General features: G+C 39.6%; 4 protein-coding genes and 1 non-coding gene across 14 annotated transcripts; 3 read left to right on the top strand and 2 right to left on the bottom strand.

Annotated features, from left to right (window-relative positions):
• Nucleotides 1-3,625: 3,625 nt before the first annotated feature.
• Nucleotides 3,626-21,896, top strand: LOC146690974 (sacsin-like). Its single transcript, XM_085435099.1, has 8 exons — nt 3,626-3,668; nt 3,945-3,990; nt 4,518-4,605; nt 6,812-6,923; nt 8,288-8,434; nt 8,526-9,957; nt 10,142-10,230; nt 10,343-21,896. Exons 1-8 carry the CDS (start codon nt 3,626-3,628, stop codon nt 21,322-21,324), a joined length of 12,939 nt encoding a protein of 4,312 aa, XP_085291225.1. The 3' UTR covers nt 21,325-21,896.
• A 67,406-nt stretch (nt 21,897-89,302) lies between these two features.
• Nucleotides 89,303-180,337, bottom strand: dip2a (DIP2 acetate--CoA ligase A). Of its 5 annotated transcripts, none has more exons than XM_085434201.1 (38): nt 179,778-180,337; nt 126,710-126,781; nt 121,758-121,877; nt 121,549-121,668; nt 118,043-118,312; nt 115,331-115,468; nt 109,763-109,882; nt 108,589-108,786; nt 108,313-108,404; nt 107,112-107,222; nt 106,037-106,160; nt 105,844-105,953; nt 105,589-105,691; nt 105,089-105,153; nt 104,536-104,629; nt 104,001-104,120; nt 103,718-103,832; nt 103,095-103,234; nt 102,560-102,696; nt 102,236-102,316; nt 101,162-101,289; nt 100,956-101,070; nt 100,599-100,800; nt 100,357-100,466; nt 98,277-98,357; nt 97,770-97,887; nt 97,543-97,664; nt 97,237-97,348; nt 97,043-97,152; nt 96,057-96,187; nt 95,774-95,942; nt 95,220-95,390; nt 93,133-93,194; nt 92,936-92,993; nt 92,752-92,826; nt 91,706-91,880; nt 91,459-91,582; nt 89,303-91,305 (listed from the first exon to the last, which is right to left on the bottom strand). In XM_085434201.1, exons 1-38 carry the CDS (start codon nt 179,899-179,901, stop codon nt 91,053-91,055), a joined length of 4,770 nt encoding a protein of 1,589 aa, XP_085290327.1. In that variant the 5' UTR covers nt 179,902-180,337; the 3' UTR covers nt 89,303-91,052. The 5 variants fall into 5 exon arrangements, with proteins under 5 accessions (XP_085290327.1, XP_085290328.1, XP_085290329.1 ...); XM_085434202.1 differs by having other exon boundaries at nt 100,366-100,466; XM_085434203.1 differs by lacking the exon at nt 109,763-109,882.
• Nucleotides 180,338-181,731: 1,394 nt separating this feature from the next.
• Nucleotides 181,732-192,383, bottom strand: LOC146690972 (CASP8 and FADD-like apoptosis regulator). Of its 4 annotated transcripts, none has more exons than XM_085434213.1 (10): nt 192,302-192,383; nt 188,031-188,130; nt 187,843-187,948; nt 187,445-187,580; nt 185,803-185,858; nt 185,683-185,707; nt 185,460-185,506; nt 185,278-185,356; nt 183,946-184,447; nt 181,732-183,853 (listed from the first exon to the last, which is right to left on the bottom strand). In XM_085434213.1, the coding sequence occupies exons 1-10, from the start codon at nt 192,381-192,383 to the stop codon at nt 183,724-183,726; spliced, it is 1,263 nt and encodes a 420-aa protein (XP_085290339.1). In that variant the 3' UTR covers nt 181,732-183,723. The 4 variants fall into 4 exon arrangements, with proteins under 4 accessions (XP_085290339.1, XP_085290337.1, XP_085290338.1 ...); XM_085434211.1 differs by having other exon boundaries at nt 188,031-188,377; nt 192,302-192,363; XM_085434212.1 differs by lacking the exon at nt 192,302-192,383 and adding an exon at nt 188,479-188,743 and having other exon boundaries at nt 185,460-185,503; nt 188,031-188,377.
• A 77-nt stretch (nt 192,384-192,460) lies between these two features.
• On the top strand, nt 192,461-243,332 carry LOC146690971 (hyccin 2). Of its 3 annotated transcripts, XM_085434209.1 has the most exons (13): nt 192,461-192,522; nt 212,956-213,040; nt 218,477-218,558; nt 220,214-220,315; nt 222,064-222,243; nt 226,424-226,504; nt 228,394-228,509; nt 231,075-231,170; nt 231,886-232,002; nt 234,015-234,102; nt 234,339-234,495; nt 235,213-235,395; nt 238,930-243,332. In XM_085434209.1, exons 3-13 carry the CDS (start codon nt 218,508-218,510, stop codon nt 239,586-239,588), a joined length of 1,830 nt encoding a protein of 609 aa, XP_085290335.1. In that variant the 5' UTR covers nt 192,461-192,522; nt 212,956-213,040; nt 218,477-218,507; the 3' UTR covers nt 239,589-243,332. The 3 variants fall into 3 exon arrangements, with proteins under 3 accessions (XP_085290335.1, XP_085290333.1, XP_085290334.1); XM_085434207.1 differs by lacking the exon at nt 235,213-235,395; XM_085434208.1 differs by lacking the exons at nt 192,461-192,522; nt 235,213-235,395 and adding an exon at nt 192,769-192,832.
• A 3,476-nt stretch (nt 243,333-246,808) lies between these two features.
• LOC146690970 (U2 spliceosomal RNA) lies at nt 246,809-246,999 on the top strand. Its single transcript, XR_014915853.1, has one exon. It is a non-coding gene; the product is annotated as a U2 spliceosomal RNA (small nuclear RNA).
• Nucleotides 247,000-248,070: the final 1,071 nt, after the last annotated feature.

Here is a 248,070-nt window from a genome sequence, read left to right as displayed (position 1 = left end):
TTTCACCTTTTTATGAACCTCAAGAGTATCGTCAGACAGTTTAAACACAGGGAAATTTAGCTGTTTATCCTGCTTGGTTCTACATATCAAGATAGCATTGTAGTTTATATCATATAGCACACCATATTCAGTACGGATATTAAGAAGCTGCTGTAATTCAGCACTACAAACTAAAAACAACCAGGTCATCTGCACATGTAAGATGAGTTATCAATGTTTTACCTAACATACATCCAGTGTTACAGGTTCTCAGCTGTATGGGCAAATCATCAACATATAAATTAAATAAAATTGGAGACAAAATCCCACCCTGACTGATACCTCACAACAGAGAGTGAGAACAGCTCAGAAGATCATTGGAGCCTCTCTTGCCTCCATCACAGACTTTTTATTGCACCCGCTGCAGCCGCAAAGCCATCAGCATTGTGGAGGACCCAACACATGCCTTCACACATGCTCTTCACCCTGCTGCCATTCTAGCAAGAGGTACTGGCCCTCACTGCCAGACTGCGAAACAGTTTCTTCCCCCAAGCCATTGGACTCCTGAACCCTCAGAGACTGGACTGACACACACACACGCACACCTTCATACACGTCACTACCAAGCACTTATCTGCACAATCTCATACACACAGAGACACCTTCATACACCAAGTGACTTTTTGAACAATGCTGTCTTTTGCACATTTCTATTGCACTGTTGTGCCTGTACTGTCTTGTGTCTGTATCGCTCTGTTCTGTCTGATGTTGCACTGTCTTTGTTTTGTTTTTTGCAATTTTGCACACTGCACATTATGCAGTCCTGTGTTGATTGTCTGTTATGTGTCATATGTAGCTTGCAGGAACGTTGTCTTGTTTCACTGTGTACCGTACCACTGCACATGGTTGGAATGACAAGATAGCCACTTGACCCTTGACCCCTTCATGCACATGTCAGTACCGTGCTTTGGTTTGAAGTCAAACTGATTATCCAGGGAAAAGACACACTAATTCTATCAAACAAGATTCTTTCTAGCACCATAATTATCCAGACAACTCGCTTTCCAGCTTTGTCCTTCAGAAAAATACACATCATTGAGTCTGGTATGCCATGAATTATAAACAGAGTGCTAGAAGAAGAGCTAGCCTTAAACTAGCATGTTTTAATTGTTCTGCAGTAATGTGATCCAAACACAAGCTTTATCGGATAACCGATGAATACTTTCATAAACTTCATGTGTCCTTACACTTATTGTTTCATCGCTCATGTCAGAATCGTCTTCATATGGTTCACTTTTTATACAGTTAATTTACTGTAATGATGCCTCCATAATGCTCCAGATAACATTGGAGCGTTATGGAGACCCAGAAACACCTTTAACAGTTGATGATAAAAATGGTTTTCGATTAAGATTTTATTTGCATATTGTGAATTTGTAAACAATTAATGCAATACTTATACCACTTAAATTAACCTGAAAGACTGTGTTTTACTCCTAACTTCACTGTGTGAAGAAAAATCCACTGGGCACTTTCCACTGTGTGGTGTGTGTGTGTGTGTGTGTGTGTGTGTGTGTGTGTGTGTGTGTGTGTGTGTGTGTGTGTGTGTGTGTGAGAGAGAGAGAGAGAGAGAGAGAGATCAAGTGTACTTGACCTAGTATGACGTGGCAGTAAATGTCCAAAAAATATCTAAACCAGAGTCTGTCATCAAGTTGTACAAGGAGCTGAAAGGACATTCTCATATTAGCTTTTCTTACAGTGACTCAACTCATTAAAGTACAGACATGATTTTCAAAAATAAATAAATGAAAGAAATAAGTCTTTAAATTTAAAGGCATGGACCTGGATGGACATTTGTAAGAACTGTCATTTTATTCTGCTGTTTAGGAGCAACTGGAATGTCATCAGAATCAAGGTCAGAGTCAGGAAAGACTAAAACTACACCAACAGTCTGAGCAGACCGCTGCTCTACTTGATCACTGTGTTATCCAGCATGGTGCCATCTGAACCCACAGCAGCAGGGGAGGGGTTTTCACTGTCCTACAGATGATGAGAGCATCTGACAGAGAAACATGACATAATCTTTATTTTTTTACACAGTTATGCTGATTTTTGGAGAGACTGGCACTCTTTTATAACCATGCCTCCTCTGCTTACTAACCTACAGGTTTATTACTGTTTTAAATAAACAATAAGTCATGTTTCCTTTTCCATCAATAGTTTTTTGCTATTATATATCAATTATGATTGCACTGACTCATCCAATTACGCCCTTTATGGGTCAAACAGGCCACCATAAGAGACATGCAAATTTTAAAGCAGGTGTACTAGCTTACTTTGCAGCCAACCAACTATTCTATTGTACATTTGAGGATGCAAAGATTGTTCATGTGGGGATTTTACTACGTTTGTAAGATAAATACCTATCTTCAAGTACATTTCTTAGGAAGGATGAACAGAGTGAAATAACAGCGTAAGTCGCATTTCCTCTGATTTCCTGCATCATCATCATCTAGCTAGGAGGCAGCTGGATGATGCGGGATGCGGGGCAACTTTCCTCCGAAAGTTTCGTTTCTTCCAGGACATCAGAGGAAATTCAGTCTCAGAGGAAAATCTGCTGCTTCTGTTTCAGTCAGTTTCGTTTCTAACGAGATGACGGAACTCGGAAGAGAAAAAAAGACCGGCGTTAGTTGCTGTGATTGGACATCAGCAGCCTTTATATACAGCAGACTGATGCAGCATCACTACTTTCCCTGGCACTGATAGGAGCCTGCACTGGCATGACTGAGGTACTGTGATTGTATTTATTTGTTTTATTGGCGTATTTAGGTAGGCTACTAGCTAATTAATAACAAAAAAGTGTTTTTGCTATTTTAAACACTGTGATCACATAATAGAGAAAATCTTTATTTGTTAATTTACTAAGTTTAAAAAAAATATTTTATACACTTTTGTCAAATTATATACAGATGATCTTATTTAGACTGTGTTTAATTGTATTTGCTGCTTTGTTGTTGTTTAATTCCAAAGTACAAATGCTTTGGAAGCAACAAAGTGAACAAAGAGCGCTCACAAGCACAATTTCAGTGTGCATCATCAACCACAGCCCTGGTACTGTAGCTGTTTAGTCTGTTTGAGAGGTGGGTGAAGTAGCTAAATCGTAAGATCATCTAGATTCAGGCTAAGTTACTTAAACACTTGAATTATTGATCGTTTCCTTGTGCAATACACTGTTACTCAGCAAAATGATCAGAACAAAACAAGAAATAAAACCTTGAATGACTCATAGTTCAAAGATTTGTTTCACATTTATATTTTCTTTGGTTTAAAGAGAGCACTATAAACCTAATTTGTAAACTAAGCAAAAGGTTTGCATGTGTTTCTAAATTGTTAAACCTTTGCTATCATCACACAATTATCTCAGTCATCTGATCCAGAGGAGTACAGTCTCCTTTCCCACATGGGTGTGGTTTACATCACACATTAAAAAGAATAAGTAAACAAAAGCATGCAATACTTGAAACAGAAATCAATCATCCTAATCCACATTCTACAACAATGCTGCGTTTGTAGCTCTGTGCCTTGTGGCCAAACTTCTCCACTTTGGTGGGGAAGACTAGCAGCTGTCCTGAATGTTTTGCTATTAATGTCATTAATCACCTTCCAGCTCATGGGTGCTACCTACTACAGTAAGTACTGCAGAAGCAGTGTGTGTTTATTTGAGTTTTTTTGCACTGCTTCTGTATTTTGATTTCATTTTTGTTAAATAAATAATGACACGGTGTAATATGTCACGTTTAGATGTTCATCTGATGTTTTATTGACCTATTTTTAAAACCCATTAAGCCCCTTAGTTCATGTGTGTTTTTTTATTACATCCAGATATATAAAACCTTAAAACTAAAAGTGTGACAGTAAGTTTGCACTGCTGTAACACATGTCACAATTTTCTGAATTTCTTACAGGAACCCGTTCTGGCATGGTGAATCCAAAGGCAAAGAAGAAAGTCCGGTGAATGGCTTTCTTTTTAATATACTGTAAGCAGTAGGAGGCAGTAACTGTTCTCCTACATCTTGAGTAGACATTATATTAATAGGATTTGGGCACTAATGCCATTTTTGATTCTGCTTAAAGATCAGATTCTTTATTGATATCATTACTAACTACTAGTCAGTTTCCTGTGGTCAAAATAAATTAGGGAATAAATATGTTTTCAGCATTAAAGCAAATGTGTGGAATCTATACATGAAGTAAACATTTTGAAACCAGATGGCCAAAATTATTTTTATACTCGACTTTAGTGTCTCTTTTTAATTAAATATTAATTTTTGTCTAATTTCATAAAGATGATTCTATTTAATTTAAAGTAAAGAACCTCATCTCTAACAATATCAGTCAAATAGTCAAATACGTGCATGTGCTTTGCTAACTTAGCTCTCAACCTTATCCTTACTAACATTGCATCAGCAGGACCAACATGGTTTTAATTTGCCTTCAGACTCTAGTTTCTTTGTGTTTAATGCTTTTACTTTGTTTAGGACTTCCTTCGGGGCCACAGCACCACCCATCATTGACTATCTGAAAGATATTCTACGGCGATATCCAGATGGTGGACAAATTTTGAAGGTTGGTGTAATGATGTAACAAAAACACACAACAGTTACTTTAGGTAATATTGGGATGCTGTGCAAATAATAATAACAATAATAAAATGTAAATGACAATAGAAAGCGACGGGTTTATGAGATTTACTACTTTTTGCAGTTCTCACGAACATAAAAATGATTCACAATGGAACAACTGAAAACAGTAAAAATTTAAACTGAGACATTTTATTATTTCATGAAAAAAATTGTCTCATTTTGGATTTGGTGAAATCAACATGGTTGAATAAGTTGGGACGGGGCAACATTTAATGAGGTTAACTGGTAAAAAGTCAGTAACATGATTGGACAGAGACAAGTGAAGGGGCAGAGGTTCACCAATCTGTAAAGAAAAAAACATGTCTACAAGTTGTAGACATAGTGTCAGAATAATATTCCTCAATGCAAAATTGTGCAGATTTTGATTATTTCATCATCTACTGTATATAGATTCAGAGAATCTGGAGAAATCTCTGTGTGCAAGAGATAAGGCCAAAAGTCAGTACCACAGCCACACAGGATTTTCAAGGCCTCAGGCAGTTCTGCAAAACAGGCATGATTCTCTCATGCAAACCACTGCATTAGCTCCAGAACACTTCCACAAATCACTGTTTGTGAACACAGGTCACAGTGCCATCCACAAATGTGGGTTAAAGCTGTAGCTTGCAAAGAAAAAGCCGAGTTCCTGCCCCAAGTGGAGGAGTTTAAGTATCTCGGGGTCTTGTTCACGAGCGACGGGAGAAGGGAGCTGGAGATCGACAGACGGATTGGTGCTGCGGATGCAGTGATGCGGATGCTGTACCAGTCCATCATGGTGAAGAGAGAGCTGAGTGTAAAAGCAAAGCTCTCAATTTACCGGTTGATCTACGTCTCTACCCTCACCTATGGTCATGAACTGTGGGTAGTGATCCAAGATCGCGGATACAAGCGGCTGAAATGAGCTTCCTCTGAAGTGTGGCTGGCCTCTTCCTAAGAGATAGGGTGAGAGGTTCAGCCGTCTGGGAGGGGCTCAGAGTAGAGCTGCTGCTCCTCCACATTGAAAGGTGCCAGTTGAGGTGGTTCAGACATTTGACAAGGATGCCTCCTGGGCGCCTCATGGGTGAGGTGTCCTGGGCATGTCCCACCGGGAGGGAGGAAGGAAGGAAGGAAGGAAGGAAGGATGGATGGATGGATGGATGGATGGATGGATGGATCATCTGCCAGAGTGAATAGAAGAGGGCCCATATGGCATATTATCATCACTATGCATGTCTGATGGTATGGGGGTGCATTAGTGCCTATGGAATTCGCAGCTTGCATATCTAAAGGCACCATCAATGCTGAAAGGTATACACAGGTTTTAGAGCAAAATGTTCTCAATGAGGTAATTTCTTTTGCAGGGCAGGCCTTGAATATTTTAGAAAGATAATCCTAAACTCCGTACTGCATCTAGTACAACAGCATGTTTTCACAGTAGAAGAGTCCAGCTGCTGAACTCGCCTGCCTGCAGTATGGACCTTTCACCCATTAAAAACATTTGAAAGTGAACCTACACATTAATTGTGTGAACACAGAAGAACAAGAACAACAATTATTTCTACATTTAATGAAAATGTCATTTATTTCTACATAACATTGTGACAAATCCAAAATATAAAACAATGAGCTTCATAATATGTACTGACTCTGTCCTTAGACCATCAGCTCAGATTAGAAAAAGCTCTATTTAATTGGCAAAATGGAAACATGGATGTTGGTGGAGGTGTAACTAAAATATGGTTGTAATTCACAGAAATCTCCCAGATTTTGTGCTGCTTGCAAATGATAAGAGCCTGCAAATTTTTGCTTTTTTGCAACCGACCATACTGAGCTGGCATTTTATCAGACAAAATATTAAAAATATAATGCAGTACAATTCATCAGTTTTACCACAGAGTTAAATTTACACAATTATTGACCATTTTTGAAGCTTAAAACATTTTTGCCATTGTATGCTAAAGAACAAGAATGACTACATCATATACTCTGACTGGACACTTTGGACTACAGTGTCCAGTGAGTCTGAGTTAGACTGAAATGGACCCTTTTTTGTTTTTCCTCTGTAGACATACTTGCTGTGAGAAAGATCTACCAGCTTTCTGTGCAGAACTGTGTCAGTGGCAGCGTTGTACTGCCATTTTCTGCTCAAGGTTGTTTTTATTTGTCAACAGGAGCTGATTCAAAATGCAGATGATGCTCGAGCCACAGAAGTGGTTTTCATCCATGACGAACGAAGCTATGGGACTGAAAGCCTTTGGACTGAAGAACTGGAGACATACCAAGGTATTCACTGAATAAAAGAAATATATTTCACAAAAACTATTATTTATTTACATTTAAAAGTAATAAATAGAGCCAATACATCTCCAGTTAAGAATGTCTGTCCGGGTTTGCTGGGAACTTTTTGGTTTGTTTTTATTTAACATTCTGCTTCCTTTGGGGGTCACGTCGAAAAGTGGAGCTACTCACTGTGGCAATCCCTTGTGACTAAAGGAGCAGCTAAAAGTAGCAGGTTCTGCTTGTTTCAGTGTGTAATTTCTCCCAAAGTATAGTGTGTGGATGTTTTTCCCCATATTTTTCCACATTATCAAACATTTCCTAGGTGGCTGTTTTTAGAAAGCCCTATAAAACTGGATTCTGATTGTAGACTACATAAAATATGTGATGTCACATGGTGGGACTGCAGTTCTGAATCCTCAGCTTTGGAATTTTGGCTGTCACCATCATTGTTTATTCAAGCTGTCCAAGGCCCTGGAAAAACTAGATTTCCAACAACAACTGATTGGAAAAACAAGTACAAAAATTTTCTCATTTTATTTATTTATTTTCTATTGTATAATTTTTTAATAGTAGTAATAGTGGGTCTTAGGTTGCTTATATTCTTTCATGTCTCAGGTGGTGCATAACAGGACAGATTACATTTTCTTAGTCTATATTTTCTGTGCTTTCTTGGATATTTGTGCTTTCAGAGACCAACGTTATCACTGTTAATGTGCTTCACTTAAAGGCATTGGTCATATAAGAAAACATGAATAACCTATGTGCATTTACAGCATCATTAAATAATATAGCTCCTGCTTCCTAACAAATTCCCACACTCACTTAATTCCATGTTTGTCTGAAAGGCAGAGCCTTGCAAAGTAAAAACTACTTGTTAACAAGCTACTGGCACTGTAATTCACTATGATAATGAATGTTGACTAGTGAAAACCAAATGTACTCACTTAATTAAACAGCCAAATAGTTTTATATGTATGTTCATGCAGCCCTCACCCTTAACACAGTTTAAACTTGCACAAGGTTGTTGAGCATTTTACTTTTGGAGCAAACCTCAGCTGTTCACAGCACTGCAGTTTTTAAAACTGGCTTCATTTTTCAACAATGGAGCTTTCAGCTTAATTATAATATGCAGATCAAGAGAGAAGATTTAGGATAGTCACTGTTAATATTGTCTCTAGTTACCGTTACACTCAAAGTGTTCTACATAAAATCCATTTGCATAGTAACTGAAAAGTGTCTCCTGTCTTCTGATTTCCTTTCTGGAAAAATCTCATTCAGTGCACGTTGGTATAGAGATTCCAGAGAATGTGTCACTAACACATAGATACCTAAAGCATAAGCCTTGAGTTTGTTATGTTTTTACGAAGGTCCTGCTCTCTATACCTACAACAATGCCGCATTCACTGATGAAGACTGGGAAGGAATTCAGATGGCTGGAAGGAGTGTAAAGCGTGATGACCCAAACAGAGTGGGAAGGTTTGGAATCGGCTTCAACTCTGTTTACCACATAACAGGTGAAACTATGTGTAGTTAGATCACAGATATGAGTAGTAATTTTTGAAAAGATAAACAGTTAGCAGTAACATATTTTTACTTTGTTCATAGATGTGCCAAGTATATTCAGTTCAGGCCACCTTGGCATGATGGATCCCCAAGAAAAAATATTTGGAGAGAGAAATGGAGGGTTTCGGTGGTCTTTGGATGATTCTGAAGACCAAGAAGTTCTGCTGAATATGAGTGATCAGTTTCAACCATTTAGAGATATAGTCTCACATGTGTGTGACCATGGATGGTCAAAAGTTGTCATGGAGGATCAGCACTTCAATGGGACAATTTTTAGATTTCCTTTACGCAATGAAGCATCAGAAATTTCTGATAATCTGTATGACTCAAATAAAGTGGTTGAGCTTTTTGATAGCTTCATTGCAGATGCAGATTTGAGCCTCCTCTTCTTGAAAAATGTCACTTCCGTGTCCTTGTTACATATTAGTGAAGATGGAGCTGTTAACACCAGACTTGAAGTGAAATCCTCAGTCCCCACAGATGGTGTTTTGGAGCCAGAAGAGGAGTCAATCACTGAGGGTCTAACAAGGTTCAAAGTTATAACTGTGAGTTCAAAAGACCAAAAAGAGACAAAGTGGCTTCTGACAACATGTACCATGAAAGAGGGCATTGCAGAAGATCTTGATTTGCTTACAAAGAAGTTGAGCTTTTTACCTCAAGTTGACCTGGCATTCCCCTGTGGTGAGAAGAGAGACTGTAGCCAGAGCAGACTGAGCTGCTTTCTCCCCCTTCCAAACAATGAATCCAATAAGACAGGACTCCCAGTTTATGTCAATGCATGCTTTGGCCTCACAGACAATAGAAGACACATCAAATGGCAAGAGGAAGACCAGAGACATGATGAACATGCTTTGTGGAATGAAATGCTGATGAAGAAGGTGTTTCCACAAGCATACATCAAGATCATTCAAGATGCCATTAAACTTGCCCAAAAATCTATCCTCCCTGTTTCCTCTGTGTACAATCTGTGGCCAGATCTCACTCAGATACAACACAAAGAAAAATGGCATGCTCTCACTCTGGATGTTTTTCATCACTTATTCAGACAGAACGTGGCCATCCTCTCTCTTGCTAAAGATGAAAGACAGTTTATCTCTCCATCAGAAGCTGTTTTCCCCTGCAATGGCCCAACAAGCACCAACATATTGTCTGCCATTAAAAGGACTTTAGTGTCATGTGGAGAAAATCTTGTCACTTTACCAGCTAGTGTTGCAAAGGCTATAAATGAGGCCTACCCAAACCCTTCTACCCTAAAACATGTGACTCCAGCATTCCTCAGGGCCATTCTCCACAGGACCGGTGTGGATAACATCACCAAAGATGACAAACTCAGTCTTTTGGAGTACATTTTAGGTGATGAACAATATAAAGAACTTGAGGGTCTTCACCTCCTTCCACTCAGTGATGGCTCTTTCAGATATTTCACATACAGAGAGGAAGACACTGCTTTGATTGACAGCCATGAATTTCCAAGGTAGGGTTTCCATACATCTATCAAAATTTAAAATAAATGTTATATTCATTATGACTAAAGTTGCCATTTTTATGTGTTATTCACATAATGATTGTAACTGAATATTTGGAAGGTTCAGGAATATTTCTATACTGAATGAACTCCTAACAGTTTGATCCACATAATCCATTACACTTTTTTATAGAGTCTTGCTGCCATTCTGTAAACCCTTCTTCATCCCACATGATCTGACTCCAGCCTGCAGTGCACATCTGAAAGAACTGGCCAGAAGAAGTAAGTGAAAGTAATTTTAAACAATACAGAGTCATTTGTACACAGCTACACATTTTAGCACACACATTTATTCTTATCTTTAAAAAACAAATCTTTTTGATCTGCTCTTCAGATTTCTTCAAGATCACCAACATTGATGCATCCCATGTGGCTGAATATGCAAGACGATATTTGCCACCAGACTGGAAACAGACAGGGAAGAACCTTGTTGCATGGGACAACAACAACAGTCAGCATCCACCTTTAGACTGGTTCCAAGAATTCTGGAGGTTTCTCAACAGTCATTTTAATGAGTTAAGTCCTTTCACTGACATACCTCTAATACCAGTTAGTCCTCTGTCTGGCAGTCAGACTGTATCAGTAGCAAAACTACAGCAGAACACAACCCTGATCTTTCAGAAAAGTAAACAGCTGAGTTTGCCAGACCGAATAGCTCAGCTGGTGAACAAAGTTGGTGGCACAGTGGTGAGAGGAAATGAGTGGCTCAAGCATGTAGACCTTGACTCGTATGTGCTGTGCCCATCTCCAAGGAGTGTTTTGAAGGTCCTGATGAATTTAGATTTCCAGCATCTTATCACAGAACTCACATCTGCCTCTCACACAGCACACAATGAACTAAAAGATTATCTTTCTTATCTGGATTCTCTCTCAAAAACAGAGAAAGATTTTCTCTTGAGGTTGCCTTTGTTTCAAACCATGAAAGGATTCAGTGTTGCAGCTCAATCGAAACAAGCTGTGCTTCTGATCTCAGGCCTAACAGTACCAACAGAGCTCCCTATGCCTGATTCCATAATCCAGTGTTCTACTGAGACTGACCGCAGACTGTTACAGCTGCTCAAAGTTCATCTCTTGGACACCGCCGAAGCAGCCAATGTTCTTGTTGACAGCATAAGGAAAGGCGCTTGCAGCAGTGACAACACTAACAAAACAATGACTTGGGTTTTACAGCATGGTAAGGTGCTTTTCTCACAAAACGAATCCCTGAAATGCAGCTGTAAGGACTTGAGCTTCATTGAGGTGAATGGACAGCTGAAAAAGGCATCTGACTTTTTTGATCCAAGAATTCAGACTTTTAAAGTCATCTTTGAGTCAGACTTCTTTCCACCGCCTTCATACACTCATTCACTGCAGATGCTGGAAAGCTTAACAGAAATCGGATTACTGAATAAAGAGATAGATGTCTCACCTGAACATTTGCTACATGCTGCCACGCTGACTGACAAACTGTGTGTGAACTCACAAACTGAGGCTCTGAGAAGAGGTCAGGTTCTGTTGGAAATGTTGGAAAGTAATGATTTACTGACAAAGTTTTCTCACAGACAACTTCATTGCCTCAAAATGCTTAAATGGATCCCATGTGAACAACCTGGAAGTGAGAAACAATTCAGTGATAAATCTCAGAAGTATTGTTTGTTTTGCCCAAATGAAATAAGACATTCTGTTTATAAGGACATTGTTGGACATGTAATGCCACTAACAGGGAAGCTCAGTGACAGAGTTAGCAACAGACTTGGTCTCAAAGACCTACCACCACCTGAAAAAGTGATTGAAAATCTTTCAGTCTTGAAATCAAAAGCACTGGAAATGGCTAATCCTGACACAGATGTAGACTTCAAAAGACAGCTGCACAGCATTTACAAACACATGCAATACAACCTCTTTGTATTTGTTACAATGATGGGCAATGAGACATGTTGGCTATGGGCCCAGAACGAGTTTGTTGCACCCCAGGATCTGGTTCTTGAATACCCAAATAATCTAGATCTGAGTTCTTACATTGGGAAGGTGCCAAGTGAATTTTTGCCATACAGAACATTGTTCCAGAGGTTTTGCCTGAGAAAAGTACTTTCCAATGAAGACATTTTGGGCATTCTGTACTCCATCCAGCAAACAATTGAAGCAAGACAACAGCCGATTGCAAGTTCTTCAGAGGTCAAAGTGTCAATAGAAATTCTCAACTGGCTCTGGAAAGAGAAGAAAACAGTTCAGGATGACATCCCAGTGCCAGTCATTGCTGAGGGAGGAAAATTTACCCTTAAACCACGATCAACAGCTCTTTTCTGTGATGTAAGCAAAAATGGACTGAAAGAACTAAACTGCAGAGAAGAGGAAATTTATGTCATACATGAGGAAATCCCAAAAGCAGCGGCTGAATGGCTGGAAATTCGTTTTCTCAGTACCCACATCCTTGATCCAGAGGAGATAGGAATAGAGCAGTGTGGACAATCTGAACCAATAACAATGAGAATAAAAAACATTCTTAAAGAGTACGATGAAGACAGTGACATCTTCAAAGAGCTCATCCAGAATGCAGAGGACGCTGGGGCAGATGTTTGCAAGTTCTTGGTGGATTTCAGAGTACACAGAGATGCCCCCGAAAGCCTGATTGACCCTGACATGGCTCTTTGTCAGGGACCTTGTCTTTGGGCTTTCAATAATGAGCAGTTCACAGCAGAGGATTGGAAAAATATTGTCAGAGTTGGCTCAGCCTCAAAGGAAAACAAAGCAGAAAAAATTGGAAAGTTTGGACTTGGATTCAATACTGTGTATCATGTGACAGATGTCCCCTCCATCCTTAGTGGCAACACTCTTCTCATATTTGATCCAAATGTTACTCATCTCACAAAACATATCAAACATAAATCAAATCCTGGAATCAAGCTGGATCTCTCTCAACAGCGACTCTTTCATTGTTTTCCTGGTCAGTTTGGATCATATGAAAACATTTTTGACTGTAATTTTACCCGAAAAAGTCCTCCTGAACCCTATCCAGGCACTCTGATCAAACTACCTTTCCGAAGTGAAGAAGAGGCTGTCAAATCAGAAATAAACCCAAAAGTGTATGAAAAACCCCATATCCTTGATTTTCAACATCTCTTTTCTAAAAACTCACAAACCCATCTGCTTTTTTTAAAGAACATCATTACATTATCCCTCCAAAATATCCCACACAATGGATCAACTCCACCAAGAGAAAATGAAATGGAGACCATCTTCTCTGTGTCCAAAACCACTGTGAGTGCAATGGAGATTCCTGATGACACCAGTGTGTCCAAGCAACGTCATGCTGAGAAATCACTGATGAAACTTGATGGTAAATGCAAAGAGGTGATCAATTGCTGCAAAATCAGCATTGTGAAAATATCCAGTCAGCAGTCTAATGAAACTAAACTTCAGCTCTGGCTCCTGTACAACTGCTTTGGGACAGATGAGTCCTTTAAAATGGCCATTCACAAAAACAAGCAGGTCAGTTTCTCTTTGCCCATTGGAGGGATTGCTGTGCCCTTGCAAAATCATCCAGAAACTGGAAAATTCACCACATTACAAACAGAACTTGTTGGACAGGCCTTTTGCTTCCTTCCTCTTCCCATTCACACAGGTCTTCCTGTCAATGTAAATGGCACATTTGCTGTGACAAGCAACCGAAAAGGTCTGTGGGAAACTGGAGTGAAAAATGACTGGAACAAAGCTCTCCTTCAGGATCCAGTAGTGACAGCATATGTTACTGTACTCAAGGCACTAAAGAAAATGTCAGAAAATAAGCAGCTGGTGAGTTACTGTTATCACACCTTTTGGCCTGATAGAGAGAAAGTGACTGAAACTTTCAAGCCTTTAGTGGATGCACTTTACTCAACCATTATTGACGACTCTGTTGGTCCAGAGCTCTTTAGTGATGGAGAACAATGGTTCTCAATGAACAATGCCATATTTCTACATGAGAGCATTGAAAATGATGAAAAGATTGGTGACCTTGCAGTGCAAGTTTGTCAGAAATATGCAAAAGGACCCAATCATGTTGTTCCTCTTCCACTTTGGCTGAGAAATACTTTCAAACAGGCTGGCCTAGAAAAGGTTTTACAAAACAGGACCTGGAACTGGGAGAAGTTCTACAGAGAAGCAGTGTTTGGTAACCTAACTACAATGGACTCGAAGAGTAGAGATACCCTTGTGCTGCATGCTATTGACCTTCATATCAAAGAAATTGACAATCTGCTGCTCTTCTATCCATGCATACCCACAAAGGGTGGACAGCTCCAACATGTCAGGAAACTTGTGAATCCTACAGGGAAAGTGGCCTGTCTTTTTGAACCAAACGAGGGACGCTTGCTGGATGGATCCGAAAATGACTACAGATCTCCAAAAAGGATTCAGCGTTTGTTGGAACTCGGTATGGCAAATGATCATCTCCCATTGGAAGACATCACAGAGAAAGCAGGCACGATTAATAAAACCTGGAGCATTGACAAAAAGAAAGCATTTGTCGACTTGAAGTGTCTATTTGAACTTATGAAGAATCACATTTATGATGAAGGCTCTCACCACTGGAAAACACTGAGGACAACTGCATTTCTTCCAGCATATTCACCTGGTGATGCAAAAATGGAAGGAAATGTAACACTTAAAAGGCCCACTGATGTTTTTAGTGACAAATGCTCCCTTCTCGTTAACATGACACAACCAGTGCTGGATAATAGTAATTTGAAAATACACCACAGTGATCCAGTCCTAAAGATCTTGGGCGTGAACAGCACTCCGAAGCCAGAGGTGGTGCTCCAGCAGCTGCATGAAGGAAGCAAACAAGCACACTCCATTGACAGATCCATGCTTTACAAAATAGCATTTGAGTGCTATACGTGTCTGGATCAGTGGATCTGTGACTCTGGAAATACCACTTACATTTCACAACAAGCAAGTTCATTTCCATTCATCCTCATTGGTGATACATTTGTGAATGTTGATCATGCAGCTGAGAACGGGCAATTTGAAGCAAAGCCCTATCTCCACGTACTTCCAGCTGCCTTCACAAGCTTCAGGAACCTCTGGAAATGTATAGGTGTTGAAAAACAATTCACGATCACTCAGTTTCTAACTGTGTTGCAGGAATTAAAAGCTCAACATGGAAACCAGCCCCTACCAGAGAGTGATCTCTCAGTTGTCGTCACAATTTTAAACAAAGGGATTTTTGAGGCCAAATTGAAAATCACGGATGACTGTCTGATACCCAATGAGCATGGAGTTTTGCAACCTGCAAATGAGCTGTTTTACAATGACAGCCCGTGGATGCCACTCACTTCAGGTGTCACATTATGTCACGAGAATATCCCACGAGCTATGGCTCGCCACCTTGGAATCAAAACAACAAGGCATCATACTCTGGAAAACCACATAGTTGATGACCTTTCACCATTTGCTTTTGACTTTGAACAGCAGGAACAGCTGACTGTTCGTATTAAAAACATAATTTCAGCCTATCCATCAAAGAAGGATATCCTTAAAGAGCTTATCCAAAATGCTGATGATGCAGAAGCAACAGAAATTCACTTCATCTGGGACAAAAGACAACATGGAAAAGAAAAAACATTTGGGAAGAAATGGAACAATCTCCAGGGTCCAGCACTTTGTGTGTTCAACAACAAAGTGTTTTCTGATGCTGACATTAAGGGAATTCAACAGCTGGGAGAGGGAGGAAAGCACAACACCCCAGGGAAGATAGGCAAGTACGGAGTTGGATTCAACTCTGTTTACCATCTGACTGACTGCCCTTCGATCCTTACAGGAGATGAAGTACTCTGCATTTCTGACCCCAATCAAAAATACATTGAAAATCATTCAAATAACCAGCGATATGGCATTGGCTATAAACTCGCTGACACTTTCAAAGAAATGTACGTAGATGTCTACAAATCATTTCTTCCAGACAAATTTTCTCTTAAAGAGGGCACCATGTTCAGATTACCTCTGAGAATGGGTACAAATGCAAATACCTCCAAAATATCACAGCAAGGAGTCACTGACCGCGACATGAAAGAACTGTGCTCTGCCCTGTCTGAAGATCCTGTAGGACTAATTCTCTTTCTGAAAAACATCTGCAAAATCAAAGTCCATGAAATCAGTGACTATTCAGGAGGACTTAAAACCATCTTTGAGGTTGAAAAAAATCTGCCACAAAGAAGTCGTGAAGAAAAAGATGCTTTTGTAAAACATCTACAAAATGCACTGCAATCAGACAAAACAGCAACACCGCACAAGACTTTCTATGAAACTGTGATTTCCACCTCAGATAAAAGACAAAGTAAGTGGATTGTTGCAGAACAATTTGGCTCCTTCAAAGACAGCTACGATTTAAAACTATCAGAAAAACTTCCCCAAGCATCATTAGCTGCACGTGTGAACACAAAGGGATCCAGCGTCATGGATTTTAAAGGAGAAGCCTTTTGTTCACTTCCTTTGCCAGGGAAAACTGGACTGCCAGTACATATCAATGGAAACTTTGAGGTTGATTCTGCCAGGACAAGCCTTTGGAAAGAAGATGGGAAGAGTAAGAAATCAGGCTGGAATGAGTCTTTGAAACAGCACGTCATTGCTCCGCTTTATGCAGACCTCCTGCATTACATCAGGCGCAGCATTGCAGTCAAGAAAGTTTTCTCGAAAGTAAGAAAACTTACTTTAATAGAAAATACTAACTCATGTTTCAATACAGAATATTTGTGTTTTTGGCCAACTGTGTCCAAAGATGTTTACCCAGACTGGCATGAAATGATACATGAAGTATACAGATCATTGAAAGAAAAAGGCCTTGATGTAATCCCTGTTATGACGACCATAACACGTATAACTACATATAGAGAAATTAAACAGCACTCTTTTGACTGGAGTAATGTCAGTGAAACAGACTCAACTGAGGCACCTTACTTGACAACCTTGGGAAATTTCCAGCTGAATAACATTTTGGAAGATCTTGGAATGAAGCTGGTTCCTTATTCCGCAAACATGCAGAGGATTTGGACAAGTTTCAGATCTGCTGGGGTTGAAGTAAAAGAGGTCAGTCCCTCCACTGTGCAGACTTTCCTACGAGCAAAACCTCTAAATGATCCAACCCAAACAGATGAGGATTTGCCTTTACCCATAAGTGCTACTTTGATCAAAGATGAGAAAAGATGTTCAGAGCTCCTGAGTTTTTGTTTAAAAGATTTCTCCTCAGAAAAGGTCACCCAGGACAATGCCAGTTTGCTCGAAGGCCTTCCACTTCTTCTCACAAAAGATAATGTTTTGAAAATGTTCAGCTCCCAAACACCAAAGTGGATATCGAGGTATGCAAATCTTTTCTTTGACTACAAGGATGAATTTTCAAATTATAAGATCAACATTTGGCACATTGAGCTTCTTCAAAGATTAAAACTTGTCAGAAATATGACATTGCCCTGCTCAGAGAAATATCTGAAAACATTAATTCAGCATCTTCTTTATGAGTGTGACATTGATCCACACAGTGGTCTTCATGTCCCCAATGAGAAAATATTGAAGTGGCTAAAATTACTTTGGAAGTTCATAATGAGTGAAATTAAACTACCAACATCTAGAGATGACGAGTCCAGTCTTACACTCAGTGATGTAAGGAAACTCTTCAGCAACTGCTATATTTTACCTGTTGTGTGTCCAAGGTTGAACAACAAGCACTTCCTGCAAACAATGAAACACATGTCAAGTGTTGTGTTTGCCTCAGAAAAACACAAAGACATATCAGGCATCCTCTTTAAACTTGGTTTTATGACTTCTGATCATGTATTCTTCTCTGAGATGGATCGATGGATATATTCATATCTACAAGATGAACTTCTCGATGTAGATGATGAAAGCTCAGTGTTGGATCAAGTGTACAACATTAATTGCTCAGAGTTTTCCCACCTTTCAAATGATGATATGAAAGAGTTTCAGATGTTCCTGCAATCAGGATTATCCAAGTCCAAAGTCAGCAAAGAGTATGTGGGGAAACTTAAATCCTTACCAATATTTGAAACAACACAAGGTGAACGAGTGAGGATTGATGGACCTAAGAAGGTTTTCATCGTCAAAATCAAATATTCAGTCATATTTCCAGATTTGTTCAACCTACCTACAAACAGCAGCATTTTTCTGAAACACAACTCTGAGAACTACATGCTGTCAGAAACACTCAACATTCAGGTCCTGGATGATTTGCAGTATTTCATGAAGTTCATTCTGCCTGCTGTACACCAACTCACAGAGACACAGATTCTTCACAGCCTCAAACTGTTGCTGTCACTAGATTATTCGTTGAAGGAAAGAAAAATTATCATCTCCTCACTGAAGACGGTGAAACTGATTCGCAGTTCTCAAGGTAGACTGGAGCCTGCATCATACTACTTTGATGAGAGTGTTGAGCTGTACAAACGAATGTTGCCCCACGAGAGATTTGTTCCTGAGACATTTTGGTCTGAACTGTGTGAAGGAGATGACTACACAACAGAAAAAGCAAAAGAGCTGGTCAGAGAACTTGGAATGAAGCATGTTGTGTCAGCGGACGAGATAATACATTTTGCACACCAGCTGGAATCAGAAGCAAAAGTTAACAGAAGACTCAAAGACATGAAACTGAAATCATCATTACTTTTCAGGGAAGCCTTAAATAAAGCATGTGATCCCAAAGACAACAACGAAAGGTTGCTGGAAAGCATTGCTGACATCAAATTCATTTTTCCAGTTATGATTCGAAAAGAACTGTCCAACTACCACCAACCATTTGCTCCTGAAGGAACTACTGTTAAAATTAGAGGCTCGTTGATTGAGAAAAATCCAGAGCATCAAGATTTGATTTGGACCTCAATGCCAATTATAGACCTACCATTTATGTCACAAGGTCTTCAGAAAATGATAAAAAATGTTGGAGCTCATGAAGAACCACCTCCAAACTGTGTTGCCAGTAACATAAGAAACATCTGTCAGTCACCATGTGAAACTGACCAGCTGATCAAAACACGAGCTAAAGTGTTCAGAAGTTCCTACGCTTACCTGCAAGAAAAAAGATTTGAAGGAAACCAGCTGACTGGTCTTCCTGTTGTGTTGGTTGAAAAAGACACAAAACTTGTGACGGTTGATGACGTGTGTCTGTCGCTCTCCTATGATCGTGACTTCAGACCATATCTGTACAAGATTACTCAAGAAGATGCAGTGTATGCACCGTTCTTTCGGAAAATTGGTGTGAAGAAGAAAGCTACTGCAGAGCAATATTGTAATGTTTTGGCAGCAGTTTACGCTGATTCCTGTGATAAACAAAAACTACATTCAAACCAGCTGAGAACTGTGAAACGAGCTGTTGAGCAGTTGTTTAAGTTAATCAGAACTCAGGGAAATGAGACACTTCTTGAAAATGTTGAGACTCTGTATCTTCCTGCAGTAGATGGTAAATTATACCCATCATCCACACTCTGCTACAACGACACAGTGTTTGAGACCAAAAGGTTGGAAGAAGCGCTGGAGAACAAGTTCCTGCTGCTTCAGAAACTCAGTGAATGTCATTTGGGCAACGACAAATACAAGCATCATCAGCTGTTGCAACTTCTGCCTCAGAAATTTCAGCCAAAGATGCTGTCTGAGTTCACAGAGGAAAGAGTTGTGGAATCAGAGATGCAGCTTTGTGAACTTGAGACTGGCTGTGAATTTAGTGGATGGTTTGATAAACATCTCTCCTCAGGAGCCTTTAAATATGGATTCATTTGTCTTATTAGAGAGAATTCTCAAGGCAAAATAACACAAGAGGATGCCACTAAAATGTGTGAGAAGACTTTTGGCAGTATACAAATTTTGTGCTGCAAAACTTTGGAAACAGCTCTCTGGCTCAATAAACAGCCACTTCCCAAAACTGATGAAGAAACAGATGTTTTTGTGAAACGAGAGCAACAAGGGTGTACCTTTTACTTAAAGCACAATGATGACATGGCTCCCAAGGTAATAAATGAAGTCATCATGACACTGACAAAGGAGATTAATGCTCTTTTAGGGAACAGAATTGCATCGGTTCACCTTCCAGTGCTGGGACAACTCCTCATGTGTGACGATCTGCAAGATGTTCGGAAAACTCTGGCTAAAAATCAGATCCGTGACAGTGCTGAAACTGAAAGTTCCTCTTTTAGTCCAGCAGCCCCTGGGACAGAGGTTCCAGAAGAATGGCATGATTGTTTGGACATGAATGTCCTCAACAACTTTGAAGAGGGGGAGTATGTTGGCTACAGAATTGATGACAAGTACATTTATGCAGTTATTGTTGAAGAACTGCCTGGTCACAATGGACGATATTCATGGAGATACAAAATAGAAGTAGGAGAAGATGAGCCCATTGAAGTCAGCTGTGTTGATCTGTTTCAGTTTAAACGAGAAAAGAAGGTAAAAACAGAAAGGAGGAAATGCATGGAGCCAGAACCACAGAAGAAGACGCTAAAACCAGAAGAAAACACTTGCATGGAGCTGGAACCACTGACAGGAGCTGTGCCACATTCTTCTGAATCATCAACAAATTCTTTACCAGCCTCTGTTGAGGAAGCTAAAAGGGAAATTGATAAATGTTTGGCAGAGATCTGGAGGCTTCCTGAGGAGGAGAGGCACAAAGCCATCAAGAGACTGTACCTCAGGTGGCACCCTGACAAAAATCCGGATTGCCAGTCTCTCGCCAGTGAGGCATTCAAATATTTACAGAATCGAATTGATGAGCTCAGCAAACCCAAAGCTGCAGGCTCGACCTTTTCAAGCAGAAACACAAATTTCAGAGGCTTCTATGAAGAGTGGAATCAGGAGGCCAGGTATCACAGAAATAGTCGAGAGAGGTTCTCTAGAGGCTATAGAGGTTTCCATTCCTACAACTTCTGGACCCACAATGAAAATGTCCCAAGGCCAGACAGAGAAGAGGCCAGCCGCTGGTGTAGACAGGCTCGCTGCGATCTCAATGCAGCTCACAAAGACACTGGTGGAGGGAGCACAGAGTGGTGTCTGTTTAAGGTCCATCAAGCAGTAGAAAAGTCTCTCATAGCAGCATGCTATAAAAGAAATGGACAACGCCCCAACAGCAGCTCAATTTCAGCCACTGCTGCACAAGTTTCCCGCTACAGCCTCCAACTGAGAGATCTGCCTGAGATTGTGAAAAACCTGCAGACACTCGGGGTGGATCCTAAAAGGACTCAATATCCCAACTGCCATCCATATCCTCACATACCGAACGGACAATTCAGATCAGAGAATGAAATGCTGGCACTGAACAAGGCATCTGAGCTCCTTAATAAAATAGAAGCATATGTGAATTAAGGATTTAAAACAAGGTATTGGTCAGTGTAACTGGTTTTCTACATGTTAAAAGTAATGTAATGTAAAGTGTAAAACTGAAATATTATTTAACATCAGAAAGAAAAAAGAAAACTTTTATTTTACTTATTTGTCTCACTTCTCATACTCAGTACTTATTATTATGTTATGGTGTGCATGTATATGTAAACACACTGAAGAAAATTGTAAGTACTAAATTACTTTATTTTGGATTCTTGTCATTTAAAGCTGCTTATTGGTGATATCGATATATTCTGTGTTATGAAAATGAAAACATCAGATGTTCTTTGTAAGTCTTGTTGACACTGTTGACTACTCTCTGAGATCAAAACAGTCACTCAGTGAATTTCTTACTGTTTGTTAAAAACCTGCCTTGGATCAATATACTCACTGTATGCTTGTAATGTAAATGCAAATATGCAGTTTTGGTGTTTTAAAGTTATGACTATTTGCTGAGAGACAGTATAACTACCGCATACTGATTTTTACTTGTATCCAGTTTTGTCTTCTGAAAAACTTAAAATCTTTAAACTTAAATCCACATTGCAATTGGGGGATTTTTGTTTTGTTTTCCTTTTTTTTTTTTTAATATTTGCTAGCAGAAAGATCTGAAGAGGACCTTAAATGATGTCTTTAATCATTTCTCCTCCCATGTAATTGGGACTTTTTTGTCTGATTAGTTAAACAGACCAAATTCTCCCTCTTTAAGTGTTTCCAAGTCTGGTCATGTCTCTGGACATGCATGTGGATGGTTAGAAACAATATTTACCCTTAAATGTCAATGTGATATAAAAGAAAATGCATCTAGAGAGTCACAGACCAAAGATCTGATCAATAACAGACAAGCCACTCACTGTGGAAAACCTTAGCCATATTTATTTTATCCAACACTGTAACACTATGATAAAACTAGAAAGTGCATTTTCTGAAGAAACTGCAGTGTGAATGCTTGAATCTGAATGTATGCACTGAAATGAATTAATTACTGAATTTAAGTTAAAAATCTTGAATGAGATAAAAAAAAAAAACCCGAATTTAACCTGAAAACAAAAGTGCTGAACTGCTAAAAGCTGAAGGTTACACAGAAGAAGAAGTTGGAAAAAAGCTGAAAATGTTTTAATTGTAAATTAGAAAAACCTAAGAAATGAGAAAAGAACATTTAGAGTCAGAAAACATCTGAAAGAATATTAAAAGGTCATATTCTTTGAATCACTGAATGACTAAAATGTGATCCCTCCACTTGGACCCACACAGTTTAAAAAGTTTACATCTCTGAGCTTTGAAAGACAAGATGTTGGAAAAAGAACAACGATGGCGACGTTTTGAGGGTAAAATGATGGCTTTAACACTGTGGACACAGCAGCAGTTGAAAGAGAAGTGTTTAAGATGAATTTTGGCAGAGTGGCAGAGAGAGCTCGTTAAGCAGGCAGGTGTGAGCCTGGTTGCTATAGTGACCGCACCCAATGGCTCCATACACACGGACACAGACATGCACCTCACTTTTGCTGCTTAAAATGAACAGAAAAGTCAGGCCGAAACAAATCGTTCCCAAATGAAAAGTAAAAGTCGTATTGACAAAATTCTTTCACTGTGAGCGACAGCAATGTCTAGTCTACCAAATTCTCAGTTTTCATGTCTGTGGAGTTTATTATATGGACGTGGTGACAGTGTAAAGACACCATGCTCTTCTGATTTTCAAACGAACCTTCTGAGCCATTTTAACATTAGAGTCTATGGAAGAGTTGGAGGGAGGAGGCTGTGCATTGGTGACATTTATGAAAGAACCATAACACCTAGTACAATAGTAAACACATTGGATGAAAGAGGACAGCCATGGCTACGTTTTGAGGGTAAAATCATACCTGTAGAGCAAACGCTGCGGACACAGCAGCAGTTTTAAAAAAGATTTTAAGATTATTTTTTTTGCTCCTCTCACTCTAGCAGTTGAGCTGCCTCACTCTAGCCCCAACATTCCGTCCCATACACACCCATTATAAACTCTGAAACGGGTGAAAAAACATCATGAAACTTAAACTGGAACTGAAGAAAAAGTATAATAGATATTGAAAAGATAAATACAAGTTGAATAGTTGAATGTCTTGTCTTCGTTTTAAAGTTTGAATGGTGGCTCTATGTGAACGTATGTTGAAGTAGTAAGAGTTTAAAAATGAGTAAGTTGAATGAGAATTTGAAGGGTCTCCCCATTGAAATACATGGGAAATTTTTGTTGAATAAAGTTGAATAAAATTAAAAATATAAATGTTAAAAATGAGAAAAATACAAGCAATCATGTCCAAAAGAATAGGAATCTAATGGTGTTTGAATGGTTTTTCTAAGTTGAACGGTTTTGAAGGAGTAGGCTTTCAAAAAACGTACGGAATAGATAATAAAATATTATAACTAGAAAGTGCATTTTCTGAAGAAACTGCAGTGTGAATGCTTGAATCTGAATGTATGCACTGAAATGAATTAATTGCTGAATTTTGAGTTAAAAATATTGAATGAAATAAAAAAAAAATCAAAAAATCAAATTTAACCTGAAAACAAAGGTGCTGAACTGCTAAAAGCTGAAGGTTACACAGAAGAAGAAGTTGGAAAAAAGCTGAAAATGCTTTAAATGTAAATTAGAAAAACCTAAGAAATGAGAAAAGAACATTTAGAGTCAGAAAACATCTGAATGAATATTAAAAGGTCATATTCTTTGAATCACTGAATGAAGAAAATGTGATCCCTCCACTTTGATCCACACAGTTTAAAAAGTTTAAATGCCTGAGCTTTGAAAGACACGGTGTTGGAAAGAGAACAATAATGGGGACAATTTGAGGGTAAAATGATGGCTGTAACACTGTGGACACAGCAGCAGTTGAAAGAGAAGTGTTTAAGATGAATCTTGGTACAGTGGCAGGCAGAGCTCGTTAAGCAGGCAGGTGTGAGCCTGGTTGCTATAGTGACCGCACCCAATGGCTCCATACACACGTACACAGACATGCGCCTCACTTTTGCTGCTTAAAATGAACAGAAAAGTCAGGCCGAAACAAATCGTTCCCAAATGAAAAGTAAAAGTCGTATTGACAAAATTCTTTCACCGTGAGCGACAGCAGCTTCTAGTCTACTGAATTCTCAGTTTTCATGCCTGTGGAGTTTATTATATGGACGTGGTGACAGTGGAAAGACACCATGCTCTTCTGATTTTCAAACCAACCTTCTGAGCCATTTTAACATTAGAGTCTATGGAAGAGTTGGAGGGAGGAGGCTGTGCATTGGTGACATTTATGAAAGAACCATAACACCTAGTACAATAGTAAACACATTGGATGAAAGAGGACAGCGATGGCTACATTTTGAGGGTAAAATCATACCTGTAGAGCAAACGCTGCGGACACAGCAGCAGTTTTAAAAAAGATTTTAAGATTAATTTTTTTGCTCCTCTCACTCTAGCAGTTGAGCTGCCTCACTCTAGCCCCAACATTCCGTCCCATACACACCCATTATAAACTCTGAAACGGGTGAAAAAACATCATGAAACTTAAACTGGAACTGAAGAAAAAGTATAATAGATATTGAAAAGATAAATACAAGTTGAATAGTTGAATGTCTTGTCTTCGTTTTAAAGTTTGAATGGTGGCTCTATGTCAATGTATGTGGAAGTAGTAAGAGTTTAAAAATGAGTAAGTTGAATGAGAATTTGAAGGGTCTCCCCATTGAAATACATGGGAAATTTTTGTTGAATAAAGTTGAATAAAATTAAAAATATAAATGTTAAAAATGAGAAAAATAGAAGCAGTCATGTCCAAAATAATAGGAATCTAACGATGTTTGAATGGTTTTTCTAAGTTGAACGGTTTTGAAGGAGTAGGCTTTCAAAAAACGTACGGAATAAGAAAATATAATAATAAAGATTAGAAGAACAATACTGTGAATGCTTTTCAAGCATTCACACTAACTAGAAAGTGCATTTTCTGAAGAAACTGCAGTGTGAATGCTTGAATCTGAATGTATGCGCTGAAATGAATTAATTGCTGAATTTTGAGTTAAAAATATTGAATGAGATTAAAAAACAAAACAAAAAAAACCCCGAATTTAACCTGAAAACAAAGGTGCTGAACTGCTAAAAGCTGAAGGTTACACAGAAGAAGGAGTTGGAAAAAAACTGAAAATGTTTTAAATGTAAATTAGAAAACCCTAAGAAATGAGAAAAGAACATTTAGAGTCAGAAAACATCTGAATGAATATTAAAAGGTCATATTCTTTGAATCACTGAATGACTCAAATGTGATCCCTCCACTTTGATCCACACAGTTTAAAAAGTTTAAATGCCTGAGCTTTGAAAGATACGGTGTTGGAAAGAGAACAATAATGGCGACAATTTGAGGGTAAAATGATGGCTGTAACACTGTGGACACAGCAGCAGTTGAAAGAGAAGAGCTTAAGATGAATCTTGGCACAGTGGCAGGCAGAGCTCGTTAAGCAGGCAGGTGTGAGCCTGGTTGCTATAGTGACTGCACCCAATGGCTCCATACACACGGACACAGACATGTGCCTCACTTTTGCTGCTTAAAATGAACAGAAAAGTCAGGCCGAAACAAATCGTTCCCAAATGAAAAGTAAAAGTCGTATTGACAAAATTCTTTCACCGTGAGCGACAGCAGCTTCTAGTCTACTGAATTCTCAGTTTTCATGCCTGTGGAGTTTATTATATGGACGTGGTGACAGTGGAAAGACACCATGCTCTTCTGATTTTCAAACGAACCTTCTGAGCCATTTTAACATTAGAGTCTATGGAAGAGTTGGAGGGAGGAGGCTGTGCATTGGTGACATTTATGAAAGAACCATAACACCTAGGACAATAGTAAACACATTGGATGAAAGAGGACAACGATGGCTACGTTTTGAGGGTAAAATCATACCTGTAGAGCAAACGCTGCGGACACAGCAGCAGTTTTAAAAAAGATTTTAAGATTAATTTTTTTGCTCCTCTCACTCTAGCAGTTGAGCTGCCTCACTCTAGCCCCAACATTCCGTCCCATACACACCCATTATAAACTCTGAAACGGGTGAAAAAACATCATGAAACTTAAACTGGAACTGAAGAAAAAGTATAATAGATATTGAAAAGATAAATACAAGTTGAATAGTTGAATGTCTTGTCTTCGTTTTAAAGTTTGAATGGTGGCTCTATGTCAACGTATGTTGAAGTAGTAAGAGTTTAAAAATGAGTAAGTTGAATGAGAATTTGAAGGGTCTCCCCATTGAAATACATGGGAAATTTTTGTTGAATAAAGTTGAATAAAATTAAAAATATAAATGTTAAAAATGAGAAAAATAGAAGCAATGTTGTCCAAAATAATAGGAATCTAACGATGTTTGAATGGTTTTTCTAAGTTGAACGGTTTTGAAGGAGTAGGCTTTCAAAAAACGTACGGAATACAGAATAAAATATAACTAGAAAGTGCATTTTCTGAAGAAACTGCAGTGTGAATGCTTGAATCTGAATGTATGCATTGAAATGAAATAATTACTGAATTTAAGTTAAAAATTTTGAATGAGATAAAAAAAAAAAAAAACCCGAATTTAACCTGAAAACAAAAGTGCTGAACTGCTAAAAGCTGAAGGTTACACAGAAGAAGAAGTTGGAAAAAAGCTGAAAATGTTTTAATTGTAAATTAGAAAAACCTAAGAAATGAGAAAAGAACATTTAGAGTCAGAAAACATCTGAAAGAATATTAAAAGGTCATATTCTTTGAATCACTGAATGACTAAAATGTGATCCCTCCACTTGGACCCACACAGTTTAAAAAGTTTACATCTCTGAGCTTTGAAAGACAAGATGTTGGAAAAAGAACAACGATGGCGACGTTTTGAGGGTAAAATGATGGCTTTAACACTGTGGACACAGCAGCAGTTGAAAGAGAAGTGTTTAAGATGAATTTTGGCAGAGTGGCAGAGAGAGCTCGTTAAGCAGGCAGGTGTGAGCCTGGTTGCTATAGTGACCGCACCCAATGGCTCCATACACACGGACACAGACATGCACCTCACTTTTGCTGCTTAAAATGAACAGAAAAGTCAGGCCGAAACAAATCGTTCCCAAATGAAAAGTAAAAGTCGTATTGACAAAATTCTTTCACTGTGAGCGACAGCAATGTCTAGTCTACCAAATTCTCAGTTTTCATGTCTGTGGAGTTTATTATATGGACGTGGTGACAGTGGAAAGACACCATGCTCTTCTGATTTTCAAACGAACTTTCTGAGCCATTTTAACATTAGAGTCTATGGAAGAGTTGGAGGGAGGAGGCTGTGCATTGGTGACATTTATGAAAGAACCATAACACCTAGTACAATAGTAAACACATTGGATGAAAGAGGACAGCCATGGCTACGTTTTGAGGGTAAAATCATACCTGTAGAGCAAACGCTGCGGACACAGCAGCAGTTTTAAAAAAGATTTTAAGATTATTTTTTTTGCTCCTCTCACTCTAGCAGTTGAGCTGCCTCACTCTAGCCCCAACATTCCGTCCCATACACACCCATTATAAACTCTGAAACGGGTGAAAAAACATCATGAAACTTAAACTGGAACTGAAGAAAAAGTATAATAGATATTGAAAAGATAAATACAAGTTGAATAGTTGAATGTCTTGTCTTCGTTTTAAAGTTTGAATGGTGGCTCTATGTGAACGTATGTTGAAGTAGTAAGAGTTTAAAAATGAGTAAGTTGAATGAGAATTTGAAGGGTCTCCCCATTGAAATACATGGGAAATTTTTGTTGAATAAAGTTGAATAAAATTAAAAATATAAATGTTAAAAATGAGAAAAATACAAGCAATCATGTCCAAAAGAATAGGAATCTAACGATGTTTGAATGGTTTTTCTAAGTTGAACGGTTTTGAAGGAGTAGGCTTTCAAAAAACGTACGGAATAGATAAAATATAATAACTAGAAAGTGCATTTTCTGAAGAAACTGCAGTGTGAATGCTTGAATCTGAATGTATGGACTGAAATGAATTAATTGCTGAATTTTGAGTTAAAAATATTGAATGAGATTTAAAAAAAACAACAACAAAAAAAACGAATTTAACCTGAAAACAAAGGTGCTGAACTGCTAAAAGCTGAAGGTTACACAGAAGAAGAAGTTGGAAAAAAGCTGAAAATGTTTTAAATGTAAATTAGAAAAACCTAAGAAATGAGAAAAGAACATTTAGAGTCAGAAAACATCTGAAAGAATATTAAAAGGTCATATTCTTTGAATCACTGAATGACTAAAATGTGATCCCTCCACTTGGATCCACACAGTTTAAAAAGTTTACATCTCTGAGCTTTGAAAGACAAGATGTTGGAAAGAGAACAACGATGGCGACGTTTTGAGGGTAAAATGATGGCTGTAACACTGTGGAGACAGCAGCAGTTGAAAGAGAAGTGTTTAAGATGAATCTTGGCAGAGTGAGAGAGAGAGCTCGTTAAGCAGGCAGGTGTGAGCCTGGTTGCTATAGTGACCGCACCCAATGGCTCCATACACACGGACACAGACATGCACCTCACTTTTGCTGCTTAAAATGAACAGAAAAGTCAGGCCGAAACAAATCGTTCCCATATGAAAAGTACAAGTCGTATTGACAAAATTCTTTCACCGTGAGCGACAGCAATGTCTAGTCTACTGAATTCTCAGTTTTCATGCCTGTGGAGTTTATTATATGGACGTGGTGACAGTGGAAAGACACCATGCTCTTCTGATTTTCAAAAGAACCTTCTGAGCCATTTTAACATTAGAGTCTATGGAAGAGTTGGAGGGAGGAGGCTGTGCATTGGTGACATTTATGAAAGAACCATAACACCTAGGACAATAGTAAACACATTGGATGAAAGAGGACAGCGATGGCTACGTTTTGAGGGTAAAATGGTGGCTGTAGAGCAAACGCTGTGGACACAGCAGCAGTTTTAAAAAATATTTTAAGATTAATTTTTTTGCTCCTCTCACTCTAGCAGTTGAGCTCTCTCACTCTAGCCCCAACATTCCGTCCCATACACACCCATTATAAACTCTGAAACGGGTGAAAAAACATCATGAAACTTAAACTGGAACTGAAGAAAAAGTATAATAGATATTGAAAAGATAAATACAAGTTGAATAGTTGAATGTCTTGTCTTCGTTTTAAAGTTTGAATGGTGGCTCTATGTCAATGTATGTGGAAGTAGTAAGAGTTTAAAAATGAGTAAGTTGAATGAGGATTTGAAGGGTCTCCCCATTGAAATACATTATAAATTTTTGTTGAATAAAGTTGAATAAAATTAAAAATATAAATGTTAAAAATATGAAAAATAGAAGCAGTGTTGTCCAAAAGAATAGGAATCTAACGGTGTTTGAATGGTTTTTCTAAGTTGAACGGTTTTGAAGGAGTAGGCTTTCAAAAAACGTACGGAATAGATAATAATAATAAAATAGAATAATAATAAAGATTAGAAGAACAATACTGTGAATGCTTTTCAAGCATTCACACTAACTAGAAAGTGCATTTTCTGAAGAAACTGCAGTGTGAATGCTTGAATCTGAATGTATGCACTGAAATGAATTAATTGCTGAATTTTGAGTTAAAAATATTGAATGAGATTAAAAAAAAACAAAAAAAACCCCGAATTTAACCTGAAAACAAAGGTGCTGAACTGCTAAAAGCTGAAGGTTACACAGAAGAAGGAGTTGGAAAAAAACTGAAAATGTTTTAAATGTAAATTAGAAAACCCTAAGAAATGAGAAAAGAACATTTAGAGTCAGAAAACATCTGAATGAATATTAAAAGGTCATATTCTTTGAATCACTGAATGACTCAAATGTGATCCCTCCACTTTGATCCACACAGTTTAAAAAGTTTAAATGCCTGAGCTTTGAAAGATACGGTGTTGGAAAGAGAACAATAATGGCGACAATTTGAGGGTAAAATGATGGCTGTAACACTGTGGACACAGCAGCAGTTGAAAGAGAAGAGCTTAAGATGAATCTTGGTACAGTGGCAGGCAGAGCTCGTTCAGCAGGCAGGTGTGAGCCTGGTTGCTATAGTGACCGCACCCAATGGCTCCATACACACGTACACAGACATGCGCCTCACTTTTGCTGCTTAAAATGAACAGAAAAGTCAGGCCGAAACAAATCATTCCCAAATGAAAAGTAAAAGTCGTATTGACAAAATTCTTTCACCGTGAGCGACAGCAGCTTCTAGTCTACTGAATTCTCAGTTTTCATGCCTGTGGAGTTTATTATATGGACGTGGTGACAGTGGAAAGACACCATGCTCTTCTGATTTTCAAAAGAACCTTCTGAGCCATTTTAACATTAGAGTCTATGGAAGAGTTGGAGGGAGGAGGCTGTGCATTGGTGACATTTATGAAAGAACCATAACACCTAGGACAATAGTAAACACATTGGATGAAAGAGGACAGCGATGGCTACGTTTTGAGGGTAAAATCATACCTGTAGAGCACACGCTGAGGACACAGCAGCAGTTTTAAAAAAGATTTTAAGATTAATTTTTTTGCTCCTCTCACTCTAGCAGTTGAGCTGCCTCACTCTAGCCCCAACATTCCGTCCCATACACACCCATTATAAACTCTGAAACGGGTGAAAAAACATCATGAAACTTAAACTGGAACTGAAGAAAAAGTATAATAGATATTGAAAAGATAAATACAAGTTGAATAGTTGAATGTCTTGTCTTCGTTTTAAAGTTTGAATGGTGGCTCTATGTCAACGTATGTTGAAGTAGTAAGAGTTTAAAAATGAGTAAGTTGAATGAGAATTTGAAGGGTCTCCCCATTGAAATACATGGGAAATTTTTGTTGAATAAAGTTGAATAAAATTAAAAATATAAATGTTAAAAATGAGAAAAATAGAAGCAGCAATGTTGTCCAAAATAATAGGAATCTAACGATGTTTGAATGGTTTTTCTAAGTTGAACGGTTTTGAAGGAGTAGGCTTTCAAAAAACGTACGGAAAAATAAAATATAACTAGAAAGTGCATTTTCTGAAGAAACTGCAGTGTGAATGCTTGAATCTGAATGTATGGACTGAAATGAATTAATTGCTGAATTTTGAGTTAAAAATTTTGAATGAGATAAAAAAAAAAAAAAAACAACCTGAATTTAACCTGAAAACAACAGTGCTGAACTGCTAAAAGCTGAAGGTTACACAGAAGAAGAAGTTGGAAAAAAGCTGAAAATCTTTAAATTGTAAATTAGAAAAACCTAAGAAATGAGAAAAGAACATTTAGAGTCAGAAAACATCTGAAAGAATATTAAAAGGTCATATTCTTTGAATCACTGAATGACTAAAATGTGATCCCTCCACTTGGACCCACACAGTTTAAAAAGTTTACATCTCTGAGCTTTGAAAGACAAGATGTTGGAAAAAGAACAACGATGGCGACGTTTTGAGGGTAAAATGATGGCTTTAACACTGTGGACACAGCAGCAGTTGAAAGAGAAGTGTTTAAGATGAATCTTGGTACAGTGGCAGGCAGAGCTCGTTAAGCAGGCAGGTGTGAGCCTGGTTGCTATAGTGACCGCACCCAATGGCTCCATACACACGTACACAGACATGCGCCTCACTTTTGCTGCTTAAAATGAACAGAAAAGTCAGGCCGAAACAAATCGTTCCCAAATGAAAAGTAAAAGTCGTATTGACAAAATTCTTTCACCGTGAGTGACAGCAGCTTCTAGTCTACTGAATTCTCAGTTTTCATGCCTGTGGAGTTTATTATATGGACGTGGTGACAGTGGAAAGACACCATGCTCTTCTGATTTTCAAACGAACCTTCTGAGCCATTTTAACATTAGAGTCTATGGAAGAGTTGGAGGGAGGAGGCTGTGCATTGGTGACATTTATGAAAGAACCATAACACCTAGTACAATAGTAAACACATTGGATGAAAGAGGACAGCCATGGCTACGTTTTGAGGGTAAAATCATACCTGTAGAGCAAACGCTGCGGACACAGCAGCAGTTTTAAAAAAGATTTTAAGATTATTTTTTTTGCTCCTCTCACTCTAGCAGTTGAGCTGCCTCACTCTAGCCCCAACATTCCGTCCCATACACACCCATTATAAACTCTGAAACGGGTGAAAAAACATCATGAAACTTAAACTGGAACTGAAGAAAAAGTATAATAGATATTGAAAAGATAAATACAAGTTGAATAGTTGAATGTCTTGTCTTCGTTTTAAAGTTTGAATGGTGGCTCTATGTGAACGTATGTTGAAGTAGTAAGAGTTTAAAAATGAGTAAGTTGAATGAGAATTTGAAGGGTCTCCCCATTGAAATACATGGGAAATTTTTGTTGAATAAAGTTGAATAAAATTAAAAATATAAATGTTAAAAATGAGAAAAATACAAGCAATCATGTCCAAAAGAATAGGAATCTAATGGTGTTTGAATGGTTTTTCTAAGTTGAACAGTTTTGAAGGAGTAGGCTTTCAAAAAACGTACGGAATAGATAATAAAATATAAGAATAAAGATTAGAAGAACAATACTGTGAATGCTTTTCAAGCATTCACACTAACTAGAAAGTGCATTTTCTGAAGAAACTGCAGTGTGAATGCTTGAATCTGAATGTATGGACTGAAATGAATTAATTGCTGAATTTTGAGTTAAAAATTTTGAATGAGATAAAAAAAAAAAGAAAAAACAACAACCTGAATTTAACCTGAAAACAACAGTGCTGAACTGCTAAAAGCTGAAGGTTACACAGAAGAAGAAGTTGGAAAAAAGCTGAAAATGTTTTAATTGTAAATTAGAAAAACCTAAGAAATGAGAAAAGAACATTTAGAGTCAGAAAACATCTGAATGAATATTAAAAGGTCATATTCTTTGAATCACTGAATGACTAAAATGTGATCCCTCCACTTGGACCCACACAGTTTAAAAAGTTTACATCTCTGAGCTTTGAAAGACAAGATGTTGGAAAAAGAACAACGATGGCGACGTTTTGAGGGTAAAATGATGGCTTTAACACTGTGGACACAGCAGCAGTTGAAAGAGAAGTGTTTAAGATGAATTTTGGCACAGTGGCAGAGAGAGCTCGTTAAGCAGGCAGGTGTGAGCCTGGTTGCTATAGTGACCGCACCCAATGGCTCCATACACACGGACACAGACATGCACCTCACTTTTGCTGCTTAAAATGAACAGAAAAGTCAGGCCGAAACAAATCGTTCCCAAATGAAAAGTAAAAGTCGTATTGACAAAATTCTTTCACTGTGAGCGACAGCAATGTCTAGTCTACTGAATTCTCAGTTTTCATGCCTGTGGAGTTTATTATATGGACGTGGTGACAGTGGAAAGACACCATGCTCTTCTGATTTTCAAACGAACCTTCTGAGCCATTTTAACATTAGAGTCTATGGAAGAGTTGGAAGGAGGAGGCTGTGCATTGGTGACATTTATGAAAGAACCGTAACACCTAGGACAATAGTAAACACATTGGATGAAAGAGGACAGCCATGGCTACGTTTTGAGGGTAAAATCATACCTGTAGAGCAAACGCTGAGGACACAGCAGCAGTTTTAAAAAAGATTTTAAGATTAATTTTTTTGCTCCTCTCACTCTAGCAGTTGAGCTGCCTCACTCTAGCCCCAACATTCCGTCCCATACACACCCATTATAAACTCTGAAACGGGTGAAAAAACATCATGAAACTTAAACTGGAACTGAAGAAAAAGTATAATAGATATTGAAAAGATAAATACAAGTTGAATAGTTGAATGTCTTGTCTTCGTTTTAAAGTTTGAATGGTGGCTCTATGTGAACATATGTTGAAGTAGTAAGAGTTTAAAAATGAGTAAGTTGAATGAGAATTTGAAGGGTCTCCCCATTGAAATACATGGGAAATTTTTGTTGAATAAAGTTGAATAAAATTAAAAATATAAATGTTAAAAATGAGAAAAATAGAAGCAATGTTGTCCAAAATAATAGGAATCTAACGATGTTTGAATGGTTTTTCTAAGTTGAACGGTTTTGAAGGAGTAGGCTTTCAAAAAACGTACGGAATACAGAATAAAATATAATAACTAGAAAGTGCATTTTCTGAAGAAACTGCAGTGTGAATGCTTGAATCTGAATGTATGCACTGAAATGAATTAATTGCTGAATTTTGAGTTAAAAATATTGAATGAGATTAAAAAAAAACAAAAAAAAAAACGAATTTAACCTGAAAACAAAGGTGCTGAACTGCTAAAAGCTGAAGGTTACACAGAAGAAGAAGTTGGAAAAAAACTGAAAATGTTTTAAATGTAAATTAGAAAACCCTAAGAAATGAGAAAAGAACATTTAGAGTCAGAAAACATCTAAAAGAATATTAAAAGGTCATATTCTTTGAATCACTGAATGACTCAAATGTGATCCCTCCACTTTGATCCACACAGTTTAAAAAGTTTAAATGCCTGAGCTTTGAAAGATACAGTGTTGGAAAGAGAACAATAATGGCGACAATTTGAGGGTAAAATGATGGCTGTAACACTGTGGACACAGCAGCAGTTGAAAGAGAAGTGCTTAAGATGAATCTTGGTACAGTGGCAGGCAGAGCTCGTTAAGCAGGCAGGTGTGAGCCTGGTTGCTATAGTGACCGCACCCAATGGCTCCATACACACGTACACAGACATGCGCCTCACTTTTGCTGCTTAAAATGAACAGAAAAGTCAGGCCGAAACAAATCGTTCCCAAATGAAAAGTAAAAGTCGTATTGACAAAATTCTTTCACCGTGAGCGACAGCAGCTTCTAGTCTACTGAATTCTCAGTTTTCATGCCTGTGGAGTTTATTATATGGACGTGGTGACAGTGTAAAGACACCATGCTCTTCTGATTTTCAAACGAACCTTCTGAGCCATTTTAACATTAGAGTCTATGGAAGAGTTGGAGGGAGGAGGCTGTGCATTGGTGACATTTATGAAAGAACCATAACACCTAGTACAATAGTAAACACATTGGATGAAAGAGGACAGCCATGGCTACGTTTTGAGGGTAAAATCATACCTGTAGAGCAAACGCTGCGGACACAGCAGCAGTTTTAAAAAAGATTTTAAGATTAATTTTTTTGCTCCTCTCACTCTAGCAGTTGAGCTGCCTCACTCTAGCCCCAACATTCCGTCCCATACACACCCATTATAAACTCTGAAACGGGTGAAAAAACATCATGAAACTTAAACTGGAACTGAAGAAAAAGTATAATAGATATTGAAAAGATAAATACAAGTTGAATAGTTGAATGTCTTGTCTTCGTTTTAAAGTTTGAATGGTGGCTCTATGTCAACGTATGTTGAAGTAGTAAGAGTTTAAAAATGAGTAAGTTGAATGAGAATTTGAAGGGTCTCCCCATTGAAATACATGGGAAATTTTTGTTGAATAAAGTTGAATAAAATTAAAAATATAAATGTTAAAAATGAGAAAAATAGAAGCAATGTTGTCCAAAATAATAGGAATCTAACGATGTTTGAATGGTTTTTCTAAGTTGAACGGTTTTGAAGGAGTAGGCTTTCAAAAAACGTACGGAATACAGAATAAAATATAATAATAAAGATTAGAAGAACAATACTGTGAATGCTTTTCAAGCATTCACACTAACTAGAAAGTGCATTTTCTGAAGAAACTGCAGTGTGAATGCTTGAATCTGAATGTATGCACTGAAATGAATTAATTGCTGAATTTTGAGTTAAAAATATTGAATGAGATTAAAAAAACCAAAAAAAAAAAACCGAATTTAACCTGAAAACAAAGGTGCTGAACTGCTAAAAGCTGAAGGTTACACAGAAGAAGGAGTTGGAAAAAAACTGAAAATGTTTTAAATGTAAATTAGACAACCCTAAGAAATGACAAAAGAACATTTAGAGTCAGAAAACATCTGAATGAATATTAAAAGGTCATATTCTTTGAATCACTGAATGACTCAAATGTGATCCCTCCACTTTGATCCACACAGTTTAAAAAGTTTACATCTCTGAGCTTTGAAAGACAAGATGTTGGAAAGAGAACAACGATGGCGACGTTTTGAGGGTAAAATGATGGCTGTAACACTGTGGAGACAGCAGCAGTTGAAAGAGAAGTGTTTAAGATGAATCTTGGCAGAGTGAGAGAGAGAGCTCGTTAAGCAGGCAGGTGTGAGCCTGGTTGCTATAGTGACTGCACCCAAGGGCTCCATACACACGTACACAGACATGCACCTCACTTTTGCTGCTTAAAATGAACAGAAAAGTCAGGCCGAAACAAATCGCTCCCAAATGAAAAGTAAAAGTCGTATTGACAAAATTCTTTCACCGTGAGCGACAGCAATGTCTAGTCTACCTAATTCTCAGTTTTCATGCCTGTGGAGCTTATTATATGGACGTGGTGACAGTGGAAAGACACCATGCTCTTCTGATTTTCAAACGAACCTTCTGAGCCATTTTAACATTAGAGTCTATGGAAGAGTTGGAGGGAGGAGGCTGTGCATTGGTGACATTTATGAAAGAACCATAACACCTAGGACAATAGTAAACACATTGGATGAAAGAGGACAGCGATGGCTACGTTTTGAGGGTAAAATCATACCTGTAGAGCAAACGCTGCAGACACAGCAGCAGTTTTAAAAAAGATTTTAAGATTAATTTTTTTGCTCCTCTCACTCTAGCAGTTGAGCTGCCTCACTCTAGCCCCAACATTCCGTCCCATACACACCCATTATAAACTCTGAAACGGGTGAAAAAACATCATGAAACTTAAACTGGAACTGAAGAAAAAGTATAATAGATATTGAAAAGATAAATACAAGTTGAATAGTTGAATGTCTTGTCTTCGTTTTAAAGTTTGAATGGTGGCTCTATGTCAATGTATGTGGAAGTAGTAAGAGTTTAAAAATGAGTAAGTTGAATGAGGATTTGAAGGGTCTCCCCATTGAAATACATTATAAATTTTTGTTGAATAAAGTTGAATAAAATTAAAAATATAAATGTTAAAAATATGAAAAATAGAAGCAGTGTTGTCCAAAAGAATAGGAATCTAACGGTGTTTGAATGGTTTTTCTAAGTTGAACGGTTTTGAAGGAGTAGGCTTTCAAAAAACGTACGGAAAAATAATAAAATATAATAACTAGAAAGTGCATTTTCTGAAGAAACTGCAGTGTGAATGCTTGAATCTGAATGTATGCACTGAAATGAATTAATTGCTGAATTTTGAGTTAAAAATATTGAATGAGATTAAAAAAAAACAAAAAAAAAAACTAATTTAACCTGAAAACAAAGGTGCTGAACTGCTAAAAGCTGAAGGTTACACAGAAGAAGGAGTTGGAAAAAAACTGAAAATGTTTTAAATGTAAATTAGAAAACCCTAAGAAATGAGAAAAGAACATTTAGAGTCAGAAAACATCTAAATGAATATTAAAAGGTCATATTCTTTGAATCACTGAATGACTCAAATGTGATCCCTCCACTTTGATCCACACAGTTTAAAAAGTTTAAATGCCTGAGCTTTGAAAGATACGGTGTTGGAAAGAGAACAATAATGGCGACAATTTGAGGGTAAAATGATGGCTGTAACACTGTGGACACAGCAGCAGTTGAAAGAGAAGTGCTTAAGATGAATCTTGGTACAGTGGCAGGCAGAGCTCGTTAAGCAGGCAGGTGTGAGCCTGGTTGCTATAGTGACCGCACCCAATGGCTCCATACACACGTACACAGACATGCGCCTCACTTTTGCTGCTTAAAATGAACAGAAAAGTCAGGCCCAAACAAATCGCTCCCAAATGAAAAGTAAAAGTCGTATTGACAAAATTCTTTCACCGTGAGCGATAGCAATGTCTAGTCTACCTAATTCTCAGTTTTCATGCCTGTGGAGCTTATTATATGGACGTGGTGACAGTGGAAAGACACCATGCTCTTCTGATTTTCAAACGAACCTTCTGAGCCATTTTAACATTAGAGTCTATGGAAGAGTTGGAGGGAGGAGGCTGTGCATTGGTGACATTTATGAAAGAACCATAACACCTAGTACAATAGTAAACACATTGGATGAAAGAGGACAGCCATGGCTACGTTTTGAGGGTAAAATCATACCTGTAGAGCAAACGCTGCGGACACAGCAGCAGTTTTAAAAAAGATTTTAAGATTAATTTTTTTGCTCCTCTCACTCTAGCAGTTGAGCTGCCTCACTCTAGCCCCAACATTCCGTCCCATACACACCCATTATAAACTCTGAAACGGGTGAAAAAACATCATGAAACTTAAACTGGAACTGAAGAAAAAGTATAATAGATATTGAAAAGATAAATACAAGTTGAATAGTTGAATGTCTTGTCTTCGTTTTAAAGTTTGAATGGTGGCTCTATGTGAACGTATGTTGAAGTAGTAAGAATTTAAAAATGAGTAAGTTGAATGAGAATTTGAAGGGTCTCCCCATTGAAATACATGGGAAATTTTTGTTGAATAAAGTTGAATAAAATTAAAAATATAAATGTTAAAAATGAGAAAAATAGAAGCAATGTTGTCCAAAATAATAGGAATCTAACGATGTTTGAATGGTTTTTCTAAGTTGAACGGTATTGAAGGAGTAGGCTTTCAAAAAACGTACGGAAAAATAAAATATAATAATAAAGATTAGAAGAACAATACTGTGAATGCTTTTCAAGCATTCACACTAATAATAAAGATTAGAAGAACAATACTGTGAATGCTTTTCAAGCATTCACACTAATAAAGATTAGAAGAACAATACTGTGAATGCTTTTCAAGCATTCACACTAATAACTAGAAAGTGCATTTTCTGAAGAAACTGCAGTGTGAATGCTTGAATCTGAATGTATGCACTGAAATGAATTAATTACTGAATTTAAGTTAAAAATCTTGAATGAGATAAAAAAAAAAAACCGAATTTAACCTGAAAACAAAAGTGCTGAACTGCTAAAAGCTGAAGGTTACACAGAAAAAGAAGTTGGAAAAAAGCTGAAAATGTTTTAATTGTAAATTAGAAAAACCTAAGAAATGAGAAAAGAACATTTAGAGTCAGAAAACATCTGAAAGAATATTAAAAGGTCATATTCTTTGAATCACTGAATGACTAAAATGTGATCCCTCCACTTGGACCCACACAGTTTAAAAAGTTTACATCTCTGAGCTTTGAAAGACAAGATGTTGGAAAAAGAACAACGATGGCGACGTTTTGAGGGTAAAATGATGGCTTTAACACTGTGGACACAGCAGCAGTTGAAAGAGAAGTGTTTAAGATGAATTTTGGCAGAGTGGCAGAGAGAGCTCGTTAAGCAGGCAGGTGTGAGCCTGGTTGCTATAGTGACCGCACCCAATGGCTCCATACACACGTACACAGACATGCACCTCACTTTTGCTGCTTAAAATGAACAGAAAAGTCAGGCCGAAACAAATCGTTCCCAAATGAAAAGTAAAAGTCGTATTGACAAAATTCTTTCACCGTGAGCGACAGCAATGTCTAGTCTACCTAATTCTCAGTTTTCATGCCTGTGGAGCTTATTATATGGACGTGGTGACAGTGGAAAGACACCATGCTCTTCTGATTTTCAAACGAACCTTCTGAGCCATTTTAACATTAGAGTCTATGGAAGAGTTGGAGGGAGGAGGCTGTGCATTGGTGACATTTACGAAAGAACCATAACACCTAGGACAATAGTAAACACATTGGATGAAAGAGGACAGCGATGGCTACGTTTTGAGGGTAAAATCATACCTGTAGAGCAAACGCTGCGGACACAGCAGCAGTTTTAAAAAAGATTTTAAGATTAATTTTTTTGCTCCTCTCACTCTAGCAGTTGAGCTGCCTCACTCTAGCCCCAACATTCCGTCCCATACACACCCATTATAAACTCTGAAACGGGTGAAAAAACATCATGAAACTTAAACTGGAACTAAAGAAAAAGTATAATAGATATTGAAAAGATAAATACAAGGTGAATAGTTGAATGTCTTGTCTTCGTTTTAAAGTTTGAATGGTGGCTCTATGTCAACGTATGTGGAAGTAGTAAGAGTTTAAAAATGAGTAAATTGAATGAGAATTTGAAGGGTCTCCCCATTGAAATACATGGGAAATTTTTGTTGAAAAAAGTTAAATAAAATTAAAAATATAAATGTTAAAAATGAGAAAAATAGAAGCACACCATTCCAAAAGAAGAGGAATCTAATGGTGTTTGAATGGTTTTTCTAAGTTGAACGGTTTTGAAGGAGTAGGAGTACAAAAAACGTACGGAATAGATAAAATATAATAACTAGAAAGTGCATTTTCTGAAGAAACTGCAGTGTGAATGCTTGAATCTGAATGTATGCACTGAAATGAATTAATTGCTGAATTTTGAGTTAAAAATATTGAATGAGATTAAAAAAAAACAAAAAAAAAAAACGAATTTAACCTGAAAACAAAGGTGCTGAACTGCTAAAAGCTGAAGGTTACACAGAAGAAGGAGTTGGAAAAAAACTGAAAATGTTTTAAATGTAAATTAGAAAACCCTAAGAAATGAGAAAAGAACATTTAGAGTCAGAAAACATCTGAATGAATATTAAAAGGTCATATTCTTTGAATCACTGAATGACTCAAATGTGATCCCTCCACTTTGATCCACACAGTTTAAAAAGTTTAAATACCTGAGCTTTGAAAGATACGGTGTTGGAAAGAGAACAATAATGGCGACAATTTGAGGGTAAAATGATGGCTGTAAAACTGTGGACACAGCAGCAGTTGAAAGAGAAGTGCTTAAGATGAATCTTGGTACAGTGGCAGGCAGAGCTCGTTAAGCAGGCAGGTGTGAGCCTGGTTGCTATAGTGACCGCACCCAATGGCTCCATACACACGTACACAGACATGCGCCTCACTTTTGCTGCTTAAAATGAACAGAAAAGTCAGGCCGAAACAAATCGTTCCCAAATGAAAAGTAAAAGTCGTATTGACAAAATTCTTTCACCGTGAGTGACAGCAATGTCTAGTCTACCTAATTCTCAGTTTTCATGCCTGTGGAGTTTATTATATGGACGTGGTGACAGTGGAAAGACACCATGCTCTTCTGATTTTCAAACGAACCTTCTGAGCCATTTTAACATTAGAGTCTATGGAAGAGTTGGAGGGAGGAGGCTGTGCATTGGTGACATTTACGAAAGAACCATAACACCTAGGACAATAGTAAACACATTGGATGAAAGAGGACAGCGATGGCTACGTTTTGAGGGTAAAATCATACCTGTAGAGCAAACGCTGCGGACACAGCAGCAGTTTTAAAAAATATTTTAAGATTAATTTTTTTGCTCCTCTCACTCTAGCAGTTGAGCTGCCTCACTCTAGCCCCAACATTCCGTCCCATACACACCCATTATAAACTCTGAAACGGGTGAAAAAACATCATGAAACTTAAACTGGAACTGAAGAAAAAGTATAATAGATATTGAAAAGATAAATACAAGTTGAATAGTTGAATGTCTTGTCTTCGTTTTAAAGTTTGAATGGTGGCTCTATGTCAATGTATGTGGAAGTAGTAAGAGTTTAAAAATGAGTAAGTTGAATGAGGATTTGAAGGGTCTCCCCATTGAAATACATTATAAATTTTTGTTGAATAAAGTTGAATAAAATTAAAAATATAAATGTTAAAAATATGAAAAATAGAAGCAGTGTTGTCCAAAAGAATAGGAATCTAACGGTGTTTGAATGGTTTTTCTAAGTTGAACGGTTTTGAAGGAGTAGGCTTACAAAAAACGTACGGAATACAGAATAAAATATAATAATAATAAAGATTAGAATAACAATACTGTGAATGCTTTTCAAGCATTCACACTAATAATAAAGACTAGAAAGTGCATTTTCTGAAGAAACTGCAGTGTGAATGCTTGAATCTGAATGTATGCATTGAAATGAAATAATTACTGAATTTAAGTTAAAAATTTTGAATGAGATAAAAAAAAAAAAACCCGAATTTAACCTGAAAACAAAAGTGCTGAACTGCTAAAAGCTGAAGGTTACACAGAAGAAGAAGTTGGAAAAAAGCTGAAAATGTTTTAATTGTAAATTAGAAAAACCTAAGAAATGAGAAAAGAACATTTAGAGTCAGAAAACATCTGAAAGAATATTAAAAGGTCATATTCTTTGAATCACTGAATGACTAAAATGTGATCCCTCCACTTGGACCCACACAGTTTAAAAAGTTTACATCTCTGAGCTTTGAAAGACAAGATGTTGGAAAAAGAACAATGATGGCGACGTTTTGAGGGTAAAATGATGGCTGTAACACTGTGGACACAGCAGCAGTTGAAAGAGAAGTGTTTAAGATGAATCTTGGCACAGTGGCAGAGAGAGCTCGTTAAGCAGGCAGGTGTGAGCCTGGTTGCTATAGTGACCGCACCCAATGGCTCCATACACACGCACACAGACATGCACCTCACTTTTGCTGCTTAAAATGAACAGAAAAGTCAGGCCGAAACAAATCGTTCCCAAATGAAAAGTAAAAGTCGTATTGACAAAATTCTTTCACTGTGAGCGACAGCAATGTCTAGTCTACCAAATTCTCAGTTTTCATGTCTGTGGAGTTTATTATATGGACGTGGTGACAGTGTAAAGACACCATGCTCTTCTGATTTTCAAACGAACCTTCTGAGCCATTTTAACATTAGAGTCTATGGAAGAGTTGGAGGGAGGAGGCTGTGCATTGGTGACATTTATGAAAGAACCATAACACCTAGTACAATAGTAAACACATTGGATGAAAGAGGACAGCCATGGCTACGTTTTGAGGGTAAAATCATACCTGTAGAGCAAACGCTGCGGACACAGCAGCAGTTTTAAAAAAGATTTTAAGATTATTTTTTTTGCTCCTCTCACTCTAGCAGTTGAGCTGCCTCACTCTAGCCCCAACATTCCGTCCCATACACACCCATTATAAACTCTGAAACGGGTGAAAAAACATCATGAAACTTAAACTGGAACTGAAGAAAAAGTATAATAGATATTGAAAAGATAAATGCAAGTTGAATAGTTGAATGTCTTGTCTTCGTTTTAAAGTTTGAATGGTGGCTCTATGTCAATGTATGTGGAAGTAGTAAGAGTTTAAAAATGAGTAAGTTGAATGAGGATTTGAAGGGTCTCCCCATTGAAATACATTATAAATTTTTGTTGAATAAAGTTGAATAAAATTAAAAATATAAATGTTAAAAATATGAAAAATGGAAGCAGTGTTGTCCAAAAGAATAGGAATCTAACGGTGTTGGAATGGTTTTTCTAAGTTGAACGGTTTTGAAGGAGTAGGATTACAAAAAACGTACGGAATACAGAATAAAATATAATAATAATAATAATAATAATAATAACTAGAAAGTGCATTTTCTGAAGAAACTGCAGTGTGAATGCTTGAATCTGAATGTATGCACTGAAATGAATTAATTGCTGAATTTTGAGTTAAAAATATTGAATGAGATTTAAAAAAAAACAAAAAAAAAAACCCGAATTTAACCTGAAAACAAAGGTGCTGAACTGCTAAAAGCTGAAGGTTACACAGAAGAAGGAGTTGGAAAAAAACTGAAAATGTTTTAAATGTAAATTAGAAAACCCTAAGAAATGAGAAAAGAACATTTAGAGTCAGAAAACATCTGAATGAATATTAAAAGGTCATATTCTTTGAATCACTGAATGAAGAAAATGTGATCCCTCCACTTGGATCCACACAGTTTAAAAAGTTTAAATGCCTGAGCTTTGAAAGATACAGTGTTGGAAAGAGAACAATAATGGCGACAATTTGAGGGTAAAATGATGGCTGTGACACTGTGGACACAGCAGCAGTTGAAAGAGAAGTGCTTAAGATGAATCTTGGCACAGAGTGAGAGAGAGCTCGTTAAGCAGGCAGGTGTGAGCCTGGTTGCTATAGTGACCGCACCCAATGGCTCCATACACACGTACACAGACATGCACCTCACTTTTGCTGCTTAAAATGAACAGAAAAGTCAGGCCGAAACAAATCGTTCCCATATGAAAAGTACAAGTCGTATTGACGAAATTCTTTCACCGTGAGCGACAGCAGCTTCTAGTCTACTGAATTCTCAGTTTTCATGCCTGTGGAGTTTATTATATGGACGTGGTGACAGTGGAAAGACACCATGCTCTTCTGATTTTCAAACGAACCTTCTGAGCCATTTTAACATTAGAGTCTATGGAAGAGTTGGAGGGAGGAGGCTGTGCATTGGTGACATTTATGAAAGAACCATAACACCTAGGACAATAGTAAACACATTGGATGAAAGAGGACAGCGATGGCTACGTTTTGAGGGTAAAATGGTGGCTGTAGAGCAAACGCTGTGGACACAGCAGCAGTTTTAAAAAAGATTTTAAGATTAATTTTTTTGCTCCTCTCACTCTAGCAGTTGAGCTGCCTCACTCTAGCCCCAACATTCCGTCCCATACACACCCATTATAAACTCTGAAACGGGTGAAAAAACATCATGAAACTTAAACTGGAACTGAAGAAAAAGTATAATAGATATTGAAAAGATAAATACAAGTTGAATAGTTGAATGTCTTGTCTTCGTTTTAAAGTTTGAATGGTGGCTCTATGTCAACGTATGTGGAAGTAGTAAGAGTTTAAAAATGAGTAAGTTGAATGAGAATTTGAAGGGTCTCCCCATTGAAATACATGGGAAATTTTTGTTGAATAAAGTTGAATAAAATTAAAAATATAAATGTTAAAAATGAGAAAAATAGAAGCAATGTTGTCCAAAATAATAGGAATCTAACGATGTTTGAATGGTTTTTCTAAGTTGAACGGTTTTGAAGGAGTAGGCTTTCAAAAAACGTACGGAAAAATAAAATATAATAATAAAGATTAGAAGAACAATACTGTGAATGCTTTTCAAGCATTCACACTAATAATAATAACTAGAAAGTGCATTTTCTGAAGAAACTGCAGTGTGAATGCTTGAATCTGAATGTATGCATTGAAATGAAATAATTACTGAATTTAAGTTAAAAATTTTGAATGAGATAAAAAAAAAAACCCCGAATTTAACCTGAAAACAAAAGTGCTGAACTGCTAAAAGCTGAAGGTTACACAGAAGAAGAAGTTGGAAAAAAGCTGAAAATGTTTTAATTGTAAATTAGAAAAACCTAAGAAATGAGAAAAGAACATTTAGAGTCAGAAAACATGTGAAAGAATATTAAAAGGTCATATTCTTTGAATCACTGAATGACTAAAATGTGATCCCTCCACTTGGACCCACACAGTTTAAAAAGTTTACATCTCTGAGCTTTGAAAGACAAGATGTTGGAAAAAGAACAACGATGGCGACGATTTGAGGGTAAAATGATGGCTGTAACACTGTGGACACAGCAGCAGTTGAAAGAGAAGTGTTTAAGATGAATTTTGGCAGAGTGGCAGAGAGAGCTCGTTAAGCAGGCAGGTGTGAGCCTGGTTGCTATAGTGACCGCACCCAATGGCTCCATACACACGGACACAGACATGCGCCTCACTTTTGCTGCTTAAAATGAACAGAAAAGTCAGGCCGAAACAAATCGTTCCCAAATGAAAAGTAAAAGTCGTATTGACAAAATTCTTTCACTGTGAGCGACAGCAATGTCTAGTCTACCAAATTCTCAGTTTTCATGTCTGTGGAGTTTATTATATGGACGTGGTGACAGTGGAAAGACACCATGCTCTTCTGATTTTCAAACGAACCTTCTGAGCCATTTTAACATTAGAGTCTATGGAAGAGTTGGAGGGAGGAGGCTGTGCATTGGTGACATTTATGAAAGAACCATAACACCTAGTACAATAGTAAACACATTGGATGAAAGAGGACAGCCATGGCTACGTTTTGAGGGTAAAATCATACCTGTAGAGCAAATGCTGCGGACACAGCAGCAGTTTTAAAAAAGATTTTAAGATTATTTTTTTTTGCTCCTCTCACTCTAGCAGTTGAGCTGCCTCACTCTAGCCCCAACATTCCGTCCCATACACACCCATTATAAACTCTGAAACGGGTGAAAAAACATCATGAAACTTAAACTGGAACTGAAGAAAAAGTATAATAGATATTGAAAAGATAAATGCAAGTTGAATAGTTGAATGTCTTGTCTTCGTTTTAAAGTTTGAATGGTGGCTCTATGTCAATGTATGTGGAAGTAGTAAGAGTTTAAAAATGAGTAAGTTGAATGAGGATTTGAAGGGTCTCCCCATTGAAATACATTATAAATTTTTGTTGAATAAAGTTGAATAAAATTAAAAATATAAATGTTAAAAATATGAAAAATGGAAGCAGTGTTGTCCAAAAGAATAGGAATCTAACGGTGTTGGAATGGTTTTTCTAAGTTGAACGGTTTTGAAGGAGTAGGATTACAAAAAACGTACGGAATACAGAATAAAATATAATAATAATAATAAAGATTACAACAACAATACTGTGAATGCTTTTCAAGCATTCACACTAATAATAATAATAAAGATTAGAATAACAATACTGTGAATGCTTTTCAAGCATTCACACTAATAACTAGAAAGTGCATTTTCTGAAGAAACTGCAGTGTGAATGCTTGAATCTGAATGTATGCACTGAAATGAATTAATTACTGAATTTTGAGTTAAAAATATTGAATGAGATAAAAAAAAAAAAACCGAATTTAACCTGAAAACAAAAGTGCTGAACTGCTAAAAGCTGAAGGTTACACAGAAGAAGAAGTTGGAAAAAAGCTGAAAATGTTTTAATTGTAAATTAGAAAACCCTAAGAAATGAGAAAAGAACATTTAGAGTCAGAAAACATCTGAATGAATATTAAAAGTTCATATTCTTTGAATCACTGAATGACTAAAATGTGATCCCTCCGCTTGGATCCACACAGTTTAAAAAATGTAAAAGTCTGAGCTTTGAAAGACAGTGTTGGAAAGAGAACAACGATGGTGACATTTTGAGGGTAAAATGATGGCTGTAGAGCAAACACTGTGGACACAGCAGCATTTGAAAGAGAAGTGTTTAAGATGAATCTTGGCAGAGAGAGAGAGAGAGAGCTCGTTAAGCAGGCAGGTGTGAGCCTGGTTGCTATAGTGACTGCACCCAATGGCTCCATACACACGACACAGACATGCACCTCACTTTTGCTGCTTAAAATGAACAGAAAAGTCAGGCCGAAACAAATCGTTCCCATATGAAAAGTACAAGTCATATTGACGAAATTCTTTCACCGTGAGCGACAGCAGCTTCTAGTCTACTGAATTCTCAGTTTTCATGCCTGTGGAGTTTATTATATGGACGTGGTGACAGTGGAAAGACACCATGCTCTTCTGATTTTCAAACGAACCTTCTGAGCCATTTTAACATTAGAGTCTATGGAAGAGTTGGAGGGAGGAGGCTGTGCATTGGTGACATTTACGAAAGAACCATAACACCTAGTACAATAGTAAACACATTGGATGAAAGAGGACAGCCATGGCTACGTTTTGAGGGTAAAATCATACCTGTAGAGCAAACGCTGCGGACACAGCAGCAGTTTTAAAAAAGATTTTAAGATTAATTTTTTTGCTCCTCTCACTCTAGCAGTTGAGCTGTCTCACTCTAGCCCCAACATTCCGTCCCATACACACCCATTATAAACTCTGAAACGGGTGAAAAAACATCATGAAACTTAAACTGGAACTGAAGAAAAAGTATAATAGATATTGAAAAGATAAATACAAGTTGAATAGTTGAATGTCTTGTCTTCGTTTTAAAGTTTGAATGGTGGCTCTATGTCAATGTATGTGGAAGTAGATACAGTTTAAAGAGGAGGAAGTTGAATGAGAATTTGAAGGGTCTCCCCATTGAAATACATGGGAAATTTTTGTTGAAAAAAGTTGAATAAAATTAAAAATATAAATGTTAAAAATGAGAAAAATAGAAGCAGTCATGTCCAAAAGAATAGGAATCTAATGGTGTTTGAATGGTTTTTCTAAGTTGAACGGTTTTGAAGGAGATAGATTACAAAAAACGTACGGAATCCATAATAATAAAATAGAATAAAGATTAGAAGAACAATACTGTGAATGCTTTTCAAGCATTCACACTAATAAAGATTAGAAGAACAATACTGTGAATGCTTTTCAAGCATTCACACTAATTAGAATAACAATACTGTGAATGCTTTTCAAGCATTCACACTAACTAGAAAGTGCATTTTCTGAAGAAACTGCAGTGTGAATGCTTGAATCTGAATGTATGCACTGAAATGAATTAATTGCTGAATTTTGAGTTAAAAATTTTGAATGAGATAAAAAAAAAAAAAATAAAACAACCTGAATTTAACCTGAAAACAACAGTGCTGAACTGCTAAAAGCTGAAGGTTACACAGAAGAAGAAGTTGGAAAAAAGCTGAAAATGTTTTAATTGTAAATTAGAAAAACCCAAGAAATGAGAAAAGAACATTTAGAGTCAGAAAACATCTGAAAGAATATTAAAAGGTCATATTCTTTGAATCACTGAATGACTAAAATGTGATCCCTCCACTTGGACCCACACAGTTTAAAAAGTTTACATCTCTGAGCTTTGAAAGACAAGATGTTGGAAAAAGAACAACGATGGCGACGTTTTGAGGGTAAAATGATGGCTGTAACACTGTGGACACAGCAGCAGTTGAAAGAGAAGTGCTTAAGATGAATCTTGGTACAGTGGCAGAGAGAGCTCGTTAAGCAGGCAGGTGTGAGCCTGGTTGCTATAGTGACCGCACCCAATGGCTCCATACACACGTACACAGACATGCGCCTCACTTTTGCTGCTTAAAATGAACAGAAAAGTCAGGCCGAAACAAATCGTTCCCAAATGAAAAGTAAAAGTCGTATTGACAAAATTCTTTCACCGTGAGCGACAGCCATGTCTAGTCTACCAAATTCTCAGTTTTCATGCCTGTGGAGCTTATTATATGGACGTGGTGACAGTGTAAAGACACCATGCTCTTCTGATTTTCAAACGAACCTTCTGAGCCATTTTAACATTAGAGTCTATGGAAGAGTTGGAGGGAGGAGGCTGTGCATTGGTGACATTTATGAAAGAACCATAACACCTAGGACAATAGTAAACACATTGGATGAAAGAGGACAGCGATGGCTACGTTTTGAGGGTAAAATCATACCTGTAGAGCAAACGCTGCGGACACAGCAGCAGTTTTAAAAAAGATTTTAAGATTAATTTTTTTGCTCCTCTCACTCTAGCAGTTGAGCTGCCTCACTCTAGCCCCAACATTCCGTCCCATACACACCCATTATAAACTCTGAAACGGGTGAAAAAACATCATGAAACTTAAACTGGAACTGAAGAAAAAGTATAATAGATATTGAAAAGATAAATACAAGTTGAATAGTTGAATGTCTTGTCTTCGTTTTAAAGTTTGAATGGTGGCTCTATGTGAACGTATGTTGAAGTAGTAAGAGTTTAAAAATGAGTAAGTTGAATGAGAATTTGAAGGGTCTCCCCATTGAAATACATGGGAAATTTTTGTTGAATAAAGTTGAATAAAATTAAAAATATAAATGTTAAAAATGAGAAAAGTAGAAGCACACCATTCCAAAAGAAGAGGAATCTAATGGTGTTTGAATGGTTTTTCTAAGTTGAACGGTTTTGAAGGAGATAGTCGGCGAAAAACGTACGGAATAGGAAAAAATAATAATAAAGATTAGAAGAACAATACTGTGAATGCTTTTCAAGCATTCACACTAACTAGAAAGTGCATTTTCTGAAGAAACTGCAGTGTGAATGCTTGAATCTGAATGTATGGACTGAAATGAATTAATTGCTGAATTTTGAGTTAAAAATATTGAATGAGATTAAAAAAAACCAAAAAAAAAAACGAATTTAACCTGAAAACAAAGGTGCTGAACTGCTAAAAGCTGAAGGTTACACAGAAGGAGGAGTTGGAAAAAAACTGAAAATGTTTTAAATGTAAATTAGAAAACCCTAAGAAATGAGAAAAGAACATTTAGAGTCAGAAAACATCTGAATGAATATTAAAAGGTCATATTCTTTGAATCACTGAATGACTCAAATGTGATCCCTCCACTTTGATCCACACAGTTTAAAAAGTTTAAATGCCTGAGCTTTGAAAGACACGGTGTTGGAAAGAGAACAATAATGGCGACAATTTGAGGGTAAAATGATGGCTGTAACACTGTGGACACAGCAGCAGTTGAAAGAGAAGTGCTTAAGATGAATCTTGGTACAGTGGCAGGCAGAGCTCGTTAAGCAGGCAGGTGTGAGCCTGGTTGCTATAGTGACTGCACCCAATGGCTCCATACACACGTACACAGACATGCGCCTCACTTTTGCTGCTTAAAATGAACAGAAAAGTCAGGCCGAAACAAATCGTTCCCATATGAAAAGTACAAGTCGTATTGACGAAATTCTTTCACCGTGAGCGACAGCAGCTTCTAGTCTACTGAATTCTCAGTTTTCATGCCTGTGGAGTTTATTATATGGACGTGGTGACAGTGTAAAGACACCATGCTCTTCTGATTTTCAAACGAACCTTCTGAGCCATTTTAACATTAGAGTCTATGGAAGAGTTGGAGGGAGGAGGCTGTGCATTGGTGACATTTATGAAAGAACCATAACACCTAGGCCAATAGTAAACACATTGGATGAAAGAGGACAGCGATGGCTACGTTTTGAGGGTAAAATCATACCTGTAGAGCAAACGCTGCAGACACAGCAGCAGTTTTAAAAAAGATTTTAAGATTAATTTTTTTGCTCCTCTCACTCTAGCAGTTGAGCTGCCTCACTCTAGCCCCAACATTCCGTCCCATACACACCCATTATAAACTCTGAAACGGGTGAAAAAACATCATGAAACTTAAACTGGAACTGAAGAAAAAGTATAATAGATATTGAAAAGATAAATACAAGTTGAATAGTTGAATGTCTTGTCTTCGTTTTAAAGTTTGAATGGTGGCTCTATGTCAATGTATGTGGAAGTAGATACAGTTTAAAGAGGAGGAAGTTGAATGAGAATTTGAAGGGTCTCCCCATTGAAATACATTATAAATTTTTGTTGAAAAAAGTTGAATAAAATTAAAAATATAAATGTTAGAAATGAGAAAAATAGAAGCAGTCATGTCCAAAAGAATAGGAATCTAACGGTGTTTGAATGGTTTTTCTAAGTTGAACGGTTTTGAAGGAGATAGATTACAAAAAACGTACGGAATACAGAATAATAAATAAAATAGAATAAAGATTAGAAGAACAATACTGTGAATGCTTTTCAAGCATTCACACTAACTAGAAAAATTTGCATTTCCTGCGAAAATGCAGTGTGGATGCTTAAAGCTGAAGCTGTATGCAAAAAGTAGCTGAAAAAGCTGAAAAGTTGCAGAAATTGTAAAAACTTTGCAGAAGCAAAAGAACTTTGCTAAAATGGAATAACTTGGCAGAACTGCAATATCTTAGAGGAAACATAATACTTGGCAGAAATACAATAGCATAGCAGAATTTAGCAGAAATATTGTAACTTACCAGAAACATGATAACTTCTCAAAAATACAAGAATTTAGGAGAAATAGTATAAGATAACAGAAAGAATATATTTAGCCAAAAATACTTAAACATTACAGAAACACTATGATTTAGAAAAATAGTACAACAGAGCAGAAATATTGTGATTTACCAGAGACACTGTGATGAACTATGAATATTGTAATTTTAAATTGAGACTATGTTTTAGCACAAATATTATAATTTGGCAGAAATACTATAATTTAGCAGAAATACTATATTAAGCACAAATCCTATAAAAAGCAGAAATGGTATGATTAAGCACAAATACTATGAAAAGCAGAAATAGTATATTAAGCACAAATCCTATAAAAGCAGAAATAGTATATTAAGCACAAATCTTATAAAATAGCAGAAATAGTATGATTAAGCATAAATACTACATTTAGCAGAAATACTATATTAAGCACAAATCCTATAAAAGCAGAAATAGTATATTAAGCACAAATCTTATAAAATAGCAGAAATGATTTAGCACAATAGTAATAAGTTAAACAGAAAAATTGGAAAAGCAAAATGGACAGCTGAAAAAATGCTGAACATGCTGAGGGTCCCTCAAATATACTTGTTAAATGACAAAAATCTGCAAAAAAATTTATTACAGCCACACAATCACAAATATGTACACATGAGGAAACACACATGCACAGAGAGACCCACACACAAGATCCAATTCAGTCAACCAGTCTAAATATATTGAATTTAAATCTTAGAATGAGATCATCCCATTAAAAGCCTTTCTCTCTCTCTCTCTCTCTCTCTCTCTCTCTCTCTCTCTCTCTCTCTCTCTCTGTCACACACACACACACACACACACACACAGGGAGAGAGAAGTAAGTTTCTAGGTCAGCCTGGGAGCTGCTGAATTTGAATCCACCAATCAGAGAGGCTGTGCACTTTTCCCCACCAAAACAGGTGCATCTGTTTACACACGCAGCAGCACAGAGAGACACAGGATTTTTGCAGTCTATTTCTCATAGTGACGACTCCCCTCAAACAAATGACCGTAATTTCCTAACCGTAGGGGCTAGAACGGTCATTCTTACACCGTTTTGTTCAGAAGAGATGGGGGAATCTTCAAGTGTTGACAATTTAATATTAAAATATGAATTTTTAGAGATATATGACATGGATGACTTGTTGACTTAGAAGCCACGAATTCCCCAATATGCAAATTTGAATGCCTGAGACCACATATGTGATTGGCTGGCTGGGAAGCCGTGCAGGCCCTGATTTGTGGATTTGAATTCCTCAGCCCTCAGATATGATTGGCTGGCTTAGAAGCCACGAAGGCCCCAATATGCAAATTTGAATGTCTCAGTCCTCACAGAGGATTGGCTGCCTGGGGACCTGGCAGAAATATATAGAAATATATAGAAATACTATGATTAAGCATAAATACTACATTTAGTAGAAATACTATGTTTTAGCACAAATAGTATAAAAAGCAGAAATACTGTAATTTAGCAGAAATACTATATTAAGCACAAATCTTATGAAATAGCAGAAACAGTATGATTTAGCACAATAGTAATCAGTTAAACAGAAAAATTGGAAAAGCAAAATGGACAGCTGAAAAAATGCTGAACATGCTGAGGGTCCCTCAAATATACTTGTTAAATGAAAAAATCAGCAAAAAAATGCACAGGGAGAGAGAAGTAAGTTTCTAGGTCAGCCTGGGAGCTGCTGAATTTGAATCCACCAATCAGAGAGCCTGTGTACTTTTTCCCGCCAAAACAGGTGCATCTTTTTACACACGCAGCAGAGAGGCACAGGATTATTGCAGCCTATTTCTCATAGTGAGGACTCCCCTCAAACAAATGACCATAATTTCTAAACCGTAGGGGCTAGAGCGGTCATTCTTACACCGTTTTGTTCAGAAGAGATGGGGGAATCTTCCAGTGTTAACAATTTATCATTAAAATGTGAATTTTTAGAGATATACGACATGGATGACTTGTTGACTTAGAAGCCACGAATTCCCCCAATATGCAAATTTGAATGCCTGAGGCCACATATATGATTGGCTGGCTGGGAAGCCGTGCAGGCCCTGATTTGTGGATTTGAATTCCTCAGCCCTCAGATATGATTGGCTGGCTTAGAAGCCATGAAGGCCCCAATATGCAAATTTGAATGCCTCAGGACACATATATGATTGGCTGGGAAACCGTGCAGGCCCTGATTTGAAAATTTGAATGTCTAAGTCCTCACAGAGGATTGGCTGCCTGGGGACCTGGCAGAAATATATAGAAATACTATGATTAAGCATAAATACTACATTTAGTAGAAATACTATGTTTTAGCACAAATACTATAAAAAGCAGAAATACTATAATTTAGCAGAAATACTATATTAAGCACAAATCCTATAAAAAGCAGAAATAGGATGATTAAGCATAAATACTACATTTAGTAGAAATACTATGTTTTAGCACAAATAGTATAAAAAGCAGAAATATTGTAATTTAGCAGAAATACTATATTAGGCACAAATCTTATAAAATAGCAGAAATATTATAATTTAGCACAAATAGTATAAAAAGCAGAAATATTATAATTTAGCACAAATAGTATAAAAAGCAGAAATACTACATTTAGTAGAAATACTATGTTTTAGCACAAATACTATAAAAAGCAGAAATACTATAATTTAGTAGAAATACTATGTTTTAGCACAAATACTATAAAAAGCAGAAATAATATAATTTAGCAGAAATACTATATTAGGCACAAATCCTATAAAAAGCAGAAATACTATATTAGGCACAAATCCTATAAAAAGCAGAAATACTATATTTAGCAGAATAGTAATAACTTACAAAATTACAAATATGGAGGCATATTGGAACACAAATGCACAGAGGGACACACAAACACAGGCTCTAATCCAGTCAACCAGTCTAACTATATTCAATTTAAATCCTACAATGACATGCTGCCAAATAAGGGCAGGGTCCTCTCTCTCCCACTAAACACACACACACACACACACACACACACAGACAGACACAGAGGGAGAGAGCTGCCGAATTTAAATCCACCAATCAGAGTGGCTGTTTACGTTTTCCCGCCAAAACAGGTGCATCTTTTACACACGCAGCACAGAGAGGCACAGGATTATTGCAGCCTATTTCTCATAGTGAGGACTCCCCTCAAACAAATGACCATAATTTCCAAACCGTAGGGGCTAGAGCGGTCATTCTTACACCGTTTTGTTCAGAAGAGATGGGGGAATCTTCCAGTGTTTACAATTTATCATTAAAATATGAATTATTAAAGATATTTGACTTCTAATGCACCATAGCTGAGTAGAGCGAAGCAAAAACTGCCTTGACTTGCCCTCAAACAACGCTTTGTAACTCGAAATCTATTTGGAGTATCGATATCATTCTTTCACCGTAAGAGACAGCAGGCTTTGGTGAACAGTCATGGAAATTTTCAGGTCTCTGTGGAAATCCAAAAGAAAATTATGACGAGAGAAAAAAGTGGTTCATTTCCAGAGTTTTAAATCTGAAGAAATCTGAGCGAAGGACGAATTTCCTACCCTCAAACAAGTCCAACTCATTTCAGAACGGTAATAGGTGAGAAAGAAATTCTTGAATTGTGAGCGTCAGGGGTGTCTGAAGATATTCGGGGACAAGCCTCATGTCTTAAAGTCGCTTCGTTAAGGAGATATGACGATTCGAATATGCCTCTCATTACAGAAATCCAGCGATGATTTTGAACAAGCTCTCCATTGACTTTATATGGAGAGTTTTGAGACCTTGTGTTGGTCTGAGGAGATTTGCAAAAATTCTATAAATCCCACAACAATGATAGTGACATTTTCTGAAAGCCAGCAAAAATACCTACGTTTTGATGTATAATTTGTGGAAGTTGAGTGAAAATTGAGCAAGTAGCAAGAAGTTGTTCGGACATGAAGTGAAAATTGCAAAACCTTCAGTGGCACACTGGAAGCCAAGAGCATAGCAACCATAACAACGCATGTATTTTGTGAAAAATCACAATTTTGCAACTGAAAACTTTAAGAGGCATAAAAGTAAAACAGTAAAACATTTGAAAAAGCTGAATCATACCTGAATAGCCCAATAATTTGTGAACATTTTAAAGTTTGAATGGTTGTTCTAGGTGAAAATATGAGGAAGTAGTTAAGTTTCAAAAACAAGCAAATTTTAGCAGAATTGCAGAAGTTTCCCATTCATTTCAATGGGACAAATTAAAGGAAAAAAGCTTAATATTTTAAAAAGTATAATAGTTAAAAATAGCAAAAATCGTAGCGTAAATTAGCAGAAATAGCAGAATAGTTTAAAATTTGAACGGTGAAAATCGGCTGAAAATTGTGGAAGTAGTTAAGTGCCAAAAAGTGTACGGAAGCAACTAGAATAATAACTAGAAAAATTTGCATTTCCTGCGAAAATGCAGTGTGGATGCTTAAAGCTGAAGCTGTATGCAAAAACTAGCTGAAAAAGCTGAAAAGTTGCAGAAATTGTAAAAACTTTGCAGAAGCAAAAGAAGTTTGCTAAAATGGAATAACTTAGCAGAACTGCAATATCTTAGAGGAAACATAATACTTGGCAGAAATACAATAGCATAGCAGAATTTAGCAGAAATATTGTAACTTACCAGAAACATGATAACTTCTCAAAAATACAAGAATTTAGGAGAAATAGTATAAGATAACAGAAAGAATATATTTAGCCAAAAATACTTAAACATTACAGAAACACTATGATTTAGAAAAATAGTACAACAGAGCAGAAATATTGTGATTTACCAGAGACACTGTGATGAACTATGAATATTGTAATTTTAAATTGAGACTATGTTTTAGCACAAATATTATAATTTGGCAGAAATACTATAATTTAGCAGAAATACTATATTAAGCACAAATCCTATAAAAAGCAGAAATGGTATGATTAAGCACAAATACTACATTTAGTCGAAATACTTTGTTTTAGCACAAATCCCATAAAAAGCAGAAATACTGTACTATGATTTAGTAGAAAAACTATAATTAATCAGAAATACTAAATTTAGCAGAAATACTATATTAAGCACAAATACTATAAAAAGCAGAAATAGTATGATTAAGCATAAATACTACATTTAGCAGAAATAGTATATTAAGCACAAATCTTATAAAATAGCAGAAATAGTATGATTTAGCACAATAGTAATAAGTTAAACAGAAAAATTGGAAAAGCAAAATGGACAGCTGAAAAAATGCTGAACATGCTGAGGGTCCCTCAAATATACTTGTTAAATGACAAAAATCTGCAAAAAAATTTATTACAGCCACACAATCACAAATATGTACACATGAGGAAACACACATGCACAGAGAGACCCACACACAAGATCCAATTCAGTCAACCAGTCTAAATATATTGAATTTAAATCTTAGAATGAGATCATCCCATTAAAAGGCTTTCTCTCTCTCTCTCTCTCTCTCTCTCTCTCTCTGTCACACACACACACAAACACACACACACACACACACACACACACACACACACACACACACACACAGGGAGAGAGAAGTAAGTTTCTAGGTCAGCCTGGGAGCTGGTGAATTTGAATCCACCAATCAGAGAGGCTGTGCACTTTTCCCCACCAAAACAGGTGCATCTGTTTACACACGCAGCAGCACAGAGAGACACAGGATTTTTGCAGTCTATTTCTCATAGTGACGACTCCCCTCAAACAAATGACCGTAATTTCCTAACCGTAGGGGCTAGAACGGTCATTCTTACACCGTTTTGTTCAGAAGAGATGGGGGAATCTTCAAGTGTTGACAATTTAATATTAAAATATGAATTTTTAGAGATATATGACATGGATGACTTGTTGACTTAGAAGCCACGAATTCCCCAATATGCAAATTTGAATGCCTGAGACCACATATGTGATTGGCTGGCTGGGAAGCCGTGCAGGCCCTGATTTGTGGATTTGAATTCCTCAGCCCTCAGATATGATTGGCTGGCTTAGAAGCCACGAAGGCCCCAATATGCAAATTTGAATGCCTCAGGACACTTATTTGATTGGCTGGGAAACTGTGCAGGCCCTGATTTGAAAATTTGAATGTCTCAGTCCTCACAGAGGATTGGCTGCCTGGGGACCTGGCAGAAATATATAGAAATACTATTATTAAGCATAAATACTACATTTAGTAGAAATACTATGTTTTAGCACAAATATTATAAAAAGAAGAAAAACTATAATTTAGCAGAAATACTATATTAAGCACAAATCCTATAAAAAGCAGAAATAGGATGATTAAGCATAAACACTACATTTAGTAGAAATACTATGTTTGAGCAAAAATCCTATAAAAAGCAGAAATACTATATTAGGCACAAATCCCATAAAAAGCAGAAATAGTATGATTAAGCATAAATACTACATTTAGTAGAAATACTATGTTTTAGCACAAATAGTATAAAAAGCAGAAATATTGTAATTTAGCAGAAATACTATATTAGGCACAAATCTTATAAAATAGCAGAAATAGTATTATTTAGCACAATAGTAATAAGTTAAACAGAAAAATTGGAAAAGCAAAATGGACAGCTGAAAAAATGCTGAACATGCTGAGGGTCCCTCAAATATACTTGTTAAATGAAAAAATCAGCAAAAAAATGCACAGGGAGAGAGAAGTAAGTTTCTAGGTCAGCCTGGGAGCTGCTGAATTTGAATCCACCAATCAGAGAGCCTGTGTACTTTTTCCCGCCAAAACATGTGCCTCTTTTTACACACGCAGCACAGAGAGGCACAGGATTATTGCAGCCTATTTCTCATAGTGAGGACTCCCCTCAAACAAATGACCATAATTTCCTAACCGTAGGGGCTAGAGCGGTCATTCTTACACTGTTTTGTTCAGAAGAGATGGGGGAATCTTCCAGTGTTAACAATTTATCATTAAAATGTGAATTTTTAGAGATATATGACATGGATGACTTGTTGACTTAGAAGCCACGAATTCCCCAATATGCAAATATGAATGCCTGAGACCACATATATGATTGGCTGGCTGGGAAGCCGTGCAGGCCCTGATTTGTGGATTTGAATTCCTCAGCCCTCAGATATGATTGGCTGGCTTAGAAGCCATGAAGGCCCCAATATGCAAATTTGAATGCCTCAGGACACATATATGATTGGCTGGGAAGCCGTGCAGGCCCTGATTTGAAAATTTGAATTTCTCAGTCCTCACAGAGGATTGGCTGCCTGGGGACCTGGCAGAAATATATAGAAATACTATGATTAAGCATAAATACTACATTTAGTAGAAATACTATGTTTTAGCACAAATACTATAAAAAGCAGAAATACTATAATTTAGCAGAAATACTATATTAAGCACAAATCCTATAAAAAGCAGAAATAGGATGATTAAGCATAAACACTACATTTAGTAGAAATACTATGTTTGAGCAAAAATCCTATAAAAAGCAGAAATACTATATTAGGCACAAATCCCATAAAAAGCAGAAATAGTATGATTAAGCATAAATACTACATTTAGTAGAAATACTATGTTTTAGCACAAATAGTATAAAAAGCAGAAATATTGTAATTTAGCAGAAATACTATATTAGGCACAAATCTTATAAAATAGCAGAAATAGTATTATTTAGCACAATAGTAATAAGTTAAACAGAAAAATTGGAAAAGCAAAATGGACAGCTGAAAAAATGCTGAACATGCTGAGGGTCCCTCAAATATACTTGTTAAATGAAAAAATCAGCAAAAAAATGCACAGGGAGAGAGAAGTAAGTTTCTAGGTCAGCCTGGGAGCTGCTGAATTTGAATCCACCAATCAGAGAGCCTGTGTACTTTTTCCCGCCAAAACATGTGCCTCTTTTTACACACGCAGCACAGAGAGGCACAGGATTATTGCAGCCTATTTCTCATAGTGAGGACTCCCCTCAAACAAATGACCATAATTTCCAAACCGTAGGGGCTAGAGCGGTCATTCTTACACCGTTTTGTTCAGAAGAGATGGGGGAATCTTCCAGTGTTTACAATTTATCATTAAAATATGAATTATTAAAGATATTTGACTTGTAATGCACCATAACTGAGTAGAGCGAAGCAAAAACTGCCTTGACTTGCCCTCAAACAACGCTTTCTAACTCGAAATCTATTTGGAGTATCGATATCATTCTTTCACCGTAAGAGACAGCAGGCTTTGGTGAACAATCATGGAAATTTTCAGGTCTCTGTGGAAATCCAACAAAAAGTTATGACGAGAGAAAAAAGTGGTTCATTTCCACAGTTTGAAATCTGAAGAAATCTGAGCGAAGGACGAATTTCCTACCCTCAAACAAGTCCAACTCATTTCAGAACGGTAATAGGTGAGAAAGAAATTCTTGAATTGTGAGCGTCAGGGGTGTCTGAAGATATTCGGGGACAAGCCTCATGTCTTAACTTTGCTTCGTTAAGGAGATATGACGATTCGAATATGCCTCTCATTACAGAAATCCAGCGGTGATTTTGAACAAGCTCTCCATTGACTTTATATGGAGAGTTTTCTGACCTTGTGTTAGTCTGAGGAGATTTGCAAAAATTCTATAAATCCCACAACAATGATGGTGACATTTTCTGAAAGCCAGCAAAAATACCTACGTTTTGATGTATAATTTGTGGAAGTTGAGTGAAAATTGAGCAAGTAGCAGGAAGTTGTTCGGACATGAAGTGAAAATTGCAAAACCTTCAGTGGCACACTGGAAGCCAAGAGCATAGCAACCATAACAACGCATGTATTTTGTGAAAAATCACAATTTTGCAACTCAAAACTTTAAGAGGCATAAAAGTAAAACAGTAAAACATTTGAAAAAGCTGAATCATACCTGAATAGCCCAATAATTTGTGAACATTTTAAAGTTTGAATGGTTGTTCTAGGTGAAAATATGAGGAAGTAGTTAAGTTTCAAAAACAAGCAAATTTTAGCAGAATTGCAGAAGTTTCCCATTCATTTCAATGGGACAAATTAAAGGAAAAAAGCTTAATATTTTAAAAAGTATAATAGTTAAAAATAGCAAAAATCGTAGCGTAAATTAGCAGAAATAGCAGAATAGTTTAAAATTTGAACGGTGAAAATCGGCTGAAAATTGTGGAAGTAGTTAAGTGCCAAAAAGTGTACGGAAGCAACTAGAATAATAATAATAATAAAGAATAAAGAGAAACAGGAACTCAATAGTGTGGATGCTTAAAGCATCCACACAATAATAATAACTAGAAAAATTTGCATTTCCTGCGAAAATGCAGTGTGGATGCTTAAAGCTGAAGCTGTATGCAAAAAGCAGCTGAAAAAGCTGAAAAGTTGCAGAAATTGTAAAAACTTTGCAGAAGCAAAAGAACTTTGCTAAAATGGAATAACTTAGCAGAAATGCAATATCTTAGAGGAAATATAATACTTGGCAGAAATACAATAGCTTAGCAGAAATATTGTAACTTACCAGAAACATGATAACTTCTCAAAAATACAAGAATTTAGGAGAAATAGTATAAGATAACAGAAAGAATATATTTAGCCAAAAATACTTAAACATTACAGAAACACTGTGATTTAGAGAAATAGTACAACATAGCAGAAATATTGTGATTTACCAGAGACACTGTGATGAACTATGAATATTGTAATTTTAAATTAAGACTATGTTTTAGCACAAATATTATAATTTGGCAGAAATACTATAATTTAGCAGAAATACTATATTAAGCACAAATCCTATAAAAAGCAGAAATACTATAATTTAGAACAAATAGTATAAAAAGCAGAAATACTATAATTTAGCAGAAATACTGTATTTAGCACAAGTACCGAAAAGTACCAGAAATACTATGATTTAGCAGAATAGTAATAACTTATTGAAACACAAATGCACAGAGGGACACACAAACACAGGCTCTAATCCAGTCAACCAGTCTAACTATATTCAATTTAAATCCTACAATGACATGCTGCCAAATATGGGCAGGGTCCTCTCTCTCCCACTAAACAAACACACACACACACACACACACACACACACACACACACACACACACAGGGAGAGAGAAGTAAGTTTCTTGGTCAGCCTGGGAGCAGCTGAATTTGAATCCACCAATCAGAGAGCCTGTGCACTCTTTCCCGCCAAAACAGGTGCTTCTGTTTACACACGCAGCACAGAGAGGGACAGGATTATTGCAGTCTATTTCTCATAGTGACGACTCCCCTCAAACAAATGACCATAATTTCCTAACCGTAGGGGCTAGAAGGGTCATTCTTACACCGTTTTGTTCAGAAGAGATGGGGGAATCTTCAAGTGTTGACAATTTATCATTAAAATATGAATTATTAGAGATATATGACATGGATGACTTGTTGACTTAGAAGCCACGAATTCCCCAATATGCAAATTTGAATACCTGGAGCCTACATACATGATTGGCTGGCTGGGAAGCCGTGCAGGCCCTGATTTGTGGATTTGAATTCCTCAGCCCTCAGATATGATTGGCTGGCTTAGAAGCCATGAAGGCCCCAATATGCAAATTTGAATGCCTCAGGACACTTATATGATTGGCTGGGAAACCGTGCAGGCCCTGATTTGAAAATTTGAATGTCTCAGTCCTCACAGAGGATTGGCTGCCTGGGGACCTGGCAGAAATCTATAGAAATAGTATGATTAAGCATAAATACTACATTTAGTAGAAATACTATGTTTTAGCACAAATACTATAAAAAGCAGAAATACTAGAATTTAGCAGATATACTATATTAAGCACAAATCCTATAAAAAGCAGAAATAGTATGATTAAGCATAAATACTACATTTAGTAGAAATACTATGTTTTAGCACAAATCCTATAAAAAGCAGAAATACTGTACTATGATTTGGTAGAAAAACTATAATTAATCAGAAATACTATATTTGGCAGAAATACTATATTTTGCACAAATCTTATAAAATAGCAGCAATAGTATGAATTGGCACAATAGTAATAAGTTAAACAGAAAAATTGGAAAAACAAAATGGACAGCTGAAAAAATGCTGAACATGCTGAGGGTCCCTCAAATATACTTGTTAAATGAAAAAAAATCAGCAAAAAAATCTATAACAGTCACACAATCAGAAATATGTACACATAAGGAAACACACATGCACAGAGAGACACACACACAAGATCCAATTCAGTCACCCAGTCTAAATATATTGAATTTGAATCTTAGAATGAGATCATCCCATTAAAAGGCTTTCTCTCTCTCTCTCTCTCTCTCTCTGTCTCACACACACACACACACACACACACACACACACACACACACACACACACACACACACAGGGAGAGAGAAGTAAGTTTCTAGGTCAGCCTGGGAGCTGCTGAATTTGAATCCACCAATCAGAGAGCCTGTGCACTTTTCCCCACCAAAACAGGTGCTTCTGTTTACACACGCAGCACAGAGAGGCACAGGATTATTGCAGCCTATTTCTCATAGTGAGGACTCCCCTCAAACAAATGACCATAATTTCCTAACCATAGGGGCTAGAGCGGTCATTCTTACTCCGTTTTGTTCAGAAGAGGTGGGGGAATCTTCAAGTGTTGACAATTTATCATTAAATAATGAATTATTAGAGCTATATGACATGGATGACTTGTTGTCTTAGAAGCCACGAATTCCCCAATATGCAAATTTGAATACCTGGAGCCCACATATGTGATTGGCTGGCTGGGAAGCCGTGCAGGCCCTGATTTGTGGATTTGAATTCCTCAGCCCTCAGATATGATTGGCTGGCTTAGAAGCCACGAAGGCCCCAATATGCAAATTTGAATGCCTCAGGACACTTATTTGATTGGCTGGGAAACTGTGCAGGCCCTGATTTGAAAATTTGAATGTCTCAGTCCTCACAGAGGATTGGCTGCCTGGGGACCTGGCAGAAATATATAGAAATACTATTATTAAGCATAAATACTACATTTAGTAGAAATACTATGTTTTAGCACAAATACTATAAAAAGCAGAAATACTATAATTTAGCAGAAATACTATATTAAGCACAAATCCTATAAAAAGCAGAAATACTATATTAGGCACAAATCCCATAAAAAGCAGAAATAGTATGATTAAGCATAAATACTACATTTAGTAGAAATACTATGTTTTAGCACAAATAGTATAAAAAGCAGAAATACTGTAATTTAGCAGAAATACTATATTAAGCACAAATCTTATGAAATAGCAGAAACAGTATGATTTAGCACAATAGTAATAAGTTAAACAGAAAAATTGGAAAAGCAAAATGGACAGCTGAAAAAATGCTGAACATGCTGAGGGTCCCTTAAATATACTTGTTAAATGAAAAAATCAGCAAAAAAATGCACAGGGAGAGAGAAGTAAGTTTCTAGGTCAGCCTGGGAGCTGCTGAATTTGAATCCACCAATTAGAGAGCCTGTGTACTTTTTCCCGCCAAAACATGTGCCTCTTTTTACACACCAGCACAGAGAGGCACAGGATTATTGCAGCCTATTTCTCATAGTGAGGACTCCCCTCAAACAAATGACCATAATTCCCAAACCGTAGGGGCTAGAGCGGTCATTCTTACACCGTTTTGTTCAGAAGAGATGGGGGAATCTTCCAGTGTTTACAATTTATCATTAAAATATGAATTATTAAAGATATTTGACTTCTAATGCACCATAACTGAGTAGAGCGAAGCAAAAACTGCCTTGACTTGCCCTCAAACAACGCTTTGTAACTCGAAATCTATTTGGAGTATCGATATCATTCTTTCACCGTAAGAGACAGCAGGCTTTGGTGAACAGTCATGGAAATTTTCAGGTCTCTGTGGAAATCCAAAAAAAAATTATGACGAGAGAAAAAAGTGGTTCATTTCCAGAGTTTTAAATCTGAAGAAATCTGAGCGAAGGACGAATTTCCTACCCTCAAACAAGTCCAACTCATTTCAGAACGGTAATAGGTGAGAAAGAAATTCTTGAATTGTGAGCGTCAGGGGTGTCTGAAGATATTCGGGGACAAGCCTCATGTCTTAAAGTCGCTTCGTTAAGGAGATATGACGATTCGAATATGCCTCTCATTACAGAAATCCAGCGATGATTTTGAACAAGCTCTCCATTGACTTTATATGGAGAGTTTTGAGACCTTGTGTTGGTCTGAGGAGATTTGCAAAAATTCTATAAATCCCACAACAATGATAGTGACATTTTCTGAAAGCCAGCAAAAATACCTACGTTTTGATGTATAATTTGTGGAAGTTGAGTGAAAATTGAGCAAGTAGCAAGAAGTTGTTCGGACATGAAGTGAAAATTGCAAAACCTTCAGTGGCACACTGGAAGCCAAGAGCATAGCAACCATAACAACGCATGTATTTTGTGAAAAATCACAATTTTGCAACTCAAAACTTTAAGAGGCATAAAAGTAAAACAGTAAAACATTTGAAAAAGCTGAATCATACCTGAATAGCCCAATAATTTGTGAACATTTTAAAGTTTGAATGGTTGTTCTAGGTGAAAATATGAGGAAGTAGTTAAGTTTCAAAAACAAGCAAATTTTAGCAGAATTGCAGAAGTTTCCCATTCATTTCAATGGGACAAATTAAAGGAAAAAAGCTTAATATTTTAAAAAGTATAATAGTTAAAAATAGCAAAAATCGTAGCGTAAATTAGCAGAAATAGCAGAATAGTTTAAAATTTGAACGGTGAAAATCGGCTGAAAATTGTGGAAGTAGTTAAGTGCCAAAAAGTGTACGGAAGCAACTAGAATAATAATAATAATAACTAGAAAAATTTGCATTTCCTGCGAAAATGCAGTGTGGATGCTTAAAGCTGAAGCTGTATGCAAAAAGTAGCTGAAAAAGCTGAAAAGTTGCAGAAATTGTAAAAACTTTGCAGAAGCAAAAGAAGTTTGCTAAAATGGAATAACTTAGCAGAACTGCAATATCTTAGAGGAAACATAATACTTGGCAGAAATACAATAGCATAGCAGAATTTAGCAGAAATATTGTAACTTACCAGAAACATGATAACTTCTCAAAAATACAAGAATTTAGGAGAAATAGTATAAGATAACAGAAAGAATATATTTAGCCAAAAATACTTAAACATTACAGAAACACTATGATTTAGAAAAATAGTACAACAGAGCAGAAATATTGTGATTTACCAGAGACACTGTGATGAACTATGAATATTGTAATTTTAAATTAAGACTATGTTTTAGCACAAATATTATAATTTGGCAGAAATACTATAATTTAGCAGAAATACTATATTAAGCACAAATCCTATAAAAAGCAGAAATGGTATGATTAAGCATAAATACTACATTTAGTAGAAATACTTTGTTTTAGCACAAATCCCATAAAAAGCAGAAATACTGTACTATGATTTAGTAGAAAGACTATAATTAATCAGAAATACTAAGTTTAGCAGAAATACTATATTAAGCACAAATCCTATGAAAAGCAGAAATAGTATGATTAAACATAAATACTACATTTAGCAGAAATACTATATTAAGCACAAATCTTATAAAAAGCAGAAATACTATATTAAGCACAAATCCTATAAAAGCAGAAATAGTATATTAAGCACAAATCTTATAAAATAGCAGAAATAGTGTGATTTAGCACAATAGTAATAAGTTAAACAGAAAAATTGGAAAAGCAAAATGGACAGCTGAAAAAATGCTGAACATGCTGAGGTTCCCTCAAATATACTTGTTAAATGACAAAAATCAGCAAAAAAATTTATGACAGCCACACAATTACAAATATGTACACATGAGGAAACACACATGCACAGAGAGACACACACACAAGATCCAATTCAGTCAACCAGTCTAAATATATTGAATTTGAATCTTACAATGGGATCATCCCATTAAAAGGCTTTCTCTCTCTCTCTCTCTCTCTGTCACACACACACACAAACACACACACACACACACACACACACACACACACACACACACACACACACACACACACGGAGAGAGAAGTAAGTTTCTAGGTCAGCCTGGGAGCTGGTGAATTTGAATCCACCAATCAGAGAGGCTGTGCACTTTTCCCCACCAAAACAGGTGCATCTGTTTACACACGCAGCAGCACAGAGAGACACAGGATTTTTGCAGTCTATTTCTCATAGTGACGACTCCCCTCAAACAAATGACCGTAATTTCCTAACCGTAGGGGCTAGAACGGTCATTCTTACACCGTTTTGTTCAGAAGAGATGGGGGAATCTTCAAGTGTTGACAATTTAATATTAAAATATGAATTTTTAGAGATATATGACATGGATGACTTGTTGACTTAGAAGCCACGAATTCCCCAATATGCAAATTTGAATGCCTGAGACCACATATGTGATTGGCTGGCTGGGAAGCCGTGCAGGCCCTGATTTGTGGATTTGAATTCCTCAGCCCTCAGATATGATTGGCTGGCTTAGAAGCCACGAAGGCCCCAATATGCAAATTTGAATGCCTCAGGACACTTATTTGATTGGCTGGGAAACTGTGCAGGCCCTGATTTGAAAATTTGAATGTCTCAGTCCTCACAGAGGATTGGCTGCCTGGGGACCTGGCAGAAATATATAGAAATACTATTATTAAGCATAAATACTACATTTAGTAGAAATACTATGTTTTAGCACAAATACTATAAAAAGAAGAAAAACTATAATTTAGCAGAAATACTATATTAAGCACAAATCCTATAAAAAGCAGAAATACTATAATTTAGAACAAATAGTATAAAAAGCAGAAATACTATAATTTAGCAGAAATACTATGTTAGGCACAAATCCTATAAAAAGCAGAAATACTATAATTTAGCAGAAATACTATGTTAGGCACAAATCCTATAAAAAGCAGAAATACTATAATTTAGCAGAAATACTATATTAGGCATAAATCCTATGAAAAGCAGAAATAGTATGATTTAGCAGAAATACTGTATTTAGCACAAGTACCGAAAAGTACCAGAAATACTATGATTTAGCAGAATAGTAATAACTTATTGAAACACAAATGCACAGAGGGACACACAAACACAGGCTCTAATCCAGTCAACCAGTCTAACTATGTTCAATTTAAATCCTACAATGACATGCTGCCAAATAAGGGCAGGGTCCTCTCTCTCCCACTAAACAAACACACACACACACACACACACACACACACACACACACACACAGGGAGAGAGGACTAAGTTTCTAGGTCAGCCTGGGAGCTGCTGAATTTGAATCCACCAATCAGAGAGGCTGTTTACGTTTTCCCGCCAAAACAGGTGCATCTTTTTACACACGCAGCACAGAGACATAGACCTGCTTCTTTCAGTTTATTTCACATAGTGAGGATTCCCCTCAAACAAATGACCATAATTTCCTAACCATAGGGGCTAGAGCGGTCATTCTTACACCGTTTTGTTCAGAAGTGATGGGGGAATCTTCAAGTGTTGACAATTTATCATTAAAATATGAATTTTTAGAGATATATGACATGGATGACTTGTTGACTTAGAAGCCACGAATTCCCCAATATGCAAATTTGAATACCTGGAGCCCACATACATGATTGGCTGGCTGGGAAGCCGTGCAGGCCCTGATTTGTGGATTTGAATTCCTCAGCCCTCAGATATGATTGGCTGGCTTAGAAGCCATGAAGGCCCCAATATGCAAATTTGAATGCCTCAGGACACATATATGATTGGCTGGGAAACCATGCAGGCCCTGATTTGAAAATTTGAATGTCTAAGTCCTCACAGAGGATTGGCTGCCTGGGGACCTGGCAGAAATATATAGAAATATATAGAAATACTATGATTAAGCATAAATACTACATTTAGTAGAAATACTATGTTTTAGCACAAATACTATAAAAAGCAGAAATACTATAATTTAGCAGAAATACTATATTAAGCACAAATCCTATAAAAAGCAGAAATAGGATGATTAAGCATAAACACTACATTTAGTAGAAATATTATGTTTGAGCAAAAATCCTATAAAAAGCAGAAATACTATATTAGGCACAAATCCCATAAAAAGCAGAAATAGTATGATTAAGCATAAATACTACATTTAGTAGAAATACTATGTTTTAGCACAAATAGTATAAAAAGCAGAAATACTGTAATTTAGCAGAAATACTATATTAGGCACAAATCTTATAAAATAGCAGAAATAGTATGATTTAGCACAATAGTAATAAGTTAAACAGAAAAATTGGAAAAGCAAAATGGACAGCTGAAAAAATGCTGAACATGCTGAGGGTCCCTCAAATATACTTGTTAAATGAAAAAATCAGCAAAAAAATGCACAGGGAGAGAGAAGTAAGTTTCTAGGTCAGCCTGGGAGCTGCTGAATTTGAATCCACCAATCAGAGAGCCTGTGTACTTTTTCCCGCCAAAACAGGTGCATCTTTTTACACACGCAGCAGAGAGAGGCACAGGATTATTGCAGCCTATTTCTCATAGTGAGGACTCCCCTCAAACAAATGACCATAATTCCCAAACCGTAGGGGCTAGAGCGGTCATTCTTACACCGTTTTGTTCAGAAGAGATGGGGGAATCTTCCAGTGTTTACAATTTATCATTAAAATATGAATTATTAAAGATATTTGACTTCTAATGCACCATAACTGAGTAGAGCGAAGCAAAAACTGCCTTGACTTGCCCTCAAACAACGCTTTGTAACTCGAAATCTATTTGGAGTATCGATATCATTCTTTCACCGTAAGAGACAGCAGGCTTTGGTGAACAGTCATGGAAATTTTCAGGTCTCTGTGGAAATCCAAAAAAAAATTATGACGAGAGAAAAAAGTGGTTCATTTCCAGAGTTTTAAATCTGAAGAAATCTGAGCGAAGGACGAATTTCCTACCCTCAAACAAGTCCAACTCATTTCAGAACGGTAATAGGTGAGAAAGAAATTCTTGAATTGTGAGCGTCAGGGGTGTCTGAAGATATTCGGGGACAAGCCTCATGTCTTAAAGTCGCTTCGTTAAGGAGATATGACGATTCGAATATGCCTCTCATTACAGAAATCCAGCGATGATTTTGAACAAGCTCTCCATTGACTTTATATGGAGAGTTTTGAGACCTTGTGTTGGTCTGAGGAGATTTGCAAAAATTCTATAAATCCCACAACAATGATAGTGACATTTTCTGAAAGCCAGCAAAAATACCTACGTTTTGATGTATAATTTGTGGAAGTTGAGTGAAAATTGAGCAAGTAGCAAGAAGTTGTTCGGACATGAAGTGAAAATTGCAAAACCTTCAGTGGCACACTGGAAGCCAAGAGCATAGCAACCATAACAACGCATGTATTTTGTGAAAAATCACAATTTTGCAACTCAAAACTTTAAGAGGCATAAAAGTAAAACAGTAAAACATTTGAAAAAGCTGAATCATACCTGAATAGCCCAATAATTTGTGAACATTTTAAAGTTTGAATGGTTGTTCTAGGTGAAAATATGAGGAAGTAGTTAAGTTTCAAAAACAAGCAAATTTTAGCAGAATTGCAGAAGTTTCCCATTCATTTCAATGGGACAAATTAAAGGAAAAAAGCTTAATATTTTAAAAAGTATAATAGTTAAAAATAGCAAAAATCGTAGCGTACATTAGCAGAAATAGCAGAATAGTTTAAAATTTGAACGGTGAAAATCGGCTGAAAATTGTGGAAGTAGTTAAGTGCCAAAAAGTGTACGGAAGCAACTAGAATAATAATAATAAAGAATAAAGAGAAACAGGAACTCAATAGTGTGGATGCTTAAAGCATCCACACAATAATAAAGAATAAAGAGAAACAGGAACTCAATAGTGTGGATGCTTAAAGCATCCACACAACTAGAAAGTGCATTTTCTGAAGAAACTGCAGTGTGAATGCTTGAATCTGAATGTATGCACTGAAATGAATTAATTACTGAATTTAAGTTAAAAATCTTGAATGAGATAAAAAAAAAAAAACCCGAATTTAACCTGAAAACAAAAGTGCTGAACTGCTAAAAGCTGAAGGTTACACAGAAGAAGAAGTTGGAAAAAAAGCTGAAAATGTTTTAATTGTAAATTAGAAAAACCTAAGAAATGAGAAAAGAACATTTAGAGTCAGAAAACATCTGAAAGAATATTAAAAGGTCATATTCTTTGAATCACTGAATGACTAAAATGTGATCCCTCCACTTGGACCCACACAGTTTAAAAAGTTTACATCTCTGAGCTTTGAAAGACAAGATGTTGGAAAAAGAACAACGATGGCAACGTTTTGAGGGTAAAATGATGGCTGTAACACTGTGGACACAGCAGCAGTTGAAAGAGAAGTGCTTAAGATGAATCTTGGCACAGTGGCAGGCAGAGCTCGTTAAGCAGGCAGGTGTGAGCCTGGTTGCTATAGTGACTGCACCCAACGGCTCCATACACACGTACACAGACATGCGCCTCACTTTTGCTGCTTAAAATGAACAGAAAAGTCAGGCCGAAACAAATCGCTCCCAAATGAAAAGTAAAAGTCGTATTGACAAAATTCTTTCACCGTGAGCGACAGCAATGTCTAGTCTACCTAATTCTCAGTTTTCATGCCTGTGGAGCTTATTATATGGACGTGGTGACAGTGGAAAGACACCATGCTCTTCTGATTTTCAAACGAACCTTCTGAGCCATTTTAACATTAGAGTCTATGGAAGAGTTGGAGGGAGGAGGCTGTGCATTGGTGACATTTATGAAAGAACCATAACACCTAGGACAATAGTAAACACATTGGATGAAAGAGGACAGCCATGGCTACGTTTTGAGGGTAAAATGGCGGCTGTAGAGCAAACGCTGTGGACACAGCAGCAGTTTTAAAAAAGATTTTAAGATGAATTTTTTTGCTCCTCTCACTCTAGCAGTTGAGCTGTCTCACTCTAGCCCCAACATTCCGTCCCATACACACCCATTATAAACTCTGAAACGGGTGAAAAAACATCATGAAACTTAAACTGGAACTGAAGAAAAAGTATAATAGATATTGAAAAGATAAATACAAGTTGAATAGTTGAATGTCTTGTCTTCGTTTTAAAGTTTGAATGGTGGCTCTATGTCAATGTATGTGGAAGTAGATACAGTTTAAAGAGGAGGAATTTGAATGAGAATTTGAAGGGTCTCCCCATTGAAATACATTATAAATTTTTGTTGAATAAAGTTGAATAAAATAAAAAATATAAATGTTAAAAATGAGAAAAATAGAAGCAGTGTTGTCCAAAAGAATAGGAATCTAACGGTGTTTGAATGGTTTTTCTAAGTTGAACGGTTTTGAAGGAGATAGATTACAAAAAACGTACGGAATACAGAATAATAACTAGAAAGTGCATTTTCTGAAGAAACTGCAGTGTGAATGCTTGAATCTGAATGTATGGACTGAAATGAATTAATTGCTGAATTTTGAGTTAAAAATATTGAATGAGATTAAAAAAAACCAAAAAAAAAAACGAATTTAACCTGAAAACAAAGGTGCTGAACTGCTAAAAGCTGAAGGTTACACAGAAGGAGGAGTTGGAAAAAAACTGAAAATGTTTTAAATGTAAATTAGAAAACCCTAAGAAATGAGAAAAGAACATTTAGAGTCAGAAAACATCTGAATGAATATTAAAAGGTCATATTCTTTGAATCACTGAATGACTCAAATGTGATCCCTCCACTTTGATCCACACAGTTTAAAAAGTTTAAATGCCTGAGCTTTGAAAGACACGGTGTTGGAAAGAGAACAATAATGGCGACAATTTGAGGGTAAAATGATGGCTGTAACACTGTGGACACAGCAGCAGTTGAAAGAGAAGTGCTTAAGATGAATCTTGGTACAGTGGCAGGCAGAGCTCGTTAAGCAGGCAGGTGTGAGCCTGGTTGCTATAGTGACTGCACCCAATGGCTCCATACACACGTACACAGACATGCGCCTCACTTTTGCTGCTTAAAATGAACAGAAAAGTCAGGCCGAAACAAATCGTTCCCATATGAAAAGTACAAGTCGTATTGACGAAATTCTTTCACCGTGAGCGACAGCAGCTTCTAGTCTACTGAATTCTCAGTTTTCATGCCTGTGGAGTTTATTATATGGACGTGGTGACAGTGTAAAGACACCATGCTCTTCTGATTTTCAAACGAACCTTCTGAGCCATTTTAACATTAGAGTCTATGGAAGAGTTGGAGGGAGGAGGCTGTGCATTGGTGACATTTATGAAAGAACCATAACACCTAGGCCAATAGTAAACACATTGGATGAAAGAGGACAGCGATGGCTACGTTTTGAGGGTAAAATCATACCTGTAGAGCAAACGCTGCAGACACAGCAGCAGTTTTAAAAAAGATTTTAAGATTAATTTTTTTGCTCCTCTCACTCTAGCAGTTGAGCTGCCTCACTCTAGCCCCAACATTCCGTCCCATACACACCCATTATAAACTCTGAAACGGGTGAAAAAACATCATGAAACTTAAACTGGAACTGAAGAAAAAGTATAATAGATATTGAAAAGATAAATACAAGTTGAATAGTTGAATGTCTTGTCTTCGTTTTAAAGTTTGAATGGTGGCTCTATGTCAATGTATGTGGAAGTAGATACAGTTTAAAGAGGAGGAAGTTGAATGAGAATTTGAAGGGTCTCCCCATTGAAATACATTATAAATTTTTGTTGAAAAAAGTTGAATAAAATTAAAAATATAAATGTTAGAAATGAGAAAAATAGAAGCAGTCATGTCCAAAAGAATAGGAATCTAACGGTGTTTGAATGGTTTTTCTAAGTTGAACGGTTTTGAAGGAGATAGATTACAAAAAACGTACGGAATACAGAATAATAAATAAAATAGAATAAAGACTAGAAAGTGCATTTTCTGAAGAAACTGCAGTGTGAATGCTTGAATCTGAATGTATGGACTGAAATGAATTAATTGCTGAATTTTGAGTTAAAAATATTGAATGAGATAAAAAAAAAAAGTCCGAATTTAACCTGAAAACAAAAGTGCTGAACTGCTAAAAGCTGAAGGTTAGACAGAAGAAGAAGTTGGAAAAAAGTTGAAAATGTTTTAATTGTAAATTAGAAAACCCTAAGAAATGAGAAGAGAACATTTAGAGTCAGAAAACATCTGAATGAATATTAAAAGTTCATATTCTTTGAATCACTGAATGACTAAAATGTGATCCCTCCGCTTGGATCCACACAGTTTAAAAAATTTAAAAGTCTGAGCTTTGAAAGACACGGTGTTGGAAAGAGAACAATAATGGCGACAATTTGAGGGTAAAATGATGGCTGTAACACTGTGGACACAGCAGCAGTTGAAAGAGAAGTGCTTAAGATGAATCTTGGTACAGTGGCAGGCAGAGCTCGTTAAGCAGGCAGGTGTGAGCCTGGTTGCTATAGTGACTGCACCCAATGGCTCCATACACACGACACAGACATGCACCTCACTTTTGCTGCTTAAAATGAACAGAAAAGTCAGGCCGAAACAAATCGTTCCCAAATGAAAAGTATAGGTCGTATTGACGAAATTCTTTCACCGTGAGCGGCAGCAATGTCTAGTCTACCTAATTCTCAGTTTTCATGCCTGTGGAGTTTATTATATGGACGTGGTGGCAGTGTAAAAACACCATGCTCTTCTGATTTTCAAACCAACCTTCTGAGCCGTTTTAACATTAGAGTCTATGGAAGAGTTGGAGGGAGGAGGCTGTGCATTGGTGACATTTACGAAAGAACCATAACACCTAGGACAATAGTAAACACATTGGATGAAAGAGGACAGCGATGGCTACGTTTTGAGGGTAAAATCATACCTGTAGAGCAAACGCTGCGGACACAGCAGCAGTTTTAAAAAAGATTTTAAGATTAATTTTTTTGCTCCTCTCACTCTAGCAGTTGAGCTGCCTCACTCTAGCCCCAACATTCCGTCCCATACACACCCATTATAAACTCTGAAACGGGTGAAAAAACATCATGAAACTTAAACTGGAACTGAAGAAAAAGTATAATAGATATTGAAAAGATAAATACAAGTTGAATAGTTGAATGTCTTGTCTTCGTTTTAAAGTTTGAATGGTGGCTCTATGTCAATGTATGTGGAAGTAGTAAGAGTTTAAAAATGAGTAAGTTGAATGAGGATTTGAAGGGTCTCCCCATTGAAATACATTATAAATTTTTGTTGAATAAAGTTGAATAAAATTAAAAATATAAATGTTAAAAATATGAAAAATAGAAGCAGTGTTGTCCAAAAGAATAGGAATCTAACGGTGTTTGAATGGTTTTTCTAAGTTGAACGGTTTTGAAGTTATAGGATTACAAAAAACGTACGGAATACAGAATAAAATATAATAATAATAATAATAATAATAAAGATTAGAATAACAATACTGTGAATGCTTTTCAAGCATTCACACTAATTAGAAGAACAATACTGTGAATGCTTTTCAAGCATTCACACTAACTAGAAAGTGCATTTTCTGAAGAAACTGCAGTGTGAATGCTTGAATCTGAATGTATGCACTGAAATGAATTAATTGCTGAATTTTGAGTTAAAAATATTGAATGAGATTAAAAAAAAAACAAAAAAAAAACCGAATTTAACCTGAAAACAAAGGTGCTGAACTGCTAAAAGCTGAACGTTACACAGAAGAAGAAGTTGGAAAAAAACTGAAAATGTTTTAAATGTAAATTAGAAAACCCTAAGAAATGAGAAAAGAACATTTAGAGTCAGAAAACATCTGAATGAATATTAAAAGGTCATATTCTTTGAATCACTGAATGACTAAAATCTGATCCCTCTGCTTGGATCCACACAGTTTAAAAAATGTAAAAGTCTGAGCTTTGAAAAACAGTGTTGGAAAAAGAACAACGATGGCTATGTTTTGAGGGTAAAATGATGGCTTTAACACTGTGGACACAGCAGCAGTTGAAAGAGAAGTGTTTAAGATTAATTTTGGCAGTTAAGCAGGCAGGTGTGAGCCTGGTTGCTATAGTGACCGCACCCAATGGCTCCATACACACGTACACAGACATGCGCCTCACTTTTGCTGCTTAAAATGAACAGAAAAGTCAGGCCGAAACAAATCGTTCCCAAATGAAAAGTAAAAGTCGTATTGACAAAATTCTTTCACCGTGAGTGACAGCAGCTTCTAGTCTACTGAATTCTCAGTTTTCATGCCTGTGGAGTTTATTATATGGACGTGGTGACAGTGGAAAGACACCATGCTCTTCTGATTTTCAAACCAACCTTCTGAGCCAATTTAACATTAGAGTCTATGGAAGAGTTGGAGGGAGGAGGCTGTGCATTGGTGACATTTATGAAAGAACCATAACACCTAGTACAATAGTAAACACATTGGATGAAAGAGGACAGCGATGGCTACGTTTTGAGGGTAAAATCATACCTGTAGAGCAAACGCTGCGGACACAGCAGCAGTTTTAAAAAATATTTTAAGATTAATTTTTTTGCTCCTCTCACTCTAGCAGTTGAGCTGCCTCACTCTAGCCCCAACATTCCGTCCCATACACACCCATTATAAACTCTGAAACGGGTGAAAAAACATCATGAAACTTAAACTGGAACTGAAGAAAAAGTATAATAGATATTGAAAAGATAAATACAAGTTGAATAGTTGAATGTCTTGTCTTCGTTTTAAAGTTTGAATGGTGGCTCTATGTCAACGTATGTGGAAGTAGTAAGAGTTTAAAAATTAGTAAGTTGAATGAGGATTTGAAGGGTCTCCCCATTGAAATACATTATAAATTTTTGTTGAATAAAGTTGAATAAAATTAAAAATATAAATGTTAAAAATATGAAAAATAGAAGCAGTGTTGTCCAAAAGAATAGGAATCTAACGGTGTTTGAATGGTTTTTCTAAGTTGAACGGTTTTGAAGGAGTAGGCTTTCAAAAAACGTACGGAATAGATAATAATAATAAAATGGAACTAGAAAGTGCATTTTCTGAAGAAACTGCAGTGTGAATGCTTAAATCTGAATGTATGCACTGAAATGAATTAATTACTGAATTTAAGTTAAAAATCTTGAATGAGATTAAAAAAAACCAAAAAAAAAACCCGAATTTAACCTGAAAACAAAAGTGCTGAACTGCTAAAAGCTGAAGGTTACACAGAAGAAGAAGTTGGAAAAAAGCTAAAAATGTTTTAATTGTAAATTAGAAAAACCTAAGAAATGAGAAAAGAACATTTAGAGTCAGAAAACATCTGAAAGAATATTAAAAAGTCATATTCTTTGAATCACTGAATGACTAAAATGTGATCCCTCCACTTGGACCCACACAGTTTAAAAAGTTTACATCTCTGAGCTTTGAAAGACAAGATGTTGGAAAAAGAACAACGATGGCGACGTTTTGAGGGTAAAATGATGGCTTTAACACTGTGGACACAGCAGCAGTTGAAAGAGAAGTGCTTAAGATGAATCTTGGCAGAGTGGCAGGCAGAGCTCGTTAAGCAGGCAGGTGTGAGCCTGGTTGCTATAGTGACCGCACCCAATGGCTCCATACACACGCACACAGACATGCACCTCACTTTTGCTGCTTAAAATCAACAGAAAAGTCAGGCCGAAACAAATCGCTCCCAAATGAAAAGTAAAAGTCGTATTGACAAAATTCTTTCACCGTGAGCGACAGCAATGTCTAGTCTACCTAATTCTCAGTTTTCATGCCTGTGGAGCTTATTATATGGACGTGGTGACAGTGTAAAAACACCATGCTCTTCTGATTTTCAAACGAACCTTCTGAGCCATTTTAACATTAGAGTCTATGGAAGAGTTGGAGGGAGGAGGCTGTGCATTGGTGACATTTATGAAAGAACCATAACACCTAGGACAATAGTAAACACATTGGATGAAAGAGGACAGCCATGGCTACGTTTTGAGGGTAAAATCATACCTGTAGAGCAAACGCTGCGGACACAGCAGCAGTTTTAAAAAAGATTTTAAGATTAATTTTTTTGCTCCTCTCACTCTAGCAGTTGAGCTGCCTCACTCTAGCCCCAACATTCCGTCCCATACACACCCATTATAAACTCTGAAACGGGTGAAAAAACATCATGAAACTTAAACTGGAACTGAAGAAAAAGTATAATAGATATTGAAAAGATAAATACAAGTTGAATAGTTGAATGTCTTGTCTTCGTTTTAAAGTTTGAATGGTGGCTCTATGTCAATGTATGTGGAAGTAGATACAGTTTAAAGAGGATGAAGTTGAATGAGAATTTGAAGGGTCTCCCCATTGAAATACATTATAAATTTTTGTTGAAAAAAGTTGAATAAAATTAAAAATATAAATGTTAAAAATGAGAAAAATAGAAGCAATGTTGTCCAAAAGAATAGGAATCTAACGGTGTTTGAATGGTTTTTCTAAGTTGAACGGTTTTGAAGGAGTTGGCTTTCAAAAAACGTACGGAATAGATAATAATAATAAAATATAACTAGAAAGTGCATTTTCTGAAGAAACTGCAGTGTGAATGCTTGAATCTGAATGTATGCACTGAAATGGATTAATTGCTGAATTTTGAGTTAAAAATATTGAATGAGATAAAAAAAAAAAAAAAAAAAAAAAACGAATTTAACCTGAAAACAAAGGTGCTGAACTGCTAAAAGCTGAAGGTTACACAGAAGAAGGAGTTGGAAAAAAACTGAAAATGTTTTAAATGTAAATTAGAAAAACCTAAGAAATGAGAAAAGAACATTTAGAGTCAGAAAACATCTGAATGAATATTAAAAGGTCATATTCTTTGAATCACTGAATGACTCAAATGTGATCCCTCCACTTTGATCCACACAGTTTAAAAAGTTTAAATGCCTGAGCTTTGAAAGATACGGTGTTGGAAAGAGAACAATAATGGCGACAATTTGAGGGTAAAATGATGGCTGTAACACTGTGGACACAGCAGCAGTTGAAAGAGAAGTGCTTAAGATGAATCTTGGTACAGTGGCAGGCAGAGCTCGTTAAGCAGGCAGGTGTGAGCCTGGTTGCTATAGTGACCGCACCCAATGGCTCCATACACACGCACACAGACATGCGCCTCACTTTTGCTGCTTAAAATGAACAGAAAAGTCAGGCCGAAACAAATCGCTCCCAAATGAAAAGTAAAAGTCGTATTGACAAAATTCTTTCACCGTGAGCGACAGCAATGTCTAGTCTACCTAATTCTCAGTTTTCATGCCTGTGGAGCTTATTATATGGACGTGGTGACAGTGGAAAGACACCATGCTCTTCTGATTTTCAAACGAACCTTCTGAGCCATTTTAACATTAGAGTCTATGGAAGAGTTGGAGGGAGGAGGCTGTGCATTGGTGACATTTACGAAAGAACCATAACACCTAGGACAATAGTAAACACATTGGATGAAAGAGGACAGCGATGGCTACGTTTTGAGGGTAAAATCATACCTGTAGAGCAAACGCGGCGGACACAGCAGCAGTTTTAAAAAAGATTTTAAGATTAATTTTTTTGCTCCTCTCACTCTAGCAGTTGAGCTGCCTCACTCTAGCCCCAACATTCCGTCCCATACACACCCATTATAAACTCTGAAACGGGTGAAAAAACATCATGAAACTTAAACTGGAACTGAAGAAAAAGTATAATAGATATTGAAAAGATAAATACAAGTTGAATAGTTGAATGTCTTGTCTTTGTTTTAAAGTTTGAATGGTGGCTCTATGTCAATGTATGTGGAAGTAGTAAGAGTTTAAAAATGAGTAAGTTGAATGAGGATTTGAAGGGTCTCCCCATTGAAATACATTATAAATTTTTGTTGAATAAAGTTGAATAAAATTAAAAATATAAATGTTAAAAATATGAAAAATAGAAGCAGTGTTGTCCAAAAGAATAGGAATCTAACGGTGTTTGAATGGTTTTTCTAAGTTGAACGGTTTTGAAGTTATAGGATTACAAAAAACGTACGGAATAGATAAAATATAATAATAATAATAATAATAATAAAGATTCGAATAACAATACTGTGAATGCTTTTCAAGCATTCACACTAATAATAAAGATTAGAAGAACAATACTGTGAATGCTTTTCAAGCATTCACACTAATAATAATAAAGATTAGAATAACAATACTGTGAATGCTTTTCAAGCATTCACACTAATAAAGATTAGAAGAACAATACTGTGAATGCTTTTCAAGCATTCACACTAACTAGAAAGTGCATTTTCTGAAGAAACTGCAGTGTGAATGCTTGAATCTGAATGTATGCACTGAAATGAATTAATTACTGAATTTAAGTTAAAAATCTTGAATGAGATAAAAAAAAAAACCCGAATTTAACCTGAAAACAAAAGTGCTGAACTGCTAAAAGCTGAAGGTTACACAGAAGAAGAAGTTGGAAAAAAGCTGAAAATGTTTTAATTGTAAATTAGAAAAACCTAAGAAATGAGAAAAGAACATTTAGAGTCAGAAAACATCTGAATGAATATTAAAAGGTCATATTCTTTGAATCACTGAATGACTAAAATGTGATCCCTCCACTTGGACCCACACAGTTTAAAAAGTTTACATCTCTGAGCTTTGAAAGACAAGATGTTGGAAAAAGAACAACGATGGCGACGTTTTGAGGGTAAAATGATGGCTGTAACACTGTGGACACAGCAGCAGTTGAAAGAGAAGTGTTTAAGATGAATCTTGGCAGAGTGGCAGGCAGAGCTCGTTAAGCAGGCAGGTGTGAGCCTGGTTGCTATAGTGACTGCACCCAATGGCTCCATACACACGTACACAGACATGCGCCTCACTTTTGCTGCTTAAAATGAACAGAAAAGTCAGGCCGAAACAAATCGTTCCCAAATGAAAAGTAAAAGTCGTATTGACAAAATTCTTTCACTGTGAGCGACAGCAATGTCTAGTCTACCAAATTCTCAGTTTTCATGCCTGTGGAGTTTATTATATGGGCGTGGTGACAGTGGAAAGACACCATGCTCTTCTGATTTTCAAACGAACCTTCTGAGCCATTTTAACATTGGAGTCTATGGAAGAGTTGGAGGGAGGAGGCTGTGCATTGGTGACATTTATGAAAGAACCATAACACCTAGTACAATAGTAAACACATTGGATGAAAGAGGACAGCGATGGCTACGTTTTGAGGGTAAAATCATACCTGTAGAGCAAACGCTGTGGACACAGCAGCAGTTTTAAAAAAGATTTTAAGATTAATTTTTTTGCTCCTCTCACTCTAGCAGTTGAGCTGCCTCACTCTAGCCCCAACATTCCGTCCCATACACACCCATTATAAACTCTGAAACGGGTGAAAAAACATCATGAAACTTAAACTGGAACTGAAGAAAAAGTATAATAGATATTGAAAAGATAAATACAAGTTGAATAGTTGAATGTCTTGTCTTCGTTTTAAAGTTTGAATGGTGGCTCTATGTCAATGTATGTGGAAGTAGTAAGAGTTTAAAAATGAGTAAGTTGAATGAGAATTTGAAGGGTCTCCCCATTGAAATACATGGGAAATTTTTGTTGAATAAAGTTGAATAAAATTAAAAATATAAATGTTAAAAATGAGAAAAATAGAAGCAGTCATGTCCAAAATAATAGGAATCTAACGATGTTTGAATGGTTTTTCTAAGTTGAACGGTTTTGAAGGAGTAGGCTTTCAAAAAACGTACGGAATAAGAAAATATAACTAGAAAGTGCATTTTCTGAAGAAACTGCAGTGTGAATGCTTGAATCTGAATGTATGCATTGAAATGAAATAATTACTGAATTTAAGTTAAAAATTTTGAATGAGATAAAAAAAAAAACCCCGAATTTAACCTGAAAACAAAAGTGCTGAACTGCTAAAAGCTGAAGGTTACACAGAAGAAGAAGTTGGAAAAAAGCTGAAAATGTTTTAATTGTAAATTAGAAAAACCTAAGAAATGAGAAAAGAACATTTAGAGTCAGAAAACATCTGAAAGAATATTAAAAGGTCATATTCTTTGAATCACTGAATGACTAAAATGTGATCCCTCCACTTGGACCCACACAGTTTAAAAAGTTTACATCTCTGAGCTTTGAAAGACAAGATGTTGGAAAAAGAACAACGATGGCGACGTTTTGAGGGTAAAATGATGGCTTTAACACTGTGGACACAGCAGCAGTTGAAAGAGAAGTGTTTAATATGAATTTTGGCAGAGTGGCAGAGAGAGCTCGTTAAGCAGGCAGGTGTGAGCCTGGTTGCTATAGTGACCGCACCCAATGGCTCTCCATACACACGTACACAGACATGCGCCTCACTTTTGCTGCTTAAAATGAACAGAAAAGTCAGGCCGAAACAAATCGCTCCCAAATGAAAAGTAAAAGTCGTATTGACAAAATTCTTTCACCGTGAGCGACAGCAATGTCTAGTCTACCTAATTCTCAGTTTTCATGCCTGTGGAGCTTATTATATGGACGTGGTGACAGTGGAAAGACACCATGCTCTTCTGATTTTCAAACGAACCTTCTGAGCCATTTTAACATTAGAGTCTATGGAAGAGTTGGAGGGAGGAGGCTGTGCATTGGTGACATTTATGAAAGAACCATAACACCTAGTACAATAGTAAACACATTGGATGAAAGAGGACAGCGATGGCTACGTTTTGAGGGTAAAATCATACCTGTAGAGCAAACGCTGCGGACACAGCAGCAGTTTTAAAAAATATTTTAAGATTAATTTTTTTGCTCCTCTCACTCTAGCAGTTGAGCTGCCTCACTCTAGCCCCAACATTCCGTCCCATACACACCCATTATAAACTCTGAAACGGGTGAAAAAACATCATGAAACTTAAACTGGAACTGAAGAAAAAGTATAATAGATATTGAAAAGATAAATACAAGTTGAATAGTTGAATGTCTTGTCTTCGTTTTAAAGTTTGAATGGTGGCTCTATGTCAATGTATGTTGAAGTAGTAAGAGTTTAAAAATGAGTAAGTTGAATGAGAATTTGAAGGGTCTCCCCATTGAAATACATGGTAAATTTTTGTTGAATAAAGTTGAATAAAATTAAAAATATAAATGTTAAAAATGAGAAAAATAGAAGCAGTCATGTCCAAAATAATAGGAATCTAACGATGTTTGAATGGTTTTTCTAAGTTGAACGGTTTTGAAGGAGTAGGCTTTCAAAAAACGTACGGAATAAGAAAATATAATAATAAAGATTAGAAGAACAATACTGTGAATGCTTTTCAAGCATTCACACTAATAATAAAGATTAGAAGAACAATACTGTGAATGCTTTTCAAGCATTCACACTAACTAGAAAGTGCATTTTCTGAAGAAACTGCAGTGTGAATGCTTGAATCTGAATGTATGCACTGAAATGAATTAATTGCTGAATTTTGAGTTAAAAATATTGAATGAGATTAAAAAAAAACAAAAAAAAAAAAAACGAATTTAACCTGAAAACAAAGGTGCTGAACTGCTAAAAGCTGAAGGTTACACAGAAGAAGGAGTTGGAAAAAAACTGAAAATGTTTTAAATGTAAATTAGAAAACCCTAAGAAATGAGAAAAGAACATTTAGAGTCAGAAAACATCTGAATGAACATTAAAAGGTCATATTCTTTGAATCACTGAATGACTCAAATGTGATCCCTCCACTTTGATCCACACAGTTTAAAAAGTTTAAATGCCTGAGCTTTGAAAGATACGGTGTTGGAAAGAGAACAATAATGGCGACAATTTGAGGGTAAAATGATGGCTGTGACACTGTGGACACAGCAGCAGTTGAAAGAGAAGTGCTTAAGATGAATCTTGGTACAGTGGCAGGCAGAGCTCGTTAAGCAGGCAGGTGTGAGCCTGGTTGCTATAGTGACCGCACCCAATGGCTCCATACACACGTACACAGACATGCACCTCACTTTTGCTGCTTAAAATGAACAGAAAAGTCAGGCCGAAACAAATCGTTCCCAAATGAAAAGTAAAAGTCGTATTGACAAAATTCTTTCACCGTGAGCGACAGCAATGTCTAGTCTACCTAATTCTCAGTTTTCATGCCTGTGGAGCTTATTATATGGACGTGGTGACAGTGGAAAGACACCATGCTCTTCTGATTTTCAAACGAACCTTCTGAGCCATTTTAACATTAGAGTCTATGGAAGAGTTGGAGGGAGGAGGCTGTGCATTGGTGACATTTACGAAAGAACCATAACACCTAGGACAATAGTAAACACATTGGATGAAAGAGGACAGCGATGGCTACGTTTTGAGGGTAAAATCATACCTGTAGAGCAAACGCTGCGGACACAGCAGCAGTTTTAAAAAAGATTTTAAGATTAATTTTTTTGCTCCTCTCACTCTAGCAGTTGAGCTGCCTCACTCTAGCCCCAACATTCCGTCCCATACACACCCATTATAAACTCTGAAACAGGTGAAAAAACATCATGAAACTTAAACTGGAACTAAAGAAAAAGTATAATAGATATTGAAAAGATAAATACAAGGTGAATAGTTGAATGTCTTGTCTTCGTTTTAAAGTTTGAATGGTGGCTCTATGTCAACGTATGTGGAAGTAGTAAGAGTTTAAAAATGAGTAAATTGAATGAGAATTTGAAGGGTCTCCCCATTGAAATACATGGGAAATTTTTGTTGAAAAAAGTTAAATAAAATTAAAAATATAAATGTTAAAAATGAGAAAAATAGAAGCACACCATTCCAAAAGAAGAGGAATCTAATGGTGTTTGAATGGTTTTTCTAAGTTGAACGGTTTTGAAGGAGATAGTCGGCGAAAAACGTACGGAATAGGAAAAAATAATAACTAGAAAAAATTGCATTTCCTGCGAAAATGCTGTGTGGATGCCTTACGCTGAAGATTTCTGCTGAAAAAAGCAGAAAAAGTTGAAAAAACAAAAAACATTGCCCTGAGCGAGATTCGAACCTGGCCTTTCTGATCTATAGGCGGCGTCTCACCTTACTGGACCAAACTGATTCTTACAAAGAAGAGGTGGAGAGACTGACAATTCTGGTGAAATTAGCAGAAGCTGCTTAGTATTGTGCTAATAAGAGGTGAAAAGGCTAAACATTTAGCAGAAAAGAGGTGAATCAGAAGAAGTTCTGCTGAAAAGAGGTAAAGAAGCAAAAAGATGAGTTGAAAAGAGGTGTAGAAGTGCTTGCTGAAGATGGCTGTATGTGTAATGACACACTGGAGAGTGTCAAGAAAGCAGAGCGCATGCAAGCAGGGAACATGTGTAGCAACTGTCACAGGTAGGATTCGAAACTCTGCCCCCGGGTCTCACGGCAGCTGCCCTACCCTCTGAGCCAAATGAGTTCTGGTCTCAAGCAAATATATGATGAGAGAGAAAATGTGCACTGTGGAGCAGAAGCTCAAATTAGCAGAAAAGAGGTGAAGAGGAAGAACTTTGTTGTGAAATGAGGTAAAGAAACTGAAATTTGTGCTTAAAACAAGTGAAAAAGCTGAACTCTGAAATCCTGCTAAAACAGTAGTAGAGGCTGATATTTTTCAGCTACTCACTGAGCCAAACTGGTTCTCACGTAACTGAAAAAAGGTGGAAAAGCTTAAAATTCTAATGAAAACAGCAGAAGAGGCTAAGTGCACTGTGGAGCAGGAGCTCTAATTAGCAGAAAAGAGGTGAAGAGGAATAATTTCTGCTGAAAAGAGGTAAAGAAGCAAAAAGCCGAGTTGAAAAGAAGTGTAGAAGCAGAAGTGCTTGCTGAAGATGGCTGTATGTGTAATGACACACTGGAGAGTGTCAAGAAAGCAGAGCGCATGCAAGCAGTGAACATGTGTAGCAGCTGTCACAGGTAGGATTCGAACCTCTGCCACCGGGTCTCACGACAGATGCCCTACCCTCTGAGCCAAATGAGTTCTGGTCACAAGCAAAGATATGATGAGAGGGAAAATGTGCACTGTGGAGCAGCAGCTCAAATTAGCAGAAAAGAGGTGAAGAGGAAGAACTTTGTTGTGAAATGAGGTAAAGAAACTGAAATTTGTGCTTAAAACAAGTGAAAAAGCTGAACTCTGAAATCCTGCTAAAACAGCAGAAGAGGCTGATATTTTTCAGCTACTCATTGAGCCAAACTGGTTCTCACGTAACTGAAAAAAGGTGGAAAAGCTTAAAATTCTAATGAAAACAGCAGAAGAGGCTGAGTGCACTGTGGAACAGAAGCTCAAATTAGCAGAAAAGAGGTGAAAACAGCAGAAGAGGGTGAGATTTGTGCTGATAAGAGGTGAAACTGCGGAACCAATCAGAGGTACTGCTTCTGTCTGCTTCATCAGGCTGTGTACTTGTATGTATTTCTGCCATAGACTGTTAACCAGAATCTGAGGTCCATATTAGAAAAGCTGCTAAAATCATTAAACTTTGCAGAATTGTAATAAATTATCAATATGAATTACCGGTCTGTGATAGTGTATAAATTTGTAGTTAAAAAAAAAACATGTGGGCCAAGGTGGAATCGAACCCACGACCTCTGGTCTGAAGAGCGGTGTCATTACCAATCGCGCCACCTCTAAGGGGGCGGGCGCTTTGAAAAAAAGGGTGATGAGGAGTCAGAATTAGATCGCGGTGAGACGCGAAAAACGCCGTTTTTTGGAGTTACAAAACGTCGTGTAACTCAAAAACTAGGTGGGATAGAAGCATAATTCTTGCACTGGGTGAATCAGCGGACTTTGGTGTACTTTGACTGCGATTTACATAGCTCTTTGTATCTCCGTCGCGGAGATATGACGAGAGAAGAAACGGCTTCATTTTCGGAATTTGAAAAATGAGAGGAGGACAGATTTCCACCCCTCAAACAAGTCTAACTCATCTCAGAACGGTAATAGGTGAGAAAATAATTCTTGAATTGTGAGTGTCAGGAGTGTCTGAAGATATACAGGGACAAGCCTCATGTCTTAACTTTGCTTCGTTAAGGAGATATGACGATTTGAAAATGCCTTCAGTTTCAGTATTTCAGCTCTGAGTTTCACAACCTCCCCATAGACTTTGAATGGGGAGTTTTTAGACCATGTGTCACTTCGAGGCAAATTGTGAAAAAAACGTAACTCTCACAATAATTATAGTGACACTGTCTTAAAGCCAGCAAAAATACCTACGTTTTGATGTATAATTTGTGGAAGTTGAGTGGAAATTGAGCGAGTAGCAAGGAGTTGTTCAGACATGAAGAGAAAATTCAGAACGGACGAGTGTGCAGTGGGAGTTAATTGCATAGCAACCATAGCAACACATGTATTTTCTGAAAAATCACAAAGTTGTAACTGAAAACTTAAAGAGTCATTACATGAAAACGGTAACAGATATGAAAAAGCTGAATCACACAGGAATAGCCCAATCATCTGAGAACGTTTTAAAGTTTGAATGGAGTTTCTAGGTGAAAGTATGAGGAAGTAGTTAAGTTTCAAAGACAAGCAAGTTTTAGCAGAATTGTAGAAGTTTCCCATTCATTTCAATGGGACAAATTAAAGGAAAAAAGTGTAATATTTTAAAAAGTATAATAGTAATAAGTACCAAAAGATATAGCAGTCGAAAGCAGAAATAGCAGAACAGTTTAGAGTTTGAATGGTAAAAATCGGCTGAAAACTGAGGGAGTAGTTAAGCGGCAAAGAAACGGAGCAACTAGAATAATAAAGGATAAAGAATAAAGAGAAACAGGATCTCAATAGTGTGGATGCCTACGGCATCCACCCAATAAAGATTAGAAGAACAATACTGTGAATGCTTTTCAAGCATTCACACTAACTAGAAAGTGCATTTTCTGAAGAAACTGCAGTGTGAATGCTTGAATCTGAATGTATGCACTGAAATGAATTAATTGCTGAATTTTGAGTTAAAAATATTGAATGAGATTAAAAAAAAACAAAAAAAAAAAAACGAATTTAACCTGAAAACAAAGGTGCTGAACTGCTAAAAGCTGAAGGTTACACAGAAGAAGGAGTTGGAAAAAAACTGAAAATGTTTTAAATGTAAATTAGAAAACCCTAAGAAATGAGAAAAGAACATTTAGAGTCAGAAAACATCTGAATGAATATTAAAAGGTCATATTCTTTGAATCACTGAATGACTCAAATGTGATCCCTCCACTTTGATCCACACAGTTTAAAAAGTTTAAATGCCTGAGCTTTGAAAGATACGGTGTTGGAAAGAGAACAATAATGGCGACAATTTGAGGGTAAAATGATGGCTGTAACACTGTGGACACAGCAGCAGTTGAAAGAGAAGTGCTTAAGATGAATCTTGGTACAGTGGCAGGCAGAGCTCGTTAAGCAGGCAGGTGTGAGCCTGGTTGCTATAGTGACCGCACCCAATGGCTCCATACACGTACACAGACATGCGCCTCACTTTTGCTGCTTAAAATGAACAGAAAAGTCAGGCCGAAACAAATCGTTCCCAAATGAAAAGTAAAAGTCGTATTGACAAAATTCTTTCACCGTGAGCGACAGCAGCTTCTAGTCTACTGAATTCTCAGTTTTCATGCCTGTGGAGTTTATTATATGGACGTGGTGACAGTGGAAAGACACCATGCTCTTCTGATTTTCAAACGAACCTTCTGAGCCATTTTAACATTAGAGTCTATGGAAGAGTTGGAGGGAGGAGGCTGTGCATTGGTGACATTTATGAAAGAACCATAACACCTAGTACAATAGTAAACACATTGGATGAAAGAGGACAGCCATGGCTACATTTTGAGGGTAAAATCATACCTGTAGAGCAAACGCTGCAGACACAGCAGCAGTTTTAAAAAATATTTTAAGATTAATTTTTTTGCTCCTCTCACTCTAGCAGTTGAGCTGCCTCACTCTAGCCCCAACATTCCGTCCCATACACACCCATTATAAACTCTGAAACGGGTGAAAAAACATCATGAAACTTAAACTGGAACTGAAGAAAAAGTATAATAGATATTGAAAAGATAAATACAAGTTGAATAGTTGAATGTCTTGTCTTCGTTTTAAAGTTTGAATGGTGGCTCTATGTCAACGTATGTTGAAGTAGTAAGAGTTTAAAAATGAGTAAGTTGAATGAGAATTTGAAGGGTCTCCCCATTGAAATACATGGGAAATTTTTGTTGAATAAAGTTGAATAAAATTAAAAATATAAATGTTAAAAATGAGAAAAGTAGAAGCACACCATTCCAAAAGAAGAGGAATCTAATGGTGTTTGAATGGTTTTTCTAAGTTGAACGGTTTTGAAGGAGATAGTCGGCGAAAAACGTACGGAATAGGAAAAAATAATAATAAAGATTAGAAGAACAATACTGTGAATGCTTTTCAAGCATTCACACTAATAATAAAGATTAGAAGAACAATACTGTGAATGCTTTTCAAGCATTCACACTAATAATAAAGATTACAACAACAATACTGTGAATGCTTTTCAAGCATTCACACTAATAAGGAAAAGCCTAATAGGTTCCTTTATGTATTGGACAGATCTGTTAGAAACAGTAACAAGTGCTTCACTGTTTAACATCACTCCTAAAACCTGGTTTACTTTTTATGAACAACTGATCAGACGTTCAGTAACCAATGAAGAGAAAGGCTTCAAGTTAAAAGAACTTTTTTTATTCATTATGAAATCATGTTATGAAAATAATGACAACTAACCATATATCAGACAAATGCATCTTTCCATATGTTAACAACGTTTTGCTGTAAAGGCTGTGACATCTCCGCCGTCACCAGAGCATAACTGTGTTCTGTTTGTGCTTGGCGTGTACTTCACCTCATCCTGCTGTTGTTTCATACCATAAAAATGTCTACAAGGCTTTTCACGTCTCCTTCCAGTGTTTCCACATGAAAATCCTTTGCAAATAACCTTCTGTTTGTAAGGGAGAAGTTCACATATATACCAGATTTAGTCTTTGTGTTCTGCTTCCTGTTGTCTAATCCTTCAATCAATAATTTACACAAAATCTGTACATACTTACAGCAGGCTGATGCCTGTTTCTGAAGGGTTGTGCACATAGAAAAAAGAAGCAAGAAAGTTGACGTGATACGATGGGAGGTCAGGGTGTTATGAGCATATTAGACACTTGCCTTAATGACAAATGTAACCCAACAACTTTCAGTCACTCAAAATGAGTCTGACATTCTGCAACAAAAGCCACACCCACTTCTTCCAGTCTTTTGCTATAAAACACACACTCGACACAGCTGACAGGGACGCACATTAAAATATTTATGGAATGAATGAGTGTGTGTTTGTAATGGCTGATGTTAGGATCAAGTATATTTATCTTAGCCAAAAAGATGCAAACCTTTGGGTACGATAAGAGCGAAATTTGCTATTTCTAACCTCCATCTGCATATTTACCCCCCCCCCCCCCATATCCAACAGCTGATAAACTCCAGCTGGGCCTGGAACAGACGTCTGAAAAAAATACTTAAGGCTTTTATCGTTTAGCACGTTATTCTTCGACTGATCGGCACTTACTGTATGCAGTCATTCATCTTTCACATCACTCATATTGCATTTTTGTTCACATAAAACTCTGTTACACATTTCAGAATTAGAAAACGATGAGACTGAGTTACCACAGCATTATGTGGAAGCTACTGGCACTACAAACTAAAGCACAAATGAGCGAAAAAGAAAATAACACGAACTGCTCCTCCTTCTCCTCGGACGCCGCTGCTGTGTGCTTCTTTATTGTTGCGATAACTTGATCTGTACTGAGCTGCAGAATAAAAATCTGGGGTTCATTTCAGGGTGCAGCTGCTCCTACAGGTGTAGCGGCAAATCCCGTGAAAAGCATCGGACCAGTAATGGTGCAGGAGGCTGAACATGAAACGTGTCGGAGGTCATTCGAGTCAGGGTTTGGGTACTGGCATCAGTTCTCTTCTATGGCACAAGTGTTTGGCAAACACAGTTAACATTCAACATTTTTGAGATTGACAAAATAAATTATGTCAATGGCACACCGCTGTATCATACCGTAACCACCTGCTTTGCCGCTCTCAGGTGTCCTGGGTTTAGATGAGGTTTTGTCATACATACAAAACTCACTTCAATAACACAAGAATGCCCTTTAAAAAGTTATTTGCTGAGACCAGAAATTGAGAGAAACAGGCTTGAGGTTTGTGTCCAAGTTTTGCATCCATGTTTCTTTCACATTTTTCCTGCACGAGTAGAAAAAAAAAAAGCGGGCAGATCGCTTTTGCACAACCGAAGCCATCCAGAGATCGAGCCTGCAACTGCTACAAGCCCCTGTAGATGCTTGTCCTGCTGTCTCCTGTAGTGTCATAAAGCCACATAGGGTAGTGGGGGTCAACCCTGCCACAATTAGCTCCTCACATGTTGTAAGCCACATATATGGGATCCAGCTGGTCAGCCAGGAATCCATCTCTGAGGTGCATGCGTTGTTTCTCCCCTCTGGAGTTGATGGGGATGACGCCGGGGTCTACCACCACCACCACCCCTACGATGAGGTAGTGCTCCTCCAGGACCACATTGGTGACCAGGGCCACCAGGTCGAGGGCCTCCTGCTCAGATCCCTCCAGTTCTACAACCACCACGAGCAGGTTGGTCCATGTGAACACCGCACTGGAGAGAGGAGGAGGAGGATGGTGGATGAAAGTAAATACAGAGAAGTCATGTAGAATTCATATTTCTTCGTCATTTTTAAAATTGATCAAGTAAATAAATCTCTGTTGTCATATTGACAACTAGCGACTAAAGGTGTTGTAGGTTTCTCACCATTCAGCTATGCTCTTGTGAGAACGGATAACAGAGGTCTCGATGTCAATTGGGTGATACCTCATCCCCCTCAGCTCCAGAGTCTCATCAAGAGAGCCCACCACATAGAGGGCGTCGTGACGCTCTGAGACACACAAACACCCACAGTCAGACTGTTCAGTTTACGTTTTGATACTAGAAAATACTTAAATTAGCTTTCCGTGGAAAGATTGCAGACTTTAAGTTAGACTAAGCATTGGTCACTCACCTCCGCTGGCATCGGTCAGCTCAGTGCGCCGCAGGAAGCCCAGGTAGCCGGTCCTTGCCCAGACTGTCTGAGTGTCTCCGAAGCTCAGCTTGGTGTTGAAGTGGTCAGCATGCAGCGCCTCCTCCCCATAAACTGTGTAGTATCCTGTGGCATTGTGGGGACTGCTCACCCAGATCTGATACACATATTAGTTACAATTGGTGACTGTTACATTCAAATAAGGGAGAAGCTGAAAGAACCCTGCAAACTTGTTCCAAAAAAACCAAGAGCCAAGTAAATTAATCACATTAACATTGAACTGCTGTTCAGCCTAAAAGGTCACTTTGTGTAGCTTTTACACAAATTTCAGCAAGATGTTTTAAAAAGCAGCACTGATATGTACTGTGGCTCAGGGGGGTTGGGAATCGCATCTGTAACCGGAAGGTCGCCCGTTCGATCCCTGGGCTCTCTGTCCTGGTCGTTGTCTCCCTGGGCAAGACACTTTACCCTACTTGCCTACTGGTGTTGGCCAGAGGGGCCGATGGCGCGATATGGCAGCCTCGCTTCTGTCAGTCTGCCCCAGGGCAGCTGTGGCTACAACTGTAGCTTGCCTCCACCAGTGTGTGAATGTGAGAGTGAATGAATAATGGTATTGTAAAGCGCTTTGGGTGCCTTGAAAAGCGCTATATAAATCCAATCCATTATTATTATTATTATTATTATTATTATTTGCTTCTACTGTGCTGAATGAATTCTGCTGCTAAAAACAAAAAAACAAAACACCTTAACTCTAAGATGTTTTTAGGTTATTGCAGAAAGCGACTGTAACCTGCTTTAAAGGGGACTGAATAATAAGTGGTTTTTCTTATTGTCTAGAGGTTGCCTTAGAGAGTGGATGGACTGAGGGACTTCACCGAGGTCTAGTATAAGATAAATATCGATTCTTTTAAACTGTGAATCATCCAAATCCAAATCTGGAGATGGAAACAAGCACGACAGGTTCCCTTTAAGCACACAGAAGAGTGACTGACTGACTGACAGCTCTGCTCTCTTAAAAACCAACTCACCTCTCCTAGATGGGAGTCTCCCAAGGGTCCTTTAGTCTCCGTGTTTGCAATGATGACTTTTACTCCAGGGAGGATCTACAGCAGCAGACAGCCAGGACTCAAATTAACAAAAAAAGCCCTGGAAGCAGCAGCATTACACACTATGTTGCTGTATTTCAGTTCTTAGTTTTAAATTAGGCCGTACCTTTCCAGACTCCATCAGTGGCAGGCTGTGCGGTGACCCTCTCTCAACCAGGCGAACCCTGAAAAGACAAAGTGAGCAACGTCATATCCACTGTTTTTGTAAATATGACAGAAAAAAACTTTGAGTACTAATTAGTTCAAAGTCGGGTCATGTTTTAAATGCATGTACATGAATGCATACTGTCACAGTGTTCCCACCTATCGTGCCGTAGTGCTCTCATGTCCACATAAACTGTGGTTGGATCTGGTCCAGCTGTACCCTGGGGAAAAAAGAAAGAAACAAGCAGATCCAGATATGAGCCAATAACCTATGTGCTACAGCTGTGGCATTAACGCTGCATGTTGCTTAAGTGGAGTGGGGTTTGGAAGCTGATTATGAAACTACTGCTGACAAAGCAAGGGGCAGCCAGAAGCCAACCAGCCAGGCTGCGATAGTTAGGACTCTGGCAAAACCTGGGCCATGTAAACACAAATACCTCCATCACCTGCTCTGTGGGAAAACCTGGAACATTTATTTAAATTCTAAATAATAATGCTTATAAAAAATGACTCAACAAAGTCTAAACATCATTTGTTTTGATTAAAAATCAAAGTACTTCAGTGCAGCTGAATTCTAAGTGATTCATTTTTCAAGTGCTGATTACAGCTGTCAGATATAGATCTCTTTGTGTGGGATTTGTCATCATTACTGCTGTGAGACTGGTCACAACAAGTTATGTTTTCCATCACTCGCTTTGCCAGTCTACAGCCAGAGCACAAGCCAGCAATGAGTCGCTGCACCGAGGTCTGTGAGTCACAGCCAAACACAGAAAGCAGGATTCAGTTTACTAAGCAGAGCACGTCTACCTGAACGACCACCTGTCAGTAACATAAAGGTTCCTCAGAACATACATAAGTAATTCATTAGTCTATATACTGAAAACAAGATAAAAACAAAATATGGTAAATTTTAAATATGTTCAAAAAGCTGAAAAACATTTATATATCCTAAAAACTGAATAAAAAGACACACAAACAATTATGCCCTGTTAGTTTGTATAATATTGTGGATTGAAGTATGAAAGTACGACATAAACTCTACTGATTATACCCTAATTTACTGAGTCGCAGCAGAGTTCATGCAGCCAGCTCATTGTATTATGTGTGGATCATGTATCTAAACCTGCTGTAGAGCAATGATCAGGAGCCAGCTGATAGAAGCAGGACTCGGCTGAAATAAATAGCGATACAGAAGCTGAAGCTCATCGGGAAGAGGAAAAAAAACGAGCTAAGTGCTGAAAAAAATAGTGAACTGTGGCTAAGCATGACAAAACTTCATGCAAAATAAATGACAAACGTGAAAACACAGAAACAGACCAAGCAGCAGAGCAAACAGCCACTCTTATCACACAGTACCTGCTCAGCCAGTTTCCCTAACCTGTTGGGCTGACAGGACAGGGCAGGACAGATAAATAAAGAGATATATGTGTATGTATTCAGATACGTGGGCAACTCTCATACACACTCAGACACACACATAAATCATCAGGGACTGAAAAAAATAAATAAAACTATAAAACAAAAGAACAAGACCAAAAACTGACAAAAGTCAAAGTCAAAACACGACTTATTTCACAGTTTTTATAAACTGGAACTAAATGTAAGATGAACCATTGCACTTTCTAAACTCTTCCTTAACATGCAGTGAGCTGGTAAATCAAGGTCTTGTATTTCACGCTTTAATTATCTAATAAAATAGTTTTATTTAATAAAAAGTTTTAAATGCCCCATTTTTTCCAGTTAAAGTGTTTTGGCTTGTGTTTCAGGGTGTGTACAGAGCTGCACTGCAGGAGCTAGAAAAAATAACCAACCAGTTAAATAAACGAGGAAATGAAATCCATCGGTTAGAGATAAAATAAACAAAGCTGTCTGCAGAGACACAAAACAACTGGACTGCGTAGCAGTTTTCTAATCGAATCTTAATTTTTGATGGATTTATGATGAATTCTAATTAACTTTTTCAGTTTCTTTACATCGATACATCAATAATTACATCTTGTTGTCTTTTATTCTTCTCAGCTAATGCAAGCATCCACAAACTTTCCAAGTTCAACATCACTAACATTCATGCTTTTATGAAGTGCTGTCAAACCGACACCGCACAAGAATTTCATTAACATCTTTGCCATGAATCTTTGCCCAGATTCATGGCCTGCTTTGGCTCTAAAACACTGACATTCATTCATTCTGAACTTTTCCCAGCCCTCCCCCTTTCGCTTCTAATTTTCCTTGACCAGTGGGCCTACCTGCAGACAGATCGCTACGTTCACCCTGCAGCCGAAGGTGGTGCTCACAGCTCTCGGTGAAAGCCCCAGGTCTTTGAAGATCTTCGAGAAGGACTGAGTGAGGGCTATGCGGGGCCTTTCCTCTGCTACCACCATGCAGGTACGCACACAGGACAGGTTCACATTTCTCAGCTGGATATGGGGGAAAAAGAAGATCAGCATCAGCGAAACCTACGAACTTGAGAGTGATAAGATTATTTTGGTCTTTGCAGAAAAAAGGAGAAAAATCGTTTCTGTGTTCTAATATTAATAATTATTTTCATTAGGCATCTATTAGACCACAGACAGACCAGTCTTAAGTGCTGCAGACAGTAATCAGCAGGCAGACACGGAGCAGTGAAGTGCTTCACCATTGAGTACCCTAACTTTGTCTAGATAATTATGGTGCTGTTGCAACAGCACCGCAGGGAAAAGGACCATTTGAAGAGAATCACTTCAATTTTGTGCAAGAAAAACGCTGTGGTTTGTTGTTTCCCCGCAGTGACACTGTTCAACAGCTGAAGAGACAAACTGACCCGCAGTGCTTCTGTCTGTGAACCCAGTCCTTTGGTGCACATCTCCATGACTGAGTACGAGCAGAACGTGACGCGCACTTTGTACTGGCTGACGGCTGCAAGCCACAGAGATGCGTTGCTCTCCAACTCCAGCGGTGGAACCAGGATCGACTGATGGCCCGAGTACACACTGAAACAAGAAGATGCAGGCGAGAGAGTAAACAGGAATCCACAGAAAGAAAAGATAATAATCTGTGTCCAGATTTTCAAATGTTACTGGTGGTCGTTTGTTGAGAGCCCCTACCTGCACAGGCACCAGAGAGCAAAGCCCAGGCCGCAGTACGGGTCCAGACAGATGGCGATCTGCCGGGATGGGTAGAGCTCACACTGCAGCTTAATGGAGCGACACAAGGCACTGGTGGCAGCATGAGACATCTAGAAGAGACAATATGATATAAAAAAAGAAAAGACTGGGCGCTGCAGTAACATTCAGGGATTCATTACTTCACAGCAGACTAAGAACCTTTTAAGCCTTTACTGTTGTCCCATAAAATCAATCATAACTCCAGAACGTGCTGAAGTTCACCCAGTCAAACATGCCGTTTGTTCCTCTTTTTAATTAGACTTGCAAATCTGTCAAATAGGACTTCATAGTTTTTTTTTTGTAGTTCATTTCATTTATAGGCAAGTATCTGAATCCAGTTTTTCCAAATTAAGTGTGAACAAGAGGTACAGCTAATGTTAAAATGTCCTGCGACCTGACACTGAATGCAAGAAAAGTGCTTAAAATCAAGGACTTCAAACCTTACTTTCTTTATATACCCTTCAAAAGATCAAATGTTTTTTATTGCCTCTTGAGTAGATTGTTGTAGTTAGTTACATGTCTGATAGGTACTAACATCCTGGGAAAAGGGGTTTTAAAGGGGGAAATTAGTCTCCTGATATATATGTCTAAAGATAAGCATTTGCCACCTTTTCTGATAATGATACACTTGATATCTGTTTGTAACAGGATTAATTGTAAAATCTTATTCATGAGTGCCTTAATGGGCTAGCCTCAGATTATCCCCATCACTCTCACGTGGTGGTCGTCTCAGGTCATTTGCTTAGGTCACTGGACCAACAGCTCTTCGTAGTCCCAAGATCCCACCTAGAACTTCATAAGCGTTTTCAGTTCCAGCTCTGGAACATCCTACCCCTCCATTTCAGGGTGTGCATTAACAGGAACAAAAAGAGGCAATATGATGGCAACATGTGAATCTACTGAACCAGACAGTTCCTTCAACATACTTTGACCCCTGCCAGGATGCCTGTCGTGGACACACTGAAGTCCAGGTAAGCCAGCATCTCTGGGGTTGGGGGCTTGTACATCTGGGGGCTCTTCTTCCTGGGGAGATCATCTGTAGGATGAAGAACGAGCGAATTAGGAGAACGTTCACTGCAGAAATTGATATTAAGCATTTGAGTGTGTGTACATAAATTACCAGTGTCCAGCACGGTGGGCCAGCTCTTGATGTCCACAGCAGCAGCAGCTTCTTTGGATTTCAGCAGCTTCGTTATTGCTTGGGTTGTCAGGATGCACACTGACTTGCTGACCTTTACCACAGATAGTAGAATCTAACTACATATGTTGTGTTGCTGTTCACACTGTTTTCTATTAGACAGTAAAGCGTCGCTAACAGAGCACAGATACATCTGAAGATCACTGACTTTAATGTATTTTTTAATGCATACAATCCACATTGACTGCCATAAGCACTTGATGTGTCCCCAAACAGCCTCTGCGTTACCTCAACGATCATTTTGACGGTGGGCAGAGTGGTGGCCAGGTTCTGTGGATGCGGCGGTCTGACGGTGACCGGCACACAGCCAGCGTACAGGCAGCCGTAGAAAGTGGCAATCAGGTCAATTCCTGCACATAATGTTTGTTTATATATTTTTTTTCTCTTAAACCCAATGGAGTGAGGATGTTTTAAAAGGCCAAGAAGCACAGGGCAGCAGATGTTTGTTTTTTTACCTGGCGGATAGACAAGTGCTACGTGGTCTCCAGTGTTCAGGCGTCCCATCAGAGCTGCTGCCACTCGCTCTGCTCGCTTGTGCAGCTGCAGACAGGAAGCTGAGCTGGACACTGTGCCCTGACGAGAAAGCACAAGAGTAACATATATCTGCACCGTTCTCTTTATTTAATTCACCATTATCAAGATTTATCAGTCCACAAATGTCTAACAAGCTAACTTTGCATTACAACTTTTTTTCTTTCCTCTTATGAAAACTTGAGTTGCAGGAGTTTTGCATCACTTTAATGAAGTATCTTTATTCATGACTCACTTAATTTAACTGAATCAGGGTAACAGATAAACCTGAGACAACAATCTTTTTTGTAAAAAGGTTTTAAACTGAATTTCAAGGAAATTTACTGTAATAACACATCAGTGTTACTACCTTCAAAACCACATTCTATTTAGAGATCTTTCTATCGATCGTATTTGATCTTTCTTAAGTCAAACCCCAGTACAGACAATACCTTAGCATTGAGAACCAGAAACAGAGGATGGTCTGGAGTGGCCTGAGCTCTCCACTGTAGCACATCCTGAATGTAGAGGAACTAAAGGAAGAAAACACAAAATTAACTACAAAGATATCAAAGTGTCACACAGAAATAGGAGTTAACCTGTGGAATAGTTATGACAGTGATTTAAAAAGGTGTAGTTCATTTTCCTTGTTTAAAAACATGTTTAAAAATAGAGTAATAGAAAAATATAGAAATCAAGAATGAAAAGAGCAAAAAGGAGAAAAAAAAAAACAACCTCTTGATTCTTTTGCTTTGATGTAGTTACTTATCTAAGGTGGAAAGTTTTTTTTTTTCTTTGTTTTGTTTGTTTGTTTGTTTGTTTGGTTTTTGCTTTGTTTTATTATTTTCTTCAAGCCCTGTGTACAGGAGCTGCATACAAAAAGATATTTTGTGAAAAGGGTTGGCGTAATAAGCAAATGCTTCAGCCAATACCTTTTGATTAGCCTTGTCTCATGCTTTCTTTCTTTATGGTAGATTTTTGTTCTGTTTTCACTGTTTGTTTGTTTTTTTTTTGTTTGTTTTTTCACTGTTTTCACTGAGATTTGAATTTGAATGTTAATCAATAAATCAATAAATCAAAAAATATCTTGTCTCACTTAATAAATGGTGTTAAATATTGTTGCATAATGGGACAAGGCTGTTTTTGCACATGAATAAGAAACATTTAAGGGGTAGAGCACATGTGCAGATGATGATCAAAAGGCAAAAAGGTGTAATGCATGATGGGAAAACAATCTGAGTTATGTGATGCCTGTGTTTTTTGCAGAAGGGAAGGCCATCTCTCAGTTGCATGTACACTCAAAAAAATAATTCATTGGATGAAGGTAATTTTATCTTGCCACTTATATTCCATCTAAACAAATCATGTTATATTAATCCATCTTGGTTGTGTTGTGTCAACACGATATATGTGTGTAGGTTTAACATAATATTAACATTAACATTCAATTAATTTGACTTTTGTTCAATCAACATGTTTGCACCACGTTAGTCTAATTAAATTTATTTAAATTCATCTTATATTGTTTAAACACTTTGGCACATCAAAAGTCAGTCTTGTCACATGAACTAGTAAAATATTTGTTTCTTACACCAATGATAATCTTGTTGAATGAATGAAATGTAACTTATGTCTGTAGTACATGTTGTATTCATATTACATAATGTTCAACAAAAAAATTTGTTTTACAGCAACTTCCAATCCACCCATCTTCTTATCTTTATCTGGGCTGTGGAAGTGATAGGGTAACAGGAGCAGGGTACAGACTGGACAGGTCACTAGTCTATCATACAGAGACAAACAACCATTTGCACTTCAACACATTTGGGTAATTTAGAATAACCAGCTACCCTTACAACTGCATGACTTTTAACTGTGGAGGAAACCAGAATACGCAGAGAGAACCCACTGCAAACTTTGCCACATTGTGGATTTGAACCCAGGATCTTCTTGCTCTGAGGCAACAGCACGAACCACCATGGCATTAATCTGTCAATACAGTCTTAACAAAAGTAGGAAAGCTATGCTTGATGATGCTTTATGTTGTTGTCCTTGACAAGTTAAACCATAAGAAATAGTAACAGCATACACGTGATGTGGTTGTCTGCCTCTTGTAACCCCAGTGATTTTCCTGTGGTTTGACATCTAATGTGATCTTCTGAATTTAGCGAGTCGACTCAAAAAAATGAAATTGGGTGGTTGTTACATGCACAAGATCCAGACTTGTAATTTGAACTAAATAATTCCATGTTTCTATGGTGAACGTAATTAAATCATGTAGCATCTGCATGAAATTCAGCAACTTAATTTGTTCTTGTTGAGATGACATCATACAATCTAGTAAGAGTGGCTGGATCCAGGCAACTCGTCTTTGTAACATCCGTGCTGTTCAATTTCCTGACTGAGGTTGTCCAACCAACTGAAGAGCACATAAATCTAGACTCAGATTTCTCCCTCAGGTGTGGATCCTTACCTGTGTCTGCAGTGTGTGAGAAGAGGTGTGGCATGGATGAAATGAGGATGACTATCTACCTTACGTGCCTGGTCATTGTCCTCCAGCTGTCCCAAGTCTCTCCCGCAGGCTTGTGCTATCCTCTTGCCTGCCACCAGGTTGCCCACTATCATAGAAGCAGGACCAACCTCTGTCCAGCACAACCAAAGCATCATCATCATACATCTCAGTGAAGTTAGCACCAAAAATCATTTTAAGGCAAACATATTGGAATAATTATTGTTGTGTTTTTGATCTCAGAGTGAGGTGTCTTGTGGTCTACCTGGCTGTTTCTGTCTCGGCTTGGGCAGGTTAGTGACGCATGTGTGAGGGCACATAAGGACATTGCAGGGGTGTAAAGCACCCTCCAGGAAGCGCTGCTTGGTCTCAGATATATGGATGCCGCCGAGGGGAGCCTTAGGAAGCGTGTTAGCAGGTACCAGAGCCAGGCAGTACACCCCAACCTGATGGATGCTGTCTATGGCCTGAAAACAAACAGTGAGGTTACACAAAGCTGTCAAGTGACGACTTTTACAGTGCCTGCTTTATATTTTTTTTGGTAAAGTTTGAGATTCATTTATTATTTTATAAACATGTAAATTCAAAAATAAACCAAATCAAAACAAAAAATATTGAGGACCTGGAGGACACGGCTCATCCACTGGAAGCTGTCTTCCTCTGAGGCGTCTGGCCTCTGCTCTGCCACCACGACGATCCTCTCGTCGTGCAGTACAGACACAGAAAACACTGCGATCCTGGGGAGCAAAGCAACACCGTCACAAACTGGCTGTCCTGCTCAACAAGAAGTGCAAACTTTCATAATTTCCATGCCGCTTCCTCCTTTACCTTCCCCTGTACACAAACTTCATGGGCTCCACGGCCAGCGCTGTGGCAACTACGTCATCAGCGTTATGTCTCCGCCCACTGACGACCATCAGTCCATCCATCTTTCCCACAACAAACACAAGGCTGTCCTGGAAAGAGTCACAAAAGTTCATGTGGTGATCCGCACAACACACGAGCTCCTGGTGCAAAGAAATCTGAATGCCTCAAAAGGTTTACAGACGTCTTATAAACTATCATCAAACTCTTCATCCAGGAGCTGTCATGTCCTCAAAGGGAAAACAATTATGCTTTAAACTTGGAAATTAAAAAAACATCACCATTTGTCAAGTGATAATGACACTGGTATGATCATCTCCATGATTTTAACAAATAAACTCAGGTCAGCTCCATCTTTCACTGGTTTGAAAGTCTATAAACACAAAAGCAATCCTTCAAAATAAAGAGATTTACGTTTCTTTCTTTCTTTTGAAACTGCTGAATAATCCAATTCAGAAATAAACTGCCGACAGGGAGTTTAGTGAAATATCCTAAAAGAAAAATTAATCTTTTAGACTAAAATCAAATGCCATAGCCTCAGAGACCGTTTTCTTCAATTCTGTGAGCACATTAAATTAAAATACGAACAAATACCTGCAACAATTACAGAGATGATTGGTCTTTGCGCATTGACTGGATGGACCCTTTAACTGGGCAATCTAATGTTGCAAATAGTTAGTTTAGTTAGTAAAACATTTGCATATTTGTTACTAAACTCACTGTTGACTAACAACCACTAACACAAACCATTGAGAGTCTTCCTGAGTAATTTAGAAAATCACAAACCAGAGTAGAGGCAACAAGATGGTAAAACTGATAATATTACATGTGGCGCTTCATGCTGATTATTTCTGACAGATATTAATATCTGTTCTATTAAGCAGAAAAACCCATTATCATTATTTTTTATTTTTTGCTGCCAGAACGGTCACAGAGGTACTAGAGATCTGAAAGGACAGTTAAAATGTACCTGTGTAAAGCTGTAAGACTGACATTAAATCAAGGGAAGGTTAAAAGGAAATCTAAAGAGGAACTTACTGGCCCTACAAAGCCCAGCAGTGAGGTTCTAGTGAAAGGTCGGCCACTGATCGGGATCCCAGACGGTGTTACAGGGACAGTCTGCAAGAAGATACAACACTATTAAAACCAAACATCAAAACAAACAGATACTGCCTTCACTTAATAGAAGTCCAATCAGATGATGACTCATTTAATTTTAGTGCTATCAATTAAGAAGATTTTTAGAAATGTGGTGCTATTACACTGCACATATGAAGTGACACTCATGAATAATAAGATTAGGAGAAAAGCGCTGAATCCTTTGTCACACCTGACCACTTACAGAAATAACGAAACACCAACCTCAAAGATGTTCTTGGTCATGCCTGGGAGGCCGTAGTAAGCGACACCGGTGCTGCCTGAGCTCACGCAGATCTCTCCGACCTCGTCTGTCTGACAGAGATAAGGTATTCCCTCGGCTCGCACCACACAGACGAAGGCTGGAAATGCAAAATGGACACAGAAGGATGGGCACAAGGAAGAATGAGTCATAAGGTCAATATTTAAATCGATTCAAAGATCCCGGTTTGCATTAAGCTTTTCAAAAACTTCTATGAAACACTTCAAAAAGTTCAAACAGTAAAATTTGGTAAATAATTTCATTTAAGTTGGATGTGGTGATTTATTGGTGATGCGTTTAAAATGTTGTTTTAAAAGAGGCTTTTAAGGTGAATATTTTGCTACAAGCACTTTTATATGGTTAGATATTTCAGTGTCAGCATGTACACATTTTTTTTTTTTAATTTTTGAAAATCTCCTTTTTCTCAACCTTCTTCAGAATCAGTATTTTAGTCATTAACATCAGTAAAATGTTAATAATGTGCATGGTATACTGTACCTCCAGGCATGACCTGTCCCACATCCTGCACTGTAAGAACAGAGAGTTTCTCCTCAGTGTCCACACGGATCACCCCATGACTCAGCCCACCCATGGACAGCACCGCCTTCCCGGGAGGAGGAACCCCCATTTCTGGAGGTCTGCGGGACACACAGTCATGCTATTACTTAAGCCATACTATCACTTAAATTCTTCCTTTTCTGCTTACGGCAGTCAGACTGAGCCATCTACTGGTGTAGTACAGTGACAGCAGTACTAACACTTAAAAAGAAGATATGAACTGGTTCTGGAGAAATTTAATGACTCTGTGGCTCCATCACATTTCTTAACTCTTGCATATATTTAAATTTGCATTTCTCTCACTAAAAATAGTGCCAGCTTTTCAACTTGAAGCATTTTCTTGCCTCCCAATCCGTCTGGCATCGTAATCTTCCTCCAAAACTGAGCTTCACAATCAGCAGAAAGCTGTGAGACTCTACAGTCTGCGCTGTGATCAACAGAACAAATCTCCCTTCCTCCCTGCAGGAACCAGCTGATGTTGCAAGCATGGTGTGACATAACAGCAGCACAGAAAGCCAAAGAGGCTGCTTTTGTTCTCGTCAGGTGCAGTAACGGAAGCGCACCTGCGGATGGCGACAGTCATTGCTTCTGAAGAGCTGGCACATGGACAGATCACCTCAGGTCGCAGCCCACGTGACTGAAACACGTTGAGGAAGGCATCGCAGGAGGATATCGACCCTGGGGTAACACACACACACACACACACACACACACACACACACACACACACACACACACACACACACACACACAGAGCACCAGGCAGACAAACAAAGCAAATCAATAATAATTTCTTGGGACTCCAGGGTGTTGTTTTATTAAATGAGCCTCTGCAGATGGACTCACATGGGTTAGCTCCGTCAGCAACGATAAGCATTCGCAGTGAGCTCAGGCTGATGTCTCTCTGGTCTCTCTGGGCCAGCAGAGACCAGTGCATGTCCCTCGACTTCACCACTGCTACCCGAGCTGCACGGGGGACACAAAGACAAAAGCAATGACCGACACAATCATGACCTCTGTGGTCCAGTTTGACGAGATCATAAAACCAGACAGCAAGGAGCGACGCAAGCTGACTCAGTCGCCAACAGATGATTGAGCAGAGCTGTGGATCAGTTTTATTCAGGGCACACAACCCCAGAAATCAATAGGTCCAACAAATGATCTCTTTAATCCATCTACTCGTGTCAAACGTGCACTGAGAATCAAAACAGTAACAAGCAGGAATAAAATCTGGTCTTCTTAACAATAAAACACCTGAAGTGTATCTTCCCTAAGGTAGCTTCTTGTGAAAAGTGTGCTCTGTCCTCGTTTTCCGAATTAAACAGCAACAAAAAAAGATCTAAATTCCTTACTAACCCTAAATAGATGGACTGGCCCTTACCTTTATATGTGTGAACCTTCATTATCCAAGACAGAGGGTTGACTTTCATCAGGGAGTAGGGAATGCTGATCACATGCATCCGATTCATGACGCTCTGCCAGGAGAGCAGTAAGCATTGAGATGAGCTCCAATATATGCCAGAAATGCATCACAACTAAATGAGGTCACTGTAAACACGCTGCAGGTTATGATTTTATCTGCCAAGAGTACAAAAATAAGCCTGTTTATACACGTAACAACAAATCACGTATGACCTAAGGCACCGGGAATTCTCATGCATGTTTGAAAGCAGTCAATCAAAGCTGGGATGTCTGTGTCAGTGGAAGCAGCTTTATTTTTCACAGGTTTGAAACTCCTCAGTGGTTAGATAAGATGCTTTTTCCCCCCCATCAGGACTTCATTAGTTTGAATGCATTTACATACTGATAAAGGCCTCAGTGGGAAGCCGGTTAGATAAGTTTCAGTTTTTATCTGCAAACTGAGCTCAGATCTCCTCCATTTCTCATTATATAAGCGCCCCATTAGCTCTACTAGAGGTCTGGAGACTACTTACAGTGAGAACACCGTGCCATAATCCTGCTTCTCTCTTGAAGTCCAGGACGTTGGTTATCGTCTCACCTACAAATAAAAAAAAGGAGAATTTTTCAAGGTTAGGAGCACAACACAGTTACATAAGTTTCTGTAATTCTGACTGTAGCAGCAGTGGTTTGAGTAAGCCAAATTAAGTTACAGAAACAGATCCGGAGAGTCTCTGGGGGTTGCTGGTGCTGTTTGCAGTTACTCAGAACAAAAGTAGGACACTAGAAGAAAGGAGCTACTTTATGTTCTCTTTCTTTTTAAGCAGACCTGACCCAGGTATGATGGAAGGAACGCAACCAACTGAGCAGCTGCATTTATCAAATGAGACTGTATTTACACCTAAAAGTGTCTCAGAGCATTTCTCCTGCCAGCACCAACTGAACTTTCTCCATGTCGGAAGAAGTGATAAATGATGGAGGGAAAAATTGCAGAAACAAAGTATGACCAAAAAAGTAAATTAAGATTCCTCCTCACCTTCAGTGTAGCCACAGGCCTGCGTGAGGGCATGACAGTGAGCCAGCATGGCTGAATGGGACACTGTGATTCCCATGGTGCTTCCTTCTTTGCTGGTTTTATACTAGATGTAAGAAGCATAAAGGGAAAAAAAAACAGTTTCATTAGGAAGAAAAAGGATCTGGTAAAAACAAAAACTGCCTAATAAGTTGAATAAGTAAAAAACAAATCCAGTAAAAACCATCGCGTCACATCCTTTGATTAAACCCCACTTACTTCTATGTAGGCAATGTCGTTACTGGCTTCCCGTATTGGAGGGTGCCAGTCTTTTGGAGGCTTCACAACATGTTTTCCATCTGTCACAAACCACAGCAACCGCGGCCAGCCTGCAGAGACAGAGACATGAAGTCATCTCAAACCAAATGAAACTATGCACACACATTCACAATGAAAACAAAACAGGCTGTACCTTTGAAAGTGGCAACCTCCCCTGTTTGTGCTTTGGGCAGGCCTTTCTGACAGGCGTCAGTGGTCAGTGCCAACGTGACGCCGCAGCTGCCCAACAGAAAGCCGATCTGTTGACTTCCCGCATCCTGGGGGAGCAAAGAGAGTATCTGTCACACACAACGATCAACTACTAAAAACAGAAAAATTCAAAATAACTTTGAGAAAGGATGCGCCGAGGGAATGTGGGAATTGCTAATGGAGTGAAAACAAGGCAATGACAAGAAGAAGAAGAAGAAAACAAAGAAGAAGAAGAAACCTCAGAGCATCACAGCAGCATCAAAGCAGCAGCAGGTGAGCAAGCGGAGTGACGGCCAGTCACTATTAAAAACTCTACTGCTGTGCATCAAAGCCAGACTGTAGCAGGAATGAAACCCGAGATCTGACACACGCTCGCTCCTATTTGATTGGCTGTGCAAATGAGCTTATAGCTAAACTCGTGCTGTGCAAAGTGCGCTGCTCAGAAAAGCAAAAAAAAAAAAAGGTGGGAGACTCAAGATGGGTGGGGAGAGGCGGAAAGAAAGAAGAGGAGGGTAATAGGGATAAAGAGAGGGACACAACGAGAGGACGAGGAATGATAGGAGCTGACAGAGTGAGCAAATGAGCGTCTGACTCCTGAGAACAGTTGGCCTGTGATCTATTTTGACTAGAATAACACATCATTTCACCTCACTCAAATCTCATTAATTACAGCACAGAGTCTGCCAACAGCATGCTTATAAAGGGCAATCACGAACAGGCATTAATATTCAGGCTGTGCAACTAATATGGATAAATTTAGATCGGCTTGAGCTGATCGATGCTCTGGGAACCGCAAAACATCATAAGCTAATACTCTGCATTTAAACATTTAAGAGATCAGATTTACAAAGATGTGATTTAGCGTAAGGAACGTCAAAGAGAGTGAAGATTAGCACTGAATCAAAAACTGCATCTGACTTAAGTACGTCTCTCATGTAAACACATTGAGGTCAGATGTCCAGTAGGGGTCAGTAAAACGTCAAAAATCACACATTCCCAGGAGACCCTCATTGCTTTACCTTTCTGGTCAGCGGCACTTCAATAGGTACAGGTACGAGCTCCGCCAGGAGACAGCCGTAGAAGGCCACCATGAACATCACCGGATCATTGTTGGGGAAAACAAGTGCAACCTGCAGGTGTGTTCAAGACATGGTTACAATACACCAACATTACTGTTTTAATGGACAGTATTGTGGACTGACGGTGACACTAAACATGTCATACAAATAATAAAGCTTTAAAGTTTAAGAAATCATTGCTTTCTACCAGAGAGTTAGTTGACAACTCTAGCTTCACAACAATAATATTTATATTTTCAATAAATCCTTGGTTTTAGTCAACAGTCAGTTATTCTATCTTGGCTTGGGTCTGTTTTCTGTTCACTGTAGCCCCCATTAAACGTGAAACTGCCGTTTTTGCATCAGACAAAAATCACACATGCACCATCTCGCACCAAAACAAACAGGCTTCTCAGCCAGCCTCCCCCATCTTTTTTGATTATTTTAGACAAGAAAAAAAGTCCAGCCACAACGATTAACCCAAGCAAGTCAACTAGACCCAAGCCGAGCCGTTTTTGCAGCTTTCCTCTGCTCAGGGTGAAACTGAAAGCAGAGGAGCAGAGGAGAGCCGCAAAACAACTTTAGAGACCCTGAAAATGAGATGAAATTAAATGTCTACACATAAATTAGGTTTTTAAACTTTACAGTTATGAACTGTGCCAGACTGGGCTCGCTCATTTCACTTTTACGTTCCCAGTCAAAGATTTCAAGGTAATAATGTAGATACAGACTTGGCTTAACACAAACATGTGAGGAATGGGACTTTCCTCTCTGCTAAGAAGTAAGGAAGCACTCCATTAATTATTTCATAGGAAAAAAAATATTGTTTTCTGCTATATTAATGTTCCAAATTCAAATAGAATATTAAAGCTTTTAAGTGGATCTAAAACAACAAAAGTAAACGCAAATTAGAGAGCTGGTCACTTTTTCATCTAGCAGGAAAAGGCAGTAACTATATTTCCCAAAAGGTTCCTACTGTATGTAGGAATACTTTCAGCCCCCTGTTTTGTTTTGTTTTATTTTATTTTCTCACGTCATTGAATTTATTTGGTGATTAATTCCATGTTGAATATTTGTAATAGTGCTGATTGATTGAGTGAAATGCCAAAAAATGTAACACATTCAATCGCCACCGAACACACTGTAATATATCATGACTTACTCTGTCTCCAGGCACGAGCAGAGGCTCATTTCTGCTGCTCAGCTTATTAAGAAGCGTATAGGCCAGTTTCTGACTGCGGGTCCACAGTTTACCTGCAGAGGTTAACACACATTGTCAACGAGTGCCTTTGATTTAACTATTCTAACCTGCAAAACAACATTTAAACAGCAGAATACATCATGTCTGTTTTTCAAAGACACAGTGGATGAAAAGAGGTGCTATTCTTTTCCATCTGAATTGTCATTTCTGGGCTAACATCCACAGGCTAACACCTACCATAGGTGAGTGTGTAGACGGGCTTGCCAGCATTGTCGAGTGCTGTCAGGCAGGGGCTCTTGGGCTGAGTGGTTCCCCACCTTTGTAGGGCTGCTGGCAAGGAGGGAGGCCAGTTGGTCACCACCCCAAGAGGCTCCCCTTCCAGGGGACACATCTGCTGGCCTTCTGGCTTTGGCTGGTTGGGATCTGGCTGCTGGACTGAAAACATGAAGAAGATGAATTGGACATCTTTAAGACTTTGATTCGAATTGAGCGTAATATAAGCTCCTGAGCTGCTTGATAAAGAAGACCGGCTAGTCTGCAAAGAAATGGTAAATATGTAAATTAAACAACACTTGTAAGGAGGACAGGGGAGGAAAAAAAGAGTGTGAGAAAAAAAAGACAATGAGGAAGGTGTGATGGAAAAGGAAAAGCTGGAGGATATACAGTGAGCTGTGTTCTGTCCTCATGAGTCTAAACTGCCTATTATTCCTACTTGTGAGAAACTCGAAGCTGCTGCTTACTGGAAATCAGTCTCGCCTCGCTCCTTCTTTAAGTACTCTATTGACTTCTGGATTTGACTTCCATCTCTTCATCTCTATTCTTACCTTCAGACTCTCTGAGCAGTAGAGTTCAGACCTGTTTAAAGAAGCAGGTAAGCCATATCTCTGCCAAATATAACATCTTTATCAGTGTTTGGATCCTACCTCTGAGTGTGTTTTTCTGCTCACACTGAAGCTTGCCATACCACAAGGAGAAGCTTTACAGTTACCTGCTGATGCACTGCTATTCCCGCTGCATTTTCATTCACTCAGTGTTTATTCAGAGTGGCAGAGTACCACCCAGACCCACCGATGGGTTTGGTTGGAATGGAGGAAATGGTTAGGAAGGGCTGGTCCAGTCCGTGTGCACTTCCCTAAAAAATTCCCTTTCAACACCTGGTGGTCTTCGGGGCCAAAATAACCACCACTGAGCTAAAACCGTGCCTTGGTGGTTTACTTGTGGGACCTGGCAAGGTCACAGTCACATTTTTATCTCAGCCACAACAAGAATTAGACAGATCACTATTATTAGAGCTGGAAAACCAACGCGATGTGAGCATCACATTCGAAAGAGTAGGAGTGTGAAAGAGTTTCTCTTCACGAAGATTTATTGATTCAGCAGAATCACTGTAATTACATTCAGGTGGGCTTACCATCCAAAAGCTCCTCAAAGTCGTCAACAAAGAACTCGCGCAACGGTGGACGCTTTGGTCTCTTCAGTGTATTGAGCAGCTGCTGGATTTTGTTGGAGACGCGACTGTTGACTGGAACACCTATAAAATGAGTTTTATGGAGATGAAAAGACAAAAAAAAGGTTGGGAGGACATAAACATGACAAGAAAAAAAAACATGTAGAGAAATACAGACGGGAAAAAGTGGAGATAATTGTGATGGCGCAGGTGGGACGTGGGCATGTGCAGACAGATTGATTGAGAGATTGATGGAGGACGGGGGTGGATAAGGGAGGGACAGATAAGGAAAGAAAAGGAGACAAGGTCAGTGTGTTTTTCTAATGAGGCACAGAGGACAACCAGCTGTCAGTCACACTGTGGCAGGACAACAAAGCAGTGGAGCACGAGGTCCTGCGCTGTACAGTCACCTTAAAGACATAGTGTTTTAGTAGGAAGTCTCAGGAATCACTGCGAGACCTCAAAGGCTAAGAAAAAAGGAAATCAGGAAACGAGGAGCCGCCTCGCCTGCTGCCTAGCAACAAAGATGTACTCGCTGCAGAAAATGATTCATGAGGTGTCTCAAAAGGTGCCTGTTTCATGCTATAAAATATAGACAGTGAGAGGCTAAAATCACCTAACCCCGACTTAAATCAGAACACAGATAAATGGTCTGACATGCATGTTACACTTTAAAATTAACCCTTAAATCGTTTTTTTTTTTTTATATAAAAACTGAGCCAGATCATAAAAGGAGAGAAAACAAGACAAACAAAACAACAAACAAAATAATAGACTCCGAATGAAACTTGCGTTGTGCCGTTAGAGTCATGTTTGAGGTGAGGTTCAGTCTATAAACATCATCAGACATTATTTTTACCCGATAAATATACAGTTAGCTTTAAAAGGGGGGCAGCTGACAGACAACCCAGACAGCCACGGGAGCTAAAGGCCACAGCTGCACACAGCTTGCCTGATTTATCTTACTATAATAAGCCTAGCTCAGACAGACCCTGCCTCCTCATGCAGGGACAGATGTACCAGGGATCGACCCTGTGGGGGTCAGTGCAGCACCTGATGGACCAATTAGACAGCAGCCCCTAACATCCTGGCTCTGAACTCCCCCACCCACCTCATCATGAGGCTTGATCGCTCATATCTGGACCAACCAGGACCCGTCTGTGATGATGACGATAATTAATGTGTTCATGATCTTATAATGAATGCATTTACAGCCATAAATTGCTGTAGTAATCTCTGGCTCTTCCTTAATGTGGGACAAAATGTTACACCACGTCTTTACAGTAAACAATAACAGAGTTATAGGATCGGGCTAGTATTAGTCCATCTTTTTCCTATTGTTAACAAATCCCAGCCAAAAATTGTCTCTGGGGCCCAGTCTTGCTGAGCACTTTAAACATAAAAATGCGTCATAAAAACACGGTCCTGTTTTTTAAAAACATTCAATTTCCTGTGTCAGCTGGGCACTGCAGCTTTTAGGATTTTCTATTCAGACATTTATATTTGCAAAGGTGTGTTTATAGTGACTATCTCCAGCCATGGATTTAGGCAGGATGGTGTACAGTATTTTGAAACTGGCTCAAAATAACCCACAGTGACTCATAATGAGGGAACATGTTGCCCACTGCAACAGCATGGTTCACTTGATGCATTTGTCATTGTTTCTGGATGATAATGGAGGTCGGCGGGATAAAAATAAGCCTTATCAGGCTACGGATACAATAAACACCTGTTCGTAATAATAACTTACTGTTGCTTTTGGTCTTTTGATAGGATAAAGCGATGTGGAAAAGAAAGTTTGCATAGGGCTCTGTGCAGTGCTGTGAAAACTATGGAGCATGACTCATCAGCTTGTAGAACCACATTTAGCAGCAATAACTTGAAGTAATAATTTTCTGTATGACTTTATCAGTCTCTCACATCGTTTTGAAGGTATTTTTGGCTGCTCTTCTTTATAACATTGCTTTAATTTCATTGAGGTTTGCCTCAATTCATTTATGCACAGCTCTGTTAGGTCTCATTTCAGCCAGCTTGAGGTTTGGACTTTGACTGGGTCATTGCAACACCTTGAGCATTTTCTTGTCTCTAATTCAGCCATTCTGTTTTCTGCTGTGGTTGGTATCACAGTCCTGTTGTATAACCTAATTTCAGCAGAGCTTTATCGGTCAGATATGACCTTGATGTACAGATGAGTTCATGGCTATCTTAATGACTGCAACGTCCCCAGGTCCTTTAGCCCAGATCATTGACAGATGGTCTGAGGTGTTTGTGTTGAGATGCTGTATAACACTTCCTAGACTGATGGACAGCAAGAGCTGTTTCTTTAAGATCACTGCTTCTTGTCTTTGTTCATTGTCACCATGTTAACAAACCTGAATGCCCCAGACCAGCAAACTGCCAAAACTTGTGCTTTTAAGAGTTATTAGATTAACTGCTACCTACCCTTTTAATTCCTATGGAAGTTGTAATGGTTTACTTTTCACAGTACTGCACAAAATTCTGTAAGAAATTAATTTTTTAAACGATTGCAAGCTGAAAACAGCGCGAAAATACTGAATTTGTATCGGCAAAATTTGTGCATAAAACACCAACACACACAGTGTCAGTATCCAAGTACAGATGGAGCCAAAGCTACTGCGTGACTTGTTTTTTCTTTACACACATCTATGTGTCAAAAAAATGCCAGCAGTCCTAGAGAGCTGCCATCAAAGAAGTCACTGCGTGGCTGCGGGCTAGCCGTCAAAGAAGAAGTGAGAAACAGACTGACAGTTGTTTTCAGTTTGAGATAAGAAAACAGTCTGTCAACATAGTAATTAGTCGCAAGGCCAAACGAAGAGTTACACCTCTGCTTAAACGCACTCACTTTCTAAAGACATTCAGGTTAGACGTTGCCTGAAGATGCTATAAACGGTAGAGCACTTGCAACATACTCAGCTATACAAACACAAACACACTCACATGCACACTGTATCACTGAATTCACTGTAGCTGTGCATATTTTTTTTTATAACACACAAGATTTGGACAAGTGTCACAGTAAACCTGACAGTGGAGGTGAGAGGCAGAGATGCAAAGACACACAAATACAAACGCACATACAGCAGAGTGCACATACAGCAGGCTGCCATAGAGCTGAAGGAGCAGTTATAAATACCATCAATTAAACTGAGGGATCCTTCACCTCTCCACTCACATCCTAGAGGAGAGACACATCAGGATGTCAATGAAGCGCTCCTGTGAACTTTCTGGATGACGGGGGATTTATATGTCTGCACTGAATCATAAAACCACAGAACCCTTCTGAAAACCTTCGCCGTAACCCGAGGTGCACCTCCCCGAGGATGTAACTATGCATCGTGTTGACGCAACCAGTGAGAGAATAACAATCATTGCCTCACTATAAGGACTCACAGATGTCAGCAGATTGCTGGAAGGAGTTTCCACAAAGTACTGGACTTTGTGTGAGGGAATGTAAGAAGAAGTGGGAAAAACTTGAGGGGCAAATATGTTTGCGTGGGGACCAAGGAGGGAAAAGAGTGCCAGCATTTTATTTGTTTCCATTTTGGCTGGCATCTAAAAAAAAAAAAAAACACAACATAGGCTCTAGAAAGATTCGTGCAAAAGTCAAAATCGGCCGTGAGCGTGAATGTGTGAGAAATCTACAGCTGCCACAGGCAAGTGAGAGTGGGATTATAATGGAATCACACTGTTGTTTTACCACTTTCACCATGTTTAGTAATCAGCATAGGAAAACCTGCAGTTTAGATCCATAGATTTAACCACTACTTCCTGCTTTTGTGTCAGCTAGGTTGTTTAGTATTTAAGAATCCAGAGCACGGGTGGCAGGGAGATTATAGGCTCTCTGCTCAAGGTGTCCTCCGGTTTTCAAGCTGCCTGATTATTAACAAACTGAATGAATGAAGATGAACTCAGACAAAGAAAGTGGAGCAGATTTAATGAACCAGTCAACCTCATTGTCATCTGTAGCAAGATGCTGGTTTTCTTTCATAGGTCTCAAGTAATCTCAACTCATACAAAAAATAAAACACTGTCATATATGATGGAGATGTTTGGAAAATAGGCATTCAGGTCACTCACTCTGTTTCTTAGTAGTAAAATACAGTATAATGTATGATGATGCAGCACAGAGCACCTGACATTATGAAGAAAACAGATACTGGTATATAACCATTATGCCTTAAATGTAAATTGGTGACTGGGAAATATATGCATTGTTTCTAGAGTGGTCCATGTTCTGGTCCTACATAACTAAGGATACTTTCACAATATTAAACACACATTAAAAGTAAAGGCCCAGTCATGTGACAAACCGACCTATATGGGGCGTACCCTGCCTTTCACCCTATAACAGCTTGGATCGTCTCCAGCCCTAACGCAACTCTAAACTCAATAACCTGTTAAGATAATGGAAAAAAAGTTTTGTAAGGTTCAAAGACTATTGTGGACGCCACCTAAAATGGAATCACACTAGAAGATGTATATGTAAGTGGATTTACGAAAAACCTCTGCCTGTAACTCAGCGGTTTAGGAAAGTGTTCAGGGTTCTTCCAACGGCGAGACTCTCTGCCAAGTTAAAGGTGAACTGACAACTTTTTGGATATATGGGCCTCTTATAGACCGCTAAATGATGTCATGCTAAAGGGAAAAGGACTTGTTGGGTTAGAAATTTGAAGGAGACGGTGGGTGATAACAAGCGTAAGCACACAGCAGTTATAGGGAATGAGTGTGTCCTCCCTTACGGCAATTTGATAAACCAAAACATATTTTATGGTTGGGTAAATGAAACCCTGCTTACATTTTACTCCAATTCTGCTAATTTTCCTATAAGAGAAAGCCAAAACTTCTTTAGGACACCAAATTTGTTTTTATATGGAATAAAAACCACACTCCCTCACCCACCTCCCTTCTTTTCTTCTTAGCTCAGGCTGTAATTAATGTGCTCAACTGTGTTTTTTTTTTTTTAAACCTACCTTAAAATGAGGTGGAACATGACCTGTTAATACTGTATTTACTGTATTTGTATGTACCTATCCTCTGCAGCATCCACTGCCCCATGCTGGTAGCAGTACTGAAGCCATACAAGCAAAGGCACGGTTTGAATGACGAATAATGTTTGGAGGCTATTTTATGCTCAGATCCACCAACAACATGGCAAAAACTGAGCGCAAAACCGAGCACCTAATGATCCGTTTTATGTCATGACTCAAATATTTGTTTGCCGCAGAGAAGCGAGACCATGATGCTGTGTAAATCTTTACTGTCTCAGTGTTTCTGTTAGTTAACAGAACCAAACATTACGGCAGGAACGTGATGGATTTTTCAGGGAGGGTGGGGGGTGGAGAGGTGCACCGTTACCGTGGCAACATGAGCAGGTCAGTCAGTAGCTTTTGCCAGTCACGTTGGCAGACTGACTAAGGAGAAGACAGAGGGACAAACAGCAGGGGAGAAGGAAAACGGGAGTTGACTTTGCGTGTATATGTGTGTGTGAGTGTGAGTGGGCAGGAAACTCACCATCTGCGGTCTCCATGACGCTGGTGTGGTGGTTGAAGCCGCGGGAAACGCCTCGCACCGAGGCCACATGGGGCCGCTCTGCGTGATGCGAGGAGCGCTCCGACAGCCCCGTCACGTCAGGGGGCGCTGAGTGGTTATCTGTGATGAGTGGGGGTGTCGGGGGTTAAAAGGTCAAATTTAAGGCCAACTGTGCGTGCTCGCAACTTATATAAAGATCTAAGGCATGGATTAGCAAACAATATGATTTGCCTGGTATTCTCTGAGCCGAAGCAAAGACTGTATTTCAGCTTTTCACCTTCCCTCAACACCACACATAAAAGTCTGTACCCAAGATGTCTTACACTATGTTACAGACCAACTGATGTCCAGACACTAAGAGTGCAAAGTTGCTCTCTTAATGTTAGATAGAAAGCACTCAGACATAGAAAAAGGTGCTTGTGTGAATGAAAGAGTATATAGGAAGCAGTCCATTTACGTCTGTGAAGGTTCTCAGTCATCCAGGTCATCGTAGTCAAAGGAGCTTGCAAAGAAAAGCGTCTGGACTTCTTTAAGTTACTTGAAGACGTTTCACCTCTCATCCGAGAAGCTTCTTCAGTTCTAAGGTCAAATGGTGGAGAGTCCCAGATATAAACCTAGTGGGGGTATCCCCCCACAGAGGGACAAAAGGACCCCCTGATGATCCTCTAATCGCCTGAGCCAAGGTGTGAAACTGGGTGTAGGTCCCAATCAGCCAGAGTTTCGGGTGAGTTCATTGTGAAACCTGGCCCCACCTTATCATGCGAATTCCTGAGGTCAGATGGCCCAGGATGTGAGTGGGCGTTAAGGCGTCTGGGGAGGGAACTCAAAACTGGATTATAGATGGCAGAGAGTTGGTGTCGTAAACCACCGCCTCTGTTCAAAGATGGTTGCTCACAGTGGACATAGATGGCTTCTTTCACCAACTCTCTGCCATCTATAATCCAGTTTTGAGTTCCCTCCCCAGACGCCTTAACGCCCACTCACATCCTGGGCCATCTGACCTCAGGAATTCGCATGATAAGGTGGGGCCAGGTTTCACAATGAACTCACCCGAAACTCTGGCTGATTGGGACCCACACCCAGTTTCACACCTTGGCTCAGGCGATTAGAGGATCATCAGGGGGTCCTTTTGTCCCTCTGTGGGGGGAAACTTCCACTAGGTTTATATCTGGGACTCTCCACCATTTGACCTTAGAACTGAAGAAGCTTCTCGGATGAGAGGTAAAACGTCTTCAAGTAACTTAAAGAAGTCCAGACGCTTTTCTTTGCAAGCTCCTTTGACCAGTCCATTTACCATTAACGTCTGTGACAGGATCAGCTGTTCTGTTTTAAGTGTGTCATGAGAACTGGAGTTTACAGTCTAACATTGGAGTTGGATCCAAAACAGATACCTTGTTGCAGAGCCAAGCCATATTTTTGACAGGTGTCATAACTAATTATCAGATCACATTACTAGAAAGAATTTTGGGTAATTTCCAAGGTCTGAAAATTATGGAAAACAGTGTTTATGGGGAGCATCTGCCAATCGCAGTAACCCTGCTCATAACAGCTGATGTCAGTGGTTCCAACTTTTGGGATGAGCACTTGTGCATATTTTTTTCTTATGCAAATGTATGGAAGTGGTTTTCAAAGAGATTTAAAAAAAACTCCACATTGAGAACTGGTGTTCCTTTAACTACATATAGTATTTTTAGTGTCTCCTGTTGAAGTGGATGACAGAATCAATGTCTGAGGGGCAGAGGAACAAGGCAATATGGGAGATTTATTTACAGCTTCATTCAGCACAAGTCGCTGCTGCTGTTTTATGACAGCAGCCTTGAGGGGAAACGAGCTAGTGAAAAAATAAAACCAGGCAGCTCCATCCTAATAGGATATCGCCTTACCAGCAACACATGCACACACATGTGCGCACACATACAAACGTGCACACAAGTAAGCAAGACACCATCTTACATTGCAGCTGCAGCGAGACTAATGGTGATAAATCCACCAAATCTCATTAACTAGCCCGTGACACTCACGTGGCAACATGGAACAAGCGGTTTTGACAGATATGTGGCTGAGAGCTTCTCCACATGATCGAATGACAGTGAGATGGCAGACGAGGATGGCTAACTAGAAAGACGGGAATTAAAACTCAGTCGTTGGGTCCCTTTTGTCTTGTCATCATCGAGTGCTTTTTTGTATCTAGAGGGAGAGAAGGCTTCAGAAAGCAATCGATGTGTAGGACAGTGCTGTCTATCTGCGATTAAACAGTCTGCGGTACATAACACAGGTTAAGATGTCACCTTTGATATGATGACAAATCTGACTTGGAAGCAGTTATCGTATCTACCATATATTCTGCCGAATTTAACAAAATGAGGATAATGGAAAAAGCATAAAACTCAGTCTTCGACTCCCTAAATTGTTTGTATGTACATATATAAAACCTATCTGCATAAAGAACAAAGAATTTCAACGCAGACAGCTAAGAAGGCAGGTCTCCATTTATAAATTCCTGTTTGAACTGAACTGAAATGCAATCGAAACAGAAAAACCATTTATAATGGCTTTCTTGCTTGGCTTAAACACATCATCTCAATCTAGAATGAAGGAATGAAGGAGGTCAAACTAAATCATGAAATGCAATACTGACCAACTAAAAACTGCAACAGCTAAAAGTATCTGAAACTGTGTGCGTGCGTCACTGACCTAGATGGGTGTGTGCCATAAGGTCTGCCAGAGCGGTGGCTGCGGCATTGACGTTCAGGGCTGCGTGGGCAGTGGTGTTGGTGGTGGTGACGGATCTCCCTCCCGGGTGGGATGAAGTGGATGACGCGGAGGATGAGGTGGACGAACCCTGGATGACACGGTTAAACCAGTGCTCAACAGCTGGGTGGCTGTGGCCCTGGTAGGGCGTGGAGGTGGTCAGACGTCCCTGTCGGCGCAGCGAGCCCTCGTCTTCTGACGCTGAGGAGGTGTCTGTGTTTGACAGGTCAAGACAGGGCAGCGTCATAACAGAGGACAAAGAACATGGGGCTGTCTACAGTGTCACCAGGAAAAACAATCAAGATGGGAAAACCTGGAACACTTGCGCAGGGTTTAGATGATATGCAGATGACACTTTATTCTACTTATACATACTGATAGAGTACATATAAGCCAGGGGATGGGTAGGATGACTTTAATGGGGATGGAAGTTAATTCGGCTGAGAGATGCTTGTTTTTAAATCTCTCATGGCTTCACTACTATGTTTTTAATATTTGCCTGTAAGCAGCCACACTGCAATGACATGTGCAATATATATGTATAAAACTGCAACACATGTATCAAGGGAGAGACTGGGTGTTGCATATTTGAAGATGATGATGAAAAGGAGGGAGAGTAAATTAGGTGTCTGGTATACTGAGCTGCAGTCATCAAAAATATGAATGATCAAAAACAAAATAGATGGGAGCTTTCTTCTGAGCATGTCAGCACACTTACATATTGCCTAGCTATTAATTAAGGCTGAATTTCTACCTCAAGACAATTGCAATAACACATAACTACATACTGTAGTTGCACACAATACAAACATAAACTGTTAGTATAATAAATTCCCTTTTTCATGTCACTTGGACTCAAACTCAAAACCAGACACTGGTGATTTTATTTTCTCTCCCTCGAGGCAACTGTGAGCAGTTGGTCTCTTCAAAAATAGCCAAAACAGGAACAGCTTCAAAGTAATGTAATGATCATTTAAAATGAACATATTCCACTTCATCTGCCAAGTTACCCAGCAGCAGACTAGTCTTGCATTATGAATTCTGCTGAGAACAGAGTTCAGTGAAAGTGCAGTTCACTATCATGCATTTTTGGATAAAAAAATTGTCCTAACTGTTTATAAAATCACCAACTTCCCAGCTTTTGGCATTATTCATCCCAGACCATGTAAAATAGCGTACCTACTCACTAAACCCCAAGAAAACAATAAAACTCATGCAATCATAGAAAACTGCTACACTAAAATTCATCGTGCTTTTGATTAACTGGACAACGAGTCACTGAGAGAAGAGGGGGAGAAAAAGAAAAAGAGTACTGTCTAGAAGAAAAGGGGCTATGACTTCATGTGTGATCAGCACGTGCCTGATGGATGTTCTCTAAGCTAATGAGCCTTCATGTAATTAATCCCACTAATCTCCCACAGTACACAGTTTCAAGTAAAGTCCAACAAATTGAGACATTGTGAAAGTACTGCTTCGACTTTCCTTAGTCTTGGAGAGGCTGTTAGCGGAAGGTTAAAGGAGGTGTGATTATAACAAACCAATTTAATGCCTCTACAGCCGGTGGACTCGTGCAGTTTATCTCACATTTATGATTCAGTTTGTTATTCCTCACTCCAATCTGCCTCCCTATCTTGGTAACCTTGGCACAGTTACCCTGCAGAAGAGTGAAATAGAGGGTTAAAGAAGACATGCAAAGCAGAAATTGAGAGGTGGACGGATACAAAAAAAAAAAAAAAAGGGTGGAGAGGGGTGCTATTTTTCACCACAAAGTAGTCAAAAACCAGAAGAGGCAGTGAAGACTGAGCCAGAGAGATATTTAAGAGACAAACTGTGAGCAGGGAGAGTAGCAGATACGCTGAGATCGACTTCAAGTACAAATGAACAAAAACAGGGAAACTAACGAAGCTTCAGCAGTTAAAAGGCTGAGCTTATTTTCACTGATTTATGTCTATAGAAAATGAATTTTAATTGGCAAATGCAAGATCATGATGGAGTGTCTTTTTTTAACGCGACACATTAGCATTGTGAGCAAACTGACAACTGCTTTCTGCCTTGTTTCCTGTTTATTAAAAGACTTTCTTGTTGCACTCATATCAGGCTATGATCTAGGATACAGCATAGGATACAAGGCTAGGTACAATAATTCCAGTTTAGCAATCAAAGCGTTGCACTCGTGCACAGTTGGTTTTGAGTTCAATGTTGATAGCATCAGGGTACAGACGTGTTCTCAATTATGATGTCAACATGCTGATATTTATTGGATATATTGTACAGCACAGGCTGATGGGAATGTCTTTTGTTGGGCAGTTTTTTGTTCAGAAGCCAGAGAACGTGACACGTTGAAATTTAATCCAGATACTAGATGATATATGAGAGTTATTACAGGGTTACTACAATTCCTCTTGAGGGGGGTATGATGTTATGTTGTAGTCTTTCCAACTTAAGCAAAGCAGTGGAACAAACAACCAACGGACTGATTGATTGCCATTACTAAAGTTTTGCGTATACTGCACCTACTGGTCTGTACATCCACTCACGCATTCATACTTAAAGTAAGTGTTTGACAAGTGTTTGGCTGAATGTGCAGAAGCTGTTCAGGTGACGGCCTGTGTTGCATGGTATAACCCTCATCTGATGTTTCTTGTCTGTTCTTGTCTTCTCTGCTGACTAACCAGACAAATGTAGAAACAATAGCTGCCGTCATCTTTACAAAAGCAGCAGATCATCAGATCACCTTGTATGTACATTACACATATATCAGTCTCATGTATGTGACTAATTCAAGTACAATAGTTCACTCAGAGAAACTCAAAACAGCCATGAAAAGTCCCTCTCCTTCTTCTATTCACACCACTGTGTCTGAGCTCTTAATCCGGTTACTTGCTCCACCGCTGTGTCCTCTCTTTTTATCCAAGACTTGAAGTTTTAAGGTCCCCCACTTGATAAAAATCACGGCAGTGTTTGAAAAGCCCTCTATAAAATCTCCTACAGATTATTTAATGAAAGATAACAACACATGCACAAGGCTCTTTTGGCCCTGAAACTCTTGGGAAAACAAGAAGCTGCTGGAAAGCTGTGAAATCACATAAATTCTAATGAACTGCCCACACAATACAAACTGTTATGCAAACAGGCAAAAGGTCGACATTTCAAGATGATGCTCAAAATCTGGTTATGCATTCATTCTGCCACTCGTGTAGGAAGGTCTCTCTGGGAACACAACGGTCAGAACCGAGTCTTTTATAGTCGCGAAGAATGGACACATTCAGCAAACCGCATATTTTCTTTCCAGCAGCAAATGCTTGACATCATAATTTTTGATCAGTGGACACAATGGAGTTTCAGCATCCTACACTCGACAGCTCATGGGAACATATCAAACAAACAACCCAGTGAGAACGAGCAGAACCAACTGGGATGCAGGTGATTTAAAGGAGCAGGGGTCTCACCTGGCGGGGTGCATGCCTCTACAGAAGACTGAACTAGCACGGACCGTCTCTTGGAGGGCATGGGCATCTTCCTCTCTTTGTACTTTGCCAAAGCTGCTTGGACGGCTTCTGTGTGCAGATCTAAGAAACGCATTAACTCGGCTTAGCTACAGAATAAAAGAGAAACACAAGACGTTTAAAACTTTTTGGCAGTACAGAAACATGATTACCAGATCTGAAGCGCTCATCCCGGGTGTTGGCAGCCCGAGACTTGTTGGATTTGGAACCTTGAAGAGCAACTTGGGACGAGGCTTGGATCCTGTTGTCGATTTGCAGAGATGGATCTACACCTGTAGAGAAACAAGGCAGGGAGAAGATCGTTTATAACAGAAACAAAAAAATATATATGTTCTTTAACAGTGTACCAATATCAATAACAGAGACGTGCCAACAAACTCTACGCAAAATGTGTCTTGGACATAGACCAATGGTGCACAACACTGCTTGACTAGATAAAGTTTCCACAAGCTTAATGGTAATCCCTACTTAGACCGCTCTGTTTGAGTGCAGTAGTTTAGAATTGAGAAAGTTTTCACTTTAATTAAACCAGCCTCTCTCACTGCTTCTCTGCTGCCTCCAAGTTTTCCAAAGGAGGAAAATGCAAATTACACAGACGTAACTGGAAGGAGGTGATTAAGCACCATGAATGTCAAAAAGACAACATCTTCTAACTGTAATGTTCTAAAATTATCGAACCCACGAACCAGGCAACCTCACTGTGCACGAGGTTGTCAGGGAGTGATTCACACTTTGGCTTATGCAATCCTCATTTGAGCTTCATTAACTAAGTAGTGGTGAGCATCAGAGGGGAAACTGATGACTACTGCCTGAAGGAAGGTCACAATACAAACTCCATTAGTAATCTTCCTAGCACTGGCTTCTCTTCTCCCTCCGATGCTCTCAATGGGATGTATATGAAGCATGTTGGAGGGAAAATAAATACGGGAAACTTAAAAACAACAGATGAGTGCAGAGGACTTAATGAGTCCAAATGAGATAAATGTAAATGTAAAGCACATCCAAAGTTTGAAAACAGCGAACTTTTTGACAGGGAGGTGAGCAATGGACATGTTGCCAGGGAACCATTTGCATAAAATCCCCAATTGTGTAATAGAGCAAATTTTTCTTCTTGTTTAAAATTTAAGTGCACACAGAAACGATCAATAATAAAATGTGCACATTAAAGAAATACATAGGCAACATGGCTGTAACAAGTACTGAGATGTTATTTTAAGCAGCACTAAAGGACAGCAGGAGGCACAATGGGATAGAGACTTTACTATCAACACCACATGCAAGGATTTATAACTACATTTTCCCCATCACAAGACAAAAAAAGGTCAAAATTCAGAAACAAAACAATTCAAACTAGTGCCATGTTTCCACTGATTCCTGCCAATTTTCACTTTCACTTTAGAAATGCATTTGAGTAGAAACATCCAGTTTGTGATACCTGAACACTGCACATTAAACCATCAAAGCTGCAAATACAGAACTGAATAAATACACAAACATTTTTATGTGAGTAACAAGCCGTCTCTGTGCATGAGATAAATTAGGATCAGATGTCTACCAAATAATCTAAAGTTACAGACAGCACAGCTGCACAAAACAAAAAGTACCATCCATTCATTCAATCCACCAACATGTCATCCATCCATATCTATCGCCTTCAACCTATCTGGTTCAAAGTCAAGGCGGCTGGAGCCTATCCCCGGTCTCATAGGGTTAGAAGCAAGACACACCTCTTGATAGGTAATCATGATTATAAAGTGGTTATCTAACATACATGTCAAAACATGTCATAGAGTACCAGAAAAGGCTAGGAGCAACGCTAATAATCATAATGTTTACAGACAGTTTACTGAAAATCTGGACACTCATGTAAATAAACATTGAGGGAATTGCACACCCCACCTCAAGGGCCGGTCTGACATATCATTAAAAAGCAGCAAGACAACTCCTCTGCATTATAATAGTACAACAACTTGTGCTTTTTAAATGTGAAAATATCAGGGTTTGTAATAAGCTATTATATTCAACCTGGAGACTAATGTTAATATGTTTGATTTAATTGGGTGGCTGTAGCTCAGGTGGCAGAGCAGGTCAGCCACTAATCAGAAGGTCGGTGGTTCGATCCCAGGCTGCCTCCGGGCTGCATGTCAAATATCCTTGGGCAAGATACTAACCCCATGTTTGCCTACTGGTGGTGGTCAGAGGGCCCGGTGGCGCCTGTGTCTGGCAGCCTCGCCTCTGTCAGTGCGCCCCAGGGCAGCTGTGGCTACAACGTAGCTTGCCATCGCCAGTGTGTGAATGTGTGTGTGAATGGGTGAATGACTGAATGTAGTGTAAAGCGCTTTGGGGTCCTATGGACTAGAAAAGCGCTATACAAATGCAGGCCATTTACCATTTAATCGTCGTTTTATGCCTACAGATGCATCCAGTCACATCTGGATCTGAATCCAGCTGGTTACAGTTGGTTAGACCAAGCCTCCTCTCATGATGATGGAAACTGTTTAACCATTTTCATCATTTTAACCCTGGAGAACCCATGGGGTCAAATTTGACCCCATGGTTTCCCTAGAAAACCAATGGGGTCGGCTCTGACCCCATTGGTTTTCTAGGGTTAAAATAAAATAACAAAGGTTCAAATAACATCATACAATGCAAATTTATATTTTAGGTTTATTTAAAATTAGCTTAGGCTAAAAAGGCTAGCAGGTAGAGTGAACTCAATGACCTTTCCAGTTTAGTTAATCAAAAGATGATGTGTTCATTTTCAATTCCTTGAATAATTGGTTAATTTTCTGTCAATCAAATGTTCTTTGGTTAACAACATCCCTAACTGACTATTCTGTACACATAAAATATATAAAAAAAAATGATAACACGGACCAGTTTCTAAATTATAGTTGAATGAGTGGTGTAAAAAGAACAGACAGTTCTTTAATACTGAACTGAGAGACATAAGAAGAACCAAACATGGATAAATGAGTGCCAACATTAATAGTTCCATCAAAAAAAATAACCTTGAGTACCAGACTGTCGTCAGTTTTGGAGCTTTTCTGGTGCTGTGGTCTCTTTTAACCTGATCCAATGAACCATGCAGAGTGGCTTCCCTCGTCAGTCTACCATTTAGTAAACAGGTTGTTGGGGACAGGCCACACCACATGCAGCCAGTTAGAACCAGCATTTAGCTTGCTGTTCCATCAGACACCCAGCCAGTCAGCTATCAGGCCGTCCTGGCTTTTCAGCGGCAGCTTAGTGGGGGATCAGTGAGCTCCACACTGTCAGCAACTCTCAGACAGCAGCAACAGACACGCTGCAAAGCTGAGCAACATTCACACGCTCCAACTAAACCTACAAAACAACATGAGTTTCAAACATTACACAGACAAAATAAAGCCTGAGGACATTTAAAGACATGCATCGCATGGTGTCTGACTCATAAAGCCACACTAAGCATGGATACACGCACACATTAATATATGCTGGTCCCTCATATAGCCGCTCTGACAGCTCAGTCACACGACGGCCTTTCCCCCACCTCCCAGAAGAAGCAGGTCTATAAAACAAGCCAGGACACCAGACCCGGTTGCTGGGCAGAACACACTACAGACACACGCCACACTGAGCCAATAAGAGGCGTGCTCCATCACAGCAGATGTCATTATTGGTCCACAGTGGGCCCTGATGAATTTTTACCACCTGTCTGATGCCAACGCTTACTTACGGCATGGTGGTTGATGACGTGTGTATCGCTTCCAAGGCTCAAATGTGCTTTAGCGAATGGCTGCATTCATAAACTGAAAATGAAAAAAACAATTAACTCAAGGCTGCTCTCTCTAGAAACTTAATTTGATGCTAATAAACCTTCTTTTACACACAGACAAGAAAGCTATCCAGTTTTATTGCACAGAGGAGCGAGCACTGACAGCGATAATTTGCAGCCCAAACAGTGAAATATAAACAAGTGATGACAACAGAAATATAAAGCCGTAAAACAGCTTATGAAATTGTATATGGAGGTCAGCAGAAACACATAGTCTACTTAACCACTTTAACAGTGCAGCTACTAAGGCTTAACCACCAATTCAATGAAGCAGCACTAAATAACAACACATCTATTCATTCCAATACGTGCATTTGTTGTATATAAAGAATATCACTGACTCATAAGCAATCTGATTTCTACTCTGTATCTATAACTTCTCTTATTTAAAAAAAAAAAAGACTGAATGAACTACAGCATGAAAGACACAAAGACAACACACCGCCCCGTGTGATGACAAGAAATAAGGAGCTGGAGAATGAAGATGATGATCTGCCTTAAGCTAAATAACAGCCCTGCTAACTTCAGTGGAAACCCTTGTGCGAGGAGCCCACACCAGACTGGTTTCCACTTAGGCTTGGTGTCGAGAGATCAGGCCAAACCAAAAACTCCTCTGGACCCTAGATAGATAGAGGAGAAGCATGAAGCAAACAGACAGCAGCTCCTTTTTGGGATTCGCCGCAAACCACCTCGATTTATGGGCGGCCAGAAGCAACAGAAACGACTGCATAATCAGGGGCAAGAAGCACGCTGGATGCAAAAAAGTAGAAGAAGCTCCCAGCCCAGTCAAATACCAGGGATGAACTTCACACCGCCTCTCTTCTCCAAACACCTACTGCCCAACACAGGTTGGTGAGCACAAATATGCACAAGCTGGCTAAAATAAATAAAGAACAACAACGCATCATCACACAATGCAGAGCTCTGCATTTGCATTATTGGAACAGCATCGAAAAATATGTTCAGATACTCTTCATTGTGTCTTCCTCCTCTTGTTTTTAAATCAGTATGACAGAGGGCTAACAGAGCCAAGGGTCACATGACCACCAGAGATCACAGGAACCCCCTAACCATCTGAGTAAAGTCTAGATTGTGATAATCCACTCATTAAAATGATTTGTTTTGCTTGTCTCACCACTACACAGTGGTTTATCCTAAAAGTAAAGCTCATCCTGTACTCTGTATTGTTAACTTTTAAAATCCCATTCCTTGTTCTGTTTGTTGCTGTAGGGACACCGGGCTAACTGCTATGCTAATAGAGAGAATTTCTCACAGGCCTGTGTACCTTACCTTGTATCTGTGGGATGTACGGTGCCAACAGCTTGCCTCTTTTCTTCTCATAGCCCTTCTGAGTGATGTCCCCTGTACAGACAGAGACAGAGGAACAGAGAGAGGGAGAGCAAAAGAGAGAGAGAGATGAGTCATTAGCTCAGCCGGGCTGGTTACACTGGCACCACAGAGCACCAGAAGCAGGTTGGGTTTGCAAATGACCAGCCCTCTCCTAATTGTTCATGTGCACTAGAGTTCAAAAAGAAAGAAAAAATAACAGCTGATAAGTATGCTCGTGTGCAGAATTGCCTCTGAATTCCTCAATGGTGGTGTCAGCTGAGGAAGTGGTATTTAAAAAATCATTTGACTCATGCATCTGGAATTTTTCCCCCCTCATTATTTTCCCAAAAAGTCAAAAATGCTGCTGTCAGCACTACGCGAGTCCGCCTCAGTCAGTCTCCACACAGTATGTTAAATAGGATTGGAGGCTGCGCGTCATTTAGTAGTCACATTTGAAAAGAGTATCAATGTGTAAGCTTTTCCATGCCTGGAAGTTAAATATAATAAATGAAGAAAGAGGCAAATGAGGTTAGAAGGAGGCAGACAGACAGAGAGAGGGTCGAGGTATTACATTAAGTAATAACGTATAGTATACGCTATTACTTAATGCGTCGCATACGTCGTATTCAACTGTGCAATGTTATAAGCAATAAAAGTATAATGCCATGAATATGTTTTCCTATTTCTATTAATTTCACACAAAGTGATGAAAGCACAAAAACATGAATCAAAGTAAAATCTTTGATGAGGCTACCTCTTCTCCAACATTTTTACATGTGACTGATGGCTTTTTCTTTGCAAGCATGAAAAACTTGCTACTGTCCTTTTAATTTAGGCCATCTCAGTGTTTTCTCCCTCTACTTGTAATCACACACTGAATGAATGATTTTCAGATCAGGGCTCTGCCAAGGTCAGACCATCTGCAACATTTCTTTACCAGCCACGCCTTTTCAGCCTTTTTTTGCTGCAAATCACATACAGCATCTTTTCAGGGTGACTTAAAAGCTTAGAAAAAGTGAACCCACCACTAAATGACAGTGTCACCAAAAGGCCAAAAATGTTGCAAGGCATCAGTGTCCACATGAGGTCTGTTCAAAAGACAGCAAAGTAGGTCGCTGAGTTCGGAGTGTTTCTGGCTCATGGGTGGTTCCGTGGTTGTAAAATGTCATTGTGTTTCTGTATAACAGGCACTGCTGTGGGCCAGGAGGAGGCTGACGGGGTGGAGACTTTTGTTGACAAAAGGCGCATTGATTCAATCAGACTGACAGCTTCTCTCTTCAAACACAAATCATCAGTGCACAGTTATGCTTCCATGTAACCTCTATAACAAGCTCCAACACCTCTGAAGATGGATGTAAACAAACAGAACTGGCAACAAAACTGTAAGAGAGGAGGTGCTTTGGGGAAAATGTGCCTGACAGACATCCAGGCTGTTTGTACAGCCAAGCAGACACTTGGTGCAACATATTCTTCTTTTAACCCTTTAGTAATGAACATAAAAGTCAAAGGAAGATTTCCATATCAGCTTCCACTGGGTTTTGGCACTTGAATAGATATCACACTGTGCTCTTTAAATCCATTTCTATAGGCTCTCAGTTGGGGTCATGAGGTTGGATGTCAAGTGTAAAGGATTTAGTCCACCATAAAGCTATCTGGAAAAAAAAAACTTGATTAAACGTCCTCTCGTGTGATTCTACCTTAGGGAATATTCATGGATCTTGCCTCTTTAATACAATCTCAGAAAAGGTCAATATTGTTTAACTTCAGCCTGGTCACACAGTGCGTCCCATTTCTGTGCATCTACTTTAGAAATGTATTTAGTAATGTTGCGGTTATTCTAACAAAGTCTTCCCGTGGCTCGCTTTGCTTGTTGGTCTTTAAGCCTCTTAAACACAACAGTGCGACAGTGTGAGGGCAGGTGTTGTCGGTCCCGCTGGTTGCCACGCAGCGCGCTGGTCCTGAGTCACCAGTAACCGCAGAATGCCTGCACTGTTAAATGTGCAGGACAGACAGAGGCCAGCAACAATACAGCGCTGTCCACGGGCCGAGTCGGCTGACCTGACACTGACTCTTTCTGGTGATAAGTTCTCAGTTTGTGTGTGTTTGTGTGCTCGTGCATCAGTACGTGTCTGCGTGTGTGCCAGCCTGTCTGAGTTTGCACACCACAGCAGCCAACCAGCTTGACAAGCACACAATGGACGGCTATTCTCAGCTCCAAATTCTCAGCCTCAGTGGCCAAGCAGGCCCTAGCACACCCCGATCCATCAAGTTATGTCTCAGTGAAGCTAATCTTTTGATCTGGGAACAAACAGCATAGTCATTACATATGGAGGTATTGAGTGAGCGACAGTGACCTCCTAAATCGAATCTAAAAAGCAAAACAAAGGCTGAGGCACCATTACAATATGTCCAATCTAAGTGTGTATGTGTGTGTGAGTTTGCATATGTTTGCACATATGTGCATCGTTCAGACAGACACTTCATTTCCCCTTTCTGTCTGATCTTTGACTGCCTCCATAAGAGGAAAACGGGAGGGGTCAAGGGTCAATATGTGGCCTGCTGCCTGGGGAATAACAAAGGAGGGCGAGGATAGTAAGGTGGAGGGGCGGAGACAGATGGAAAGATGAACAGAGGGCAACGTAACATCTATGCTACACTGCACAGCCACAATGGATTCACAGTAACTTGCAGTATATTTACAGCAAAAGGGCAAACGCTCTTTTTGACCCCCTTTGACCTTCTGCACTTACAACAGTGCTGTGTACTGAGCAGTGAAGAAAAGACTACAACTCCAAAAATGCACCAGGGAGGTGAGACAAAAACTGAACTTGACAGGTCCAAAAATAAATAAATAAATAAATAAAACATAAGAGGAAGGGATGAGAAAGACAGGGGGCTCAGCTGGAAAACCTTCTCTTTTTTCCCACTTCACCCCTCCACCATCACCTCTTCACCTTTATCTCAACCGCTGAGGGGTCGCCGTCCACACATACTAACCCTCCCTGTCATGTTGTTATCTCTAGACACTCTCTCGTTTCAAATAATGTCTCCAGCTTCCCAGAGGAGAAAAATAAAAACAACAGAGTGATATCTCTGCCCCATTTTTTCAAAGTATAAATGCTAGTCTTGTGAAGCTAACGTTCATCCATCTGAAGTGACAAAATGTCATTCATCTCAGGCCATAAGCTTTGTTTTTCCTGGCACATTACCCGATGCTATTACGGTCAACATTCCTCTCACCCAGGCCTGAATCCAATTTGGGGGGAGTAAAAAAAAAAAAGGATAGATGGCCAATCTTGTGACATGCTGAACAGTGACAGAGAGAGAGCCTGCTGTTCTCTGCTATGTGTTATGGACTATAATTGACTGATGGCTATTGAGCATAATTGACTGATAGCTACTGACTGGAGACGTTTCTCCAATGAGGCCCATTAGAGAATTGCCCTGCATCTCCCCAGATGGAGCTCTTCAATCAGGTGGGAGAGATTCTGAAACGCAGCACATTCCACTACAAGCCAGCACCAGCAAATCAGGGATATATATAATTAAACTTTGATTTACTTTAATGTGAAGAGTAACGGTACATCTGTAAGGTCAAACCCATCCTTTTGTCTTTTCTTTTAGATCCAAGGTGTCAACTCAGGCTCTCAACTCTGTCCTTTGGTATCACTTTCACGTGCAAAACCTCGAACAAACAAACTAAGTAGGAAAGACAGCAGCTCTGAGTGTGCGTGTGTGTAGATGGCAGACTGTGTGCTTGCTTTGCTATGAGTCTACCAGGGAAAGAAGCACATGATAACATGTCTCGACCTACATAGAGTCTGATTCTGTTGTTTGTGGTTCTCAGATTGAGATGTTTTGAGTTTTTTCTTACCTCAGCTTCCTAATACCGTTCTTAATGAATCAGCTAATAGCTTGATTCATAAAACATTAGAAAAATGTGCGTCGACTTCATTTATAAGCACATTTTAAAATGAAATTTAAAAAAACATGAAAAAAAATACAACATTTCAGCCTGGTTTAAAAGTCAATTTTAAAAATTTGGTTTTAAAAAGCATCTAATATTTGAGAGGTCCATCGTAACCTCTTGATAAAATGCCTTTTATCTATAGCTTGCTTTGACTGATGAATCAAATATATTCGTTTTATTATACCAGAAAAGGCAAAAAGAAAAAGTCTTCCATTCGAGTACATGGAACATGGGGAAGCTTTATTAACCATATCGATAAACATATGCTGTGGTGATTAATGCTGTACAAATGTGTCCATTTTCCCCCCAACCAGCAGTCGAATAATTAAACCCCTTGTGCGTCTGCACCGCCCTCCCACCCTCTCTGAAGTGACCGCCAGCCAAGTAGGTGGCCCCACCCATCCGTAATGTCAGTTCCTGTGCCAGTCTGACCCTCAATGTGCCAACGCAGCTGCCAAGCCAGCAATCAAGCCGTCTGCCCTTCAGCCGCAGAAATCCACAGCTAAATATTTAGGCAGGACGGCATTTGCTCTCTAGGCTCGTGTGATGATTCCAGCAAAAAGCAGATGTGGCCAGCTGTCACTTAGCATTAGCTCTCTGGCAAACAACTGTCAGTTTTACACGCGTGGATTAAGCTTTACCCTAAACAGACGTTTAAATCTCGTCACTTTCTCACTGCATATTTGCAGCCGATCATTTGAGGAGCCAAAGTGACCTGTTTGGGGCATTATTTCTGTCATCAGCTGAGCTGAAATGAGTATCTTCTCCTGTTTTTTTTTAGAAAACATTCCCGTCATTGCTGAGAAAACAGAGCGCAGACACAAAACGAGGATGAGATAGATGGATAGATGGAGACAGAGCAGCGCACCACAGGCTCGACCACACGTCTAGCTTAATAGGACGTCTAGAAGACAAAAACACTAAGCGAGCAGCAGGGAGAAAAAGTAAAATAAAAAGGATAAAGTGTACAGAGACCACAGCCGACCCGTATTAAACTAAACCACACACACACACAGAAAGAGAGGCTGATTCACTCACATGCAGAAGCCAGATGCAGAGAAGCGAGGAGATGTCTTCAGCACAGATGGAGAGATGGAGGGGCAGCAGAAGAAGAGGCCAGCGGCAGATTTCAGGCAGTCAAGGCTAACCAGCTAAAACGGGCTACCAGGCAAACTCTTAAGAAGTCCTGCTGTCATAAGTCAAGCCCTTCAGCATCCTTTGTTTCCTTTCATAGTGAGAGCAGGAGGAATGAACAAACCCCATCACCCTCATCCTGCCTTCATATCACTCCCCTCCCTCTCGCCCTCTCTCAAAACCCATCTCTCCCAACACCCCCTCTTCATTCCACTGCCCCTGATACACCCCTCCTTTTTTCCCCCTCTTGCTCTCTCTCCCTCCATCCCTTGTTTCTCCTCCCAGCTAAGGTCTCTACAAAGCCACGTTAGGCTGCAGGATTAGGGTGTCAAAAGCAGACCCCTGCCCCCCACCTTCCCACATACCAGCCTCTCACACACTGTACAACTATAACGAAGGTTTGCTGGCCTGTAACAACACGTCCATACAGGTCATGTTACAGTACACAAAAATGGTTATCTGCCTCTGAAGGAAACCACAGCCTTAGATTTCTGAGCAGTGTTAGAGGGTGGCTGTAACCACACGCATCCACACGGACAGCCAGATCACGCCTGCCTTTAAATACACAACCACCCCGTCTCTGTTTGTAGAAATTAGACTGCAATTTCCAAAAACATTGCTTCCTGGACAATTCTGCCTTATTTTTCGAGGGAAACAGAAGCTATGCTGGTGTAGGATTAGGTTTACCTTTGATTCAGAGGAAAAAGCTGTCCCCTTTTTATTCTGTTTTATTCTAAAGTTCTTTTTTTTTTTGGGAGACAGCAGTCCCACCGGGCTTATCAGCCTTCTGTGTGCGCACATTAGTACTTCATTGTAGGATTTAGTTACCAATTCGCCCTATGGCAGCGAGTTTAAATGAATACCTGAATATAATTAAGCGCATTATTGCTTGAGAGAATGCACGCTAATGAACCTGGATTAGTAAACACACACACACACACACACACACACACACACATGCACGCTTGCACAATAAAAGACAGTAGATCATCTCACCTGTTTTTTTGCATAGATTTCAGGTTGGTCATCTACAATATGATCACAGGCAATTCAACCTAATGAAACTATTATGAATTTATACATGTAAAAATTGTCAATTAATTGATTGATTTGACTATAAAAGTTAATTGAGGAACAATTTGGTAACAAATTAGTAATTTCAGTTGTTGTTGAGGAAAACAGTAACTATTTAACGGCAATTTTTGTATTTATGATAATATATTTAGTCGACTGGATTTTACCATCTATTTGACAAAAGGTGGTTGAGAAATAATTTTTGTAGGCAGATCACTCACGAATGAACCTAACTTACATTCACGCTGCTGTGTTAATGGAGCTTTTGATAAATTTTAAGAGAAGAAAAGTTTAAGAGACATTATTAATCATCTAGGAATAGTCATTGCCTTTAGTACAAACTGCAGACACATGCATAATTGCGCTCCACAATCCCTCTAATTTAGGGAAAAGCCCTGATTAGGTTAGTAGAATCTGTATAAATATGAAGCTATACCTAAAGTTAGAGGCTGTTTGTGATACATGAGGCACAAAGTGCTGCCTCCAGTTTGTTGAGGTGACCAGGGTTGTTCTTGCACTGCTTTCTGTTGGACTTCCAAAGCTCTTCTTTAGATGTTGGCTGCCTTTTGTTCAGTTCCCTGTCAAGATGATCCCACACTGCTTCATGATGTTGAGGAGAACAGTAGGTGGGATGAACTGAAGGGCCAGATGCATCTGTCAGGTCTTTGTTGGATTTTTTCCTATTTCTTAAGGACAAGACTGTCAGATACTGTTCATCGGCTGTAGTTCGGTTTTTAGGCCTGTCACTTGTGCTCTTGTCCTCCACTTGTCCTGTTTCAACAAACTTTTTAAGGACATACTAGACACCATGCTGAGATATACCGGATATTTCAGCTAACACTGTAGCTCTTTGGGAATCACCTTAATTGTGCAAAAATATTATCGAATGCCTGCCAAACCGTGTTATCGTTGACATTTTTCAAATTCTTTCTTTAGTGAGAGATTTTGTAACAACGTGCCTAAAGACACGGCAAATAATCAATTTTGAACAAAGTTGTCTTATGATTTTAGTACTTGTTTATTTTTTGATCTTTTATTTTTCCGATCTTTTAAATTGGTACACTCCTGCAAGATCACTGAGGTCTGCGGATCAATTGCTCCTGGCTGTCCCGAGGTCCAGATTAAAGCACAGAGGAGATCGGAGTTTGTATTACTTTTATTTATCTTACTTCTTACTCAAATCTTCTAATTTTATCATTCTTTTTCTTACCTTTTATCATGTTTCCCTGTGCTTTTATTTCTTTTGATTATCTGAATTGTACAGCACCTTGGTCAACATTTGTTGTTTTAAATGTGCTATATAAATCAATTTTACTTTGACTTTATGTTTTATTATACATGAATGATTCATAGGTCAGCGTTAACTGGACTGAAAATGACTGAAAAAGCAGCCAATGTCCACAGAAAAACCTTCAGAAAACCTGGAGAACCGTTGCTCAAGACTACTTTAAAAAAACAAAACAATTGCAAGCAAGTCTGGCTCCTTGGAAGTAAAATACAAAAAGATGATGGGCGACTCACAACTTTTGCACAGTACTGTGTATAGTCTAGTTTTTTTTTTATTGCACTGTACACTGGACGAGAGTTTAGCAATAACAGACCAAATTATTTTGACTCGCATGCTCAATGTGGCTTCCCGCTGCACACTCCAATGTCGTACCTTTCAAAAAAAGAAATAAAATTTAAAAAAAACCAACCTCGAGGCAATAAGAAGATGCGATTGAACATTTATTATTTTGAACAGCTCAAGACAGGCTGAATGACATGAATGCACAGTGTAAGATCATTCATGTGGCATGCATCCTTGTGGAAGGTTAAAGACAGTCAGGGTTGGAAGGAAGAAGGATAAGTGCTGCAGAAAAGAGACCTGGGTTGATTGAGGATGACAAGGAGCTTGAAACTGAGAGCCAGCTGGAAAAACGGGAAAGGGGGGGATTTGGGGAGAGTTTCAAGACAGAAAGGAGGATGAAGAGAGAAAAGAGAGGAGAGAGAAAAAGGAGGAATAACAGAGGACATGATTAAAAGGTAATGACTTCCTCTTCCTTTCACACATGCTGAGAGAGGCGCGCACACGCACGCAGACAACCATGATCCTAAACCGCCTGGGCGTCTCTCGGTCTCCATCCATCAACAGCTTCAATCACACTGTCGTATCTCTTTTAATTAAGTAGTGCCAACGAATTAGGAAACCGAACAAACCCTCCATTACCACTTTGCTAATACATAACCCCCTCATCACACATGCACACACACTGAGAGCCTAAAATCCCCCTCCATCCCCCAGGCTCTGTGCGGCTGGTGAGCAGACAGACAGCGTGAATAATAAGACATTAGATGCAGCGCTGCCTTACACAGGGGGGCCCTGCAGCTGTGCACTGATTGGGGGTAGCAGACAAGAGAGGGAGGGCAGCGGGGTGGGGGGGGCATAATTAACAGTCACAAATAAACACTGATACTGTACGCGCACACATCAAAGGAACACACGCAAAACGCTTCCACCAGCTCCCACAAAGAAGCAGATGCAGATCAATTCCACAGCGAATACCAAAGCAGAGCAGGGGTCAGGCCGGCGCACACACGCGAACACACAAAAATGTAAAAGCTGACACAGCGTGGTGATTAGTTTATGTTAAATTAAAAGCCTGAAGCCCTGGGGAAGACGGAGTGAACCGGTCACCTCAGTGTGTGTGTGCACATTTTCAGAATGACGACATTCTTGGGGAAGTGAGGCATTTTTGCCGTTTTAAAAGTTGCAATTTAGTCTCAGACTTAAAGTAAGATTTGGGGTTTAGGCTCGTACTGTTAGCATAAAGTGTCAGGAACTGCTTTGTACCAGTGAGGGTCTTCGCAAGCATCCCCTGGCTGCAGTCCAAACATATTAATCTCAGCTCCATTAAGACACATGACACGCAGGCTTGACTGAGCTGCACTCTAACTGAGCGATGTGCTGCTATTCTGGCTTTCAGCCAGAGTTTCACGATGTGCAAACACGCGTCTATTTCGGTCCTACCCACATGTCACGCACCGCAACTGTACACACAGTTCAATAAGCTGCTACAATACCTGTGCTGATGGTGAAAGTAATCAATAAGTCTACAGTGTATTCCTGTTGGACTGTAATTTTCTGTTCACATTTACTTTTCAATTTAAGCCCGGTAAAAGGTTTTCGCACCAACAAGAGCAAGTCAAAGAAACGAATTTTATAGCTGTCAAAATAAAGCAATGGTAATTATATATCATGCAGTTTCTGCAGAGCTCGGGTGTTAAAATAAATAAATGCAGTCTCTTTGTGGAAGTGTTTTTATGTTGCCTGTGTTTTAGTATGCGCGCCACTCGAAGTGCGTGATTTGTAGAGCGAGATATCTGTGTGACAAGCGTGACCAGTGTGGGAGCCTCCAAACAGAGTGTTTGCCCTGAAACACAAGAACGTCTTCACAGTCAACGAGCACCACTGTGATGGACTAACTGCCTGTACTTCACATGTTTAGCTCCAAAGTGCCAGCCTTTCTGCACTCCCTGATGGCTCGCTTTTCCAGTAACATGCTTATAAATCCTCTCTGCCAGCGGTGGCTCTCGATGCTGCAGGAAATCATGTGTGCTGCTGTCATCCGGCCCACACATCCAACTTGATGGTGTTATTATGGAGAGAGCAGTGCTGCGGTGGTGAGCACAATAGAGCAAAAATAGTGGCAATTAACTAACTGGAGACTGAACCAACCTGTCTTCACTAACTCCAAGTCAAGTTTCCCAGTGGGAAAACCCTGCAGCCCCACATGCACCATGCATTCCCTCTGCCCCACATTTTAAATAACCCGAGCCGTTTTTCAAAAGCAATGAACTGGAATTTCTGCACAAGACAAGATGGTTTTAGGTTCCTAAGAAACAGTCACAGTTGCAGACTACTACCATAATACAGAACTTTTTCCTCTCTCTGATGGTATCACCCACCTCTTTAGCAGAAGCAGATTAATGCAGCATCAGCCTCTTTGATGAGAAACTCCTGTATCCCTGGCGTTTGAGATATGAGTCAGATAGTGTCCCATCTTAAGCTCCCAGCTCTGTGGCTCACCTCTCATAGGATAAAATGAGATTTATTGTCTGCTTCTTTGCCTGCTTATTACCATATGAATGCCCATGTTTCACAGGCTTGACACAAGCTTAGCCATTAAGCTCCTTGCATGTACACACACATACATAAACACTTTCGCTATAGCGAGGGACAGCCGGGTGGGAGAGCGTTGGGCGTGTTTGCACAAATGCACAAAAAACATCGACACACGGGCACCGTGGCAATCCAATTAATGGGTGTGCACGCAGATACACTTTGCAGTGTCAGAGCGCACGGTGTTTGCAGAAGTGCTGGATGTGCACCGGTACATAAGGGCGAAAGCTAACTAGCCCTGGTCAAAGTCTAACAAGCCGCACGGCAAGGTCTTTTGTTCCTCGCCTGTGATTCATGACAAGGTCTTGGTAGAAAGCCCAGCATCAGTGTGTGGCTGCACGAAACTGTGTATGCGCCTCTGTTTACCCGTCCAACAAAGAAACATACCATCGGCCCATTATTTCCTGTCATCACAACAGATGTGAAATGGTATGTTTCCAAATATATCCATAGCTCTTTAGAGAGAGCACAGCGGGCGTGTCCAGGTGAGAGAGGATAAACACAGCAACGGTGCAGGTCAACAGAACGAGCAGGTGGACACATAATGTGGAACAAATACAGCCAAACATAATTATGAATATGAAGCCACAGTGGTTAGCACTGTTTTGCAAGGAGCGCGGTTATGTCCAGAGGTCACCTCTTCTGGAAGGGTGGGCCTGGTTTGATTTTTAATCTCATAACTGGAGCAGCATCTAAAAATTATTTTCACTTCATTTATTAGGGGATCCTTTTCTCTGATTCCTCTATTATATGTTCAACCCATAATAACAACAAATACTAAAGAAAAACAACTACTTTCCGGCGATCAGAGAAATGATTTTAAATTGTTTGCTTTGGCTGACAGCACGAACCCTAATGTTGCTATTATTCTTTGTTTGCATCCTGTTATAATTCTGTAAATAAACAAACGGAAACACCATTCACCGTGAGCTATAAACAGCACAACACTGCCTACTCGCAAACAACACATGCAGCCAGCGTTGCAGAGGTGATAAAAACAGGTTATATCTGAACTCAATAGGCAAATATAGAGAAGCACTTTCTTGGCATCATATATATAAAATGCCTCTTTTCAGTTCATCAAATTGATATAAATGTGAATCTATTCTGCAAATACAGGGAACAAGGAAGATGCTTTTCTAGCAGAACAAAGACCTAATGAACTAGCAAGCTGTAGCCTGTAATAATGTCAGGTGTAATAGCTCTGACAGTGAAGCTGTGAAGATGAAAGTGCTCTAATATTTATAATTATAAATATTAGAGCACTTTCATAACAGCAACTCCACTGTTCGGTTTAACTTTGTTTGACTGAACAAATAAAGTTTCTGCACTTCTTTTCTAATATGCATTGTACACCAATCATTATGAGAAATTGTCTAATATTGTGTTGACCTTCCTGTTGCTGCCAAAAGAGTCCTGAACCATCAAAACATGGACTCAGCCAGACCCCCGAAGGTGTACTGTGGTGGCTGCACCAAGATGTTAGCAACAAGTACATTAAATTATGGTGTGGGGGCTCCATAGATCAGACTTATTTGTCTAACACATCCCAAAGATGCTAAATTGCCATTCAAACCATTCCTGAACCTTTTTTCTTTTGTGTCAGGGCGGATTATCTTGCTGAAAGACGCCAGGGCCATCAGGGAATACCATTTCAAAGAAAAGGTGTATATCATCTGCAACAGTGCTTAGTTAGCTGGTGCGTGCCAAAGCAACATACACATGGATGGCAGGATCCAAGGTTTCCCAGCAGAACATTGCCCAAAGCATCACGCTGCCTCTGCTGGCTTGCCTTCTTCCCTTAACGCATCCTGTAAGCGACACACCTGGCCATCCACGTGATGCAGAAGTGTGATTCACTCTGTGATGCACTCTGTATTCTACCAAACAGCCAAACAGCAACAACTTTTTCAGCAATTTGAGCTACAGTAGCTCATCTGTTGACAGGGGTCAACCTTTGCTCCTCACGTGCATCAGCAAGTCTTGGCATGACCCTGTTCCAAATGCATGTTGTTGTAACACATTGACCTTGTGCACAAAATGTTCACTTGCTTCCTACAATATCCCACCCACATCAACAGGTAGGGCTGTTCGATATAACAATATATATCGGATGACGATATAAGTTTCAGTTTCATTTTACGCTATCATCTGTTTCGTGATGTCGCAAAATAAACTCTTTACAGCAATATTTTTTCATTGTTCTGATGGTCACTGTAGTGGCTGTATTAATTTCTTAAAGTTCTCTCTTTCTCTTATATTTTATATAACCACACTATGGACGGACAAGCCCCTGTTTTTATGCTTTGTGGTTAGCAATAACGACGGTAACACCTTCGCGTGTCCACTTGTTTATGTTCCACATAAACCTTTCACAATAAAGCTCAAGATCCTGTTGAGACTTTTCAAAATAAACTGAATCACGTGAAAGAGCAGATTATTTACGGATGAGAAGTAAAAAAAAGAGCCGCCAGGTGCTAAAAAATAAACCTTAGACTCAAACATTAGAACAGGCTTTTCCCCGCAGCACGCCGTGTAATAATTACTCACAAAGAAAACGGAGGCCGTTACAACTTATGTCTAAAAATGTATAGTTTCATACAGAGGTTAAACACTCGACTCCAGCTACATGACGCGCAGCTGGAAACACTTCACGCAAGTCGAGAGTCACAGAATTTACAGAAAATGTTACATTTTTGTGATTTATATCGTTATCGGACGATAAAATTCTTATATCGGGATATGAGATTTTGGTCATATCGCACAGCCCTATCAACAGGTGTCGCGATGGTGATATAATCAGTGTTATTCACTTCCTCTGTCACTGGTCATAATGTTATGCCTGATCAGCGTATATACATGCGTTAAGGAATTTGATTTTCCACTATCCTGATCCTCACAATTACAAGCTACCCCAAGCAACTGCCACTATTCAATAAGCAAATGTAATGATGAGTCAAATCACTATTTTAGTCATATCTAAGCTACAGGATTTTTAGAGATTCGCTCTTTCTGTCTGACATACACAAACAGCATGATCACCCCAGGCGCTGGACAGGATGACCAAGCCTCACCTCTTCTCAAACACCATCTGTTCCTCTCCTTCCATTTCCTGTCCACACTATATCACAAACACACTGCTCCAACACCTGCAAATATAGAAAGTATCAAAACCCCTCCTTCACGCTCTGCAGACTTTGTCTTTTTGTTCGTGTTGTGCTCACAAACCGCCTTGTTTGTATTGACATTTTACTTTGCAGTTATGTCTCTACAGAGAAATTAAGCAAAAGGGTGTTTAAAATTAAGCCGATTATGAGAAATCAATCTGAAAATTAATTTCCTTTCAGACTTTTTCTGGATTTTTCCATGTTTTTAAAAGTAAGGATTAAAGCTTGTGTCACATGGTACCAAATAAACAACTTTTTCTTCCTCCTTACACTCGCTTCCTCTCCCTCTGTCCTTCCTCTCACCCTGCTTAATTTTTTATGTCCGCCTGTGTCAAGTTAACAGTGCCCATCCTCCGCAGCTTATGCAGCAATGCTGAACATATAATTGGGAAAAGTCTTCCGTTGAAAACCAAGCTAGAGCACTCTTAAAAAAACTTTTGTTGCCATATGCTCCCTTACTCACTTTACAGCCCGTATAAGGACGCGATTGTTCATCTATAATGCACCAAATTGGCAATTTTACTCTCTCCACAACACAACACAACCAACTGAACTGCCTCCGGCTGCCCTCCAGCAGCTCAGCATGACAGTGAAAGTGCTCTCATGGCCAAACTTAATCCTTTTAAATTTTAACACCACGACTCAACACTGTCACAGCTGCTGTTAACAAGACCAGGACCGGCTAGAACATCTGGTTGCCCTCGGACAAGATATTTACTGCTGCAGGAGGAGAAGAACACATATTGGAGTAAACACACCGACAGCCTGCAAAGTTGAGTTCAGCATCAAGAGTAGCGTGACTACATTTCTGAAGCAACAATTCAAAGTTGAATAGCCCAATTATATTTACAGCTTTAGGCCACCCGGAGTGAGAATATTTTCCACCACCCTCTCTGTTTCACACCTCCTCTTACTGTTGATAGTTCAAATGTAGATAGAGTTACGATTCACACAACATGTATCTGTGTAGGTCCTTTCAGGGTAAAGTGGTTCCACCCACTGACTACCAGACTGAGGTCTACAATGACACATCATTCCTATAACAACCTTGTCAAGTGGACTGCTCCTGTTCATGTTTGTGTTGTTGTTGGGCCTTTAGGCTATGTTGAAGTTTGCTTTCATTTTCTTTTCAAGCCAACTTCCTAACCACTCATCATCCTAACTACACATAACAATAATATTGGGCTAAAGGCACCTGTTTAGCTCACAAGTTGAGCAGGTGCCCATATGCAGCGGCCTTGGTTCAACTCTGACCTGAGGCCATCTGCTGTGTGTCTTCCCACACACTCTCTCTCCCTGCTTTCCTCATTAATCTTCACTGCACCATCTAGTAATATTGGGCTCCGTCCTCCATCCTTTTTGGAGGTTTGCACGTGTTTCTAGCATCTCTGATGAGTGAATTCTCTCGCTCTCTACCTGTCAACCCCAACACCACCACACACATTGCATGCTTACAAATTACATGAAAAGAACGCACCACAAGTACAGTCAACAGAGTTCAAGATCTCTCACTGCTTGGTTGCTGCTCAGAGGTTTGAGAAGCAGGGGGAAACATTCTTTCAGCTTCTGAGATTCGTAATACCGGAGTCTGAGAATTACTGTTATTGTCCGGTGATCTGTAGGAGTCACAGCGTGGCATTCATGTCATCTTCCTATCCTTTAAATCACTGAGTGACTCTACATATGCTGTGGATGGGGACATTGTTTTATTACAGAACAAAGCGAGATCACTCACAACATTGATATTTAGTCACCGGAAAGTTAACAAAACCTTGCCTGCAAAATACAGACCAAAGCATAACAAAGCCACCGCATCCCTCACTCTGGGGGGGTCAAGGGTTCAGATTTTTCCTTTAATTTGTCACCAGTCTGCAACTGCTCTCATACACACACACACATACATATACAATAAGAGGTAATGAGAGCAAAGGAAGCTTGAGGAGAGCCCAGCTGGAGCACATGTGCAGAGCTCCTGTTCTAATGAGTCCATTAGTCAGTGGCACAGCAACCACAACCACTACCGCACATGCAGGCACTCTCTAAGCACACACTTTTTACATATTCACACTGTCTGCCTCCAAGCGACAATCAAACCAACATCACCATGGCACATCCATTTTGCTGAGACAAACTGAATCTGCACACAACTGGGTAGCAGTGGGAATACAGTGGCGCTCCTGTGCCAACCCGAGAGCACGCTGACATTTTAACAGCGGCGGGCTTTTGTTTAATCCGTCCAACAGAGGGTGCTAGAGGGATGCGCAGCTCCCACGCCATCGCCTCTCAGACTTTCTTCAGATCGTCCTCTTCTGTCCTCTTTCACCTAGAAAGTCATTAAACAAACTCCACATGACATCCAAATGTGTGGATTCAATTTTGTTTTGGGAAGGTTTTTGTGTGTCCCAGGGTGCTACTTATTTGCCACACTTGGATATGGAGTTGATCTATCAAAACTGTTTCATCACTTAAAACTGAGAATCATTTTTCAGGGGTAAAAACTCTCATGAATAACACCCCATTATACCTCTATTCCTGACTGTACCAGCCTAATTTCACCATGGCCCGGGGCATCTCTGGGTTCTGTAATGAGTGTGTGAGATAAATTGCCTCCAAGTACAAGCAACTTGGAGACAGCACCCAATACCGTCATATAAAGCCGGAAAGGCTGAGCTGTGTCAGGAAACCTGGCATTCGGTTGTGTGTATGTGTGACTGCATGGGAAGTGGCAGCACTCAGCCTGCGCTCGTCTATCACAGTGCTTGTGTGTTTCCTAATGAGTGAGCTCTTAATGAACCTGAGCTCTGTGTGATCAGCTCTCTTCAACAAAGGCCAAGCTATAAAAAACCAATCACTTTAGCTCCGCAGCACAAGTGAAGAGGTACTCGGACACAAACCAGCGGGCTCTTGACCTAACAAGAAGTAGCCATCATCAGCGTGTTTACAGCTGTGCTGAAATGATAATCTTTGCTATTTTGAAAGATTGAGTGCATGAATGAATGGGTAATCTGCTGCAGGTAAAGGTTAAAAGGTGCACAAGCCTCTGCATTTATTAATGTTTATGCAGATAAAGCTCAATTTAAAAAAAAACAGGACGTGCTTTCCTTTTAAATTTAGTTAAAAAGAAAAACAGAAAAAAATGCAATGAAATAATTTGACTCCTTTCATATTCCTGCAATCTGACACAAAACAGGAGTAATAAATATTGGAAAGTATTGGAAAGGCGCCACTATTCTATTAAAGGTTTTTCAATCTCGTATTGCTGATTTAGATGTGCTTTGCTATTTATACTTGCATTTTGCTAATGAGAGCATGAGCCAAACATCGATATCAACACTAATGCGTTAAACCTTTGAACACAGGAGTAGCTACTGACGGCAGAGGCAGTTAAACACGTCCCTTAGAAACTAGCAGTGTCTCTTTATGTGAAACTGGAGTGCTGAGAGTGCAGATGTGGGCCAGCGCAGAGGGTGGGCGGGTGGATAGATGGGAGAGTTTGTGAACGACAGAAGGGGAGGGATGCACGGTGAGTGACGGATGTCTTGCTCTTTACTGTACCTCCGTGAGCACGATGCCGGCCCGTGACCTATACTCAAAGGCATCTGCAATGCTAATGAAACTGAACGGCTCCCTCCATGCTTAACTAATCTGCAGAGGGTCCCTTCCACCCCGATCCAGAAGGTCACCGCTGACTGAACAGGGACAAGAGCGTACAGGTCTCCCACCTTTCTGGATGCGCACCTGTGAGAATGGCTCTATACATATTTGTGCGTGTGAGTGAGTCATCGGTGAACCAACCCGCTACAGACAAAAGGGTCAGCGCAGTAACTTCAGTGCAACAGTACGCAACTGAGAATACAGATACCAGTTTACAGGCGGGTCTTTATTTTAAGCTTTATTTCAAAAGAGCACTTTTGTGAGAAGTCTACTTTGACTTTGAAACGGTCCCTTGCTTTTACATGAGTGAAGGATGACAGATAGGAGAGAGTCGCAGAACAGGAAATTCGATAATAGCGGCATGTCCTTGGTTAAGCCTGCTATACAGTCCTAAATGAATGGAGATATTATGTGGTATGGAGTTCACAGCAGCTATTAAAACAGATGCCATACGGCGACTCTGAGTACTTGTACATATTTTGCACTTTGACTACTGCTTTTATGGCATTTCCTGGAAAATAGGAAGCTCCTCTAAAAATAGTTGTGAAGATGGAAACAGAGAAAAAGAAAGGTTAGTCGGTCTAGATTATAGCCTTGTCGTTAGAGCTCGGGCAGAGCTTCTTACGCTCTCTCTTTGGTCTCGGGGTGTAGACGAACAATAACTCATACACATTTTACCATTATTCCATACATTCCACCAAGTATGAACTATATCCTTATATGGGTCTTTATCTTTTTCACACACTCTCTCTTAGATATGGTGCAGTGTGTTTCCACGCTGTTCTGCATCCTCCCCTGAGGGTACCTGGCCTTGGCATGAAACCTGTCTGCCCGACTGAGTAAAAGAGGGGGAGACGTGCCTTTGATGTCTCTGGACTGGTGGGATTCACTCAAAGAGAGATGAGGGTCAGGAAAAGGAAGAAAAAAAAAACAGAGGGAGGCAGGGAGGGAGCAAGAAACAGATAAGGTGGTGAGAGACTGAGGAAAACAGGGAGAGAAAAGGAGCAGGAAAGGGGGAGATATTGATTGAACAATGGAAATAAGGGAGAGAGAATACAAATAAAGGAAGAGAGGGTCGACAGGAAAAACAGGAGGGGGCGCAGACTTTGAAGTTACGAGCCGAGCAAAGACCGGCCTCCCTAGAGCAAAGGCGAGGGAGAGTCTGAGAGCTGCAATCATGCAGAGTGGACGGCTGAAGGAAAGAGAAAGATGATGAATCATGATGGGGATTTTTTTTTTTTTGTCTCCATGTTTGATCTATTAAATAACAGAACAAAATAGAGAAAAAACTGAAAACATTCATTCTTCAGTGTGTTTTCTGGCATTCAGCTGGTTGACCATCTGCATTAATGCCTCTTTCTTTGATTTTTCTAGAGTTTGGCAGCCAGTAAGTGTCTCAGCTGTGGTTGTTTAAAGAAAGGCTTCCAGCATCTGCAGCGCTAGTCCACGGCGCGCTGCTGTCCAACATAGTCTGTCTCAAGCAAAGGTCACCATGGTGAAAGTAGCAGGGATTTCTTAAGTATTCAGCCTTCACTGAAAACTAAATTAACAAAAAACTAACAAAAAAAAAAAAACAGAGCACACTGGTCTGCAAATGTTCTCCACAGTGTATAACTCTAGATTTGTTCTAGGCTGGCTTGAGAATCATAGTAATAGGATGAAACAGAAATAGGATGTGTTTAATGGCCTCCAAGCGCAAATAAAAAGAAGTGATGGAAAATGAAACGAGAGGAGGAGCAGGCAAAGAAAGAGCAGTCAATAGGATAGAGAGAGCACTTTATCTTTCCTTCACACTCCTTACAGTTGCCAGGCGCTTCCTGCTCCATTGTGTAGAATGCTGGCTGTACGTACAGGAAGTGGGTTCTTTGTTTCCTTTTTTCCTTCCTGTTGGTGTCGAGCACAGCGTGGAGAGGAAAGTATGTGGTTCTGGGAGGGAAGGACAACACATGCTGTGTTTGCAAGTAACCAGGAAGGAGCTCGCGGTGCAAACCTTCTGGACTTGAAAACACTTAACAGCAGACTGTGGGGCTGCGCTATAAGTGAAAATGGGAGGTGGTTTGATTCACTAGATGAACAGATGGGCTGATACCAGATACTTAATATACAGACGTCATTTACCGCAGGCGCACAGGCGCACACTCACGTGCCAACCATTACATTTCTTCTGATTAGGCACCTGAGCTTTGCCGATTAACTGATCGGTTTCATGACTCATCGGGGAATGGAATAAATCACAAGTGGTAGGCTTTCAGCGACATCATATGTCATGTCAGCCAACTCTATTAACCACTCTTTATTGATTCACGCCTACACAATAGCCTTTGGCAACATGGAGCTCTGTTTTTGGCTTGAAATAACTCATCCATCCTCCACTTAATCTACTCCTTATAACTGACACCGGAGAAAAAAGGACTCCATCACAACGGTAAATACGTCAGATTACATGTTAAGTATATAACCCCGAATTTTTGGTAATTCCAACTAAAGGTTTGTTTGGTGTGAAATCGTCACAGCAAAAGCTTTCTAGAAACAAATCTTCCCACTGGGCAACCATCTGAACAACATCCTCGAGCAGGTATCTGGGCAGTTATTAAATGAGGAGAGGGCAATATAAAACACTACTCACCAGTCAAATATGCAAAAAAATTGTTAAATAATGTTGCTGATTTTCTCCAAAAGAGGCTTAAAAAGGCCTTTTCCCCCCTCTTAAGTTGTACTTCTACTTGACTTCATTACAAACTGCCGACATGTTCGAGGTCTTTGCTGCTCCCAGCAGAGCACTGATAAACTTCTATGCTTATTCGCATTATACAGCAAGCCACAACACCAGTCACCAACAACTAATAACTAGTAATAACTTACCCAGGTGATTACAGTTGACTCAAACTTAACCAAAAACCAAAACTAGGTGTGGAAAAATGAACATTTTGGAAAAAAAGCTAATTAAACAATTGTTTAAAACTGGAATTTAAATGAAATAAAAAAAATAAAGAGTGAATATAGTATTTGTTAATTTGGTCAAATGTATAATCTCAATTTGCCTGATGAGGCTTTGAGGAACATGTTCATTGAGACTTTGGATGTCAACAAGACTGTGAGTCCACCTACACTGATTTAGTTAATTCTCATATCTGGGATATGCCCTAAATAGAATAATACTTGGAAGACTAAAACTAACACTAAAAGTACTAAAAACTGAACTAAAACAAGACATTTTTAAACAACAGAAACTAAACTGAATTACAAAACTCAAAGCTATAATAACTCTGACCCTTATCTACATGTTTGCTATGTTAGTGAGTAGATATGCTCACCACCACACAGCTGCAAATGTTTTAAAACTACTGTGTACGTGTACGCATGATTGAGTCATATGTTTCCCACTTCAGCTGCTGACTGGCTTTTTTGGAGTGAATTGCAAAATTCTCAGATTGACTTCTTTTCAGGATTCTTCTTTAATGTTATAAATGTCTGTAACGGTTTTGAACTGACAGATCAGTGTCAGTAATGATCATTAAAGATGTCACACGGTCCTTCTATGTGAAGGCGTGTGCGGATGTGTAGTTGGGAAACAGGAGTGGAGTGATTATGATATGAATGGCTTCAGTTAAACAGACTTTAAGCCAAATTTCAGGTTGCGCAGGGCTGCTTTTAACTACATCTGTCAGCACATCTTCACAAGACACTCAGGTCAGGCAGCCCATCTCTACACAGGTGTTGAGTTGTATATAAACAATAAAAGAGGGTAAGTAGCAGTGAGCTGCTGCATATCAGGTACACCTGATTATCTGACTATCAGCAAGTGTTGCTGCCACAAAAAACAGATTCACTAGCTTGAGATTTGGAGCATTCAGATGTGGTTAACATAATGCCGATATTAGAGAAGCAAATGCGACACACATGAATTTGGGAAGGGCTACAAGACCATTTCAAACCATTTCAAAAGTCCAATATACTGTATAGTTAGAAAAACAGTTCACAAGTGGAAAACTTCAAGATGGTTGCAATCCACACAGGAGTGGATGGTCTTAGCAAATTCGCCACCAGGTCGTGCCGAGCTACGCTCAGAGAAACGGCAAAAAACTCGAGAGCTTCATCTCGGACTCTCCAGGCCCCAGTAAGCATGCTAAAAGTTCATGATGTGCTATTAGAAAAGGACTGAACAAGCGTGGCTTGTTTGAAAGGGTTGTGAGGAAAAGGCCTTTTTCCCAAAACACAACATAGTGGCATGACTTAGGTTTGCAAAGTAGCGTCTGAACAAAGCACAAGTTTTCTGGAGCAATGTGTTTTGAACAGGCAAGACCAAAGTGGAGATGTTTGGCTATAATGCACAGTTCTGCATTTGGTAAAAACCAAACACAGCATAAACACTTCATCCAACTGTTAAGCACGGTGGTAGAAGAACGATGATTTGGGCTCATTTTGCAGCCACAGAACCTGGGTCCCAATGGAAAGCTGAAAGTGAGGTTACTTTCTTTTTCACATGATTGTATGGAACTGGCCCAAATTTAATTTTTGGCAAATCAGATCTCATGTGACTTCTTCAAACCGTCAAAAGAGGAAAAAAGTCACCAAAAAAGCAAAAACGGTAAACAAGGTCACCAGCTGGTAATTGAAGATCAAGCTGGTAGAGCAGGTAGGCTCAATGTCTGGCCCCTACACTCAACATGTCAACATGTCCTTGGGCAAGATCCTGAACTCTATACTGTGGTTTTAAAGAATGCTTTCTATCATAGTCCAAGTTCCCTTTTATGCTCTGCACGTTAGAGCGCTTGAAGTGGAATGTAAATTTGTCTAAAGGATCTGTAAATCTGTCAACAATCAGCAAGAAACCTTACCTGATTATTGCATTCCTACCTAGTGATTCATCCAGATGTGATATTTTTACAGATACACTGTTCACTTCGCTGCATGGAGGTTTGGTTTTGCAAATTTGCACCAACATTTTATGACCAAATCTCCATCACCCCTCTCCGTAACGTACAGTAAAGCATAGAGGGAAAGCGAAAGGTCGACATGCTGCTACAAACACCCGGCCAAACTTGTTCAACTGGTCAGGCGGGTCAGAAAAGAAAGAAATAAAAAGCCATCAAGGGAAAGGAGCACGGAGGCTAGAGCGAGAGCAGCTGCTGGAAAGATTGATTTAAGGAGAGCAGAGGAACGACAGCCTGGCATCATCCAATCAGACCCTTGTTTCACAAGGCTGGCAGAGCAGATCCAGAGTGTGTGTCTGTCTGCATAGTAAATTCTCAGAGGAAAAGAAGAAAAAAAGGAAAGGAAACAGAGGTGGTGAGAGGCAGCAAGAGGAAACCTGCAATGTTGTGTTGCGCTGTCAAATGTCACTTTGAGTTCGACGATCTGTCACATCTCAGAGTAGCAATAAGAATAACGGAGGACACAGAGGGAGAAGCAAAACACAGAGTTCGTCTCTCTGTCAATTTCATCTGTTTTCTCATCTCACTGGCTCTGAAACTGTAGTGATACGCACTTTACGTTTAATTTTATTGACACACGCATCATATCTGCAACGCGATCTATGAGAGTTCTCCAGAAATACAGGAGAATGATAAAGATTTTGTTTTCCAGTGTTGTTTTTCTGCTGATTTCTCTCTCACTCATAATTTGCCTCTGCATTAAGTGAGTTTACCAACAAGACTCAGGCTCACTGTTGCAGTTTTTCATCGTTTTTTTTTTTATCCATTGTGTCCACATTTAGGCACCCTGTTCTGATTTTAAGGACAAAAAGCAGTTGTGACCTGAAGCAGAATGCCGAAGACAATCTGAAGATGAGGCTACAGATGACACAGCTGGGCCCTTGACTTCTTGGCCTTCTCAAGCGTTCATGGAAGTTTAATGGAGTGTAAGAACAAACGCAACTAATCTGTGGGGGTGACGGGAGGTCAAGTGACCCTGACTGACTGACTGGGGGTCAACGCAAGAAGAAAAGAAAGGGAGAAAGCATGTGTCATGTGGTAAACACTACAGATAAAGGGAAGATGAACAGAATGATAGGGAGCTTTTTGTGCACACCAGGAGATGAAGCTAATCTGAAACTAAATAACATCACATTAGTGCCTGAATTGCTACCTCCTGCATGCTGTCACTTGACAGACAATCAAAATTAGCTAGTAAAAAAGGGAGGCGAAGGGCACAACAGAGATGGAGCGTAAGTTGTAGAGAATGCATCTGTTCTTTAATGATGTGGGCATCTTTTCCCAACAGGGGAAATCCCCCTTTGACAGGTTTGACATGGAAAACAAACAACTAAGCCATTTTCCACCCCTCGTTTCTCTCTTAAAGCTTATTTAAACCCCTGATTACTTCTTTTTCCTTCACAGTTTTATTGTCTGTCAGCCTCGCCTCTGCTGCTTGACAAATGATCCCCATGTCTAAATGCAGAGAAATCGCAGGAATGGGTAGGGCTTTTTTCCCCAGATCTTTTCTTCCTTGTTTATCTCACTTTCTTTCCAAGCCTACACAGCAATTACAGCAGACGCATGAAGTCAGCTAGAGATGAAGCATTACCATCAACTATTCTCTAAAATAAAAATGTATATTCTGACTTGTTTTTCTGCGTCAAGGACAATTTTAAATACCAGCTTTAAATTTTACAGACGTCACAGTCATCTGAACAATTAACTGTAGCTTTACAGATAACCGTTTGCTCGCTTATCTTCAACATTTCTGTCTCAACATCACTCAACCAATTTTAAACAGAGTCTTTATACCTTCATATTTTTTTTCCCTCAGTATTATTTTTTTAATAAATGCTTTCAGCCTTTATTGTGATAGGACATTGGAGGGACGACAGGAAAGCCTCTGCATTAGCTTTGCGGCATATGGGTCGCCCGTTCAACCCAGTGAGCAAAGCTGACACCCTGATTTTAAATGCAATCTTCATGCACTTGGCCTGTAATATTTTAGCATAGCTGTTAACTTCCAAAAGCAAAAAGAAGGAGTAACAAGGTTAATTGTGCAGCTGGTTTGAAATCTATAGTCTGTGTGAACTGACGGTGCAGGGTGTAGGAGTTAATCAGCCGTTACTAAAGAGGAAATCCTCCAGTTTTCCAGCTGCCACCTGCCAGTCCACCTGACACCTGCCCCACTGGCTATCTCTGTCTGTCTCTCTTTTCCTCCCACACACACACACACACACACACACAATACAGTATGAATGCCTTCACAAAGGTCTTTCCATATGACGCCACGCTTGCACGCAGTGGGAAAAGTAAGCAAATGTGTTAAAGCACATGTACACAGTGGTTAAACCGACATGCCTGTTTGCACATTATTTACCAGGCTGCAGTTCAATAAAACAGGGAAATAAAGAGCCAGCATATGAAATTAACAATACAGAGGAGCAGTGACACTCGGGGCTCAGAGACAGCAAGACCACACACGCAGTGCAAAGACACACAGGCAGTGGTAATTATACAGACTCATGTGCGCATCCCGTGTGCAACACTTAAAGAGGATGAGATGAAAGATGAGTGGGAGAAAGTGCAAAAAAAATAGCCAATTTAGTTTAATTTTAAAAGAAAACATAAATATTTAAGTCTGAGATTTGTGTGAACACATTGACGTACAGGTCACCCGAGCTTTTTAAGGCAAGAGGGTAATCCTCCCAGTTCATCCCCACTGGTCACATCTGCGCAGACCTCCACACTAATGAGAGGCTGTGTTAAAACGCACAGGTCCATTCTTTCTCCATGTCTACAACACACACACACACACACACACACACACACACACACACGGTTTTAATCCTTTGTTTCAAGCTCGGATTCTCTTCCAAAACACATCCTGCACTGATCCTAATGTAGACGTGTGACTCACAAACCACTTCCCTTTTTTATACAGTACTTGAGAGCTGTGAGCCATTTTTACAACCCCCACCCCCTCACCTAACATCCATCCATTGACTCGGGATATCAGTGGGTTGTGTTTGTTTTTGTGAACCTGCAAAAGCTGTTTGTCTAGGAGTCTTCACAGCTCCGCACTGAGAGTGAGACCAGCTGAGTTAGTTTAGAGCCATCTGCTGCTGAACGCTTGCTCCTTTACAAGCTCCTCTACAAAGATCACTTTATTTTTATACGGATTTGTTTAAACAGATGCATGCAGGCTCATGCAAATACACGTATGCATTTGTGCAGACATATAGTCTTGTGCACCGACGCCACGTCCTCAATAAATACCTCAACACAGACATATCTATAGATAATCCTAATTCCTAATCCTTACAGATTCTCGAGATATGCAGACCTAACCTAAATATCTTGCAGCTTACCTCGCACAGATCTCTATTAAACCTGAACTGTTGGCACTCAGCTGGTATTATCTCTTTTCCAGCACACTGACCAGGGGCCTGTGCTTCGTACCGCCCTAAGTGAGTTAGCTGGATTAGATTGTTGACGATTTCGCGTGATCCTGGATCGTTCGGTTCCCCGAAGCCCATCCGGGACTTGCTGTCATAGCAACAGAGCCGTAAGCGTAAACCTGCTGGGGAGCAGGTTTACTTTATGTAAACAGGATTAGATCGCGGCCACGCAGGTATGCCCGCGTCATTCATACGAAAGCAACAGCGATATTCCACCACTGTTTCACCATAAATAAATAACATCAATGTAACTAAAGATAATGCAGCACTTGATCCTTTTATTGATTTCACACAGATACATACAGGTCATTCCCTAAAAAAGGGAAATGTACTATTAACATTCTATTACATGTATGTGATTATTACAGATGTAATTCATATTTCAGAGTAGTAATTGTAAATTACTTCGTGTAATCAAGATGAGAGACCACGGCTATAAAAGCGAAGGTGGATTTGGGAAGTCTGTCGCAGTCATATCCTGTCCGTTTACGCGAGCCACCCATTGCGGAAGGTGCAAGATTGATAAGGAGAGTCCTCAGAATTCAGCGTATATTGCGGGACAGACAGGATCCTTTAGCTCAGCGCGACAGTGTGCTCATAGAGAGATATCGATTTTCCCGTGAGGGTATTATTCACTTAACCAACTTGTTGACGAGGGGGTGCAGGACCACCACCTGTCTTTTTTTTTTGCTCTGCCCTTTTCTTGGTTGCTGTTATGAACAAACAAACAGATTATTTCAGGGTCTCTTTCCAAGAGACGACAAGCAATATAAGTGATAAATATTACCATTCTGTAGAATATTCTTATATTTCACTTTTACTTGTTCCCATGTTCTAGTGGGTCCTGTTGTGGCTCTAATGTGAAAGGGGATATAATATAACATATTATAATATAATATAATGTAATATAATATTGGATAATATGGTGTGATATGATAAATCTACCCTACCGCCTACTGGTGTTGGCCAGAGGGGCCGATGGCGCAATATGGCAGCCTGGCTTCTGTCAGTCTGCCCCAGGGCAGCTGTGGCTACAACCGTAGCTGCCTCCACCAGTGTGTGAATGTGAGAGTGAATGAATAGTGGCATTGTAAAGCGCTTTGGGTGCCTTGAAAAGCGCTATATAAATCCACTCCATTATTATTGTTATTATTGAATTACTTACGAGTTTGATTTGTCAGCAACTTTCTGCCAGCCCTCTCTCCTTGCTTTTGCAGCCTTTGCAGTGTTCCCTTGCGTTTTAATTAAACTCTGAAACTCCTGAAATCCCTCACTCAAGAGTTCTTGCTCTGCTGCCGAAAAATACCGAGCACGCCCCTTCGACATTTTCGCCGACCAATCAAAGGGTTGCCGATCAATGTTTCTACTATCGATGCGTAGCCCCTGTTGGGCCACCCAGTGATCTCACATTACTTCATCCAGCTATACTAATCGTCAACAACAGGTGTGTTCGGGGAACCGGAATAGCGAGCTCAGAGTTAGCGCGATGATTTGGTCTTGGATGTTTCATTTGATCTTGGATGTAGTAAGCGATGTACGAAGCACAGGGCCCAGGTCTAATGAGTGATATGGATAACACAGATCCATTGTGCTGAAAGGATTACTTATGTAAACATGGGCTCTCTGACTAAAGACACGGTCTAACAGCCTCGCTGACAGGTTTGAGTATTTCATCTGTCAATCTGAAACTCCAGCTGTGCAGGCTGGTTAATAAGGATAAAAACAGCAAAAGTGTAGTTGGATACCAAAACACTGTGAAAAACTCATTTCTTTATATTTTGGTTCCAAGTAGCCTGACTTTCTTGTAATTTTTTTCAGTGGTCTTTTAAAGTTTGGGTTTGTTTTGGACTTTTGCTGCTTTTTCCACTCATTTTTAGTCCAGTCCTTGTACTTGCCCCTTTTCACAGGAATGTTTTCTTTGTGTGTTAAGTTGCTTAACACTGACCCATGAATCATTCAAGTGTAAAGTAGTTACCTAAATCAAGGGATGAACCAGTGTTTCTCATGACAACAAGTTACTAGTCAGTTTACTAGCAGCCTGGTAATTTTCCCCCCCAATTTCTTTAGTTAAATCTGCAAAATACGCCAAAGATAACAGTTTTAGAGGCATAAAACTGTATTTTTGCACCAATAAGGTGATTACCAAAGAGCTATTAGCTGAAAACTCAGTATATGTCAGCATGGCGTGCAGATCAGATCAAACAGAGCAAAGAAAACATCCGGAGAAAAGCATTGAATGCCCTTCAGGAAGTCTGTGGAACTATTCTTAAGACTACTTAAAGAAATAAAAGCAAAGCATACCTAAGAGAGTTCAGGCTGAGTTGAAGAATAAAGGTGGTCATAAACATCAAATATTAAAACACGAGGAGTGACTCAAGACTTTTGTACAGTACAGAACTTTTGTGTCTTTATCGCACAATCAACTATAAATGCTGTACAATCATAAAGATAAAGATCATAAAGATCCAAAAACCCTAAAACTAAAGACAGCGCACTCAAAAAAGGAAATAAATAAAACAAACATCTCCCAAATCACGTGAATCCAAAACCTCTAAAATCAAAAAGTTGTAAGTCACACCTCTACATCTCTAACATCCCCACCCCACCCTCCCAAAGGCGCTTTAAAAAGACATAAATGATCAGGGAAATGATGTGACTGTTAGGCTAAATCATCCATAACTGTATATGACTAAGGTTAACTATTATTACGTGCCCTCATGTGGTTATAACCTGCCGTCTCCATTTCTCCATTCAGGGATCTTCGATTCATCCCACACAGCTAATGCTATAGCAGGTGGACAACATCGCTGAAATCATTTGAAAATTATGCCATGAACCTTTTCTGCATAATGTTCAGTAAAAAGCAAACGCACTTATCGGCCAATAATAAAACCAGTATATCAAGTGTGCACTAGCACTAGTGCCGTGTTTGGTCTACCACGTGTAGATTGCATTTAATAGTCCATTTAATGTGTTGAACTAAACATTTTATATGAGCAACATTTCATATAGAGAAATTTGTACAGCGTAACTGAATGCTATAAAAAAAAAAATCTACATTTTTCCAGAGATCCATACAAATGGCAACTTGGGTAAAGAAGATTTGCTATGGGCTCTAAAAATGAAACTCCAGAGGTGAGTCAGGAGAAAGGCCTTTCCAATAAAACATTAACTACACATCTCTCTCAGGTGGCCTAAGCTAATTGGATCATCTCCTTATAAGGACAAATCGGCAGGTTGTCTGCTGTAGGTTTAAAAAGGGACTTGCTTTTGGAAAGTCTTACTCAAGAAGAGTGGACAAAGACAGGAATAATGACTCTGGGGTGTAATGCAGCACAAGGACGAGAAACAGGAGATTTTAGTATGGAAACCAAAAAAAACTGTAAAAGACGTAAGAAAATAAAAGGATGAGAGAAAAATGGGAAATGAAAACATCACTACACTTGATAAAACACATTATCAGGAGACACAGCAAGAGAGACTGAGGTAAGCATTACGTAGACTTCCAAAAGGAAACCAGGGACATAAGTCACGGCCAGTCTACCTCTATGAGCTCAACACACACACTCCTTCTGTTACAAACACAGCCAAAAGAAAGACACGGCTGACTACAAGAGCCAACAAGACGCACACAAACAAAGAAACAGCCACTGACGATGCTCCTGTTTACACCACAAAACACAGACGGTGCTTCAACGCGTTCACCAACGGACATTCGGCTTTCAGAATAAACACATCTGATCAGACACCTGTGCAGAAAAAAACGCACGTGCAACGTTTATTTTAGACCTCGGACACAATCCACGTAATGTCGATTTTTGCCACAGATCTGGTGCTTTTAATTATTTCAAATCTTTTTCTAGTGTGTGGTTTAAATGAGACCAAGTAAAGGTGAGAGAGTGGGGGACTTTAGAGCTGCTAAATGGACTCAAGTAAGCAGTAAAGACTTTGTTTTATTTGGGGTTATGCTGTCGGCCCGTTTGGTCTTCAACTTAGCATCACTAAAAGTACTTTTGGGGGGGAGAGTTTAAGGCAGCAGCTCCACATTTCCACATGAGCCTCTGTGCTGTTTTAGCTGGCCCCGTGCATTGGACTTCCCTCAGGATGACAAATGAAATCTTTTTTTCCCCTCCTTTTGGGGGAGGGAAGTGTCCGATATAAAACACACACACAAACACACGCACTCAAAGGTTTTTGTTCCTCCTTAATTTATTATCTGCAGGCTACACATAATTCACTGTGACCATGTATGGTGAGAAAGTTTCCACACACACACAAAAAAAGCACTACATCACTGGATAGTTTTGCAGATCAGTCATCTGGTTGCCATACCATTCGGTGCTACGCTGCTAGGAGAGATGCTAGCTGAGGTCAGAGATGTGTTGCATGACATCGGGGTAAAAGCAGTCTGGAGATCTGCCATGTACAACTTTGCACAAAAGACAGTTTCTCTCCTTTTGTTCATTTCCATCTCCTGCCTTTCTTTCTCCTCGTCTTCTTTTGTGTTTTCATTCTTCCATATTTCTATTTTTTTTATATACATCTTTCTCATACGAGCACCAAAGAATGAGGCTCTGTGTTGTGTCCTGAAGGGAATTTTGTAGTTTTGTCTCATCTTCCAACATCCAATTCTCAACCTCCTCGAGCTACAAGTGAGAAAATGGAAACTGTCTTTTGTTTAGGCGAGGATATATGATTCATGTAAAAAAAAAAAAAACCCCAAAAAAAACCTGTAGGAGGCATATAAGAGTAGACTACATATAATACAATCGCTGTATTCCTCTGTCGCTCACTCGAGCGGAGGATACAGTAACTCAGCTTTATGCTCTTGATCCTAATGAAACCGCTGTTCCATTAATCTCTCCCACCAGGATTCAATAACATTAATCCTGCAGTTTCTCTCTCTCTCAGTTTCAGCCTCATGCACACACTGACACACCATGTGCTTCACAAACTGATGTCATCAAGCCCGGCCGCCTGCCCGATGTGACCTCAAAGACCTTTGGTTAATTTGTTGGCATTGTAAAGCTGCTCATCAGTGGCCATGATGGCCTTTAGCTTACCAGAGCAGCTTCCAGCCCCTAAGTATAATTGGCTGCACCAATGTGTTAAAGGTCATCCACAGGGCACAGGCTCTTTTGAAGCTTATGGCCCCTGACTGAGGGTAAAAACCATCGCATATGACCTCGGCATGTGGACAGAGACAGCCGGCTACAAAGTGAACATCTGAATCCAAACTGTCTGGCAGGTTCAAGAGGTCAAAAGTAAGGTAACATCAAGTGTGCAGTAAAGTCTGGAGGTAGACTGATTCAGAAAATTAAGTCGAGCTTGATTTGATGAGCTGCGTTTAATAAAAGCAATCCGTAACCGGAAATTAGCTCTCAGTATTGATTTAGAAGTAATTAAAAACACAGGTGCACATGGAGAAAGACACAAGCTCATCAGTGCACGACCCTTTTTAATATCCGACAAGAAGAACAGGATCTAGCCTTCGGAAATACCAGCGTGACGAAGCGCGGGGTTTGATCGCTCAGCTGTTGATGGACGCTTCCTCCTGCAGCCTTCCTGATAACACTGTTTACACTGGTCATCTCACAGCAAACCCCTCATCCACATTTAGTACTTTACTGCACTACCGACCATCCAAATAAAACCCCAATACAAGAAAAATGGAGTAGCAGCAAACGCTTCTTCAGTACCAGCGAAACAGCCGCCGAATTTCAGAGCATGGCGGGTTTAATAATGCATCTCACTCACACATCGACAGACAGCCAACATTTCAGAGAGGTGAAATTTAATTAGCAAATCAAACTTGTTTGGTTTTGTTTGGGCCTCTAGGCTGTTACTTTGGCTGACTGAACACTATTTGACAACTGCGGTCCTGTGCTCTTACAAGTGATTACCGCTGAAAAGATGAGTTGCTTGCAATATAGCAGTAAATTCACAAAAAACATCTTTGTGCAAACACAAAAATGCACCTAAACTCATTTTCTTTGGTGTTTGCCAGCTGCCAGTGCACAGATACGCAGGAAACAAGAGCACGCATAGAAGAGACAAAGGTCAAATGGCTAGTTATCAAACCTTGCACACTAAGTTTAAGTGATATAACCACTTTATTTTTGAGTTATTACCATCGGTCAGTGTCAAAATTCAAGCCTTCACATGTGAACACGTGAAAACATCCTCAAATACGAACCATTATGCTTTTTTATTTTGATCTGTCATATTTATATAAACACGCTGCTACAATAGTGGATGCTCATATTAAACCCAGCCAAGGTTTCAATTAATGAAGTCCTCGTGTGTGTGAGTAATTCTTTTAAGAAAACAGCTCCGGCTTTATACGACTCAAAATACTTGCTTTCAGATATTTGTTTCTACTTATTTTATGATATCAAAGACAAATGGTTTCTAGCTGTGGGCATAGAGGCCCCACCCATCTGCTACTTGAACCTCCTGTTTGTGAGTGGCAGCCAATCAGAAAAAAGTTAGGCTGGCCTTAATGGGAAAGGAGCTACAATACTTTGTTTCAGAGGCTGAACTGAGGCTGGTGTATAATTTTAAAAAACAGGATTATTTTAACCCTGTAAAGCCAAAGCCATGAGGTGATTGGTGTATTTATTTTGACAATTTAAAAAATAAATAAAATAAATATCAATTTGCATATTAAGTTTCCATTTGCACCACATTTTCTGCATCCTTTTATTAATTTTTTGCAATTTACTGCTTAGAAAAAAACTATCATAATATTACATATAGGTTTTTGGTGGGAAGCAAAAATCACACTGATGATGGTGACGCCTCAAAACTCTGAAAAACTCATCAAATAGGATAGACTTGGCATTACAGGCTTAAAGTTATTCTAGCAGAGGAGAAAAAGAAGCAGCTGCTCCCTTATTCACAAGTGGTTGCCACAGCAGGTAGCTCTGCATGATTGATTTGTCAAATCTTTATGCCAGATGCCCTTCCTGACGCAACCCCAAAGGGATTAGCGTCTCCCCCTGGGATCAAACCGAGGATCTTTTGCTTGTTAGGCGAATCTGTAAAGCACTAAACTATAAAGCAACACTAGCAGACTTTGAGAATAAAAGTATGAAGGTGGAAACGAGGATAATAGGTCCACTTCAATCTTTATTTGGCTAGTCAATTTCAGCACTGCTATAAAAGCAATATCCATACACTGACTCATCAGCTAATTACCGGGCCTCGATACACATCGAAGGATAATGTGGCCGGGAGCGCAGTGATTCTTTGAAGGATGCTGTTAACCTCACCACCTCCCTCTCCAGGCGAGATGCCCAGTTCCACGAAAGGTAGAGAGAAACAGGGTGGCAGGGAGGGAGAAAGGAGGAAATGTGTGACCGAGTAAGGCACTAGCTGACCCGTGACTGTGCTCTGCTTGCACACGCATCACACATTCCAGTCAGCAACCGCAGGACACATCCACTTTCACATTCATCTGAGCAGGCACCCATATATGTTGGTACACGCATGCATGACCTGCAAGCAGCTCTCACACAACACGGTTGAGGTCAGCAGGGGAAGAAGACCAGCCTTTTTTTTCATAGAAAAGAATAGGGATGCTTGGTAGTTGAGTCACAAATCCCAGCGTTTGGTTAAAGCCACTTTTGAAGACCTTATCTGAAGGCAGGAAGCCCACAAATTGCTCCAATGGTCAGAGAATAAGAGAGAACGTGCAGAGCTTTAGTAGTCCCCTGTGACCTGGTGGCTCATTAAATTCAGTAGCCAACAAGAGCAATGTAATGAGACGCAGCAGGATTGCGGCTTTACAGCGTGTATCTGGTGGCAACTGCACATTTCTTACCCCCATTTTCTACCACGGGGGCAGATGCGTCTCCGCGGATGCATTGAGCAAATGTCAAAAAATTTAAAAGGCAGAAATCTCAAAGAACACACCCTCAAGCGCCCTACTGTACACACAATCAGTCGAACACTGAGCAGTCAAACTAACCCTTCCATCACATCCCGAAGAAAGAGCTAGCTAATAAACAGTCCTGTTACTTTTAATAGCGCTAGCCCACTGAAACGAAGACTTTTTATTACTTGTTCAAATCTACCTTCAGTGCCTTGACCTGGATTTTTTTTTAATGCCTTTGCTTAGTCATGAAAAAATTCACAAGCCTTTATTCTTCTCTGTCTTTTGTGTAACTCTGATTAATTACTACAATATAATTACCACACTGGGCTCAATCCCTCTGTTATTGATTGACCTCAAATATAAAACGCTGTACACTCTGTCTCCTCACTCTCTGAATTCAAGCTAAGCAGACATGCTTTTGGGTTTTTTTACAGAGCTAATACTCAAAAAGGGCAGATAATAGGTTTAATGTCACAGCCTTTTAATGATGTCATCGTCAAATGATCCTTTCCTCTATGACCAGGTGCAAACAAACTCTCACAAACACCTGCTGGCTGAGGTAACCCAGCTATTCAGCTGTGCAGTTTGTTTTTTACAGTCTGATCATTTTACAGTTAGATGAATTCCAGCTTCTCAGCATTACTTTCTCACTCTAATACTGAAAGCAAGCCACGGAGAGTATCCCACAGCTGCTATACTTCAGCCTGAGGGCTAGGCCAGGTGAAACCCATAGACTTCTCTATCTGTCATACATAATGCACAATGCGTGATAACAAGCAGTGGATTCAGGGTTATTTTCTCACAGGAGAAACCAGTGAGAACTTAGTGCTGCATGTGGAAAACTTTGTCTTTCATTTAATTCACTTCTTCCTTATTTTAGAAAAAAAGAAGCGGCACTGGTTTAAAGTTGAGTTGTTTATTTAATTTTTTTTATTCAACAGAGGCCAGAAACATGATTGATACCTTGAAAGCTAGGAGCCAAAGTCACTACACCCTCTGTCTTTAATGTTTGGTCACACAGTGGCATATAATTTTAGACTGGCATGTCATGATTTATACAAATTCCCGGGAACAAATAGGAAACTGTGTGCGGATAAAAGAGCATCTATTTTGGGATAATTCATCCAATTTAGCACCCCCCATCCTCTCTACTTTAATCCAGCAAAGCAGCCAACTTGTAACTGCATCCCATTTTTAAATCTAAAAATCGTCTGTGGTCCAACAAAAACTGTGGTACATCCTCAACTACAAAGTTGTGTTTTCACCGAATTGTTTTATGTTCTCAGGATTTTGTATTTAGGTTGTTTGGCTCACCTCTTTCCTGAGATTTTAGCAGTCGAATTCAGTGTGAAACATCGAAAATGCTCAGGACAAGCTTGAATTTTTAATCTCTTGAACACTTTAATTTTTGGTGTGATTCAGAATCCAGCCCCCTAAGGGTGGATGATTTTGATTTCCACAAACCATTTTATCATTTTTTTCTGTATATCAGCAAGATTTTCAACTTTCAAAGATCCAATGTGTTTACAACTTTTATTATTCTGTGTGCAGTTTGCATGTTCTCCGTGTGCATGTGTGGGTTTTCTCAGGGCACAAAGGTCCAAAAGCATGCTTAAAAGATTCATCTGTGATTCTAAATTGGCCACAGATGTAAATGTTAGCAGGCATGATTGTCTGTCTCTCCGTATTAGCTTTGTGATAGACTTGCCACCTGCCCACCCTGCCTCTCACCCTAACACAGCTGGGACAGCCTACAGCCCAGCCGCAGCCCTGAATTAGATATGCAATCAAGCTCATTTTAAGCGGATTTACAAAATTTAAAATCAAAGTTTATCTTGAATTATTTTTTGCAGCTTCACAGCTCATCAGGGTCTCATGGCCCTCGATTTGGGAATCACTGCTCTAAAATCAATGAACTCGAATGCAATGTTGCATATAAAGATAGCCCTGGTATGACATTGACAGCATTAATATATCTGCTAATTTAGCTGGTTGTTGATATGTGGTTCAGACGAGCAGAATGTAGGACGACTGTAGGATCATTGCAGGTTACAGAATGATGCTCAGATTTCATAAAATCCTGACTTAAATGCTTCTACATGGTATAAGCAGTGATCTCAGTGAACTGCTGAAGAGGAACAAATGTCCGACTGAGGCTCCCCTAAAAATGATTCCTGAGCTCCTTTAAAAGCTGATCAGATTTTGGATTTCACAGAGTAAACATCACTTATTCACAAGGTTTCGCCATAGTGGGTAGCACCACATTTTTTGATTTGACAGTTTGTTTATTCCGGACACCCTTCCCGACACAATCCGAGTAGTAATTGTCTCCTCCCAGAATCGAACCAGGGATCCTTTGCTCGTAAGGCGAAAGTGTAAACTGCACCCAAATGGACCGTGTTTAACAGTGTGCATCATTTGGGAAAAGGCCTAACAAATTTTAAGAACATCTACAGACATGTTCACAGTCTTACCTTTCACGATCAATTGCTGTAAATCAATAAATCACTGAAAGGGCTACTTTGTCATAAATAGTATAAAAAATCCCAGGACAGGCGAATTGAATTTATCTATTCCTGGACACACATCACAAATCTCTCTGCATGTTTCATCCCGTTCCCTACACCAAGGAGATATCTTTTGTTATCATTCCAGCCTTCACACTCTCATCTTTCTTCTGGTCATTATTTCCACCTATCAGTTCTTTAGTCTCCCCTCTCACCATCAGCCACTCCCTCATCCCGACTTTCGCTTTGCTTCTCCATCCTCTGGCTCCTCAATCAATATCTTCCCCTCTGAAACTTTGAGCATTATTTTCAGCAGTCACACCCTTCAGTGAGCCTCTCAGCAAGGAATCTGACAGGCAGAGAGAAGGAAACAAACCCAGGGAAAAAAGAAAAATACGGTAGATTCCAGCCTGAGGTGAGCCGAGGTTAGCCTCGCGCTCTTTAAAGCATGCATGAGGGAGAGAAGAAAGGGAAAGACTGACAGCAGACTTACAATATCCCCCAAAGAAACCCAACATCTCCTGAAGCATGTGTGAACGATCACTCTGACAAACATGTTTCCTCAGAGCCTTGAAGTGTAGCTTCAGAGGCTGAGAATTTACATCTTGCAGGAAAACAATCCCGGTGATTCATGATAGGTAATGTGCATTAAATCACATAAACAAACAGAATAGCAGCGACCAAAGAGGCTTGTTTGTCCATGTCTGTCAAACAGACTACTTCTTGGAGTCTATTTCACCAGTTGCTCGAGGTACTCTTAAACCTCTCACGGTCGCATGAAAAAAATAAAAAATAACTGAATAATATGGTTGTTCTAAAATGCCTCAAAGCCCTCCAATGCCTTTTTGTCCGACCACACATTCCTCACACGCCCACAATTCAAAGGCGCAGGCTGGGCTGCTCGCCGTTCATCCAGGACATGCAGAAGATAAGGCACAGTAGAGAGTCAGCTGGAGTGATATCATTCACGGGGCTTTTGCTCAGTAACACTATCCAGCCGATACCATCTACTAAAAGCACTGAAGGTTAATCGGCCTCTATTTGCTAATATGCTGAAGCCTCTCCCTCACTGGGGACCCTCCAAAATCATTACATGGTGTTTCATACAGAAACACAGACAAATATTTGTGTATACTTCTTAGAAAGAGACCGTTTACGATTATCACGCATGTGCCAACTGTTGTGTGTAAATAGGTTCAATTCAAACCTCTGGAATTACTGGCCAATCTTCATGATCAAGCCAAAAGATTTACAAACTCACCACAGGAATGCCTGAACTTCTGTAACATATTGTTTCAAAATAAACATCCCCAAAAAATGTAATTAATAAATACCAGTCCGTTGCACCAGACAAAATATTCCTTATTTGTGGAACCAGTATTGGATTGCTATGGGTGGGGTTTAACTTGTGAGTTGATACTTCAAAAACAAGTGGAGCTAATTCCAAAGACGAAAACAAACTCTTTTCCTGGCTAAGTCTTGTAACAGCATTTTTCACTGAGAACAGCACTCTCCAGTGCTCTCCATCAGACCTCACAGGAGAGAAAAAAATAGGCAAAGAACCAGAATAAATGGTCAGTTCCACAGAGACCCAGACAAGACGTCCAGTACAGGGTCTGCTTTTGCACTTATACACATGTGAGCTGGGGGCCAAACTCACGCCTAAATCAACCAACAGACTGTGTGACACAAGAGAAAGACTGCCTGTGTGTTTTTTATCTGTACACACACATAAGGGGGGGAGAGCAGAGCAGGGGTCCCGTATGACCGTGAAGCCAGACTATCCTAGAGCACATGGTCTCCAGCCTGCGACCAGTTCCTTTCACCCCACAGAAAACTGCAGATTGATAGTAGCTCAGCTGAATTTTTGTCTTAGCCTTTATCATTCATCTTCTGTAACCTGCAGGGGATAAAACACTCATCCTGATGCGGCATCAGTGACAGCGGGTCGTTGGTCAAGGCCTTAAGGAGGACCCTGCTGGGGCCTGTAGAGAATACTTGACGATTCTTTACAGAGGATCAAAGAGATGATCCATGGAGTAGATTTAGATGCTGCAGTTATCTTTTTGAAAGCTTAGATCCTTTGCTTAAAAGAAGAAAAAAAAGACCTCGCCAATACTGATGATGTTTTTACTTCTGTATGCACCAGTACATGCAGTGATTAATGGGGCTACATTATGTTCATGTCCAAAAGTATATTTTTTATTCTTGGACTCTATTAGAGTAGCTTTGCATGACTGACAGTTCAAAATAATGCTTATTTATCTTATACGGGCCTTGGTGCAGACTCAGTTCATCCACAGCCTGACAGAAGGAGTTTCAGCTACTCTCCCTTTACTCTCTCCTTTCTTCTGATCGGCTGCCCATTGTAAACTGAATTTTCGGTGCTCACAGCCAGAGTCGAATGCCTCAGACAGATATTAAGGGTGTTCGTCCTCACTAACAGCATACAGAGCCACAAGTTAAAAAAAAAAAAGTTCGAAACCAAGTGCTTAGAGCAGCTGTAAGCTAGAACTTGTGCCTCATATATGCTGACTTAAATATTCGAAACTTTGGCCATGTTTAGTATGAGCATGCATTGTTATTAAGAGTACTAATATTACAGTTCAGATGCAATACAATACCAAATGCACTTTTTCACTGGGTCCTTTCTGTATAGGGAAAATGTAAATGCAGGTCTTGTGATTTTCCTCGCTTCTCTTTTTTTCCAGTTGACTATTTGAACGCAGACATGAAAATACAACTCTCTTTATAGATTCAACTTGGATGGAGTGGATTTAAGGCCAGAAAACCAGACCAAACTGCATGTCTGGAATTAAAGGTCACCTTTAAATAGAAATCATCTTCCCTCAGCGACTTCTTCCACATTTTCAGACATTTTCAGTAGCTTGGTCAGTATGACGATTACTGAATTTCTATGACTGCTTACAGTACACAACACAGAAAGGGGCAAAACTTTTTTTTTTTTTTATTTACAATAAAAAAGCGGAACTGTTAAAGGGATAACTTGAGGAGGTGCACAAGTTGAGAACCAGCAGGAACTGCATAATTCATCAGCGATATAGTTGGCATCTTCCCACTGAAGCAGACCTTTGTGGTGTAAATTCCCCCCGTTTGGATGGCAGCTGTGCAGAAATGTGTCTCGAGTTAACTAAAACTAGGTTTGGAAGAAGTTGTTGTTTTCCAGTCTGGGATAAAAATAAAAACTAGACTGGTGAAATGTAAGTAAAACTAGAGAGACAGTGATGCCTACATGACTGAGTCAGCTGCCTTCAAAGAAAATGCTGGGTTTGTAATGTAATACCTATTCTGAACTTCTTAAAATTTCCCTCTGATAACCACCAGAAATTCCCCCTTTGTTCCGAAACAAAACGTTGAAACCAGAAGACCCACTCTGGAAACTAAGTAAGAGTAAACCACATTTTTTAAAAGAAATACTGAAAACTAAATAAAGGTTCACGTATTGACTATAAATACTATAGATACTCTTTCTGCATCAAGTAAAATCACCTGGTTGCAAGAGTAGTATGATTTAATGTCCCGCTGGCTAAATATAGACCCAGCCTCACAGCAGTAAAATCAAATTTAGTTTGACTTATCAAATTAGATAACAAGGAGGGGACAAGGAAGCAGCAGCAGCAGCAATTCTGTCATGGGTTAGCTGTCTGATTTTCAGGTCATATGGCTTACTCGCTCACATACCGCACAAATGGAGGCTGCAGACAAAGCGTGTCGTCAGGGGCTTCACATACAAGCAGAGCCTGCCAGCAGATATCCGCCACTTGTTGGCAGCGGAGACTTAAGATTCGCTTTGCTAATGGAAGACAGAATAAAGCCAACGATGTGAAATAGCTAATCCAACACCTGTTTGATTCTTATGACTTAGAGAAGTTAAGACAAGGATTTAAGCAGCTTTAAAGCACACAAAAAAAACTACAGAAAAAAACTGTGCAATGCAGCAACATGTTCGTTACAAAGCTTGATTGGGTAAAAGGTACTGATGTAAGTACGTGTAATGTCTAGCAAGCACGACATCTGTGCAGCATCTGAGAGCACACAGCTAAAAATTTCAATAATAGACAAGTAAACTGCAGCTGTAAAAGAGAGGGGAATCGGGGTGCCTTATATGGGGTTGTGTAATTAGTTTCTTGGCCAACAGTCAAAGCAGACAAAGCAGAGGGAGCGCCGTTAATGGTGACCAGACATATGAGAATCAAAATGTAACAACTGAGCTTCACCTGTCATCGCGGGGCGAGTCGCACAAACTTGTTATAGGACGGCAGCCGTGAGCATTACCCACAGTCTGCTGAGGACTGAGACCTCTATGTCAGGAATGTTGTGAGCAATGACGTGTGTGTATATGTGTGTGTTATATTAGATTACGAGTAAGCTTAAAGTTGTATCCGTGCCATTGTTCACCCCAAAGTGCCTGGGATTCCACACGTAACACCGAGGAGGTTATTCAATATTTTCAGGGCGTGGCGGCAATCGCCAAAACTCCAAACACCAAATGTTTGATTTCATGAGAGCAGCCAGACACCACACCGCCGCACATTGGCACCTATACTGATATGATCTCAGTACGGACAAAGTGTTTCCTGAGTTCTGCTCATTTAAATGTATTCATTAGCTTGGAAAGGTTCTTCGGAGTAAAACACCTCAACCCCGCGCTCCACTGTGAGCGCAGTATCAGTAGAACATCAGTTAGTGGCAGAGAAAGTATCACACTGATTAGTTTAGACTTTGAACTTGCAGAGAATGAGACCAAATTCATACATCATTACTCAGGAATGGAGATTGCACACAACCTCCTTTGATAATAAGTCCTAGCTGACTTTTTTTTTTTTTTTTTTTTTTAACTTTAAAAGCCCAGCAAATTTACAGGAAAACTACTGTTTAGTTACAAAGACATACAGTTACTACATAGATAAGCCCAGTTGATACAATGCCAAACATGGACTTAGTAAGATGCTGCACCTCCCCTTTGATCAAGAAACCGTTTGCTGGCTCATCTTTAGAAGTTTTCAAGAGGCGGGAGAGAGGTTTTGTTCCTGACTATCACAACCTTTTATTGTGTTATTTCAAAGCTGAGGTGTGTTTAACACAGGAAGCTGATATTTAGAGGTTTAAACGTGGAGTTAAAACTCTCATCGTCTCGGACTCTCTCTGAGACGTGTTTGGCTTGCAGCAGATGGTTGTGTCAGTTAATTCAGCAGCAGGAAAGATGTCCCTATTGCTTTTTAACCCATCGCAACATCACGATTAGTGTTATTACTATTATTATTATTATTATGTCATTATCTAATCATTATCCTTTCAGCTTCTTATAACTTAGGCTGTATATTAGTGGCTGCGGCTTTCATTTCTACTGGTCAAAATAACCAAAGCGATGACAATAAGGTTTGAAAACCGAAAGTTAAGCCAGATTTAAAAGTTTCTATTTGTGGGGAGCAGAGCGTTACAGCACCAGTCAGACAACTTGGATAATATCTTACCTTTTTAAACACCTTCTAGTGCTTTTGTGGAGCACGATAAGCCGAATCAATGTAAAAAGGTATTTGAGCGACATATCAGATCGAATGTTTTGTGTGCACAAACGCAGACACACACATAGATACACAAAGAGGTGGCTTTAATGAGCTGTCAATCAGCGATTTAATGAATGTGCGATTGCTATGTGATAGACACTCACTATCTAACATATCTCTGTGCAGTTAACTCATACAGCAGGCGACTTGTATAACAAGTTGTACACCATCAATAAGGTAAGTGTCAACGACAACAAAAAGAGATAAATGATGCATAGTTTTTTCTGGCAGGGAGTAAATCCTGTAAACAACAACGTTAGCAGACAGAGACAGCATATAAATAATGTAGCCTATTTCACAACTACAGATATTTCAAGCTTAAATCATCAAAGAACTCCAAGGCACTTGCTTTTCAAATAAAGTTTATTCTCACAGCATGGTCAAGTTTAACCTTTAAAAAAAGTGTTTCGGCACACAACCCTTTATCAGGCAGTGAAATAGGGTTTATTAGAGTTCACTGGATCTTTTATAAAGGTGTTCCAGCAAGGACCTTGTGGAAAGCTTCCACTTAGAGTGAGAGGGGAATATTCCACCTGTGAAGCTCCACCAATCTTCAAAACCTGGACACATGCAGGAGCCCAGAAAATATCAATACCAAGCCCAAAACATTCATCATGCACACAGCAGCAGCAGCCACAGACAACAGGAATGCAAAGGCAAATAAGGTTTATTTTTAAAAAAAGGAAATAGAAAAAGCAAAGGGCGGGTGGGGAACAGGAGTATTTAGTGGTCTGTGATTTATAAATCCAGAAATGTTCCCTTTGGTTCAGACTCGTGTCTGTCACCAGTTCATATGGAAAGAGGAATATGGTCAATCTTAAACGCTTGTAATGTAGATGGGTTACTATTGTAACTACTTGTAAGCTTGTTATAGGTTCGCTAAGGTTCAAATTTGATGTTTTTGGGGTTTATTTTAACTTTTTTTTTGTGTTTTTACAAAAACCTATTCTGTTACAAAATAATGGTATATGGAGATTACTTTGACACAGTTAAACATGTGGCAAACCAAAAACAAAACCCCCATGGAAACGCCCTTCCCAATGGCAGAAGTGTATCCCCAGTACAGCTCCAGAGGGACAACGAAGTCACAGGCTTTGCTCCAGCCTCCAAACCCACATTAAAGATGCATATACGTCCTTAAGAAGGCCGATCCTGCAATTCACCAAAGCATGAAGAAGCAAGTTCTTGTCTGGTATCAGACACAATCAGGCAACCCCAGAAGAAACCTGTCCATGTCTCAAAACAAATTGTTAGGTTGATGGTTCAAATGTTGCGTTGATGTATATTTACATCTTCAGTTCAATTTTATTCATATATTACTAAATCACAACAACGGCCACCTCAATGAGCTTTAAATTACAAGAAAAACTCTTTGTTCTCCAAAACAAACTCATTTTAACAGGAAGAAACCTCCTGCAGTTCAGGGTGAGTGGAGGGAGACAGGACAAAAAATACTGTGAAAATCTCAAACATGTTATTTTGTGAGATTAACAGAATTTATCCACAAGCACAAAAAGTGTCAGAGCTTTTTAAAATTGTTTTTTAAATAATTAAAATGTGAAAAAAAGGAAAAAAAACTGACAAGTATTTTCAATTATTTTAACCCCAAGATCCTGACAGCACCTAAGCCCTGTGAAAACCTTGAGTTTGCCTTTGTTGTCCTTTACAAAAGAGTCGGGTAGCCCCAGGGCTTTTATTACAATCTCATGTGATTTTCCTTGTCCTATCTGAAGAGGCGTTATCAGCATTTGGCAAATATCTGCCTCACATTTTTAACGTTTTGACAGCCACTTCAGCTGTGCCCCCACACTGTCACAGTACAGAATCTGTCTGACTGGATGGGAAACTTTTATTTCAATGCCAAATTTGCTTTAGGTGCTTTAAGTGAACTAAAGATGCACTAGCTCGTAAAAGAATATACTTCAGACCCGTCCCTGTTTACATGCTACAACTTGAAAACATGGTAAACAACAGATTAAAATGTGGACATCATAACGCTACAAGTGCTTATTAAATTATTTATCCTACGGTTGGATAAAACCTTCAATAACGGCACCAGGCTGCTAAGTTCAAACAACATGTCCCACAGCAGCCGTAGTGTAATTGTATTGTTTGTTTTTATTTTTAAGAGTCTGTGCAGCAGATATTACATACCATGTGATGAAATGCAGCAATTACAACTTTCAGCCAAAAAAAGAAAGTCTCATAAAAAAATAAATAACTTGGATTTTATTGAGATGATTTACAGCCTTTTGCTTTTAGACACTAGTCGGTAATTATCAAATGCAGAAGGAGTCCCCATATTTTCTCAGTTATGCCTTAGGAGCTTTAAATGCAGTCCTGACTTGCCTTCGCTTTGCATCCCTGCTTTCTTTCTGGCTAAAGTTACGTGCTGAGAAGTCTCTGGAGAGAAACAGAAGCACAGCTCACCTAAAACTGTCTGCCTGTTCGGAGCGAACAGGCTGAAAACACATTTTCTGGTATGTGAGTCGAGTCTGCCAAGTTAAGTTTTACACCTAAAAGAAAAAAAAAAGAAGCTTGCCTTTAGCCCCAACAATAAAAAAGAAATGAAACAAGCTGGTTCGTTTCTTGTGTGTTACTTCCCTCTTATATTCCACAGGGACACCTAAGGGAATGAGGAAAAGACGAGGGGGTAACCAGCCTTGTTCTTGTAAAAGGCTGGGACAACCTGCTATGCTAGCCTTCTCTTTTGCTGTATGCAGCTGTGCCCTCCAGCAGTGGTCGGGGGATTTGTTAAGCCCTCTCCTCATGGTTAAGTTGATAGGTCACAGCACATTCCCGGCATTTTCTGTATGTTTGTTTTTCACCAGGAAGGCTCACAATGCAGCTACAAAGGGCCGTGTTTGTCTTTGATCAGCGTATCACACCTGAGTGGGTCTAGACATTGACTGAATAGCGAGAAAAGAAAAATCAGAGTTTGTTTTTTCAGACAGCTCTCATTAGCTTTTATTCCAACATCAAAGTTGGGGTTTTTTTGGAATCCATCCCAAACTATTATCAGCGCAATCTAATTGGGCATCAATCTCTGCAACAAACAGCCCCAGAATCAAAATTTGACATTTTCTCAACAGCACATGCGGTCCTTATCATCCTTCCTCTTTACTGTTACTGACGTCTGATCGCCGTCTGGCCGGGTTCAGCAGACGCCACATGGTGCCGTCATGCTATGTAGGTTGAGCTCTGCAGGCTCCCGACCAGAAAGACTCAAAAGAAGCTGGTATGTGCCGACAGCGCTGACCAGACGCATCTCTGGAGTGAATTAGCATCACACATTTTACTTGAATGTGGAATTTTAAACACTGGCTGACTTAAAACAATCACAAAAGAAAAGGTGCTTCCACACAAGACAGTTCCACTCCTTATTATCCTGTGAATAAAATATCACCTGAAATACTCGACTTATTAGCTTACATCTTCATAAAGGCATTAATGAGTGCAGTGGATGAGATGTAGTGGTGTTGACGCTGTGTCAGAAGATTTTAACAGAAGCAGCCGATGTTACACAATGAATCTATGCATGAAAGGGTGCACGGGTAAGTACAGCTCTGATGTCTGGAAACGTGTTGTGAATATATTCAGCTGCAAATCAGAAGTCAAATATTAAGCACGAAGAATTCTGATCAAATAAAACAGCAAGAGTGATGAAAGGCTGTGTGGATGAACTGATGATTTCACCTTGGGCTCTGAATAACTTTGTACAGTGGGAAGGCTTTCGGCACAGCTCACTAACCTCACGCCTGCACACCCTTCAATACTCTGCAAGCAATTCACTTTGCACTTAGAAAACACTGCAGTAAAAGTGTTGTGGACACTGTGTTCTTGTGGAGGGAAAATTCATTATCTTTTGGAGGTTTAATTTACAGCATTTAGGGAGATAAAAGCTACCCGATGAGAACACGCTGCAATTATCCCACTTTCTGTCCTGAGCTGGTTTCTACCCCTAATGTGAAGCCGTGCCTTTGGCAGGAATCAAGCACACCCACATACAGACAGGTGAACTGGCAGGAAATAATTTACACCAGAAAGCTGATTGAGGCATAACGAAAGCCTTTTGGGGCAGAAGAATCCAGTGGACAGAGCGTGAAAATTGCAACGTGTCCTTGAAGTAAGGCATGCGGCTTGTTTGGTCAGCAGATCTCCCTGGCACCAGTGCCTGCCGCACAGCCATGCTTTCTATGCACATGCCATTTCTTCAGCAGCAAGGACACATAAACTGAGTCACCGATAGCACCAAAGACACAATATCTGCCACACATCAAACAAAGGAAGCCATTCTGAACTTAAGGTGCAAAAAAAAAAAGAACACACCTTTATATCTATTTGTATTTTAACAGTGAGCAGCGCTTCTTAGCAGACTACAGAGCTCAGTGGATACTATAGGCAGGATGGTGTCATAGCTGGAAGCTGGCACCATTGCACACAGCTATGTAGGTAGTGGAATTAGACAGAAAAAAAAACCCCAAAACCCCCTAATGATCTTAGTGCACAGAGACGCGATATACAAGAGAGCACAAAAGCAGGACACTCAAGCTAACATAAAAACACAGGGAAACATACATTAGACTGTATGCAGCACATGCAGTAGCAGCCAGGTGAGCTGCCAGCATTTACCAATGTAAGTATAGCACAGCCTCTACTTTATAATAATTAATGAGCCCTGACCAGTGCAAAGGTCCAATGATTTCGGCTCTTTAATTAACTTTTTTTGGCTTCGTAATCTGATATATACCCACAAGAAATGCTAGAAAGTCCTTGTGGAACCAAGGCTCATCAGTCATCTTAGTAATGCCTCCAGTCAGCTATCTGAGCTTTCTAAATGAATGGATGAATGGAGAAAGAACTATTCTTTGCATTGCCACTGTCACTGGGAAAGAAAAACCTATACAATTAAATATGATTACAAATATACTTAAAATAGCATTTTTGGATTAAAATAGGTGTTAGTCCACCCCATAACTTATGCATGCAAAACGTTAAACAATCCACAACCCACAGTGCACTGCAGATATAATCAAGGTCACTGCTTCATCATACCAGAGTGCTGAATACGACAAGTACACTTACATAATTCGTTGCAACAATAGCAAGCAGACATGCATGCCACACTACAGTTAAACCTTCATGAGCCTTAACTGTGCCCATGTGCCAATGCAACAACTAAATGGGCTCATTTGCTTCTCATTTCGGCTGCTGATTGGCACTTAATCTCTGATTAAGCGTAACGTTTCTATAAAACTGCAAAAAAAAAAAAAAAAAAAAAAAAACACTCATCAATTTAGTTTTATGTTAATTAAAACAAGTCTACAGTCATTTGATCTTAATCGCAACATGCATTGGACGCTGCTGTATGTTGAGAGCTCCATACAGAAGATGGGTTTCACAGCGTGACCAAAATCAGCAGTTTCTGCTATGAGTTTCAACCACAAGCAATAAAACACTGTTGAGACAGCACCAGTAAGTGTGTGTCATTTTATGGTTAAATCCATTACCAGAATCAAATGTCTCACCGAGATATTTGCTGAATGTGTTCAGAGACAGAGCGAGAAGCACTTGTGTGTTATCTGAGAACAAACTTTAAAATCCATCTAAGACAAAATCTGTCCCAATCCTTCCACGGAGAAAACAGCAGGGAATTTAAAAGAATGGTAAAACGTCACAATATTAACATGTATTAAAATTGTACTGACTGTTATTAATAAACATCAGTTGCACTTACAGAAACTGAAAGCATTATAACTCTAACACAGAGTGACACCAAGATTACAGAGCTGTTGAAAATGTAACAATGTACACTCATCCACAGCTGAAAAAACAAGTGGAGGAAAAGGTCATATTTTAGATATTACATTCACACACTACATCTATTAAATATTCAGAACTCCCATAAAAGACAAGAGTCAGGATGTTGAGACGTATTTTAAAAAAAAAACAAAACAAAAAAAAAGGACCTACAGTAGAGAGGAACAAAGCAGACTGGTATGACAATAGCTGCTTCTGTGGATCATTGCTGGTTTGAATGAAAAACACAGCTATGTGGTTTTGCATCCCATAAATAGAAAGGACCACCTCGACAAAGCATTCAGAGACACAAGCCGAGAGCAAACAGACTGGCATAAGCAGGGGGGTCTGTACATAAGAGCAGCGGGAGAATCCGAAGCTCTGCTGTGCTCTGAGGCACACCCGTGAAATATTTATGACCCACCACGTTCCACGCTCCACCACAGCAGGGGCACAGCTAAAGCAAAGCTGCCTCTCCATCCGCGAGCTGGACTTTGGAGCAGCTACCGCAACCTGCTAGATCACTCCAAAGCTCAACATTTTTCTCCTTTGGATCCTATTACAGAGCAAACTGGGAACCGTGTACAAAGCCCTCTAATCGCCCCAAATCCTACATGTTCTCGAAGCTCTTAGCATACAGCGTGATCCCATATTTATCTGATGTTTGGTTCTGCTCAACAATAGGCTGAACTCCATGTTTCTTTCTTCATGAGTCGGGCGGCGGGACCACAAGTGACCACAGTAAGCCGTGACTCAGGAGAATTAAGTGGGCTCACCCCTCAGTGAGTGGTCTTTCGTTAACAAAACCTCAGAGCCAGCTCACAGGGGTTTCCTGTACACTCATACTTTCCAAAGAGGTTCTGTTTTACAAAAGCGCTGGCCACCAAAGCTACTCACTCTCCACACCAAGTATCCAGGCTTTTGACCACGATCGATTCAGACGCCTCATGGTATGCTACTGTAGAGCTGCCCAATTATGGCAAAAAATAAAAAATGCTCGTCGCAATTATTTTGCTCCATATTGGGATCACGGTTACTGCGATTTTGCTCCTTACTGGACTTCTCGTCCTGTCTCGTTGTCTCAAGCTAAATTAAACCTACCACAGCCAGTAGGGGAGATAGTTTGAGGGGGTGTTTAGAGAAAGATGAAACCGCTGCAAAAAAAAAAAAATGCAGAAAATAATTGTTTTATCTCATTTTTAGCGTTTCATAAATTCCGGAAGCCATAACTGTAATCCATCCGTCCATTTCCTTAACCACTTATCCGAGTGAGAGTTGCAGACGGAGGCTGGAGCCCGTCCCAACTGACCAACTCTCAGCTAGTTTCCTTCTAACATGTATCTCAGTGTAGTTACAATGTGTGCTTTTGACGGCTACAATCCTCTGGGAAATTGGAAAAATCTCTCACAACAGCAACTTTCTGTGGCTTGTTTTGTTCTCCATCGCAGACACATTTGTTTCGTCTCTGTCCTCTCTGGCCATTTCCACTCTGTCAAGTGCTGTAATGCGGTCTTGCCATTACTGTTTAGGGAGAATTTACTGCTGCTTGTTTTGACGCAGTGCATCCCCGCTCTGCAGCACAAGTGGCAGAATTGTCAGGTAAAAATGAGACTGTAGAGATGCAAAATTGAAATTGATTAATTGTGCAGCCTTTCATTAAGGCATATTTTGAGGGAGGGAATGGTGACAAAGTAAAGGTTTTTATCCATTAGCAGCGATTAGATGCAAACAACTCGTCATTACACCAGCAAGCCTTTGCTTGTGCCATTGGTTGACAGGCAAGTGTGAGCTTAATCGTCACCATCTCATTACTTCTTTACTACTTGACAGGGCAGTGCCTGATCACCTCTTTACGTGCGAGACTAAAGTTTCCTCTTATCTAAATGACTGGATAAATCGTTAATCTTTAATGATCTTCAGGGGTAATTGGGTCAGGACAGCGACTGAAACTAGAATATAGGTAAAAAAGTAGAACAAATTAAAAGAAAACCATGGCTTGCTGAACTGTGATAAGCACTTTTTTAAAATTGTGTTTGCAGAAAGCATTAGCCACACTTGTGCTGCTGGATCTTCCAAACACCTCAAAACTTCTACAAAGGTTTCAATGAGTCTAAACACTTATAAAAGAAGCGAGACGACATTTAAACTACCAGCAAAACTTGCCACGCACGTCTGTAAATGTTTACTGAAAGGGAGCAGGCAAGGAAAGCACAATGACCAACCAAGAGTTTGGCAGTTTCCCAGCAAACACCAGCAAGCACTGGACTAAAAAAGACTTCGTAATCAGAGGGTTTAGAGAGCAAAGAGAGGAGGAGGGCAGAAAAGCAGGGAATGATAGAGTGACCCTATGAATTACTCAGCAGACACGTCTTTCTCCCTCTTTCCTCCCTGCAGGAGATAATGGGGATCATTCGTCTTCTTGCCCTCCTTTAAGCCCCATCTCTTGGCCACTGATCTGCATCCAGGTCAGCAGAGAAACAACACAGGTCCGTTTTAATGATGTGTAGAATTTGGTGGGAGGAGAAGCAGCACTTTTGAAAAAGCTACATGTCTCACAAAGCCAGCCTACATAAAGACTGAAGGCCGAAAACAAAACACAGTTTCTCAATCAGCTTCGTACTGCAAGTTTGATGAAAGTTGGAAAGTCTGATGACACCACACTTATCTCTGTAGAGCCGTTTTCACACACGCAATGAAGCCTGAACTTTTCAGAGAACACATTAGCTGAACTTCTCTCGCTGCTACGAATTCTGTGATAGGCAAAAGAGCCCACATGAGAAAGGAAGGGGTAAGCGTTCTGTTATATAGACAGCAAGCGTGTGGGCGCCGTGTATGATGCCTCCCCTGCACTCTAACCGGGCAGCTCCCTCAAAAACACGTCAAGATCAGACTATTCCCTGCTGTTGCCACACTTGGGATAGAACAACTGTGGAAAATATCCAGATGTGACTCCCGTGTATCTGTCTGAGGTCTACATGAGAGAAAGAGCAGAAATAGCAGCAACCAGAATGGATCTGGCTTTAAAGCACCAACATCTGGCTACCAGTAGCTATATTGCTGGAGATGCTTTAAGCTTTGAATGTCACTGGTTTAGTCATGAATTTCATGGAGGAATGCTAAGAATCGCACTTTTACTGACTTTAAACCACTTTCACATTTTATCCAGAGTTTAAGTAAGTCAGTGTGTTCACTTATCCTGCTCCAGCGGAGAAGCCTCAAGTCTGCACTGCAGAGCATTTTCCAATTATTAAAATATATGGGCCTTTTGAATAAGGAAACATCGCTGAAGTACGCTGCATATTCGCAATATTAAAGGGACAGAGAAAGAGTTACTTAGGCGACATTTTCCATGAAAAACAAAATCGGCTGAGGACACCAGCAGAGTGAAATCAAGCATTTCTGAACACGTACTCACTGTGATCCAAATACAAGATTTGAAAATATGAGAATCAATGCATCTCTGGAGAAAACAGTTTTTATTATAAGCTCAATCAGAGTGCACAGATTGTTTATTTCACACATCAGCAGGCCTAAGATGCTGACACTGGAATATCATCTCATGCTATCCAAACAGCTAGCTGCAGACAAACTGCTTAAGAAAACATACATGACGCATCTATTCAGCTTCATGAATTATACAATGCTAGTGCTCCCTCTCCCTCACAAGGACACACACAACTGTTGGCACTCTCGTGCATGGTAAAAAAAAACAAAACAAAACATCAAGATGCGTCTCGCCAACAGACATAGACGTGCCTCATGAGAAGTCCCAGAGAGAAGAGCTCAATGAACAGGATAGAAAACCTGTGCGACTCTCAAGTTCTCATCTACTTCTCATAAAATGAGTCATTTACTGAGCCCTGGGCCAGGATGGCAGAGGGGAGGTGACTGAGGAGCAACATCACAAGGTGAAAAGTTCACAGCAGCACACAGGGATATGCAGAGAGAAGGGGAAAATAAATGACATTCCCTTTTCTTTGATGTGAGAGAAAATAGAGAAAATACAGAGGTGAGGAGAGAAAGTGAGACCGAGCGGGTGGGGGGAGCAGAAGAGACAACAGCGTGTATCAGTGGAAGAGAAGCTAGAGGAGATAGAGCTATCAGAGCTTCAACATGGCAGGATGTGACATTTGGAGAGCAGGAAGAGGAAACTGGACAGATATAGATTAGTTTGGTGGCTGCTCCTGAAAACATGTCTATCCCATTAGAGGGTTTGGGTCGCAGTTAATGTGCTTATCAAAGCATGCACCTCGGGTGTACTCCTGAACCCGGCGTGATGCTGCTGCACGACACACAGGAAGAGAAGACTCAGTCCAGATTTTGACTTTTGACTTTCTGATCAGTGGGTTTTCTTTTACTTCACGCCATTTTTTTTTTTCAAGTTTATAGAGTTAACATCTTCTCCAGAGTTGATGGGAAAAGAGGTCCCACCCTGGGGTCAAATTCCAAATCTAATCAGACTTGAAGTAGGTCATTAATTAGTCAGACTTTGCTGCAGCTCGGCTAATTTCGCCACGTGAGAAATAAAGAAGTGGAGTTCAACAATGAGTCTCATTGAATTAACAGGAAACAATGGAAACTGTTGGTGAGAACAAGAGTCTTTTTCATCAAAAGCACTGCACATGAATATAAGCCCATCTTTATTTACTCTGTGCCGAGCTACGTGCCAATGCTTCAGTGTAATGATCACCAAATATGAGGAAGTTTAGGAGCTGTTTACAGAAAATATCAAGCGAATTTCAAGCTGCAACATTTAAAATTTCTTTAACTCGCTTCACTAGTAGTGAAATTACATTTTTATGGACATAACCGCCAATAAAAACTCATTACTACCTTCTTATCGGAGACTATTATTACTGTTACAGTCTGTGCTGCAGAAACCTTAACTTTTATAAGTATGTGCAAGCAACCAACAAAGACCGAAAACCATCATGATTGGTCTAAAAGATTAAAAAACAAAAAAGATTAATAAAAAAAATCACCTAAAAGTAAAATATAAAACCAAAATAATTGAGCAAATGATGAGATTTCAGCTTGTTCTAACTTTTTCTTTGCTTGGGTTTATAATTAAGAACTAATATAGCGTCAAACAGAAGACACGCCTACAAGTGCGACTTAAGCACAGTAATAAAACAAACAAGCAAATGAACAAGGAGCAATATCCACAAAACAAAATCACCCACATGCTTACTTTTCCCCTTCATTACACTTATTGGCACATATTTGAATAAATTGGCCAGCTTGTTAGGGTCAGGGTGTTAAGTGAGGCCTCTGACTTTGTAACTTACTTTTTCTACACCTTTTCAAATCTTTCCTCAGACCCTTTGGTGTTATGCTCTCACATATCAGTATCATGGGTGTGTCGGTGCATCTGTTAGGACAGAGCCACCCGATCAAATACTTGGAGTCGTAACTGTGTGGTATTTAAAAACTTCGGCACTGCCTTCATTATTAGGGAAACAAAACGCTGTCTGGTCTGGTTTAATGTGACCCGTCCCTGAGCAGTAGTCACCAGCCAAACTAAGGCAGAAGTTCAGTTTGATGCAAGATTCCTTGGATTGTTTTTTTTCTGGTGATGCTGGCATATTTTCAAACACGAGTACAAAACCCAGATAAAAGGGCGGTGGTTCTGATTGCTGTCACACGCGTGGATAATGCGTAAAGCGCGCTCCGGGCCACTCGCTGTGCTAGTTTGTGTACATGTTGTTGGCAACTTACCCTCCGACAGCTCCAGTTCCAGCTCCGCCAGCTTCTCCCGGACCTCAGCAGGCAGGGTCATAGCGAGAGCCGGCGTGGGCTCTAACATCATCGTCAGCAGCCCGGTGGAGCTCCTCTCAGCCATGGTGGTCCAGCACGAAGGGCGAACGGATCCACTGGTGCCCGGTGAGGAGAGGACAATGCGACCAAGCCCAGAAGATTATCAATGAAACAACAACAGCCCCTCCTCACCTCACTTGGTTCAGGCTCAGAGCAAATAGGGTGTTGGTGCCTCCTCTCCCGTGTGGCTGCAACGTCGCACAGATGTGTGAGAAATGTCTCCAAACGTCATGACACGGCTAGCTGCGGGGCTAGCAGACACACCTGGATCCGTGTTTCCATGTAGGGTGTTGGGACAGGGCCTTGCCAGCGTCTCCCAGCCTCTAGTCTGTCCCTCCTCGGCACTGTCGGCGGCTGCCTGCCCTCAACTGTGGAGGGAACTCATTCAACTCCTCGCTCGCTTCCCACGGCGCAGTCGCCATTGCATCATAGCAACAGCAGCCCCAACCGTGCGCGTTCACGAGGCCCCCACTCGTGCGCTTGCACGGTGCATGTTTGTGCGCCGCCTGCTCCTCCGCGTACAGCTCGCCTGCCTCCTGCTGTCACCCAGCGGTTTCGTGGCACACATTATGACCTTTACCTTTACTGGATTTCTTTTGTACTGTGTTTCATTTCCGTACGTTGTCTTTCTTTTCATACATAAAAAAAACAAACAAAAAAACAGCTAATTTTGATGAAGCTTTGTGAAGAGGTGGAACACGTGCTGAAGGGAGCTGAAGTTTTGATTTAAGTGTCTGCGCTTAAAGATTAAAGTTCAAGCGCTGAAAGAAATGTAAATGTTACACTTAGAAATGCACTGAGCTAAAAGTGGAAGCTGGAGTGGAATTCTTGAAATAAATCACTGGCGGTTCAAGTGGGCTTTCAGCTATAGAAGCATTATATTATAAGGCATATAAAGCATTATAAGGTAACATATAGATAGATGTGGACATTTAATAAAACAAAACACACTGTATATTATTCGTCTGTGTATAACCAACTGACATTTTAGGCTCTAAAGGAAGCAGGAAGAAGTATAACCTTATATGATCTTATCTCTCCTTCCTTTCTTATGACAGCAACATTCCTCTCATTTTTAAATGGCCAGCCAATGGCTTCTATACGCATACAGGTGCATTCATGCCTGCACATTCATATGCATACAACAAAGATATACAGTTAAACATACCTGTACCACAGCCACAGACACCATTACACTCACAGACCTACATAATCTGTGTTCCATTGTTTTATATTTATACTACAATATTTATGTATGTAGTCTTTCTCTCTGTGTGCCTGTGTGCATATATGTACATTTACCTTCAAATACCTCTGTACATTCACATATAGACATTCAAAGTATATTTAATTAATTTTTAAAAAATAGTTTGTTAAACTAGAAAATGTTTCATCATTGCTTCATAGCGTTTTTCATACTATTCCAGTAAATAAAGTTCATATGGCAGCACTCAAGGCTGGAAGCCTGGAGAGGTCAGCATCATCAAACCTAGTCCTGCTTCCAGAGCTTCACTTCGTACTGCTGTACTTCGCCTTTACAGAACCACAGCATATTTCATTATATTTATGTATACTTTCATTTTTTACATGTAGCATAACTGATATTGGAAGACAGAATCTGCAGTGTGCAGCTGCACATGGTTTGTGATTTTCTTGCAGAAGTGCCTGTCAGCGTTACTGAGACCAGTGGATCCAACTTTGATGCTCCCAGCAGGTTCTAAAGTGGACAGTACCACAGTGTCTGTGAAAAAGAGGTCAACATATGTCATAAAGAGAAAAATAATTACGCGTTAATTTCACATTGATGGCAATTGTGCGCAGAATCTTTAAAAAGCGTAATGAGGGGTCTTTAAGGTTGGATTTGTAGACTATTTATTTTATTTGCAGAACTCTTTGTTCAAAGTGGAGGCATGGGCATTTACATTTACATAACATGTGATGTCACTGCTTTTCTGTGATTCCAGAGTTTTTTGGGAAATAAAATACTACATGGCCTCGGTGAGTTGAACTTCTAAAAGGTCAAGTGATGCTCAAATCTAACCATTGTACCAGTCATTATTTTAATTTTTCTTTTAACCTTTTTGTAATACAACATGTGATAATATGATAGAAAATGTTAAAAATAAAAGTAAAAAACACATATAGACTATGCAAACATGTTTTTTCAGATGCAATATTAAATACAACACAATTAACTTTTATTAAAGGCGAAAAATAGCTTATGGATGTCAAATTTAACATTTCAATTCATACAAAAATCTTTGTATGAAATGTTAAATTTGTATCAACTATGTTAGCATCCTTCCAATTGCACTGCAGCACACTAACATAGATACATATTTTAAAACAAACGAAAAACTGTAATGTACTTACATGGTGACAAAAACAAACTACAGTAGTGGGTTAAATTACAACATGAATTAGAAGGAATTCTATTTACATATACATAAATATATATAAGTACTTAAAAAAAGCATGATAGTGTTTCCTTCATTAAGAGAAATTTTCAAGGTTTCTGCATACATTTTAAAAATAATAATTTAAAGTACAAATTAGCTCAGATTGTTTTCAACAAGACAAAAAAAAATGTTACAAATGCACAAATGTACAGTGTGGAGTATAAATAAATATTGCAAGTCATCTTTAAGATTTAAGCCTACTTTTTTTTGCTTTCCCCCCATACACTGTAACTTTCATCACAGTCCAGATGACTGGGCGTCCTGTTTGGTAAACCTTTACGTTTTAAAATGTTGCTGCCTGTGGAGTTAACGTTGGGAACTGTTGTAGTTGATTTATCTGCTAAAATTATAAATCTGTTGAAACACAACATATATTATTAAACATGCACCAACACGCTGGGTGAAAATTAAAGTTAATAATAACAATAAATACACATTTAAAGTTTTCAGTTTTTACCTCCAACTATAACATGTCATGACTACATATGACCATTAGGTGTCACTATATACGCAATAAAAAACGTTCTTCTTGAGCAAGTTCTGAGCTGCATCAATACTTGTGTGTCTGACACTGTCAGCCGTAGTATACAACTGGAAGGGCAACAAACTTGATTGAGGGCCATTTGACTCATTTGCTACATAAAAAAATGAAATAAAATAAAGCGAAAAACAGAAATAAAAAGACAGAGAAGCCTTCATGCTGTCATTTATGTGTAATTGATTGTGTTCTCAAAGCAAACTATGTCTGCTATGTTTGTGAAGTTAATCCCCGATGAGCTCTGCAGTTAATGAGTCAGCAGTGTGGTAGTGACTCTAACGCACTATATACCTCAGCCCGACTGCACTCTACAACTTTAGCCGATCAGCCGCTGCATGGCTTAGCTGCTTTGGTCCCTAAAAATTTCATTTCCAATCGTACCACTGAGCTCTTTAGAATGGCCCATTTTTTCCACAAATGTTTGTAAGGGCAGACTTCACGGCTAGGTGCATGATTATGGAGACCCGGGGCATTGGGATGGAGACACCTGCATTCAAAGATTAAGAAGTCCACAAGTATAGTTTAGCTGCGCAAGCTGATGAATGTCCTATTTTTTTTATCACAAGGAAACAGGACCTGAACAGGTGCCTCCGCTCCAAAGTCGGTGGCCTCAGTGCTGCAAAAGCACTAAGTTACTGCTAAGCAAATAATTAACTTGAGTTCGAGCTGCCTTAACTAATTATCAGTGTGGCTGTTTAACTTTTTCATCCCCACACTAACTGAATTTAACATCTAGTTACATAAGGGTATCAGCACAATTCAGCTGAGGAGGCACAGTGACTCTAAGGCCTATCTGTAACTGGTGCCAGATACTTCACGGTGTTTAGCAAATAAAAAGTAAATAAATTCTTTATTGTAAGTACAGATCTCTCCTCAGGGTGTGTTTTACATCAAGGTGGTAGCTGGCTTGAGGATTACTTCTGCTGTGTTCAAAGATGACGTTGTTCACCTCCATTTGAATATCATCAATCTTAATTTTCCTGTAAGAGCACAAACAAATAACAGTTTAGCTTATAAGAAACTTATAAGAAAACTTCCATGATGATGAGGTAAAGTTAAATAGTGTTTATACCTGTTTTGGGCTTTGTTTAAAGCATTTGTCAGAGCCTTCACATACACAGAGCTATGTTCCTCTTCTTCCAGCTGACACTCATCTGTCCAGCAGTGACTCCAGAACACATCTGCATCCATAGGAATAGCTGCTGTGACAGCCCCATCACAGCCATCTGTCTCGAGGTGCCCATCGTCCGGGTTCATCCTGGGGCGCAGGGACAACTTAGGTACGTTGTATCTCTGGATGAAGAAAAGTTTGGGCTTGCCCGCCAACAACGGGCATCTGTTAGCATTGAAAAGACGCCTGACCTCGTTGATAGAAAATCCATTGCCAGTCGAATCTGTGCCCAAAAGTTGACTTTCTGTGCCACGGCTAATGATGCAGCACACAAAGCTATCATTTCTGAGTTTCTCCATCTTATCGAGAATATTTTCGAGAGCTGAAAACACCTCATCAGAACTCAGATACTGGTGGAGATTCACGCTGAAGCGAAGCGCCTTAAATGTTTGTTCCAATTTTTCTGAAGGAGTGAGCAAAGATGAAACGAGAATTTAAGCATCACCTTGACAATAATTTAAAAAGACAAATGTAGCTTTACATTTTTAAAACACAGATCAGTGGCAACCAAAACTACTGAAAGGGTAGGTGAACATTTATGATCTTAATACAATGATTAAAATGCACATTTTAACAGCAAAAACTTGCTACGTAAAAACCTGTTACGCAGTTATATGCAGCTGTAAGGCACTTTTAATTAAATTTGAGCTACTGTGCTACACTGTTTGTTTTTGAATTACACTAAATTTATGTTTCAGCTGTAGTTACAACAGACTTTTTATAATTATACTGCTACAATAAAACACACGTTAGGCTTATAAAATACAACACATTGCTCTTTCTTTCAGAAGCTCACAGCCTTTGAATTTCCCCTGCCTTCTAAAATAGCTACATTTTGACAACTGTTAATAAACCACAAATAAGTAAAATGAGCTTCCCTTTTCACGAAAGCTGCAGACATAAAAGAAATTCCCAAAGAAATACAAATCTGAGTAGCACAATAGTTTTCTTGTTCTTCTCCCATTAAGAATTTTTCTAGGATGGGGCTGGTCCCTCGTTTGGAAACTACCCAATAATACATCGAATACAGATAAGCGTATAACTGTAGGTTTATCCGGCGTACACAATGATGCATCAGCTTTAAAACCTACTACAGCATGTGGTGATCATCCTTTTATTTTTCTCCCCCAGCAGGATTATAAATGCACGACTATACCTCTAATTAAGGATTTCTACACTGTGATTTTGGTACTTCCGTTTAAGTAGAAAAGTACAAAGTGCTTTGTGTCTCACCTCCATCATTACCCACGCAGTCTATGATCACACAGTGTCCTCTGGGATTAGTGTTAAATTTATAGCAATCTGGCTGACTCTGAAATTCAAATGAGATTGTGGGGAAATGTCGTAAATGCAACTGAGTCATTCAACACTTGAAAATATAATCAAAATACTCAGAGAAGGAGGGGAATCCTCACCTCAGAGCTCGGCTCTAGGCAGGCACCTGATCGTGGGCTCACTCCTACTGCAAACAAAGAGTGATATGGTTAACAGAAGAAGAAAGTAAACACCAGGGCCAACAGGGGGTTTCCAGCTGTAAAGCCCCTGTGAGACTAGATATCAGTCTCATGGGGATGAAAAGGTATTTTGATTAAAAATATAGTCTTAGGCTACACATCTGTGGTATTTTGCTAGACTTACCAATGCGGCGCTCTTGTGTAACATGCTGTAGAGGAAACAAAAGAGGAGATATTTTTATGGTTTTAGTGGAGAAAACATTATGGGAAATGTGAACTAACATCTGCAAAGTGTCTCACTCACAGAAATTCTACGGGGTTGCTGCAGAGACAAATTTCGCTGCTGTTCAGGTGCCCCAGCTGTAAAAGACAGGCATATATACATACATAATGTCTCTGTGTTTGCTGTTCTATTGTTGTCGCTGTTTAAAGAAAAATTATCCTATTACATTTGAAACAAGCCAACACGTTAAATAAACAGCATTAAATTAGTACTGAAAATTGAATCTACCCTACTGCTGTGGTTGCAGGGGTTAAATAAAACTGAAATGCATTTGGATGTCATTTTTTCATGATCATAATCTTTTAACTTTTGCGTCAAAGTTGTTGAACATTATAACAGAGCACAGTCACAAAAAAAGTCCATCCATCCATTCATGTTATTAGCTGTTTATCCAGTTTTGGGTCAAGGGTTCCAGTCCCAGGTGAACAAGGGCCAAAGGAAGGCTACATTCAGAACAGGTCGTCACAAACTAAAAAAAGGTGTTTACCCTTAATACTGAGTTTTTGGTGAGGAAAATGTAATAAACTTCCTATTCTTTGCTTACTACACTCACCAGCCACATCATTAGGTACATCTTGCTAATACTGGGTAGGATGCCTTTTTGCTTTCAGAACTGCCTCCATTCTTCTCATTGGCATAGATTCAACAAGGTGAAGGAAAAACATTCCTCAGAGATTTTGGTCCATGACAACGTGATAGCGTCACACTTTGCTGCTAAGCATCAATGTGGAAAATCTCCCGTTCAACCACATCCCAGAGGTGCTCTATCAGACTGAGATCTGGTGACTGTGGGGGCCATTTGATTGCAGTGAACTCATCGTCATGTTCAAGAAACCAGTATGAGACGATGCGAGCTTTGTTGTGTGGCGCGTTATCCTGTTGGAAGCAGCCATCAGAAGATGGGCACACTGTGGTCATAAAGGGATGGACATGATCCGCAACAATACTCAGGTAGGCTGTGGTGCCAATAAAATATCTCCCACACCATTACACCACCACCAACAACAGCACGAACCATTAATGCAAAGCACAATTGATCCAAATCCATGCTTTTTTATTATTTAAGCCAAATTTTGACCCTACCATCTGAACCATCAGAAAGTGAAACTCGGCAGACCAGACCACATTTTTCTGATCGTCTGTCGTCCAATTTTGGCGAACCCATGGAAATCACCTGGTGTGGTGTTCTGCTGCTGTTGCCCATCTCCTTCAAGCTTCAACCTGTTGCGCATTCAGAGCTCATCTGGGTACCTTGGTTGTAACGAGTAGTTATTTGGGTTACTGTTGCCTTCCTATCAGCTTGAAGCAGTCTGACCCTTGTCCTCTGACCTCTGAGATCAACATGGCATTTTCGCCCACTGGATAAGTTCTTGTTTTTGTTTCGTTTTCTGTAAACCCTAGAGATGGTGGCGTGGGAAAATCCAAGTAGATCAGCAGTTTCTGAAATACTGAAATAGATATTTGCATTAATTATGAGTGATTGTGAGTATCGATAGTTTCGGGTATGCTATACTGATGAGGAACATAAAACTTAACCCAGTTCTGTGTAACTAGTAGGGAAGTGTTTCCCACTTCTCACTGCATAACTGTTACAAACCTTTCTCGTGGCGATGCTATTTCAAGCCCTTCGGTATATAAAGCGAAAAGGGAAACACAGACTGACCTGAATTCTTATAAGTGGTCAGTTTTTTGACTAGATCGATCCTGCCAATGTTTGTCAAGCAGTCCTCTACGAAGTCAAGTCTTTCTGGAGAGACTGAATCCAGCTTTTCAAGTTCAACAATGATATCCAGAAAACTCTGTAACACAAAAGAAATGGCAAAAATGTCTAAAATGTTTTTGTTTTTTTTAAATTAATTAATTACTTAATTTTTTTTTTTTTTTTTTTTTTTTTGGGGGGGGGGGTCCCATCGTTGACTGCACCATGTTAATAATAATTTAAATTACATTAAAATTACCATGTTAATGTTGTTAGTAATAAATCCCCACCCACATAAATTTGAAAATGAGTGAAAACAGAATCATGTCTCATTCATTTGGGGTTTTTGTTGTTGTTTTTACCTTTGTCTTCTCAAGCTTTTCACGAGATAATTTGCAGCTTAACAGGAATTTAATACTGTCCAAATCTTCAGTGTCCAGCTCCTCACTTAGTTCTGTCATCAATACTCTGCAGTAAGTGGAACAAACACTGTTAACTTCGATTCTTCAAATCTTTACAATTCATCAGCTCATCTTAAAGGATGTCTTACCTGAAACGTGGGACCATTTGTCTGGTCCTCTCCAAGTCATCCCTGTTGACTTTACACACCTTCCTTAGGATATCCAAACGCCCCAAACGCCACATGAGCTCTGCCAGAAACAGGTGAGCGTTTTGATGCTGCGTCACTTTTGATCTGAGCATCTCCTTCATACAAGCCACACTGTGGTCCGTGTCCAAGCTTTCACATAAATAGAAGAGCCTACTGCGTTCATTGCTGCTGAGAGCTTCCGCGATTTCATTTATAGCAAGTAGCTGAAATTGATCCGGAACAGCCATGTGGACTTTGGTAAAACTTTAAGAGGAGATGAGCCCTTAATAAAGAATTATAGTCAAAGCCTGTGGGTCACAATAATCACAATGTTAAGATCCACAAAAAGTCGTGAAAATATAATAAGTCATTGCTAATGGATAGTTATTAAATTATAGAGAGACCTTACCGAAAAGAGTCCTGCAACAAACACGTAGCAAAGCAGAAGAAGGAAAACTATAGAATGACGCACCGCCTAAAAACGCGAGGAAGGGGATTTACCAAATACTCCCCAACTTAAAACGAAACCAGCGAGGATCCGCTTAACAGGCAATACCATATAAGTAATTCCTGATTCTGTCCTTTTACAAAAACTGCGCAACGCACTCTGTCTAATCCAACGTAAAGCGAAAGCAAAGAAAAATAGCAGACCACACCCACAAATGAAGTCATGGCGGAAGCACGAGAGGTGTTCTGGGAATCCATCCTTTTTTTTTTTTTTTTAAATTGAAAAAGCACAAAATACAGATATACAAATACAAAATAGCAAACACAATGTCAGGGGGTTCGTATAAAAAAGCAAAATAGACACAGTCTATTATAGAATCACATGATATTGAACAGGGAACATAGGTTTATGGTTTTGACAGCTTTTTGATTTTGAGAATGTTGTATGGTTTTAACATATTGTTTGGTTTCATTTAAAAAGCACCGAAAGGATGGTTTTGCGTTAGAAAATTTCGACTTATGTATATGAAATTTGGCCAATAATATCAATAAGTTAATCAAATAAAATTCGTTTGCCCTGTGCATGGGGTACTTAAAGAAACCAAACAATATTTTCTCGTAACAAAGAGAGAACTCAGAAAGGATAAAGGAAACAACAAAAACACAAAATTCTTGCCAGAAAAGATTCGTGTATAAGCATGACCAAAATAAATGAGAAATATCTTCCTTCACACAACTACAAAATGTACAGTTAACATCAATGTCCTTTTTATAACGTACAAGAAAAGACCTAGTTGGGTAAAAACGATGAATAACTTTAAAAGATATTTCCTTTACTTTGTTATTTAATAGAAATTTCGACGGTAAGGTCCAAATCTTCTCCCATTCCAAGTCCTGGTATAAGTTATTCCAGTAGGCGACAGCCGTTGGGACACAAGTTCTGTCTTTTTGAAACAGAGTTCGTATTTCACGGTTGTTTTTCCTCCTTACAGAAGGGAAACACACCTGACCGACATAAGTAACAGCAGGATCCAGTGGTAAAGGGGTCAAATCACTAACAAGATTTCTAAACAACATTAAGACCCCAGCAGGGATAGCATCAAACACTATGGCATATTCCTTTGGTGGAACAGGAAGACCATATGTATTCAAAAATTCTGAGTAAGAGAGTAAACCTCCAGCTGGATTTATAAGTTGTGCAACACGATGAATCCCATTATCAAACCAATTACTTAAAAACACAGATTTATGTTTGTATAAAATGTCTCTATTGTTCCAAATATAGTATCTATGTGGAGAAAAATTGTGTTTATAAATCAATGACCAGGAAAGAAGCATTTGTTTATGAAAGTTGGATAGTTTTAAAGGGATTTTATCGATATTGTAATTACAAAGCAAAAGAAAGTTAAGACCACCAATTTTTGAGAAGCTGTTGAGAAATGCTAGGAGCTAACTGGGCGCTAACCGCATCATTCAAATATATTGAATGTCGCAAAGAGAGGAAGTGACGTAAGATTTGCGCATGCGGGGTACCGATCGGGTTTCCGGTACGGATCGGGTAGTGACACTACCCATTGTTTCTGCGCATGCGCCCAACACGAAATGAAGTAGCGAACCGTCCTACTTTTGTGAATATTAGCCAGAAAAATACTCTGACGGGTAAAATTAAGTGCCAAACCATCCTACCTTTGTGAGTGTGACCTACAAGCATACTAACAGCTAAAATTTAGTGGCAAATCGTCCTACCTTTGTTAATCTCAGCTAGAAGCATATTTTAACAGCTAAGATTTAGTGATAATGTGATGGGCAAAGTTAAGTGGCAGACCGTCATACCTACTTAAATTTGTGCTGGAATTACTCTGTGACAGCAGAAATGTACATAAACTACTTAGGGTAGGACGTTTTGCACCTTGCAAAATTGTGCAAGATTGCTATTGTTTTGCCTTTGCACGGTGTGGGATTTTCTACTTTAAAACTATATATATATATATATATATATATATATATATATATATATATATATATATATATATATTCTTTTGCGGCTATTTTGTTGACGTACTTTTTTTGTTTACATACTTCACTGCAGAGGTATGTGCCACCGTGCCTAGACCTGCACATGTAAAACTTTCGACATCTGCCACTAAAGAAAATATACTGTCTGCAGATTTTTTTTAAAAGCACTGAAAAATATCGAATAATCAGGACACGAATATGGTTCACAGAGAACCTAGTTCTTCAGTTACAAAATTAGATCTAAATGCGGTGAGGGTGTTTTCAGTTAAGGTTGACTTCTGCGAAAAGTTTACAGTCTAATTTATGACGAAACCCCCTTTAACTGTCAGCTGCAACCTTCCACACGCCACTCAATCATTGTCGGCTGCATCGACCCCAACGTAGGGTTACATGTCTTGGGAGGTGCACCTCATGTCATTTAGAAGGTTGCTGCGAAGGGTTAAAGGACTTTTCGAGGTTACATTGTAAGTTATGATGCAGATTTCCCGCGGAAGTCTAAATCAGGCATAGCTGTGGTGCTGAGGTCAGTTACAACTCTGTCTAATCCAAAAACAGACTCAAAACCTTGTTTTTTCTCACAGGCCTAAATTTAACTGTGTTTAACTCTCTGTAAAGTGTTTTTGCTTCTATGTTAAGCATTTTGATTTTTACATACAATTAAATGTGCTATATGAATTTGTCATTGCAATAGATTTTTTTGTTTTGTTTTATTGTTTCTTTGTTTTTACCAGAGAGAAAATACATTTCTCATACAAGCTGGAAAAAATATAAATGTATCACTTAACTGGATCATAATTTGCAATAACCTGACTTTTTCCCTTAGCAAATAATCTTTTTGGCCGTTTGAACGCCTATGACTGCATTTTCCACAACAAAGTGACATTAGTTCATTCTTTGGATTTTGTGTGTATCATGCTGTGTCATGCTGGGATAGTCGTGTGCTGAGAGATTTGAGCCTCACGTTAAACACTGAACCACTACGGATGATAATCCTGCTTCTCTGTCTGTAAAATCTCTCGAGGTTCAACCAGAAGCCTGACTGAACTCTGTAAAAATAAACTCTTTAGAAACAGCTTCCTGTCTAACACCTTTCACCCACTGAGTGTTGCAGCAAGGGGTAGGTGGACCCTCATACTGTGGAACAAAACAGTCATGCTTGCCCTGTTGCACAGAGGCAAATCTGTGTCAGAGGCAAATATGCTATAATAAGTCCCTTTATTATTCATACATTGTCTGGTAACATTATGTTTAAATTGTAACAATTTAAAGTTAATTTAATGTAATTTAAATTATTCTTCATTAAAAATTAAACAGCAAAGCTCTGAATATTTGTTTAAGTTATGTATTTGCTATGCTGGTTTTACTACATTTATTAAGCTGTATTTATTCTGATTTCACAATAGTCTTACCTTCTCTAGATATATGCTTTGTCATGCTGTATTGTTTTACTGAGCTGCATACCATTCAGCTATTTAAGATATCACATCTCATATATTTGTTCGGTTTAATTTTTTAACTGCTGTAACAACGGGATATTAAATTCTTATCTTAATCTTTTTATCTTTTCTTTCTTAAACAGATTCAGTGGCTTATGGTGGGTTTCAGACTCTGAAGGGATAATCATACACATTTAAAAAAATAAATAAATAAATAAAATAACGGCTATCTGTGGCAATATGAGCGTGTTAAACCATTGATTGTAACTTTTCCAACGGGCTTGAACGCACCACTGCTACTCCCCCTGCAGGTCGCCGGAGATTTCTGCTTACCAAAGCTCACTGAGTTCCGCTCAGCCTGGCCAATCGTGTCTCGCTGTGCCTCAGCACCATCATTGCAGTGTGGAGAGATCATACGGAGGTACTGCTGGCGGAGCGAGGGACCATTTGAAGAAGGGAAGATACACGACCTGGGTGACCGCTCTGACCAAACACGGTTCCCGATTCCCCAAAAGAGCCACTGTGTAGCATCACTATAACCAGCTTCAGTTCGAGTGAGTATTGAATTTACTATTACAAGAGGAAGGATTTTCCAGGTAGTCGCAGACCGGGGCTGCTGCTGCTGATGAGTTGGAACATCACAGCACAGTTGTTGTGTTGATGTGGATGTAAAACCGCGGCAAGGAAGCTTCAACGTCTGCGGGGTGTCTTTTAGGAAAAGGACCACACAGCAGATTGCTCTGGGCTGGAGCCAGGCTGGCAGCAGTCAGCAGCCCCGGCCTGGTCACGACTGATGGAAAAACGAGGATGTCCAACAGCTGCTGACTGTAACAGGCGTGCTAACGGCATTCGAGCCGAGCTAAGGTAGCTAACGTTGGCGTACAGGTTCAGGCTTCGTGGCAGTGTCGGAGCAACCGTTTGCTAGCAGTTAACTACCTGGCTAACATAGCTGCGTGACCGTTAGGACTGCACGGTGTCTTCAGTGTTTAAGGTTAAACAGTGATTGTGTTGTGACATTACCCCGCCAACTACATGTATCCACCGCAATTTATACAAACATAAATTTATACGTAGTTGAATCGCACAATACGTTGCAGCATATTTTTTTTAACAAACGGTTTTATTTTGATATTTTTATAAAAAAAACAAACAAACCAAAAAACAAACAAACAAACAAGCGGAAGTCCCAGGTTTAAAACTCTCGACTGCATTTATAACTTTTTTTTTTTTAAGGCGGATTCGTTGCTTCTGAATAAATAACCCATGTGTAGAAACACGCTAGCATGGCCAGTCTGTTTATGTGTGTGCATTTATACCATAATAACCTTAAACTTGCAGCAGCTTCAAGGTGATTTCAGGTCCCGTCATAGATGCATTCCTATAGTTATATGCTGGAATGGCTTAGGTATGAACAAATAACTTAAACAATGCTGTGCTAATTCACCTAATACATGCCTCTGCTGCTCAATCAATTAATCAGTCAATAAGTTAATCAAACTTTATTGATATAGCATCATTCATGGAGGTTAGGGCTGTTCAAGCTGTTTAATAGATGACTGATAAGCTGATCATGAGGAAAAATTACTGAAACTAAAGTAAGGCTGGATTTAAAAAACAAAACAAAACTGGGTGCTGAGGTCTATTTGTATGCTTTGACCCAAGTGCCTTGGAACTGAGTGTCAACCAAGCAGTATTAGTGTAACTGCACCTACATTTAAATATGCTTTATTAATACACATCAAATGGCCATCATTGAGATGGGGAGGGGGATCCTGATTGATAGTGGGATAACTAATGCAAGCCACTTGAAAACCCACAAAAACCTCCTTTAAAACAGCACAGGTTATGAACTGGAGATGGTGGAGGTTTTTCAAAGTGATCATAAAGCTAAGCATGTTTGTGTCTTACTTTTTACATTCCTTCTTCCATACTGACATTTTGCTGTGGCTCAAGACAGCAAACAGTAAATTAAAAGGATACTGCTTGGAGTGATATTGGTCTAGGCTAATAAGCCACCATTACACTAATGGCATAATGAGCCAAGGTGTGGAGCTCAAGCTCTAGATAATTCCAAGTTATCTGCTGCTCATCCTCAGCCTTCATCCTCCTCTGTCCTCCTCCTGCCTTGCTGTATTTCCACCACCATGTGTTTTGGGACTAGGCTATCATCAGAGCAGCGGCCTATTTTAGACAGAAACTCCAGTTACCCACTTAATCTGTGTCTCATGTCTCCAGGAGTTGGGTTTCATGTGCTGCTCAGTGGAGTAAATGGTAACCTTGTCGGTGACTTTGGATCATATTGTGAAGCTGGTGGATTTGCTCGATGAAGGATTGTATGCTCATAAAACTATTGGCTGATGGTTTAAGGACTCTTATGACCTTTGTATTAATATAGTGTATGTAAGATTTGACAGCATATTGGTTCCACCTCTGCACCGTTTGTGAGTAAATGGAGACATCTTTGAGCCAAGCCAGTTTTGCCATAACGGTATTGAGCCCAGTAGTGTGTTGCCTCCTTCCCACCCACCAACAGTGATGCACACGCTTAGGGGATCAAAGCTGTAATTAGCCTGCCATGGATTAGCAATGGGGACTATTTTCCATTGTACTCACCCACAGCGCCAGAGGATCACACAGGCAGGCAGCCCCCTGCCCTTCCTTTCCTTCCAGCAGAGAAGAGCTGCATCACCATGTTTGTTGTTGTCACTATGAGTCCACAAGCAGACAAGAAACCTCACAATTCCTCCCTGTAGAGTCTGAATATGTGGGGATTTCAGATTAGAGCCTTTTTGTTTTTGTTGGCTATTATTTAACATTTAAATTGGTTTCTACGCATACTTTAAAGTCTTCAAAGGAGTCCGTTTTATCATGTTGCGTGCGGTCTTGAGTCAGCTGGATATGTGGTTGGCATGCAGAGAGAGCCGCGGGGTGGTTGATTCACTGCGCTGCCAGGTATGAGCTCTGTCAGTGTGTTGGCTGTCTCAGTGATGTACAGTGAATCTCTCCAACATGAGTTCATGAGAGGCCGAGACGCATGATGTTTGTGCTGAACTACTCCTACAGCTACCAGTATTCGTAGGGATCCACTGATGTATAATCACGGCCACGTGTTTCACATTGGTTTTGTGATGCCTAAATGTTCACTGATGTTAACTTTACAGTTAATCTTAATGAAGGCTTCTTTGTTTCTTTTGTACAAAAGAGGAAATAAATTACACAGAAACAACAAAATTAACAAAATTTTAACATTGGCATCAGCACAGAATTTAACCATCATGCATATATCGCTGTAACAATATTTTTTACCTGCAGATTATTTACTTAGTGTTTAAAATATAAGAGAATATTGTAAATGTGTGTTAAAGTTATTGATGACCAATAAATCTTACAATATGTGATTAAAAACACTGCAAAACATTCCTTGACATAGATTAGGAACTTTCATCTATATGAACCTAATGGTTGCTGTAATGTTCAAAATAGTATTTTTTTTTTGTTACAAATAAAGCAGAAAGTAATAGCATCTGTATAGCCAACATATATCGTTGCACTGTTAAACATTGTCGCATAATTACAGCTTTTTGTCGTATCGTGAAAGCCAAACTGTAGTTTTGAACATCTTAAAGTGTATTCAGAAGGTGAGCAAATATTCAAAACCCAAAGATAAAAGGTTTATATTAAGTCATACATTTTATTTATTTGATCTAAATGGATACATAGTGTATGGGTTTACACACTCACCTAACAAGCAAAAGATCGCTGGTTATGTCCTGGGAGTAGATATGAATCACTTGAAAAGGCCATAAATCAGGAAGGGTGTCTGAAAAAATCCAAATATGCTGAGCTATCCAGTAGGGGTGGGCGATATAAACGATATACGATAGAAACGATATAAATTTGGCCAACGATAGAGATTTTGACTATACTGCTCTATCGCGATAGCATATGTTGATGATGTCACCAAGCTGCGCCTGTTTTGGTCAAAAGCATCACAGTGGCTACAACCATTATCATCTGCAAATTATGCCGAGAGTCATAGCAAAGAGATGAAGCACTTTTGAAATATGGGGAAAGCCAAAAACTCTGCACAACCAGAATTCATACATAAGGTACACTCTCGATTTTTGAGAAAATTAAAGGATTTTAAGTGTGCCTTATAGTGTGGAAAATACGTTATACAGAAGAAAAGAATATATCGTGATATATATCGTTACCGCACATGCTTCAAATTATATCGTGATATGAATTTTAGGCCATATCGCCCAGCCCTACTATCCAGTGGGATATCATAGCCACTAATATCTGCTAATATGATAAATTTCTTATTAACTCATTCACTGCCATTGACGTCTATAGCCGTCAATGGCAGTGAATGAGTCAATGGGTTTAACTCATTCACTGCCAATGGCTGGCAGTGAATGAGTTAAGGTGGTTGTTGAGTAATTTTCTGTCAATTCATTCATTGACTTACTGACACATTAATGCCGTAGTTGTTTTACTTATGAATTGCATCTTAAAAAAGCAGCCATCACTTCTAAATTGTCAGTTGTACAAAAGTGTATGAGAAAATACCCAAAGCCTTTAAAACACACATATAGTTGACATATATAGGAACTGTTAAACATACTGTTTGGACAGAACATTTAATAACCAGTGCTTGTGGACACTGCATCAAATATGAGACAAAGGGAGAACACATCACTGTACCAGCTCTTTATTAAACACCTGTGTCAAACCTGTCTGATATGATGTGAAAGACATTTACATGTGCTTGAAGCGGAAACATTTAAAGCCGTCCCTGTTTATATTTAGGTGGTGCTTGCTGGCAGTATTTGCTTTTATGTTTGCGGAGTCTGTGTGAATGTTTTGATTGTGTAAGATTAACTGTACTATCCCCTAAGGGAAGTTGCCTATTCCCATGTGAGACAATATCAGGCTTTATCTTCGTTCTTTTGTACAGTAAGACTGGTTGATACTAGTGTCACAAGCTTTCACCTGCTTTAGTGCATTTCTGTCACTGACTGCTATGTTTGCATACCTCTGTTGATAAAGTTGTGCCGTTAGATCAAGTTAAAGTTTAAGCCGCCGCTATACTCAGGCACAGCGAATAGGTAATTACCGGCAGGTATTTATCAACCATGCTCAAACCTGTCTTATACACTGTTAATGGCAAATTGAGAAAACAAACAAGGCTTTTAGTGCATAATGAAAGTTGTGTTTTTCATACTTTAAAAATTGACATTGACATTAAATGGAAAACCAAAGAAGTAGAAATGTTGCTAATGGCTCAGTCACACTAGAATTAAAATAGGACCGCAACCTCCTCCTTGTGCACATTTGGTGACCGATTCGAAGTACTTGCAGCAGCTAATTGATCTCTGACAGACTGAGCATGAAACACCTTCAACCTCGATTGCTTTTAAGGTAATTGCAAAGGTCGCTTAGTGGGAGGCAACCTGTCTCCAGAGAATCCTGGCCCAACTCATACTAACTGCAATCACTCACAGGTGGATTGGCAAATGTTATAATTGTCTGGTTTAACAGACAGGTTGCTTGCACATTGCAGTCGATCTCCGTCTGCTCCAGTGAGCATAACTCATCTGCAACGTTTCTTTGCAACAGAGGACTTGACGCAACTGGTTGCCAACTGGTTGTTGTCTTGTTATAGTCATATATAAAAGCAAGGTTAAGACACAGTGCCTGTGTCTTTTTGCAGTTATATCATCACAATTTTTGAATTTCTTTTTCACATCTGTGAGGTTATGGCTAGACTCTGAATTAACGTAGTTAACATGAGTTTCCATGTTCTCCTTCTCCCTGTGTGGGTTCTCTCAAAGTACTCCGGCGTCCTCCCACAGTCTAGAGATATGACTGCATGTTAGGTTAATTGGTGATTGTGACTTGTCAAAAGGTGTGATTGCAAGTGTGAAGGGTTGTTTTGTCTCTGTGTTAGCCCTTGAACAGACTGGCGAGCTGTCCAGGGTGTAGCCTGCTTCTTGCCCTGTGACAGCTGGGATAGGCTCTGCCATGACCCTGAATTGGATAAGTGGAAGAAGATGGATGGAATGATCAGTGAGAGTCAAAGTTGGAAGCAATAGGATACATCTTAACCTTTTTTCATGACATGGCATGCACTACCTCCATGTGGGTGCAGCTGTAGCTGTGGAGAGAGAGAACCCAGCAGGATAGCAGTGCGAGTAGCAAAGCAATATTGTCTAAAGATTTTTTTCTTAGGCACTTTTGTGGCAAGATTTTACTAAATAGGTTTGACAGGTCGCTAATAGATGATGACAAAGTCACTAATTAGAAACAGTTAGGTGACCTGAAGGTGATCATCGCTTCTGAGAGGTGAGAGAGATGTCATATACCCAATCCAGAAGTTGAAAACACAATATTTACACAACAACACAATATCCAAACAGTTGAATAGTTGAGTGAATCCCTAATTATTTGATCAACTGTTGGGGTTTTCTGGAGTCCATAATGTCTACCTTTAAATTGGTAGACATTTAACTACGTATAGAGGGGCATCTAGTTTAATAATAAGTTTTAGCACAAGTAGAGCAGAAACCTCCACCCACTAATTTACCACCCTGGGTTTGTTTCTTCACATCAGGCATTATCCTTACATCTGCAGACAGCTGGCTTAGTGGTGTTAGCTCTAGCACTGATTCAACTAAGTGTGATCTCCAGTTTAGTCTGGTTGCTCCATTTCTCATAAACAAATAACACTTTGTCAGCAAGCATAAACTGATGTGCAGTCATCAGTTAACAGTAAAGCAGAAATCAGCAAGTCCTTAAGAAGGGGGAGCTTGCAAACGTTTTTGCTTCGGATTCCTCCTCTGTTGTAGAGACCGAGAGGTGACAAGGGCCAGTAATGTTCGGCCATCATATTCTTAGAAGTTCCTGTTCTCTGCTGGGCTTTACCTTCCCTTCAGTCAGCTTTCCGCTCTCCTGCTTAGCTTGCCAGTCACGACTCAGCGCCTGTCTGAAGTTGAGCAGATGCCAAAGCTTGTTTGATTCCAGGAGCCTTTGAATTATTGGCAGTTATTTGTTGTTGTGATATGATGGAAACGATAAGGAAGAATGTGGAGGCTTGTGATGTTTTCTGGAGGGTTTATATAAACCTTGCCCATGAAATATACATTTAGAGAAACTCTGAAATGCAGTAAAATTGGTTTACTTAGTCTGATTGTTTTAAGATGTGTAGGTCCTAAAGTAACTGAGCAAGAGAATGACCAGATCTTTGAGGCTAATGCTTATTAACTTGGCTACAGTCCCTTGCAGATTTCATAGAACAGTGCCATGCGCAGCTGATGTAATTTCTTTGAGTCTGCTGCAGTGATATGAATAGAGCCAAAATGCGGTCCACATTGTTCTCGATCATACAGTATGACTGGGGTGGAAGGAAGTTCAGGGACTAAGTTCTCTGATCCAAATCCTCGGGTTGCGGTCTCAGCCTGTGGGCAGTCCAGTGGTCTTGGCATGTCATGAAAGCTCAGAGTTGCTCATTGTTAAAAAGACTGAGGGCTTAAACAGCAGTAGGGCGCTTTCCTCTATTTCACTAGAGTGACATTAAATATATGACACACACGCTCTGAAAACACTGCCAGTAGTGGGATTAGTGGTCATGTGTCTTTATTTAAAATGTCAGGGAACTTGTGACTGAGAAAAGCACTCTCCTCCACCTCATGGCTCCTGTTTTACAATTGTAAATGTAATGCAGCACAGTAGGCATTTGTGTGGTGCAGAGTAATGTTAACACGTAGCTTGTGTTCGTGCATTGGAGCACAGTGGTGCCTAGCCCTAAGCCAGCTTTGCAAAGTAGCTTTGCACTTATATCTATCCATTAATAGATAATAGACAAAGATCTTATTTGTAGTTAAATGTTAAAAATAATAATAGGTTGGCCATTTAACCATTATTATTATATTAAAAGAGGCAGCGCTGGTGGAGTCAAACTCTGCTGAGGAACATGTCTGAGTTATTACTGGTAATGTGACCATGCCTCCCAATAGGATACCCCAGAATGTGGTTTACATGCATTTTCCAGTTCAATAAAACGCATATAGACTGACTGGGCAAAAGCCCACGAAAGCCCACAGACCTGGTACAATCAAGATCTCTACTCTCTTTTGCAGATGATATGGTTCTGTTAACGTCATTGGCTGATGACCTATAGCTTGCATTGAAGCTGTATGCTTCTGAGTGTGAAGTGGGTGGGCCTCAAGTGGAGGAACTCAACTATTTTGGGTTCTTTTTCACAAGACCTGGATGTACTGACGCAAGTATCACGGGAAGAGGCATGAGGGTGACTGACAGATTAAGACAGTCTGTAGTGTTGTGGATGCTGTTGTGGTGAAGATCGAGCTGTGAGTGGTGGACTTGAGCTTCCTGAAAACCTTATCTGAGATCTTTTTTGGAGATATGATCTGGAGCTCGGTTATTTAGAAGTGGCTTCAAGATAGTCTTGGTAGAGATGGGCTGCACTTGGTTGCATTTTTTAAAAAATCACTTCCTGGGTGTCTCATTTGGACCCTTTGCACTTGTATGTGCAGTGTGTCAAAACAGTGACATGTCAACTTGAATTTCATTTAGGGATGAGGACAAAGTTGCATGGAGCAAAATGTAATCTGTGGGGCAGATGATAACCAAGGCTGCATAGCTTTGGCCCAACACTGTGCTATATGCCAACATGGGCCTAGTAAGATGGTTTGTGCTGAATGCTTTTCCTTAGATGTTACAGTGGAACTCACCAGTGCAGGTGGGCTGGGTGTGTGGGTGGGTGGGCAGACAGCATAGACACCCGAATTTGTGAATGCGATAACTCAAGAACAGGGTGATGTGGATTTTGGAAATTGATACCCTTGGTGCATTTACTAAAAATTTCAGTGATGTCAAGGTCAACGTAAGAGGTCAAATTTAGAGAAAATCTTGTGAATTCGATAACTGAAGAAGGAAGTCACTTAGGACTTTCAAATTGATACCATAGGTGCAGGTACTAAAAATCTTGGACGAGTTTGAATATCAGTGACCTTGGAGTCAAGGTCAAGATCAGGGTCAAGTTTTCTGAAAATCACCTAAGATTTTCAAATGTATAGGTGCATCTACTGTGACACTGCAGGGTAGCAATGGTGGCCATCAGTATTTGTTTATTTTTGTTAAACAGGTGATGTTTCTGCTATATCTGTAATTTCCTCACTTGTATACATGTCTCTGTGTGTAGTAAAATTGTTTCTGATATCTCAAGAATATCACCTCAAGGTACATGTTTTATTTATGATAAAATAAACAGTACCACTCCGCTTTCTTCACAGGAAATTGCCCTACAGTATAGTGGAATTTACTTTAAAAAGAGGCAATAGCTGTGTAAAAATTATGTTCACTCAAACTCACTGTAGATTATTCACTGTAAAGAATCAAACTGAACGGGCACTATGGAGAACCCTGCTCTTGTCAGACTGCACCTGTTTATCCTGTGTCTGGATTTGTGTACACACAACATTTGCATTGAAAGCATTTGTGTGTCTCAGTTTGATGAGCACAGGATGGGGGCTGGATGCCGTTGGCAGTCACCTGTGTTGTTGTGTGTTGTGGTTCACCCTGTCTAATTGGTGGAACCTCTCTGTGTGTGTGTGTGTGTGTACGCGTGGGTGCGTGTGTGTGTGGACTTAGATGCACGGGCCCATCCCAACACGTCTGGCCCTGCAGCTGCAGCAGAGCTAATTTTAGCCCAGGATGTGCGTACGCCTCAGTTCCCCTTTGCCTGGCCTATGAGAGATGAGGGGAGAGAATGAGGGAGAAATGGCAGCCAATTTTTCACTTTCTCTACCTCTCCTATTATTCACACCTGTATTTTTTTTCTTTCTATTAATATCTGCCTGCTATATATATATATTTCATCTGTTAAAGAAGTAGGTAGTTGTGACTCTGTCCACGTGTCCGAGGGGTAGCGGTATTGATTTGCACAGGAGCACATTGATCTTTTAGTCATTGTTGCCTGCTTCTTAGTGACCTTTACTCACCAAAATGTCCTTTTGGTCAGTTAGTGTCCCGCAGAGGCGTGTGTTTACCTGTCTGCCCCTCTCTCTTCAAACTGTATGTGGCTATCATTCTGTGCAGACTGGGGAAAAGGGCTTTAGGTTGTTTTTTTGTTTTTTTTTAACTATAAATAAACTTATTCCATTCCTGAGTGGACAGCCTACTCTGCAGGTGAGTGGCAGGCTGGAGTTACAGTGGGTATAGGCACAGGGAGATTATACCAGATTGCCCCACCATAGTCAGGTATTAGAGTTAATCCACCTACCAAGGGAAAATGTCTGGATAAAGTCTGTGATGATAATAATGAGCACCAACGAGGAACATTTTAGTCATCTGGTAACGTCAGTGATTTGAATTTTGCTGCATGTTAATGGTCAAGGTTGTGACTGATCATTCTCTTTGCACAGTATTAGTACAAAAATAGCCTAACTTGAAACACGTAGTACGTTGACGACCTAAAAATAGGCAAAACAGTTCTTATAGATCATTGTATTCATCCAGTCCATCTATCTTAAGGGAAATTATCTCAGAGGAAAAAATACTCCCTGTACCAGCTTTGTCTGAGATGTGTGTAAATGTTTAGTCTAAACCAGCTATCCGGTTGTTCAGTGATGACACGACGAATCCTACTTCCGGGCCTAAAGTAGTCTGCGTTTAATATGGCTTTTGTGTTGTTAACATGTTTAATGTTATGTATTTTCTTCTATTTGATCTCAAAAAGCTCCTAAAACAGTCAGTGATCACTGTTGACCTCCCTCGGCTTTTATTACCGCTAATCATTTATTTAAGCTCAGTTTTTAAAACCTTAGGATGTAACTACAGCCCAGCCCATGCAGCAGTATATGAATGACTAACCTCCTATTGTGGATGGATTATCTCAGTTGTTCTCCTGGCTGACGTTTGGTCCTTTTACAGCATCCTGCCATGCGATTACATTTGTTCCTGACCACCGAGAACACTCACGTTAACTTTTATCGAGTGGAAAAAAAGTTAGCTTGTTTATATTATGCTAACATAGCTGTGTCGCTAACGGTCACGTAGCACATCATTATATACCAGCTAGCCAAACTTCAGTAACCCTACAAACGTCACTGCTGTTTAGTTTTCTGTCTTCATTTATGCTGGAAGTGATAACAGAGCTGTACGTTTTAATTTGTTTCCAAAACCCCGCAGTCAGGACATGCTATATTGTATTTAGATAGAAGCTTATAAGGGCGACCGTGGCTCAGGGGGTTGGGAATCGCATCTGTAACCGGAAGGTCGCCGGTTCGATCCCTGGGCTCTCTGTCCTGGTCGTTGTGTCCCTGGGCAAGACACTTTACCCTACTTGCCTACTGGTGTTGGCCAGAGGGGCCGATGGCGCGATATGGCAGCCTCGCTTCTGTCAGTCTGCCCCAGGGCAGCTGTGGCTACAACTGTAGCTTGCCTCCACCAGTGTATGAATGTGAGAGTGAATGAATAGTGGTATTGTAAAGCGCTTTGGGTGCCTTGAAAAGCACTATATAAATCCAATCCATTATTATTATTATTATTATTATTATTAAGCTAGCTAGCTAACTCCCTGCTAACTTCTAACTCCGTTAAATGTCATAAATTCCGTTTTCATGGATGCCTGGATGTTAAACTCAATTGTTACACCTGGTAGAGCAGAACGCTGATCATTTTATTAAAGATGAAAGACTTTAGACAGTTTTTCAACTCTCAGTAAGCCCATAGTGATCGTTTGATATATGGACCTGCAGCAGAGTTTAGGTCCACACACGGCTAGTGACGTCAGACTGAACAACCGGATTAAGCCTCTCTAGACTATCTTTACAAAACTATATAATGGTACTAGAGTATAATTGGAGTTGATTGGAGAATATCTGTTTGTACTGATGGTCGAAACATAGACTGTATTTGACTCTGGGTTCTGACTTTCTTGCTAAACAGATTTTTAAAGCAAAGGAAATGTACACAACAGAGATCATTAAACGGTCGCTGGTAATGATGTCATTTGTTATGGTCATAGCGAGCAAACTTGAAGGCAAAAGGATGGCGTTAGAAGGGGGCCAAACTGCAGGGAGAGACAGCTTGCTCAGGTTCAATAATTCATGGCTGACTGAGCTAAGCTGACCTTGAAACGTCCCCAGTGTTGGACTGTTGAAACCTGGCCCAGCTCATTTAGGGCAGAGAAGTTGAAACAAGTACTCATATGTGTGCAGCCTCCGTTTAGGGAATTTTTTTCTTGTCCCGCATTTTTTGGGGGATGTGTCACTATTTCTCACATAGCATTTATGACTTTGGTTCACATGTGTTCTTGACTTTGATTATGTTTCATATCAAGTTTTACTTCACTTTTAGGATGAGTAGAGGTGTTGTTGTTTTTTTTGTTTTTTTTATATGACGAAAAGAAATGCACCCTTGCCATGAGAAATAAGTTTTAGTGTCATAAAGTGAAGTAGGTAATGCAAAAAACTCAATTACACCTACCTCTTCATGAGTATCAAGAATTTGATTAGATTAGATTACAACAGAGTGAAAGCAAACAGTAATCCCAATTTGCTCTTGCCTGATAACTTACCTGTGCAAATATTAAAATGGCAAACAGCCTGTAAGCATGAGCTCGCCTCCTTTACCATATTTCCCATAGATACATTTGCATGTGCATCAGCAAAGGCGTTTTAAAAACGAATCATTATTAAATAATACCATTTAGAAATTTCTCCTCTTTGTGACAGATAAATCATTGAGCAGTAGTATTAGCTGCCTCTTAAGCGAGTCCACCAAATGGACTCTAACATCTTAGCCTACAGTTGGGAATTATAATCTTTTTTCTGCTTTGCTCTTGATGGGTTCAGTGTACCAAAGGAGTTCCCTACCTACTGTGGCGTGATCCTGTGGCTCACAGATCTCCTCAGCAGAATAAAGACTATTAACTCCAGCTGCATTTCAACAAGCTATAGCTGAAGTCTAACTTTCAGATGAGATCCTCTCTGGAGAAGCAGCTGCTTGATATCAAAGTCTGCCATAATTGTGGGAGTGAGCCAGTTTAAACCCAACTGTAATCCAAATAGCTGCCAAAGTTGGAGCAAGGGGAGTTGCCCACTTGTAGGTTGATGGTGGCATAATCAAAATGTTAATGACTCACCAAAAATACTTGGAAGGCTGTTGGTATTTGGTGTTGGGAAACACTGCTTTGCTTGATGAAGTTATCCGGTCGTTAAGTCTGACGTCACTAGCCGTGTCTGGGCCTAAACTCAGCTGCAGGTCCATATATCAAACGATCACTATGGGCTTACTGAGAGTTGAAAAACTGTCTAAAGTCTTTCATCTTTAATAAAATGATCAGCGTTCTGCTCTACCAGGTGTAACAATTGAGTTTAACATCCAGGCATCCATGAAAACGGAATTTATGACATTTAACAGAGTTAGAAGTTAGCAGGAAGTTAGCTCGCTAGCTTCTATCTAAATACAGTATAGCATGTCTTGACTGCGGGGTTTTGGAAACAAATTAAAACGTACAGCTCTGTTATCACTTCCAGCATAAATGAAGACAGAAAACTAAACAGCAGTGACGTTTGTAAGGTTACTGAAGTTTGGCTAGCTGGTATATAATGATGTGCTACGTGACCGCTAGCGACACAGCTATGTTAGCATAATATAAACAAGCTAACTTTTTTCCCACTCGATAAAAGTTAACGTGAGTGTTCTCGGTGGTCAGGAACAAATGTAATCGCATGGCAGGATGCTGTAAAAGGACCAAACTTCAGCCAGGAGAACAACTGAGATAATCCATCTACAATACAAGGTTAGTCATTCATATACTGCTGCATGGGCTGGGCTGTAGTTACATCCTAAGGTTTTAAAAACTGAGCTTAAATAAATGATTAGCGGTAATAAAAGCCGAGGGAGGTCAACAGTGATCACTGACTGTTTTAGGAGCTTTTTGAGATCAAATAGAAGAAAATACATAACATTAAACATGTTAACAACACAAAAGCCATATTAAACGCAGACTACTTTAGGCCCGGAAGTAGGATTCGTCACGTCATCACTGAACGACCGGATAGTGACTGAAATCCGCTTTTCAAAATGGACACTGAATATTTGAATTACTGAACTTTGTGGGTGTTTATCAGTTTTGATTACAGCTGCTGGCTCATATTAAGTTGAAATGCTGGTGGTGTAGATGAAAGAAACTACTGGTGTGATCACAAACCACTTGTCACAGTATCTGCAGAACATGACTTACATTTTTGCCAGAGTATTAGGACTTTGCAAGTTCTACTTAAAGGTACTGCACCCAGTTTTCACACTGCTGGCTAACGCTACTCGAACATTTGCATCTGTTGTGAAAACATTTCTGTTTCTCCTTTTTGTTGCAGATGGTTCTAAAGTCTGTTTTGAACCCTCACTTTCCAACATATGTTTGTTGCATGTGGTGAAAGATAAATTTGTAGCACATCTACCTTGACTTGGTTGTGAATTATTATTATTTTTTTTTTAATTTCCAAAAAAGTTGAAAATTTTTTCCTCGGCATGCTCATTGAAAAAGTCTGATTGTCTGATTGGGTCTGTTCATGACCGCTCGTCAACAGGGATTCATTCAGCAGCAAAAACAACAAAGCTGCCATCACTTGCTAGAAAAAATTGAAACTGTGTCGCCAAAAAGTCCAAGCTGATTAGTTTATCTTTGTTTACACAAACAAGCATAGTTTGTTTCTGCTGTTGATTATAACCAGGACAGAATAACTGTAACGCTCTTGAGTGCTGATCTTGTCTCCCCTGCTCCGAGTGCAAAGAGTGGCTCTCTGTACCTTGTGTGGCTTTAACCTTGCGTTTGTTGACATTGGTTTAATAAGTCTCTCAGTCACGGAAACCTGTGTGATTCATCTGTCTGTAGTGAATGATGGCTATTGTACACACAGCTGCTAAGGCGTCAAGTTCCTAAGGTTGTGTGTTTTTTCATGTCACGCATTGTCGCCCATGTGTCTCCTGTTATTTTACTGACACAATCATCGGTTGTACAGTATATTGCCCATCAGTAAAACTCAAGTTTAAAGGGTTTACGTATTAAGACAGTAAGATAAACACAGATGGCACACATACTCATTACTTAATGTCATAAACGTGTTTGTCCATTAGGGTTGAACACGTCTCAGTGTTGCATCTGTTAGCCGTGTACGTCCATCCAGTCAGTACAGGAGAGGAGACGGCTCATGGCACACACAGCAGCTTTGACCCAGCATTTAAGATTATGTTGTTTTTGGATTTTACCAGCTTGACAGATTTTAAGATGGTTTTTTCATTTGAAAGCTTAGCCTATGGGCACAGTGTTTAGACTCAGAGATTCCAGGTTTCACAGAGTATGTCTGTGTGACTAGGCTACTCAGCTTTCTAAGTTGTAACAGGTGATGTGAATGAAATCACTCTTTCACCTTAATACTGTGAGGATTTTAATAAAATATTCTTCTGTTGAGACTAAACTCTTGCAATATTTTTATCAAATAGAGGAGGTTTTTGCTAGTTATATGGACACGCATGTTATTTCATCAGGTTACCATTTATCTTCATTATATCAGCGAATATAGTGAGATCACAAAAATGGCTAGCAAAAACGTATTTACAAATGTCACATAATTTCAACAACATACACATGAAGTAGTTGTAATGTTGCAGTTTGTTTTGAGGTCATCTAAAGTATATCATTTGTAAGGATGTGAGTTTTTTATATAGCTTTGGGGAATTAGTTTATATGCTGATTATCCTGGTACCCTAGGCAGTTTTATATAGTACGTTTCACCCAATTCAAAGCAATTTAAAAAAAAATATGTATTTATAGTCCCAAATCACAACAATAGTCTCCTAAAGGTGCTTTATCTTGTAAGCTAAAGACCCTACAATAATTATATAAACCAGACTGATTAACACGTCTAGGAGGAATTGAGGAACAGGCATTCAGACATGTATACATGCATATGCACACTACGATCATTATAGTAAGATTATTATAAATATTAAGAAAAAAGTCCTCAGACCATTTTTACAAATTCTGTACTCTAGTCTATTACACCGTAAACTGCAAAACTTTTTACATCCCAATCAATCTTAACTTGGTATCTTTAGCAAAACACATATAAGTTTGAATTTCAAAGCATCAGCGTTTAACTTAGTATAGCTTTACGGAGCCGCCCTCATGTCTGTAGCACTGTGCAATCTGACGACTGCTGTGAACCCTTGTGACTCCTTCCACATGCTAAAATGATGCAGGACTCCTTGCAGCTTCTGAGTTAGGGTAATAGGGGTAATGTATGTTGTTGAATTACAAGGCTGAACAACTTAAAACTGGGGTTTGGGGGGTTTGTTAGTTACATGAGAGTCGAGACTTCCACATGGCAGCTTTGCTCTCCAGTACTTAATGTCAGACATGCCTGAATTAACTTCTTTTTTTCTTTTTTTACTTTCCATTGAATAGCTGAGCTTTTAGTTTTTTATCAAATAAAAGTTCAAATAAAATGTTAACTTTTATTTGCCTCATTGCAAATTTACAGTGGAGCGTGTTGTGTGTTAACTGGTCTGTCTTGGAACAAAGTGCACAAATTACTTAGTGTAGTTTAATAGGTTGGTTAGTTGGCTTTGTTTTAGCTGTATGCACTGTTTAGCAGAGTGTTGAGCACAGGAATTGTGACACAAGATTGGAAGCGTTGTAAACAGGATGGGTTGGCACACTACTGATCCCTTGTGAGCCCCGCCAAAGGACAATGAGCAGGTCTTGCATAGAGGAAGAGCATTCCTTCAAGGAAAGTTTGCCTATTGTCATTGGCCGGGACCTCATTAGGTGCATGACATATTTAGCCAACAGTGACGGCTGGCTGGAGTGCACAGTTTACACGCAAATATGGGAATGAGATGGTTGGAGACGGGAGGAATCACCCAAGTAAGTGTCAGCTAATTTTGTGTTGTTGTAATTGGCTGGTTTAAAAGTTTTAAAGTTTGGAGGCCAGATTAATGCCTTGGGATTATGTCATGTTCTTCAAATATTCCTGAGCAGCTTGTGTGTTGGGTAGGGCCTGATAAAGTCCTTTCATGTTAATGAAAAAACTATTATAGACCCACCCTGGGGTTGAAGATACTGCGTTTTATACCATATAGAGTCAGTGAGACACAGTGATCACATTTAATGGGAACTATTCTAACTTCTGTTTCTAAAGAACTAATGATAAAATCTTTCAAACCTTATCTTTATATAACACGTTTCTGTCCTCGTACATGTAATCTACTTAGGTCACAGATTTTGTTTGTATTCTATTATTCAGTCCTTGTCCCTCTCTTTGATCTATTCACTCAACCCGGAGCCGCTGTTACCCTTAGATTTGATGAGTCATACAGAATGAATATACTCGATCTGGTGACGGAAAATAAACACCTTCTTTAGAGCTTACAATAGGTGGAGAGGGTACACACATCATCCCAGACAGATGGGACTGCCTTGGCTCTTAGTGATGAATTGCTAATGTAAGACTCGGTCAGATAAACACAAGGCTGTGTTCGAAATACTTAACAGCAAATGGGTCGCTCGGTGATGTGGCTCTTTCTGCTTCTCAGGGATCTGCAGAGGCCTTTTTGCGTGTCACTAAACAATGATTTATTTTGTCAAATGCAGTGAAATGTTATGGGTGTGGATCCTCAGGATGCATTTTTAGCAGGCGAGGACAACAAGTTGGCCAGCTGACTGTTGCTATGCAACAATAAGAGCTTGAAAATTTCCTTGTGCCGTGACTCAAAATAACCTTCAAAAGTACTAGAGAAAAATGCACACGGGTTTCCATTATGACACAGAAATGATTTTGCTTGTTGGTAATGCATCTCTCCATAGTAGAAATGTTTCTCACAATTGCTGTGTGTCTTTTAGTGAACTGTTGTAGCAACTGTCCCCCTGGTTTCCGTATCGTCAGCTGCTTTGTCCATTTTCATGACTGCATATTGAGTCATTTGAGTCACTTGAGTCATTTGCTGTTGCTCATTTTGGAGTTTATTTGCAATTACTACAAAGCATCAATCTTTAGAGCAGAAAAGATAAGTTGATGACTCAGTTTGCTGACATTTTTTGGACAAAATGGGTGTTTAACGTCACTCCTTGTGGATGTGCTTTTTTGTTTTCAGACGTGTCATAGACCAAACAGGCAATACACTGGAAAACAATTGACATGTTGATTAAAATGAATTGTTAACTGAATCTTATTTTTTTTTGCCATAGATATTATAAAGGCGGTCGTAACCAAGGCGACCCTGGGTAGTTACGGATTAGGTATTTTGAAGCCATTAGTGTTTTGGTCAGCACCGTGGGCTATTTTGGAACTGTTACCATTTTATGAACAAAAGCCTAATTAGTGCTAGACAGCAGATTAATAAATACAAAATTTTAACTCATCAAAACTTCAGCAAAAACATCTTGTACAGTTTATATAAGGCAGCGGTAGGGCTGCTCGGTTATGGCAAAAATGATAATCACGATTATTTTCACTGAAATTGAGATCACGATTATTTGACGATATTTATTTAACCCTTTAAGACCTACTATAGAACCAAGTCCACCAGAGCTTATATTATTTTTTTACATGCTGTAGTGCCATTTGTGGGAGCATTTCAAGTTGCTATACATCAATACAACTGTTATAGCCCATATTTTAATAATATGTATGCATTAAGTCCATAGTAATTACATAAATTGCAAAAAAGTGCAATAAACTACAAAAAAAATTGAAAATCGCTTTTGTTTTGTTTATATATATTTCTACTTGGAGAAATTTAAGAGGTTTATCCCTCAAAACTTTAAATACAATAAAGTTGCAAAAAATAGTTTCCCACCACAGGAAATTTATTTTGAGTGTCTTCATAGTTTTATTTTGGAGATACAGCAATTTTTATATACTGCAGGAAAAACGAAAAACAATCCTATGATGCAAATTTGCAAAGAAAACAGCATGTGCATCATTTCACTGTGGGAAGTGTTACGAACAGCTGATAGGAACGGCAAAGCGTGTTTCTGGAATATTATGTTTTTGTTCCTGCAAGCGCTTTTTATGCAATTTTTGCAAAGCTATATGTGGAACGAAACCGTGACCGAGGACAAGCTGATGGCATAAGATGTAAGTACAACTCCTCCGGTTTCATATGCAAAACAAATTATTGCGCTAGCTTACACGGTTCAGGTTCTACAGGGATTTAACAATAGTTACGCAAAACGGAGCGTGCAGCTCTGACCGGCTTTAAAGGGTTAACAATGACTTAAAAAAAATAATATAAAATAGTGTGCAACACCACTGAAGTTTTTTTTTTTTTAAACTCTCTTTTCAACCAACATCAGTCACTCTCCAAATAACTTCTGCTTAGCTTTTCGAGCTTCCCTCGGGTCCTCTTAATCAGCGGTCTCCAACCTTTTTTGCGCCACGGACCGGTTTATGCCCAACAATATTTTCACGGACCGGCCTTTAAGGTGTCGCGGATAAATGAGGGAGGGGCTAATAATCGGCTCAGTCATTTTTAATGATCGTTGAAAGCCCAGATCGTAATCGTGATTAAAATTCGATTAATTGAGCAGCCCTAGGCAGCGGGCCTTATTATTTGTAGTATAATTTGATTATAATGCTGTAACAGCACAAAGATAGCTACAGCTCCTTCTGTGGGTGCACCTATGACAAGGTGGCCGTGCCTCTGACCCCGGTATCCAAGAAGAGTTTTAAAATAAAGATTCACTCACTGTCAGGTTGTTGTAAAGGTGTTTATTATCCATAGAGACCAACCTCTCTTTGTACTAGGCTGTAAACATGCTTTTCAATTCTCTAAAGTTAACATGACAGTCTGTGGGGATTGTCTCTCTCTTGGAGCCAGCCTCAAGTGGCCATTAGATTAACCCCGCAAGGTCGTCCCTGTTGTTTTATTTTTGCAAACCTTTAGTACCAGGTTTTATAATCATTTGGGCTGGCAGATTATTGAGCATATGAGTATTGGACTTGTGAGCTTGTGATTTGCAGAATATTTTCCTGTTATATTGATTGTTGGGTTTTTCTCTGTATGTATTATTGTAGGGTCTACCTTACAATATAAAGCGCCTTGAGGCGACTGTTGTTGTGATTTGGCGCTATATAAATAAAATTGAATTGAATTGTTGCTGCACAGCAAGAAGGTCCTGAGTTCAATTCCACCATAAGGCCGGGGTCTTTCTGTGTGGAGTTTGCATGTTCTCCCCGTGTTTGCATGGGTTCTCTCCGGGTACTCCGGCTTCCTCCCACAGTCCAAAGACATGCAGTTAGTGGGGATAGGTTAATTGGTCAATCTAAATTGCCCATAGGTGTGAATCTGTGAGTGAATGTGAGTGCGAATGGTTGTCTGTGTCTCTATGTGTTAGCCCTGCGACAGACTGGCGACCTGTTCAGGGTGTACCCCGCCTCTCGCCCTATGACAGCTGGGATGGGCTCCAGTACTCCCCGCGACCCTGGAAAGGATAAGCGGAAGCGAATGGATGGATGAATTGAATTGTGACATCTGTAAAGCCATACACAGGTGTTTCTAAACAAAAGCAACTAAACTAAAAATTTAAGTGATAAAAATGGGGCTGTTTAAAGGTTGCTAACATTTCAGAAATTTCCATTCCTACATTGATTTATTCTGTGTCACCCCAAGTTACTTGCTTGACTGACTAGCATGTTGCTTACACTGCATCGTCTGTTTGGATGTCAGTTTCTAATGAGGATAGCACTAATGTTTAAATTTTTTTAAATTCTAGCCAATGCCAGCAAAGATGGGTCAAACACATTTATGAAATCTCTGGGGAAATTATGGATAGACACTGTTCACCATCATCGACGACAGTAATTTTAAACAGTACGACTGTAGTTAAATGTCTTGAGGATGATTCTCCTGTGATGGTGATTGATGGGTCTCTTCTTTTCTTGTTGTTGCAGGTGACCCTCAGTGAGTGACAGATGTGTGACACTGTGGAGAACCATTTGCATCTCCCAGCGGAGATTTGAGTTCTGGGACACTGAGGTAAGTGCATAGATGTATACTGCATTATGTTGTTCACATTGTTTGTAGTGTTGATATTCATGACCGTCTTGTTCATTGCTCGTTTCTTGATCATTTTCTGCTTATTTTCTTTGAAAACCATTTTAACATTGCGGTGCTAAAGACATACGAAGGAGAACAAATGCTGGCACACATCATGTTGCGTTGTATCCAACCTCTGACTTACAGCGATATAATCTAAATTATGTTTGTGAAAACGAAGAGTTATTATTTGGGAATATTTACCAGTGGCTGAAAAGGACTTGACTATTGTTCCCATGGTAACTGACAAGCTTGCCTCAGCGACGGTTTGACAAGCCGGAGGAAACAAATGAGTCAGCCTCATAAAGAGCCGAACAAGCTGACTAAAAGAGAGCCTTTCAATTCACAGACTCGGATTTAAGTGCACACACACACACACACACACACAAAATTCCACCAGTTCATCTCATCATCTGCTCAGCTCCTGCAGCCCTGCAGCAAATCAGATATCTTTCTCCTTTGAGCCTGTTTTGTAACATTGTCAAGCTTATCTGCAGCACCCTGAGATTTGTGCATTAAAGTCTGGATGTGGATGTTCTGCTTCTACACGTCTGTCTGCAGTTCATTTTTAAAATAAAGACTGAGAGGTACAGTTGGAGGAAGACATGTTGTAAGCTGTGAAACTCTTTGACCAGTGTGCAAACAAATGATATCTGTATTAATAAGTAGCCAGACGAAACTTTATTTAAATTGTTTATTGTCAACAAAAGTCACATGATTGGGAATGATCTGTAACTCTCAGGTTACGGACAAGTTACAGACAGGTTACAGGTAGTGAAGTAATTAAGTATTGCATAAAAACATTTGAATTAAGGAGAGTTGATTACAGATCATTTGCTTTCTTAGCATTGATTAATGCTATCACGGTCATTCCATAGAAAATCCACTTGTGCATCTAACCTGACCCGCTTATTTAATTTTTCTCAAAGGGCCATGTGAGAAACTGAGACTACTGTGGAAGACTGCACCAATAATCTAAACTCAATTCTGCGAAGTCTTCATTTTATTTCTTTATAAGCCAATTGGTGGGACCCTCCAAAACATGTGAGCCCTGGGGAAAATTAATTGCCCATTTTTCATTTGTTAAACAATTGGTGCTCTCTTTGCAGTTTGTTTCTAAATTGCCTGATTAGCTTGTGAAAATTTTCTTTTGGCACAAGTTGTTCCTTGTACCTAATTTACTAAACTTTAAAGGGGAACATCCTATTCCTTGTGATTAGTGTCAGTAGTTCTCATCTGCAGCTCTATTGATCCTGAGACCCTCTGTGAACCTTTTAAGTATTTAAAAAAAAAACAAACGGCAACAACTAATTCAGGACCTAGAGATTCATCAGTGTCCACACTGGTGTTTAGATGTTCTATATAACAGTTTTTCTTTCTATTTCACAGCAATAAGCTACATTTGTGGCTATTAAAATGTAAAAGTATGAAGATGAGCTTGGTATCAAAATGTAGATTTAAAAAAGAGAAGCTCAACTGAGAGCTTTTCCACATTTGATTCATTTTATCCAGCTATTGGTGTCTGTATCTGTTGGCAGGAAGAACACAGTTTTGTTTTTAATTATATTTTATTTAAACTGTGCAGAATGGTCTAAATTTAAAAAAAAAAAAAAAAAAAAAAAAGCATGTACATTCAAACAGGCCTTAGAGTTTGTGCCCATTTTCTGGCCTGGAAGGATTCGAGTTTAACGAATAAGATTAAACAGGGGTTTCACAGCAATATGGCTTACTGTCAGTGTGAGCAGTGGGACTGTGCACATGTAGTCTTACAATGTTTCAGGCTTACAAGATAAAAGCAGTTTTTTGCTAAATCTAGTTGTCTGACAAAGTCATTTTTATGCATATTTCCAAATTTGCCCACACGCAGCTGTTGAATCTAAAGAGTACTGTGTGCCGTAACTGCCTGCATAATCTCTGTTTTTATGAACTTTTTCAGTTCTGTTAACTTGCACATTTTAGAGTGTTATCTCAGTACACTGACCCAGATGCAGCTGTAATGAGTTTATTTGCAACTCTCTGCTATCACATGTCGCATTCTGTGGGGGCACGTTTTTGTGACAAGGCAGGAGCAGAAGACCGAGCGATTGAGAGTGTGGTCAGCACCATACACGTGTATAAATGGAGACGGCAATGGTGTCACTTAATGTGTTACTGTGTTGGAGTGTGTTAGTGTTTTGGGTATATTTACGTTGGCCAGAAGTCACCATATTTAGACCACATGACACATTTAAACGTATCTATCAGCAAGTTAGTGGTAAGCAACAGCAAAAAAAAGAAAATACTGAAACCACACCTTCACCAAAACTGAGGCACAAACCTATTGCATGGGCTGAAATTTATAAGATATCTGCATTCAAATGCTGTAAAAGACTCCAGGGGTCAAGTTCACTGACCACGAATTAAGTGGGGAAAAGCCAAGCAAATGCTGAATGCCTGACAAATAAATAAACCTCTATATTGTTAGGAAGGGAGAAAAACATTTTACTGTTTAGTGTACGTGAGTGAAGTAACACCCCCACCCCCCCCCCACCCCCACCCCCACGCCCAGTGCTTAATTTAGAATCTGCATTTTTGTGCCAGTAAGAGGCATAACACCGCAAAATTGCTGGCCCCACAGCTAGAATCACTGACATAAGTCACTTTGGGAGTGACTGCTGTGAGAAATTCACAGATAATTCACAGATGCAGTACAGATTCTTCCCAGCATGATTTTCCTCGTCATTTAAATTTTGCCAATTTCCACTGAGCACCTTTCGGTTTTTCACTCCCACAGAAATGTGGGTTCGTTTTCAAAAGGCACCAGGGCAAAACAGACACCGCTCTAGCACCAGAGGTTGGTGGAAGGAGACGTCAGTGAGTTTTTAGAAAGGTTCAGTGTCCTCGAAGTAACAAGATCATTAAAGAAGACTCAGAGGTTTTTCCTAGAAAAAGCACTGGGCCGAGCTGATGTTATGTTAAATGTTGAGTCATATTCGCAGAAAGTCTGACCACAGCTCAGCCAGTAAATAGGTTTTACAAGACCTAATAAGCAATGTGAATTTTGTTTTTAGTTTAAAAAAAGTCTTTCTACTAAAATACAATTAAAGAGCCATTAAAGTGGATGTGGACGTGAAAGAGCACAGCATCTTTAACTTAATGTTACAGTGTATCTTTGGGTTGTGAGAGTAGTCAGACTAATTGTCATTCTTGTTAAGCAATAATTCTTCTTAGGCTACGTTCACACTGTAGGCGAAAGCACATCAAATCCGACTTTTTTGACCCTATGCGACCCATATCCGATCATGACAGTGTGAACAGCACAAATCCGATATTTTCAAATCCGATCTGGGTCACTTTCGTATGTGGTACTGAATCCAATACATATCTGATGTTTTAGAAAGCGACTGCTGTTTGAACGGTCATGTCGCATTAAATCCATCTTTTACGTCACTGACACAAGACAGACACCAATTATCAGCGCCAGAGAAGCGCCCGAAAAGACATCGCGAACGCTTCCTGGCCATCCCGTGTAGATGTTAGTGAAACTGGGGAGACAGCGTTGGAGAAACGTGAACATTTTATTTGTATTGTATAATCTGCAGATTATTTGTAGTGTGAACAAGCAGACCAAAAAATCGGATTTGATCAAAAAATCGGAATCGAGCTTTAGGACCTGCAGTGTGAACGTAGCCTTAGTAGCTTTCCTAAAGGTTAGTGATGGTAAATTAATCCTGGTAGTCTTTGGTGAAGGGCATTGGTGTCAAATCAAGAGAGAGGATGGCCTTGATTTTAAGCTGCAGAGTGCATCTGCTGTTACATAAGTATTGTTTATTTCTGTCACTGTGGCAGCTTGGCACACTGGGTCCATGCAACATCACCTTCAGTGTGTATCCAAACTGTCACTGCCTGTGACTGTTCACCACCTCTCACTCAGCCAATCCACACACACACACACACACACACACAGTTCCTCTCCCTTGCTGAGACACACGTCTCGTTCATAGCAAATCTTTTCACGGGATAAATAATGAGAATATATTTTCCATGGGGTGAGTTCTGTAGGAGAAATGGCTTTGCACAGTTTGCTGAAGTTAATTTTAGCTGCTGGAAATGGAGAAGAGAACCAAGGATAACTGTGCGGCCGAAGCCGAAGATGCTATCCCATTACTCATTTCTCTTTATGAATTACAAGCTAGAAAATGTCCTGTTTGTAAATGTTAAAAACCCTCGCCATTTTTAACCACCATATCGTTCTGCTCTGTGACGTTCTTTGACGTTACAAATATATGAAAGAAGACATGAGCTCGTCATCTATGATTTGAATTGTAGAGTGAAAGCTCAAAAGAATTCCTGTGGTGGTTCATGTTTGCAGTGACAGGTACTGGCTCCGAGCTGACTTGTTACATAACATTGTAATGAGGATAAGAACAGCATGCTGCTGATTTTATATGTTGCCGCTTGTGTTAACTGGAACTGATGTGCACTTAGCATCACTGTGTTTCATGTTTGATTGTTTATTTCAAAACCCATGAGATTTAATGTTGTCTTTCAGAATGATTTTTTTTTTTTTGCTGTTGCTGGGTTATAATCACAGGCCAAGGTAAATGGTTTCTGGGGTACTGCCTTTGCACTGTACAGAGTTTTTTTTTTTTTTTTTTTTTTTTCCTCCCCCCCCTGCATATAAAATCAAATGTTGGCACACACCAGAGAGCTTTTGACCTGACACCAAAGGAAAATCACCAGTGTGTAGTACACAACTAGTTGGTTAGTTATGTTGAGCTTAAATGAAGAGTTCCGTGTCATTAAAGTAGCTCTCTTTTTATCTGGCCGATTTAGGTTACACTGAAGATTTAACCTGGTTAGAAGCTGGTTATGTGGTAACACTTCCAGAAAAAAATGACATTCATTTTCTAGTGAAAAATACAAATGTCCTATTAAATACATATGAACATGAGTTGCCTGAAAGAGCTTTTGTTTTTGACCTTCATTATCACTGAAAAATCTAAATCTAAATGTTAGCTGTTATCGAGAAACAGATGGGACTTTGTTTAATAAGGAAGCCCAAAAAGAACCAAGCACAGCTTTTACTAAGCCTGGTTTTTATTGGGCTTAGTCACAGCTTGGATATTTTCATACTTATGTGGAGTACATACACTTGCCTGTTCTGTATTTGAAATCTTTGGGAAGTTTTGTTGTGTTGTTTATTGCCTTAAGACATTGTAAACTACATATTTTTTTTTATGTTATCTTCTTTAGTAAGCACCTTGAGGTTATGTGTAATGAAAGGTTCCTTGTAAATAAAATTGACATTGCTGTCTTCATTCTCCTCCTGTGTTTTCCTTTCTCCCTTCCCATTACTGTACCCACCACCTTCCTCTGCCTCTGTTTGTCCACCAGGCAGCCAAAGGGGGGGGTGTCTCTGAGGAAGATGCTGGGCTCAGAACGCAGTGTTGTCGAAGAATGGCTCTCAGAATTCAAGGTAAAGGCCCTCGATTGCGCTACTCTCATTCATGAGTCATAACTATGAAATCTACTCCTGGAGGCTATTTTTTTTTCTCTCTCTTTTTTTTTTTCGAGAGAGGAACTGCGTACTGTGTGTGTAACAGCTGTGGCGAAGAGTGTTGAGAGTAAAAACTGTGTGCATCTGTCATCTCGTTAACATTTCAGTCCTTTGTAAATTCTAATTAAATGTAGTGAACGCTAGCAAGAACAGTGGCTAGCTTAGGTCAACTCGGGCCTATCGTCAGCTGTGTTTAATCAGCATAACCTCTCTGTACTACACAAAATGTACTGTGCATAGTTTGTTCTTTGAACTCACAAGCAAAGTAGCTGCTTATATCTGCTTCATCATGTTTTCACATACATTTTTATTTTCCTTTTTTTTTTTTTTTTTTTGATGCATATAAATTATGGGATTATTCAGCTTTCAGTAATCAGTTAGCTTTTATATAAGAACAGTGCAAGAGTTGCTGTTCCAGCCTCATGTCCTCATGTTCTTGTAAATGCTAGTAGATACTGAAAGCAATTTCACATACTCATTAATTGTGAAGCGCTAACAATAGTTTTTCTGTGTTTGCGGTTTCTCAATGTATTGCACAGTGCCGCTTGTCATTTCCAGTATAGATTTAAGCTCAGCTGCATTGTCAGCTATTAGTGACAAAAGGCTAATATTATCTCAACAATTGATTTTTTTTTTTTTTTTTAACAATACAAATAGCAAATCTAAAAGGCTAAAGACTACAATAGCAGGCTAGCAAGCGTCTCATTATTTTTTTGGTATTTGTAGTGTTTCAGTTGAAGTAGTTAGTTGACTGTAATTAATTAATAATAAATGTTGCTTCACTCTTGGTGTTCCAGACTAGTTTAAAAAAGTGTTTATGTCACTTTTCTTTCTCATTCTGTGAAGAAGGAATGGGTTCCTTTAAGCACTGTGGTTTGTACAGTGCATTAAACCGTTATGACACGGCCACAAAGTTTCTGTCACCTTAGCAATCATAAATCTGATGCAAAAGTCTGTTCAGCACATTTACAAAACAGAAAAGTGCAAAGGTGATGACGAGCTAAAAAGAAGGAAATAATGTGCAGTACATTAAGAGGAATGGAAAAAGACAGCAGAAAACTAGAGAAAGGAGGAAAGATGAGAATAGAATGGTATGACTCATGGTGGTGCAGACCAGGCACATTGTGTTCTGCCCTCAAAATGATCATACTCTCACGCTGAGAGGCTATAGCTGCCGTCTGTCATCTACAAAACACGATCTTGACCATTTGAAGGATTTCACCCCAGGATGTTCTGAGGATGTCAGACATCATCAATCTGTTAGGTTCAGAGTTATTTTATCAAAAAGCTATGCTTTCCTAAAAGTTTTCTTTTCTTACTTCACCTACCACATTGTCAAACTCATCGACTGGGGAAGTCAATCTTTTCAAGTCTTTTTTTGATGCTTCCATTTTTAATCAAGGGACTTCTTACATGTCACAGCATGCTGACACACAGTTAAGTCACTGTGTGCTGTGAAACAATTGAATACAGGATGTAGAATTACACACAGTCTTTACTTGTTCTCTAGTTTTGTGGCTAGACGTAGAAGTTGTTTGCATCACTCAACAGTCCTTTGTGTCTCCTTGCTTTAGTCCTTACCAGAAACCCACATCCCCAGCTACGCCGGCAGCCTTCATCTAAAGAAGTCCTTGGTCCCAGCTCTCTACAGAGTCATCCAGGACCCCAACAACGAGGTAATACACGGAGGACGCGCACATGCAGACGGATGGTTTTTAGCTCAAGGAAATGTGCTGCTTGTGAGTCATGATGTTGTTTCTGTTGGCACTGAGCAAAAAAACTTGACACACAGCCGTGTCTGCAGGGCGTACATGCACACCGCAACACACTCTGCTGTTGTGTATGATGGAAGGCACAATGGCGGTGCCGTCTGCGTTGCCTGTGAGACGGTACACTGTGTTCCCTGTATGCAGTGCTTTGCCTAACAAACTAAAGCGTCCGCAGCCAAAGCTGGAAAAGACACAGTCACCGCAGTGCCCAAGCACCTCAATATCTTTTTCTTACTAAGCAGATGTTTCTTGCACCTGCACAGCTAGACCGGTGTTTTGTACTTTAAAGGGACCTAATGACACAGTTTCTAAGCAAAGGTCTGAGGTACTCAATGAGAGAGGACTTTAATTTGGCTCTAATGACACACTTGGTGCCTCCAGTTCTTTCTGGCCCCGTTTTCACCTCGATTTCACGGTCGAATTTGAGTGTCAAGCAACTAGGGATCTAACTTCCATTAGTGCTGTCAGTCTGGCTGCACAATCCCATTAATGATGACACAAGTGATTGAGGAGTGCATGCATGTCTGTGTGTGAGAGATAAAGTAGGGGAGAGTGTAATGTGCTTGAATTTTGCATGTTTTTTTGTTGCTGTTGTTTTTTGTTGTCAAGCTGAGGACATGAAGGGCAAATGCCTTGCCAAGTTCTTTGCCGCCTTTTTCCCCAGTCAGCCATGTACAACACACTTACACAGTCGTGCTGTGTGGGCATTCACTCACACTGACCCCTGGACTGTATAAACGCTGTGGCTCAGCTGGCCTCCCCTGACACTACATCTGCCGAGGCTTTCGTTGTAGTGAATTATCCCCTCTGCTTCTATGCATCTCGCACTATCAACTGGAAGCGAGACTCTCCCTCCATCTGTCCATTCTGTCGTGTTACGTTTACAATGGCGTTCGTTCATGTTTTGAAACGAGAGCTATGTGAGTCCATTTCTGCAGGCTATTAAAAAGGCTGCTGCTGAGGCTAATGGGAGGTAATAGTTTATAGCAGTTTATAGCAGTCATCCTGAACCTATTGTTCTTTAATATTAACCTAGACATACATTTCCATGAATTTAATTATCTTAAAGTGGACCTATTATGCTCATTTTTAACTCTATAGGTCTTTATATCTTATACCAGGCATTGGTGCATCCCAGCAGTTCATTCTTTCTCTGAAACGAGCTGTTTTAGCTCCTCTTCCTTTAAAGCCACCCTCCCTTGAAGCTAGCTTTTATCTTACTGGCTGTTCCTCGTAGACAGAAGGTTTGAACAGCAGGTGGAGAAGGATACTGTCTCTCATCAGCATTATACGGAGCCAGTGGAAGAAACTACCTCATTGATGAAACTTGGCTATGCTTAATATGAGCATCCAGGAGCTTAAAAATACACCCCCGTATAACAAAAATAAAGAGGACCATTTTAGATGTTCTATAAACTGTTTTTGTTTTGTGTTAACGGTATTAATGACAGCTTTTATTGGTTTTTATGATATTGGGGTTAAATATAAATGGATTAAACATTTTATATACAGAAAAATACAGTTCAGTTTCCATATTTAGTTTTGTTTACTGCCTTATTGGGAGAGCCTAACAAGCATGGTGTAAATTCCAGTAAGGTGTCAGACCTCGTGTTAATTTGTTAATTTGCATTTTCTTGTTTCCATCTGTGATCCAGCTCTTGGAGCCTGTGTGCCACCAGCTGTTCGAGCTGTACCGGAGCTCCGAAGACCGCTTGCGACGCTTCACCCTGCAGTTCCTGCCCGAGCTGGTGTGGGTTTATCTGCGCATCACTGCCAGCAGGGATCGTCAGAGCAATGGCTGCATCGAGGCCCTGCTTCTGGGCATTTATAACTTGGTAGGTGTTCACCTTTCTGGGTCTGGTTACAGTAGTATGCCCGATGCAGAGCGATGGTCTTGTTACTGGCTGAGCCTTAAACGCGACCTTGTGGATAACCAGGTCCACCATAAAGTGTTGCAGTGCATACCAGTAGAGTTCCTGCAATCAGCCGTGAAGTAACTTGAACAGAGATTTCAGTTATTTTGTTTTTAGCAGGCAATGCTAATATCTTTGTTTTGTTTCATTTGTTTAAGGCTCATTTGCAAATTGTTAAAAGTTAAATACAATTTAGCCTTAAAGGACTTTTTTAAAAAACCGAAATGTTGAAATGCTCCCTGGATCATTAATTCAACAAATCCATGTGGTATCCCGACAGTAAAAACAAACAAGCAACGACTATTCAAATCTTCACAGTGAACTGCCAAATGTGATTTGACTGTCAAAATTCAGAATCAGGGACAGACTCATTCTGAAATATGGAGCAAGGGTGGCTGCAGTGTCCAGTTTCACACTGTTAAACCCTTCACATGATCTGTCAACTGCTTACCCTGCAAACATAACCAGTATCTTCTGTTTGCTGCTGAGCTTTTTTTCCTCCTCAGTTTTGAGTACTGCTTATTAGGTGTCCTGGTTCTAGTTTGACGACTGCTCTTACAACATCATCATCCATAAAGGGATATCTCTGCCAAAGCTAAAGCTTCCCCACCATGCCAAGCATGAATCTGATTGTAATAGTTTGTAGTTGTGAGAACATCAACACTTTGTCTCACAGTAGTCAAAAGTTGATTGATCCAGACTTAAGGTTTCAAGTAATCCTCCTAACCCATAACCTCGTTGGCAGAAGTTAATTTGTGAGGTGTGACTAGACTGCTATAGGGTTATATGGATGAATATAGGTCGTTGCATTATTTTGAGCCTTTACAATTCTTAAGATGCATTTAAATGGATAAAGTGTAAAGTAAAGTGTGCGTGTTAGTCCCCATAGGGAAATAGTTCCTCTGCATTTAACCCATTCACCCAGTGAAACAGTGGGCAGCCACCAGTGCAGCGCCCGAGGAGCAGTGTGTAGGGACGGTACCTTGCTCAGGGGTACCTCAGGGTAGCCGTTCAGTGGAGTCGAACCCCCGACCTTCCGATCATGGGGCCACCACTCTACCTACTGAGCTATCCCTGGATAAGAATGTGGGAAAGTGCATTTTTTAAATGGAAATCACAGGTGTTTTAGATCTAATACAAGTGAAACATTGTTAAGGTTGAACGTCTGTTGACTTGAAAGACGACCTACAGGGAAAACCCTGGATAATGGGACGAGCGCAGATAGATTGCATCACCAGGAAACACCCCTGGGGAAATGTGCTAAGAGCTTGAGATATCAATAGAAAGAGCTCCATGACAGCCAGCAGAGCTAAGGGTATATCCATGCATAATTCATCCCTCAGTCTATACCACTCACCCTACACACACACGCATAGGTACATACTGCTCGTGCTCATTGACATCTTGCCTGTCTTCAGCGATGACTTCTCCTTGATAAACAGCCTTGCTTTCAGCAGTCGCCGCAGATATTCAGAGATGTACTGTTACCCAGTGAAGGGCACACCAAGGCATGAATCAACAACAAATTCAAGGAGAAGTGCAGATAAGAAAGATTGTCTGAAAAACCAGAAAAGCTCACCACTTTGATTAGTGTAAGGGGGATGGGGGGAGAGATCAAACTGAAACAAGAAAAGTTGTCTCAACTTTACTCATTCTGTTAACAGTGTCCGTCATGCTCACATGTAATAGCCACTTGAGTCCTATTGAGTTGCTCATAATTGAATTTCAGGATAAATCTGGGAAATGAGAAAGTTTCACAAATGTTCTCATGTACATCCGTAAATGTTTATTTTTTCCTCTTTTTAATATATATCAGGAACACAGATAATCAGGTATTACTTGTAGAAATGGCATCATTCTCAGAGAAGCGTTAATCTTTGTGCAACCCATCGCAGTGTGAAATTGGAATTGAGTGGCACCGGTTCTGGCAGTGACATTTAATCTGCCAGCAGAATAGACGAACACCAGGCTTAACCGCGTGCGTGATAGGCGGTTCTACAACAGTACTGCTAAATGTTTGCACCTTAACCACCACAGAGGGAAAAAAATCACATTTACAAGCTTAATATACACTCATCAGCCTCTTCTTTAAGTACACATGTTCAGTTGCTTACAAATATCTAATCAGCCAATCACATGGCAGCGTTTGGGCATGTAGAAATGATGAAGATGACCTGCTTAAATGTGCTTAAATCACATTGTTCCAGGATGTGGAACAATGTGATTTAAGTGACTCTGAATGTGACACTTTTGGCGTTTTTGATGTCATACGGCTGGTCTGAGTATTGCAGAAACAGCTGGGATTTTCCCAACCAACCATCTCTAGTGTTTACATGCTCAGAAAAAGAGAAACTATGCAGTGACCGGCATTGTAGGTTGCTTCAGAATGACATGAAAGCAACACAAACTCAAATAACCACTCATTAAAAGAAAGGTATGCAGAGAAGCATCTCTGAACATGCAACATGTTGAACATTGAAACAGATGGACTGCAACAGCAGGCATTCACACTAGGTGTCCGTTCTGTCTCCACTAAGAACGGACTGAGGCTACAATTCACCAGAACTGGACAATAGAAGACTGGAAAAATGTTGCCAGGTCTGATAAGTCTTGATTTCTGCTGCAACATTCAGACTGTAGGGCCAGAGTTTAGAGTAAACGACATGAAAAGCAGGGATCCACCTGTCTTGTATTAAGGCTGCTGCTAGTGTAATAGAGTGGAAGATATTTTTTGGCACAGTTTGGACCTTGTTGGCTTTCCTGACCAGTGTTGGTCAAGTTACTTGAAAAAAGTAATCAGTAACTAATTACTGATTACTCCCCCAAAAAAGTAATCCCGTTACTTTACTGATTACTTATTTTCAAAAGTAATTAATTACTTAGTTACTTAGTTACTTAGTTACTTTTTAAAAACACGATTTACAACCTGAAGAGGTGATAAAGTGATAGATCTTTCAGCCCAATTCTACTTTTTCTACATAATCCATCATACAAAATGTAATCAAATGGAAAAGTCTCTTTTTAAAACTTGTTTTATCAGTTTTAATCTTTTAACTTTATGCATCAAGCAAAACATTTAATTATATGCAACATTCTCTGACTTGAATAAATTAGTTTAACATTTAAACCTATTTTCTACACATTCCAGCACATAAAATAAAATATTTTTTGTGTTTTCACTCACTCTTTCAAACAGATGCAAGTAAAACACAGCAGAAAATAAATAAAGTCAAAGACTCAGCGGTCCTTTTGCTCTATTTTCACCTGTAAAGCAGGAGCAGGGTAGGCGGAGGGTTACCCTGGTGCAGGTGTGCTGCGGTCAGTTGAAGAATCCGCGCGAGTGTCTCTGTGAGTTTCCCATCACGTCGTAGCTACTCGGTGCTTGCTCGGAAGTTTAGGGGGTTTTTTCGCTGTAAAAAGAAGTTTTCTTCCCACGCACGATGGACGCTAATGTTTTTGTCACTTTTTATGGAATCAAACTCAAAGTAAGGTCAGTACTTCCACACTTTAAACGCTGCACGCTCATACTCTCTCCCGCACTCGATATATTATCCATTGTTGATCTGCACACAGCTGCTGTCACCAACGTCGCACTTGCTTACGTCACTGTCATGAGACATTCTCGCAAAAAAAATCACGGTTTTGGTAACGCAGTAACGCAGCGTTCCTACGGGAAAGTAACGGTAATCTAATTACCGATTTTGCAATAGTAATCCCTTACTTTACTCGTTACTTGAAAAAAGTAATCAGATTACAGTAACGCGTTACAAGTAACGCGTTACTGCCCATCTCTGTTCCTGACATTGTCCATCTCTTTATTACCACAGTGTACCCATCTTCTGATGGCTGCTTCCAGCAGGATACTGCACTATGCCACAAAGATCAAGCTATTTCTAACTGTGTACAAGGCTATTCTTAGTGGTTTTCAAATTTTGTTTGCTATACCTAATTCTGTAGCTGATTTAAAAAAAAAAAAAAAAAAAAAAAAAAGGTTGTGGATGTCCCACAGAGCAGGCCCACCTCACAGTATCAGAATCATTGTTTCAAATGCAAACCTGCATTCCTTCAGTAACACACCTTCTCTGTTTCTTTGGGTTTGCAGGAAATCGTGGACAAAGATGGCAACAGCAAGCTCCTTTCCTTCACTATTCCATCTCTCTCCAAACCATCGATATATCATGAGGTAAGCCTCTCTTCACTGCAACTCTGCAAGTTGCAGAAGGACTTACTTAAATGGCTATTTAGAAGGTGGCAGCTCAACATCCCAGCACTGCAGGTCTTTTTTTCATTAACATCACCTTGAGGAGTTAGCTGTCTGTATGTGTTAGTCCCTCTCTGCCAGATCTGTGTCTTTCAAAAATCTAATAAGAAAAGATTTAACAATTTATGCACTTGTCGATTTCTTTGATTTTAAAATGAGAGCATTTCAACTTTCGTTCATTTTGTGTTTGAGTCGCTTTTGGTCGCTGTCACCGTCACGCTGGCTTCGTGCAAACGCTGACCTGTCTGCTACAACAGGCACAGTATTGACTGTTGCTTTGACCTGGAATTCCATTACCAAGAGGTTTTAAAGGACATACCGACTGTTTACTGGCAGCTCATAGCCAAATTTTAGAGCCTTTTTTACTCCTCATAGCACAGAGTGACAGCCCTCAGTAGGTGCTTGTCTCTGAGTTGTGCGTGCGAGTGTTGATGAGACTTGAGTGTGTAGCATGTGCTGAGGGCGATTTATTGCTGTAATTATAAGCTTGAAAGGCTCTATCCTCCATGCTGAGAGAGTGAAGAAAGCATGGAGGTGTGTGTGTGTGTGTGTGTGTGTGTGTGTGTGTGTGTGTGTGTGTGTGTGTGTGTGTGTGTGTGAGAGTCACAACAAGCTTCCTCAGCTGTAGTACGGCTCTGCACGTCACGTGGCCTTATCCCTTGGCCTCCAGCATTAGCATACACTCCGCTCACTTGCTTTTTGTTTTTTCTCAGCGCCACTGCCTCGCCTTCTCTGCTCAGTCTCACACAAGATACCTAGGACAGAATATCAATTCAATTTAGAGGTGACTTTTGGTCTGCACACCATCAGAATAAAATGGCCTTGTGACACATCCTCACTTGGACATAGCCAAAGAGGCCACGCACTCGGTCGTTACCTCTTCCTCTTTTTATTTCAACATGAAGATTTAAGATGACTTTGTTTGTTAACCTGAATACCTTAGCTTGTCTCTGGAATGACACAGTGCTGGACAGCGAAATACACCTTGGTTATTCAGTTTATCCTCTGTGCTTATGGTAACCTAGAGATATCAGCTCTGTAACAGGGCAAGGATTAAAATAGGAAGTTAAACCATGTCAGACCATATAGCAGTCACATTGCTGAGGATATAAAACTATCCTTAAGGCCACGTGACATGCTAATTCATGTTGTATAATTGAGGTTGAAGGCTTTGGATTTTGGTCAGCGAAACTACACAGCAGATCCACACAGCAAATTCTGCTGTCTTGTCTTATGATCAGTATGATGACAAGATCATGAATGCACAAGTGCTCTGTTTATAGAATTTTTTTCCCCACAATATTGCAGGATTTCTGGTGCCCTTCAGAGTTTTTAGCTAAAGAGAATTCAAAAACAATTCTTTTTGAACAAGTTTTGTTGATTTGATCCATTTAAGTATATGACGTATTTGATGAAATGGTCAAATAAGGAGTCATTGGCTTTACCGACTGTTCAGTAGTCATGCTTTCTGTCATGATATGTATGAACTAATACATGAACAAATTTAACTCGGGTAATTTTTGTGAAGACTTACTTTCTTTTGTATAATAAAAATAAAGAGAATGAAACAAAACAACAAAAATTATGACATCAGGCCATGAACAAGCTGGATTACTTTGTCTCTACTGTCCCCACAGTTTGTTTTTGTGACATGTAAACCTAGTCTGGTTCTTCCATTTTTCTCAACACGTTTCCACAAAGTTTTGTTATAGTTTTCCATTTAAACAAAGAAAAGGGCCATTTATCATTTACTGTCATGCTATAAAGGTGCCACAGCTGGGAAATGTTTAATGAACTGTTTTTCTTTATAGCCTTCTAGCCTGGGGTCAATGGCACTGACAGAGGGAGCGCTCTGTCAACATGACCTGATCAGAGTGGTGTACAGCGGCCTCCATCCTCAGAGAGAGACCTTCACTGCGCAGAACAGGTACTGATTTAGATTTAGATTAGATGTTTAGCTGTAGTTTATACACACTGAGATCCCTGTTTGTTCAATTGGGGGAAGTGGTAGAGGTCTTTCAAGGTGCAACTCACCATACTGAATCAAACTTTGACTAATTTATTTTCATTAATAAAATACTTTATTTATTGTACACCATCTATAAAACCTTTTTAAGATGATCAGATCGTAAGCCTTGATGCTCGCCCAGCCTCCTCTGGCCAGACTTGGCAGGTCTGAAAGCTTTTTTGGCTCTAAAATACTTTATGCTGCTATGGTGATCTTTGCATAGAAATGAAGCAATAGAATGAGCAGATATACATAAATGCCCGTGACATATACAGTGGTGTGAAAAAGTATTTGCCCCCTTCCTGATTTTTCATATGAACTACCGTTTTTAAGGTCATGCCACAGTATCTCAATCAGATTCAGGTCAGGACTTTGATTAGGCTACTCCAAAGTCTTCATTTTGTTTTTCTTAAGCCATAGAGGTGGACTTGCTAATGTGTTCTGGATCATTGTCCTGCTGCACAACCGAACAGATGGGCAGACATTCTCCTTGAGGATGTTTTCTTAGATAGCAAAATTCATGGTTCCATTTACCACAGCAAGTCTTCCAAGTCCTGAGGCAGCAAAACAGCCCCAAACCATCACACTACCACTACCATGTTTCACTGTTGGTATGATGTTCCTTTCCTGAAATACCAGATTTAATGGGACAAAAGTCTTGGGGATCATCAAGATGTTTCTTGACAAAAGTGAGACAAGCTTTTGTCTTCTTTTTGGTCAGCAGCGGTTTTGTCCTTGATAAGAAAGAAACTGGCAGAAATGGAATCCAGTTTTGCCAGTTTCTTTCTTATTGTTGAATCATGAACTCTGTGTTTAACTGAATCGTCAATGCACGCTTGGAGTAATTTTGGTCGGGCAGGGGAAGGAAGGGGGCTAACATTTTGTCACACCACCATAGCAGATAATCTAGGGGAAGCACAGATAACACTCATCATCTTTAGTGTTTTCCAGAGCAGGGTGGCCCCCTGGTTTCCATAAACACAGAGCATCATAAATATACTGAATGGTTTTCAGCAGGACCAAGCCTCTTAGCTTATCTGGAAATCCATTTGTTGAGTTGGGCGTGAGATAGTGTTTATGAGAAGAAGGCTCAAAGCTCCAGAGAGGTGCCAGCTCAGTGCTACTGATGATCTAGCACCAAGCAATTTACATCCACCTTGCACACAGACTCAGTTAGGCCACTTAGATTCAAGGGCTTCCTCATTGTCCTCCCTCAATATGCACTTAAGGAAATAAAGTATGCTATATGGAAGCTGAAGGCTAATAATAACAAAGGGAGAGTTCTGTATCGATTCCATTTGAGTACCACCAACTTTTTATTCTCTCTCTCTATTTTTTTTAAACAACTATCAAACAGTTTTGTCACAACACAGAGGGTCACGGATGAGTTGTTGTCATGGAAATTTTTGTATTAAATAATTCACAGTTTCTGTGTTGTTGTGTTGGCTGTGGCTTAGGAGGTAGAGCAGGTCCCCTATAAAGGTTGGTGGTTCGATCCCCTGTCTGTTCCAGTCTGCGTGCCAATCATCCTTGGGCTCCAAGTTGCTCGTAAGAATGTGTGAAAGTTGGATAGAAAGCACTTCCATTTAAGAAAATAAAAAGTGCCCATATGAATGGGTGAATGAGGCAAGTTGTATGAAAGTGCCTTGAGTGGTCAATTACAGTAGAAAAGCTATATATATTATAAGAACTGCTCCATTTGTCACGCTTACATGTGGGCCTGATCAGCCTTTGCCATAACTTCTAGAAGGAAGAGCACTTTCCCCCACAGAACTTATGCTACAGTTGCTTTTCAGTGACTTTATTAGTAATTTGTACATATACTACCCAAATCTCACCTGTGTGTTCTACAGCGCCACCCTCTTTAGTTTTATGCATGACTCCTAGTGATGTAAATTTTGCCATCACTGGGTAAAGTGAGGTTTTGTGTCTGACAGTTGTGTGTGTCCATGTTGCTCTACATTGAAATGGACCATCTACTTATGTGTCCTTCAGGAGAAACTATTTGTACACAACTGTCCGTGCTTGTGCCCAGAAGCTAGTATAATCTTGGCCCCTCTCTGTCAAAGCTTCTGAGTTGCGTAGGTTTGCCAAATATTTTAACAATAATCTCTTTACTGGGTGAACCCGCAGCAACAAGTATGCTATCCACTATGAGTTCAAGATGACTTAAATCTTTAGTGTCACTGATTCTGCATCATTGATAAGAAGTCTGTGGAGAGCTTAAGGGCGATTACTGCAGTATGTAAGGCTATGCACCTACAAGCGGCACACTGGCTGACAATGCACAAAAGTGCTTAGGCAAGCAGACTGTTTAACACTTCATAGAGTTGATAAATTGCTTGAACCACGCTGCATAATTGTTCTCAGTGAAAGTGTCATACTTTAAAGGTATGATATTGATTAAAAGTGATATTTCCTTTTTTCCCAACTTTTTTTTTTTGGACTAAGTTGATTAGATTAACAGTGTGTTTTTGGTTGCAGGTTTGAGGTGCTGTGTTTCCTCATGCTCTGCTACAACTCTGCTGTGGTCTACATGCCCCTTTCTTCCTATCAGTCAGTCTGTAGGATGAGCTCACGGTAAGAAAAACAAAAACGCGTGTACCTTCTTTTGTTTTGCATTTTCTCCACCCAAGTGATAACCAGCCTCTGCAATGACACATTTTTTGTATTACCTGCTTTCCAGAAATTAGGATTAAAACACCTCATAGGCCGTGTAACCATATCTCAGTACAGACTGCCATCTTTGCAGGAGGATTTGATAAATGCAGTTTTATTTGAAATGAGTTGAACTGACTGTGCTTTTGGCCAATCAAAAACCTTACTGCTGGATACCTGTCTCCATCTGTCTATTTTGGAATCACTGAGACGCCCTAAGGAGAAAGGATCAATGTGGAATTCACAATATTCCACCGCAGCATGTAGACGATTCAGGATATGAATCGCTGCCTACTGTGACCGATCAGACAGACAACGCCTGAAGCAAGCTCAGTCTAGTCTAGACAGATGGCAAACTGTGACTGTGAAGACTTCAGAGCACGAGAACAGCACTCACTCTTTCAGTTTAGCCTCACAGTAAAGACGTGAGCGCCCTGCTGGCTGACCTTGCCTAACCTTCTATGAGTCTCAAGAAGTTAAGATTTTGTTCCCCTCGCTCAGTGTTTGATGTGTTTCCTCAGGAAGTGTCTGATGTTTCCTTTAGTTGTTCTTCCCATTTAGCCTCATCTTATCTGATGTGTGCTTTCCACAGAGGTTAAAGGGATGTTGTTTAACCAGTAAAAATCTCTATTCACAGGTTGTGTGTATGCGGCTTCCCGCGGCAACAGCAGAAGCTTTGGAGGGAACCTTGCAACCGAGTGCTGTTGGACCCTGAGTTCATGGTGCAGATGCTGACTGCAGTGTATCATGCCATGTACGTGTCTTTAAAGCAGGAAAAGTGTTTCGGTTTTTGCTTATTTCATTATATTATGATTTTTTGGCAGTTCCACAGCTGCAGAAACAAGTTTCATGCATCATCACTTGTTATATATGCAATATACACATGCTGTTGTTATAAAGGAACATTATCACTTATTTTCAGCTCTATTTTTAGTCTTGAGCTGGCTTTAGAGCTTTTTAGCTACCCGCTACTGCCAGAATCGGTTTTGGTTGACTTTCATGAAGGATCAATGCATCAGGTCCAGTTTGGGGTCCAGTTTCTTGCCCAAAGGCATTTCTTTATGCTGACTGGAGGAGTCTGGGATCAAACTACTAACCCTCTGACTAGTAAACAAACCCATATGTCTGTTGACCTTTTCCAACAAAAAACACTCGACTTCTGATTAGTAGCTGACCCGATCTACCTCCAGAGCTGCAACCACCTTACTGCTCTGAGAGCAGTCTGAAGCTGCACAGGCCAGAGCGAATGGTGTAAATGAAGCTGAAAAGAGATTCTGTATTTATTGTGGCTGTAGCCAGCTGCTCGTTGTGGGCAACACAACATAATGTTGTTTTTGCCACTGGAACATTGCTAATGAGGGTCTTCTTGATTCTAGTTTGCCATGAGCTGCTGCAGAAATTCTCCTCACAGCATATGCTAGTGCGCCACCAAGGGCAGAAGCTACCCACTGTAGAGAGCGATTACATCAGCAGCGCATTGTGGAAGCAGGTGATTTCATCCCCTACGAGGACAGTCATTGCAAAGCTGATTATAGCTCCTCGATGACAGCAAGTCCTCAGATATGGATATCCTGATACGATGGTGACTGGAATCACTACTGTTGCAGTAGTGGTGTAGCAGAGCGGTTGGGAGAGGATGAGCATGCATTCTGCCTCATCACCTCCATGAGGATGCAGAGCAGAAATCAGTAGGTTGGAGCAGGCGATGCACAAAAAAAAGGAGAAAAAAAAGGGCTGTGTGTGAGTGTGAGTTTAGATGACAGAAAATAATGGCCTTTTTAGTAATCCCTACCATAGGTCACCTCAGTGCTCACTCACGTGAAGGCCAGATGAACATGAATCCAAGCTTCACACTTGGCACTAGCTGAGGACAGTCTGGGATTTAGGTTAATATGGCCGCTAATGCCGAGAGAGGAAGCAAAATGTGCTGGGATATCAGAACATCACAAACAGAAACAGCGTTCACTTGTGCTGTTCAGATTGGAAATTTATTCTACTGTAGAGTAATTTTCAGCCTCGTGAACATCAGAGTCTGTTTTACCTGCCCATTCATCCCATTTCTTTTGATCTTAAGACTAAAAGGAAGCCCAGAACATTTGTCCCCGCTCGCATGACTGTTGCATTTGCAGGACCACATCAAAGAGTTCAGCCATTCACTTCCTGGTGTTTTTGCAATTTTAATTTATTATTTCCATAGTACTTTTTTTTCATGGTCATCAGTCCAGGTAGTATCTTGCAGTATCTTGCTCTGCAAAGATAATATTCAGTATTTATTGGACATTTTCAAGTTAAATACATGTTTATCAGTCTTTGCTGATTTTCAATTGGAATTTTATAATATGTTTCCATATCCTGCATTTACACAATTTTACACAAATTAGCAGCCATTAATGTGCCAGTATTCTATTTAGTAACTGTGAAAACCATTTATGTGTGACATAAAGTTTGCTTTTCTAAATGCTTTATATTTTATTTCACTGCGAGGAAAAAAATTCAGCCTATTTTCTTGCATTTCAACAGCGTGACAAAGAGTATAATCCCTCTGTTTAGATACGTGCCCAAGTTATCCACCACGCCCTCGCTGTAGCTGCAGGCATTACTAAATAACTAATAATAGATTAGAGGATATGATTCAGACGTCAAGGCACCTTGTGAGACATTCCAGATAGGCTCGCAGCATGACATTGTTAAATGCCTGTGTGTGTGTGTGTGTGTGTGTGTGTGTGTGTGTGTGTGTGTGTGTGTGTCTTTTGTTGTGATTTGCAGATACAATGGAGAGTGGGAGATGGGGCGAGAAGCTCTGGAGGACATTCTGTACCGAGCCCAGCTGGAGCTTTACTCCCAGCCTCTCCTGGTAAGACCTGCAGCACAGCAGTAAACTCCCACCTGTCTATAATTAAATCCCGAGACAAAATAAAAACCATGAAGTAAAATAATGGCTCTGATCTGCCTTTTTTTTTTTTTTTTTTTTTTTTTTTTTTTTTTTGTCCTCAAATTCGAACCATAACCAGGCTTTAAATCTTGTTATACCTCCTGGCTTTGCTCCTTTAATTGTTTATTGATCTGCACCTGTGCATGTGTCGACTTCAGCTGGGGAACGCCATGAAAAACTCGCTGCCGGAAAGCGCTCCCGACGCACCGCGGGGCCGCAAGGTGCTGCAGGTGGAGGTGACTCCCACCATCAGGCGTATATCAATCTCGGCCATCACCACCGCCTCGATACGACGCCACCGCTGGAAGAGAGAGGGTGAGACTTAAAATCTGCCATCTTGGCTGCAGCACACAGGAACGCGAGCCAGGCCGCAGTGCAGGAAGTAAATCTGGACGCAGAGTAGATTACTTTTTTTTTTTTCCCGCCCTTTCATCAACCTCATGAATTATCCGTAGCACTTGAGGATAGTTTGAAGAAGAAAGTTAAGCAAGTGCATGGTTATGATTTAAACTGTAATCTTACAGGTTATTACTTTTTTCCCTGATCTATAAAAGCCCGCAAGAAGGAGCTATTTGGTGAGAAAATGACTTCTCTGGTGTTTTTTTTCCCCCCTTTCCAGTGAGAAGAAAACCCGTTTCCTCTGTACTTCAGTTACACCATTAGCATCATCTAAATGGTGTTTCATGTCAGTTATTGTATGCAACTGTGGTCATATAGTCTGTGTTTGCAGTGTTTGTGCCACTCACTGCTCCTTATTGCTCTTTTTTTCCTTTTCTTTTCTCTGTTTTTGCTTGTCCTGTCTATTACGTGCTTTGTTTCACTGGTTACGATGAAGAGCGAAATGATGCCTGTAGTTTCTACTGTCTCCATTTTACCAAGTATTTATGGGGTAGTTCCTATTTTTTCCATATCTTGTGGATATGAATTTAGAGACAGTAGTTAGGCCTGCTCTGGCTATGATGAGGCCCGAATTGATTGAAGCTTGCTGCTACTAAAGCGACACATTTCCTCATCTGTGTTGTTGACTCCCAGATTGTTTTGACTACTCAACCGATGCAGAGTTGAGCCTCATCGTCAATCCTAGCCTCGCCCAGCACCAACACCGCCACCGCACCCACTGGGATCCCACGGCTAAAGAGGAAAGAGGAGGGCGGCAACACAGCCACCACAGCAGCAGCAGCAGCAGCATCATCATTCCCCCCATCACTCTCGAGGGTAGGGGACGGGGGCGGACGCTCAGAGCAGGGCGGGTCTCAGGAGGAGGTGCCCCCTTCGATCTGTATCATCCCAACCCTCCTCCTACTACCCCTTCTCGGCTTGAGGCGGTTAACTCTGCCCTTTCCATTGTGGCTGCCTCTTCACTTCCCCAGAGTATACTAACTCATCCAGTCTTATAAGACGCTCAGCCAACAACCCCTCTAATGCAAAACCTTTGCTATGTTTTTGCCTCATTTAAGAGTGGAAGAGTCGCCTATTCTGGGTTTGAAGGAAGTGTGGTTGGCTAGTGGCCGTTCTGCATGGGCCTGTCGTCATGTCATGTTCTCTCTTTCTTCCCCTCATCATGCCTTCAACGTTAAACTTCCACCCTTGTCACTCACTGAGCATGTTTAGTGTCCAGCTTGACCTTCTACTCTGCGCTTTCCAAACTCTCCCTGTTTGATAATTGGGTTTATTGATTTATATTTTCTACAGCTTTGACAGGGAATATGTATCAGTTTTACAAAACGGGCTCAGAGTATCCGGCATCTTCTTTCTGAACTCGCCCCTTGAGGTGTTTGATAGCATCAAGTTTTGGGTCTGTGAGGCCAGCAGCACCCATCTGCTGCTACCACCCTTCCCTGCAGAAAGAGAACCTCCGATTTGTTTGTGGTGTTTTCTTTTTCTTTCTTTTTTTATTAGTCCAGCACCTTTACTCTGTCCTAAGTTTGTGTTCCGTTATGTTGCATTTCTTTTCACCAGCTCAGTGAGTGAAAACAAGCACTGCATGCACACGCTACAGCAAGCTTCAGTGATTTCTGCTCAAACAAGAAACGTCGGATCTTTTAGCTTATCAGAAAAAAAGGCCAAGTTATAAATTGAATGCCGTCAGTCCACTATTTCGAGCGGGGATTGTAGGCCCATTTTGCATCCTTTAAATGTGTGTCCATTTCCATTCATAAACGTTTAGAAATCTTGAAACGTCAGACGCATTTCCTGGCTTGTGGTCAGTGTATGTCTGAGTGCCATCTCGTCTTCTTCCAGTGAGTTTTCATTGAACGCCGCTCTGAAAGAATCCTTTATCATGATTTTGTTAGATAGAAATCTGCCACATATTAAAGAGAAACATGGGATTATTTCAAAAGCAGTCAGTTAGTTGCGATTCTCTTGCAGGAAGTCGAAACCTGTTTGTTTGCCTCTCCATTGCATTGAAATTGAAAGTTGCTTGTGCCTTTGCATGTTTAAACTTCTTATAGCATATTCTTTGCACCGCAACCATTTTTCTTTTTTGTTTTGAGTTCCTTAGAGGAAATTATTCATTCAGCTCAGATCACTTCAAAGTAAAAGTATAAAATGTGCTATTTTAATATTGCTAAATCTGAGGTGGGGGCAGTTTTAAAAACTCTGAACTGATGATGTCAGATTTTTAAAAGAGCCCGACTGATGCAGGAGCTTTAGTTTATTTCAAAACTTTGTGGTTTTAAAAACAATCTGAAAATTAATTTAAATATCAGTCTTTATTAGAAATCTTTAGTTCTAAAGCGATCCTATCTCATACGTTCTGCGTTGTAACCAGAACATATGAGAATGAGCCGCTGAAGATCATCAAAGACTCTTAAGGAAGAATTCCTTATGTGTATTTATTGATATGTATGGACTCTGTTTATGGTAGGAAAACAGGTCCTTTTTCAAATATACACTGCTGTAGTCAAAATTCATCAAACACGCAGGTATGTAAAAACACAGTTACCCATAATGCCTTCTACTGGACAAATCTTCCATTAGTGACGATCATTATATAGTTAAAGTTTACTTCTTTTGTATGTTGGTTTATATTTTACATAATACAAACTCTGATGCTTATGTGCAGTGAGCTTAACTTCTGCAGATGAAATTCGCCTACGGATTGAAAAGTGCTGTTTTAGCTTGTAACACCAAATTTCTGTTATGCAAAGCACAAAGTTCATCCTCATTAATAATGTGACCAACGATTTAACTTTTAAACATAAACAAAGCATTGAACTTTACAGGGAAAATATGGATAGTTTGTATGCTAAGTAGCACTTCCTCCCTTTATTTTTGTTTTGAATTGCAAAGCTAACACTGACCCTCTCAGCTATATTGCGGGTTATGTGTATTTTCTTTTTTCTGCAGAAGCAATGATTTTTGCAGGTTTACTTTAAAATGCTGCTCCTCAGATTGACCTTGAATGCACCATGAAGAGTTTTTAAAATGCTCCCCACTTAAAAACTGAAATACAAAATATGGTTATTTCAGATATTTCCGGCTAAATTTCACAGCGCATTGAAATGACTGGGAACCGGCAGGAAGTATATAAATCTGTTGCATGAGCAGACATAAGCAAAGTGTAGTCAAAAGGCTAAAACATGGAAAAACCACTGGCTGCAGCCTTGTTGGTAAAGATCACCAATACCACTCTTCATTTGGGGGGACTGGGTTGGCCTGTGGTGGTTTGCAGACTGGCTCATTAAGCCTCGCGGGCTGTCAGCTCTAACTGGAAGGCTATTGATCTGGCGAGGTGTTTGGACTCGCATCAGCGCTTTCCACAGATTGGCAGGCACATCTCAGCCGGCCAACCACGTGACCGCTGGGCCAGTGCTGCAGGAGAGACGAGGGATGGGGCAGGAGAGCATGTGTCTTCTCCTCATGTTATGTGCATGTCAGTCCAGACCTTTTTCTTCTCAGTTTTCTGCATTCCTTTTTCTGGTGCTGTCTGTGGTTTCCCTGTCATCCGGGTCTGCTTGTCCCAACGATGCATGACAGAGAGAGACAGCTGATCATCTCTCTTCTTTTAACAGCCTTTACCCTGCATACTGTATGTCAATAACTTGCTTTTTTTCTAACACTTTATCATCTTTTTTCCTTTTCAGCTTTCAAAGTGAGGATACAAATGGATTAAAAATGTTTTAATCTTTAGGTCTTTATCCAAATATCGTGCCTATTAGGCTATAGATTATTGACGATTGCATATTGTGATTAAAAAAAACTCAGCTCTTTGAGCCAGGGTATTGAACTCTCACTTTGCCCAAACAAACAGCTGGTCAGATTTCAGTCAATCTGTGTTACATCAGAGGATCAGAGCTCAGGGTCATTATGCAGTCTATTGAACTGAACCTCTGTTTGGTGCTTAATGACTGAGATAATGAAGAAGCACAGTCTGTCGAGCGTAAAGTGTTGCACTTTTAGAAGGGGAACTAATTAAGTCTGCTAATTTGTTTTGGAGTATTTCTAATCATCTAATCATAGTCATTATTACTGCTAAAATTTTTACAAGCCATTTGACAACACTGTAAATAAAAATTAGAAGACACGGCTTTGTGTTAACGAACCAGAGCAGCAACTTCTGTGACATGTGGACGAGATTATAGATTATGAAACTTTGCAGTTATGACGTGTTTGGAAGGTTTTATAAAATGAGAGTAAAAGTTTTGCTCAGTCAGGTCATACTCAGCTCAGCATTTTGTGATTTCACTCACATTTCTCTTTGCTTTTGTTTTGCTTCTGTCTATGTTCATTCATCGTCACATTCAGACGCTGATGGCATGAGCGGCGGGGAGGACTCCTTCAATATCAACGACCCAGACGAGGGTTTCTCCTCTGGGGCGTCGAACAGCAGCCAGCCCAGCGGCACCAAACTTGGCGGCAGCGTGGGGCCCAGGGGTGGCAGCCTGAACAGCAGCACGAGCAGCATCAAGAAAGCCATTACTGCGCGACTGTCTCGGGACAAGGAGCGAGAGCGGGAGAAGGAGCGGGAGAAAGAGCGGGAGACAGACAAACAGGTGGAGTTGTCTGCGGATCTTCAGGCCGCCACGAGGAGGCATCAACAGAGGCAGCAGTCGCCTCCAGCGAGCATCAACTTGGACGCCATCCAGCTGAGCCCCATAAAGAAGCACCTGAGCTTCCCCGCGGGCCCCATGCTAGTGAGGACTGGCAGCACCTCCTCCAGCAAGTCCTTTGACTGCACGAATTTCAACCTGAACGGAGGCGATGGCGAGGAACACGAGGAGGCAGGAGGCTCTGAGAGGGAAGGGCTTCTAGCTGGGGGTTCTCACCGGCACTCCACCATCAGTTTGCAGGAGGAACACCTGCTCAGGCCGGAGGAGGCTCAGGCCCTGCTGTCTCCTGGAGCACCTCTTACCAAGCAGTCACGCTCCCCCAGCTTCAACATGCAGATCATATCACAGGTCTAACGTCCAGTGCAGGGAATGGCGCGCACACTCACACGCACGAATACCTACATAACACACACAGATTCATGCAGTTTCTCTCCGCGACTCTCTACAGCTCGACTATGACGTCTTTCTACCTGTGCGTCTGTCTGTGTATGTGTGTGTGTGTGTGTCTAAGAAATTGAAACACATTTGAGATCTCCAGAGCTGTGTTTCCACCCCGTTAAACATCCATTAAAATTTGTAATTGAGACCTGCTGTCGTCGTGGGTGGATGAAGTCACTGACAGCACAACGTGAAAAGTAGTGAATCGTGACCGGCTGCTCCTGCTGTAACTACGGTCGAGTGTAAGAGTCCAGCGTGTCACTGCGTCCTCCTCTCTGCCAAGCTGAGCATTCCACATAGAAACTCTCCTCAAAGGGAGGCTGTGACGAGAGGAGATCTGCAAGGATTTCAGGCTAGCTGTAGGTCATCCGTGACATTTCAGATTATTACGTTTTCCAGACTGAATCAGTCAAAAATGAATCAGCAATAACACTTACCGTCGCTCATTTGGAGAAGAGTGGGGGACTTGGTTGGTCTGTCTCTTCATTCCTTCTCCTTCATTCCCGGGGCTCACGTGCAATCGTTCTTGCTGATTATCTTCCTTGTTAATTGCTGTTTTTTGGGGTTTTTTGTTTTAATTCGACAGAGAGTTTTATGAATAACAGATCTTTAAATGTTTTAAATCAGAGTCCAAAGAAGGGTTTTTTGTGTGTGTGTGTGTGTGTGTGTGTGTGTGTGTGTGTGTCAGTAGTTTGTCAGGCCCAAGTGATTCTTTAGGGTTAAGGCCATGACCTGTTTTTTGTCACAGAAACAATTCTCATTTCATCTGTAAAATCTAACAAATAGGATTGTTGTAAAACCAAACTGGAAGGGTGTCGAGGCTTTGTCCTTCCCCGAGATTTTAAATGGTTAAATCTAGAGAAATAAATACTGTGCAGCTATGGGAAGACTTTTGTCTTGCGGTTTGGTTTAAAATCTGAATCTCGATGAATAACTGCATTGGACCGTGCACACTTTTGCTGACTGTATGTTAAATTTGCGGTTCAAACTGCTCAATGGATCCTTCCGTCTAAGAGCACTCGTTAGTGAGTGTTTAGGTCTGTGTTAAAGCTTGTGTGTTGGCGTCATGTCTGAGCCGGTGAAGTGCTGCCCTCTGGAGGTGTATAGCAGTCACTGCTGACCGCCTGTTTTTGTGCTCTGATTGGATGCTTATAAAACATTTTGTTCTACCTCATTGTGTGTTCACCTGCCACTCAGAAACGTGTCTCCCAATCAGAATGCAGAATGGTTCAAAATCAGACTGATGACCAATTGGGAGGATTGCAAATGGTTTCACACTGCAGCTGTGACGACACTGTAAAGATTTGTGCGCATTCGTGTGACAAGTGTGGCTGAATATCCTGGCCTTGCATTTCAGTTGAGTACCATCATGTGCAGTTTTTACCTGCAAAACAAAAACCATCAGACTTTTCTTCTTTTTTTTCCTGTCATATATCAATCAGTCTCATTTGGGTTATTATTTTAAGTCCCTAAAATGCCCTGCTTTGATTTTTATTTTTATTTTTTGGAAGTGCAATTTCAATCACATACATGGAGTTAGATCTCTGCTGTGAAACGGCTGCATCTGCGCGCAGTGCTCGCTGGCCTTCTGTAGTACCCCCTGTCTGGGCTGAGGGATTTGAGCACGGCGTGCTTGTCTGCATGTTTAGTGCCCTGCGAAGCGCCGGCTGTTTCATTGGCATGAAATGCCCGGTGAGCCAAACCCGAGTTTTGTCCTCGTCTTTGCCAGATGTGCCGATACGCATCCTCTCCTTAAGGACTTTCGGTTTCCCCTCCTTTGGATGTCTTAAATTTAAAAATGCCTTCTTTTTTTTTCTCCTGTCTGCTGTTCTTATTTTAAAATAAAATTTAAAAAAAAAAGGGATCTCTAGACACATGGTTCAACGTGCCCTTAGATGCAGCTTCACCTTTATTTGCCATTTAAAAATAAAAATAAAAAAAAAATATCATCACTTAGTATAGCTGTTCACATATAAAAGCAGTATATGAAGCGTCTGTGTACTGTAGTAGTCAGCGGTTGTACTGCATTTCCATGTTTTGCTCAAGTGCTTGTTTAAAAAGAGAATGAATGATTAATATATATACATATGCATATATATATATATATTTATAAAAGTCAGTTCAGTGTGCAGTGAAAATCCCACACGCTCGTGCTCCTGTGCTTGAAACCCTCACAGCTGCTGCTCCTGGTCCTGAGTGAGTCCTGTGTGTGCTTTAGCCTTACACATTTCAGGCCAAAAAGCCTCAGTAGTCAGCTCTTTGGCCTCACATCATCTTCCTCCTCCTCCTGAACTGGACTGGACTGTGGAGGATGAAGAAGAGAGGAGAGTAGCTACAGTTCACACTCTCACCTGGTCCACTGTCTGCTGTCATCGTGCTGTGTGGCTCTCGGCGAGCCGTGTTTTCCCATTTACTGTATTTTGCTGTGAGTCGAGTGGCACCTTTTTGGCTGTTGTTTGTTTTTGTTTTGTTTTTTAAACTGTTAACGTGTTCTTGTCATTCACACGACTCCCCCTCACCTGAGGGGTACCAGCAGCCACTTTGGTGCTGCACGCTGCCACAGAGTGACAAATGTCCGAGAGTGTGTGTGTGGGAGTGTGTGCGTACGCAGTGTTATTTGCATGTGATCAGGGTGGGAAATGAACGTTAAAGTTTGACTGTGGTTGGAAATTTTAGCTGCCATAGATAAGCTTATAAATCCTTAAGTCTATTTGAATTTCAATAAAGGAAAAAATATATTTTATTTAAATAAAGTTCATTTCCTGTCCTGCATGTGACAACTGTGGGCTTTGTTTTCATACAGTAGAATGCACTTTAATCCATCCACCTCTCTCAAGATAGTAATCGAAATGACATCCATTTATGTGCAAATACACTCAATGCAGGGTTTTAGTCTCTTAAAGTAGCATTGTGTTGGATGTGACATCCAACACAATGCTATTTTTTTTTTTTTGTTAAAGTCAAAGGGTACAGCTATTTATTATATTTTTTTCTTTTTAAAACCAAAAAATATATATATATATATATAGATATATAGATATATATAAAATGGGGTCTGGAAGGTCTCAGGAGATTATCAGAAAGCCACATTTAAAAAAAAAATAAAAAATGGCAGCACTAAAATTTCTGTTCTTGACATCAGAATTGATTCTATGCAACATTTCCCCCACCCTCTCCTTTTTATTTTTTTATTTTGGTGGACGGGCTTTCGCCGATCCTCGTCGGGTGGGAGGGGCCACATGCATTTAAGATGATTTTTAAAGGTGCAAGACCTCAACAGTGTCGCCATTCAAAGATTCTGTTTATACACCCTGCGTGGTGCTACAGAGCAAACGACTTCTCTTACATGGGTGAATTAAGAGGACCATGGACACCTGGACTCTGAGTGCATGTTGAGCCCTTCTGTCAGTTTGCTGCTCTGTGGCTCAAAGACGCCAGTCGGTGTATTAAATAGATTAGCAATTATGAATGCTTCAAGGGAAGCTGCTGGATGATGTGATTACACTGTACTAATGATGTTATATAAATGGAGAAAGACTTATTTTAAATCTTGTAAATAAATGTACAAAGGTGAAGCAAGATGAATATAAAAAAAATGAACATAAGTCTGAAATGTAGAGAAATTAATGTATATTGTTGAATAAATATTGTGCTGTAAGGGATCTGAGTGTGTGTGAGTGCTTTAGTACACTCATCATTACACATCACATGACTACTTCCAGTTTTAGTACCCAGTTTGGTTTCACTATATAACTGCAAAAGTCTCAAGTCACCTGTCATTTCTTTACATTTCATTTAAATGAGCCAGACTTTATTGTAAGTGGGGGTTTTTAAGTGGTCTTGAGCAAGAGAAGTCTTTATTTAAATTTAAAAGACTATCCTTTATTATAATATCTGTATACAATACAGAGCATTGTATCAAAAAATGCAAAAATAAATATTTTAAATACATCAGAATAACCCATTGTCTACAATATAAAAACTTAGTCGTCTGAATTCAGTCAGCTAATTTTGTGAACTGACTGTGTTAGCTTATTTGCTGTTAGCTAATGGTTCCACTGAGTCAGAACAGCTTTGCTGGCAGGGAAAACGGAAATTGGAAAGAAAATTAGAACAGCTACTGTGAAACAAGCAACGCTGGTAACAGTCAATAGTGCTGAATGCAGAGCGACCTTATGGCCGGTGTCTCTGGGCTTTTTGAGTCTTCAATCCTGCCTGATCACATTTTTAAAGAAGGGAACTGGGCGGACCGCCATATTTGACGGAAATTACGTCACTAATGTTAATCTTCACTCCGGTTTTTCGTAATGGATTTGGCTCAGTTGTCACAGCAGAGAAGTAATTCTCACCACTCTTAATGCAGTTCTGAAAACAGTTGAGGCATTTTTCATATCACAGACTCGCCTCTGCAAAAGACAATCAAATCCTTTCTCACATTTGTCAGAACATGAATAGTCAGTCAAGCACTTCAACTTTGTGATGAATGAATAAAGACTTTTCATCACTCATTAAAGACTGAGTCATCAAAACTGATGAAATGGAGACAAGCTAAATAATACTCATTAAAATATATGCATAGGAAAACAAACAGAAAATCTATACAATCTAAGAACATAGCACAAACTACTGCATAGTCCTGTAAATTCATGCTTCATACGTTCAGCAACCGCTTTATTAGGTACACCTGTTCCTGTACTGAGTCTCCTGCACAGCCATCTTCAGGGTTTACAGGGATGAAATGAGAAAATATCCAGTGAGCAAGCGTTCTCTGGGTGAAAATCCTGGTTATGTCAGAGGGAAATGGCCAGATGGCTTCAAGCTGATAGAAAGGTAACAAAAAAAACATTTATACAAACAAGCTACGCAGAAGAGCATATCTGAAAGCACAACTCATTTGACCTGGAAACAGATGGTCTACAGCAACTTCTTCAGTCTGTGACTTCTGACACTGAAGAAGTCACTTGGATGAGTGGCAAAACTTTTCTCCCACTGAAAACACTACATCCAGAAGAACAGAATTAACTTTTTGGGATTTCCTTACCTGGATGATTGAGCATGCATCAACACAAATGGTGGACAGTCCCAGATATGTAACCCCTAGTGAATTGTTTCTTAACAGGGTTGTTGACCCACTATTGATCATGTGCCTCGACATCTGCACCAAGGTGTGAAAAAAGGCGTGGGTCATTATCAGCAGAGGTTTTGGGTGACACCATTGTGAGACCTTGCCTCACCCTATTATGTGACCCATTGAGATCACCTGAAGGAAGATGTGAGTGGAGGTTGAGATCCCTTCCCAGGCACTTCAACCCCAAAAAGAAATTGAGAATATAAATTCTATGTACAATTCTAATGGTGTAACCAGGGCATTTTTGAGAAAAGAGCTAACGCTTTTACATTTAAGTTGCGGAGAGTCCTGCTGAAGTTCTGCAGAGCTCCGGGGGCCTAAGGGTACATCTTTCGCCATCTTACAATGCTGTGATTGCAGCCATTCCCCAACTTTTTGTGAATGGTACTCATGGCCATTGATCAGTGGGTTTTGGTCAGTGGTTGTTGATCAATGGTCATAAGAATTTGCATAATTAAGATTAAGAAACTGACCTCCCAGCCCATTGTTCCCTCCCTCAGTCATTATGCAAATGTACTGTTTATAAGATTGGGGAAACAGTCAGCTGAGACTGAAGAAGTCACTTGGATGAGTGACGAAACGTTTCACCCACAAAACGCTACGTCCAGATGAACAGAATCAACTTTTGGAGATAGTTTTTAAATTATTTATTAAGTTCTGTTTAAGAGTTATTGTAATATGACATGTTGTTGATTTATTTATTTTTTAATTTAGTCTCTTAAATCGATTTTCTATCTTGTTTATGAACAAATACTTTTCAAAAATAAATGCAAAATTAACGGGCTTTAGTCATGAAGTCAAAAACTGTGCGCTTCTTCCAATGCAAACGCTCTCACGACTTTGCGCATGACCGTTAGAAACATATGACCTTCAAATGGCCGAAGACATAAACAGCAGCAGACATGGCTAAGTTAATATGGCCCTTATCATTTTAAATATTTAGATAATAGTAGGGCAAGGAGCTAGGTTTTTGTTGTCTGTGGAAGCTTGTTTCCGTCTCTGTAATATCATAATAATAATACAAAACAATAATAATAAAATGGGTGGGTTATCTTGACTTAAGAACTCGAAATTTCAAGTTTGCTTTTTTTGTGATAATTTTGATTTTATTGACTGCAGTTTTGACAGCAAGTTGTACCGGGCCGGAAATTCCCGTCCATAGTTGTCTGGTCAATTTAGCTAGCTAACTAGCTACTCTTCAGAAACTCTTCAGGTAAACTGACACGTACTCATACACGAAATTCTCGTCAAGGTGAGGTGGCCGCACAGCTTCCAGTATTAGTTACTGACTTCTTCATAGACAGAACTGTTTATTCCCACATTGACTGAAAGAGAGGTGTTCCAGCTAACTGAATGTCAGTTCATTGCCCCCGCTTAATTCTGTTTTGGCTCTCATATCTGTCACCGTCAGTCAACTGGACTCTTCTCAGTGTTATAATTTAAACCGCATTTTATTCATTTATTTATTTGTAAATAAATTTGTAAATTTATCTGTAAATACGAAGACCTTGAGCCAGGACCGTGTCATTTAATTCAGCTCCTGAGTCTTGCTAGACCAGTTTCTGAGTGTGGTGCAGTTTACCCTCCTCTTCACTAGGGGGCTCTACAAGACATATTTATTATGAGTCGATCTGTAAAACACCTTATTCATCCCAGGTTTCACTCCGCTTCATTGAGTAAAGTCTAAAGACTTTATAAATGGATAAATAAATTGCGTGTATTTATAATTAGCGTGTATGTAGTGAAAGTATTTGTGATATTTGTGTTGGTCTTTCTATTGGATCAAAGCGTGTCACGTGTCCAGGAAGCCGCAATAACGTTTGCGTTATAAATGCTCGCAAGTTAAATTTACCGCAACACAAACCCAGCGATATAAGATGTGTGAGGGAACATGGTTGCTCTTGTTTGTGTGATAATTCAGTACAAAATATCAGCAGTTCAGCTTCCAAACCATGAGTCAGAGAGACGGCGCTGGGAACCAGGCCGTTTCCTCCGAGCCGAATGCGACATCGCTTCTCGGCCTTTTGGCTAAGATCAAGTGTAGTATCTGTTCTTATCAGTTTAATATCTGATACGTCCCCTACCCGGGGACCATATATTAAATTGATTTTTGGAACAGGGAGATGGAATAGGGGCTTGCTCCGTCCACTCCACGCATCGACTTGGTATTGCAGTACTTCCAAGAACGGTGCACCCACCCTTATTATGTTTAAAGTTAATATGATGGCTACGACTGCGTTTTCAGGGTACTTAGTTCAAAGCTGAAATTAATTTTGGATTATTTGCAGTGAATAAATAATGTACCCTTTTTGATCCCATTGTGTGGAAAATTTTCAAAACAAAACAGTGTATGCACAACTGATGTCAGTAAATTTTGAAAGTCTGGTTTATTTTGATGTGAGAAACGTGGAGAAAGAACACTTTTTTCCACTTATGAGTGTGATTGTTCTAAGAAAACCAAATTATGGCACAGAAAAATGGCCAAAGCGTGAACTTTACTGTAGAAATAACAAAAAAATAAATTTTAAATTAGTTACATTATTTGAAAAAGTTCTAATGAAAATACAACCGTGTGTTCACAGCTCTGAGTTAAAGCCGGCACTTGCCTCTGTTTTCCAGTAGAGACCGACAGCTCTCCTAACTGAAGTGTAAACAGCGCATTCTGTTCTTCATCCACAGAGGACTCATACTGAAATAGGTTAATTGGTTTAACTCTTCTTTTTGCCATCTTGGTAAAAATTTGGTTAATGCTCTGCACAGCACTGAGCGTGATAAAGCTCACAGTGTAGTTATCCCCCTGTCGACCACCAGAGAGTGACAGAGCTCTGTAGGTTTTCTGCTCTCTTTGGACCTTGCTCCCTGATGAATTCACACATTTTACTGGTAACAATTAAAATAATCCAACTTTAAGGCACTTGTATGTTGGCTTTACATTTCAGAACCTACATCCATATTTTATATACTGTCTGTGGTTGTGTTGCCAACAACCAATAAACATCAAGAAGCACAAGATAGTCTCTTGCTGTTAAAGGCCAAGTTGTCTGATTACAATATATTCCTGGTATTCATGCTTTAAAGGAAACATTTGCCTTTGAGTCCAGAGTCTTATCATTTCCAAAGTAGTACAGCTAAGCAGCAGTAGTTGTTTCCGTTCTTATTAACTCTGATATTTCCTACTTGTTGCCTGGCAAAAACAATAAGCAGAAACAAAAATACAGAGAAAACATCAACAATCAGACGGCCCTCTATGAGCAGCCACTTGGCGAGAGT

The sequence above is a fragment of the Copadichromis virginalis genome, linkage group LG16 (assembly GCF_057382275.1).
Source record: "Copadichromis virginalis isolate Kocher_CV1m ecotype Utaka linkage group LG16, C_Virginalis_male_GT1.1, whole genome shotgun sequence".
Classification (NCBI taxonomy): domain Eukaryota; kingdom Metazoa; phylum Chordata; class Actinopteri; order Cichliformes; family Cichlidae; genus Copadichromis; species Copadichromis virginalis.
The sequence above is the reverse complement of the archived record's forward strand: the minus strand, read 5'-3'. Positions and strand labels throughout refer to the sequence as shown.

Excerpts from the sequence above, each read along its gene's own strand:
- LOC146690974 (XM_085435099.1), top strand. The coding sequence starts at position 3,626 with ATGTCATTAATCACCTTCCAGCTCATGGGTGCTACCTACTACA. Across the intron at positions 6,924-8,287 it reads AGAACTGGAGACATACCAAG|GTCCTGCTCTCTATACCTAC; the intron begins GTATTCACTGAA and ends GTTTTTACGAAG. Across the intron at positions 9,958-10,141 it reads GACAGCCATGAATTTCCAAG|AGTCTTGCTGCCATTCTGTA; the intron begins GTAGGGTTTCCA and ends ACTTTTTTATAG.
- dip2a (XM_085434201.1), bottom strand. The coding sequence starts at position 179,901 with ATGGCTGAGAGGAGCTCCACCGGGCTGCTGACGATGATGTTAGAGCCC. Across the intron at positions 105,954-106,036 it reads GGAGGTTGCCACTTTCAAAG|GCTGGCCGCGGTTGCTGTGG; the intron begins GTACAGCCTGTT and ends CTGTCTCTGCAG. Across the intron at positions 102,697-103,094 it reads GGGACAGGTCATGCCTGGAG|CCTTCGTCTGTGTGGTGCGA; the intron begins GTACAGTATACC and ends TTGCATTTCCAG.
- LOC146690972 (XM_085434211.1), bottom strand. The coding sequence starts at position 188,317 with ATGGCTGTTCCGGATCAATTTCAGCTACTTGCTATAAATGAAATCGCG. Across the intron at positions 185,357-185,459 it reads GCCTAGAGCCGAGCTCTGAG|AGTCAGCCAGATTGCTATAA; the intron begins GTGAGGATTCCC and ends TTTGAATTTCAG. Across the intron at positions 183,854-183,945 it reads TTAAACAAAGCCCAAAACAG|GAAAATTAAGATTGATGATA; the intron begins GTATAAACACTA and ends GTGCTCTTACAG.
- LOC146690971 (XM_085434209.1), top strand. The coding sequence starts at position 218,508 with ATGCTGGGCTCAGAACGCAGTGTTGTCGAAGAATGGCTCTCAGAATTC. Across the intron at positions 220,316-222,063 it reads TCCAGGACCCCAACAACGAG|CTCTTGGAGCCTGTGTGCCA; the intron begins GTAATACACGGA and ends TCTGTGATCCAG. Across the intron at positions 222,244-226,423 it reads TTCTGGGCATTTATAACTTG|GAAATCGTGGACAAAGATGG; the intron begins GTAGGTGTTCAC and ends TTGGGTTTGCAG.